The 288,358-nt window shown below is 43.4% G+C and overlaps 3 protein-coding genes across 3 annotated transcripts; 2 read left to right on the plus strand and 1 right to left on the minus strand.

The window, feature by feature from the left end:
• The first annotated feature begins 6,426 nt into the window (after positions 1–6,426).
• On the plus strand, positions 6,427–129,196 carry LOC121455175 (discoidin domain-containing receptor 2). The gene is made up of 19 exons (XM_041662772.1): positions 6,427–6,456; positions 6,671–6,740; positions 24,150–24,300; positions 79,301–79,409; positions 94,804–94,906; positions 96,323–96,554; positions 96,836–96,983; positions 97,373–97,478; positions 99,588–99,771; positions 104,871–105,114; positions 107,514–107,576; positions 108,399–108,529; positions 112,171–112,381; positions 113,782–114,005; positions 115,240–115,367; positions 117,380–117,568; positions 117,882–118,116; positions 119,261–119,410; positions 123,143–129,196. The coding sequence occupies exons 4-19, from the start codon at positions 79,328–79,330 to the stop codon at positions 123,275–123,277; spliced, it is 2,565 nt and encodes an 854-aa protein (XP_041518706.1). The 5' UTR covers positions 6,427–6,456; positions 6,671–6,740; positions 24,150–24,300; positions 79,301–79,327; the 3' UTR covers positions 123,278–129,196.
• Positions 129,197–132,923: 3,727 nt separating this feature from the next.
• Positions 132,924–150,819, plus strand: LOC121455259 (3-keto-steroid reductase/17-beta-hydroxysteroid dehydrogenase 7). The gene is made up of 9 exons (XM_041662894.1): positions 132,924–133,043; positions 134,715–134,918; positions 136,339–136,431; positions 137,626–137,740; positions 139,873–140,067; positions 142,623–142,727; positions 142,939–142,995; positions 146,587–146,685; positions 150,273–150,819. The coding sequence occupies exons 1-9, from the start codon at positions 133,009–133,011 to the stop codon at positions 150,372–150,374; spliced, it is 1,005 nt and encodes a 334-aa protein (XP_041518828.1). The 5' UTR covers positions 132,924–133,008; the 3' UTR covers positions 150,375–150,819.
• Positions 150,820–167,413: 16,594 nt separating this feature from the next.
• On the minus strand, positions 167,414–172,141 carry LOC121455352 (coiled-coil domain-containing protein 190-like). The gene is made up of 5 exons (XM_041663014.1): positions 171,883–172,141; positions 171,667–171,713; positions 171,240–171,473; positions 168,816–168,936; positions 167,414–168,442 (listed from the first exon to the last, which is right to left on the minus strand). The coding sequence occupies exons 3-5, from the start codon at positions 171,433–171,435 to the stop codon at positions 167,884–167,886; spliced, it is 876 nt and encodes a 291-aa protein (XP_041518948.1). The 5' UTR covers positions 171,436–171,473; positions 171,667–171,713; positions 171,883–172,141; the 3' UTR covers positions 167,414–167,883.
• Between the last annotated feature and the right edge of the window lie 116,217 nt (positions 172,142–288,358).

Below are 288,358 nucleotides of genomic sequence, written 5' to 3' on the forward strand. Positions count from 1 at the left end.
TGAGATGCTGTAGAGGACAACATATATGATTTTAATACTTTAGAAGCTCCTCCACTCAGGTAATAATCACAGATATTATCCCTTCACGTATCCCAGTGCCCTTCGGACATATTTGAGGAGAATCATGCAAATATTTAAAAGTAAGTGTTAAAAAAGGGGAAACAATTTGATCACACAAACTTGGGTCCCAAGCAGACCAGTGCAAACTGTTTCTCCTCCCCCACATGCTGGAAAAACCCCAGCCTGGAAGGGAGGCAGCCGGTGTTCTTCATGCTTCACAGAGAGGGCTAGGGATGTGTATACAATGATTGCTCCAAACTGTGACAGAGCAGGGAAGACGCTGCTGTTCCTCAACTCTGTTTTGTTGTGACAGGTGAATGAATGCAGGAGGTGCTGGGAGGTGATTGCTTGCGGATTGCAGGATAAGCTACAAATGACAGTAGGGAAAGAATCAAGATGCATATAAAACAGAACGTGAGTGTTGATAAACAACCAACCTGTTGAAAGATGTTGTTCCCTGGAGCGTTTTAAAGTAGGCTGCTTTCCTGTCTAAGGATAGCACAATGCTCCAGCCTTGTGGCTGGAAAGAGGGTGTATCTTTAGGATAATGCTGTGGAACAAGCTGTCTTAATAATTTGTGTAGCCATAATATTTTTTTTTCAGGAACATAAGCCAAATTATGGCTTCAAGTTCCCTGGTCTTGCTTCTTCACCCCTCTTCTCAGGAGGTCTACTCAGAGAGGAAAGAAAGAGCAGAAGGCAGGGAAACGGGCTGCTATGTCCACTAGAATCAGGTGACCATCTGCTCTAGAGGCTCTGGGAAGGCTTGCTATTGATACCAACTGCACAGAGGGAGTATGCAACATCAAAAGAACTGGACAAAAGCTCAGATGCCACTTCTGATGGCCAGCCAAAATCTTCAAGCAAGCTCCTGATTTGCAGGCCCCCTTTTCCTCATGTGTAACACAAGGATATTAATATCTGCATTGGGTACATATTGGGGCTGTCTGAGGATCAGATGAAGTCATGTCTGCAAAGATACTCTTTAAACCGTGATAAATTATATGTGGCGTTGTTCAGAACAAAGACAAAAGGACTCTTGTTTTCACCATTAACTCCAACTTCTTCTGGACTCTGCTCTACAAACAGTCAGCAGATAGCCCCATCTGAAATTCTCCTTGATTCTCATTTTGTTCTCTGGTGGAAGAGCTTGGGGGAAAGAGACTGTCAGTGATGGATTTCATGAGTGGAAAAGGCTGGGAAAGGAAATGAGTTCTTGTATGCATGACATGACTTCAATCTCTGAAAAGTCAAACATGATTTCCCAAGGGTTCTTCAATCATTTCTATTCGCCATGCAAACACACTTTATTGTTAGCAAAGCACATGCGTGCACACATGCCTTCTAGGTCCACAAGGCATAGACTTGGGCAAGTTGGAATCTCTGTACATCAGTTCCTTCTGTGGATACAGAAGATGTCAGTGTCCCCTCCCTACGAACCCTTGTGTGTATCAAAAGTAGTGATAGATGTAAAGTTCTTAAAAGGGTGCCTGGCACATTGTCAGCACTTAATACATGCTATTTTATGTGTAATATAATAATGATTAAATATAATACTTAATCATTATCTCATCAGATCTTCACAACCCTGCAAGTTGTCTGCTCATATTGCTCTTTATTTTATGACCAGTTAAGGGTTTGCTCAAGGTGATTCTTCCCTGCGGATATTTGATTTTCAATCATTCCCCACGAAGGAAAAGAACACCTATTAGTACACAGGATGAAGGTTTGTACTAGAAAGGGAACAATCTCAGAGCTAGACTGATCTTTGAAAGACTTTAACATAGAAAGACCGTATTCATGCTTCGGTGTACATGGGTCTACAGATGGTTCATAAGCCTGTGAAGATTTGCTAATCACAAGCAAACTCCCAGGAGGAAACCGAAAACAGTCTATGCGGCTGTTTAGATATTTAGAGCATTCTGCCTTTTAAGAAAAGCGGTATTTTCTTTGGTCCCTCTTGACTGTATGCACTGTTTTCTGTTTTCATGATGGCGTGGTATAATGCTTTTTACAATCTAGGCATAATCAGTCTTTAGTAAATGATTGTCATAGAAACGATTTGGCTGCCTGCTTACTCTGTCTAGTGTTTCTGATAACTGACTTACCTGTGGTGTGAACGCTTGGAGCCCTAGTCCTAGGGCATCACGCATCACCTCCAGCAGCCCTTTAGTTGTAGAAGATGAACACATGAAACATGCCTGACTAAAGCAAATTCTGCACCCCTAGGTTCTGGAATTGGGTTCCGAATACTCCAGTCATCTTGCCATGTTTACTTGGAGTGAAGAGGGATAAAACAAAGAACTAAGGTACTATTTTAGGGTTACCACCTTTAGATACGTATGAAAAGAAACACACACACACACACAAACTTGTTTGCTGCCTGGTGGGAGAGGGGAAGAAATAAATGCACACAGAAAGTGGAAGGCGAAACAAGAAGGCAGAGAGAAATCATGGACTAGGTCATTGGCAGAGGATTTCTGTGGAAATGCACATATCCTTTTAAGGATACATTAAATTTATTCTACTTAATTCATTCTCTCAACAGATCCTCACACCCCTGCAAGCTGCTTCCTGAAGGCACTCAGAGGCATCCAGCTCCTACATACCTCCAGGTGAGATAGCGGTAGTTATTCCCGTCTCAGCACTTGTGTTTACTCGGATCTCGGGTGCAGACTAAGACAAGTTCTTCAAAAGTCATTTGTCATTTTCATGTTTCCTTAAGTGGGACTGCTCTGTGTGTGTGGGGGGGGAGGTGTTGGGAATTGAACCCAGGGTCTTACACATACTTCGGCAAGTGGTCTCTACTATTACGCCTCCACCTGGACCATTGCGTTGTCACCAAACCACACAGGAAGATTCTTTTTTTAGTAAGAACCTACTAATGGAATTGTGTGTTGCTTCTCAGTTAATTCATTTTCAGTGTAAAAAAGAAATCCTAACTAAGAGGTATTACCTTCTATGGCATAAAAATAATTCGGATCACTATGACTCATGTTTCCCAAGCCAAACAAACCAGGGGGTAGAATCTGCACACAAAAGAGTGATAAATCAGTCTGTCTCCACATCTGTTCCCTCAGCATTAGGGGATCCAGCTTACTCAAAATTGCCAAAGGGTTCTAATGTCCTCGGGAATTTTGTGCTCCATGAGCTGGCCCTCTAAGCTTTTAAGTAACATTTGCTACCTCTTTTCTTTCCAGTTCAGCAATGACTCTCCAAATGACAAAGAGGCCCAGCCCTCCTGGCTCCACCAGAGAGGGCCTGGGAAACTGAGGCTCAAGTATGATTCTTCTGGGACTGGAGAGCTGGTTCGGTGGCTTAGAGCACTGGCTGCTCTTCCAGAGGACTCGGGTTCAGTTCCCAGCACCCACATGGTGGTCACCAGTTCCAGGGGATCAAGCGTCATCTTCTGATGCCGCAAGGTCCTAGGCACACATCTGGTTCTCAGGCACACATGCAGGCAAAACACTCATGAAAACATCTCAAAGCCAATTCCTCCTAATGTTGTAAGTGGCACTTAAGTATTTTAGTGAAATACTACTTTTAGCTTTTCCTTGCTTGTTTTGATAGTATCTATTTCTTAGAGTTCATAATTAGACCTGCGATGTGGCTCAAATTAACCAGGACAACAGGGAGTTTGGGGTGATGTAATGGTTTGAATGTCAAATGCAGCGTTTTTTCTCTAAGCTACTCCTTACCTTGGGTAAAATTGAACTGGACTTGCATTTCCTCATTATGTGTGTGTGTCTGTCTGTGTGTGTGTGTTCATGCATGTGCATGGGTGTGTGTGAATGCCTGTGTTCGTGTGTGTGTGTGTTCATGCTTGTGCATGGGTGTGCGTGAATGCCTGTGTGCGTGTGTGTGTGTGCGTTCATGCATGTGCATGGGTGTATGGCCTGTGTGTGTGTGTCTGTCTGTGTGTGTGTGTTCATGCTTGTGCATGGGTGTGTGTGAGTGCCTGTGTGTGTGTGTGTGTTCATGCTTGTGCATGGGTGTGTGTGAATGCCTGTATGTGCGTGTGTGTATAGGCTAGCAGGTATGGAAGCCAGAGGTTGATGTCTAGTTTCTTTCTCCATGACTTTTCACTTTGTTCCCCCCTGAGATATAGTCTCTCACTAAAACCAGGGCTTGCTGATTTGGCTAGACTGGCTTGCCACTAAGCCCCAGGGATCCTTCTATGTCCACTGGCCTTACTGCAATTATTTTAGGCAGTTGCAGGTTTTTATTATTGCTATTAGTAGTAGTTTTAATGTGAACATAGGGATGTAAACTCATTCTTCATGCTTGTGTGGAAAACACTTTGCCTATTGGCCTATTTCTCCAGATCCTGGTCTTGCACCTTCCAAAGCCTTCACTTTCCCCCAGAAGTCTCCTTGCTCTGTGCACAAACTCCTGATGGGGTTGCTCATCCATCCTCAAGCACAGCCAGGAGATTTGGGTTTTGAACTCAACAATGCTGGCTTAAGAATAATAGACACACATAAGCGAACAGTCAGTCTGGCCTGCGGAGCAGCGTTAGAGAGATGTTGATGTTTGAGGACACACATCCACAGATACCTGTCTTTTATTAGGCTCAGTCTTTGCAAAGCTATTCCATGGCTTCTCAGCTTTAACTTGTGACCCCACCAAACCTAGTTTGTAGACATGTGTCTTCAGCCAGATGTCCACGGATGTCTCTGGCAAACACCCTGTGAAGTGTCTGACCCATGGTTTTTGTAAGTGTTTATCAAACTGAGCTAAATGTCTGGGCCTCAGTTCCCCTCACACCTGATGTCATATGCTCTACACTGTTTGAACTGATGCATCTCTGTTCTGCCCTTATCTTTGTAAGATAAACCAGATTCTCATTTTCTTCTCCCCAGTCGCATTTTCTGTCTATCATTGTCTGTGTGGTTGGCCTTGGCACAGCCTTCTCATTCTTTGTGTCCTCTCCCACTGTGGAACATGGCTTTCACAGCTGCTTGTTGACTCTCGGGGCCCGTGCTGAGCTTATGACCCTTGAGTGACTCACCCCTGACAGTATAAATCTTCATTTCATACAGCCTAACTGGGGCTTTCTGTGTGTCACCAGCCAAGCCCTGCACTTACTGAGGTCTCCCATACCTTTTCCCCAGGACCCCCACCTCCCCGGCTGTCTACTCAAATGAGGGCAGGGAAGAGTTGGCAACCCACTCAGAAGAAACCCATGGGAAGAGGTATCACCGCGAAGAGGCTAGCTCTCAAAGGGAGGCTAAGTCTTCTGAACTTACCTGTGACCGTCTGCCTCCCTCCACAGTTCTGCTCACCCAGAAAATCAAGACCCTTAGGTCCTATGCTTTATCAAGAGGGATCCAGGCTCTGAATGGTTAAGGCCAGTACCTGGGTGGATGGACAAGCCTATTAGTTATGTTAGGAGAGCCCAGCAAGTGTCCCTCCCCTGTCACCTACATGGCATTTTCACATGAGGTCTCTTTCACTCTGGCCACAGAAAGGATACTGGCGGGGCGGGGAGGGGCTGGGTGAGAAGTGGGAAAAAAATTACGAACTATTTGGAAAGTTTGTAAATCTTTGTGTTTTCATTTAGCAGCAGGAATCTCAGCAGTAGCCAGTTGAGGGATGAATTTTTTAAAAAGGAGAAATCCTGGATGCTAGAACCATCCGGGTTCTTCTTTTTTCTTCTCTTTTCTTTCTTTCTTTCTTTCTTTTTTTTTTTTTTTTTTTTTTTGTAGAGTAGGAAGTGGGGCGGGGGAGGGATTAAATCAAACCTTCTTCGAGGACTCAGCTCTGAGTTCTCATGGCCAAAACACGAAGGATCAGCTCCATGCCTGTGACTCAACTGTCCAGGAAACGTGAAAAGGAAGAGAGTCCAAGCCTGAAGTTGCTCTTATAGCTTCAGCTCCAGTAAGAAAAATGAGACGGTGGTGGGGTGACGATCCTATGATGGGACCAAGTCTTGGAGGGGAAAGGCACGGGGAGGCACGAGGAGGGAGAGAGGGCAGGAGGGAGCCGCGTCTTTAAGTCTGTCCTATGGTTATACATATTTTTCTTCTATGAATGGGTTTTGCTGAAAATTATAGCTTTGCTCGTGGTCCCTTGGGTCAAAAGAAATAGTCTCTAAACAGAACACAGCTCTGATTGGTGACTTGCCTTCTCCCTCCCCAGCCCCCTTCCTAATTGAAAGCAAATGTGCAATATATTGGATGCTGGGATCCTTGGCGCAGGCCCAGGAATCCTCAGAATGTGAGGTTTCTCTCAAAGGCATCTTGCATCAGCCTGTGGATGTATGCCTACCACGGGGGCTCCTTCACCGGCAAAGTGGAAAAAGAAGTGGTTCACAACAAATTCTTCTTTTGGGGTGGGGGAACACATTGGATTACAGCCGTTTTCTTCTGTTCAAAACTGGCGTCCCAGGATGGAAGTAAGTGATGTGGCTCTATTTTTTTTTCTTTTTTGTTTCTCTCTTCATTTTCTTTTTCAAAAACGAAAGCTCTGAGTGTACTTCTCTTGGTGTGTCAGGAAAAGTTTTAAAAGCGTCAGCGGACAGTTTGAATCAAGGAGGAAGGGCGGGAGCCGGGCTCTACAGACTCAGGACCAAGGCAGAGCTCACGTTTTGGGGTCTGGATTTGTTTCAGGGAGGGAAGAAGAGGCGCCAATAACCAAAGAAGGCCGAAGCGAAGTGCAGGACTCCATAGCAGCTGCAAGGTACAATAAACAGCTTTAGCAGAGTTGGAAATGTTGGCAGGCAAGACAGGCCGATCGCAGAGTTGGGCTGCTGGAGCGAGGAGGGCCAGGAGCTGTGTTTTCAGGCATTGAGTGGTGGTGTTTGAAGGGCCTGAGTTTTGGTGAGAACACGACCTAGCACCTTTTGTGATTTAATTGTGGGAAGGTCAACTGTGAGGTCTGTGGATGTGGGGTGGCTTGACCTTTGGGCTTGGGTGGCTGGGCGGGAAGGCCAGCTGCCTGGAGGGTTTGCCGTGGGTGACATGGAGCAATCGCTTCCCAGACTCGCAGTCTCTCCGTGCTAGGGGCTTTTCCTTTTGTTATCAGAGTAATTGGGGCTGTTTCCAGTTGGGACCCAGAGTCCTGGCCGGGGTTCAAGAGGCCCATCCAAGTGAGAGAGTTCTCTCAGAGTGGCAGACTTACTCAGTTCAGCCATTTGAGGAGAGTTGGGAGTGCTTAAGCCAGTGGCGGCTTTAGCACCATTTTAACCATTCAGCTATCCGCATCCTTCCTAGCGGCAACTGGAGTCCGGAAAAGGGTCTTTGCAATCGCCATCACTTCTAACCCTCTCATTGAATTAATTTCAAAAATTGGTAGCAGGGGACTGACTTGTTCAGGGTCTCTCAGCACATTAGAAGTGACATGGAAAAATGCACTCAGCTGATGGCGTGAGTTCCCGGCGCACTCCGTGTCGCTTCCTCAGGCTTATTTTTAAGATTTGGACGAAACAATAGAGGAAGGTCATCCTGAGGATGTTATCAGCAATAGAGAAGATGGGAGTAATGGTTCATCAGCTAGTGGCCCTTGGTGTGTGTGTGTGTGTGTGTGTGTGTGTGTGTGTGTGTAAAAGGAAACAAAAAAAAATCTAACATTTGAATCCTTACCATCCTCCACATTCAGAGATTTGCCTGTTATTTGACTGAGCCCCCACCACTGTGTAAGGCATTATTCCTATCTTATGGGAAGGGATGGAGAAGTGAGATGAATTCTTCCAGAAAACACAACTAATGCTCTCGAACGTTGCTAACATCCGGCCCTCCATGCTGTGCTCCGAATCACTGGGGAGCAATTCTCCCATCACCCCCTCCACATGTGGGATGTGGACTTGCTTACTTTTGGAGTCAAATTACCACGTTTCAGTGGGTGACCAGGAGGTGCCGATGTCAGGCTAAGGGAAAAGTTTGGAACCTGGGCTTGGAGAAATACTCACCTGGGTGTCAGATGTGGGTTAATTTCTAGGTATTGGGTGTCTGTTTAGCTTCGTTATGCAGAGAGCCCAGGGCGTTTTAAGTTGATAGATCCAGGTTAGGTTCTGTCTTTACTTTCAAGTGCTTCCGGCTCTTCAGCTTCAGTGTTCTCTGCATGGAAATAAGAATGCTCTTGAATTTTCTTGTTCTAAGAGACATGTGCCTGGAAGTATTCTAAGGGCTCTGAAGGGCTTCATTATGTTGCCTCTTACACTTGTAGGAGATGTTCCTGACTGTACTGGGAAGCAGCTTTTGTCAAGCTGAGTCTGGCTATTGGTTCAGACTTGTGGGAGGGTGTTTGGATCGGACTATGTGTGTGACACTCTGAAGGGAGGGACTTTGTCTTCATTCCCATCTGTGTGTGTGTGTGTGTGTGTGTGTGTGTGTGTGTGTGTGTGTGAGAGAGAGAGAGAGAGAGAGAGAGAGAGAGACAGAGAGACAGAGAGAGACAGAGAGAGAGAGAGCGCACATGCACCAGTGTGCATATGTGTATAGAGACCAGAGGTCAGTCTTAGGTATCATTCCCCTTGTTTTTTGAGACAGGATCTTTCATTGGCCCAGTGCTCACTGAGTAAGATAGGCTGGTTGGCCCCTGGGTTCCAGAGATCCTCCTATCTCTGGCCCTGTATTGCGGGATTACAAGTATGTGCCTTCAGCTGGCGTTTTTATGTAGGTTTCAAGAGACTGAACTCAGGTTCTCATGCATGTGTGGTAAATATTTCACGAGCTAGCTATGTCCCCAGCCCTTCATGCCCATCTTTCAATGGAAACAATTCTGTCTCATGGAGAAATAGATTTACCCTCTGAAAATTTCCTTTCTGGTCTGGTTTTTCCATGGTTTCTCATCCAAAGTGGAGCAGGATGAAGGCCAATAGGTTACTTTAAGCATCTCTGGGATCTGCGCTGTCTTTGAATGAGAAAGGTGTACTCAGGAGGAGCATCCCAGCTAGCTGAGGACAGATCTGGGCCCAGGATCATCTCCCTGGCAGGTACATCTCCCTCCATCTTCTAGGTCACATTGCCTGTTCTGGTCTCGTTGTCAGAAAGGTGGCAGTGTTCCTGAGGTGGGGGTGGAAAGCTAACATGTGGAACCCCTACTTCTGTTTCTGATTAAGGTTATGTTGCTTTTATAAACCACAGAACTAAGAGATGTTGAGAAGGTCTTTCCAGAATCTTTGGATCAACAGTCTTCCTGTCCAAGAGCAAAGCAGAGGCATCATCCAGAGAAGTCTCACCCTTCTCTCTCCTCCCTCGCCTTTCTGCAATACTTTCTTCCCCTCTCACACGGCACTTCTGGAAATGGAAGCCATGTGGGAAATTTAGTCCCGCCCTTTCCACGTTAGAGCATTTCGAGCAGATGCATTAATAAAGACAGAGTGCCCCCCACCTATCAACGGCGCGCCACATCAGTTTAGCTTTAACTCGGGCATCTATCTCAGCTTCCTCGGGAAGATGCACCTTCAGGTGTTTTCCATCACCTCAAACACACAGGCCAAAGCAAGCCCCGCCTAAACATGGACGGCCACACACGCTAGTGTGCGCTAGCTCACACCATTGTGGACTTGCCTGCCATACAGACACAGTACACTCTTTATGTGCCCGGTCTGCTGAAAGCTGTGCAGCGTGTGAACCGGTTGACTCTTTGCCAACAGGGATTACCAGGCCATGAATGTGCCCAATATTCCCAGGCAGACCAGAGTTTCTCTGGACTCAGCAACTGGGCTCAAAACCCCAGTGTGTGTCCTTATGCTGATAAGATGATCTTTTGGGAGACTTGTTCAGCAGTAATTTGGGACCATGCATAGACCTTAAGGACTTCTAGAACAATTAAATCAAAATACCCAAAGGTGGACTATGGGAGCTGGTATCTTGAGGTGTTATCCAGGCCTTTCTAACTTGACCAGAGATAAGTATTTGTGCTGACATGAGTCTAAGGTATTTCAATTCAATTCTGTTCGACTTTTTTCAAAATGACACAACTTAGCAAATATGTCTAGATAACTGTCCAGTGATATTTGCTGGAACTCCAATGACCCAGTGATGGAACTGAGGGACTTTAAGTTATTTTTTTATTCACGGTATTTGCATATATTTGAATATATTATAACCAAGGCTGCATGTTCCATAAATAATTTGCTTATAAACGATTCGCTTATTTTGAGGTCCATTCTAAATTTTGTTTTCTGTTCCTAACGTTTCCTGTGGAACCATTGAGTATTTCCAAGTTTCTGTAGTTCCTCCAGCCCTGTAAGATCCTGTCGTTTGACAAATTGTGTACTCGCTAGCTAGACTTTCACTTTGGCATGTAAACACAGGGGAGGTCAACTTTGTCAGTACTGGCCTGGCCTGGAAGATGAATGCACAAACAAAGATGCTGAAAAGTTGGCTTGAGACTGATGCTGCAGTGCTGAGCTTCCATAACTTTTCTAGAAACTAAGCCTTGTTGGCAATAGAGTCTTGTTGCTGTGCTTCATGCCCACCTCAAATCTTTGATGAGTCCCTTGAACTTGCTCAGAGATTGGTTAATGCTGTCTGGTGCACTACAGTGTGAGAAATGGGGGAAGGGCAGGTGGTGGGAAGAACCTGGCAGGCAAGTGCGTATTATGAGGTTTTGATCCCAGCGCTATTATTTTTCAGGAGGAGACTTATATTCATGGAGATACACACAATCTCATTTGTGTTGTTTATGAACTTTTGTTTTCTTTATTTTTTTTTGGGGGGGGGTGAGCAGTTCAGAGAAGGTAATGCTTTGGAAACTGGAAAGTATTGTTCATAGAAAGATGGTTTGTGGGGATGCTCATTGGTATCTTTCATAGGAATCTGCCCAGTAAAGTTTGCTAAAGATTGTGTTTAGGGTTTTTTTTATAAAGATGAGAAAAAAAACTCTAAAGTTGTGGGGGTGTGTAAATACATATATGTCTGTATGTGAACACTGAGGTCAGAAGGGGGCAGTGCATCCTCTGCAGCTGAAGTTACAGGTGGTTGTGTGCTGCCTGATGTATGTGCTGGGAACTGAACTCAGATCCTCTGCAAGAATAGCAAGTGTTCTTAATCATTTAGCCCTCTCTCCAACTTCTGTGTTTAAGGTCTTAATGGCATAGGAAGCCAGAATAAATTGAGATGGGAGATGAATTAGAGTAATCTAGTGATTTTTAATTTTTCTTTTTAAATTTAGTAGATTAGGAATTTATAAGACATTGAACAGAGAAAATGTCTGAATTCTCTTGTCTAAGACAAAAGGTTTCTCATTAACCTTTTCTTCTCAAATGGTGTTATTTTTAAAACTCAAAGGTTAGTTTCATTAAAATTTTAATTGGTACATAAAAAGTATATTTCTATCTATAATGAGTTATATAGCATTCTTACATTGTCTACTATAATTTTGTTTTTTCTCTATTGATTTAACAATTCCTCAGCAATTATTTATTTGGTATATACCTTCTAAGTTCTAAGTTTTAGGGATTATAATCATTTATGATGATTTCTTTCTTTGTTTGTGTATGTCCAAGTTCGTATGTTTGTAAATCACTCTCTCTCCTCAAGTAGGCTAGGCTGGCCAGCTAGCAAGTCCTAGAGACCTGCCTGTCTCTATCTCCCCATCACTAGAGTTTCAAGCATGTGCCACCATGCCAGGTTCTTTTTATTATTATTATTATTATTTATTTGCTTTTGAGACAGGGTTTCTTTGTAACTTTGGAGCCTGTCCTGAAACTAGCTTTTGTAGACCAGACTGGGATCAAACTCTCAGAGTTCCGTCTGCCTCTGCCTCCTGAGTGCTGGGATTAAAGGTGTGCGTGACCACTGCCGGTGCCAGGTTCTGGGACATCCAACTTAGGACCTTATGCTTGTGCAGCCAGCTCTGTACCAATGGGACCATCATCACCGCCTTTTCCTCATGTCTTTAGACAGTTATTGCTTCAGGTTCTGGGGAATATCACATGCATTTGGACAAAACTTGATTGATTTGGAAAATTGCCATTCAGGATTAGATTAGATTTTGTGCTTTAAAGTTTGCCGAAATATGATTAAATAATTCAGAAATAGAAATTCAGAAATGGTTCCTGCAAGTGATAGAGCCAAGTGTCTTACAAAAAGACTGGAAATGTTGTGTTTTGCAACTTTATCCCTACAGAAAAACTGAGAGCGCAGTCCTGAGTTCTCACCTTCCCCCACCCCTCACACCGCTGCTCTGCTGACAGCATTTTTGCATTGGTATCTTTTATTTTTAATCAACTAGTTATTATGTGCTTATTAAACACTCCATGTTCTCTGTTAGTTATGATGGAGGTATAAATGAAATAAATCACATTTTTTTTTCTTTTCAAACCATGTATAATGTCATATGCCCATAGTTTAAAGTCTCATTGATTTAAACAGCTGCTGTACACTCAGTACAACACCCAACAGAGCTAGGACTGAATAATTGCAGACATCCGCTAATACCTGATGAATATATCAACAATTGAAAATGAAGGATCTGGAACCAAACAGAGTCTTTGTCTTCAGGACATTAGGTGACAGAGACACACACAGCAGCGACAGAGGAAAATGTCAAAAGCAGTATAAAATAGTTCCTAACCTGGTATAGAGGAGACAGTACCAGCATAAGCGAGCAACCGCTACCACTAGGTCCCACTGTGGGCTGGGGCTGTGTTCCTTAGCATCACTGTTGTGTGCCACTGTCTCCGTCCTCATCATGATCATGGTTATCTTTCCATGTCTAATCAAAGAGTGAAACCAAGCTCGAACACCACGTGGCAAGGTGTGTGTGTGTGTATTTGTGTGTGTGTGTGTGTGTGTGTGTGTGTGATTTGGTAGATTTAAAGCACCATCACACTGATACATGCCACTCCCATTGCTCACTGGAAGTAAACTGAAGTCATATTTGAGTTTGTAAAAGGAGCTCACACCTTGGCCGTCCTCATGGGAGCTGCCCCTAAATGCCTTGCCATCCTTAACTTCAGGGAGACTTGTAAGACTTAGAGGTCAACACTACACGACCTTTACAGGGGAACCAACCAATTTAAAGAAGAGAGGGTGGAAGTAAAATCCTCCAAATAAGTGTTAGCTATTACTGGGTGACTAGGTACAGATCTTCTTGTTAGCTTATTGTTGGGTTAGGACTTTCACTCTGAAGCCCAGGTTGCCTTGGAACTTAACTAAGTAGCTCAGACTGCTCTTGAACCCAGGGAGACACTTGTGTCTCATCTTCCTCGGTGCTAGACTTACCAGTGTGCATTACCCACCTGGCTCAGATACTTCTCTGATTTCCAGAGGTGTGGAGTTTGTAGCTTTAAAGTTAAGATGGTGACGATGATGTAAAAATGACATGAAAGGAAATTAAAAATAAATCCAAATTGCTGCTTACTAGTCTTGGTTGGGTAATGATGTACCTTTTTTACAGAAACAAATTGCCTTTCCAAGTTGAAAAAAATCCAAATCCCAACCCAAGCTCTGGCAAGCTCGCCTGTGGGTATTGATAAACTGATGGTCAAGTTTATGTGTAGTTCTGAGGGTGGCGTACATACCTGAATCCTGGCACCAGAGAGGCTGAGGCAAGTAGATCCTGCTCAAGGTCAGTTTGAGCTACATGGTGATACCCTGCTTAATTTTAAAAAGTTTATATGGAAAGTCCAAATGTCCAGAATAGCTAACTCAGTGGTGATGGAGAAAAACAGTTGAAAGGCTGGCAACACTTGACTTTGGGGTTCTCTAGAAATCTTCGGTAATCCAGGCAGTGCAGTCCTCACAAAGACAAACAAATGGTCGTGTGGAACAGAATGGAGAGCCCTACATAGACCCTCGTGAATGCCTTCAAAGAGGACAAAGGAAGAGAGTTGAAAGGGAGGGGAGAGGCAGAGAGGGGAACAGAGAAAAATGTAGAGCTCAATAAAATCAATCAAAAAGAAGATGACAAAGGAATAAGAGCAACACAGCAAAGACAAGGAAGTCTTTCTCATAGTGAACATAATGAATCAAGACAATAGCTGACGTCCTTCACAAAAGTTAACGCCAAATGTACCCCAAGACCCAACTGTACATGAAGGAGATAGTTGAGAAGCTAGACATTATTAAAATCAGCAACTTCCTTCCTGTTAAAGACAATGTCAAGATAAATGAGGATATCAGACACACAATAGGGGCAAATATTTGCAGAAGACATTATCTGAGAGACACAAAGAACACAACAATAAAGAAACCATAAAGAATCCTGGTTAAAGAAGGATGAAATATTTGAAGTACAATATTCAAGAGAGGCAGAGGGCAGGCGAGCATGGGAGATGTGCAGCTGCACAGACCACTGAGGAGCTGCAAATTAGGCTAATGCAATACACATATGCAGTTTCTTGTAAAACTAAACGGACTTTGACTATAGGTTGTAGTGTTTATATGCTCTAGTATTTGCTTAAGTGAGTGGAAAGGTTGTAGCCACACAAAGCCTGTGCAAGAATCTTCATAACAGCCTTTGTTATGATTGTCCTAATCTGTAAATAACCCAGATATTTTCCAGTAGAGGGATTGATCATAGAGCACTGCCCAGTGCTAAAAGCAGCAGTGCTGTATTAATTATAGTTTTAATAACGGCTTCACAAATAATGTTTTATTAAATAATTCATAAAAGCCAGGCATGGTGGAGTGTGCTTGCCATCCCAGCACTGGAGAGACAGAGACAAGAAGACCCCTGAGGCTCACTGGACTGCTGTCCTGGCTAAATTGATGAGTCCCACGTATGAACAGAGAGACCCTGTCTCAAAAAACAAGGCAGGCCATCCAAGGAAGGATATTTAAGGCTGATCTCTGGCTTTCACATGCAAGCACACATATGTGCATAGACACTGACTGACACACATGAATATGCCTACAGTCATAAATAATTTATTATTTATAAATAAAATAATTATTCAGCAATATTAAGCAATAAATGATCTATGAAACCAGAAAAAAACATAGAGAAAGGAGGGAGGGATGAATAGGTGGGATTTGGGGGTGTTGAAGCTATTCTGGGTGATACATGGATACATGTCATTATCCATTTGTCAAAACCCATAGATCACCAGTGCCACAAGTGAACTCTAGGGCAAACTATGACGCTGGGCATCAATGGCATGCCACTGTAGGCTTATTGACTATAGTGCTCGGACAGCGGTTAGAAACATCTTTAACATCAGAGGAGGTTAAACTCACCTGAGAGCAGGTAGCATATGAGAAAAATTTCCTATGTTTGCTCCGTTTCTCTGTAACCTAGAACTGCTCTAAGAAGCATGTAATTAAGAAAAAATTTCTCCCCCAAGTCCGAAAGTTCTAACACTGTGATTCTATCTTGTTTACCTCTTTCTTAGACGAAGGAAAGAATTGTAACATAATGGGTTACTTTTGTTTCAAAATGGTTATATGTTTCTGGAAGGAAGCACTGTTGTTCTGATTGTGTTTTAAACTTGAATGTTATGAAACTTTAAGAATGTTGCTAAAGGTTCGTAGCAGACATTTGAGCACTCTGGGGATATTCCATGAGATCTTCTTGTCACATGACAGCTATTACTTAGTATTTAAGTAGTTTTAGCTATGACAACAGACAGACAACCTCACTTCAAATCATCCTACAGTTGAAAGTGCTATGGTTCAGGGGTTAGTAGGGGTTAGTAGGGCACAATTCTGCTTTTAACTTTGCAAACTTTTAGCAGTGAGCCCTTGTGCAACCATTTTTTGGCTTCTTTGTGCTCAAAATGTTCTTATATGGACTGGCGAGATGGCTCAACAGGTAAAGGAGCTTGTCGCCAAGCCAAATCACCAGAGTTTGGTTCCCTATGGAGCCTCCATAGTGAAAGGAAAGAACTGACGCTTGCCAGTTCCCCTGACCACCACACACGAGCTATGGTCCACGCATGTGCACACACTTAGACACACCCATACACACGATAAATAAATAAATGTAAAAAATGCAATGCTCGTGTCTATGAAGAGCGTTATACAAGTTCTACAGCTTCCAGTTTGGTTCTGCTAATCATTGTCTGGGACCAGCACGCACGCCCGGAGTCACATTACAGTAAAGCCTGGAGTCACAGGGCCTTTACTGTACGACTCTCATGGTCAGCCCAGTCCTATACTCTCTGAATAGCGTCCTTTCTCCCTCCACTTCAGCTAAACAGTACTCTGAAGATGCAAGCTCCAGTTTCAGATTGACCATGTAAGTCAGATCTCATTTCTTGGAATTCCAAGGATATATATATATATATATATATATATATATATATATATATATATATTATATAATATTATTTCTGTCAGGATCATCCAGTTGAGCAAGGACAATATGTGTCTTTGGGGTTCTCTGTAAATTACTTTCTAGCGTAACCCATAAGTGAGTTTTTACTGGCTTCTTCAAACAGATTAAGGGCTTGTTATATGCCTATGACAGTTCTGATTTGTTATTGGGAAAATTCTTAGAGGGGAGCATTGAAAGCCACACTTGCTGTTTTTGAGAACATAAAAACAAACAAATCTCGATTTCTGTTCATTGGTTATGCTGCCGGATCAGGGTATCCAAGAGTCAGGTCACGTGGAAATGAGCTAAGCATTGAGTGTGCTGTTGGGAGCTCTGGGTTCAAATTCTGTTTTGTAAAAATTAGAAAAATTGAAAAAAGATACCAGTGTCTTCATGAATATAAAACATAAAGAAAGAGAGACACAGCCATTTCACCGATGGACAGAGAGGTAGACTGAGTTTTCAGAAAACATTTCTTCAGGGCTGTCCAACTTGCCATAATTACACGAATACTATGTGAATCTATTTTATAAGAAAAAAATCAGCTTCTCGGGTGATGTCATTAATATGTTATTAGTATATGTTTAACTCTGGGGCTGGATAGATGGCTCAATTCAGTTCAGAGGGCACGAGCTCAGCTCTTAGCACCCATACGGCAGCCCACACACATATGTAACTCCAGCTCCAGGGCTTTCAATGCTTTAGTCTGGCCTCTGTGAACACCAGGGACCACACGGTGTGCAAACACAACACAGGGAAACACTCATACAGATACAATAAAAATTTTTTAAAATATTTTTGAAATGTATAAATATGAAACTAGGTCCTACAGACAATTCTTGTGCTTAGAGCTCACAGGCAACCACATTGCTAAAGTAAATTTACTAGTGAAATCAAACAAAATGATTGGTAGTTTCAGTTAATAGCATGGTTCCAATGGGAGAGACGATGAGGTTCTGTCTGAGTTCATCGCTAGAGAGGAAGTTAGTGGATGGAGTTGAACAGTGTGTCCTTTTCCTTATAACTTGGGCTTATGATTTAAATATATTAATAAGTAGGCAGAGAAGGCTTGCTGGTATAGGTACATTGAACAAGTTGTCTTAGCCTCAAGGGTTTATAAATTCAGAAAACGTGGATCTCATCCAAAATGCAGTAGAAGTTCATCATTAAATATGATTTTTGAAGGGTACCTTTTGACCATTAACTTAACTGCTGTATTAATTACTCACCTTGTTTCTGTGACCAATGTCCCAGGAAAAGCATCTTAAAGAAGGAAGGGCAGATTTGGGCTCACAGTTTGTGGGATACAGTCCATCATGGCAGGAGGCAGGGTAGGCATGGTGGGGAGTGTGGCTCCAGCTCTGGGGCCGGTCACACTGGGCACAGTCAGGATGCAGAGAGAGAAGGATGCTGTCACTCTGCTTGCTCTGAACCTTTTCCCTTCTTATCCAGTCTGGGCCCCCAGTCTGCGGGATGGTGATGCCCATGCTCAGGATGGGATTTGCTCCTCAGTTAACCCTTCCTGGAAATTCTTGGAGTGGTGTGACTCGTAGGAGATTCCAAATTCAGACAAGCTGACAATTAAGATAAAGCATCGGAGCTGCTCGCTCTCTTGAAGACAAGGTTAACACTGTGGTGATATTGAAACTGGTACCAAGTGGGCATTTAACCCAATGACTAATAGAACCGGGGATGAAATCATCCCGCTTTGTGTGTTTATGCCTCAGCTCTCTGCTTATAAGCCAGCACTTGCTGGTATGTAAGATGTCAGATTCCAAATCATGCATCTGCTTGCAGGGCTGCTGTGGCTGAATAGATTAAACTGCCTCGTGCCAAGCGGTGACTCAATTTTCCCACCGATTCTTCTCTTTCCAGATTGGTTCTTGTTTTGACCTGGCTTTTGTTGGGTGTTCGTACAATTATAAACACAGATTAAAAGGTGGGCGCCAAGATTAAATGGAAGATGGCTATCTCTTGCATTTAATGTCAAATTAGAGAACCGAAAGACGTAACAGTTTTAAAGATTCCAGGAACCTTGTGGACTTCAAGAATACACTGACAAAAACCACATTATAATACTAAAGCTGGACTCTGCTGTGGCTAGCCTTTATCAACCCCGATTCAAACCAGTCAGTCATCTGGGAAACGGGAACCTCAACTGAAAAAGTCTTTGCATCGCAGTGTCTTGTAGGAATGTCTGTGCAGTATCTTCTTGATTAGTTGCTGATGTGGGAGGGTCCAGCACACTGTGGGTGCTGCCACTGTAGGGCTCCTATGCTGTATAAGAAAGCAGGATGAGCAAGCCGTGGGTAGAGAACGAGCTGGAAAGCAGCATCCTTCCGTGGCCTCGGCATCAGTTCCTACCTCTAGGCTACTGCCTTGAGTTTGGCGTCCCAGTCATGGACCGTCAGCTAAGAAGTTAAGCCACCCCTTTTTGCTCACCAAGTTGCTTTTGACCAATGCTTTGTCACAGCCACAGAAGAGCAAACTAGGGCAGGCATGATACTCTGCAGAACCCTGTTTGATCTGCTTTCAGATTTCATGAATAATTATGAAGAGCCAAGTGCTGGTGTGCACTGAGGTTAAGTTAAGCATTTCACATAGAGTCTCAGTGAAAACTTATGGTATGGTGAGGTGGGGACTTTTCCTGCTTTGCCCTGGGACATAGGACCCTAAGAAAATGCCGGGTCCATGGCACAGAAGTGACTGGTCTAGAATTTGAACCCGTACTTTTATCATTGCATTCTGCAAGTTTTGTCAACTGCTCATTCTCTGTATATCCCCATTATATGCCGTGAGTCCTATTTATTGTTGTTGGTTTTCTGAGACGGGATTTCTCTGTGTAGCCTTGGCTGTCCTGGAACTCACTCCATAGACCAGGCTGGCCTTGAATTCACAGAGCCTCTTCTTCCTGAGTGCTGGGTTTAAAGGCTTCTGCCACCACTGCCTGGCCACTGTGAGTCTTTTATTGCAAGTATACATGATGACTTTGTGTGTGTGTGCATGCCTGTTCATGTGTGTGCATGTATGTGGATGGCAGAGGTTAGCATTAGGTGTCCCTCTCCAAGAGCAATTAGAGGTGATTCTGAAGCATATTGAAGTTTGAAAACCAGATAAAAGACTGGCCCAGTTTTAAAAAAAGCAAAGCATATTTGGGGTTAATTCAAACGCAGTTGTGCTAGGGAATGGAGAGGTGGCTTGTCCAATAATGTGTTTGCCACATAAGCAGGACCTGAGTTCAAAATCCAGGAGCCACATAAAAAGGTCAAGTTTACTGGTGTGCACTTGTCCTCCCAGTGCTGGGATGGAGGAGACTGGTGCAGTCCTGGTACTCACTGGCTAGCCCACTTCACCCATCCTAGACTCCTGGCCCTGGAGCACAGCGAGAAGCTGGTAGGGAAGAGGCTGGCAGCTCAGCTCTATCTTTTTGAAAATTGCTGGCATTCCCTGGATCCGCTAAGATGACATAGAATAGGTTTTCTCATTATTTTCAAAATTTAAGGTCAGTTTAACTAGAAAGTTCTGTTACAAATGCCTCTGTATCCTCAAAAGCAGTTAGTTTTCCCACTTCTTGCCTTGAAGTTTTATAGGCTTAAACTTGTCTGCTTAACTTATAATCATGAGATGAATATGGCCCTGGTTTCTCCGTAGCTTTTGGTTCCTGTCCTGGAACTAGCTCTTATAGACCAGGCTGGCCTCCAACTCACAGAGATCCGCCTGCTTCTGCCTCCCGAGTGCTGGGATTAAAGGTGTGTGCCACCACCGTCCAGCCATGAATATGGATTCTTTTATTCAACAAGAGAAATTTCTGAGTACTTGCTAAGCACACTTAGCGATGCCTGATGTTTTCCCTTCCCAAGCTTCCTATGAGTGAGGAGAAGCAAGAATCCAGTCAAAGAGCAAGATGTACAGACGTAGGGTTCCGTAGCCATGAGAATAGGAGCGGGTGAGGTGCTTGCTCTGCTTCAGGACTGGTGGTGGAGCAGGAAGGTAAGAACCAGAAGGAATCTGGGAGACAGAGGCACAGAGCTGAACACTCTCGCTGCATGAGGGTGGCAGGGGTGGATGAGCCCAGGGTGATGGGGAACTTGCTGGGGGAGCATGGATTGCACTGTGCTACACAGTTAGGACTTAGGACATCAGCAAGAGACATCAGTTGCTGCAGAGACTTGAGACTTCTCCAAAAGTAAACGCGATGTTGCATTACTTAGGAAGGTTAACAGGATATCATCTTGTAAGGAGAATTGAAGGGGAGGAGGAGTCAGGTGGGGACAGTCATTAGCAAGCTTCTTTCAGAGGTCCAGGCGTGACTGTAAGTCCAGAGGTTTTAGATCAGGATGGTGAAAAGCAAGAGCAGATGTGGAAGGACCTGGCATGACAGAGTCTCTACTAACAGAGAACAGAAGTAGAAGGAAACTCACAATAGCTGGTGTTGAGGATGTGGGAACCTGTGGCTGGGGTTGAGTGTCTTTAGCCAGATGACAGTGGGTGTGGCCATCTCACTCTTTGCTGCTGGCAGTGCACACGGCTCTGAGACAGATGGTGACCACTGCTTCTCTTTACTTCGCTTGTGTCTCCTGGCTTCCCTGCTAGGTCCCTACCAAGAAGACCACTTCATGGAGATGTTTTGTTTGGGAATTCTTGATAATGAGACTTTGATTAAGTTTTTCAAAGTGCAGCCTTTGGAAATTTGACTCAAGTTAGTAGATAAAGCAGCGGGGAAAATGAGAGTCCCATGGTCAAGTGAATTTGGAAACTACTGTAGAGAATCATATAGGTTTCTTTCTTTTCATATGATAGCAAAAGCGTTGCCATGGGGCCAGGGAGATGACTCAGTTGGTATTGTGCTGATGTGCAAGCATGCGGATCTGGGCTTGGATCCCTAACAGCCACATGAAGAGCATCATGGTGGCAGATGCCTATACTATCAGCACTGGGGAGGCAGAGACAGAATCCTTGGAGCTTGTTGGTCAGCTAGTCTCCCACATCAGTGAGTTCCAAACTCAATGACTATCTCAAAAACAGACAACCAATACTGACCTCTGACTTCTACATGCACCTACACGCACATGAATGCATCCACACACAGAGAAACACTTACAATATACCTAGACCCTCCCCCACAGAGTGTTATTTATCATAGAGACGGTAGATGGTAGCACAAGCTAGTGAGCCACGAGCTCTTTTGGGAAGGAACACTTCAAGGGAAGAGGAAAACAGAACATACTTTCGGAGATATTAGGCACTGGAGAGTACATCTTAGAAATAGGCCTCTGTGGTGGTTTGAAAGAAAATGCCACCTCCCCACACCAATGATTGGCACTATTAGGAGGTGTAGCCTTGTTGGAGTAGGTCTGGCCTTGTAGGAAGATGTGTGTCACTGTGGGGGCAAGCTTTGTAGTCTCCTTTGATCAAGCTACCCCCAGTGAGACAGACCACTTCCTATTGCCTGTGAATCAAGACGTATGACTCTCAATTCCGTCTCCAGTACCACCTTGTCGCACCATGACGATAATGGACTGACCCTCTAAAACTGTAAGCCACCAAATTGGTTTTCTTTAGGAAAGTTGCTGTGGTCATGGTGTCTCTTCACAGAAACAGAAACCCTAACTAAGACAGCCTCTTACACCAGGCATTTGTAGTGTAAAGGAAAGAAACAAGAGGCTGGGATTTGGATCTGGAATCTACAGGCAGTCTGCGGCAAGTCAGTGGGCTCCTCTCAACCTCTCAAATCCTGGTGTCCGTAGGTTTTTTTCTCTTATATTAGATGAATCATTAAGGTCCTTTCAAGTCCAGAAATCTGAGGTGATGGGTATGTGCAGCAGAGGGAAGAGAACTGAGACTTTTCTTCTCCGTAATAACTGGAGGTGGAAACAGGAAGGGGAGGAACAATGATAATAAGATGTGGGTGGAGCCCTTGAGCTGATTGTCTGCTCAGGGCCGGCATTGCTGACTTCCCAGTTGCTCACTCTCTCAGATCTTCTGAGCTGTTGGATAATAAATTAGCCTTCTGGGTTTGAGGTTCATCTGCAAAAATAAGGAAGTTGAGCCGGGCGGTGGTGGCGCACGCCTTTAATCCCAGCACTCGGGAGGCAGAGGCAGGCGGATCTCTGTGAGTTCGAGACCAGCCTGGTCTACAAGAGCTAGTTCCAGGAGAGGCTCCAAAACCACAGAGAAACCCTGTCTCGAAAAACCAAAAAAAAAAAAAAAAAAAAAAAATAAGGAAGTTGGATTGGGTCACAGGACACACGGGTATTATTCTTTCCCTACTGACCCAGGTCAAGTGGACCCCAAGACTGTTTTACCTTCTGAGACGGTCTCACCCACTTCCATGTCTGTTCCTGACTTAGGTGGTTGATTAATCCATTTATGGACAGCATCACACTCACTTGAATGTCAGGCTCAGTTTTCTGCCTCTCTACAGGCAAGATCTATTTTTTTTTGTCTCCATGAGAAACAAAATTCTTTATTTTCAGTCTCTCTTTATGAACAGAATACTTCCTTTAGTTTTCCCAGCTTCAGAAAAGGAAAGAAGGGAAGAAAGAAAGAAAGAAAGAAAGGAAGGAAGGTTTCTGATCTCAGGCTTCTTAGATTTCATCCTCCCATTAGTTTTATAGTGGTTTAATTTTCAATTATTTTATTATTATTACTATTACTAATATTATTATTATTATTATTGTGTGTGTGTATAAGTGTTGCTCATGTGCCATGTTGTTTCATCAAACTGCATGTGTGAGGTCACAGGATGTCTGTACTAGCTGGTTTTGTGTGTTAACTTGATACAAGCTTGATTTACCAGAGAGGAAGGAACCTCAGTTGAGGAAACGCCTCCATGAGATCAGCTGTAAGGTGTTCTTTCTCAGTAAAGGACCAGTGGGAGAGGGCTCAGCTGTTGGTGGGTGGTGCCATACCTGGATGAATGGTCCTGAGTTCTGTAAGAAACCAGGCTGGGCAAGTCATGGAAAACAAGCCAGGAAGCAGCACCCTCTATGGCCTCCAGGTTCCAGTCCTGCTTGAGTTCCTGTTCTGACTTCCTCCAATGATGGACTATAATCTAGAAGCTTGATCCAAATGAACCCTTTCTGCCCAACTTGCTTTTTGTTCATATTTCACTGCAGCAATAGAGCTAAGACAGCATCACACTGATGATGTGTGCCGAGTTGAACATCTGGGGCATTCAGTGTACACCCAGTTAACTGGAGGAGTTGGTGCTTCCTTAGCTTCTATATCAGGGAGGTTGTGAGCCAACAACTATTCAGAACAGATAACCAGTTACATCTAAGGCAGAGGATGGTAGTCTGAGGTACACGTGAGATTTATCACATGGGATGCCGTATGGGATCACTTCGAGTCCTTGAGTCTCATTTGGAGATCCATGTGATAGTTATTTTCATGACAGTGCCAAGATGTCTTTTGCTTTCTCCTCCCTCATTCTCCTGTGAGTACATGGAGGAGCTTTCCAGAGGTTAACTGACACGTGATACTGCACCAAATTGAATCCAGAAGCAGATATGATAATCCAGCTGTTTTTGGAGAGGTCAGATGTTTGGGATCTCAAAGCATGTAAAATGATGTCGTTTTTCTCACAGACTTTCCTGGGAAAATTTGTTTCTCACAGCAATTCATATTTATGTTAGCATAATTGTCATCAAGGAATATATAATAAAGTTAGAATGTTCTGTTTTAATTTAAAAATCAGTCAATATCAGGAGATAGAAATGAAACTCCCTTGAGGTTCCCTTGGACATGCCCAGTTCCATCAGAGAGCCTCAGCTGCTTGGAAGCTTTGCTGTGTACTGTGGACGGGGATGCTAAGGAGGAGCAAAATGAAACAAAATATTGTAATAAAATATTGCTTTTCCTCTCCTTCTTTTCATCAAGGGAAATCTACAAGTGGCCTGACATCCGATGCTCTAGAAAGTTCCGGGCTTGTTGCTTGGATTCTCTTAAGAAGCTGAAATAACTGAAGAGGAGCGGGGGCCTTCTGTTTCGGAGGGTTCTGTCCAACAGAGGATGTTCTACACCCATTGACGTGAGTAGTCTGTCATTGTAGTTTTGTTGCCACATGATAATGGAAGTAGCCACAATCTGGGTGTGGCTCACATGGACTAGCCCGTCCTAGTACTCAAGGGAGTGTTAGATTCCTGGGTGTGTTTTCTAATATTACAATCGCATCACTTCTTATGAGTTGTTTTCTTTCAACAGTAATTTCAAGTGACTTATAGAAAAACAATACTCAGAACCGCCCCAACCGGGATCTAGAGCAGTAATCTGTAAAATAGTTTTAGAGGAATACATAACTGCAAATGTCTACCTCAGAGCCAGGGAAAATTTGTATACTGAGCCAAGACTCGAGGCAGAAAGAGAAGCATGCTTACACTGTAGAGATTTTAGCAGGAGTTTCCTCATGTGTCAAGGAAGTCTGTCAGAGGTAACGTCTGGTCTCTGTGAATCTTCTCACCTCACCCTTTGGGCAGGTCAGATCTTACCGCAGAACCTAGCACTCTGGCAGCTTCATGGATCTGAGACCTTTCTGTTATAGAGCTCACTGATAACAGAAGCTTGTCTCCTTCATGGCATGAAGGTCCATATGTTTAGGACCTTGCTCAGGGGCTGTTTAATGGAGGCTGCTCTTTGAAGACTTGTTACCTTGACAATCCTGGTCTTGAGCCCTCCCTACCCTGGAGCTCACTGATCTCAGATGCCCCAGCTGCTTCATACCTGTATCTTTGCCTGGCACTTGAAGGCTTTTCAGTGAGGATTCCTGGCTTGCCTTAGACTTGCCTGTGTCCAGTACTGTTTCTGGAATGTTTTGAGTATGTGAATGACTGAGCGCATTGTGTAGGACTGGGAAGCAAATGGTTCCTGGAGACAGGGAAAATTCAGTGTTTTTTTCCCTCTTAGGAGATTTCCATTTTGTCACAGGAATTCTTGACTATTTACAATTTTCTGTTTCTGACCAAGCGAACTCCTCCCTCCCTGTGGTGATAAGCCATAGTTTAAAGAACTCTTTCCCCAGACTGTCTTATCAGCCTCCCTCCTGCTCTCCTTTCTTTTCTTCCTTCCTTTGAGAAACTCTGAACCAAAGCCTTCACAGTTCATATTTCAGAGTGAATAATTCATAGCTATGCTTAGTCACTAATCAGAAGTTATTGCAGGTTTTCCCTGTTCCCTTAGATTTTCAAGCATTATTTATCTACGAATCATCCTTTTCTACTTTTGAGAGGCTATCATTGTGGTCTTATTTCCTCTACTATCCATCTGAAATAACTATTTCCAGAATCCATTATTTCAATATGGAAGTCATGGACTAAATATAGCCCTGCCACTTAAAGCTTGGTTTGTCGTCCCCCCAACCCTTACTCTTTCACGGTGATGCACTGGGAGTTATCGGAAGTATGCTGGTTCCTTCAGGTACCAGCCCTTTCTTTGTCACCAGTTCAAGTTCTTTTGAGCTACCAGAAACAACAGAAGAGCTAGTGGGTAGGGGGTGGATAGTGGAGGGAGACAGTGGGCAAATTAGAATCAGGAGAAAGGGCAGAGAAAATGGGAGACGTGGGGGGAAAGTGAGCAGACAGAGAAAGAGAGAGAAGAGAGAGGCGAGGTGAGAGGAAGACACGGTGGCCAATTATACCTACATTCTATATACATTTCAAACACCCAGGGTCTGGAGCAATTGACATTGTCTCCCTGAGAGTGCTAATGTCCACTAGGGACCCACTGACAGCTCTTCTTCCTGCCTGTTTCTGTATGGATGCCGACTATTTGGTCATTTTACTAATAATGGAGCAGGAAACTGACCCTTGTTAAGCTCCAAGCAGACTGACACAGTTGCATCATCTCTGGTTGAGAGTTCTGCCAACAAGAATTTCTCCTTGAATTTTCAACTGCAGCTTGATTTTTCCTGCATGACTTAGAAGCTCTTTCCCATCACAGAGACCTAGGTACGGTCTGTTTCCATTTCATTCATCTGTGACGGGAGACAGGGGTCCCATGTATCTTGTAGGACATGAAGACATGTCCTGGGGTGTTGGAAGTGGGAATGGCTGAAGGTTGAATAGAAACAAACCTGGGAGCCATCTGCAGGCTACTGTGTAAATTGTGGCTGAGATAAAACACTGTGGTTATGCGGATGAAGATCCATGTCAGGATGATCTCAGAAAAGGTGGGGTTGGGAGAAGTAGCTAACTAGAGGATCCACAGCTGTCATAAGCATACCACCAGAGAGTGAGGGGACCCCTAGAAATGGAGGAAAGCTAATTCGTCAGAGGCAAATGGAGGTAAAACACTCCCAGGTTTAGGCATTTCTGATACACAGCTCCAGCAATGCTCCGAAAAGTGTCAGCTTAGGACGGATGTCAGCAACTGGTGGGCTGGAGGTCAGTAAGCAATTTGTTGTGAAGATTCACGAACTTTGGATGATATTTTTACTCAGTAAAATGGGAATGTTTATTGGGCATCTGCGATGTTCTAGGAATAGTGGAAGTAGTTGGAAGAGGAAGACAATGAACTATGTACCTAAGAGACATCCCCAGATAAGTTATTCAATGGCAGAAAGGGAGAGAGAGACAGAGACAGAGACAGACTATATCTACTCAAGAGGATGGCGAAGGTAGAAAGAAGGCCACAGTGGTACCTCTTTCTGAAATATACTAGAAGAAATGCCCTGCACTTGAAAGGCACAGAGCTTGAACCAAACCTTGGAGCTAGGGAGGGATTCAACATGTAGAAGGGAGAGCACGGTCAGTTGTTATTGTTGGAGCTGACTTAGGCCGCAAGGACCCAGAGAGACCTGGCTGGACACGTGAGCTGGAGAAGAGAGGAAATAGCGGACTACTTGGAGCAGAGGGTGGGTGGAGGAGTGGTGGATAAGGTTGCAAAGAAGAGCAGCTGCCAGGAGGAGCAGAACCCTGACTGGCTGGGATAGGACATCTGGATGCCATCTTGGGGACCCAGCATTTGTACTGTCCCTGCTCTGGGTGTGTGCGGGGGGGGGGCAGTGACTTTACTTCTAGAGATGTTTATTCCTGGTGTCTGTCTTGTTGAGTGAGGGTAGTCCTGAGTGACGTTTGAGATATCATAAAAATAAACTTGGGGGGAAATACTATCCTTTGGGCCCGACACTGTAAATGCAAGCATACTTCGAGCTAGTGTTTTCTAAGATTTCAAATCTGCTAGCTTTGATTTGATATTTATTTTGAATCAGCTATAAACTCTATTGCTCTCTGAGTGGAATGTGGACTGCTAGCAAGAAATCTTATTTTCATAGTTTCAGCTCTCAAAGTCTTACACCTTTTCATATCATATTGAATGTTTTAGCCCCAGCTATGGATTGTGGGGAATAACATTAAGCATTCCACACTGGCAATGGCCACTGAATTACTACTACTCAAGCCTGAAGCTAGTCTGAATCCCTGCTTTCCAGTGCACAGGGCACAGAGTTTCAGAAGAAACTCTGAGAAGTATGCTTGAACTCGGTGGATAAAAACATCTGCCACACATGTTTGATAACCTCGGTTTGATCCTCAGAAGCCCCAGTGGAAGGAGAGAACTGACTTCCAAAAGCTGCCCCTTAATTTCCACATATGTGCAGAGACACATGTATGCTAAGTCATGCGTGTGTGTGTGCACACCCCACCCCACCACACACGAATACAAAGGAAGAAACAGTCCTTGTACGGGCTGGTTGTCGCCTGTTTTCCATCGCAAAGGCAGTGCTAGTCCCAGCTCACTTCTGGTCCGGCCTTTGGGCAGCCAGATTCAGATGTTTCCTTCTTTAAATTTCCCAGGAAGAATTGCGCCACCTGTGTCTTCTCTGGGGTTTTTGGATTGTGAGACGATGGTACCCACACTTCCTGGAATAGCTGCTTGTGTGCGCCAAGTGTATGAGACTTACACAATGATAGAAGGCAGGGTTTAGGGCCAGGAACAGCAGAAGCTTGAACCAGGCATCTGTTCCACAGACACAACGAAGTCCGGAGGTTGTGGGAGGCGGGGGCGGAAGGGCTCCACAGAGTCACTTGAGGATGTGGGCACTCTGCTCCGATCTGCAAGTCTTGAGTATTCGTCCTAACCCGGCTTTTCTTCTAGAACAGAATTTCAAAGGAGGTAGGCATAGGAGGAGGCAGGATTACCTGGAGCCCAAGAGGTTCAGCGTGTTGGATTCTGTGGCAATCTGCTATAACCCTGGGGCTTTAAATTCCTTTTTTCTCTGTCTACATAGCATACCATACAAATTATGTTATAAGAAGGTGAACTAGGCATGAGTGGAGAGCCCTCTTTCTTCCTCAGGTGTAGAATCCAACTCATATCTGAGAGACTGTAGGCATGAACTAAAACTTCTTGCATGGAAAACCACCTGACCTCTTCCAGAAAGCCCTCAGGGACTTCCTTAAGGAACTTGACATTCCTTATATCTGGAAGACCTCATCCTACAGATCCTATAGTGTTTCATGTTGTGGCTTACTCATCTAAAAGCATATGATTTTTGTTTTTCATGAAACCACTGCAAAATATTAGACCTTTGTTCCCATGTAGGTGACAAGGAATTGGTGTCCCTGAGAGGCACTGTGAGATGTTATCAGTTTTGCTGTAGGGAGACTTGATTTCAAGACAATGTGTAAGAAAGACCAAAGGGAAGGTAGCTAGGAGCTTCAGGTGCCTGAATGGTGCCCAGTGAGAGAGCGAGGGGGCTTGCAGCCAAACAATGCCAATCAGAAGAGAGAGAAAGGGGCCTTGGCTGCTCTGGAGGGTGGTGACTCCAGATGTATCAGCTCTGGGATGGACAGAGGCCAGCCTCCTGTGGCTCCAGAACGAGACAGTGATTGCACCCAAGGGTAGATAGTGCGGAAACCAGAAGCTATGAGGATCAGGAAAGCACCATTACTCTTTTTTTTGTTGCAAAACTGTAGTTTTCAAAGCCTTAGGCAAGGATGCGGAAGCCTCAGGATGAACACTTGGGCACTGTGCTGGTAAATTTGCAGTGGAATTCCCCTCCATAAATCCTAGAGGCTGGCATGGCCTCTGAGAATAGAAAGGTGATGTAATAATACTGATGGGAAGACAGAAGAACACGGGGATGCAAAGAACAGCCAAGGAGTGAGAGAGAAAGCTAACTCAGCCTCCCCTCCCCCACAAGGAGCTAGTTTTATGGAGATTTCTTTCTTTACATAGGGACTATTTATTAATTAATAAAAGACTGTTAAAATAGAAGCTACTTTCATTCAATAAATGCTCTAATTCTTTCCAGTCCTGGAATTTTATATTTTAATGTATTAAATGATAAAAAGTGTAAATCAACCAGAAAACATATACGAACGACCTTAAAAAGTGTCCATACTGTGTGATTAAAAAATTTTAGTTTTATGAATGCATTAAGAAAGCACTCTTGTAGAAGAAAGCTTTATACATAAAGACACTTATTACAACATTTATAAATTGTAATATAAATTATAAATTTATAAAATGTATAAAAAGGAATAATATAAATTACCAATTTTGAGTTGTGTAAGTTGTGTGTGTGTGTGAGAGAGAGAGAGAGAGACCTTTCAATGATAGTCCCTCTGAGTGTGAGATAATACAAGATTCTTGTCGTTTTATATGACATAAAATAGAAACAATAAAGTTATATAAAAAGTACAAAATCAAGGCATAGATTTCTCCAAATGCTAGTGTTCTTCTTTGCTTTCCTACTGCCATAATGAAACATCATGACCAAAAGCAACTTGGGGAGGAAAGGATTTATTAAGCCTACAGGTTAGAGTCCATCACTGCGGGAGCCAGGGCAGGCGCTCAAGGAAGGAACCTGGAGGCAGCCACTAAAGCAGAAGCCATGGAGGAACACTGCTTCCTGTTTTCTTCCAAGGCTCATGTTCGGATACCATTTTTAGACCTCATAGAACCACCTTCTCTGGTCCTCAGGGGCACTGATCACAATATGCTGGGCTTCTTCAACATCGATTAGCATTCAAGAAAATGCCCACAGACATGCCATAGGTCAATGGGATGGAGGCAGTTTCTCCCCCGAGGTTCCTTCTTGGGTGTGTCAAGTTGAGAATCAAGATTAGCCATCATGGTTAAGTGTGACGAAGACTAGGGATGCATCTTTGGTTCTTTATGTAGTTAAACTATCATAAATGTGCATAAATTAGTTTTATATGAGAAAAGGAAGTAAAAGGACCGCATAACCTTATGTAACGTTTGAAGACAGGAAGATGTGATTCAAGTGTCCTTTCTCTTCCTAGAGAGAATACACAAAATCCTAGGGAATTTTTCTCCTTTTCTTTGTATTCTGAGAACTTTTTCTTTTTAGAGATCTTCTGAAAGATCTTCCTTGCTCAAAGTTAAATTCTTTCCACAAATCAATCCAATCCTAGCCAAACAGAGACGACAACAATAACAACAAAAACAGCACAAAATGCAGGGTTTCTATTTGGGCTCTGCTTAAGCCTATGGAGCGTTCTGTGCCTTCCGAGGAAAACCAGGCTCACATTCCTTGGCCTGATGTCCACAGTCTTCAGAACTGAATCCCAGCTGGTCCTTCCAGTGTCAACCCCCTCAGTTCCCTCCATGCATTTTCTTCAAAGCTCTTTCAGATTCGCTCTTTCGACTGTGCCCTGCTTCCCATATTGGAACTTACCTTTGTTCTTGGGGGCCACACATCCCCAGGACACGTGTTAAGCACAGCAAAGTGGTCCATTACTAATTTCAGCATGACCAGATTGGCTCAGCCGTGTGGTCCTGGCAGGCCAGTTCCTTCTCAGATCATGCACAGTGTACCTGTGAGTCAGGGAGTCTGAGGAGAGTCTCCAAGATTCCCGACAGTTCTGGAGCTTTGTGACCCCTATTTCTCCCTATGCCCCTTCCCCATCTGTGCCTCCTCACAGGCTATGGCTGTGCCTGAAGCGGCCTTTCTCTTCCACCTCTCAAATGCCACACTTCCTGCGTCGTGTTCCATTTCCTTCTTGTTCTAGTCCCAGTGGTTTCAATTAACAGTGGCCATGCATGACATCTTGGCCACTCACATACACTGTTTTTTTTTTTAATCAAAATCACAGCACATGCCAAGAGTATAACAGACAATATAATTTGAATAAGAATTCAACATCATGGGGTGGGTGGACCTAATTGAATGGTCTCTAGGACAGTGAGGCAACATCCCTAAATCTTCGAATTGCTTAAGTATAGAGATCTTTTCTTGTTTGCCTTTCTGGAACCAAGTACAATCGATGCAAAACACATGGCAGGCATTCCTTAAGTATTTGTAAGATGGATGAACGGACAGCAGACAAAGGATGAGCGACTTTGATGGCAACAGGGGTAGTGTGGAATACGGAAAGGTTTCCGCACCACAGTGGAGTGGGTGATGGGTCATTGCTCTGATTAGCTAGTATAAATCTTAACCACTGCAAGGTTAGTTCTTCCAGTTGTTTAAAAGTGTATGCATTTGTGCGTGCACAGAGGAGGAGACTTAGCGGGTGGTGTGTACTTGGGAAGCCCAGACACTCCTACTCTGGAGGCCCAGGAGGAGGAGGATCTCAAGTTTAAGGCCCGAGTGGGCTGCAGAGTGAGTACAAGACCAGGCTGGGACAGGCTTGTGAACTCCTTCCTCATAATAAAAAGTAAAAGGAAGACCAGGGAGCTAGGTCGATGGTAGAGTATTTGTCTAGCTTGCATGGCACCCTGGGTTAATCCCCAATGCGGTTAAAAGCAGTCTTGCCTTTAGGAGACTGGTGTATCAGCTGGCACGTGGTTGCAGCTGGAGAACTGGTACTTCGGTAGCATTTTACTTCCTTTAGTTTTTTTCCAGGGGGTGGCAATGTTTAAAGACACCCAAATCCCTGTTACACTAACCTTAGCCCACCTCTTAAAAAACACAATGCGAAGTAACATTCCTTTTTCCTAGCCCTCTTCTCTACCACTGCAGAGGTGGCTGCTTGCCTTAACCTTACAGTTCCCAGCATATCCCCGAAGGTACATAGATTATAGCTTTGTGTACTTATGCTATTTTAAAAACAAAAACTTCTCTGTCTCTGTTTCCCTCTCCAAATCAACAATTGTTTGAATGAAGACAAAACTGCTTACTGTTAGAGTGTACCATGATCTATCCCCTGTCGCTATCTAGGAGTGTTTGGTGGTTACAAGCGTAGTCCTGTGATCCTCCGTACACTTATGCGTTTGCAAACCTTGGGGTAGAGCTTGCTTTGTTAACAAAGTGACTGAGCACTGACTAGTCTCTTGACTCAAACACTATAAGAAAGAAGGACAGAGATCGTTACTCCATTTACAGGGGAAGAAAATCAAGTAAAAGTGACAGGATGGGGGTAGAGGGTGGAGTGGCCTCCTGGAGACACACACAGGTACATGGCCAGACTGTGTCAGACCCCAGGTTTCCTGAAGATTTGAACAGTGTCTCAGAGCTCCTTTGGCATTCCTTCAATAAAACCATGAAGGGTTTTATTGAATAAATCCAAAATGATGAAGAGAGGGCCAATGAGCAGGCTCTTGCATTGTTATGGTTTTTAAAAAATAATACACACAAAACCCCCAAATCTCAAGTCCAAATACATTTGAAAGGTATAGTTGGAGCAGTGGTGAGAGATGGACCAGCGTGGGATGACTGGGCTTTCAATTATGGCTGTCTCTTTTGCAGTTCTCCAATTGGTAGCCCAAAGGTGAGCATGGCTTAGATTGCCTAGGTGTAGCAGGAGAATGTCAAAGGATGCCCATGCCAAAAATGGCACAACTCCCATCTGCAAGGGAAGTGTCTAGGGTGGGCCTGTAGGCATCCGGCTAGGGTCAGCTTTAACTGGTACTTTCCTCAATTCTCTACCAGAAATTCCAGTTTCATTATTAGAATTCACAGATGCGATCAGTAGTCGCTCACCTGAGACCGAGCATGATCATTCAGAGGTCAAGGGCACGGGAGGGAGGCTGGTTATTGTGGACAATATTGTGGATCTTAGGGAGACAGGGATGGGATTGGGGACAAGTGGTGGGTGACTCATGTGCCTTGGGTATAGGCCTAAAAATGCCAAAGTCAAAATTCAGAAATCCAGAAAAACACTACCTTAATTCAATATTTAGTGAATCAATTGGTGACTAATAATCCAAGGCCAAAAGCCCGTTACAAAGTTTTACGGACAAGCCACCCAAAATGAAGGTTCAGTAGCAGGAAGATCCAAGCTTAGTCTTTGATTTTTAAAATGCCGAGTAAGGCCCCATGAATGTCAGACACATGAAACCTTAGCCTGTGACTGATGCAGAAATAATTCTGAAGGAAATAAAAAAAAAAGAAAGAAAGAAGAAGCCAATGGATTAGATTGTTTCTATTAGCTGTCTAGGGATTCTCTAACAAGTTACTGGAAAACTGAGCATTAAGGAAGCAGAAACTCACAGCCTCACAGTTCTGGAGAAAACACAAAACCAAGATATGAGCAGAGCCAAGGTTGCCCTGGAGGGGGCAGAGAGGTACCCAGGGTGCCCTGGAGTGTCCAGTGAGGTACCCAGGGTGCCCTGGAGGGTCCAGTGAGGTACCCAGGGTGCCCTGGAGGGTCCAGGGAGTTAGCCCATCTTCACTTTCAGGCTTCTCAGGGCTCCTGCACCCATCCAGTCTTCCCTGTGTGTTCACCCAGCCTCCTCCCTGTGTTTGCCTGTTTTCTTTTGTAAACATCCATTGGATAGTGTCTCCTTCAGAAGGCGAATCTTCAGAACGCCTGTGAAGACCCCATTTCCAAACAAGGTCCTATTTGAAGGCAGAGTCAAGACTGGAAGAAATCTTTCTTGAGGTGGAGGACACACTTCAACCATGTCACTGTTAGAAGAGGGGCTTTCACTTCATGTAGAAACACGTGCTTTCAGGAGTGGTACTGGATTGGGGAACAGACCTTTCATAATTTAAATCTCTGGGGAAATGCAGGGCAGGTCCATTGGGTGCTCACATCACAGTCTTGATAATGGATGCGGATAGGCACAGGATTTTATGAGCAGTACTGAATGTAAGTACTCAGCCGATAACCGTCAGGGCGTGTTTGTACTATATTAGGATTTACCCTGTTAAAACTCTGTTCTCATACAAGCAACTTACTAAATCGTTTCTAGTATTACCAAGTGTAATAAATTTCAGATTTTTTTCATGAAAATTAACCATTTGGGGGGGGATGTCCTTTGGAAAGTCTGGTACCCTGCCTTTTAATTCACTACATGTGGCCATTGCACCGGGAGGCTGGCTAAAGTGTCTAGAAACAGTTTGCTTTCTTAAAATGTTTCAAGTCCTTCCTGTAGCCTCGTTTTTATAAATTATTTGCTCTGTAAAAATTTTTATAGTGGAAAGGCAAAATTGAATTCACTCTGGTTTAATTCCTTTTTTTAATTCCAGTTTTTTCCTTGCTACAAATGAAACATAAGCAGAATCTAAGTAACATATAATTTAGAAAAATGTTTAGGGAACTAAAATGTTGAGGATTTGGATGAGATGGCTGCAGAATATTTTGGATTTTCCTTCTCTGGTAAGATTTTAAATTTACATCTAGGCCTAATACTTATTTACTAGTGTTCAGTGTGGACTTGTCTGGAGACAGGGGAGTAAGTGGACTATAAAGTAAAGGTCTTCAGATTTGAGATTCACACAAGAGGTCAAGGTGGTAGAGTTGAAGAAGGGCATATCAATATTTAAGACCTTTGAAAGAAAAGGCTATATATTATTTTTTAACCTTAAACAAAATTTAGTATTTCCTTCAATTATCAGAAATCAAAGATAGTTCATACCACATTAAAGTGTTGCCACTCTCTTAGGTACTGGTGCTTAAAATTTGTGCTCTGAGATCCTTGACTGGGTCTTGTTAGATAGGCTACCCACATCAGAAATATACCAGGCACATTTCTGATATTTTTGATAACTGCATTTCAATTTAAGTGATTATCTTTGTAATCTCATGCTCTTTGTGTGTTAACCATATCGTTCCTAGCAAAGATTGTGGAGTTTATTAGACTGCAGAAGTGACTATGGTAGCCATTAACTCCCAGCAGGTCCTCAGAAAGGGACGGGGTCTCATGAGCACCTCACTTATCCACGATGGTGTGTTGAAAGTATCCACACAGCTGCTGTGTGCTCACGATTGTAGCTTCCATGTCCTATCTAGGGGCTGTTTCACGGTACTGCTCCCATCCTCTGACACTTACAGTCCATCTGCGCCTTCTTCCACAATGTTTCCTGGGCCTTGGAGGGGTGATGTAGGTACTCCCCTTAGCGCAATACAGAGAATGTTTCCAAAAAAATATATTATCTTCAGTCTTATCACAAGGTTCCTCTCCAGAGCACCACACTATCATGTATGAATACGTCATCACCCCACTGTCAGTCAAAGGCAGGTCATACAAAGTCCAGACTTATGGTCTTGAATATATATGTATATATATATAAATTTCCCCTGAACTTTCTCAGTTCTTCATTATATTTCTAGAAAATTCCATCTCAATAGTCTTCCATGTGTGCTAAGATATGTCTGAATCCCATTGTGAAGTCAGTTTAGGCTCCATCCCATATGTCTGCAGCGTGGAATCCTGCTGGGGGCTCTGGTTCCAAACAGATAATCATGAAAGCCTGTTATTTGCCATATTTTGTAACTGTTGTTGTTCTTCCTAATTTCCCCACATTTAAAAATTTTAAGATTTCGGTTGGTACCCTGTCAGGTCCCATACTGGGGTAGCATCTCTCAGGATCCAGTCTTGATGGGTTCGTACTTTCCAGGATAGGGGCATGTGGATTAGAAATGTTGGGCAGAGAAAACCACAGATACAAAAGAAATAGACAGGGACACAGAATAGAGTTGGGAGGACAACTCAGTGAACGTTGAATTCGCCTGTGTTTATTTTCTATATGCTTTATATACCCCAATCCAAAAGGAGATGAAGACAAGACTTCTTTACCACGACACAAACAAGGAGCAAGCAAAGTAATTACCTCTACAACACCTGAAGCATCAAGTAACTATATCCTGAGTTAAGTATTCTGTTGTGTAGGCAGGACTTGCAGTGACCACACCTTAGGCCAAGCATCCTGTAGGCAGCTACACCCTAGGTCAAATCTCCTGCCATAACCTTGAAGAAGCAAGAATAGACCTGAACTCTCTGACCTTTGGTCAAGGTGGAACGGATCCATGCCCATGGACTCCAACAGTACCCTCTGCATTAATTTTCTTATTTCTATAACTCTACCTTACAAGTAATCACTTAAAGGAGGGTTTGTTTCATCTTACAGTTTGAGGGAACAGAGTCTGTCATGTCAACAGGCAGCTCTGCACACATTGCTTTCATATTCAAGAAGCAGTGAGTGGACACGAAATGGAACTGAGTTATCAAAGTCCCTCAAAGTGACTCCCTCTAACAAGACTCCACCTCCTAAAAGTTCCGTAACTTTCCACCACAGCTGGGAACCAAGTGTTCAAACACATGAGTCTGTAGGGGACTTGCGCATCCAAACCATAGCTCTTTCAAGTTTGTAACCTCTAAAACAGATTCTCTCTGTGAGCTCCAAGTATCTTTTTTGATATTTATTTCCTCCACTCCATCTGTGTAGATGAATGGGAAGAACTTAGGCACTTGTGCATGGTTGGAGTCAGAGTTTGAAAGATCTGAACTCGACTTAGTGGCGTGCCAGGAAAGAGCTGTATCCTTCCACGGTTTCCAACCCCTTCCCTGGAAGTCCTTCTGCCTGAGGACCACTCTTTGCCACCCTCTCTTCATTCCCTGTTCAGAAGATTGCTGTTCTCATAGTGTACACTCTCTGTCCCTCTCTCTCGTCTCCTCCCTCCCTCTCTCTCCCTCCCCCTCCTTCCTTCCCTTTCTGTCTCCCATCTTGTCAAAAACTGGAAAGATTTTACTTGTGCTATCTATTTTATTCCCTCATCACCATTAGCATTATCACCAGTGAAATAACTGGGAGAGGGTGATTCAGGTATGACATATACATCTAGGAAGGCTTGTGGCAAGCTCTGCTCCTAATGATAGCGCTATGTTCCTAATGATGGGTTTCAGGCTATGTGGGAGGCCTCCAAGGTGAGGTGGGCATTCTGGCTCTCACTAGCCACAGGCACAGATCATGGCTCCTAGCCACATCTCTGCCATCTTGAGTAGCACCTTAGGCCTAGTGAATTTCCCAACAATTATTATTGTTTTATATTTCTAATTTTGCTTTTGGTCAACGCATTATTGGATATGATAAGGGGAAAGGATAAAGGTAGGCCGAGAGTTACACTATTAGGTTGAGAAATAAGACGTGGTATTCTCTCGCATAGTAAGGGTGATATAATGAACAATGGCGTGTATTTGAAGAACTCAACGCAAAGACTGACTGTGTAACTACATGGAGATGATAGAAATTTAAGGTGATGAATACATTTATTTGATCATAATCCAGTGCATGCTTATTTTCAAATATCTAATTATTGGTTCATGTGATTACGAGGGATGGTCAGTAAGTTCGTGTCCACAGGGCAAACTCTCTGGAAGGAAGGTTGGAACTCTTAGCCTGGGCTGAGATTTCGATACACACAGGCAGGGTTTCTTCCTCAGAGGGGATCAGATGTGCTTTAAAGTTACAGCTTTGTTATAATGGGACAAGACACAGCCATATCATCTTTGAAAATGTCCAACTCTTTATGTTTCAGTTACATCCTCAAAGTTCCTTCACAGCAACACTATATCAACCAAGTAATGGGTCACAGTTTTCCTGGTAGGGTGTCACTTTGGCAAACAATGACGCTTGTTGATTAAGAAATTATCTGTCATCTGGTTTCATCTTGACCACTGTATTAGTCAGGGTTCTCTAGAACAGTATAACTTATAGAATGACTCTGTCTCTCTTTATATATATATATACACACACACACATATATGTACATATACATATATATAATCTATATATTCATCTATCTGTATCTCTATATGTTAAAGAGATTTATTAGAATGATTTACAGGCTGTGGTCCAGCTAATCAACAATAACTTAAGGATCCGGAAGTTGCTCAGTCCGTGAGGCTGGATGTCTCAGCTGGTCTTCAGTAGACACTGGAGTGCAGAAGCAGGTTCTAATGCCAGTGAAGGAATGGACTTGCTAGCAAGGTGAGAGCCAGCAGGCAGATGGCAAAAGCTTCCTTCTTCCATGTCCTTATATAGGCTTCCAGCAGAAGGCATGGCCTGAATTAAAGGTGCGTGTGACCGACTCAAGATCCAGATTAGAAGTGAGTCTTCCTACTATAAATTAAGCAAAAAACAAAACCAAAACAAAACAACAACAAAACCCTCACTGGTAAGTCCTCCATTTTTGGAGTTTAGTTAATTCCAGATGTAGTCAATTAGGCAACCAAGAATAGCCATCACAACCACCAACAACTTGGCTAACACAAATTCGAAGACTTCAAAGATGTTGGCAGAATTCATCTTTGCTGATGCCTTGGGCTCCAGTTGCTTTAGACAAGAGCAAGATTTTGCCTGCGCTGTTATTTGCTGATACTGGCTCACATGATTAGGAAGGGTAAGTGGCTTCTCCCTGATTTGCCAGAAGCAAGTGGTTTTGTTAGTGGAGGAGTCTGAACACTAATTCCAGGGATTTGACTCTGGTACAAGATCTGTGGAGCCAGAGGGTGCGATGTTGCTTTTTCCTCTGGCCCCAGTAAACATCTTATGCTTGGGATGGTGGTTGACTTGCTGGATTGAATCTTTGATTTGCATGCCAGGAGGTTCACAGTAAATGAGAAGTGTGGGCTCTTAGGGAAGAGTGGCTGTGGCTTGGCCTCTCTGCACCGTCCACATACACACACACGCACACACACAGGCGTGCACACACACGTGTGTGCATCATGTAGTGGTGACTTCTCCAGCCCTGAGAACTGCCTTGAGAAATGGGCAGAGGTGTGGGCAGAGAGAGGCAGTGTGTATAAAGAAATGGAAAGGGGCCAGGAATATGACCTCTAGTTCCCACCTTTTCATCAGCCAAGTTTTCCCACTTCTGCCCTTATTTATGCCACAAGCAGGACATATTTATCTAGGGGCAGGTCAGACACAGGGCTATTAGAATTCAGTCGTGAACTAGACACATGGGAATCTTACCTTTTTATAGCTTAACTATTGAGCAGTTTGAAGAAATAGCAACCGATCAAGTCATTAGCATCTGCCAAGTGTGTGGCTGTTATAGAGGAAGTGGGGGAGTGGCCTGGGGGTGGGAGGTCCAGAGCCCCTGCAAGCAGTGACTAATAACCAGTACCCGGGAATCAGTATCTTTTAAGCGGCCTTCTCCCTTGTCACCTTCCTTCTCAGGCTGTCCTAGATTTCAGGCCCTTCTTTTCAAAGGAGGGATGAGATGAGTCAACACACGTGCCGTTAAAAGTGTCTGCCATCACAGCACTCTGTGGAGCAGATCCTCTCTGCTCTTCGTTCCTCCACAGTTTCTCTTCGTCTCTTTGTCTTAATTAGGATTTCTATTGTGAGAAAATGGCATGATGAACTTGAGGAGAAAAAGATTTACTTCATTTTGTACTTTCACATGGCTGTCCACCATCAAAGGAAGTCGGGGCAAGAACTGAAGGCAGGGACCTGGCTTTGGGAACTGAAGGCCAGGGAGGGATGCTGCTTACTGCCTTGTTTTCTGTGACTTGCTCAGCCTGCTTTCTTTTACCATTCAGGACTAGGGGCTAGAGATAGTACCGTCCACCATGGGCTGGGTCCTCCCACATCAATCTTTCGTCAAGAAAACGCCTTGTGGATTTGCCTACAGACAATCTGATGGAGGCATTGTCTCCACTGAGGTTCCTCTTTCCAGATGACTCTGACTTGCGTCATCATGACACGAACAAAACAACAAAAAACAAACAAAAAACTAGCCAGGACACTCTTAGTACTTGCCGTTTGCTTTTGTGACTCATTATTCACTGTATTTCTGAATTGTTGCTTGGAGCGTTGCTCATAAACTAGTGGCTGGAGCCACAGGAACTATCTGCCTCATGTCATACTCGTTGTTGTTGTTGATGTTTTGAGACAGGGTTTCTCTGTGTAGCTTTGGAGCCTGTCCTGGAACTTGTTCTATAGACCAGGCTGGCCTTGAACTCACAGAGATCCACCTCCCTCTGCCTTCTGAGTGCTGGGATTAAAGGCATACGCCACCACTGCCCGGCTACATCATACTTCTTATATTAATTACTTTGCTTCCTCCAATGACCAAATACCTGTCTGGAAGCACCTTAAGTGAGGTGAGGTTTGTTTTGATTTGGGCCTTGAGGGAATCCCGCTTATCATGGTAAGGAAGGCAGGTCGGCAGGTGGCTCTGTGGTGGCAGTTGCTTGATTCCACATCAGTGGAACTGGTGGCAGGATTGGGGCTGGAAGTAGGACCAGGCTATAAACCTCAAAGCTCAGTCTCTCAGTGACCCACTTTCTCCAGCAAATTCCTCCTTTCCAAGTTTCTAAGCCCTCCCCCAAACAATGTCACTAGTTGGTGACTAAGTGTTCAAACATCTAAGCCCAAGGGGAGGCATTTCGTATCTAAATCATAATATTTATCTTTCTTCACATTCCTCTGGGTGTACACACACACACACACACACACACACACACACACACGCTATGCATACTCGCCATTTATATATTAGACAAATATACATACATGAATTCAAATGCTCTGCAGTTTATTAACCAGCTCATTATTTTGATGATGTTTCTAAATGAAAGATTTGGTCAAATACCCATTCATTCTGTCATTATAATGAGACATTTTTACTTTATGTGTGTGTGTGTGTGTGTGTGTGTGTGTGTGTGTGTGTGACTACACAGCATGCATGCCATGACATATAAGTGCAGGTCAAAGGACAACCTCTGGTGTCAACCTCTGCTCTGTTTCGTTGAGACAGGGTTTATTTAGTTGTTTCTCCCTGCATGTGCAGGACTAGCTGGCCCACGAGCTGAAGTGCATCTTGTGGCAACCTGGATAAAAGGATACAATGCGAGGCTAGAAGGTGTGTGCTATATTGGTGGTTTTTCTTCGGGTTCTGGAGGATTCAAACACAGCTTCTCACTCTCGCTCAGCAAATACTTTACCCTCTGAGCCATCTCCCCAGCCCAGCGCCCCCTCCACCAGGGTACTGCTTGTTCTTACAATGGTGCACTGGGCCCCCTGGTTTATGTGAAAGTTCGCAGTGGGCCTGATCTCAGGGCCTCTTTGTCCCATGAGACAAGCACACTGAGAGACGTGTAAACCCTGGAGATGAGCTCATTGGAGCGATTTCTGCAATGAAAATAGCAATGAGAGGCTGTGCCAGGGACTTCAGGCTCACAGAGTATAATTAGGATTTTTCTCAAATCATTGCCCACTATAATTTCATTGTTACGTACATTCTTTAATTATGGGCTCTAATAGTCCAGTTTAGTTCTATAATTAGGTATAAAGACATTAATTTCAGAGACATAACAGTCAACTCAAATGTGCTTTTTAAAATTCTTTCCCATAGCCTATCATACAAGGAAAATTAATACACCCTAAAAACTTGTGCACGGAAAAAACTCCCCCCTGGGGGGCAGCTGTCAGGAGCCTGGGGGTGCCCTCACAGGACAGTCTTACCTGGCCTCCATCCCCCTGTAGATTCTCTGTCTCACATCTAATAGGCCAAGTTGGGGCTATAGAAGGCAGAGAAGAACCCCTCAGTTCATGTTGAATCTGTGTCTCTTAACTGGAAAACTTAGTGACATCAACGCTTGGTGAGTCGTGGGAAAGGAAAGAGCAGTTAGGGCAGCTGTGGCCATATGCAAATAAAAATGTGTGTGTGTGTGTGTGTGTGTGTGTGTGTGTGTGCACGCGTGTGTATGTATGTGTGTGCGTGTGTGTATGTATGTGTGTGCATATCTAACTTGGGGGCATGGGGACATGCATATGCACAGCAGGCCTGAATGAATGTCAGCGGATATCTCAGGTGTCTGTCCTCAGGTGCTTCCATTTTGGTTCGTCATTGTCATAGAGTTTCAATACATAGGCTAGGCTAACTACCCCCCTGCCCCTCACCCCTGGAGCTTTCGGGGATCTGCTTGTCTCCGCTGCCCTTCCTGGTGTTTCTGGGATTACATATCTGCCACCATGCTTGACTTACATGGGTTTGGGGATCCAAACTCAAGTCCTTAGTCTTGTGAGAGAAGTGTTTTACCTGAGTCGTGTCCCTGCTCCAGTCCCTGGTGAGCTCACCAGTCACAATGAGCAAAACCCTGCCACCTGGAGACGGCCTGTGGCTTTAAGGAGCCACGTTGCCCTGGTCTGTTGACTCATCGCTGGACACTTGGGTCGTTTCCATTTGCTTTGGGAAGCGTGGGCCAGACCCAAAGGCTTACACACTAGGCACTTAGCTGATGTTCATTCAATAAACAGAAATGGCTGGAAGAAGATTGAAATGACCCATGTTCTTTTTGTTTGCTATGTGTACCAGGCTTTCTTTGGGGCCACCAAAAGAGATGGAGACTTCTTATTAGTTATGAATACTTGGTCTTACCTTAACTCTTATTTTAATCTTTTTCTCTTTATCTACATTTTGTCCCTGGGCTTTTTACCTTTCTTTTCTCCCTTCTTTCCTTCCTTCCTTCCTTCCGTCCTTCCTTTCTCTTTCTCTCTTTCCTTTCTTTCTTTCTTTCTTTCTTCCTTTCTTTCTTTCTCCTTTCTTTCTTTCTTTCTTTCTCTCTTTCTCTCTTCTATCTTACTTTCCTAATATCTCCAGGGTCAACTGGCAGGTGACCGGCTTGCTCTGGCACCAGGAGTCTCTCTCTTTCTTCTTCATTCTCTCCCCCCCCCCACCCAACTCCGTTAGATTCCTCCTCTTACTTATTCTCCCTGCCTGCCAGCCCCACCTATCTCTCTACTGCCTAGCTACTGGCCATTCTGTTTTTTTATTAGAGCATCAGGTGCCTTAAGCAGACAAGGTGAAACAGCAACACATCTTTACATAATTATACAAATGCAGCACAAACAAATGTAACACATCATTTTATTGTTAATAAAGGCAGCAGAAACAAATGTAACAACACACCTTCACATAGTTAAAGTGATAGTCCCCAGAATAAGCAAATGTAACACATCTTTGCATAGTTAAAATGATATTCCACAACAAATGTGTTTACCAGGTTAAGTGACAAGTAGATAGTCGTATTCTTTATCTAGGAGAAGGTCTTGGTCAGTTTGGAGTTTAGAAACGATACCTTTGTTTACAAGACAGAGGACAGGCTGATGGGAATGGGACTAAAGCCTTGAGCACAGATGGGCAGGAGAGTGGCTGAGGTATGCAGGGGGATGAAAGCATAGACAGGAAGGATTCAGACTCTGTTACAGAGTCCAGGGACAAGTACAAGGGCAGAAGAGGGTTTATAGAAAGGCCAAAGCAGAGGTGAAATCCCAAAATAAGGATTGGCTGCAATGTAAGACTGAGAATGATTGAATCACTGTGTGTGCACGCGCACGTGTATGTGTGTGCGTGTGTGCAGTTGGAATAAATCTGTACACAAAATGTGTGTGTCTCACAGGTAAGTAAGCTGAACATGTTTCCCAACCTTTCTGTGTGTGTGGTGTATGTTTGTGCATGTGGGTGTGTGTGTTTGCGGGGTGTTTGTGTGTGTGGGTGGGTGTGCCTGAATGAGTCATAAACGAGCATTCAGGAATTATCTAACACTTATCAGTTCCACCTAACATCTCATAAAATACTATTTCGGCTTGATTTATTTATTTATTTATTTATTTATTTATTTATTTGATTGATCACATGCTCCAAGTCACAGGCAGAACCTGGCAGTGCGCTTCCATGCTGACTCACGCTAAGCTGTGAAGTACGCCAGCCTCAGGCTCACACCGCACTTTTCTCCATGAACTATCGTTATTAATTTATACGATGCTTCCCCCTAGCCAGACAAGGTCAGCAAAGTATGGTATTTATGGGTGTGCTCCCAGAGACTAATTTATTCAGTTTCTTAGTATGTTCTCAGTTAGTGTGTATTGAATAAACTAAAAAGATGTTCAATTTATTTTGGACTTTATTTTGCAGCTCACTTAAGCTAGAATGTAAATCTCATTATTACCTCCCACACCTTTTGACAACAACAGCAGCTACTACTTACACCGATCTATTGTGTGCTGGGTGTTGTCCTATGCATACCATACATACAGCTTTTAGGAAATGCTAGGAGGGAAATATTGTCACCTGACATCTACAGGAGATAGAAGGTAGGCTCACTAAAGTTAAGCCACTTTCAAGTCACACAGCTAAAGCTGCATGGCAAAGTTTGTGCCACCATTTCTGTTCACATGCTTCTGTTCCCCACAATGCATCACTCTTAGCTCTCCATTTCCTGCTTAAGTGGAAAAGCCGTAGCCTTTCTCTTTGGAAATCAAAGGGCATCATCTGGTTACAAGGCAACCGCTTCTGTGTGCAAGAGTTTTCGGTCAATACCAGGAACAAACCAGAAACGTTATTCCAGAGGCACAGCTACTTTGGGTTTGATCCAGTCCTGGATAATGCCAGTTGGATCAGGGACACATGGGGAATAATCTCTCACTTGAGAACCAAGCCCATGATGGGTTGAGATAGAGACCCCCTTCCCTCAAACTATGGCCTTTCTCTTTTGTTCCCCAACAGGCAAAATGCTTTCTATGGCAGGGTAACAGGGTGGACAATTTCAAATATGTCTAGACTTTGTTCTTTTCCACTCTGTTAGCTACAATGGCAGATTTCAAGAGAAGAGCATGGACCCTCCATCCCCAGATTGCCTTGCCCGAAGCTGACATACAGTGAATAACTCCCTTGCCTAAGGATCTTAATGGACTGGCCACGGCTTAGCTAAGCCTCATGAATAAATCTCAGTCGATCTTTGCAGACTCTTTGTATCTTCCCCCACTGGGATTCTCATGTTCATGAGCAACCCAGGGGAAAGAGGAAACACAGAGGGTCCTGTCCTCCGTATAGTCTTTCTTCCCGTCTGACTCGTCACTGCTCTCCAGCTTGGATGAGTCATCCACACTGTGTTTTATTTAACATCCTGGAACTGAACAGCACCTTCCAAGGAGCCTTCACCCCAGTAACGAGCAGCAACGAGAATATGGGGCTTGTCACTCTGAGCCCTCTCAGGGAAGCTTTGCTTACCCAAGTGTGGTGGCTGCAGAGACTCATGGCTGTAAAAGCTGCTGCAAAGAAGGGGCAGTCAAGACTTCAGCCATAAACAAGACATTTATAGGATCCCTTTCAAGGCTCAGGGAACATTGCAGAGGAGCAGTGGGTGGAAGGAATATAAGAATTAGAAGATATGGAGAAGAACCATGAAATGCCAGCTTCCAGGCCACGCACAACCCCTGCACTCATAAACTCTAACCAATTGCAGGTAACTACATGGGGTCTGCGTAAGAATGGTCCCATGATCAGTTGGGCATGGGTGATGGTGGGGACCAGTAAGCCCTACCTGTCACCAAGGAACTACTTCCTAACAATTCGATTTCAGGAAAGGGGAAGTCACTGCCTTCCACTGTATCCCCACTTGTGACATTAGTGGGCTCCAAAGGACAATTCCAGCCCAAAGGAAGCATAGATGATCTGGTTCAAGCGAATGGGTCACAAAACAAAAGGAAAAGTCATGAATCTGGCAAAAGGATGAGCAGGGAGGAGGTGGGGATGGGTGGGAGATAAAAGAGGCTAAGGGGGAGTTAGTAACACGAATGCATTATATGCAAGTATGAAAGTTGTCAAAGAACTAACACACTAAGAGAGATACTGGGGGACAAATTTCAGTTCTCTAGCATTTATCTTGCTTATTAAGATACCTCCTTATGTTCAACACGAATTTCACTCCTTCATCTTTTAGTTTTCATATGTATTTGAAATATAACTATTAATAGCATCTTCCAGTTTATATGTGTATGTGTGTGTGTGTTTTATTGATGTTTTTGCCTATATATATATGTGTGGACAGGGGTGTTGGATCCCGGATTTATAGACAGTTGTAAGCTGCCATGTGCCCTGGAAGAGCCTTCAGTACTCTTAACTGTTGAGCCATCTCTCCAACTCCCCAAACTATATGTATTTTCATACTTAATATGTTGGTACTTGTGGTTATTTGGATAAGAATGGCCCCCTAGAGGCATATATTTGAATACTTTGTCCCCAGTTAATGGAAATGTTTGGGAAGGATTTGGCAATGTGGCCTTATTGGAGGAAGTATGCCACTGGGAGCAGCAGGTTTTGAAGTTTCAAAAGACTTTTACAATTCCCAGTGTGCACCTCTGCTTCCTACTTCTCGATCAAGATATGAACTCTCGGCTATTCCTTTGCTCCGCCATCATGGGCTGTAACCCTCCTAAATTAAATGAAATGCATCCTGTTATAAATTGCCTTGGTTATGGGGTTCTATCACAGCAATAGAAAAATAACCAAGACAGGGCTTGAACAAAGACTTAAAAAATTGTACAAAGGGGATCATAAAACCATGAAGAATTTGGGCAGCATGTAAGAAAGAGGGAGAGTAAATTGGGTGAAACCCTAAATGAGTAAATGTCACTTTAGAGAGAGACACAGCCACGTGGACAGGTCTTTCCATATGTCATGGCTCTGGAGCCTAACTACCTGACAATCATGTGATTTGAATCAGGTAAAAAAAAACTTCTCTGAACCATAGTTTATATATGTGTAAATCAGAGACCCTAAGACCCCCGTCATAGGGCTACTGTGCTAACCAAGACAATGCATGTAGAATGCTAAGAACAATGAGTGACACAAAGTACAGTGCAAAGGAGCTATTGTTAGCACCACACTCCTGCAGGGCATCCTCTCTCCTATGCCAGCATCTTGCTAGTAAATTCTCCCAGTTTATTGCCAGAAAAACCAAGCCTTTCTGAACTTAGAGCTGGGAGGAACCATAGAGGCAATTTCATTAGTTCCTCTCTTCCTAGATGAAGAAACATAGGCCAAGGGTCACAGAATAAGCCACTGAAGAAATCAAAAATAGTCTCTGTCAGTTGCCTGGAGCATCTTTTGACTCACAAAACCACAGGTCTATGGCATGGAGGAGGGATTGACCAGTCCTCTACTAGAGGTCAACTCAGACCTCCCCTTAAAGACATCCTACATACGAGGCAGTTCTGGCTAGAACACTTCAGATAACAGTGTAAGTCCTACTCAAAGACTAGCGAGGTGAGGAAACTGTCCCCTCCTCTCTAGGCTGGGTGCAGAGCCGGGATATCTTGAGGGACAGATGACAACCATGCATATTCTCAGGAGCACGCATGAGCAGTGTTTAAAGACAGGAACACGGACATGTTTTTGTCAGGCTGGCTTTTACAGGGTTGAGAAATGTCAGAGTGACACGCGTCAGCTCGTCGCTGACAGCTTCATTCAGCTTCAGTGGCTTTAGATGCATTTGCATGGAATGCCAGACAGAATAATGAACGTCTTTACAAAAATGGAAGCAAACACAGAGATAAAGAAATACAAACCTAGAGAAGGTATTTTGGTGGCAGAGGAGGTCTTTGCTCTCAGCCCTGACATCTAATATGTTCTAGTCCTCTTCTATAAACACAGCATGTTCACAAAACTGAGATTATGAAGGCAAGCTATTTCTAAGAAAACTCAAGTTGCCTCAGGGACTTGCTGATTAGCCATCCCCCGAAGTTATTCAGGCTTATCTGTGTGGAGGAGTCTACATCTGTTTTTGTTATCAAGGATGGGATAGTAGAGTTGAGGTGAACAGAACACTGTCTGGGACCAAGAGGAGGTCCAGATTGAAACCAGAATTAACATCTGGGCTCTGCTTCCCCTTTCGCTGGATGACCTTGTGAAGCGTCTTAACCACCCTGGATCTGATATCCATAGCAGCTTGTTGAATGTGCACTGTGCTCCGCAGAAGGCTCACAAGGGTCAGATGCTGTCTTATGAATGTTGCCTGCGATATGCCCAATAGATTTCTACACTGCCAGCAGACCGAGCGCTGACTTTCCCCGTGCGGGCCCCTGGGTCTTGCCCTTGCTCTGTGACGATAGCATATCATTTTGACCTTCTCTCTTTTATGAGTTTGGTAGGTCAGGTCTATGCAAAGACTGTACACAAAGATAGAGTTACGGTAGGATAGCATTTTCATCTGTTCGGGTCGTTGTAACACATGGCATGGACTTGGAGCCCATCAACAACAGAAACATCTCTCACAGTTCTAGTGGCAAAAGTCCTAGATCAAAGTGCCGGGGGGTGGGAGGGGGTTGATTGATATCTAGTGAGTTCCTGTCTCCTGGCCAGCAGACAGAGCTTTCTTACTATGCTGTTTCACCGGGGAAGGGAAGACTAAGCTTTTGGGTTCCCTGTTTTAATCTTATTCATGAGGGCTTTACCCTTGCTGTAAATCCCTCTTGCAAAGGCTGTAGCTCCAACGCCTTTAATCGCAGATATGCTTCCAGAGTTTGAATCTGGGGAGAGATAAGCGGTCAGGCTGCAGGGGAGTGTGCAGGGGCAGCCAGGTCTGCTTTCAGTTAAGGACAGCCTTGAGTTGAGTGCAGGCTCCGCTCCACCGCTCTGAGTCATTTTATAAGCTCATTCATTGCAAGGGAGGAAGGTTAATTTTGGGTCTTCTTGAAACATTCAAGCAATGCCTGCCAAATCCAGGATAACTTCGTGCTCTAACCTCCTGAGGTGCCTGGTTGGGTCTGTGTGTCTGCTTTGGATCAGCCCCAAGGCCTTGCCCTGATTCCTGTGTGGGCTCCTCCCTCCTCTTTCCTGGAGAAATCCACCAAGAGGCTGCAAGGCGAGGGGCCAGTGTTTATCTTGGTGGGCCTCCCTTGAGCTGGACACTGTGGCTGTGTTTGCCCAGGATGAAGGCTGGCCCCTCCTTCTTTAATTGGCCAGAGACTTTACCTCAATCACTTGGCCTGCTTGTGATTTTTTAGGCCCAGATGTCCAGGCCCTCTGGGACAGGGAGAAGGGCACAGATAACACTGTTGCTCAAACCTAGCAGTAACAGCAGATAGTCATCCTGAAGTCCGTGGCTGCAGGCACTGTCAGGCTTGGAGTATGGACCTTCACTTTTCTCTGAAGTGGGGATGGGGCGGACTAAGCAGGTGGACCTACTAGGATACATGCAGCGTGTGCCAAACTCAGCCTTGCTTGCTGGCTGTCCTGGGCTGGCCAAGTGACTAGATGCAAACAGGAATTGTGGAGCTAGTCTAGGCTGAGTCCACTGCTTCCTGGATGCTGACTTTGAAGATGTTTTTATTTCTCTGAGCCTCAAATTGCCTTTTGAAATGATTGTATTTAATGATATTGTTCGAAGGATTAAATGGACTAATGTGTAGGGGTGACAGCCACGAAATTTGCTGACACCTGCTTTTAACCTCAAGGATGACAAAGGTTAGTAGAATGTTTTAAAAATGTGATCCAGCCATGTTTTGTATATGAGAAAACTCCTTGAGCTATAAGGATACGAGTGTGTTGGACAAAAAGGAATGTTTTGATCATGTAGATATTGATTGAAAGAAAGCCAGAGTAGCTGTATTAATCACTGTCAGAGATCATCAAGAAATACTAGCTAATTGGATGTGACCAATGTGTAAAGAGAATGGGCACATTCAGGGAATTTGTTCCAAGTCTACAATATTGACTAAATATAAGAATTATATGACCATACTAAACAATTTGCCCAAATTCAGCAACCATTCATAAGAAAAAAACCCCTTAGTAAGTAAGTCAGGAATGGAGGAGACCAACTTGATCTGATAAAGAACTTATATAAAAAGTCCAGTTCAGCTTGTATATAGTGATGGAGTGCTTTCTCCCTAAAACTAGAGTGTAGACAAAGACACTTGCCTGTGTTACTATTTACTTATTTATTTATCTATCTATCTATTTATTTATTTATTATGTATACAATATTCTGTCTCTGTGTATGCCTGCAGGCCAGAAGAGGGCACCAGACCTCATTACAGATGGTTGTGAGCTACCATGTGGTTGCTGGGAATTGAACTCAGGACATTTGGAAGAGCAAGCAATGCTCTTAACCTCTGAGCCATCTCTCCAGCCCCCTGTGTTACTTTTTAACATAAAAAGTCCTAGGCTTTATGAGAAAGAGTAAAGACTGGAAAGAAGGGAAGAAAACTGATTTTGAAGATAACAGAACTGCCTACATACTCCACCCAAATCTATCAAGTATTCTGCCCCTTGAGCGGATTAATGCATTAGAAAGCTCATGGGTTCAGAAGTCAACTGTATGTCTGCAGACCAGTAACAGACACATGGGCTCCAAAATTAAATTACAATAGTTTCTGTAACCACTCAGAAATAACTAAATGTAATGTAAAAAATATGCCTAGGCTTTATAAGCTGAAAGTTACAAAACTTCATAAAAGAAAATTTTAAAGTCCGAATCGTTGGAGAGAAATACTCTGTCCGTGGCAGTGCTCAACATAGTGATGACAGAGCTCAGTAAGAACGCTGTTCCCTTCAGATCTGTTCATAAGTTTACCAGAATCCCTGCCCAAACCTCGGTGATTGTCCATGGACATAGCGCTGTCTGCCTAGAACTTAGATGTGTAGGATGAGTATCTAAACAATTCAGAAAAGAAAGATGAATGCGGAACAAATCAGTACATCTGAAGACTTATCACTTCATTCAGTCAGTAAGATTGTTGTGTCAAAAACCAGACCCAAGGCTGGAAGGAGCACATTATATAATTCAGAAATCATCTCACACAATATAACTTGGTGCAGCCTCATTAAAAAAAAAAATAGGACCAGGAAGCCCAAGTTTAGGGTCTAGGGATACCATTCATCTACTGTGTGTCTTTGATCAGGTGACTTTCCCACTTCTAGGTCTCTGGGTCTCTGGTGACTCTAAGTCACTTGACCTTTTCTGGGGCGGTTCTTCTTCTATCTCACGGAAGAATCCCTGGGCTTTTCCTTTCTTAAGAGCAAGGCATTCTGCTCCCCAAAATGATTAGTATGCAGAGTGAATACCATGAAAATCGGGCTGTGTAAATCCAGTCAGACTGTGGTGTGATGTTTTCACTTCTTCTTTCTTCCTAATGGTGCTAACTCTTCCATTGGCCAGCTTGACGAGCATGAGCCGTGGGGCTTCATTTTAGAGAGCTGCCTTGAGATTTCCTGAAGACCTGGAGCTCATGGCTTGGTCAGTAACTTCTGAGAATATCTGGAAACAAGATATTTTATAGCAATTTAAGGGAGGTTCAAAGATGATTGCCTTTTCCCGGTAGAACGCGTCTGCTTATGTGGGCAGAAAGATCTCGAAGCGATCCAAAATAGCTAGCCAAACACCCAAGAATGATTGCATGTAAATTCATAGGATGTGAGTTCTTAAGATCTTCAAAAACCACAAAGGAACCTGGAACACACACACACACACACACACACACACACACACACACACCTCACAAGGCTAATAGCTCCCCCAGCCCCAGAGCTATCTTCTTTGACTACTATAATAAAGACTTATGGTTAAATCAAGCAAGGAAAGCTGAAGCCTATAGTTACAGCGATAGCTAAATCTGAACCAGGTGGTACTCACGAAGCAGTTCGGCAGAGTGTTGAGAAGTGCGAATTTCCTCTGAAGTTTAAATCTAATTTTACCTTTGATTTATTCCTTGACTTGCTATCTAACTGTTTTGTTCTTTGGCTTTTCTCTTCAATATCTTTATGCTAACTATAGTATCTACCCCATAGGAGCTCTGTGAGGATTTAAATAAGTCACATGTACTCAGCTTTTATGCATGAAGCAGGAGATATGAGTGCATTTATCCTATTTTTATAATATATGGACAGAGTGAGGCAACTGGGCTTTTGCCTTCAAATACTGTCTCCATATACCATATCAAGGTGCTGTTGTGATCACATTCATCCTCTTTCTTTAGTCACTGACAGACAAGTACGTTCCAAGGAGGAGTAAACAAAAGAATTTATAATCCATTAGGTTCATGAGCAGTTCAGGCCTTGAATCTCATCTCAGGGCTCCTATCAACAAGGTATACAGTTACAGATAAGTGAATTGGTAACCCTGAGCTGCATTCCCATCTATATATTGAGGAAGTTGAAGCAATTGATAGTTGATGGCTTCGGGTGGGGGTGGGGGAAGAGAGAGAGAGAGAGAGAGAGAGAGAGAGAGAGAGAGAGAGAGAGTTTTCTTTCAGGGTATAGCCCCTGGTAGGTTGACCTATGTTCCAGTGGATAGCCCTGCACCCAAGAGTATGTGGATTTTGGACTTGGTGGGTTGTTAAAAAAAATAAAAAGAGGTCAAGAAGGACAGGAAGTCAGAAGGGATAGGGGTATAAGAGTTAGATTTGTGGGAGCTAGGGGAAGAAAAATGTGGAAATATGATCACAATACATTATATGAAAATTTGAAATAATTAATAAAGATATTTTATTAAAATGAACCATATGAGAAACACCAGCATACACAAATGGCTCCAACCTTTTCTTCTAGCCAGTGTGACACTTCTTTTTTCTCCATTTGTGCGGATGTCTTTCCCACCCAATGCTAGTGGTGTGCCAATCATAGCTAGACTATTTTTTGGGTACCTCCTAACTGCTTGCACATGTTAACTCAACATTATGGTCACCATGTGTTGTAAATACTATTGTTATATTTTATTGATATGGCAACAGAGACACAATTAGGCTAAATATCTGCCTCAAAGTAAACAAGAGGATCAGGCAAGATTGGAAGGCAACTTCAGCCTCCAAGATCTTAAACCACAAGCAGCAGAGGTTCCACAAAATCTCCAAGTTTATTGATTTTAGGTTCTGTTAACTGGAGAACATTTACACACTATCTCTATTTAAAAAATCCGTGTGGGTTTTCAATCTGCCTGTAAGGAAGACGGCTATGACTCACAGAGGAGGGGCACAGGGTGCGTCAGTAGACATGAGTCCCAAAGCTGTCCTGGGCTGAACTGGGTTGTGCTTATGCCAGAACTCTGGTTGGAGAAGACACAGGAAAGTGCCAAGGGTGGAGGGGTAACATGAGAGCGATCTGCTCCCAGCGGGTCCCTCGGCACCTGCTCACGCATCTTCCTTGGGCTGGTTTTGGATGATGTAGTCTTATGCCAACGGTTGCAATGTTGTCAGTTGTTTCCACTGATTTCAAAGACCCAGGCCCTTAGATTTCCCTTCAATGTTCTCCAGATAGTAGCCTCCACTTTTGATGTGTGGCCCAACTTCCATAATTCAAGCCAATTGTCACGGGACTTTATTCCAGTAACCAGTGTTGGCTTTGTTGGTTATTTGTGCCTCTCTTCAGCTCCGGGTCAGGGCTGCATGTGGACTGGGACCATGGATCTGGCTCCAGTTGTGATACAGGCTGTGAGGATGACCAATCCCAAGACAACACCGCTCTCCATCATGAAGCTGGATTTACATAAACTCAAATGACCTCGCATAACTGTCTATCGAGCCTGGTGATGGCCAATGCTTGCTCTTCTAACAAACTGCCAATGTTTAGTCCTTGCCACGACCCTATGGGGTAACTGTAAGTCACAAGTCTCATTTACAGACAAAGTGGCACAAGTAGAGAGGGGAAGTCATTTGTTTTGGGTCAGATAAGAAACAAAGAGAAGAGTTAGGGCTTACACAAAGGGAGTTAAGGCTTAGACTCCATGCTCTTGACTGCCAGGCTGGCTCACCTGTTCCTTGGCAAGCAGCGGAGACTTTATAGTACAGACAATGCTCTTGTCTAAAGCATGTCTTGCCATTTTTTAGTTTATTTACGTTTTTGGTAGACGGTTTTATTTGAAGTTGATGAGCTGATAGAAAAGAAATACAGTACTGTTCCTAAGTAACGCTCCGAGCTTTGTTCTCAGGTTGATTTTTCGAAGGGTTTAGCAACGACATAGGACACAGGATGCAGTCCCATCTTGTCATATGTTGTGTCTGCCGCAAAGGAGCCAGGCTATCAGGGCTCCCATCTTAAAGAAGAAGAAAGTGAAGTTCAAGGATGTTATGAAAGCCACTTAGAGCCACACAGCTGGCAAGCAGAGAGCTGTTTCTGCAGAGCCCAGGCAGTCTGGCTCCAGACCCCATCTTCCCAATAACCCACTCTGCTCTCCAAGAGGAAGAGCTCTGTGCTTGGATTAGGACAGGCAGGCCAACTCTTCCCAAGTCTGCCTCAGACCTCTTCATTCATTTATTCAGTGGCTCCTTCAAGTAGACCTACTGTGTGCTGGACCTTGTTAGTGCTGGCTACGAGCTACTGATTCATAGATACTCAGCCTGTGTTCTTCCAGATCTCATGGCTGGAATTTCAGTTCCCTTTTCTGTAACAGATGAGCGTCAAAATAGATGAGCCGTTCTCATTCTTTTGGAGCCCCGTGCCTGTCTTGTTTATAAACATACTTATAAACATTGCTTGTGCCTTCCTTAATTTTGTTTTTTAATTTCCAAGCAAGCAGCTATGATGACTAAAAATAAATGAAAGCAATTATAGTGTTGAGTAATCTTTGTTTGAATCACACAGGCCTCAGTTCTCTTCCTTAGGAGATTTTCCTCCTCTGCTCCCTGTCACAGCCTGCATTCTTTTGGTTAAGAAGTATTGGGTGGTATTCTCCCTCTAAAACAAAAGGCTTGACAGTTATTTAACTACTTTGAGATGCTGGGAGTTGTGTCTGTTTAATTTATATTCATTCTCTCACCCAGTTCCGGCTTTGGAAATTGTGCAGCAAATAAAACTTCGCTCATTTCTTTTCCTGAAAACCTTATCCCCCTCATGGGGCATAGGTGATGTGAATCATGTGTTTTCGAGCCTTCTGACATTTCCCCATCCTGTTTGGGGAGGGAACAGCAAGGGGCAGGCCCAGGAATCCAACACAGCAGCCTCACAGGCTCCTTGTTCAGGGCTTTGTGAGTTCCATGTGCTTTTGGCTCTAGGAAATGCCTGGCTGTTTTTACTCTAGGTTTTTGTGGGAAAGGCTGCTTTGTAGACCTCTTTAGGGACATCAGATGGCTTATAAATATCTCTGGAGGTCTGGGCACTGGAAGGATTGGCTTCTGTCACACACTGATTTTCACTTAGTTGTGCATAACTCCAGGATATTCTTGAAAGTCTTCATGGATTCACTTGCAAAGTCTCAGGGACCAATCACTGTGTACAATAATCGAGCAGGACATACTGATTGTCCTGCAGGAGGGGAGGATGGGGCCTCACAATTGTTGCTAGGAGAATTTACTTACGTGGGTGTTTTAGCTTTTTTAAAGATTTATTTTTATTATTTTTAATTATGTGCATGTGTGTGTATGTGCATGGGAGGGAAGGTGCTTGTGGAGTTTAGAGAAGGTGTTGGATCCCCTGGGGCTGAGTTACCGGCGGGTTGTTTGTGAGTGCCCAAGAGAGATATTAGGAGCTAAAGTTGGGTCCTCTGGAAAAGTAGCGCATGCTCTTACCTGCCGAACAGGCTCTCTAGCTCCTTCATGGGCTTTTAGAAACAGTGCTCTGAGTTATGAAAACTGCAGTTTTCTCAGCAAACACTGCCACAGGCTCTATGTTCTGTGATAGGCACCAAGAGATGGGTAGGAGCAATATCTGGGGATGTGCTGGCAAATGCTCAAGGATGGGCCCCATGGAAGAGGTACTCTGTGCCTATGTGCAGTTTTTGACAAATCCACTACCCAATTGGCTGATTTGGACTACCATCATGGTGTCAGTTGGCTGCCAGAATTTTTGAATATATGAGGAGCATCCTTTTAGAAGCCTGTAAAGGCTGGTCCTTCTGCTAATGTCTGCTTTCAGAGATAGATGACCAGACAGGTTCTCCAAGGGGCAGTGCCTCAGCTCTGAGATGAGCACATTCAGGTGGTTCAGATGAAGGCAGCTGGGACTATGGTAAGGAAAACTTCTCAGGAGTTGGAGACAGTGACCCTTCAACAGCACATGTCCTTGTGGAATGATTGAGCATCCTTTGGGTGTATACCCAAAAGTGGTATTGCTGAGCCTTAAGGAAGGTTGTTTCCTAATTTTCTGAAAAATCACCACACTGATTTCCAAAGGGGCTGTACCAATTTGTACTCCCACCAGCAATGCAAAGAATAAAGTGTTGTTCCCTTTACTCCACATCCTCTCCAGCACAAGTTGTCATCAGTGTTTTTGTCCTCGGCAAAAATTTGATTTGCATTTCTCTGATGCAAAGCCAAGAATTTAGGTTCATCAAGTTACTGTTAAAATGGTAAAGGAAAACAGCTTTCAGGGGACACATTGATGCACTTCTGTGCAATAAGGGCTTGAGTTCAGAACATACAGAGAATTCTCCCAGCCTAGTAGGCTAAAGTGCTGGAGGATATAGTATAGTGGAAAATAACAGTCACCATCAGTAAGACTGAATATTGGTACAATCCCTCCATAAACCCTTTGGTAGTAGTCATTAAATTAAAATTGTATGTGTATATACTAATTGCGTCCTTAGATATATAGCTAAAAATATCACATGTGTGTTACCTAAAGGTTTATACTAGAATGTTCATTCAAGCAACATCATTAATAATGACTCCAAATTGGGAACAGCTGTTTGTTGATCTATAGTTAAGAATAAGTTACGAACTACTAGCAAGGTGGAATGCCATAAGGCTGTGAAGAATCATAGAGAATCATTCTATATAATGATATGAATATATTTAATAGATATAACTGTGAGTAGAGGTGAGACTCAAAAGACTATAAGTAAAAATTCCTGTATTTAAAGTTAAAAATAATACAAGGGCCAGAAGTCAGTTTATTGGCTTCTTCTTCTGGGACAGAGCAAAGAGTTTGGTGATTGTGGAAGACAGGACGCCTTTCTGAGGATGGCGTATTTTCTTACCACTTATTAATTATTGAATTAACTTATTTATTTATTTGTGTATGTGTGTGTGTGTGCGTGTGTGCATGAGAGAGAGAGAGAGAGAGAGAGAGAGAGAGAGAGAGAGAGAGAGACTGGTGCACATGTAGAAGTCATAAGACAACTTTTAGGAGTCATTCTCTCGATTTCTACTGTGGGGCCTTGGGGATCAAACTCTGACAGTCAGGCTTGGTGGGGTGACCTTTACTAGCTAAGCTGTCTCATCAGGGCTGAAATCGGAAAGGTTTGGACACCGACCTACTAATCTAAAAGTGTCAGATCTAGGAGCATGTTGCATTTTGAGTATTGGCTTAGATATAGGGCTCAGTCAGGGGAGCCCATGCACGTGTTCCACAGCCCAAACCACTCTTGCTGTGTAGCACTTTAGAAAAGGTGCGCTCATCCCGCACCCACTGAACCATGTGTGTATGAGTCATGTGGGTTTCTATGCATTGTCTAAGTCAAAAGAACTTATGGACGAAAGTGCCAGAACCTCCCATGCGTGTTTTCCTGAACTGCCTTTGTGTTTTCTCTTCTCCTGGTATCTATATGTATTTTCATTAAAGGTGTTTTGAGAGTGACAATATGCCAGGGGTTACTTTAAGATCCTGAAGATGAAGCAGTGAAAATCTAGGAGTTATTGCTCTCAAGGAATGTGCGTTCTCACTGACTAACAAATACACAACACACCATGTCCTTTCTGGGAAAATGCTCAGGTAATATGAGAACAAGAAAAATGGAGGGAAACGGAAGGTTAGAACATCAACTATGCTTTATTTTGTATAAAAAGATTGAAGAAGACTTCTGATGAGGTGGTTGAGTAAGAACCTGAATGATGAGAAACAGACAGCCTAGAAGGCAGGTAGGGGAGAACATTCCAGGCAGAGAGAACTATAGGTGAGAAGACCTAGTGATAGGACCTCCAGCCTCCAAAGAAGGAAAGCAGCCTTCTTGGCATGTCTGCCTCTCTTATCTCCTACACCTTCTTATTCAAACCAAAGCAGGTCCCGATTTGTTTTCCATTACTGTCCCCCACCCCCACCCATTCCCCCCTACCCCCCCACTCTCCACCGCTGTCACATGTCTGGGCAATGGCTTCTTGACGCTGCCTCTCCTCCTCTGATTTTGAGTCATCTGACTGCTGCTTCTCTGCCAGGACTCCAGTGGCTTCCTGTTGTGCTCTGATGTAGTCCCTAAGACCTCCTCTCCTGTCTGGAGTTACTTCTTCCTGCTTGGGCTCCACACTCCAAGGCCAAGGAACACAAAAACGATTCTCTTCCACTCATTTTGCCCGAGCTTCTAATCCTCTGAGTCCAGGGGCACCAGGCTGCTGCTGTTTCCTCACCTTCTTATTGTGACTTTAGTTTTATCCCTTAGGGCTTGCTTTGGGAGTTGTTTTCGCCTGGGAAGTAATCTCACCCTTCTGAACTTGTCAGATGGTCAATGGGCTGGCAGTGTTGCCCCGTCACACCGTTCTTAATTGGCTTCTATTGTTCCAAACCTCCCACTCTGCTCTATGGGGCTGGACAGGCAGTCACTGTGTTAGTTTGCATCCTGGGCACTCAGCGCCGTACTGGCCCTGAGAAATTGCTCAATGACTATTAAATGAATGCATACTGACCCAGATCTTTAGGAGTCATAAGAGCCTGCAAATCTCTTCGTTAGTAGCTGATGGGAATATTTTACAGTCCAAACAGAATGTATTAATTCACAAAAGCCAGACTATTTTTATGCCTTTCTTTTATCCCTGCTGGTTGTATGTTCCCTAAACATAAATTACAAGCACATAAATTACATCTCCCTTCACTGAGTCATGCGGGAAGTCTCAGTTTACGGAGTAGGATTTGTTTCTGTGAAAAAATAATTCAGACCTAGAGATCCACGTGTCTTGCTCACCACCTCCAGCACCACGTCATTCTGGGACTTGTTTCTAGAACCGAGACTTAATTTCTAGCACAATTTTCAGGGGGTCGATTAGTTTTGTCAACTTTTCGGCAAGCAAAGTGGATGATACTCCTTCCAATGTATCACTGTGCCTTCATATAGAAACGGATGCCTTTCACATCTGAGGGAATGGCCGAGGCGAGAGAGCAGGGCAAAGAAGGTCTTTGCACTGAGTGAGAAATGAAGCTTACAATCACTGTGAAGAAGGAGAAGGGAGGAGACTTGGGGTGAGGGTGGGGGACTGCGGTGTCGTTGCGGTGTCGTGGCGCTGCCGGTGTCCAGGCCTCTGCGCAGTCCTGCCGGCAGGTTTGATGGGAGAGCTGTAAGGACGAAGGAGTCAGGAACTTGGCTCACAGCAACCGTTTATTGAGCAGCTGCCATACTCCAGATGTCAAACTGCTTGAAGTAGACCGTATTATTTAATTCTAACAATTGTCATTTGGAATCCATGTTATCATCCCATCTTATGGATCAATTAATGCCGAGAGAGGCTATGATCTGACCTGGGTCACGCAGCAGGTCAGTGGTAGCACTGAGCTAATGAAGCCAGTGTTTCTGGCTTGAAATGTACCAGGGTGCTTGTCATTAGGTTCTTCATCTCTCAGATTGAAAACATCTGAGCTTTCTCATTGTGAAGCTATGTGCATCTTCCTTCTAGTTATTGCTGTAGATCATATTATGTCATGCATTCATTGTCCTCTGGTGCTGTCTAAAGGGCGGGGGAGAAGGACAAGGTGAATTCCATGAGTCTATCAGAGCAACTGATCCACAGAGGACACCGAAACAACATCCTTTACTGCAGGCAACTGAAGCATTTGGAAATGTGGGCCGGGCGGAACTACAGTCTGGAGAACCTGTGCTCCTGTGGAGGAACTGAGCGGGAACGTCCGGAACTCTTCCCTGCAGTCTCCACCCTCTTAGGCCTCTGGGCTCAGCGCTCAAGGCTGAGGGTGTATTCGCTTGGCTGTGACTTCCCCTTCAGCTTCTCTTTCGGGTTTCTTATTTCATGAGCCGAGCCTGCCACGGAGCCCTGGGATCCTGCCTGCTTCCGGCTGAGCCTCTGGCTTTCATTGCTGCCTTTCTAGCTAGAACTGGGCAAGGGTTGGAAAAATGACACTGACTGGACGCACATTTGGTGGAGGTGATGACCGGATATGCAACTCACCAATCCCCAGACTCAAATGAAACGAAGACACACCCTCCTGGTGGGGGCGCCAAGACGTAGCCTTCTTATGGGAGGCTCCGCCTCCTCCTCTCCACCCACACCTCTGCTGGTTTCCCAGCTCTTTCTGCTGAAGCCCAAGGGAGCTATGGACTTCCAAGCCTTCTTCCCCACCCCTGTTTCCTACTCAGCCACCTCTTTCTCCTCTGATGAAAAGGCCTTTTCCTCATCTTGCCCCTAGGTGAGCTATGCTAGTCTTCTGTTTGGGGCTGCAGATTCGCTTCTCAATTACCGAACCCCATCACTGCCCAACTCTGGCCCTGCATCTCCATTACCTAGTTATGCCCTATCCCTCTCTTTGTGCCTCCCCACCGTCTCCGCAGGTCTTCCATTTTCATTAAAGATCTTACAAGGGAGCTCAACAAAGAAGAAAGAACACATTTGTGACAACTCTTTCTCCATTAATGTATTGGAGTTCATAGGTTTCATGGATGAGGATTACCAGTTAGAAATATGTGTTTCTTAGAAGGGATGGAATTCCAGACCATTTGAAAAAGAGCCAAGGCCTGCCCCCAGCAGCTTAGAGAACAACTCAAATCTTGGGCTAAACCAACTCCCAGAGAAATCATAAAATCCAGGTCCAAACAATCCCTCCACAGGAAAAGCAGAAACTACGGAGTCTCCCGAGGTCACCTGCTAGTAACTGAAGTGTCCCACACTTCTAACCAACATAGGACTACATCCGTTGGGGGAAATAAGTCCGGGTAGAGATTCGGTCTGACAACCCTGAATGCTAACATGGAACTGCTTCTTATTAGAGCCGAAGAGGGCAGGCTTTTTGTGTCTGCTTTTGGTGTGTTTGTTTCTGCTGCCAAGGTGTGTTGTAATGTCAGGACTGTTTCTCATGCATGAGCCTCTGCCATGCATGAAGGAGAATCAGATGCATTTCTGTGAGATGAGATTGGTTCCAGTCACTTAAACAGCTCTGCTCGTAACAATAGTAGGCGAGCTTTAATGCCAAGCCCTGTTCTAAGGATTAACTCATTTAGTTCTGAGGCAGGTCCTACCAGACGGTACTGCTGTTAGCATTCCGCTTAGAAGACTTGGCCTGAGCAGCCACCAGCTTGCTTACACAGACAGTGAAGGCCGGTTGACATTGAAGATGATGCAGCTTGTTCTAGAGTCCGTATTTCAACCACTGAGTTAATATGCGTGATAGGGTTATAGGATCAGATGGGATGGGTTTATACATTCTACCCCCGAGAGCCTGTCCTCATTGAGAAGAGAGACAACCACTACCAACTAAAGACATTCTCTTTGAGACTGAAGAGAGAATCTGCTGGTTTGTTAGTCACTGAGGCTTGTAGTTTGTCTGTTTGTCCATCTGTCTGAGACTTGTCCTTCTTCGGGCACACGGCTGATGAAACTGGATTCTGGCATCAGCTAAGGAGAAAACTGAGAGGGGTGGGTAGTCAGAAGGCAGAAGAAGGGTTGAGTAGCAAGGTTGGTGGGATAAGGTGTTCCAGAAGAGGAGCCAAGGGATTCGAGTCTCCAGAGCTGTCTAGGTAGATGCTCTGCCAGCTCCTCAGTGGTTGGTCCTCTCCTGTCGTCGCGTGCATGCTTGAGGCTGGCCAGGCATCAGAGACGGCATTATTGATGCTCTCTTACTTCTGCTTTATTCCTGGATATTCCTCCCACTTCCCAGTATCACTCAGAAAAGAGCAGGGTTTGCTCTGTCCCAAAGACCTGACCCCAGTAGTTACCCTAGCTGATGATTCTGGAGACCACAGAGTTCGTGCTGTTGGGGAATTCATGCTGTGTGAGGGAGACTGTGGGTCTGTGATCTGGTTTCTGTGAACTGTCCATCTGGCTGTTGTATACCGTCATGCTGTTCTCTGTATTTCATTTAGATGTGTTTTCAGCTTCTCTTAAGTTTTATTCGACTTTCTTTCTGTAAAAATGATGAATTAGTCCCACAAATGCCATCAGTTTCTTGAAGGTTAAAAGCGAGCTTTGAGCCAGGCCAGGTGGAGGGAGTGATTCCAGCGTGAACCTTCACTTCAGCAGAAGCTCGCATGCTCTCTCTGCAAACAGGCGAGAGCTCTCCACCACCACAGGCTGGGCAGAGGTGGCTGCCATCACAGTAGCTGTGACCATGACTTTGCCCTGAGCCCATCCGTTATCAATTTTCCAGTATTGTAAGTCCTAACCCTGTGATCTTCAGTCCTTTTTTTTTTGCATTATATACTGGTTTTTACTTATAACATAATCATTCGCCACTCTTCTCATGCCTGGATCAGGTCATTGTGAGCACCGGACCTGGCTCAGGTCATGGTGAGCACTGAGCCCACCAGGCCTCTGTGCACTCCAAGACTCTGACCTAGCACTTTCTCACGCATCACATCCCCATGCAGGGGCAGGGGTTTGGGTCAAGAACGTTGTGCAGTTTATCAGAAGATCCATGCCTGGAGGAATTTTCTTCTAGCAAGGCAGAGCCTCGGACTCTAGGAAGGTGCTGGGCTTTCAGAGTTTTAACCACGTGATTCAGCTAGCCTCCATAGTTTACAGATGACCTTCTACACAAGAAGAAGTATTTGCCCAGAAGCATAAGCATGTGATAATTCTCTTAGCAAATATGTTAAAATGCATATTCTAACCAAAATTCTAGAAGAAATGGAACTTGAGGCCTGTACTATAGGGATTTGAGGCCGTGGCAAGGCAGAAGAAGCAATAGTATTGAGAAGACCCTGTGACGTGTGAGCTGAGGTCATGAAGCACTCCTAGGGCACTGTGGAGAAGAAGGCAGACACAGCTCATGCCTTCAAATTGCCTAGAGGCGGTGTTAAGGACAGAGAAGGAAACTTTATCCTGTGCAGTTAAACCAGTGTGTTCTCTTCTGTAGCTGATCGCTCAGTACGGAACAGTGAGAAGAAACCAGAGAAACACCGTACAGTGTGGATTTGGTTTCAATAGCATTCTGCACCCTGATGAATCATTTAGGATTCAGGGAGATGAGGCACAAGGAAAAGGACCTGAAAGACAGAGGCGGTTCACCCGTGTGTTTGCAGATGCACAGCGCTTGGGAGGAACCCAGAGTCATAGGTCAGAAGAGGTCTCACTATTTTAGGACTGTTAAATGGTATCATGGATGACCCCTTTTCCTTGTCCTCACATGGCAGAGCAGCTGAGGGGAACTCTATAGGGTCTTGTTTTTGTTTGCTTTTAAGTTTTTCAGATAAGGTCTCATGGTGTAGTCCAGGTTGGCCTCCGCCTCACAGCAATCATGCTGTCTTAGCCTCCCAAGTGCAGGGCTTATAGGTGTGGATTCCCATCCTTACCTTTGGAGTCTTTTGAAAGAAGATCAAGGGAGTGCTTTTGTGAAGGTACCGGAAGACCTGTCATGATGGCATAACTTATCACAGCTTCAACACTATCACACATAGGGGTTAGGATTTCACGGTGAATCTCAGAGCCGCCCCTGCCATCTGCACTGTCTGTGAGACCTATGACCAGCCGTGGGCCAGTTAACAGGATTTTACTACATGCTCTCTACGGTGAATCAAATGGCACGGTTTTAGCTTCTGCTTCTAGGTCTGCGGCAGTCCCCTGAAGACATGCCCTTTGGCACAGCTCAGAGAGAGAAAGTCTCAACTTCCTTTCTGCAGGCTTGCCTCTCTTTTCTATTTGATCAGGCTTGCTCTACTTTGAAGATGCCTCCAGGACCCAGAGGGAGCCATGGGTTAGCCTTGTTTCCATGGAGACCTTTGGCTGCACTTTTACTGTCTCTCCCAGAGGTGAGAGGTCGTGGTTCCAGCAGCCTCAGGCTTGGCACCAGCTCCTCCCTGGTGAGTTCAGATCTCCAAGCTGACTCCAGCCAGGGTTTCTTCTCTGTCCCAGAGTGACCTTGCAGGCTGCCCAGCAGACTGACTCTTCGCAGCCTTTACCACTGGTGATTTTCATTCCAGACAGGAGCCGATGGGCTTCTGAAAAGGGCCGTGTGGGTGGGTGTCTCTCGCCATCTCCACTCTGGCCTGGGTCTGGCAGAGATTTCCTTTGTGGGCTGGGTAAGGAGTACTGATGAAACTAAGGCATCCCGGTGCTTTGTGATGTGTTGAGCAACCAAAGCTCTTATTACCTCTAGATGGCTTGCGCCCGGGCTAGATAGGAACCACATCCCTCCTGAGCTGGGGCCAGTTCTGCTAAGCTACGGTGAGCCCGCCGCTGGCAACATGCAGAGCATCAACAACCTTGGTCAGAGAAGTTGCTTTTGGCAGTGGACAGTGGGTAATGCAGATACACATAACTGGTCAAAGGGATGAGAGCGAGTGACCGTAGGATGCCCGTCCCTACACGGCACAGCTATATCTAGACCCTGCTCATCCCAGGCTCAGGGAACATCCTAGAAGAGTCTGAGAGGATATAAGAGCTAAGGGATGGAGGGAGCGTTGTGAGATGCTGTCTTCTAGATAGGACGTGGCTAATACACTCAGGAACTCACGGCAGCTGAGGTCACCTACACACAACTTGCACTAGGGCGAGCCAGTCGGCATTCCGGGATGGATGGAGAAGGGATCCATAGAGCTCCACTCCTGCTAGGCTGCAGGTGATGGCTGGAGAGGGGTGTCATTTTTCTTTGGGGGTAAAGACACCGATAGGTTGCACACACTCCAGTGGGTGGCCATGCAACCACAGGCATGCAGACAGCACTGATTTGAATCAATGGCTATAAAAAAAGGAGGGGAGGTTCAGGGTAGAAGGGGGACATGTGAGGACAGGAGGACTGGGAGTGAGGAGTTGGGGTGGATATAATAAAGATATATTTATACATGTTTAGAAATGTTAGAAATAAGTTCGAGTATTACTTAAAAGTTTAGAGCATTGGGGCTGAGGGGCAGCTGTGAGTCCCTCCAATGAAGAGAGAACCGAGCCCTTTAAGGGAATGCCCCCCCCCCCCCCCCCCGTCCAGACACTTGGGGAATTTGTGGTAGAGCTGGTGGTAGAACTCAGGCCCACAGGTAAGTTTGCTGGTAGCCCCTGTTTCTGTCCTCATGGGTCCAGAATCCTTCAGGGGCCCTGAGCCAAATGAGGAAAGTATACACAAAGCCTAGCACATGACCTGGCATCTAGTAAGTGCTCCATAAATGTTTATCATTGGGCTAAAAATACTGTAGAGGGACAAGATATCCGTGCCCTTGAGACACTTCAAGCTTTGTTGAGGACTCACAGTCATACGCAAACACAACTGGGGAGTCCTAGGGTACAGGGTGCCATGGGGTTATCTGCTGAGTCAATGGACCCAGCGAGGGAGGAAATCTATGATTGCCTCCAAGGAATGCTGCAATGGGGGAAGAGACAAATAGAAGAAGCATGTGCTCCCCATCAGGACAGGCGATATTTCAGGTTCTAAAGGAAGCCCACACCATCCTATCACCTGCCCAGAGCAATCACTAATTAGCCTCACATTCGGTGTTCTGCACGGGGAGTCTAAGGAAGATGATGGTGTCATCCTTCCTTTAAAAGAACTTCAATGTGACCCCAGTACCAATGTTTTAAAAGAAAAAGGCACACGGCATATAGTGGTTTGAATAGGAATGCCCCCCCCCCCCCGGGCTCCTATATGTGAATGCTTACTCGTCAGGGAGTGGAACTGTTCGAAAGGATTAGAAGAATTAGGAAGTGTGGCCTTGTTGCAGGAAGTGTGTCACTTGGGGTGGGCTTTGAGGTTTCAAAAGCTCCTGCCGGACCCCGTCTTGCTCTCTTTGCGTGCAGACAGGATGTAGCTCTCAGTTACTGCATCAGGGCCTTGCATGCTGCCTTGCGTCTGCCGTGATGATAACGGACAAAATCTCTGAAACTGCAAGGAAGCCCCCACTTAAATGCTTTTTTTAAGACTAGGCTTGGTCATGGTGTCTCTTCATCAATGGAACAAGGACTAAGACATGTCTGTGATCCCATCACTAGGGATGCAGAAATAGGATGTCTGATGCTTCCTGGCTAGACAGGCTAGTGGAATCAGCAACCTTCAGATTCAGTGACTCCATATCTCAAAATGTGAGGAGAGTGTTTGAGATGCCTAATGTTAATTTCTTTCCTTCACAAACATGAACATGTGCACTTGTACATGCGTGCACACACACCCACTCACAACACACTCTCACACACAATCACACACACTTACACTAATACACATACACACACATTCACACACATACACACATTCACATACACACTCACACACACTGACTCACACACACACTTACACACACTCCACACACATACACTCACACACATACACACACCCTCACACAAAGAGAGAGAGATTCAAATAATTCACATTCATGCGCGCTGTCCTAAAGTCCCCCCCTTTTGTTATGTTCTGCTTTGTTTTTGTTTTGTTTTTGAGATAGGATTTCCCTGTGTAGCTTTGGTTGTCCTAGAACTCATTCTAGACCAGAGATCCACCTGTTTCTGCCTCCTGATTCCTGGGATTAAAGGCATGCACCACCACTGCCTGGCTTTCTAAAGCCCTTCTTGTGTGTTAGTGTTGTTCTTACAACATTCCTGAGGTACAAGTACCATTATTACCCTCCTTTTCACAGATTAGGACAAAGGTGCCAAGGGTCAGGTGAGACCCTTTAGGTAGTGAGAGGTAGAGATAACTTCCTACAGAAGCCTGGAGAATTTGACTTCAGACACAGTGATGGAGAAGCCGCAGCTTGGAGCCGAAAGGGCAACATTGAGTGTGCCACCCAGAGGCCAAAGAAAGTAATGAAAACTGGATCAGATGCTGCTTGGGGACTCACCACTAAGACTTCAAGAGAAGGGCAGTTTGTCACCAAACTCGAGTCCTTAGGTATCACTCTTTCCCACTTGACTCGTTCACCCTATGACATAAGTCGTAATTCTAAGTTTCAAGACCACCAACAAATTGGTGAGGTTAAAATCTAGGCAATATTAAGAAATGGACACCTCACTTTGTGCCAGGCAAACTTGACTGGAGCGACTTGTTGCAGTTACTCTTTGCTTGACACTACATCACCTCAAAACTTAGCAAGACAAAGCAGAGATAATCACTTCTCACGTGGCTGTGCTTAGGTGACTGGGCTTAGCTAAGCTGCTCTTGCTCAGGGCCTGCCTTAAAGTTGCGCGGGAAGTTGCTGTGGTGGGGTTTGCCTAGCAGGGTTCCTCTCTCCCAAGTGTGAGTGTGGACACTGTTGTCCCCTGGCGGGCTTTGTCACAGCATGGTGGCTGGGCTCCCAGGGTGGTAGACCTGGGGAAGAGATCAGACGCCTTTAGGATATAGTTTCACAAGTGCCATTTTTCTACCCCTTCATTTCGTTAGCTGTGACTCAGGTAAGCTTCTATTCAAGGGAGGACAATTAGGCAGGAGCACTCAATGACAATGTAAAAACGGCCACCACAGAGACTTTCCTAGTGACTATTCTGGTTTTAAAATAAACAGACAGAAACTAAAGAGATTGTGTGTGGCTCTGCATTTTAGGAAGGAAGAAGAGGCAGCTGGGCTAGGAGAGGCAGACTAACAGAGAATGACAGCAGGACCAGATGATGAGATGTTTGACCCGGGCTCTGGTACTCTGCAAAAAGGTCACATAACTGGAGCGCATTGGGAAAGACAAGGTCTCGGTCTTAATGCTTTCACTGTTGTGGTTTTGTGGTTTTGAGGACTAACAAGTTCCTCTGGCACTTTACAAGCCGTCTACCACCATCCTTCATGCGGATCCTAGCCCTCTGCTCGTGAGCGTGTGCTTTGGAGGACTGAGGAACTGGGATAAGGGTGGGATGGGGGAAAGAAACAAGAGAGACTGGGTAGGAAGGAGACTCACGTGTTGGATCATGTTTGGAAGTGAGGTGTGTGTGTGTGTGTGTGTGTGTGTGTGTATGTGTGTGTGTGTGTGTGTGTGTGTAGATCCAGGACCTGTTGGAGCTTAGCAAGGTCATGGCTACGGTCTTGGCAAGCCAAAGGACTATTGCATTACGTGCAGTGCTGACCACTGTTTTGTGTTTAGAAAGATCTCTACCTTCATTTTGTATTTGTGCTATCTGCCTCTTCTTCCTGGAAATCTTGTCACGACATTTAGGTTTAACATCCCAGTAGTGTAATACCCAAATGAAACTCGGTGGATGACATTACACAAGGGTCCTCTACCCAGGAAGAGGGGCATCTTCTGCAGCTCTGGGTTTGCTCTTTTCTGTTCCTGGTCCTAGAAGGTGAATGAGGTCATGAAAGCTATCTGGGTCACTACTTTACAGATTCTAGTTGTCTCTATGCTACAGATGAAAACACAGAGTTAAAGGGGAAAAACTCCTCTGACAAAGGCAGAAGCAGCATTCACTGTTCCATGCTAGCAGCGTGGGTCACCCCAGGTCACCCAAGCCACATCTTGAGTCCTTAGGCATGTGTTGGGCCAGTCTGGGATTTGGGCATCATATGAAGAAGAACAAGGCTGGTAGACCCAGGGAGACGCTGGGAGTGATAAAGATTTTGACACAGCCTCAGGAATCAAGATAAATATGAAGATGTTTGGCAACTTTTGTTGTTTTTGTGTATATGTGTCTGGGGACTTCTTACCCAAACCAAAGTCATTTCTGCATATTTGTCTGCTGAATATGAAATAACCCAAAGATGATGCTTCATATTTGTTAAATTTGAAATGGAAGTTACTCAGCAGAGAGGAAAAACAAGTCTTGAATGCCCTCCCATGTCCTCTGAGTTGAATATTTGAGTGTGAGATTTCTCCTCACCAAAGCCTGACTTCCCACACACGTGCACCCAGGTGTCATGCAGTTGTATCTGAACATACATGCCGTGCCCTATTATCTCATTTTCATCCACACCTCAGACTTTCCAGGGATGTGTGGGCCGAGCTGATTTCCTAGGAGGCAGCACTTCCTCTGTGGTACCCGACCCAGGCTTCATCAAGGGTCTTAAACAAAATCTATAGACACTGATTCTTCACCAAAGCCAGCGTCATTTCAGGTTGTCTGGGACGATGGACAGTCTGGGAAGAAGGGCCACCTGTTAAACCAAGCATACTCTGTTTGGAACATAAGCCACATACCTGAACAGTTGGTTATATGCTGGATTTTAGCGCGTTGAATCATATTTTGAATGCACTGAATGGATTTGCTGTTTAAGGATACCTGGACATGAGTACTTTAGCAGCGTTGGCTGCTCATTCAATGATTTACAACTTTGATAAGTAGATGGAATACTTTAAAAGTACCAAATGTTATTTTAAATGTACTGTGTGGGATCTGTTCTTCAAAACCATCCAGCAAAGTCCTTTTGAAAGAATATTCTGTGATGGGGATAAGCATTTAATGATTTACATATTAAATAAATGCTTCTTAAGATGTATCTTAAGATAGGCTGGATATATCTCCAGTTCTGATTCAGAGAAAAAGATGGGTTTTGCTTATATTCACACATGAAGATACAAAGAACTCTACCATCTGTGAGTTTTGCTCTCTTCGAGGGTCTTGGGAAGGGTAGAGCCATTTAAATACATTTTTCTTTTCTTTTTAAAATTTATTTATGTATGAGTGTTCTATCTGTATTTACAACTTTATGTCAGAAGAGGGCATCAGATCCCTCTACAGATGGCTGTGAGTCACCATGTGGTTGCTGGGAATTGAACTCAGGACCTTTGGAAGATCAGCCAGTGCTCTGAACTGCTGAGCCATCTCTCCAGCCTGAGCAGAGCTGTTTAAACCTCCATTTTTTTATGCCAAAAGACCCCCAAGGGTTGCCTGATCTGCCTCCTTTTCTCATTATGATCAGCTGGAAATAAGGGGTGATTTTTAATAATTAATGTTATTTATTGTAGTTATGTTTATAAAGGAATTTCTGCTTATATTTATATGTATATCTCTCATCTAAAGCTGTTTATTTACCTCCATATCTGCCTTCTCCATGTCAATTTATCTTAATTTATTATCCATCTTCTCTTTTATCATCCACTTATCTACCAGCTATCATTTTTCTTCTATCTACCTTTCATTTATAATCTATCACCCATTTATCAACTTATTTCTTCATCACTTACTATCATTTTCTATCATCTATCAGTAAACATTTATCATTTATTATCAATCATCTATCTACCTATCTATCTATAATCAATCGACTCATCCACTTGTTATCAATTATCTACCTATTATTTTTCTAAGTATCTATATATCTATCATCTGTCAATCAACATTTATCATGTATCTATTGCTTCATCTGTCATCTATTATCTTTATCTCCTATCAACCATCATTTATCATCTATCAATCATGTATGTATCTATCTTCATCATCACCTATCATATATGTATCTATCATCTAGTCATCTACCACTCATCTATTTCATCTATTATTTGTTGCACGTATTTAGTTCTGTAGTGAAAAACAGACTTTGCAGTGGGGCTTGTGGTTTGGACTGCCAAAGAATGTGGTTTCCACCATCGCAGGTAGTCCAACCTTGCTGCCATCACAGAGCATATGAATAAGATGAGATGGTGACCTTAGTTTCCTGATCACTCAGAAGCTTAATAACAGTTTCAGCACTGTCTTTAAAGGTTCTTTGCTCCCTCTCCTACCTGATCTCTACGGTGATGCTTCTTCCCAGGGAGATGCTCTGATTTACTTAGACAGTTTTAAGAGACAGGTGTGGTCTGTAGAGTGGATAATTTTTGAGTGTGGGAGCCTTGGGACTGTCTAAGAGTGAACCATCTCGTGAAAGCCTTCTGTAGAACAGATTTGCCCTTTTCTATGAAGGGGCTAGCCTTGACTATGGTTGAAAGAGGCTATTGTAAGTTCTTCTGAGTTTAGAGATAATTCATAAGAAGTTGGACTTACCATACTCTTGACTCCCCTCCCCCCAAAGAGTTGCTCATTTCTGGGTGTGGATGCCACACTCCCGGCTCACCTCCCATTTTTCTTCCTGATTTCCTCGTATGTCCAAATCCTGGTGTGGACCACCCAGAGGTAGAGAGCCAATAATCTTCCAGAAGATTCTGCAGAGTTGGCTGGGCGGTGGTGGTGGAAGCCTTTAATCTCAGCACTTGGGAGGCAGAGGCAGGCGGATCTCTGTGAGTTCAAGGCCAGCCTGGTCTACAAGAGCTAGTTCCAGGACAGGCTCCAAAGCAACACAGAGAAACCCTGTCTCAGAAAAACCAAAAGAAAAAACAAACAAACAAAAAAACCCTGCAGAGTTTATGGGTAGTCCTGAACTGTGGCTTCCTTATGTTCAATTAGGGGTAGTCATTGAATACGAGGAAGGGAAGAGGAGTCTGAATGTGAACAGAGGGAAAATGAGATTCATTACTACACATTCTCTTTGAGCCACAGGTTCTTGACATTCCTTGGAAAGTGTTGGGTTCTGGGCAGAGAAATGCTGACCTTGGCATTAGGGTAACTGGAATCAATGTTAATTGTCTTTCCTTCTAACTTAATGGCCCAGGGCAGTTGAAATCAACTTCCTTTTTAAGTGGGAAGGCAGGATCCCTGATCTTAGATGACATAAAGTCTAACTTGGTAGACAAGACAAATGGGTGAAACGTAAATGAGACTTGGAGTGGTCGTTGGGAAACAGCGGCAAGAGCAAGGGAAAGTATCCAGGCTGTGGGCAGAGCAACTGTGTTTTCTTGCTTTGTAGCAGGAAGATGGGAATTCCCCTTCATGTGACTGTGAGGATTGTCATGTGGTTCATTTGGAAGGGACTCCGCATTCTAATCTAGAAAGACACAAGGTGAGCCTCAGCCATTTTCTCCTCCCACAAGCCAGATGCACAGAGCAGTACCATCTCTGAGTAGTCCAAGCCATGCTACCCCAACACCCCCATTCTAGAACATACAGGACTGCCTGGAGAGCGTCTTGATATTCTGATACCCTGATGCCAGGAACAATGTTTTCATATTTTTGTTAGAAAAGTTATTATGAGTGACATTTACCAAGAACACAGTCTCCTTTTATAAATGAAACAATGGGCTGGGAAGATGGCTCAGAGGATAAGGTGTTTATCATAGGAGTGTAAGGATTGATGTCGGATCTCCAGAACCCACCTAAAAGCCAGGTGGATGGGGCAGCCTGCCTGAAATCTCAGTGCACACAGGGAATTCCCGGAGAAAGCTGGCTAGTCAGACTAGCTGTATCAGGGAGCTTCTGCTCAGTGAGAGAGTTTGTTGCGGTAAATAAAGCAAAGAATGATCCAGGAAGACAGTTGATATCTACCTCTGTTCTCTGCACACTCTTGTATGTACATTCACATGTACATTTTCTTATACATACAAACATATATATGTGCGTATACGCACATATACCACATAGAACTTTGTCTATCTTGGAGGAAACCTCAGTTCGAAGGAAGGAATTATTTTGGAGATCAAGAGGAGGATAGGGACAGCGAGGGCTGCATTCCAGGCACTAGGAAAGGTTTGGTCAGCAAGAGGCATAACGACAACAACGAAATGACAAGTATACGAGACACTTGTCCTGAGCTGCCTTTTTTACAACTCCGAAACCTGGACAATGAAACGCTCCTCAGAATGGCATGTTCAAGATGGCACATCTCAGGAGGACTCCAGGCATCACGTGAAGAGATAGGCTGCACAATGATGACATTAAAAAACATCTCCATCTGTAGAAGGAAGGAAACTACCGTATGTGGCAATGGCCATTGAGATACTTCGGCCATGTTATGAGAATGAATGTCGGCAGATAACCAAAGATAGCACTGTTTGGAGGAGGGCATGGGATAAGGCAAAGAGGAAGACCCCCCCAAAATGCTGGATAGACAATGTAAAGAAATACTGTGGAACCTTGAACATGACATTAACACAGCATCTAGGACTGCCCAGAATAGGAACAACTTGAGAACCATCACAAACAGGCTGTCCATGCATGCTTAAGCATTGCCGGGGCATAAATGATGATGATGATGATTATGACATACACCACATACACATAGACATGAAACAATGGAATTGTTCTGAAGAAGTCAGTTCCCTATGGCAGTCATTCGCAAGTCCTCTTGCTGAAATCTGCACCCCATCTCCCTCTCCAGCTCTGAGGGAATCACTGTTACCAGCTCCGTGATTCGCCTTTCAGACTTTCCACAAATACATACATGTGTGTGTCCATAAAAATATAAAGTGTGCTGCACAGAGATTTTGCTGCCTTCTTGGTCACCTAGAAACATGTCATGCATGCTAAGCCATGTGACCACACATATAGCTGTGATTCATTCTTTTTATTTGAAAGATTTAATTATTTTGTATGTATGAGTTTTTTACCTGCATGTATGTATATGTACCCCAATATGTGTGGTGTACACGGAAGCAGGAAGAGGCCATTGGATCCCCCTTGGACTGGAGCTACAGTGGGTTGTGAGTTGCTCGGCGGCTGCCAGGAGATAAACCTGAGCCCTCTGGAAGAGCAGTCAGCGCTGTCACCTGCCGAGTCGTTTCTCCAACCTCTGGAATTCGTTCTTCACCACCCTAAAGTATTGATAGGAGTAGTATAGTTTATAGCATCCCTCTGTTGATAGATGCTTTCCCAAGTTTCTGTCGCCTAGAAGACCCTGCAAAGCACGCATTTGTACAAATACACTGTATTTACACGCAGCCCTTTCTCCAGGATGTGTGATGCATTTTTAGCTAACTTAGCTCCTAATTCCTGAACCATGGCTCAGGGTGGAGCACTGCGTTTCGCCACCTCATCATCAGGTCTCCATCCCCACACTGGACAAGCTTGTGGGACTGGTTCAGCTACTGCTTTCTGATGCAGTCTTCCGCTCCCTTTGTTCTTTATTTATTGGCCCATATTTCTAGTGGCTTTTTGCAACAGAAGTTGTTTGCTTTCACAGTTTCAAATATTCACCTTTGTTCGCTGCTTATCTGCTAAGTTTATAATTTCTGTTTTTTTTTTTTTTGTCCCTAGGATGTTTTGAATTTTTATGGAAATTTTTTTTTTTTTTTTTTTTTGGTTTTTCGAGACAGGGTTTCTCTGTGGTTTTGGAGCCTGTCCTGGAACTAGCTCTTGTAGACCAGGCTGGTCTCGAACTCACAGAGATCCGCCTGCCTCTGCCTCCCGAGTGCTGGGATTAAAGGCGTGCGCCACCACTGCCCGGCTGGAAAATGTTTTTATTGTCTGTGTATTTTGCTTTCCATGCTGTTTCATGGAAAAGTCTTTAGTTTATGGCAAATTTGTCTACTTTCTTGAGATTCTTTTTTTCTCCTTTGTTTTTTTTTTTTTTTTTTCCAAGACAGGGTTTCTCTGTGTAGCCCTGGTTGTCCTGGATCTTGTTCTGTAGACCAGACTGGCCTCAAACGTACGGTTCTATCTGCTTCTGCCTCCCAAGTTCTGGGATTATTGTTCTGTCTTTAGACTTTGGGCTCTTGATTTTTGTGTGCGGTGTGGATATGCTTTGGTTTTTGCTATTGTAAAGGCTGTCAAGTCACTGGAAACCTACTGATTTTTTTTAATGTCCCCTTTTCTCAGATGCTTATTTGCCAAATGCTTTTTTATTTGTGTTTGGATCCTGGCTGCCAGTCTCTTCACGCTCTGTGTGTCTGTCTCTGAGCCACTTGCACGCTTAGAAGAGTTTACTGCACACCTCCCTGGAACAGCTCACCCTGGCCGTATTACTCAACTTGTTTTCTTCACTATACAGCAATCCTCTTCACACCTCAGAGTGTCCTGTTTATTACAGGATTGAAAGGGCAAGAAATGATTTAGAGCATTTGGCCTGTCGGTTGCCACCCATACATCTCTTCATGCATTCATTGCTTGTTTATTTGCATACTCTATGCCCTGTGATGACGGTGATCTTGTCTGACTCATTTATTTTATTTACGTATTAACAAATGAATGCGTGAAGGCCAGAGGTCAATGCTGGATACCTTCCTTGATCACACTTCACCATGTTGTTTTGAGTCAGGGTCTCTCACAGAGCCTGGAGTTGATTTGGCTTCTGATCCTCTTGTCTTTGCCTCCCCAGTGCTGGGATTTACAGCTGTGCCAGTGTCTTTCAGTGACGTGGATTCTGGAAGGTCAAACTCAGGTCCTCATGCTTCTGTAGAGTACATTACGGCCTGAGCCATCTCCCCTGCCCTTCTCTGACATTTAAGACATCTACATCCCATATGAGGGGACATTTGCAAGAAAATCGATGAATAAAGGAGTGGAAGGCAAGACTGACCAATGGCGTTTGCATTTTCAATTTTATTTTATATTTTCAGACTTGAATCAATTGTCAAAGAAGTTAACGTTGTTTGTCACAGAAGCTCAAAGAGGACTCTCCCAACTGCTCATATTCCCACATACGCTTTGAGGTCCTTGTACCCCCCACATGTCTACATACATTCCTTAAGACAATTCATTCAGAAGGTTTTGTCTGCTCATAGGAATCCTTGAAGAAAGTTTCTTTTAGGGCAAAAAAAAAAAAATCAGATTAGCCAGATGTAATTGCTGAGTATTTGGTTCAACAATGGTGTATATCAGGCCTCTTTGTTGAGTGTTTTTAACACAGAGACATTGAGAGTAAGAATGGAACGTCCAGAAAGGACACTGGATAGTCACAGCAACCTTACACAGCTGAGCTCGTGATCATTGCTGTATAGAAAAGCTATGTTTTCAGTGCATTGATCAATCGAATCAGAACACTTTGATGCAGAAGTGACCATTGGATAGAGACTTGGGCAGGCAAAGAGGAAAGGGCTTGGCAGAGGCTCTTAGGCAAAAGAAAATAGAAGAACTGCATGACTCACTACGTCACACTGCAGTTTCCTTTTCTCTTTTTTCTCTTACATTTTATTGGGAGGGGTGCTGCAAGGGCAGAGGGCAGAAACAAAGGGACCAGGGATGGGAAATGAGTGGGATTGAGATGCCTGATGTGAAAGACACAAAGGATACATAAAAAGAAAGTTAAAAAATAACATAAGTATAAAACTAAAAAAAAATAGCAGAAATAAATGAGAAGCCCCATTGTGACTGAGCTGGGAAGGAGGTGGAGGCTTAGACAAAAGGATAGAATAAAAAGAAAGACAAAAGGAACGATGGCAATAGCAGTGACACCGGGTGGACTCTGGAGTCATGGAACCCTAGGCCCACATGCTTGTTTTGCTTTTCTGTGCTGTTACCTGGAGTTTAACCACTTTCTCCTCAGCTACATCATCAGTAAAACCACACCCCATTGAGTGGATATTAGTGAAATGGTCCTTGGGGCATTAGACCCATCTGCTACAGGGATGGACGTTTAGGTCTGTTATGACCCCTCTGTGTTCGTTAGTTAGCTACTGTTCATGTCAATTTTTAAGAAAAGGGGGGAAAACCCACCACTGGCTTTAGTGATTCACAGCCTGAAACCAAGCAACAGTACCAAAAGGGAGATTGGTATTTTTTTGGTTACCTAGTAAGTCTGGTTTAGTTCAGTTAAAAACTACTTCTGGTGGGGGTGGGGGTGTTTGTGGAGACAGAGGCAGGCAGATCTCTGAGTTCAAAGTCAGCCTGGTCTACAGGATGAGTTCCAGGACAGCCAGGGCTACTCAGAGAAACCCTGTTGCAAAAATAAATAATAAATAAATAAAGAAAGAAAACAGACCAAAACCTCTCTGAATGCATAGTTTGTAGAAGAAGCTAATGGTTAACAGATAATTTCCTAATAACGCAGGGGTATCCTGGGTGTGTGGATTGGGGAAGTGAAGGAGACGTGAGGTGTAGGAGATAGTCTCCATACGGTGAGGTGGAGGAGATAGTCTCTGTAGCACTGGGAAGGGCTGTGGAGTGAAGATATGTGGTCAGAAACCCTTGAGTAAGATGCTACAACGAGGAAGAAAGTATGCTACGGAATCTTCTGCCAAAGCCTGACTTTGATCCTTGGAAACCACGTGGAATGGATTCGCACACGCTCTCATACTGCCACATGCACACATGTGAACACACACATATATTTAACTAATAATTAGTAGGTAAATGTAGGCATTTTAAAAGGATGTCTTAAGGGGCTGATGTGATGGCTCAGGGAGAAAAAGCACTTGCTGCCAAGCCTGATGACATGAGTTCGAATCCCAGAACAGGTGGGATAGAAGACGGGAACTGACTTCTACAGGCTCTCCTCTCATGGTGCATGCACGTGTGCATGTACACACATACACAAGCACACACGCACACACACAACAAAAATGTAAATAAAAAGTTTTTCAAGTGGCTCAACATATTACTGTGTAGAAATCATCACGGATAGTTTCTTTTACTTAGGAAGCACCACCTGCTCAGCTGCGTCAGCCCCTCCCTTATTGCTCGTTCAAACCTTGCCTGTCTTTCAGGAACCTACTGATGTCTTCTGGAATTCTTCCCCCCTCAGTCCAACTTACAGGGATTCTTCTCCTTGTCATTTATCAGTGTTATCTGGGTGATAGAGCAGCTGTGTATTTATGGGATCATTGTGAAGACTTTACATAGGATCTCTGTGTGCCTGACATGAATTAGTATTTTACGTTAGTACTGTCTGTTTGTCAAATGAGCGAAACAACGTTGATGCATTGCTAAAGTCCACAGTTTCCTTTGACTTCCTGTGCCCCCCACTCCGTGTCCTTTTTCAAATCCAGGATGTGTACAGGGTACCACTCACTACATTGTCATTAATATCCGTACCGCCTTCCCTCCCGTTAGTGGTGACTGCTTCTCGGGCTTTCTTGTTTTGGATGACTGACAGCACAGAGGATAAGTTGGGAATCTTGGAGAAAGTCCTCCTCTTAGTATTTGCCTTTTTTGCCCTTTGGAATAGACAAAGGTCATAGTTTGTGGGTTGGGACCACTGACCTCAAGTGCCTTGCCTTGACATCCCACCAAGGACACACACTGTCACAATGACTTTTCAGTGCTGATGCTATGTAACAATAATTACCTGACATTCGGTAGTTTGGCAGATCACCCCACCCCCCACAAAAAGATGCTCTCCGGCCCCTCCCCCGGCTCCTGCTGCATCCTTTGGAAGCAAGTTGCTATGTGCAACTTATGTGTAAGGACCAGATTAGCTACATAATTATTTGGAATTCTTTTTCATGGAAAATGGGCTGCTCTCCCCTGCTTGTTTATTCAGTGTTCTATTTACATCAGCATGGACTTGTGGATATTTACTTTATACACTGAGTTATAATCTAATACTTCTTTATTTATTTTATTGTTCAAATTGTTCCAGTGTTGGTTACTGACGCCTATATACTTTTGACATACTTCATTTTGTGTGTGTGTGTGTGTGTGTGTGTGTGTGTGTGTGTGTGTACAACATAAATCCCAGGCTTATCTTACGGATTTTCTGACCAGGTCTCAGAATCAACCATTTTTTCTAAGGAACTCTGATTCCTTGTATTGGAGGTGGGATTAGAAACCAAGATCCGGACACTTTGTCTGCATTGTCAATGGATGGTCACTGCCAGGATGCTCTGACCTTGGGCCCTCTTAGCTGTCGGAGTGAGGGAGTCAATGGATGTCCATTATGTTCACTCGTATACATACATATAAAAATTCCCACATGTGTGCCTTTATTGAATTAAATCTGGGTATGTACTGATATGTCCATGTCTCAAGCATTGTCACATAGATCTCTTCGAGGAAACCTAAAAAAAAAAAGTAAACTACAAAGTTCTGCATATCACTTCAAATCTAGTGGAACAAGATAAATGTTGAACTTATACAGCTTTAAAAACAGGTTAAAGTTATTGATCTTTTTGTTTTAATGTTGGAACTAATGCTGATAATATGAAAATATTAGATGACATCATAAATATAAATTTTATTTTGTTGTTATTGTTTGGTATTTGCCTCAGTAATATATTGCTACCTGTGTATAGTTTTGTTGATTTTAATTCCAGGAGTGAGTGCATAGTCTAATAGAATTGGAAAATTCTTGCATTAGATAATCCCTGGGTCTATTGAAGTATTAAATATAGAAATAAACATTGCAAGAATTCCAAATTATCTAGGAAGATCGTGTTCACGTGTGTTGGTGAAATCTGCATTACTCATTTCTTTTCTTCTCTTTCTGTTTCCTTGCATTATTGGTGGGCTGCAGACTTCAGATCCAACTCCATCTTCCGAAATGATCCCGATGCCCAGAATGCCCCTGGTGCTGCTCCTGCTCTTGCCCATCCTGGGTTCTGCAAAAGCTCAGGTTAATCCAGGTAACACAGCCACTACTCAGTTGGAAGCTGAATCCCAGGTGCCTGCCCATGCCTGTCAGTGGTCATCTCAGAAAGAGATCTGCCAAGGGAACCCACAGTGTCAGTTTTCACCTGCGTGGTGAAACGTGGCCAAGTCGGAAACAGAAAGTCGTGTCCGTTCCCTGTCCATATAGAAGGTGCTGGGTATTCTACAAGAGGTGTTATGTAGATCAGAACAGTTTTAATGCCTTTTTGTTTAAATGGGAGAAGAAATGGCTATTTTCTGCTGTGCCTTTTGGGAGAAATGGGAGAGAACTTTTAGATGCGCAAGGAGCTTCTTTGGATGAGCTTATCCATTGGATGCAAGGCCTGGGTTTTACTTGACCATCTGCTATACTTTTGGAACACTAAGTCTGTGGGATGCCAGGTTCCCAGGATCCCACGTAGTCTCCCTTTCTCACAGGATGTGAGATGAATCTTTTAAGTCAGTGTGTGTGTGTGTGTGGTGTTCTAGTTGGTTTATCTTTTAGCTTTAACCTAAAGTATATAATTGTGCCATTTGTGTGTTGCACAATAATGTTGCTCAACATCTTCAATAGCTCAGTGACTAAAATGAGTGTTTATTTTGCGCACAAGCTTATAGCTTGATGGTTTCTGCTGTGCTTGGTCAGACTGTACTTTGAGCTGTCTTAGTACGTTTACCTATCTGGGAGGCAGTTGGCTATTGATGCGTCTAGGAATGCCTTGGCCCTGAGGAAGGGCAGTTTGGCTGTGGCTCTGTAGATTCCTCTAGCAGACTAGCCTGGTTATGTTTTCATGGAAGTTGCACAAGAGCATGATTGGAAGCAAGCATGTGCAAATAATCTTTCAGCCCTCTGTTCAGGTTGTTTGTTAAGAACATATTGGTGGGATGAGGGCTGTAGCTTGGTAGCGCTTGTCCGCTAAGCCCCTGTTTCAACTCTCAGTATTTTAGGGGTGATCCTCATTGGTCAAAACAAGCCATATAGCTATGCCCAGAGTCTGTAAGAACAAAAAATGTACACAGTAAAGAGAAAGGTAAAGATTTTAAGTCCATATTTTAATTCTTTGACAAATATAAACAAATAAAACTACATATACCTTATGTGTTCAATTTGATAGTTTTTTTTTTTACAAACCTAACATATTCATTCAGACGTGTCTAACCTGAAGCAGAGGGTAGTTTGAATGTGGGCTAACACAAAAATGTACATATATAAAACATGAGATTTTTTTTTATGTGATCTTTTTGATTGTGTTACTCTTGAATGTGAACTTTGGAGAACATTGTATGACAATATCAAGAGGTTGGCAGTGAGCTACACTTTAATATATAAGAAACAGAGGCATCATGGAGTTCTTTCTTCTACCCCACCCCAGTGACATCCATTATGTTGCTTTCTAGCAAGAAAGACTCGTTGCCTGTTTGTACTTTATATCAACAGAGGCATACGATATATGGATGCTACACCCAGCTTCTTTAAACGAACATTTTCTTTATTGCGTTTGTTCCATGGCCACATGCCGTGGTTGATGGCCCGTCCTTGCTGTTGTATATTATTACTTTGTTTGTGCTCTTCATTTACACCGCCTACTATCGATGGGGACTTGGATAGTTTAAAGTTTGGGCTTGTTGTGTAAAAAAATCTTGCATATTCTTGCATAGAGTTTGTGGTAAGGATATATACTCAATTTTCTTGAGTTTATGTTCAGAAGTGGAATTCCTGGGCCACTTGTAACATGTTATTTAATGTTCTTCATAATGCCATAGAGTCTTCCAAAGGGATTTTTACCCACTTAGCATCCCACAATAGTATGTAGAGCTCCATTTTTCAGCTAGCTATAATTACATTCTCAAGAGTGCATTCATTTTGTCTTTTTACCAGTATAATGGTACACTTGAGAGAGTACCTCCCCCACCAATACCCTGTTCACAGACTATTCTTTATTCCCTTAATAGGAAACATGGTCAAAACTCCTTTAAAAAAAAAATCTAAGAATTGTTGGTTGAGAGAATTCAATGTTTTTTTCCATTATTGTGGGGGTCCCTCAGATCTCAATGTGGACACCTTTTTTTGTTTTTATGCCTTGTATCCCTCCTACCCTGTAAAGTTAGGTCATCTCCCAAGACGGTTTTTCAGCTCTGAGCTCCAAGGGAGAGGGTGAAGAGTGCACATGAGGCTGAGGTGCTTGGTGTCATCACGGAGGCTGGTATCCTGGAGGGGCACTTAAGCAATCGAACCAGGAAAACAAGCTTCCAGTGTTAGAAAACGAGCTGTAGTCCTTGAACAGGAGGCAGGCTGCGCGAAGGCAATCTTACTCCCTGCTCTCTTGTTAGGTATTTCTGTTGGCCCTTGCCACCAGCACAAAAAACAGGTATCTCAATTTCAAAAGGTTTTCCTAGGAGCGTGGTACATACCAAAGGAACAGCCCTTCTCTCTGCCTCCACTTCTGTTTCATCAAGTTAAACTGGAAGCAGAGATGTGAAAGCGGACAAGAAATTTCCATTTCTCCTCAGTGGTAAATGCTATATGGCCAACTATTAACAGAACTAGGTTTAAGGACATGTTAGAAGGTGTCTGGAATCCTATCCTGTCAGTCACAAGCCAAAAATTCATTTAATGATTGTTAAAAAAAATGAACCTGAACTCGACAACCCAAATAACAATTTGAAAAGTTAAACATTCTAACATAATACTAGCCAAAGATACACTAATTTGATACATATACACAGAGGACTGATGGGAAAACGGTAAGGCTCCTTCCATAATTAAATCATTATGTTTCTACAAGGGCAGAAATGTTTGCAATGCGGTAAAGACACTGAAGCCCATAATATACGATAGTCTGGAATCTGAGCTCTGTGATTTAGGCAGAGTTTGTGGGCACTGGGGTCCTGACATTGTGCTTAGTGCTAAGTGCATGTATTGTGGGCTAAGGAGCAAGGTTCCAGAGATGATGCACGGTGTAACAGGGGTGAGCCCTGCCAGAAACACACAGGTGCTATGCATTTGATTTTGCAATAATTGATCTTTGTCATTGCACTTTCAAAACCCCTTTATTGCTGCCAATACTTTGACAATTCCCATGTTCAGTTACACCTCCTCCTCCAATCTGAGATTGTGACCCACTGTCTAAGGCACTGGGCTCTAAAGCAGCTGAGCTTTGGCAAAGGACTTGGCAAGCTGAGCGACGCCACTGACGTTTCCAGAGATGGCAATATTCAAAGCGGCCAGAGGGGCTGCAGGGTAGGACTGTGGAAGTCTCCGTGAGAAATACTGAGATGTAGTATGTTCCTGCCCTGCAGGATGGGCGGGGTGTGCTAGCAACCATTCAGTTCCAGCTGTGCACGAGGATCCCAATTGTAACAATTGCCAAGCTGAGGGAGGAAGTACTGGAAGGAGCGAGGGCAGCATCTTACAGCAGAATCAGAATTCAGAAGCTGGCTCGTGGCAATCCACACCTAGTAAACAACTATACTAACAAATTTGCAAAACTCATTTTTACAAGTCAGCAATTTGAGTGGGATTGTAAAATTCTGGTGAATGATTTAAAGTTCATTTAGAAAAATACTTAGCTTTATCATTCAGTCATTCATTATTTACTTATTTGTTTATAGCTGTAAGTTAATTAAATTTGAGGATCAACTTGAAGACAAAGACTAGCATAAGACTAAAAGGAAGACACAGAGCTCAGACATGGGACTTTGGTCTCTTCATTGTGCTAAATGAAAAAGTTCTGAGGTAGAAGTTCTTCAGGGCCATTTTACCTTGGCAAAGAAACTGAGGCATTGGGGATGTTTGGGGTCCCTTCAGTACCAAGTTGTCACCTGATTCCAAATTCCTTCACTTCCACCAAGGCTGATGCATGTTGTTTCTTCTATATGTTTCCAAAATGAAAAATTATTTTCCATTCCCTGTGCCCCCACTATTCATGTCTTGAGAGAAATGCTGAGAATTTAACTAAAGGTCTCTCTCTCTCTCTCTCTCTCTCTCTCTCTCTCTCTTCCTCTCTCCCTGATGATTGGAATAGAGTCCTTGGAGGAAGGGATATAAAAAGCAAGAAGGAGATGCCCAGGATAAATTTCTCTCAAGTGAACAATGCTAGAGGGGCTTTTTCCCCCCCTTGCAAGCTTGTTTGTCAAGTCTAGCCTTGGGTGGCCTCTTATATCCTTCCTTCCAATATAAGAATCTTCTTGTGGGGATAGCAGAAACTCAACTGCCCCTAGCACTCTCTTGAGTATACTAAGAAGGGGAAAAGAGACTGTAAACTGCAGAGCTCAACAAAAGCACCAACTGTTATTCAAAGCCCATGGTGTAAACTCCTAGTACCATTTGAAGTGGTGTTAACAATGCAGTCTTCATAGTAGATGACGAGGATGCAGTATTACTCCAGGTTTTGTTTGTTTTCCCCGAGACAGGGTTTCCATGGAGCTTTGGAGCCTGTCCTGGAACTAGCTCTTGTAGACCAGGCTGGCCTCGAACTCACAGAGATCCACCTGTCTCTGCTTCCTGAGTGCTGGGATTAAAGGCATGCACTACCACTGCCTGGCCATTACTCCAGTTTTACAGAGTAGGGATGAAGGACCACAAATATTAGTTGATAACTGAAGTTATAGGCAAAGCAGCATAGCCTGAATGGAATTCCATCTAGTGCTAGCAAGATGATAGACCTTGACCTCGAAGCTCCACTGCTTCCTGCAAACAGTGAGACCACAGAGTATCAATGCAGAGGAGCCTATACACAGAGGAGCCAGCTGTGAGTGCATGGATACTAGGGCCTGGGAAGTTGAATCTCAGGCTTGATTTGCGGAGGCAAAAGTGCATTTTGAAAAAAAGAAAAAAAGGTTCTCTGTTACTGGATGTTTAAAGGACTCTGTGGCCAGTTCTGGGAAAGCTCAAGAAAAATTGGTTTCATCTAGCCTTTTGAAAATGAGGAAACCGAGAGTTGAGGCTGTGCCGTTTCTGTGACTGTGATGAAATGCTCTGAGTGAAAGGAACACAGGAGAGGAAGTTTGGTTTGTAGTTGTAGGTTATAGTCCATCAGTGAAGGAAAATGATGGCAAGGACTCAGGAAGCTAGTCCCATAACACCCACAGTCAAGAGAAAATAAATGCATCTTGATGCTTGCTTTTGCTCAGCTAGCTTCTCTCATTATTACACAGTTCAGAACCTACGGCCTAGGGAATGGTGCCACCCACATTGGGCTGGGCCAATTAACACATAAGACAATCCCCTGCAGACATGCCTACAGGCTGACCTGATCTAGGCAAGTCCTCCATGAGATTGTCTTCCCAGGTGATTCTGGATTATGACAAGTAGACCTTTAGAATTCATTGGTACACAGGTTCACAGAGCCAAAATGACGCGAGGAAACACATGTTTGGGAAGTGAATCGCCACATCTCACTCTGGATCTAGGCAAGCAGTCCTCAACCTGTGGTTTGCACTCTCTTTGGGGGGTTGAATGACCCTTTCACAGGGGTCGCCTAAGACCCATCTGCATATTAGATATTTATATCACAATCCATAACAGAGGCAAAATTACCGATATGAAAGTAAGAAGGAAACTAATTTTATGGTTAGGGGTCACTACAACATGAGGAACCATGTAAAGGGGTTGCAGCATCAGGGAGGTTGAGGACCACTGATCCAGGCTATGACTTAACTGTATGAGTGAGCGTGGCAGGTTTCCAACTTTTGTTTGAACATCCTCAGTCTTTCTGCCTGTCATTGGTCACTACCTAAGGACTATTATGAAGAACAGGATAATGCACAGAAGGGACCTGGCCTAACGTAAGACATGAGATGTGCTTAAGAGATACCAGGCCTTATTTTCCTTAATTTTAGCCATTTATATTATGGCGATCACAGACTTCATTGATAATTTGATTATCTTACACTGCCTTCTATATTTGAAATTACATAGAATATGCTTCTCTTTTGCAATTCTTGGGTCTTACATCTTAGGATGAAGGTGCTCCAAGTACATTTGCTGTGAAAATACAGCCTTCTACCCAAAGCATCTGGTGGATTTTTATCTATACTCTGAAGTTTTGCCTGTACTTTGTTACTTTGCACTCCTGTGTCTCAGGTCTCAAGCTTCAAGAGGCAGAGAGCTGCTGGAGTGCAGGAGAGGAGAGAACTTCTCTTCCTGCGGTCGGTTGAGTCAGAGCCCTAGGAGACTTGGGCGAAGCCTCAGAGCCAGGGTTATGATCATGTGACTACAGTCAGAATACCACACAGAGTTCCTCTCCTGGGCCTCTGGGCTTCTGTCAGGTGTGCTTAGGGCTTCTGTGCTGAGAGGCAAAGAGACTACAGGAGGACCCTTGATCCTGGTAGGAATACACAAGGTGCCAGTGTTTTCGGTTACTATAGAGACCTAGCACTGAAGTGTCTAGGGTTAAGTATCAGTACTACTTTACAACAGTCTTGCTTAGCAAGGCCTTTTCTTTTTTTTTTTTTTTTTGGAAATATTAGGAAAGAAAAATGACAACCAGTGTGTTTGTACTTCTTTCTTAAAGAATTAGGTAGCAAGGCCTTTTCTAAGAGCTGACAAAACCCCAAGGCCTTGAAGTTGGTATCATTAAGATATCCAATGGGGGGGCGGTGTTTGGGTACATGACTTTGAGATTAAATTTAAAGCCTTGTGCAAGCTAGCAAATGTTCAACCACTGACTTAAATCTTCAGTCTTTTTTACTCTAGTTAATTTTTTTTTTTTGATGAAGAGCCTTATTAAATTTCTCAGACTGGCCCTAAGCTCACTACATAGCCCAGGTTAGCTTTAAATTTGGGATCTGCCTGCCTCAACTGGGATTATACATACATACCACAATGCCGAGCTAATTTATTTGTATATTTATAATTATGATCACATTTTGCCCAAGTAAGCAAAACCTCCAGTGTCTTGTTGGTTGGAATGTTAAGGTATGTCAGTGAGCTAAAGCTAAAGAAATCTACCAGGCCAGGTGACAAGAGGAGGACAATGAACTGGAATACAAGAAAAGGCACATGTGAAAACAAAGTAGAAAGATAGGAGTGATCGTCAATGCGAAGTCACATAAGCAAGTGACACATAATTTTGGAGTCTTTGGTGTACGTCAAATATTTCATGACCACCTAGGACTAAGGTCCTTGCTGTACACCCTCCCCAAGAGGCAGGTTCCTTGTGCTATTATATTTCAGTGTCTCTGAGACCAGGACATTGCAAAGTTTACATCAGTAAGAACCTCCCTCAAGCCTTTTTCCAGATTGTTCTCCTACTTGGAGGTCTTCCTGACCTTTGAGGTTATGCTTTGAACAGTATGGCAACTGTTGGCTATCTGTAGTCAATGGTGGCAGAGGGGTGAATAGATGGTGACCATGGAGATCAAAGGTCAAGATTCTACTTCTGGTTCTGTCCTTGTTCAGTGTTATGGCCTTCACTACTAAAGTAAATCTTTGTGCCGCAGCTGGTGATTTGTTGGTATAATGAAATACCAGGATAGAACAAGGCTGTGAAGAAAACATGTTTGTTTATTCACAGGTTGGGAGGTTCAAGGGCGTGGTGGATGACAATGGCAGAAGTGTGAGCAAGGGGAGAGCTGAATGGGGCCAGTTTGGGGCTTTGATAACAACCTACAACAGAGTCCTAGAGAATTACCTTTCCTTCCCAGGGTTGGGGCCTCAGACTTCTCCAAATCCTCACCTTTTAAAGGTTCCATTCATTTCCAGATTTCCACACTGGGGACCAAGTTCCCTTCACATTAGGTGGATCTCTGGGGAGCAAACAGAACCCCAACAGCACCAGCTTTGCTCAGTTACAAGGTGGGGGATGTAACTTTACTGTCTGCATTTCACGAGGTTGCCTCCCCCGTGTGGGGGGGCACATGGGAGACAATAGTGACGTAGTAAGTGAGGAACATAGTGAGTAAAGGGCTTTGTAAAGTTGTTATCTGCAAATACTGAATTGCCATTTGTGTCTTTAGGAAGAGTAGGGAACTGAAAAAACAGTCCAAACACCAAACACATAAAGTGAGTACCTTGTAGATAACAGGGTAGGAAAAGGAGTTACTCATGAACAATACTTTTCCTGTAGTCTTCAAGAAAGACTTGAGTTCTTAGTGGAGAATGAGGCTGCTGCCCGCCCCTAGGCTGTGGTCATTCTGACCCCAAAGGGACAAAGTGTGTTTGCTCTAGCATAGGGAGATCACAGATGAGCTTTTGCCTTTAGCAAGTCTCTGAAGGGCATGGATGCAACAAAATAAGCCATTCAGAGCTTTTGGTGGCTTGGACACATATGTAGTTAAAGTAAAACAAAAGTTACAGTCGTTAAATATTTGAGGTTTGCGTGTGTTTTTATGGGCTTATGTGGGTGGTGATACACTGTTAAATGGCATGCAACTTTTGCTTCTGATTGGAAGATGTCTCTGGCTTTGGCCTTTATCTGTTTTTCTGTGGTGATGACCTCCCACCCACCCATGACCATGAAGGGTTCCTGTCGCCATGCTTGGCTTCTGAAGGCAATCAGTCAACACTTGAGTAATGAGGACAGGGAGGGTAGAAACGAAAGACAAGGGACTTCGAGGCTTCTCTGTGCTTCACGGCAGGAAAAGAATGTAAATTGTGTCATGCGAAGCTTGATTTCTGAAAGATGTTAGGGAAGCCGAGGTAGAGGCCATGGGGAAGTGATTCCTTTAACAGTGGGATGCTGAGAGAGAGGAAATCAGAGAGGGAGGGTGAACTGAATTCCCCCTTTCCAGATGTAGTAAGGCCCAGTCTCCCTCAGGTCTGAACGGGGACACACCCTTCCCAGTTGAAGAGGCAGAGCAACCTTGCCCTTACAGGAGCTAGAGAGCTCTGCTTATTATTAAATGCCTGTGTTCTCCTTCCTATGGTCTACAGGGAGAATATTTGGAGGGTTATAAATAAAGGAGGTTGTGGTCGCATTGGGTGTACACCTCCTACACTGGGCATTTGTAAGGATGAATTCAGACTACTCCTTCTTGAATCTGACCTGACTAGCTCTTAGAGCATGCTGTAAGGGGCTGTGAACCTAAGTCTAGATTGGCCATTGGTGAAGCAATTGGATCTGCCTGTATCTGGCAGAACAAACACATCTTTAGGCTACATCGTTGGTAGGCTGAATTCTTGGTCCTTGAGAGCGTCTCCAGAAACCCCGTGAGTTCTCCCCTTGCAAGTCTTGAATTCTTTGGCTTTTACATTCTTGCCCTACTATGCCCAGCCCCAAGCATGTGGCTGAGTGGAAGAGCTCTGTGCACAGTCCATCCCAGATTTTCATCAGCACTGATTTTTTTTTTTCTCATAGCAACCCTTTGCAGATGCCACGGCGAGCATTAGCGTCTTGTCCCTATCCCAGGCTGCTGGAGGCTGAAAATGACTACGAGGATTCTTTCTCCTCTCTGAGATTGCTCCCATCTCTAAGGTCTTAGTTACGCTGCTCTCCCTGCCTCATCAATCAGGTGATTTTGAGCAGAGCATTTATGAAGTTTATCCAGCTTTTCCACGTACTCTTGGCGAAAACATTGATTATCACAAGCTACCCTAGCCCATCTGGGGACAGGCATGGGAAGTTAACTTTTCCTCTGTTATCACTACGATTCCTCTTAAATGGTTGTGCTTCACCTAAAATGTATGTTATCAACATTACTATTTTGTTAGCATCTCCTCCTCCTCCTCCTCCTCCTCCTCCTCCTCCTCCTCCTCCTTCTTCTTCTTCTTCTTCTTCATTATGTGTTTGTGTGCATGCGCCGTGGCACACATACAGAGGTCAGAGAACTTTGTGGAGCTCACTTTCTCCGTTCACTTTCAGGTGGGTTCTGGGAATTGAACTCAGGTAACCAGGTTTGCACAGCAAGCGCCTGTACCTGCTGAGCCATCACACTGGACTGTTTCACTCTCAGAGTTCAAAGCAATGAAAACCAAAGTGAAAAAAGTTCTCACCAGCAAAGGATATAAAACAAAGTGTGGCTGAGGCCACACTTGGTGTGAGAGTGTTCCCCTTACATGCACACAAGGCCTGGCCTTGACACCTAACATACTAAGGAAAATGTACCTCCGAACCCTGAAGCTCATATATTCAGATTTTCTTTCTCAAAGTCTTTAACACTTGTTTCTGGAAACTATTTTGAATATCCCAGAGCAAAGGAATATTCTTAAGGGGGTGTCAACTGGGAAAAAGTGATCTTCATGCAAGAGTCCCATGTGCCAAAAATAAATAAAACCCAAAAAACAGCCCCACAACCTGAAGTAGGCAACCATAACGGGATTGCCAGGACCCTGGCAGGGTCTCAGTGTGAATAAGCTTTGTGAAGTCTGTGGGAAGCAGGGTTCAGGTGACATTTTTTGACTGGGTTTGTCCTTTTTAGAACAGCAAAAAGTAGATGGAGGAGGTCTGAGAAGGACCACAGCTAAGAACCCTGGGTTTCTGTTACCATTGCTCTGGTCGTCTGCAAGTCTCTGAGCAACTCCGGTCACCATTTGAAGACTCACAAGTTCTTATATCCAATATAGAGGTCTAGGGTTCAATAAGTTAAGATTTCTTCCTGACGCTAACGTTTTTCAGTTACTCATGTTTCTTTAGACCACAGACTGGTTTGCCCCACCTCCGACCCTGATAATCTCTCTTTGTCAAGTATGTGTGCTTGGAGAGAGCCAGGGGTCATACCTCTGTGTTCAAACCTTTCGTGTGCTGTTTTCCTGGAAGCTGCATATAGGATACTCATTGACGGGGAGCCCATGGGCTGAAGCTGGCCATGGGGCGGTAAACATCTTGGAACAAGCAATGCTTTCAGGCTCACAGCCTTGGCAGGAGAGTCTGAAAAGTAATTCTTGGGAAGCTGGGGCTTGGTGGCAGCTGCTTCTCCTTAGCCTGCCTGCCAATCCTTACAGGAGCTTGGGATGGACAGAGTTCTCAGCGGGACCTACTGCAGCTGATGCTGGTAGTTTTCCACTCAGGGAAACCGGAAGAGTCCGTCGGCGTCTCTGTCAGGAGATTGGTGGGTAGCAGAAGCACCCGGAAACCACCAAGACAACTCAGCAAGCAAACTCTTTGCTGTAGCAGTGACTCTTGCTTCCGGTGACAGGCCGCCCTCCTTAGTTACGTGTTTCTTTACATCTCAAGATATGGAGTGAACAGGGAGTGGGATCTGGTGAGAGAGGCATGGGAGTAAGGAAGGGGTCTGATGTCGAGAGCTGGAGCCAGTGTTGCAGTCTGAGTCTTCCCTAGTAGCTGGGATCCCTTCCACCAGTTACTCAAAATAGGCACGTTCAATAGGAAAACCACAGTGGGGCTGCGGAGAAGTGCCACGTTGGGTTCCCTGGGCCAAGACTTCTTCTGGTTCCAAAGACCCAGTGGGATGAGAAAGGCCATCCAAGATCAGCTTGTCCTTTTCCTCTGCCCTTCCTGTGGGGCCCCTGGTAACACTGAGTCACAGAGAAATCCTGCTTGCATGTTACATTGCTACTTTACTAGCGTTTGTCTCTGAATTCCCTGTTGTCAACCTTATGTTCTTTGGTCCTGATTTCTAGATCCCTAGCCTAACTCTCATTGCCTGAGGTTGAACCTTAGTTCCTCCTTATTAGTGGTTTTGATTTCCTTGGTCTCAGTTTTCTGTAGCCAATCATAGTGTGAAAATGCAAGATGGACAGTCTGAACTTATTCACAAATTTTAAATGTAGTGATTGGGACTCACATGATGAAATCCCAACTCCTCTCCCTCCTTCACACCCAGCGTCTGTCGTCTGTCGCTTCCATCACTCCATCTCCTTATATAAAGCACTGCCTCATCTTGAGAGTAGTGAGTGCAGTTCGGGAAGGTGGGAGAGAGCGTGGAGAGATGGCTCAGAGGTTCAGAAACCTTGCTGTGCCTCAGGAAGATCTCTGTTCAGATCCCAGAACTCATAAAGCAAGCAGGGCATCCCACAGCTGTCTGTAGCTATAGCTCAGAGGGATTAACTACCCCTTTCAGACCCCAGTGCATATGAGTCCATGTACCTGCGTACACGTGTGTGCACACAGACATGTATGCGTTATCAAAATTAACATTTTAAAAATGATGTGAGACAGCTTCATTCATATAATTTTACCATGGAATATCATAATTGTTCTATTTTAATATTAATTACTATTTATCTCTTGCTATGCTTAATTTCTAAGTTAAACTTTTACATATATATAATATAAAAGTTTAAATATAAAATAAACATAAATATAAATAAATATATTTAAATAAATAAATAAATTTAAATAAAGTTTAAATATAAAATAAATATAAATAAATATAAAACTTTTATATATATATATATATATATATATATATAAATCAGTGCTCTGGCACTGATCTGAAGGTTCACATCTCAGCACAGAAGAGGATTCCTGCCATCCCTCAGGTCTATTTGTAGTCCCTGGACCCTCAAGAAAACTCCAGAAAATCTTCCTAGTAGATCTTGGTGACTCATTATCCAGTAGCACTGACTAAGACCTGCGCTGTGGCTTTTCTTCCTCTCCTTCCGGTAGCTCACCCCCTCTGATGAACTTTGACCCTGCCTGCCCAGAGGCTGCTGCATCACAAAACCTTGTTGAACTCCACAGATGGTGACTCACTTGGGAGATTCTGAGCCCAAAATTACTCCTCCACTGTACTCCAAGATCTAATTGCAGTTCACTCTCCATTTTTCCATCCAGGCCTTCGTCCTTCCATCCATCTACCTGTCTCTCCACCTTTTCATGCCTACCTGTTTGCCCAGTATCTGTTGAACACCTGAGCAGTGCTGTGCATTGGCAGGTGTTGAAAGGGTCAAGGAACATACCATGATCACTAAATCTCAACAAGGAGACCCAGAGGTGTAAGGGCCATAGAAAAATCCATGATGAAAGTTATTTCTTAAAAGAATCTCTGTCGGGTTTATCCCGACACCAAATTTTAGTATTTTTTATAGCTTTGTCAGAGTCAGAGACGGTAATAGCCATTGTCAAGTAGGCAAGCAACTTGTATCCATTTGATTTCTGAACACTTTCATCTTCCCTTTGTCCCCTGGACCAGAAGGGAGGTCTATGAGAGAAACGCTTTTCTGTATCTTATTCACTACTGAGCAGCTATCTAGATACAAGGACACTCGTTAACACATGAACAGATAGATTGCCATAAAGTAAGCGATGGTCAGACTTACAGGGAAGCTGTTCTATTTGCTGTCAGTGTGCACATTGTGACTCAAGGTTTCCCTTGGCTGAATCCCCAGGATTTTGTCTGTAAGCCTCTGGGAAGGACTCAGCGGTCCTCTGACGACTCACAGCCGAGAATCCTATGTGGTCTTTCTCGACGCTCCCCCATCTGCCTCTCAGACATACTTCAGATCTCTGTTACTTCATTTTCTTTATCCGTTCAATAGGGGAAAATTCCTGCATGGAGTCAATTAGGAGATGACATAAAAAGGATTTCCAGGAAATACAGTCCTACTGAGACATGCTGTAGAGGCAGTGGCAGCATAAAATGTCTTGGTTATTGTCCCAAGGACCAGCATTCCCCATGGTGGGAAGTTATTTATTTCATGACTCACCTTGTTGGCTCTTCTTTCCCAATGTCTGGCTTACCTCACAAGTCCCAGAGCGCAGATTCTCATGGTGTGTACAGCCCAGCATCTGGAGATGTATGATGGATGGGACTGAGCGCTTACTGACTGGGGATGCTCTATTCTGTGGCTGCCAGCAGGGCCCCTAGCATTGTTCTCTGTCCAGGAGGGATGGGATCTGGGAGCAGAGCTCTGAGCCCAATCCCACAGAAGACTAACTCTGGATCTCTATCAACATGTAGTTCTTGGATTGAGCTTCAGATATGCTAGAGTTAAGATCTAAGATCTTCAAATGTAGGCCACATCTTGCAACAGGCAGAGGGCCAAATGGAACAGATAAAGCAAAGGTGGAACTAGCTCTTGCTCTCAGTTTGACTTTGCCTTTCTTGGGCAGCTGTCCTTTTTTGTTGTCAGTTGTTGAGAGCAGACATCAGGTTATTCAGGCTTTGGACGCAAAGGGGCTTCCAGGCCTTCAGCCTCTGATGGGAGCCGCACCTCTAGGCTCTTCTTCCAAGGCTTTAATGTCCTGAGACTTACACTGAGCAGCCGCTAGTTCCCTTTCCTCTGCTGTCTGAAGATGGTCATTGAGGAACCACTCTGCCTTTGATCCTGTAAGCCAGTCTAACAAACCCCCGTGTGTGGTTTTTTATGTATAGTGTAAGGGTCAATTTCACTCTTGGGCATGTGGATGTGCAAATTTCCCAACACATTGGTTTGCTATTCTCCCCCTCCCCCATACAACTTTTTGGTACCTGTGTTGAAGACCAGTTGACCTTATATGTGTGAGATTACTTATATATATTCACCAGGCTATTTTAATTATTATAGCTTTGGGATATGTTTTGAAATCTCTATTTCTAACATGTCCAGGTCTGTTCTTTTGTAAGAATGCTCTAGTTTTTACAAGGCCATTTGTGGTTTCATATGAATCTTATGATTAAAAAAAATCTTTCGGGAAAAATACTGTTGAAAATCAGTTCTTTCTCTTCCCTCCTCATGATGGTTCCTTTCTCCTGCTTTATATGCCTCGTCGTTTTCTATTGTGTTCCACTGTGTAGAACACAGTGATTTCAAAGTATTCAAATATTACTTGCTCCATCTTTCTAAGTCAGGAAGTTCCCACGGTGCGTTCTCACCCCCTGCTGTAAGTGGGTGCTGCCAGGGCAGTAGCCAGCTCATCTGTTGGGCCCTTCCTTGCTTACCAACACTCAGAAATGGTGGTCCTTTCATCTGGTCCTCATTGTGTGAAAGCTGTGTTATTTTCCACAGGGAATTACATATGTTTCATTTTATTCTCTTTGTTGAAAGTGAAGCCCACCCCTAAAACTATTGTTTTAAGTCAGGGCCCAGACTACTCAGTACAAACATAGGGGCAGTTCATGGGTTTGTTTCATAATCTCATACAGTCGGCGCCCCAGAAAGCCAGAGTGCTGTGGATCTTAGGGGTATCTGATGGCTACAAGGAATCTAGTACTTGTAGGAAATTGATTCAATATGCAAATCTGCTATTAAGGAACTAAAGATGGGCTACTGGAGTTATTACTCAATAAAATAAGAACATTCATATTAAATTATATCATATTAGTTGCCAGAGTCTGAGCCAAAATATAAGCCTGGCTGTTGGTTAGATTTTGGAGGTATAAAAAGTATTTGAATCAGAGTCAGGAAGAAGTTCTGTAGCACAGAGTGTCCGAAGTGGGGTCATAGAGAGATGGAGAAAGATTTCAGTGTTTCTACTTCCTACCCTGTTACTAGTTTCAGCCTTCCTGGGGGCTCTGGCATAAAAATGGAAGCATATTCTTTGTGTTCTCTTTGTTTCTTTTGTCCAGCTTCATGTCGCTATCCTCTGGGCATGTCAGGAGGCCACATTCCAGACGAGGACATCACAGCTTCAAGTCAGTGGTCAGAATCCACGGCTGCCAGATACGGGAGGTGAGGATGGCTCCATCAGAGCCTGAATGCTGGGGGAAATGGACACACAGCCATGGCTTGAGGGATGGTGCTAGTGAGCACTCGTGAGATCAGAAGAGAGACGTGAGGGGCTTGTGCTGCTCGGAGTGTTTCAGAGGGAGGCCAGGCCTTGGCTTAGTTGCTGGCCTGGAAGCCTCTTCCTAACCACAGCAGCCTCAGAGCCCCGCCACCCACTGTGAATGGGGTCATTGATAGGCAGTGGATTTGCTTTTCCTGACCTCACTGCGGGCTGCTGCAGGAGAAAGGCCAAGGCTGAAGGTCCCGGGAGATGTAGATTATGTAGGACACTGGCCATGAGGGAGCGGGCTTCTCAAGAGGCACCTGGAATGTGACTGTGCAAGACTTTCACAGTTAAACCAGACACTGAGGTTTCCAGTAAGTTCTTTGCTCCCTCAAGGAAACCTCACACAGAAAGGCCATCCTCATCCATAAACAGAGCATATTCTGTGTGGTGTATGTATTTCCCAAGGTTCCCTAAATGAACAGACTCCCAACTCAGAAACAATTCTGCTGGCCAATGCCTACTCTTCCTGATAATTATTTTGGTGTCAATTTTGTACTGATTTTCTTAAAATGGATTCACCCACAAGGAAATCAATCTTCGTAGGCCTTTCCCGTCATATTTATCTTAGTATCTGAGTGACTGGGGTGATGGCTGGAGGAGTTAGGAAGAAGCAAGAATGAGTAGGTAGCATCTGTGAGGAAAGGAAGCCCCCCCCCCCCCCCCCCAGGAAGAGGAAAAATGCTAAGAGGTTCCCAAATAAACCTTACAGTGATTTCACAACCATGTTCAGTGCTAGCCCAGCCTGGTAATAAATGAAACCAGGTTATTTGCCACTCCATTTGCATGCTTTCTGCCCTCACGCTCACCTTCACCACGGTTCCCATGGCTTTTGCTGGGTGGTCAGGCCCATTCTGCTGCCCAGCATTCCACTGCGTTGCATAGCCCACACCGGAGACCCTTCCGTTCCTCCCTCCTCACTCCCTTAACTTGATACTCAGACCACGAACGGCCAGCTTTGTGAGGTTGAGGCGGATAATTGGAAGGGGGATGGTGAAAGAATTCCATAAAGGAACAGGGGTGGCAAGAGTTTCATTTCCCAAGAGTTCTCTAAACTCTAAAGGTTACATGTGTTTTGGAAGCCCCCAGCTCCCTCGTGGTGACAATCCCTGGGTTGAGTGGTGCTTTAGAGACAGGAAACTGACCACAAATGGGAATGGTTAGGATAGAGAGACACATGGGGAGGTCCTCAAAGTCCCGCTGGACTAGATTGCCACTTCCCGTTCGCTCCTCGGGCACAGGACAGCCGCTCGCTATGAGCTGGTGACTGACGCTTATTCCACAGCTGTTCTGTTTGCCTACCCTTCCTGCTCAAGGCTTGACTCTGAAGAAGGAGACGGAGCCTGGTGCCCCGAGATCCCCGTGCAACCTGATGACCTGAAAGAATTTCTGCAGATTGACTTACGTACCCTGCACTTTATCACTCTTGTGGGGACCCAGGGGCGCCACGCAGGGGGTCATGGCATCGAGTTTGCGCCCATGTACAAGATCAACTACAGTCGAGATGGCACTCGCTGGATCTCCTGGCGCAACCGGCATGGGGAGCAGGTAAGAAGAAAATGCCCACCTTCTGAGGGAACATATGTTTAGTTATAATAGAACCACTCAAATGGACTATGTGCTCAGTTATGTGTATGTTGAAACCTGACATGCCACTGTAAATGTGACCAAAGTGCAGGAGATGGCACAGAGGGTCTATTCGCTCCGCTGGGAGAGCTGAGTAATTATACTTTCCGTGAGTAAAAAGCGAAGGCTCCGTCAAATGCATGATGGGTAAAGAAAGACGAGCGTGGATTTAAGCCACCTCTGCTATTTCCTCTCTCTCCCAGGTGCTAGACGGGAACAGTAACCCTTACGATGTTTTCCTGAAGGACTTGGAGCCGCCCATTGTCGCCAGATTTGTCCGCCTTATCCCAGTCACCGACCACTCCATGAATGTGTGCATGAGGGTTGAGCTTTATGGTTGTGTCTGGCTAGGTAAGAATCTACCGAAGGGTTCGTATGCCCCATATGAAAACTCCTAAGGCCTGGGAACTGAAGACCAGCCATCAACTCAGAAAGAGATGGAGTCATTCACCCTTGGAATGAAATGATTCCCCCTTGGTTAAGAGAGAAAAATAAGGCATGCACATCCAGCCAGGGTTTGGTGCCCTGGTGCCTGGAATGACGCATTTGGAATTACTCAGGTAACTGCCACTGAGGTGGGCTTCTAACAGTGCTCAACTATGAACCCAAACTGAGCCCCAGTGGACATGATGCATAAGATTGTGCACCCCTGGAAGCTCAAGTAGCTTCTTAGGGCACCTGGTCAAGTGGCAGGCACATCTCCTTACCAGAGACACTGACAACTGCATTTCCTTTGACAGATGGCTTGGTGTCTTACAATGCTCCAGTTGGGCAGCAGTTTGTACTCCCTGGAGGCTCCATCATTTATCTGAATGACTCTGTCTATGATGGAGCTGTTGGCTACAGGTAAAGTCCAGAAGACTGAAACAATCACACGAATGGGGAAAATGGCCATAACAAAAAATTATTGTGATATAGTCAGTAATCAACGAATCAGTGAACCCACCAGTATTATGTCCATGAGGGATGCACTGTGAGACAGCTGAGATGGGGCAAGCTGCAAGGTACTTGCATCTCCAATTTGTAGCTTGCTTTTGCAAAGCATAATAATAATAATAATAATAATAATAATAATAATAATAATACAGTAGACAGGAAGAAATTGCACAAGCAAGAGCTAAACTTTGTGATATGGCTATAAATGTGGGAGTGATATTTTTTGACCCAGAAATAAGGATGTATGTTCCAAATAAAAGCTGATTTAGTTAGAGATAAAGTAATAAGTCAAAGAGTTAAGAAACAATGGACTCCATAGATACAATACTTTAGAAACTGTGAGAAGAAAAACTATTCTATTAGGGTTTATAATACATAAGCAAGGCTTTCAGGATGAGCTGGTAATGGAGGCAGGGAAAGGTAGGTAGAAGGGTGCAGAGGAAACAGTAGAGGATGATATTGGTCTGATTATGGCAAGAGATGGAGCTGGGAGCAGCAGAGAAGCCTGAAGTGGATGGATGGAGAGCTGGGGCAGAAAAATATCACTAGACACATGGGGGTTTAGAGCTGGGTAAGACACGTACCTATCCATTCTAATCCCTCATTATAATCTTCTGGCCCATTCCTAACACTGTTCTTTCTTAGTTCAGTCTTTATCAGCAAGGACTGAGCCTGGAAGAGAGGTCAGACTATTGTGAAGTTCAGAGCAGACAATAGAAGTTTCTAGGGCATGAGAAAGAAATGTTAGTGCATCTCAGGAAGCATATTGTAAAATTACAGCCATTCTACTAGCTTAGGTGTGGAGAATGAACTATCACCCTCAGCTGATAGTCCCTGGGGAAGTCCTGATTAATGCAGTCATCTGTTCCTACTTATATCCATCTACTTAGTCATTCACTTCTGCTCCACTCTCTTGCAACATCTTGACATCATCAGCCACACCCTAACTAGCATAGAGTCAAGGCACACGGGAAATGAGATATCAGTTGAATCCAATCCAACCAAACTTTGCTAGTCAGTTCTTATGATGTATGAAGAAGTTGCTTAGGTGTTGTAGGTATTCAAAGAAAATGAAAATGGGTCTTGCTTTTGGGGCATTCACAGTTTGGGACAGCAGCTACATGAGAAGATTGATTACTCTATGTATTAGTTACTTTTTTCACTGCTGTGTCCAAATACCGGGCGATAAACACCTTGGGGAAGAAGGCTTTATTTTAGTTCACAGTTCATCTGCAGGAGAAGGTGCAGCGTGGCAATGTTCTTGGTGGTGGTGGGAACTTGAATGCCCGGACCAGGACTAGTAAGAAGGAGATCAAGAAGAGGGAGGATGGATAGGAAGAGGGTTTTTTTCTTCTTAGCGTCATCAATACAATGATTCATTGAAGAGTCCTAAGGTTGGGGAAGGACATGATTGGAGTTGTGCTTTAGGTAGATCCACCAGGCAGGTGGCAAAGATTAGATTTGAGTCTAATGAGAAATTAGTGAGGTAGATTTTTAAATCCCAGATCCCACCAGGTAAAATGAATAGCCAAGGCCATAATGACAATCTTAGAAACAAGAAAAGGAAGAAATAGTCATTTGGGGGATTATAAGTATCCAATCAAATTAATACTGTCCTAATGATCTATTCCCTTGAATCAGTGGAGAGGTCAAATTTCACATAAGCAAATGTTATACAATAGTCAATGTTTGCTACATGGACAGCAAACCTTTTAAGAGCCGGCTCATTAGTTTATATAAAAAACTTCTGTTATGCAATGTGTTCTTGCCTACGCTTATCAGCTGAAGATGATGTCTTGATATAATGATTTACTATTATCAAAGTATCATGGACTACACGATATAGAAAAAGAAGTCACAAGTATAAAATGATTGCTTTCTCCAAATCCTTGCATCTCTAACATTATCTATCGTCTCTTGTAAAATCCAGTGGTGAAGTAGTGGGATGGAGAGTTCTTCTGTGGGTGTGTGAGTAACTCTGGGCTCCCCTCTTCTCTCCTCTTCCGTTGTCCTGAGCAGCATGACTGAAGGACTAGGCCAGTTGACCGATGGGGTATCCGGCCTGGATGACTTTACCCAGACCCACGAATACCACGTGTGGCCTGGCTATGACTACGTAGGTTGGCGGAATGAGAGTGCTACCAATGGCTACATCGAGATCATGTTTGAGTTTGACCGAATCAGAAACTTTACTACTATGAAGGTCAGTGAAGTTAGGTGCCACAGATTTTCCTAAGGAAATTCAAAATTTTAGTGGGTGTGTGGGATGGTGGGGAGGAAGGGATTTTTGATGAGCCTTGAACTGATATCAACAGAACTAGATTTTAGAATATATTCCGCTATTACAAGTATACATAAATTCAAAATCACATTATTTTTCATAAGAAAATTCTTTGGAAATATCACAGCATGCATTCCAAATCTGCTCATCTACTAGTCCCCCCATGTCTGCCTCCACACCTATAGCATCCCCAAGAGAAACCCCCAAATTAATTAAAAACTAGATAAGACAAGCAAAATCCCTCCACATTCCTCTGTCCTTCCTGCCTCTTCAACACCTCTTCACCCATCCCAGTGGCATTGGAGCTGTGACGAATCACACAGCATACCATTTTGTCCAATCAGCCCCACCCAGGATGTTCATAGCAACGAATCATTAGTCTGGTTCAAGGTCTCTGACATACCATCACCACTGGACCCTCACCAAAACTCCTCTCGGACATCCTGCTGTTACCCTGGTCATGGAAATCCTGCAGCTATTGTTCCGCAGAACCAGTCCCTTCACAGGCTCCATTAGGTCAGAGACAGGGTAAATGTTAGGATGCGCCAACCCAAGGCCCAGGATGTGGTCCTGGCTCGTAGCTGAGCTGGTCAGTCTGGGCTGCTGGGACAGCTGCCTCAGGTGAGGGGCAAAACCAGCTCTCCCATGCCCATGGTGAGGGGTGAGGCCATCTCTCCTGAGTGTGGGAATGCAGGGGCAGCTCTCTCATGAAGGGTGGGACCAGCTCTTCTGCTCCAGTGTCCAGTAAGCGACAGGGCCAGCTCAGGATGGCCCTTGGATTTCAACATGAATGGTTCCTATGGTCCCCTGTGGTAACACACACCATGGAGGTCAACACAGACCCCAGTTGCGGTAGGACCACAGACCCAGACGTGGCCCTTGGCAGCAGACCAAGGCCGATGTCACCCTGGCCTGCATTGGCAAGCAGGCCACCCACAGTAGCCTGCTTCTCAACACGTTCCCTTTTCGGCTCTGCCTCTTTCCACAGCACATGGACCACTCTGCTTTCCTTTTATTTCTCCACCTAATGTTTGCTCATCATAAGGACACCTACCTGCCCTATCCCCTGTGGCACTGGGGGTGGGGCAGGGGTGGGGTGGGGTGGGGAAGGTGGTGGGGGTGCAGGCTGTGGATGTTTTCAGCCAGCTGGGGACTGTGAGGACCAGGGATGGCCTGTGGTGTATTTCACCCGCCTGGGCTGAGTAACTGAGTCACATTATTTTTAAGGTCGTTTCTTCATTTGTTAATTCTGGGATAGGCTAGGTTAGGCCCATTATTATTGATTTACTACCTCTCTCCCTTCCTCCCTTCCTAGTGCCAGAGCCAAATATTGTTATTCAATTAGGCATAGAAACAGTTATTTCATCAGTGCATTACAACAGAACAGTTCAGTGGAAATTGGTGACTGACTATTGCTGAGTGGTTGGGTGGAAGCCAAAGGCTTGGCAAAGGCTGCCCTAGAGGCCGCCATGTAATGGACCATGGCAAATATGAATATATGAAGAGATCCGCAGAAGGAAACGTAAGGCCTAGATTTTATTTTCTCTGAAGTAAGACCCCACCACGAAGCCAAAGCTTGTTGCTGCCGTTGATAATGTCTTTGTTATAATATCAAATGTTTCCTGGTATGTGGTTTAAATCCTTATCCTCCCCTTTCCTCATTCCATCCCAGGTCTGCTTTAGAGAGAAGGGTACAGCAAAAAACAAACAAACAAACAAAAAAAACCATGCAAAAAAGTAACCAGATTCGCTGTAAATCCGAGGGGTGTTGATGAAAGCCCTAGTGTTTAGTGTAAGGTGAGGCTGCAGGGTCTTATATGGTTTATGCATAACTCTTTATCATCTATGAAAGCACAAAAGGGAACCTCACTAAAAGCCTCAGGAAAGGGTGGGTGAATCAAATTTGGCCTACCACATGAATATTCATGTATCTGATCTTTCTCCATGTTGATATTCATGTGCAAAGTATTAATAATTAGCAAATTTGGTAACTCTTTCTCAGTATCCAGTCTTCAGTCTGTATATGCTTCTTGAGTTAAGTGGAAAATATATTAATTATATTACATATTATGTAATTAAATTTCATCTGTTCATCTGTGTTTGTTATTGGTTTCACAGCTGTAGTAATAAGGGCGGCGGGGCTGTGTCCCCAGCACCCCGGCTGCCTGGCTAGCTTATGCCCGAAATAACAACACACAAACTGTATTCATTTAATCACGGCATGGCCCATTTCTATCTAGCCTCTTCTAGGCTAATTCTCACATATTAATTTAGCCCATTTCTAATCATCTGTTTAGCGCCCCTAGGTGCGCTTACTGGGAAGATTCTAGCCTATGTCCATCCTGGGTTGGAGCTTCATTGCGTGCGTCTGCCTGGGAGCTGGGAGCATGGTGTCTCTCTGAGGTGTCTGCTCCTGAGAGGAGAGCTGTGGAGTCTGAGCTCACTTCCTCTTCCTCCCAGCGTTCTGTTCTGTTTACTCCTCCCACCTATCTTCTAACCAATGAGGGCCAAGCAGTTTCTTTTTATTTAACCAATGACCTTCCTCCATCACACAGCTGTATTTGGGGAATAATATGCCAGATTCTAAGTAAAGAATATTCCCTATTTTGGGCCACATTGGTCCCAAGGTCAGTAGGAAAGGCATATTAATTTGCAAAAGAATGTATGCAGGGTCATATGGGACCAAGAAGAAGGAAATATGTATCATCAGTTATCATTAAACATTTCACCCAATACAAAGTTGTCATTCCTTACATAAACTGAGTTTTAAAAATACATGCCTTCTATAGTACTTCCAGATATTAATGGATAATATCTCTTAAGTGGGTTAACATTTATTCATTAAATGACCATTTAAGATCAAGATAGAAGGAACAACATACGCCCACTCTGTTGACTAGTTTTTGGAGGATCTTTAGCCATCATAAAACATAAATGTTTGCAATTACATGTAACACATTGCTCTTCAGAGATTTTTGTAGAGAGAGGCAAAAGAAAGGAATATGGATAGCAACAACAAAAATATGCTTTAAGAGAAATATTTTTTTTGTATTTGTCCTTAATGTACCTGTGAACATACACATAAACTCACAGGGAGAATTTGATTTAAAAAATAATTAAATGAATTTTAAATTATCCATGAGGTTATAATATTTCATCAGGAAAATGTGATCTTTCTGAATCTCCAGGATTCTTTTCAGCCAGTTTATCACAGATCAAAATGATTCCAGAGCTTAAATTAAGAAACCAGAAATTCCTAAGGAGTAGCTTCAGGGCCATCTTCTTAGGCAACCAGATCCCACACATGTTTTAATTTTTTTTGGCAAAAAAGGTAAAAGATGACTTCCAGGGCACTAATATCTTATAGATCAGGTTTCTTTCTGAGGCAAATTACTCTTCATTTCTTGCTTTGAAGAATGGTTAAAGTATACTATTAAAGCTTATTCATGCATTCAAAATATATTGTTTAAATAAATAAATATGTAAGCCCACATGGAATGAAATCCTACGCTATTTATTTGCATTCCAGAGGAATTCTTGAAACATCTGTAGGAAAGATTATTGCCTTCCCTTCAGGGTACTTACCCAGTACTTTGCAGATTTCAGAACATCTGAAAAACCTATTGAAGCTGGAGAAGGCATTTCCTTGATTTCTTTTTTGCCCTTAGCCTTACTCCATTGACTTGGGGGCCAATAGACTAGGATGTTTATTTCACTCAAGGAAGATATTAACCCATGTGTTCAACAATCAAGAAGCCAAGTAGAAAAGAAGGCTTCTCTATTTCTCTGCGGTATGGTACACAAAAGGACATTGGGATAGATGTCCAGGGCTCCATATCCAGCTGTATTGTGGGTTGACCATAGGTCAGGAAAGCACGTGAGTATGTGTATCTCGTCAGCACACATACTTGGGCAGAAGGTTTTTGTACCTTCTAGTAGCTCTCCTGATCTACCCTTAGAATATCTCTGGTCCAGTCATTTGTCCTTATGTCATTTCCTTCATTTAAAAGTGAATTCATCCTGGTAGTCCTCCACTGACTATCATCACTCAGGGCCTAAGCAGCCATTAAAACAGAAACAGGAAAGAAGGTCCATGAACGGCAGTCAGGCCTTTCCAACCCGAGAAGCTCTCGAGGGACAGTGGCCAGCAAAGATCTGTATTCCATGTGAGACCAAGTCAGAGGAGATGGAACTGAGCTGCTGTGGGAACCCAAGTCATTTGCAAACATACACATTACACCTTTTGTGGGTTGTTGGACTGCTGTGGAATATTTGCTCTTGATGACGTCACAGGCCTAACAAACATCCCACTGAAAGGGTCATAGGTCAGGAGAGTGATGGCAGCTACCTTCTAATTGACTTTTTGTCTCATCTCAGAAATTATCAGTGAGAAAGACTTGATTCTCCCATCTGAATGGTTTTACTTAAACTGAATTTGCTTACGTCTGTGCCTCTGACTGAAAGTGCCAATCCATGTATGTGAAGTTAGAGTTCCGTAAAGAAAGATTTTACTTGTTTGCATATGACTTTCTCTCAAGTTTCCCACATACCCTCCCTGAAAAGAAAAGGTCTGGCTTTGGAAGGTAGCGAGAAGGAAGAAGGGTGCCAAGTTGGGTCACCATCTCAGATCAGAATAGCTCAAATGTGGGCAGAGAGCAAGCATGATTGAGAAGGTGGCAGAGTCAGGAGAATTCCTGTGGAGGACAGGCTTGGGACGATGCTGGTCTAGTCCTCCCCTAGCAGCTGGGGACACTGCAGCCTGGCACAGAGTTGCAAACTGGAAATGGGTACAGCATGTGTTAGGGGCCCAGTATGGTTCTGCTGCGTGACTCTGCTGACGTCATCCTAGGTTTCATAAGGACGGAACTGACCTGCGTATCATTGCCACTGTCCAGAAGACTGAATTATGGGTAGTATTCAGAGAAACAGGCAGGTCTAGGTGTTTCCTGGGCAAGTTAGGCTGTTTTCCTGTGCAACCCAGCGGGGCTAGCCTGTGTCTCACATGCCCCTCTCTCGGCCAGGTCCATTGCAACAACATGTTTGCTAAAGGTGTGAAGATCTTTAAGGAGGTACAGTGTTACTTCCGCTCGGAAGCCAGTGAGTGGGAGCCCACGGCCGTCTCCTTTCCCCTCGTCCTGGATGATGTGAACCCCAGTGCTCGGTTTGTCACGGTGCCTCTCCACCACCGAATGGCTAGTGCCATCAAATGCCAGTACCACTTTGCCGACACATGGATGATGTTCAGCGAGATCACTTTCCAGTCAGGTAGGAAACCTTGGTCCCCACATGGAGGAGAGTGGGTTGATGCAGGACGTGGGAAGGGCATCCAAGCTGCTTCCTGGAAGTTCTCTGGAGGGGTGGGGCTACCAGGTGCCTCACAGTTTTTTTGGAAAAAAAGAGAAGCCTTTCTAGTTTTATGTAGTTATAGGGAACGAGAGTGGGGCAGTACAAAGAGATTTATGTCAAAGAATTTAAAAAATGATAATAAATTGTGCCAAAAATGTTACAAATTACTAATGTGGCTTTGGAGCCTGTCCTGGAACTCGCTCTTGTAGACCAGCCTGGCCTCGAACTCACAGAGATTCCCCTGCCTCTGCCTCTCAAGTGCTGGGATTAAAGGCGTGCGCCCCAACTGCCCGGCTCAAATTAAGACTCGTAATGGAAAACATTTAAGCACTATCAAAGTATTCACATGAAAATCTCTAACTATTATGTACAAAAGTAAAGAGAACAATGGATCTCCTTCCATCTCTCACCTTTATTACTAATCTTTCATCACCTTTATTCATTTTTGCTGTAGTACTTGTAAGAAAATCTAAAGCATATTTTGGTTTATTACTAGCATTTTGAAATGCATCTAAGAAAATATTTCTTTGAGTATAATGTCATTATATCCACTCATAACATTTATCAGTAAATTCTAAAAATGACTATCTCATCCTCAAGCAAAAGAAGAGCTCACAGAAACCCTGCACTATACTAAACCTTGAGAAGTTAAAGGGAGTTTATGCCTTGTCCATGACATTCAATTTTAGTTTGGAAAATAGAAATCTATAAGATGACTTTTCAGAAATAATCCAAAATGAAGTATAAGCAATTAGGAAGAGAAGGGCATAAAACCATGGACTTGTCGTGAATAGTGGCAAAGACGCGAGAGTTACATCAGGCCTGGAAGAAAAGCAGAGGCATAAAATCAGACGACAGAGAAGAAGAGAGTAACTTAGCCTTGCTTCAGAAGGTAATATCCTTTCTGGCTTGATTTTTTTTCTAAAGAAGAAATTTTCAAGATGGTTCATTTGTTAGACTACACTAATAGGAAAAATGTGTGTGTGTGTGTGTGTGTGTGTGTATTTAGAAAACAGCCTTGGTTCTTATATTATATCAGTGCCAATGGTGTAATTGAAAGGCAAACATACTAATTATTTTATTTAATTTATTCATAGCATAACTTTGTATGCTCAAAAGAAGTGGTTCTTATCTTGTAATAATAATTGAGGGGGCAAATGTCCTTGGAAATGCTCTGGGTAAACACACAGATATCTGTCTATCCTTGGGTAATTTTTTTTTGGCAGAGTAATTGGTGCATTTGTCTTATTACTTGGACAAGCAAAGCTTAGATTATACTTTTGATTCCTGGGACTCTGTTGAGCTTCAAATCCTATGTCTTGATAACGTTAGTTTTTCTAGATCCCTGAGGACCTAATTTAACAAGTATGGTTGACACCAGAGCTGTTTAATAATGGCAAGAAGAAAAATTAGGATTTGTTGAAGGAATGCCTTGTAGAAGAGAAATTCATATTTTAATTCTTGACAAATCAGAGCTAAAATTTAGTTGCCACTATCAGTATGGAGAGCCCACTTTGGGGTCTGTTCTTGAAAGCTACAGCATCACATTAAAGGATACTGCCAAGCAGATTTTCTGTCTCTAGGGATGAATGAAGCCTTAAGTTGAGAATCAGGACAGTGAAGCACAGTGAAAATCCCTTTAGAAAATCATTTCAATTCTTTGAAGAAAGGAATGCTTTTGTACTAAGTCTGCTCCTTGCCACTGTATCCACTCAATTTTCCTACGTATTGTTGAATTTAGGTCCTCTTCTCCATGCACCTCCATTTTATGATGATCTATAACCACAGCCCTCTGAAATGCCATGTGTTAACGTTTTATACTGTGAGGGTACCTAATATTTGCAACAATTTTGGTTTTTACACCAGAGAAGTTGCCTTTACTTGTAATATTTTATTAACTCTATTTATGGCTTCATTTTTATTTTGTTTCTAATTGACATTTTTTTGAGTTTGTGGGTTACAGTATGATGAGCTAATACATGTATTGCCTGGATACATATCTCCAGGATCTCTTCATTTAAAAAAATTGCTATTTCCGGGCAGTGGTGGCACACACCTTTAATCCCAGCACTTGGGATGCAGAGGCAGGTGGATCTCTGTGAGTTCAAGGCCAGTCTGGTCTACAAGAGCTAGTTCCAGGACAGTCTCCAAAACTACAGAAAAACCCTGTCTCAAACTGACCCCCCTCCCTGCCAAATCACTATTAGTAACCAACTAAATTGATTTTTCAATATGCAAGGTCTCAGGCTGCCTTCAGATGAGCCATTGCCTTCCTGGCTCTTTGCTCCAAGCTCTAATTCACTCTTGTTCTATAACAGATACCGCAATGTACAACAATTCTGGAGCCTTGCCCACCTCTCCTATGGCACCTACAACCTATGGTACGTATGATTATTAATTGTTAAATATTACATTGAAGGCACTTCCTGCAAGATAAAGAAGGATAGAAACTGCAAAGACCTCACTGTGAGTGGCTTGATTCCATCCATGTGCTAAAGGAAGAATAGTCCACCCCCAAAGTGAAGGGTCCAGAGTTACTCTCATTTCTGACCATTGGTGAGTTTCTGCAGCTGAGAGGGGCAGACTCTTGAGTGTTCCAGCTGCTCCATGGAGGTTTAAGGTGCTTGGAGAAGAAACAAGTAAGGGACTATTTCTATTTGAGACCCATAGCAGTGATCTCAGGGCATGGAAGGGGCCATGAAACAAAATGCTTTTCTGTCTCCCTGGAAATGAGTATCCAAAGTGCACTCTTTGCTTGAGGATGTCACCGGCTATAATAGTCTGAAGTCTATTAGGAAACATGGGGATAGATCTCTCTTGCAGGAAATCTCAGCTCCCTTGGCCCATCTCAAAGAATGAAGGAGTGGGACTCATTTCTTACCTATTTGTCATGCATGTTAAGAGCCTTATACATATAGACTGTCACAATATAGAGGGGAAATGTGGGCATGCGTAGAAAAACTCTTCACTATCTAGTCTGAGACATGGAGAGAGGGAGGGTGGTGGGGACTCACGGGGGTGCAGTGTAGAAAATAGGAGCAAAGTAATAAAGCAAGATAAGTAAAAGCTGAAATATGAGGATGGCACCTTCTGGAGTTCTCCTGAAGGAACAGGGTCTGTCTCCATGCTCTCTTCCAGTTATGGCTGCTTTGTATTTGCCCTGCGAAATGATTCTTTCCTCTGCTTTCTCTTCTTGGCCACAGATCCCATGCTTAAAGTGGATGACAGCAACACTCGGATCCTGATTGGCTGCTTGGTTGCCATCATCTTCATCCTGCTGGCTATTATTGTCATCATCCTGTGGAGGCAGTTCTGGCAGAAGATGCTAGAAAAGGTGAGGCTGTGCAGTATGGAAAGGGAGCTATGACTGCCAAGGCACCAAAAGTGCCAGATTCCAACAAAGTTTTAAGAGGCTAGTGAGTTGCCTGATGCTACCAAGAAGCAGAGGCATGGAGAAGGCTGTTGAAGTGAGCCAGAAAATAGTTATCTGAGTTTCTCATTTTCAGAATGAAGAATTTAGAGTCTCCCTAGAAATCTCAGGAAATGCTTCCTAATGCATTGAGTCTGAACTTGGGCATTTCCCGTGAAGAATCTGGTTTCCCGGGCTGAGGTAGATTGCAGGCACCTGTGTGCGTATTTTCAATTTGACAATGATTCTGATGGACGGCCGAGGTTGGGGATCACTCTTGGTCCTGCTAAACTTTCTGATAATGGTCCTAAAGTCCTTTCTCTTCTTTGTGTGTTTGTCTTTGTGTATGTGTGTGTGTCCCATTATTTACTTTTCCTGTTGCTGTGACCAAATAGATGACAAAAAGCAACTTAAGGATTGCTTAATTTTATATCATGATTTATGGGGGAAGACAGTCTTTCATGTAGGGAAGGAATGGTGGAAGGCAGGCAGTGGCCGCTTACATCATGCCCACAGTCAGGAAGCAGAGAGAGATGGATGCTGGTGCTCAGCTTGCCATCTCCTTTTTATTCAGTCTGGGATCCCAGTCCATAGGATGGCACTGCCCACATTTGGGGTTGGTCTTCCCTGCTCAGCTACCTCTTGCTCCAAATACCTGCTCACGTATGCATGATTATGCTTCCATGGTGACTCAAAGCCCATTAAATTGACAATGAAGCTTATGTATCTCTCTCTCTCTCTCTCTCTCTCTCTCTCTCTCTCTCTCTCTCTCTCTGTGTGTGTAAAAACATTTAGGTTCATTAACTACCAAGTAATTTATCACTATCTTTTTGGTTTGGTTTGGTTTGGTTTGGTTTTTCAAGACAGGGTTTCTCTGTAGTTTTGGATCCTATCTTAATCCTATATCTTTATAAACTTGATGGTTATGCTTATATGTTCCAGAATTACTCAAATTACTTGCTCAAATGACATGGATAACTTTTGTCATAAATATCTACATCTAATATTTTAATATACAAAGGTTTATTTTCTGATGTTTGTTTTTTATTTTGTTTTTGAAACAGTCTCCCTGTGTAGCCCTGGTTAGCCTGGTATTGTTGATTGGGTTGGTCTTGACCATGTTGTGATCCTCTTGACCACCCCCCCCCATCAGGTGTCATAATAGACTTGCACTGCCCCATCTAGCTCACGCATGGTACGTCATATGCCACTCTGGGTGATGCTCAGATGAACTAGATTGAGCTTGTTGTGATGAGTTATGCATACTCAAGGGATGATCTGTACTCTATCTTTGGATTTGTTTTGTTTTTTTCAATTGTTCAAAATTAATACGCTTCACCAAAGATGAGGATCTATAATTTTTCTTGACTTCTTTATCAGGAAAAACCCCTCAATGGACACTGTTGATAGGTGATGGTCTACTTGTGGATCTATAGAAATGTTTCTGGCTTTGGCTTTTCTGGTCGATGAGCTCCTATCAATGGATATGGGTCATAGGAGCTCTAGGCTGCGAGTCTCCATGGAAGCTAGAAGGAAGTCATTTACTTCAGAGACCAAGGCTTGTGCCAGAAGAGGGGCAGGACACCATGAGAATGGTCTTGAATCTCTAGAACGCTCTCTATGTAGAATAGGAAAGAAAGGGCTCACTTAAGATGTGATAGGAGCAACCTAGCTAGTCACCTGTGATCCTTTCTGACCTGCTCCACATCCAGGCCCCAAAGTTAGTTGAGGCTTAGTTTAAGGTTGTGGGACAGTAATATTTCATAGGAGAGAAAGTCTCTTTGCATCTCACCATCAGACAAAAACAAAACAAAACACAAAAACAAACAAAGCAAAACAAAGCCTTCAGTTCCTTAGCAGCATCTACAGAGTTGAACGGCAGACCCCACTCAATGGGGTACATATGTTTCAGGGTGCCTATGGGAGGATACTAAGCAGTTCCATCTTTCAGAATGCTGAAGTGCACTTGTATCTGAATGGGTAACTCCAGCTCGAAGGTAGCAGAAGGCCGTTGGTGGCGGGATAATCCGGCTGGCTACTTCCATTAGGCTGCTTGAAGCTAACATGTGTTCTTTTAAAAACATATTTTTATCAATTCTTTTAGAATTTTATGCAATGTGTTTTGATCATATTTATCCCCACTCCTTCCAACTTCTTATTCTCCCCCTCCTTCTTCTTTATAACCTACTATGTCCATTTTGTGGTAGGCAAGTAGTCATGGGCGTGGGGCCATCCACTGGAGAGTGGCCAACCTAGCAGAAGTCACAACCTTCAGGAATACTGACTCTCCCTTCCTGGGAAGCCATCAGCTGACAATAGCCCCTCAGTTAGGGGTGGGACTAGCGTTTGTGTTTACAGAACAGCCTAGTTGGGCTACATTTTACTTGAAGGAGGGAAGAGAATCTGCATTCTCTGCTCTGGATCTTTTTCTATCTTCATTTGGCCTACAATTTACCATATTTCTCTGGGCCTTTCTTCTGAAAGCTGCAGGACTGTCTTCATCACCTGGGAGACGAATGCTAGTCTGGAAACTCCCCCAACAGCGTGAGGGCAGCTTCCTTTGCCTTTGGATCTTTAAGTCCTTTAAGGAACTTTTTCTACAACTACTCTTTCATTCTTTATATAGCCCTGTACAATGACTCACAGTGCCCTGGAATGACATTCTGGATTTCCTGCTAGGATAGCATCGTGTGTGTGTGTATGTGTGTGTAAAGACTTTATGTACACGTGTGCTCCAACAGCACTACTAAACACATTTATAGTCCATAAAATTTCTTGTCGATACTTTTGATGGTGTTCCCAAGCAATGCTTCTTGGAGAAAGTCACCACACATTTATGGAGGACCTACTAGGTTCTGGGTTCCGTGTTTGCTCTGAGTGTGTTCCCGCAACAAGGTACTGTCCAGTCTAGTAGACAGACAGACATCTAATGTGCTCTATGGAGTACTCAAAGTGTGTTTATTAAAATGGATCATTTTGCAGATTCAGATACGACACCCATTAGATGCTGACAGTCTTCTGTTACTGGGAGCAGGCGGTTACATTAGACAGTACGCTACAACAGCTGCTCCTTTGGTGCTTTGTCTGCTTTTAGTAGAGGTAGCTGACCATTCTGCTTGGGGCTAGTAAAGGTTAGCTTATTATTCTAGCATATAACATTAGGGTGATCAAATAGATCATTAGTCTAGCATATTTTAGAACTCCTGAGTTAATGGACATTCCGGTTTATGTTGACCCAGATCAAAGGGTTAAAGGATAAGTTGACAAAAGACATTCTTCAACAGATCTCACACACCTCTAAAAACAGAGACAGTATTTGGCTGCTGATCTGCTGTTACAGAGCTGTGTGAATGATGCAGATCTGATAGCGGTGTCAGCACGAGAGTTAGAGGTGGAATTCTGCCTCGAGGAAATACGGGCTTTGCTAAGTTTCTGTAACACAGACATTTATGAAACCAGACGATCTCCTTGTCAGCTGCCTTCCTGGGGGTTTGGAGGGATGAGCTGAGAGGAGGGCTGGATGAGAGAGAGGGAGAGTCACATTCTTCCCCCTCCATGTCCTTCAGGCCTCACGGAGGATGCTGGATGATGAGATGACAGTCAGCCTTTCCCTGCCCAGCGAGTCCAGCATGTTCAATAACAACCGCTCCTCGTCCCCAAGTGAGCAGGAGTCCAACTCTACTTATGATCGAATCTTTCCCCTGCGCCCTGACTACCAGGAGCCGTCCAGACTCATCCGAAAGCTCCCAGAATTTGCTCCCGGGGAGGAGGAACCGGGTGAGGATGGAATTATGGGCAGGAGGCGGAGGGAGAAACTTTGATTCATGTGATGTAGGTATAACACTCATGCTGCAGGTTAACCAAATCCATTAAGTCTGTGCCAGCTTCTGGAGAAACCTACAGCCTGTCTCTAGATTTGGTAGCTGCTGCTTCTAGCCTTTTCTGAAACCCTTCCTTTTATATTTAATGTCAGATGTACAGAGGGACCCACAAAAATTGGCAAAGTATCACTAAGATGTTCCCAGAAGCAGCTGGGCTGTCTCACCCAGGTCACCTTCATATTCTGTGTGTAACGGGAAAGAAGGCCCAGCTGGGCACTCACTTGACACCAGACTCCACTGGGGTAAATTCTGGACTGGAAATTATATTGGAGGAAAAAAGAAAAATGAAGCTAAGGATATTCTATAGCTGTTGGTAGCTATTTTAATAATTGAGTAATTTTGACTTCTTTTTGGTAAATATTTTTTACACTGGTGTAAGATTTTATTTATTTCTTTTTATCTTTTCTCAATAAAAGTGCTGATTAAGGTATATAGTACCAGTTGCTTTAATCTCAGTCCCCTTTAAAAAGTGCCATGGAGTGACGTCAGGAGGGATGCTTGATCATTTCTGGCATCCTCGCAGCTTTCCAAGGTCATCAGCGTACCAGTGACCAGCTTAGCAGCAGAGGACTTCCGTGCAGGGGAGGAAGGCCTAGCCAGCTGATAGAACTAAATAAAGAGTAGAGGCTCATCGAGGGATAAACTTGCGGAAAGAAGAAAGGAAATTAACATCCAATTTATCACTGATGGGGTAAAACATCATAGAAAGAAAACACTGAGTTCATCTAATTTCCTAGAAACAGCAAGAGTAAAGACTATGTATGAACTTATTTCCTTAACAGAACTGGAGTAGTTAACCTATTTCCTGAAGGCCAAAACATCTCCAATATCAATCAGATTTTAACATTCTAAAGTTATGGTATATCTTAAACAAAATCATATAAATTCAATCTGCAGTTGTTTTCTCCCCTAAACTGTGTTATTAAATTAATGTCAGCATTTTGAAATTAAGAAAGTTTGCTATTAAACCTCCAGGCTTTAAGATTGCTATCCTGATCCAGAATAAACCTTCCTAAGACTTAGCCACACAATTCCATAGGATTAGTCAGGGGCCTTGTTCATGATGGTGGTTTGTGAAGAGACTGAGCAGCAAAATGGTAGCCTACATTTTGAAGTTTAAAAAGAAGGGGGCTAGAGGAAGCACAACCATCCCCAGATAAGTATGTGTGAAGTGGGTTAGGCTGCCGTGGGGCCGGATTCTGGCTAACCTCTCAGATATCCCTTCTTAAAGATCTCCCCTTAGCCGCCCCCCGCCCCCCGCCCCTAGAGCCAGACTCAGTGCCCATGTCTTCTCAGCCTGCAGTGGTGTTGTGAAGCCAGCCCAGCCCAACGGACCTGAAGGGGTACCTCATTATGCAGAAGCCGACATAGTGAATCTTCAAGGGGTGACAGGTGGCAACACCTACTCAGTGCCCGCTGTCACCATGGACCTGCTGTCGGGGAAGGACGTGGCTGTGGAAGAGTTCCCCAGGAAACTATTGGCCTTCAAGGAGAAACTGGGAGAAGGCCAGTTTGGGGAGGTGAGTTGACCTTCAGAAGGAGACACCCAGCTCTTGATAATGTGATCAGAAGGATAAAAAAGATCAGTAGCACACGGGTCTACTTAGAACTGAAGGTCTCCTCTACTTGCCTGCATTGCCGTCAGGATGGACAGTTAATGTCGACCTCATCTTTGTGTAAGAGTTGTGGATTTCCTGGGATGTTTGATTGATATATAGAAGGTTTTAAGGCAAATAAGTCACCAGAATTCAGATACCCTAAAACATACTCAATGCTTTCAAAAACTGTTTCCAGTAGGTTGCCAAGGGTGGGGCTCGTGGACATCGTCATCGTTTATGGTTATCTAGGAACACCCTGCTTCATGCTGTCATTATTTTTCTTTTAATGAGAATTATATGTCAAAATGGTAAAAGACAAAACCAAACCAAACCCAAGCCAACCCCGCCCTGCCTTTGGTTTCAGAATTAACCACTAGGGAACGAATCATCACAAGATAAGGAGGAGCCCTCTTCTGAGTTGCCCTCAGAATAAGGCACGGAATAGTACACTTTTCACTCTGGTGTGAGTCCCAGAAACCTTCAGGGAACTCAGAGCGATGTTTTCAGCTGTCATGGGTTCCCTTTAATCCTGTCATTTAAGCCCCAAATATAATACTTAGTTTTAAGTGAATATGTTTTTGACTTCCAATAAGGATCAAATATTCTCCCTCTGGGTAGGTTTGGTGTTGGAGTGGGCAGAGGAGCCTATGACATCTGTCTGTGGTGTCATATGGACTCATTCTGTCCCCTGGGTTGAAATCCTATGCCCACTATATTATTACTAACACATAGGCATAATTTATGACATTCTCCTCATCCCAAGGGATTATCTTATAATAACTGCCTTATTTTTTAAGACCACAGATTAACTTTCTCAAATCAAAGTGTAACAGTTATGCCAAATGATATTTTCTAGACCAGTTACGCTATGATAAAATACTATGTTGTAGATTCATCCCATCCTTTATCAATATTTCATTTAATGTATATTGCTCTTAGAAGGCATCAACATATTATATTAGTTGGGTACTTCAGTATTGTTTATTAATGTTGTCAATTACTTAAATCAAAGATATGCCACCCATAGCCTCTTATTGGTCTTCAGTTATTTTGCCTGAGTTATAAGCATTAGTTTATCTCTAGGATATGCCCAGCAAGAGTACTGAGCCATCTTCAGGAGAAATGATGATGCTGAGACTAGATGACTTTTGTCTAGGTTCATCTCTGTGAAGTGGAGGGAATGGAAAAATTCAAAGACAAAGATTTTGCTCAAGATGTCAGTGCCAACCAGCCTGTCCTGGTGGCCGTGAAGATGCTCCGAGCAGATGCAAACAAGAATGCCAGGTCTGTGGTCTGAATTTTTAATTTTCCTTTACCTATTTCATAGTGTGAGGATTAGGATTATTCCTGGAAATTCTTGAGCCTTTATTTTCTTTCTTCTTCTGAGATGGGAAGGTCAATGAGCTGTCCCTCCAAGCCCACTCTTACATTTTATGCTTCCAATGTGGTTGGACATGCCCATTTTTTCCATCTCTTTCAAACACAAGTGTATCTATTTATATTATAGTCACTATATCTTTCCTTCCCTTGCCCCAGTGTGCACAACAGCTCACATGTGTTCTTCGCTCATGATACCCAGACATACTCTAGAATGGCACTCTCCTCTAGCTGACTTCACAATGACAGACATATTTCTGCCTACATCTCTGCCCTCCTGTTTTTGCCACACCTCTGTTTTCCTTCTCATCCTGTTTTTTCCTCTTTTATGCTCCTTTTCTTCTATGTTCAGCAGCTTCTCTCAATAAGAAGCTACTTCTACTTGGAAATGCATCCATGGACCTCAGAGCCAAAGGACCCCCACCCTTTAGCAGGCTTCCTAACTGGCTGATAGTCTCTTGGATCCTTTATGACATACATTGCTGTTTCCATCACCCTGCTTTATCCCCTGACAACCTTTCCATACAGTAATGGTGAGTGAATGCTCACCCGGAGGGGCACGCTGCTAGCAAACAATTGTGTCCCTGAACATCTGGATACCACATGTATCTTCCCATGTGTGTTGTCTTGATTTGTCCCACTGATATTCATCCCAAGAGGAAGTTTATTATTTCTACTCCCTAAGTTATTGCAAATTCCAAAAACAATGATAGGTTTCATGTTTTTAAAAAAAGTCTTACAACAGACAGGCTATGAACTGGAGAGAAAGGTGAGGAAATGGAGCTGTGTGGGCTTTCCCACTTTAACCAAGAGCTTTGACTTAAGAACATACACATGAATGAGAAGCAGCACCCCCCCGGGGCCCACAGAGAGATGGGATATTCCTCATATTAATCTTTGCATGTGGCAGGAGAAAGTGGCAAGGAGAAAAAGACACTGTATGTACTAGGACAATACAGTTCTGGGCTGATGAAATTTACCAGGTCCACTTGTGTTCACTCTTGTGTGATAGCGATAAATGACCTAGACTCTGGGTCCTCATGAGTCACCAAAACCCATGGTCTGGGATTCATAGGAAAGTAAGAGAGGAGATGCTGAATCAGGACTACATGGGTCCCAAGAATGTGTATGGACAGAGCCTGACTTGAAAGAGATGCATTGTCTTTCTTGCAGAAATTCTATAAAACTCACCAGAGACTTCTAACTGATTTGCCCCTGGAGTTTTGGGAATGTGGACTATGGGCTCCATGTTGACAATTTGCAACTCAAGTGTGGCTGCCACCCTGAACTCAAACCATTGCAAGTTTTGGCCAGATGCATACTTGTGAAATGACTTTAGTTTACCATGATGACTCATGATGACTTTCAAACAACTCTGCTTGAACAGGCTACCAAATCAGTGTATATACTGTGGCTGGCTGCTGGTGCAGGTGGTCTCGGGAAAAGCCAGTAGGAGAAAAAGAGAAATGATAAGATAATCAAGAGGGTGGTTATTCATTATCTCCACTTCATTAATAGTACGATTCAGTAGCTCTTGAAAGAGGCAAATATCTTAATGTCCTCAAGTTGGTTGTTAGTGAAAAGCTCCACTTGCAAGGTAGCTTTAAGCAACACATATTTGAGTCAGTAACATCAGCACCTTTCCATGTAGGGGCATTTTACCACCATATAAGGGATATAAAAGTAAGACATAGATCTTGTTCTTAAGAACATCATTATTGATTAAATAAAGGTCCGTTTTGTTCAAGGAGGAGCTGAATGTGATTGTTCTGGGTGCGGTTTTTCTGTCATCTCAAAGATCTTCCAGAGGGGAGCAAGGCATGTTGTGATGGGTGGGAATAGACAATGTCAGGCATCCTTCCTTGTTCCGTTCTGATTCTGACAACCTCTGATTTTCTCTACAATCACACCCTCCAAAGGAATGATTTTCTTAAGGAGATAAAGATCATGTCTCGGCTCAAGGACCCAAATATCATCCGTCTCTTAGCTGTGTGCATCACCGATGACCCACTCTGCATGATCACGGAGTACATGGAAAATGGAGATCTCAATCAGTTTCTTTCCCGCCACGAGCCTCTGGGTTCTTGTTCTAGCAATGCCACAGTCAGGTAAAAAAAAAAACTCACATCTGTTGTCTTTTCTCTGTGGGGGTCATAAGGTCATAAGGACCTGAAAATGGGGAGAGGTGATGTTTAAGGTTCCTGTTGTCGTGGGAAGTCTATTATTGCAGTGAATGATGGGGGAGCTACCCTTTGTGGGGAGCAGGGGAAATCAAGCAGATTCTTTAAGAGCGGAGGCAGGATATAGATGGTTCAAGCCTGGTTTGTTGTTTAGAATGTGCCCCTTTCACAGCTGCTTTCTGTTTGTTGTTTAGAATATGCCCCTTCACAGCTGCTTTCTCTTTCTTATGCGTGCCTCCAGTTATGCCAACCTGAAGTTTATGGCTACCCAGATCGCCTCTGGAATGAAGTATCTCTCATCCCTTAACTTTGTCCACCGAGATCTGGCCACCCGAAACTGCTTGGTGGGCAAGAACTACACCATCAAGATAGCTGATTTTGGAATGAGCAGGAACCTGTACAGTGGTGACTACTACCGGATCCAGGGCCGGGCCGTGCTCCCCATCCGCTGGATGTCATGGGAGAGCATCTTATTGGTGAGTCTCTACACCCGTGAGCCCTGTCTAGCAGCTGACCCTCTGTTCGGGTGGGAGGCTGGGACAAATGGGAGGCAGCAGGAGGCAAGCCCACAGACCTTGATATTTTCCCTGATTTGAGAGGATCGTCTCTGAACATTTATTATTATTATTATTAAAGACTTGCTTATTTCTGGTAAAAAGGTAATACACCATTATTGAAACTTTAGGGAAAAAGTTTAAAAGTATAAGGAATTTAGTACCCTTCCTCCTCTACCCTTCCAACTATTGAATGGTCTTGATTCTAGACCTTTTTTTAAAACCTCAGCCCTCAGGGGGGAGAGGCAGGCAGATCTCTATGAGTTCCGGGCCAGCTTGGTATACAGAGTAAGTTCTAGGACAACTAAAAATACCCAGATAGGTAGATAGATAGATAGATAGATAGATAGCATTTTTTTTAACCTAAAGGTGCTTTGTGATCTTAAAAAAATGACATATTGGACTACATTCAGGGGACCATGTTTCCTTACTCCAGTTTTTGCATTATTAAGGCACTTATTAACCAGGATGATTTAGCAAACTTCTCTTATTTTTCTGAGCTAAAAATCAATATCCTCTACAAGTTCATGTCACTATCTTTATTAAATAAAAAATGTGTATTTAATGAAAATGTCATTTTTTTCAAGACTGTGGCTATCACTGAATATGGAAGCAAGAGTCCTCAATCCACCAGGCCTAATTCCATGCACTTGAAACATCTTCCTTTATCCCTACCATCAAAACAGCTGACTTCTCATGCTAACTTTGGCGATTCTCCAGTGTCCCATATTCTACAGGTGGCCCTTCTAGTGTTCAGAGGATGGGTAGCTTACAAGTGTGGGTTCTAGCACTCATAGAGTCCACTGGCTCATGGTCAGTATCCTTTCAGTTCTTGGATGTCATCTCCAAGAGAAACAGAACTAAGCCCAGGTCATGGAGATGGGAGAGTGGGCTGCTTTCTAGTAAGGTCATATTGCTGCTTCCAGATCCTCCAGGCAAAACTTGCCAGTTGTCACATTCCTTGTCCTTTGTAGGAGAATACTGATTCCAGATGATGAGCAGATAATGTGCTGTTTTCCTCTTTGTACCTGGCTTACTCTGATTTTGTCTTCTTCTCCTTCAATAGGGCAAGTTCACCACAGCAAGTGATGTGTGGGCCTTCGGGGTGACTCTGTGGGAGACTTTCACCTTTTGCCAGGAGCAGCCCTATTCCCAGCTGTCGGATGAGCAGGTCATTGAGAATACTGGAGAGTTCTTCCGAGACCAAGGGAGGCAGGTATGAACTACTGGGGATGTGAACTGGGGTGCTCTCAAAGGGGAAAGGAAGGTCCCGACTTAGTAGGAAGACCCCAGTTCAAGGACAGAAACAGAATTCTGTTTCTTATGCTCAATCTATTTCTGGATCTAGATTATTTGACTAGTCCACTGGGCGACAAAAAAAGAGTGAAGAGAGTTAATGGTATTTGTTTTAAAAGTCTTAGAATAAGATATGGTGTTGGTTTGGGCTGGTGAGCAATGTTTCTGCTCTTGCACATCTACAAATAGACCGGGTACCCTGGCCCTTCTCTGGGGAGGCTGGGCCTGCTTATGGAGCCTTTTGGGACTTATGGACTACTGAGCCCCTAAGCTAACAAGTCCGGATTCTCTGAGATATCAAGTTTTCTTTGGTTGGCCAACTATTTAATGCTCTTGAGAGACATAGGACTTAAAGCTTGCTAATAACTAGAGCATTGCAGTCCCTCAGGTGATCTGTTCATAGCAAACCTTACGTCATGGTATCATCAATAGGAAGATGGTAATAGCTGGAGACAGGTTTTGCAGAAGATACAAGTGGGTCCTTTCTGGCTTACCTGGACTTACACAAGAAAATGACAAGAGAGGGGCAAGAATAACACATGGTACATGCTGAAAATGAGAACTGGCAGGGAACTTAATTTTAATCTCAATATTCTTTAGATAGTGTGGTAATAGGTATTCTATTGCCTGTCCTAGTCAGGAGGTGGCTTAGCGTTTCTGTTGCTGTGCTGAAACACCATGACCAAAGGCAAGTTGGGGAGGAAAGGGTTTATTTGGCTTCCACATCCACACCGTAGTCCATCATTGAGGAAGTCAGGGCAGGAACCAGGGGCAGTAGCTGACTCAGAGGCCAAGGAGGAGGACTTACTCCTCATGGCTTGCTCGCCCTGTTTTCTTAAAGAATCTAGGACCACCTCCCCAGGGATGGCCTCACCCACAATAGGCTGGACCCTTCCTGATCAATCACTAATTAAGAAAATGGCCTACTGGCTTGCTTTCAGCCAGATCTTATGGAGACATTTTCTTAATTGAGCTTCTCTCAGGTTACTTAATTGAGGTTTTCTCAGATGACTTATATTATGTCAAGCTGACATAAAACAATCCAGCACAGGAGATAACCGCTCTCTTACTGTGATAAAGCAAACATTTGTCCTTGTCTTTATGAAATATGCAGTGGGCCAAGAAAAAAAGTTCCTCTCCCTGGTTTAATCTATTCAAACCATCCTTTAGGGGACACATGGCCATTTAGGAGTTGTACATTCAGTTAGAAAATGGATCCTACTCATCAAAATAATGGTCTTAATTTGAGTGTATCCTAGAATTATATGCGAAGGTAGAGTTATTAAAAGCCTCTTAGTTTTCTTCAAATTATTATTTATCAAGAGAAACCCCGAAGAGTCAGTTTTTATACCAAGGCAAAATTAGATCACCATCCATGCCACAAGAAGAAGGCCTCTAAGTCCTTTCTTGCTCGTTTTACATGAATGTTTGTGATACTAAAAATGATCTCTAAATACCCAAAAGTTATTTCAATTCTATGTTATTCAATTTCACAAGAACGTGTCTTTTCAAACCATCTGATAGCAATAGAAATTCTCATTTCTAATAATCTTCAGAACTTTACTTTTTTTCATTTAGTTTTGGACAGTCTGTGTAAAAAGACCCCCTATTTTTACCTATACAAGATACCAGCAGTGTACCAAATATACATTTTGACCATCTACCAATGGTCAAGCACTGAAGTCGGATATTTGACTGACTCCAGACCAAAGCCAAATATTACCATCATATACTAAGTCATTTCTCAGATACAACTGGAAATTTTGATAAAAATTATTAAACTTGGCATATCAATGTAAATAACTGATTAAACACAATTTATTAAATTTGACAAAATTTAATTGCTATTGTGTTTATAACTGAAATGTCAGTATTCTTGTTTATCAGCAGCTATATGGCTTCTGTGGTCACTGAACTACACACGTGCTGAAATCATTTTCAAGTAGTTCAGCAAGCCTACTGGATACAAGGAAGAGAAAGAACAGCTGGGCTAATGTAAATTCTAGAAGAAATTTTATATTTCGGGTTCATAGCTTAAGAAAATTTTAAACAATTTATCTCCAATTTAAAATGCGTAGACATCTATAGCAAAAATTTCAACCACTATAATGTATTTGACATTTTTGCTTTCAATTTATAGTCACAAGATATGGAGAAATTCCAGACAGCATTTTTTTTTCTTGAATTCGCACAGTATAAATAACTATATAAATGAAATAGTTTTAATTTTCTCTTTGGTGTTACAAGAGGTAACAAAATCATATATATGATATGAAGTATTAGGAAATGTAACTTAAATTGTCAAGTTTATAACATTTGAAAGGGTCCTTACCAATTCCTATTATTTACTATTGCAATTTCATTGATGTACATTGGCTTAGAGTGGATTCCGTTGCTATTGCTGTTGTTATTTTTGAGACTGTGCCTTGCTACATTCTGAAGGTAACCTTGAAGTCGGATTCTTCTGCCTGAGCCTCCCGAGTACTGGGATTACAAACCAGCCTCTGCCACATCTGGCATCCTTCTATAATAATTTTTATAAAGTTCTACAGTGGGCACCTCACAAAGAGATCCGCAGCTTTAAGTTTTATCAGTAATATGTGTGAATGCCTCTTATGCTGTACCCTTGTTGGTAATGGTGTCTCTCAAATGCTTGGTCTTTTACAACCATAGTTGTATAACACGCAGAGCTGTTATGTCTGATTTGATATTCTATCTACTTTGCTATTTTAACAGAAGTAAAAGATTTTGCCTATTAGCCTTTTTGCCTGTGAACTAGGCGTTGATGGGCATATGTGATTATTAGACTCTGTAAAGCCCAGCTCCTACGATACATGATACAGGCTGGTGTTGCCTGGGGTAAGGCGGGGCAATGGGAAGTAGTTAATGATTAACTAGGCACAGATATTGTGTTCAGCAGAAGCAATGATACTTTGATGATTCAGGGAACATGGAGCGTTTGAGTGTGGCTAAGTAATCTATCAGTATAACAGGGTATTAAAACTATAGGTAAAGGGATGATAACAGTATATAGAAGACAGAAGACTGGGAATTAAGCAGAGTGGCGTCCTTGTGGAGATGCTAACTGGCAACTTCAGAGCAACATCCTAGCCTGGAGGTAGGGCACAGTGACCACCCTGTCAGTGCAATCTAATCTCGTCTAAATGAGACTAATACAGAGGAGGGGAAACACAGAGGACAATAGCAGGCATTACAAGAATGCGACCTGCATGCCAATTTCTGCATTGGCTGAAATTTTATTCTAAGCAAAGTTGCAATAAAACGTCAAATGCTTTATGGAGCTGAAGTTTCAAATGTAATTGATATCTGTTGTATTGGCTCAACCAAGATCCATGCTCACAAATTGGGGATCTGAGCTTGCTTTGCATTGGTCTTATCTTCAGCGTGAAGATAGGGCTCACAGCATGGTCCACCATAAAATACTGCTTAAGGGAACTAGGGAAGAGCATGGAAATGGGAAAGGGGCTAATGAGCTAGAACTCCATGATTGAGAAGAATAGATAGAGTCCTCTATCTGTTTTGGTTGTTGAGTTCAATAAGGTAGTGAGGGCATAAATGGAGCTATGGTACAATTTATTCACCTCCTTTCTCTTAATCTGTATTTTCTCTTTTAAATTTTTTGTTTCCAAAGACCTATCTCCCTCAACCAGCCATTTGCCCCGACTCTGTATATAAGCTGATGCTCAGCTGTTGGAGAAGAGAGACCAAGCATCGGCCATCATTCCAAGAAATACACCTTCTGCTTCTTCAACAAGGGGACGAGTGATGTCATCAATGCCTGCCAATGTTCCTGTGGCCCAGGTCCTTCCCACAAGACCTACCACTCACCCACGTTTAAGCCACTTCATCTGGACATTTAATGGACCAAAGAGACAGAAAAGCGTTCACTTTACCCTCTTACTGTCTCTTGCCTCCTCCACTACACTTCCCTATTCCCTACCACTGACTCATATATACTTTTTTACATGAAATAACTAAAAAAGAAAAAAAATAGAGCAGATAAAATTTAGTAAAATAAATATTACTTGATATATCTAAGTGTTAGATAATAAAGGCTAGAAACTCAGATAATTTATAAAGGTTATGCTTATGTTTATAAGTGTGCAGATCCTGCAATATTTTCCATGTCACTTTCTATAGAATACCTTTAGAAAGAAAAACTTGAAGAATACGAATGTCTTGGGAAGCATGAGCTTAGGCATAAGGAAAGGACTTGGTAGCCGTGAAGAATTGCAGGACTTGGTACTCCGCAACTAATGGATGTCTTCTTGACTTGGCCTCTGGACTTGACACACTCTCAGATCTCTCTGTCTCTCTGTCTCTCTCTCTGTCTCTCTCTGTCTCTCTCTCTCTTGTCAAAGTGAGTGACATGTACTTAAAGGTTCAAAAGCTCTGCCTTGTTTTTTGGAATGAATGTTTTCTTCACTCATGGACAGAGATCAGGGCATGCCTATGAAACAGGTCATATGGGCAGGAAAAATGTCTGTTGTGAGACTTGAAGGACAATACTTATATAGAGAAAAGAAAGATTGCCCGGGATTCTCAGTAGACAGAGTCATAGGAAAGGAGGTCCGTGGAGGATGAATAGTAGCTATCTCTGTTGTTCCCTTGTTCACTTGCTCACTGATTAAAAAGTCAGTAAAAGCCTGATGTTTTGATATTTTAAAGGCTGCTCCTTTAGTCCATCTTTCCCAGTTCTGTTTCTTTCAATATGTGATTCCCCTGTGTGACCTAGAGGCTAGGATTTGAACTTCTCAGGCATAAATATCCAATGCTGTGTACAACGTATAGTAGATCCATTTTGAGTGTTCCAAAAAGGCTGGCCTGGACCTTGAAAAGGAAGGTATAGGAAAACTGATTTTCACTCTTTATTTGGGGAAGTATGGAGAGAATCAGAACTTACAGGCAAGAATGGGCTTCCCCAGAGATGGCGAATCTCTCATCTCTGAGAACTTTCAGATATTAGCTGAAGAACTATGCAAAAAAGAGGTTCCTGGCCACTGGATACTTGTGTCTGTATGGGAGAGACAAAGGATAGCCATTCAGTGTTATTGAATGTGCTTTTGCCGTGGAGATGGCGGCCAGCAGCAGAGAAGAGGGTCTAGTTTCAGGATTCGTGGAAACTGATACACCATCAAACAGGAGCTGTCTAAGAGCAGATCCTAAGTTTTCATATTCTAACGACTCTCAGATTCATTGGGAAACTAGAATATAGAAACCTTAAGTCCTGTACAGGAAAACCAAGAAAAGATTACCGAATAAGCTTCCCAAGCTGAGGTAAAATAGCTGTTTCCGTTGTCTACCCAGGCAGCTTGCTCTATGGTCTCTCAAAAGCCTGGCTGTTTCTTGGTTCAGATAACTCCAGGGCACAGCAGAGATGTAGTTCTAATTCTTAAAATTAATTTCTCAGATCCTATTTAGTCATAGTGAATTCCCCTTTCCTGTGGCTTTTGTATCATTTTCTGCTTTAGTCTTTCCCAAGACTAACTTTGGGGTCATTGATTGGAGGAGAGGTAGGTGAGTGTTGGGTTTGGAACTCTGGCCCTCTTTCTGCCTCGAGCCAAGTATGCCATCTTCCCAAGTCTCATTGTCTCTCTGAATCTGTTTCCTTATCTGTCTAAGGAGTAAATTGAATTAGGCAGTCTGGAAATGGAAATCTCTTGGAGTTCTGCTCTGCTTTGTGCTTGCTAGAGAACCAGGTTTGTGACTGATGTAGGCTCAGATGCTCTCTTGCTCAGAAAAGTGTGGCCAGTAAAAGAGACCCCGAGAGGCAGCATTTTAGAAACGCTGATGCCGGCATCATCTCTGCTCTAGAGTGCCCGGAATTCCCACCCATTATCTCATTTGGTATCTCCAGGGCCAGCCACATCTCGTTCACAACTCTTGGCTCTGTACTTTTTAAGATTCTGTCCCTAATTCGGTTTATTCCTTTACCTGCTATTTAAAAGTCGTGATTAAAATGAAATTCCCTGACTTTGCATCATGGAACTCATCTGTTCCAGGTGACTCTCCGAAACATATCATCATGTACAAGCAGAACTTTTCTTTTCTTTCTTTCTTCCTTCCTTCCTTCCTTCCTTCCTTCCTTCCCTCCTTCCCTCCTTCCCTCCTTTCTTTCTTTTTTTTTGTATGAAGAAGGCTCTACCTTCTGGCACTGAGACCTTTGATTTATCGACACAGTTTAGTTTCTATTTATACTTGTAGAGTTGAGCTGTACCAACCCGAGTGACCCAACATGGTAGATGGGAAGGGCTTACCATATAGACTTAACAGGTAGCTCAAATCTGAATTAGAGAAATGAAGGTAGGCTTTAGGAAAGAGAACAGAAACAGACGAGAAACCGTGGGTTATTGTTGTTTTCTGAAGTTATTCATGATCATGATATATATATGAACCATTTATGTCAAGATGACCTTTAGACTATCATATCTCGATTTCTACCTTTATGACAAATGTATTGATAGGCAGTTCCATATATTTTTTAGTGCTGGGAATCAAACCTAGAAACTCACACATACTAGGCAGAGGTTCTATCATTATCTATAGCCTCAGTATCTATGTTCAAATCTTTCCCTGTTGGCCAGACAGATATCTCACTAATTCATGTATGTGATCTAAAGTCGAAAGGAGTGCCCTTAGGGGATGATGCATTGTTAAGGCTATGGAAAAATCACCTGTGAGTGTTCAGGACTGGATGACAAAAGAGGGCTGTGTGCAAGTGTGCAAGAAGTGGTTTTAAAAAGTGGTTACACAAATGTGTGTGTGACTGAATGGAAAGGATGAGGCGAAGATGAGAAAGAAGGTACCATAAAGACAGGTAAGGAGAGATTATAGGAAGACACAGGAGGAGGCAAGCCAGGAAAGGTAGAAACAGGGATGGTGGGGCCATGAAATCAATTTTTGATACCTGAAAGTAAACCCTTGAAAGGAGATCTGAGTGAGATTAGAAAAAGTGACTTGAAAAGAATGAAGGATGAGTAGAAGAAGAAAAACTGGGTGAGAGAGACTGTATTTATTAAAGTGAAGTCAGGGCTATAGAAGGGATTTTGGCAGAGTTAAGGACGGGGATGGTCTTCGTGGATAAAGGCATGTGTAGCCACCAGGGAATGCCCTTTTTATCTCAGGGGAAGTGGGTACAGGAAGCAGTTTGTGCTCCTATTTTTTTCTAGACCACATCTAGTGCTGGTAGCAAGTCAAAGCTGTCTGTGCACTGGGCTTGGTGTTCCACGTGCTATTTCGGCTTGAAGATTTAGGAGTTTGGGAGCTTATGGTTGTGACTTTCAATAATGCTCATCTTTGCTGGAGCCAGAGTGGCCCCAGCAAACATAAAAACAAGAGGGGTAAGTTAGACAAGACTAAATCTTGTCTGATTTTTAAACAGAGGCATGTGTCATGTTGGAAACATGTTTTTCTAGCCCCACCCAGGCATCCACAAGAAAACCAGGATGTGAGGCTAGGCCATGTGTTTTAAGTAAAGAAGAGAAAGAGGGGAGTGTCAGGATGAAGGGAACAGGGGAAGATGCTCTGAGCACATACACTAAAAGACAGAAGAATATTTTTATCCCAAAATACAAAATGAAGAGAATTGCAGTACATTAGTTATGATGACTTTGATCCTAAGTTGAATTCATGGGTCTGGTGTTTTCTGTCATAGTCCTCTTTTCTTTGTTTTGAAGCCCATGTCCTTGGGCGCTGCATTGGGTAAGCCCCTAACGCCTTGACAAGATGCAGATTCTGGTCTACTCTGGGAAATCCTTTTGAACTGAAGTTTCATATTCTAGAAACAGATGAATGTCATTGGCACTCGATGAATTATTTGGGATCCTGAATTAAGAAGGAAGGAAACTGGGTAGTTAATAAGGACTTGATTCCGAGCAGATTTGGACTCTGTTCTCTAATGAGCTGAGTAGGCTGGCAGAAAAAGACCGAGGAGCCACCAGTTAGCTGTCCCATACGTCTCAGATACTTGTTATATTCAGATGATCTGAAACTTGAAAGAAGTTACAAAAGAATCAGTTCAGCACGGGCTTACCCTGGATCTGGTTTCCTTCTGCTGATAATATTTTAGTCTATTTTCATCCATCAAAAGCATTGTCTGCTTGGAGCCATTTTCAAAACTGAACTTGGATTTCACCAGTTTTCCTGCCTTGTACTCATTTGCTCATTGGACATCACCGCTGTTGGTTCATAACCTGGCCTTGGGGGCACACGGCAGGAAGGAGCCTAGATATTATTTGACAAACGTTGAGAGAAACCAGCAGTTGGCAAGCCCATTCACCAGTGAACAACATCTCACCTATTTGCTGAATTCACTTTCAATTAACGTTCATCATTGCTGGGCCCAGAAAGGCCATAGCCTTCCACACCAATCATATGAAATGATTAGTTCTTCGGTTGGCACCCCCAAACAATCCAAGAACAACTTAAGAAGATTAATAATATAAAAGGCTTTCAGGCAGAAGGAAATTCTAAACAGAAGAATGGAGCTTTTGTTGGTGACAAGGAGGCTTTAGGGTAAAGCAGTACTTTGGTCAAGAATTAAGTGATACTTATTGGAAGCAGGGATAGTTTTTGGGTAGACTATAATACAAATATAAACCCCTAATGGGAGATAAAACACCCTTTTCAGAGTAGCGGGGAAGTCTCATTTGCTTAAATGTTCATCCTTAAATGTCCTAACAGCTGCTGAATTAAATTCAAGCTTCCTACGGAAAAGTTGAAACTCTAGTTTAAAGGGTCATGACTTTGGGTTTTCTGCTGGCCATTTTTAAGCTGCCCTGCTTAAGGGCTACATGATAATAACTGTCTGTGGCTTATGAAGTTCCTAGCACACAAGTGAATATTTTGTGAATTTTATGTTTTCAGTGAATAAAGTATGGAAAAATTGTTATGTATCACAAGTGTGAATTTTGGGAGAAGTGCTCTGTTAAAACATAAAAAGAAAAGGGAAGAAAGTGTCCTGCAGCATGTACCCCCTTGTGTCTTGTGGTGGTGACGCTGATTCAGACAGCACGCGTGGTGCTTCTCCCAGGGCTCTAGTTCAAAGGCGGAGAGTAGACCCTGGCTCCAAATCTAGCTCTTTTGAACCGAGCTATTGATTTAGTTTCTCCTACAGACACCTTGCCAGTCGCTTTACAGGTCTTCTGGGAGAACAGATACGAGTTCCAAGGCTGATCTGCAATCCCAACTGCGTGTCAAGGAAACATCTGTCAAGGGAAAGCACAGGCAGTCAATATCGGGGCAAACGTCTTTTCTTTAAAAGGGGTTTGGATGACGGGGAAAGCTGGGAGCTTTTCTGCAAACACACTGAGGGGCTGCAATCTGCACCAGTCATCTGAACCATTCTTTGCTATTCAAGGATGCAGCTCTTCTTGCCCGATGTCTGGTAACTGCTCCTGAGGACTGACTTTGCGCAGCAGTATGGTGGACTCTTCCATGATGAGGCAACATCTGGGCTTTATTCACGGGCTGGGGTGGATAATGTGCTTTGTTAAGGGCTAAGCAGCAAATGGATTTAATTTCTGCCTAAAACTATCATAGTCATTCTAAAACAGAATACACAAAACTCCTCTGTATTAGAAAAAGGAGCAGAACGTGATGCCAATAGTGTATTTTCTTTATTTATTCTCTGTAAGTCTGTTGGATGATACATTGTAAATAACAGATTAAAGAGTCATGCTACTGATGGGGCCTCCTTTCTGTCTAAGCAGCATCGGTTCTGGGGGTCTCTGTTATCTTTCCTCCCTATACAGTTTGTGTAGTACTGATGAGACACAGGGGAAGAGCTATAGGTACATGCGGTCTGGACATCTTTATTAGGGTTACTCAGCCACACACGTGTGTGTGTGTGTGTGTGTGTGTGTGTGTGTGTGTGTGTGTGTGTGTGTAGGCTTCTTTATGATATTAGTTGACAGCTAACTAACACAGCTATGTCTCTGACATATCCAAATACAGTAGAAACTATGATTTTATACCTTCACACTATTGTGCCTGCCTGGAAGATAGCCTTGCTATCTGGAGGGCCTTTATAGTCATTTTTTTAAGAGTTTGTTTTAGACAGAAATCTCTACTAACTCCAAAGATGGCATGGCCTGTCTCAGGTGGCTGATAACACAAGCATAAGCCAACCACACTGCAGACAACTGGAACCCAGATTCAAGCTTCACAATAGAGACTAAGGTGGCACGACCCCAAACACTTTTGACATCAACCTGCAGAACAGATTTCTGGGTACCCTGAGCATGCTTCTTCCAGAGCTTGTCACAGTAGGTAAGAGGATGGGTGTAAATGCTCCAAGAATAAACAGAATGGTCACGATTGCTCTTTCCGCCTCTGCAATGCATGGGACTTCGGGACCCAAGACCAGGAATTCAGGTAACTGAGTGGTGGAACTGGGATGGAAGGAAAGGAAACAAGGGGATTGGAGGTGTTCAGAGATATAATTCTGCTGTCAATACCTACTGCCAAGGCCTAAAGGCAGCTATGAATGATGATTTGCATCCATATTTACACAAACACACAGGCCAATTATTCATGTATCTAACATACAGGTTGCTAATGAGGATGGAAATTATGTCCATTCAGTTTTCCATTAGCAACTCGCAGGGGCTTGGCTAAGTCGCAGAGAACAAGAAAACTAATTTCCATGTATTGTTTTATATTTATTCCCCATTTGAAAAAGAAGTGGCCACATATCTGCAAACTGTTCTCTTCTGTAGTTCTTGGAGCCTACCCAGGGTAACATGGCACTGTTTGCCATCGGTGAACTGGGAAAAATCCTGAGTTAGTTTTGGGTCAGACTGAACGCATTATTTCCAGGAAGAGAGGTGAAAAATATAAACAAGACAAGCTACACAGCGCCAGCCTGCAGTTGCTCTTTAGTTCTGTTTGCAAATCAGAGGCAGGCAATTCTGGGAAAGTTTACAAGGACCAAGAATGGAGCTTTGTTATAGGAGCAAAAGATCCTTTCCTCATCCTTATCTACTGTATGATAAAAAAAAAAAAAACAATAAACAAACCAGAGATCAGCTCCAGAGCTTAGGGTAGAGACATATCTATTATATGGAGCATAAATAATGATAAAATTGGTACACCTACCATTCAACTCATCTATCAAGGCTTGTCACTGATAGGTAGACCCACTGTGTGCCACACTGCTCTGGTACCCAACAGAAGAAGCCCCTGAATAATACAAACCCAAGATGACTAGTTTAGGGAGATAAAAACAAATAAATAAACAACCCACTCAGTTATAGAGTGAAATATATTCCACTTGTTTTTGGTTCTATCCTCCCTATGACAAATTATTTTTAAAATGAAGCAGTTTAGTGCCACAGTCAAGTCCATGGCTTGAAGGTCACAGGGCCTTGAATGCAGCGACTCCAGGACTTGGGAGGCAGAGGCAGGCGGATCTGTGAGTTCGAGGCCAGCCTGGTCTACAAGAGCTAGTTCCAGGACAGGCTCCAAAGCTACAGAGAAACCCTGTCTCAAAAAATAAAAAACAAAAACAAACTTCAGTAAAATGAAAGGCGGCATTCAGATTTTCTCACTGGCCTAGGATGTAGGGGAGAGAGGACAGACTTTCTCTGAAGTCTTCCAGGCATCGTGTAACGCAAAGCTGGCCCTACAGCAAGTCTCATCTGAGACTTTGGTGAGGCTGAGTCCCTAGCTGACACATCCAACCCGACATTGTGATAAATGATGCGTCCATGGACAAAGTTCATGCTCAGAACTGTACAACAGAGCTATTGTATGCAGACACACTGGCGAAAGAGTTTCATTTTTCATCTGAAGAGGGAAATTCTTTGCTACCTTTCAGAAATTATGTTTACATAAAATAAATTTTATACTTGTCTGGTGATAGCAATTTGAAAAAAAATCTCAAAATAAACCTCATAATATTTTATTTAAGTTTACAGTTTTATGTTGGCCACTTTCAGAGCTACCCTAGGGTGCGGTTTGGATACACTGCTTGGCCTTGGCATTGTGCTTTCTGACTTCTTTAAAGTAATGGGTTCTCTCTCTCTCTCTCTCTCTCTCTCTCTCTCTCTCTTTCTCTTTCTTGGTTTTCTCAAGACAGGGCTTCTCTGTAGCTTTGGAGCCTGTGCTAGAACTCACTTGGTAGACCATGCTGTCCTTGAACTCACAGAGATCCACCTGTCTCTTGCCTCCTGAGTGCTGGGATTAAAGGCCTGCACCACCACTGCCTGGCTAAGAAATGGGTTTTCTTTTGGAGAGCCACATAGTTCTCTCTGCTCTCTTCCATGTCACCTCTGAACTCCAGGGTTTAAAAAGAACATTTGGATCCTGGCAGTGGTGGCACACACCTTTAATCCCAGCTAGTTTCAGGACAGCAAAAGCTACACAAAGAAACCCTGCCTCCAAAAACAAAACAAAGCAAAACAACAAAAAAGAAAGACTCCTTTGGGTATAGAATCTCAAGATCACAAAGAATTTTACTCCAAAGCTTTTAGTAAATACTGTTAAGATACCATCTTTGAGGAAATGATCAAAAATCCATTTTAATTTTAGCTGTTAGTTGGTATCATGAATCAAAACATCAAGATCAAACCCCAGAAAATATCATCTCAATCATTTAGGATCACAGCTATTCAGTCTACAGCTCTGAAAGAGGTATGGAGTTTGTCTAGTCGCAGTAAGTATAAGTACTAGTACCTTTACTCAATGTTACTGGGGACTTTCAACCATCCATAAATAGCGAAAACTGGAATAAGGATTATAACAGCAGTGCAAGGTACTTTTATAGGAATTAGACTTAATAAAAAGTGGGGGTTGTAACTTATAAGCATTTGGCCTTCCCTCCCTCATTACTTAGCTTCCTCCCCTTCCGCACTCTCTGCAAAATACTCATCTGGGCGACAAAAAAAGGCCCTTTACAGAGGCCTGACAGGCACTGCAGGAGATGACAGCACACATTCCTTTAAGAGTTCTGAAATTCTCATTTCCATTCCACATTCAGAGCTTGGAAATTGCTAATTCACCCGTGTCTCGACATAAATAAAACACAATAAAATCCACGTTCCTTTTCTCAAAGATTATGCTTTAGAAAAGGCTCGGAAGACGGTTCTACACATTCTAAGATGCAACCTTGGACTTAGGTTCCTGCACCCCACCCTCTGCCAGCGTCCACGTGATGCTTCCACCTTTGCCCGCCCGCTTTCGCTACGCAGAGCAAAGACCCCGCCCCGAGGTGACACCTCCTGCAAAAAGTCCTGGGGGCGGGGGCTGCCTTGATTGGCCAGGACCCCTGTGTCACGTGGCTCCGCCCCTCGGCCTATCTCACCCCACCAGGCCCCGGCGTGGAGAGAGGATGCCGGGTTGCAATTGGCTGGCCTAGGCGGAGACGGATGACGCAAGAGGGAGGTGGGGCCTGGCAGAGCCTTGATTGGCCGTGGTGCGCAAGGGCGCGGATCGTGGTCCAGGCCGTGAGCTGCTGTGGTCGCCGGTGCAGATCAACTCTGCTGCGCGCCGTGCAAGATGCCGAAGGTGGTTTTGATCACCGGGGCGAGCAGGTGAGGCTTCCTACGGAACCCCGGAGGCTAAGTTCCGGGGTGCGGGGAAGCGCAGGTCTGTGACTCTGGACTCACTTCGTTGGGGATTCCACAGAGACCCTGCCCTGCCCTTCTCTGGGCCTCCCAAGAGGTGTGGTCAGGCCTGCCCTTGTGGGTGCTTGGTAACTGGCGCTTTGAATTAAGCATGAAGTGGAGAGGAAAACCAGAGCTCCAGTTACTGATCAGCCTGACAGTGATCCTGAGCCCTGGAGTGCTCTCAAGGGACCTGACGGTTTCATTCAGACTCTGCCATCCCCTCCATCAGTGACCCAGACTCCACTAGTTACTGTAGGTATCCTCAGTTTACTTTAACCCTAAACACGCCGTGTGCCTTACACTCCGGGAGTTTAAATGTCAGCCTCCACGAACTTTACGACAATGGGAGATTTCATTCCTGCCGCACGCCTCGCATACTCTCCTCAGAAACATATCGAACGATCAGTCGCTTCCTGTTAAAGCTTGTCCTAAGGCAGTCACCAGTTCGTACCTATTCCAGGCTTGCTCATTTGACCCTTGCCCTACTTTGTTACCTACTAGACTTCTTATTTGTCCACGAAGAATGTGTGGAGGATGAAACCGACCAACCTTTCTCCAAGCTGGTTACATTGATATTTTCGAGGAATTCATACAGATCTAACTATGTCCGTGCTAACTAAGCCACTGTAGGAGGGGTTTCTCTTGGGCTTTTGTTAGCGTGTCCTCTCCTTTAGGTAAACTGGTTTTAGTGGAAGGTGCATACAAAAGTCAGGCCTGATCTTGTGTTTCTTTGTTATTCATTGTGGTATGTGCAATTGTATATTTATACTAAAGGTCTGCCCTTTTGAAGGAAGGATCAGTAGGCCTATATATGTTTGCTACTCCTGGCAGGGCCACCCGATTATGTGAACTCCAGACTCATTTTGATGTTCGATTTGCTGGCAGTCTGCCTGAGAATTTATTAGTACCCAGGATGTCATTGCTGCCAGAAACTGGCCCCATCTGCTGGGCACTTTTCATATCGCTCTTTCTGACCTAGTGTGTCTAAGGTTTCAGTGAGCTATGCTCTTTCATCCCTGCTTCTCTGTCTTCCTCTCCGATTTGTATTCGTACTTTTTGTCACTTGCTCCTAGGGCCTTTTCTTTCTCTTGATTGTCCTGCTGTGATTTAGTAGTTGACAGGGAGTCAACCTCCTGCCATGCTACTGTGCTTTCTCCTGGGGGACAGGAGAGCAGCACAGAAACGACCCTGTTCACTCTTCGGGATTGACGGTCTCCCTAATAGCAACAACACCAAAAGGAGGTAGAACGCCCTTGAGGGACCTAGAAAGCACAAGAAAATGGGGACATAATAAACAGCCTATAAGGTCCTCTTCACAGCATTTGCTGGGATATATTAAATCCCAACACAACAGGTACCGCAAACCCTACTTCCTGTGTCATTGAACTATTTTAGAGGGGAACAACTAGATGTGAGCCTAATCAAGTGACTTATGAGGGGGTTTCTTCCTTCACGTGATGTTTGGGTATTTTCTGTCTGCCCACGCTTCTTGTTGAAGCTCATGTTGACACAGTCAGGTGTCTGAACCAGAGAGAAATGTTTTAATGTCCGACCATTTCAATGAGCTCATGCCCTGTGCCTGGATTGTCTCCTCAGTGGCATTGGGCTGGCCCTTTGCAGTCGGCTGCTGGCAGAAGACGAGGAGCTTCACCTGTGTTTGGCGTGTAGGAACCTGAGCAAAGCCGGAGCCGTTCGTGATGCCCTGCTGGCCTCTCACCCCTCCGCCCAAGTCAGCATTGTGCAGATGGATGTCAGCAGCCTGCGGTCGGTGGTCCAGGGTGCAAAGGAAATCAAGCAAAAGTACGTCTCCTTTTGATAGATGCGGTAGTGTCGCATAGCAGTTAGTCAAATGAGAAAGGACAGGGAAGTAAGGGGCGGTAAATACAGCAGTTAGTCAAATGAGAAAGGACAGGGAAGTAAGGGGAGGTAAATGAGAAGTAAATGTAAGGCTGGAAAACGTGTTGTGCTGAGGGAATCTGTGCAGAATGACCTCAGAGCCCTGAGAGCTTGGAAGTACCCTTTCCAGTGGGCAAATGCATCTTTATATCTGACACCAGGTCTCTCCACCCACACACAGTCCTCTGTTCGGCTGGAACCCATAAGAAATACTGATGCTGTTTTTATCTAGATAGAGACACTATGGCAATCCTTTCATCTTTGAATACACTAATTACATTGTTTGGTTGAAGCCAGAGCTTCATTCCCACATTTTTACTAAGCCTTGCTTTTCCATGCCTAGGAAAAGAAGTTCCTATTACTAAAGTTTGATAATAGAGTAATTAACCTGGGGTCCCACTGGCTTCACCTCCATGATGAGTGGCGGCTATAGTGGCAACAGTGTCATCACTTAAAATAGTCGTTTCAATAGTTTGGACCATATGGTTATTACATAGCATGATCAAGAAATGCAGGTGCACAATCCATATTGTCAGCCAAGCATATATTTCAGACGTCCAGTTTTATTAGCTGTGGATCTGTCCTTGATTACGTGGAGGACACAGTGTGCTGCCTAGGGTTCTGGGAGATACTCTGAGCATGTGTCTTGCTTGGGTATCATGGGAGCACCTACTGCCTGCTTTGATCCTCTTTCCAAAGGGATGCATTTATATTAAAGCTTATGAAGTTCCAGAACTGGAAAAGCTCACTCAGGTTTGTGTTTCTCAGCTTCACCATACCTAATTCCCACAGGGCATTTACAATGTCAGGGTAGGAGAGTGGCTATTAATCAGTTTATGATACATAGACCCTGGCCATGAGCACTGATTGGTTTCCACTTGGGTCTTCTGTTTTGGTAGATACCAGGCCATCCAGATTCTGGCGCTGATCGGTCCAGTCAGGCCTGCTATACGTGATGTAAATTTAACTTGTCAGCTATGGAAGATGTGAACTGAGAAGAAGGGCAGTAGCTTTGTAAAAGGAGGACGAGGAGGAGGATGGTTTGATAGAGGATGTTCAGTGCCTGATTGGTGGGCCGCAGTTGGATTTTTCTATAGAAATTTAACTTGAAAGCCCAATTGAAACCACCCAGAGCAAAGATACTCACTATGGCTAGAGAAACTGTTGAGAAAGAACTATTTAACCCTGGTGTTTCTTAGCCTGCATGGACATCTTAGTTGGTTCAGAAAGGGTTTTTCTGTGCTTGGATCTTCTGTATTCTAGGGGAGGAGTGCACTCTTGTCTTGTCTTTTCTAATAATGTCATTTTGGTGTTTTGTTTGTAGGTTTCAAAGATTAGACTACTTATATCTGAATGCTGGGATCATGCCTAATCCCCAACTAAATTTCAAAGCGTTTTTCTTGGGCATCTTTTCAAGGTAATTTTTATGTTCTACATCAGTGGTTCTCAGCCTGTGGGTTATAACCCATTCAGGGGTGGAGGAAGCTCAAACAACCCTTTCAGAGGGGTTACATATCAGATAGCCTGCATATCAGATATTTACATTACGATTCATAACTAGCAAAATTACATGTATGAAGTATCAATGAAAATAATTTTATGGTGTGTGTGGGGGGTGGGGGTCACCACAATATGAGGAACTGTATTAAAGGGTCGCAGCATTAGGAAAGGTTGAGAACCACAGTTCTAGGTGAACCGATTGCAAGAAAGGTATTCATTCTGCTGCCATGGTTTTGCCTTTGTTGAGTGAGGGGACGCTGAGGAGGATGAAGATACCTGGACAGGAGGAGTTGATCCATAGTAGGCACGTCAAGTACTCGTCTTTGTGGAGAACTCCGCACGTTGTCATGATTTTTATAATGTTCTAAGACTCTGGAACATTCCATATTGTCAGATGGATCATGCCATCAGCGTTTGATTTGGCTGAATGTGCTGCTGGCGGAACGGTCCTAGATATGTGGCATTCTTAGACAGCCTCCTGCATCAGAAGATACCTAGCTACGTGCCAGCTACTCTGGCCAGTAGGCTGAGAGGATGCGAATAACGCATGTCTGCCTGAGAGACTCTCAATCCTCACGAGTCTAGTGCCTTTCAAAGCTATCTAGCCATGAACCAGAGTCAGAAATAAGTCCGGTTTGCAACCCAGTGCGTTTATTCATAGAGGTTTATTCATTGATGTGGGCTTCATGTTTACTTTCTCTTCACTTTTCTTCCATGAAGACGAAACATGCACAGATCCCACTACTAAGCTGTTTGATGCTTCTAGAATTCCTAGTGAAAAAGACAACCTGCTTAACTTTTTCAGTAATCAAACACACTTGACATGGCTGGAGACCTTTTCTCATTGGCGTAGCTGTGATTGCCCAAGAATAATTTACATGTAATCTGATTGGGTAGTGGGAGCAGACAGGCATGATAAGTACATCCATGAATTGGTGCAGTGGGGGAAAAAGCATTTAGTAACTCATTTAATACTCACACATGGCCAAGAAGTTGGTATTTTGTCATTATAATTTCAAAGAAGGTCTGTGTGTCTGTGTGTGTGTAACATCTTTAATGTTTTCAGTTAAAGGAGCATTAAATGTCACCCCGCTGTCTTCTGCTGTTTCAGAAATGTGGTTCATATGTTCTCCACAGCGGAAGGACTGTTGACCCAGAATGACAAGGTCACTGCTGATGGCTTCCAGGAGGTGTTTGAAACAAATCTCTTTGGCCACTTTATCCTGGTAAAAAAAAAAAAAAAGGCTTGGGTCCTACTAATTCCATCACATTCACATTGTGATCGCGACAATGTGAATAGACATGTGACTGTTTTGTGAAGGCTCCTTAAAGTCTGGTTACCATGAAATCTTTGAGTAATGAAGTCTGTCTGCTGGCCTCTGGAAATGTTGCTTACCTAGAGAACAGAGGAAGCAGATTACCAGACCCCAGTCACCTATTGGAAATGACATGTATAACAGCAGAAAAAGCACATTAGTTCTGCCCTAAGTAGTTCTAAAAACTGGGCTTGGCATCAGATAGGCTAGGATAGACAGAATGCTGTCCTTAGACACAGATAGCCCAGAATAGCCAGCATGTTGTCATTAGACACAGGTAGCCTGGGATAGCCAGCATGCTGTCGTTAGACACAGATAGCCTGGGATAGCCAGCATGCTGTCATTAGACACAGATAGATAGCCTGGGATAGCCAGCATGTTGTCATTAGACACAGCCCGGGATAGCCAGCATGCTGTTGTTAGACACAGGTAGCCCGGGATAGCCAGCATGCTGTCATTAGACACTGATGCAGAGTTGGCTTTTCATTATCATGGTTTCTTCTTAAGAGCCCATACTTGAAAGTCCAATTCTAGGCACATATAGCAGATTCAGCATGAGATGTGTGACTTATCTAAGTGTGTTCTATGAGGTTGCCTCTGGCTCACTCTTATGGGACAGCTTGTACAGTAATTGAGAAGTGATGACTCACACCTGTATCCCAATGCTCAGGCTGAGATAGGAGGATTGCTGCAAGCTTGAGGCCATCTGGGGCTACAGTGTGAGCCCCTTTCTCAAAGCAAGCAAACAAGCAAACAAACAATATTGAAATAAAAAGAGGTAATGACAGAGAATTAATTCATTAATAATATTGATAGTCTCAAGTTTTGATGTATATATGGTTTATAGAGTTAAATTGTTAGGAAAACAAATGAGAGCTGTGGTCATGGGGCAGTTGTCACAGACGTCCTAGTATGTCTTTCTGCAGGCAGACATGTTATCCTGGGGAGGGGTGCGTGTGTCAGAACACACTTACCAGATTCTAAAGCTGTGATTGCAGTGCCTTCTACTTCAGTTAGGTTTAGGAATCTGACCACAGTTCATGAAACACAAACCTGAATTTAGGGGTCGTGTAAATGAACAAACAGATCCATTGCTGGTTTGATTAGCATGTAAGAATGCTGAGCTGGCACCCATCGTGGTGGTAAAGAGTGGGGATTCTTTCTGTGAGCTCCAGGTTCAGCGAGGTCTTGCTGCTGAGGAGTGGGACTTGGTTTTATCTATGGAGTTCTTCCTGATTGTGTTCGGCTCATTTGTCCACTGTGCATGGGGCACATCTGGAAGCTTTGTTGGTAGATTTTTCTCTAATGAACTAATGTTTTCCAGTAGTTGTGGATTTACAAAACTTTTGCAAAGATAGTACAGCGAGTTCTTGTGCATCCTGTATTCAGTTTCTCTTATTAACATTTTGTGTCAGTATGGTACATTTGTCAGAATAAATGGTACAGTACTGGTATGTTATTAAGTAAGTCTGTACTAACTTAAGTTGCCAGTTTTCTAAAGTCTCACTATCAGCTCTGGGATTCGATCCAGGGCACCACATACATCCATTTTATAGTCAAGGTCCCTTAGGATCTTTGTTGTGGGAGTTTTACAGTCTTGCCTTGTTTTTGAGGACCTCACAGTTCATGGGCTTTCTACCCAGGTGTTTCACAGACTGTCTCTCAGATTTCCTGATGTTTAGCTCATGGTTAGTCTGCAGAATGTTTTTGGAAAGACTGTAAATATAAATTCCTTTCTCATCACCTCATATCAAGAGTACATATTCCAAGGTTAGGCATGTTTGGCACGTGTTTATAATCCCAGCACTTGGGAGACGGAGGCAGGAAGATGGAGAGTTCAGAGCCAGCCTGTGGACGCAGTGCATGGAGCATAGTGTAGAGCATAGTGACAGCCTGGCTCAGAATGACGATGACAGAGTTTATGGCCTTTCCTTGTTGGCCTGATCACCTGGCTTGGGGTGTCTTATCGGGTGTTTTAAATTGTTAGCATGTGCCCCTCAGTGGATTGTGAAGCTTTTTTATTCTGTGTCTTCTTCACTCAGATCCGGGAACTGGAACCCCTTCTCTGCCACAGTGACAGCCCCTCCCAGCTCATCTGGACCTCTTCTCGTAATGCCAAGAAATCTAACTTCAGCCTTGAGGATATCCAGCACAGCAAAGGCCCGGAACCCTACAGCTCCTCCAAATACGCTACTGACCTTCTGAATGTGGCTTTGAACAGGAATTTCAACCAGAAGGCAAGGCTGGTCCCAGAGACCCAGAAGTTAACCATCAGAGCCGCTATTTCTAGAGCGTGGCTGGCTTCCCCTAACTCTTATAGTGAAAGCTACAGGGGAGGGATAAACAGCTCCTGTCCTCTTAGGGAGGTGCAGATTGTTTACCAGGCTGTATTCTTCAGGAACGCTGGCCTCTGCTAACAGGCGGCCCTTGACCACTTCCAGTGCTGTACTCTCCTCCTGTGATGTCATTGAATGTCACCCCTCTGCAGTTGAGTGGCTTTCAGTCTTCCAGTTTTCAGAAGAGAACTCTTAAGTTTGTGAGGAGTCATGTGCTCAAAGGTCACATGACTTGTGAATGGCAGCGCTTACAGTAGAGCTCAAGGCTACCTTTTTCCCTGCTAAGCCTCACGCCTTTTAGCCTCTGTCACGCCAGTGACTGAAAGGCAGCCAGATGTCATAAACCTTCTGGAAGGTCATGATAAGATTCTGCTCTGTTTCTGTAAGGTTACAGAGTATAGAAAGGGGGAAATAACCTTATCGGTCCTGCTGCTTCTACTGACCACAGCCACCTGGAAATCCCTGCTGCCGTGGATCAACCGATTGCCCAGGTCCAGAATCTTAACAGGAATTCTTGTCTTTCCCATGGGCATTTTCTGGTTTTCATTGCAGCTCGGAGTTCGTGTGTTGGTCCAACTATGCATTTCCTTCTAGCATTTTTGAGACCTTTAAAACCTGTCCAAATCCTGTTGGTTCTCCCTTTTCAGAAGGCGGGGTCAAGCTGACTCTGTTCTATTTTTCATAAAAAGCTCTGGGATTTTATTTACATTCTAGTTGGCAAGTAAGGTGTGGAATTTTATCTTTTTGAAGAAAGAGGGAGAGTGATTAAGTTGATGAAGCTGTCTTAAAGTCTGTCAGATTTGTTTTCAGCCCATGATTTTTCTTTTTTCAGCATTCCCAAGCAAGAATTAGAAAGAATTACATTGGTGGATTCCATTTGAAGCCTTTCTAATGATATTTTCCATACTTTTGACTTACCTTTTCAACAAATTAATCATTATTTTAGTTTTTTTGGTGTTGGGGATCAAACCTGGGGCTTTGTACTTGGTGCCATTTCACTTGAGCTCAGCTCTCTGGTGACAGGTTTCTGTTTTATCTTTCTGTCTCTCTTTCTTCAGCATCTTGTATATTCCAGGCTGGCCTCAAACACCATCACACCTGATTTTCTACATGCCAGGCAAGCAGTCTGTCAACTGAGCTACAACCCTAGAGCAACCCAGCTTCCCTTTTGAGACAAGGTGTCACTATGTAACTTTGACTGGCCTTGGACTGTTATGTAGTTTATTTGAGCCTCAAATTCAAAATTCTGCCTCTTTCCAAGGGCTAGAATTACAGGAATGAGCTACTTTTTATGGTCATTTTCTACTTTTTATTTAAAAGGAAAGAGAGAGAACAAGATTAAAAGTTGCAAGAATGAGTTAAATTAGTCACTCTAACAATAATATAAAATGTAATAAAATTAATTACAGAGCTGTAGGGCTTACTATGGTTGGCACAGGGTAATTCTTATTACCTTAATCCCTGTATTAACTGAGGCTTTCTTTATAGAGACATATATATTGTCATATATATGTTTGTGTGTGTATAAATGTAAACATATACACACAAGTATACGATAGATCCTTACATAGTGATCAGTCCTTCACTCAGGACCTGGCTAGAGATCTTGAGTTGAAGATCTTTGTTCCTCCTTATGCCAAGAGTGTCCAACTCAGCTATGTTCCTATAGGTCAGTGGTTCTAAACTGTCCTAATGCTGTGACCCTTTTATTTATATATTTATTTATTTATTTGTTTATTGTTTTTTTCGAGACAGGGTTTCTCTGTAGCTTTGGAGTCTGTCCTGGAACTAGCTCTTGTAGACCAGGCTGGCCTCAAACTTACAAAGATCCACTTGCCTCTGCCTCCCAAGTGTGCTGTGACCCTTTTAATATAGTTATCATGTTGTGATGACCCCCAACCATAAAATTATTTTTGTTGCTACTTCATAACTGTAGTTTTGTTACTGTTATTTCTTGTATTATAAATGTTTTTGAGGTAGAAGTTTGCCATAAGGATTGTAACCCACAGATTGAGAACCTCTGCTTTAGGGAAACAGCATAATTTTAAATTTAGCAACTGTATTTAATTAATCAGAAGCAAGTTGAAGGCAAGAATTAAACTCAGTAAGCCCATTATATACTTATTGGGGGGTGACGAATCGATCTTTAATTAAACCAATAATAGAAAATCTTTGTAGTCAGGCCCCACTTTCCTTTCCCATCATTAAGATTGGCTCTTCTTTAAACTATAAGTGTCTTGAGAACAGACTTCATCTTGCTAATAACCTTTGCTTCCTGGTCCTAGGAAGTGATTTTAGACTTAAATGGCCCTACTAAGTTACAGGGACACATGAGAGTGCAAACCTTCCATTCCCTGTTTTCCCGGCTTGTATGTGTGTCTTTTATTAACGGGCATCCGTGAACTGAGTCAGTATGCATTGAATGACAATCTCAGACGACTCTCCTGTGTTCCCAGGGTCTGTACTCCAGTGTGATGTGCCCAGGCGTAGTACTGACCAATCTGACATATGGAATTCTGCCGCCCTTTGTGTGGACATTGCTCTTGCCGCTGTTATGGCTGGTAAGTGGTAAACATTGATCTTTTTCTTTTAATTCTGGGTTCTGAAATATTAAGAATTCAACTCGGAGTGACAGACTTCTGTTCGGCTTGACGTTTTTGATATACAGTAATCATAAATGCAAATTTTCTTTCTTGAATCTAAATGAGAAAAGCTTACTCTTTGTTACTGCTCTAAATAGCCTCGTAACAACCATTGTTTTCTTTTCGTCAGATTCGCTTTTTTGCAAACGCTTTCACTCTGACACCGTACAATGGAGCAGAAGCGCTGGTATGTTACTAGAGTTTCATAGTCTACAACATGGCTTAGTGACAGAAGGGTGCACGTTCCTGATGGCAGTGAGCAGTGTCTGGGTAAAAGGCTGTGAGGCGGTGATTCTCAGCTTCTGAGTTGCGATCCCTTTGGGATCTAATGACTGTTTCCCAGGGGTCACACATCAAATATTTACATTAGAATTCATAACAGTCGCAAAATTAGAGTTATGAAGTAGCAACGAAATAATTTTATGGTTGGGGGTCACCACAATATGAGGACCTGTATTATTAAAGGATTGCAGCTTTAGGAATGTTGAGAACCACTGCTCGAAGGGAACAAGCTCTGTGGACAAGCAAGTTCCATTTGGGACTAAGGTAAGTATTGTGTTACACACAAGATATCAGAAGTTTGACAGTTAACGTCTGCTATGATGTTAGATACCTGACTATAGACAACACATTTCTATAGAAGTAAGCTGCACCAAGAGCCTCAGGACAGGTGGCAGGACACTGTCGAGTCAGTTAAAGCAAGGAGGTGACTCGTGAATGAGTTCCCATCGGGGAGGTGTGCCTTGTGGGATAAACATCGAGGCAACAAACCCTCTTGTCACCTAACGAGTTTCCTTCCTGGAGCCGGCAGGTGGCTCTGTGGTTAAGAACACATGTTCTTTAGATACCCGCTTCGATTCTCAACACCCATGTGGCATAACTGTCTTTAACTCCAGTTTCAGGAGCTCCAACATTTTTTTCTGACCTCCATAGGCATCTGGTATGCGCGTGGTCCAGACGTGTATGCAAGTAAAACACCCATCCACATAAAATACACCTAAAGAAAAAAACGTAAAGATGTTTCTTCCTATCTTGGTACGAGAGGATCAAGGTATAAGAGGATCTTATTAGGAAAATAGGATTTCCTTGAATGGTGCCTAACGGTGGGCTGTGTGTGTTTCCTCGTCCAGGACAGGCATTGCTGTTGAGCTATAGTTGTATTTTCTTGTATATTACACTCAGAACCCCAGAGCTCCACAGACAACCTCTACTTGTGGTTCAGAATTCTCACCCAAGAAGAGACTTGCCATCTGTTCTTCATGCCTTCTGATTGGATTCCTGTTGTCTTAGTTCTCACTGGTGGCACTCAATCTACTGAGTCCTGACTTTCATCCTAGAAACTTGAGGGCTAGTACTGTGGGTCCAGGCTTGACTGCTTCTTAAATCTTGACCAAATTGAGTTTGGGGGAAACATAAAGGGGATGAATCAAATAGGTTTTTGTGTAGGCACAAAGTAACTGTGAACAAGTGCTTTTAGACGGTATTGATATAGATCCCAAGATATAAGAAGCATTAGTGCGCAGTCCTTGAGGGATTTCTCATTCTGTACATCTGTGTCTGGGGTCACATATGTTCTGAGCTTCAGTGGTGTGGGATATATTTAGAAGAGAAAAATCCTCTGATACTACGTAGCTTAGAGTTAAGTTTGTGAAAGTAATGAATCCATATAATAGGCAAGGAAGCAAGGCTTCTTGTCATTGGGTGGGGAACATGGGACCCACTGGGAGTGAGGTCGTCAGAACTGACTTTGATTAGAGTGGAGCTAGATCTGGGCTCTGAGGGACCAGGCGATTTGGATAGGATGAGCACCAGGATCCTAGTGTTGCAGTTGAAAAACTTCATTGTGAAGGACTGGAGAAACAGCTCAGTGGTGAGTACTGCTGGCCTTGTTGAGGACCCAGCACTCATATGGCAGCTTACAACTGTAGCTCCACTTCCAAGAGTTCTGATACCTCTGTAGGCATATACATATATGCAGGAAAAATACCCATAGAATAAAAATAAATGTTAAAATCCATGGTGATCTTGCTATAATTTTCTGAAATGTACGTGAGTAGAAGGGCATCATCCCAAACATCATCCGCCGATGATGGGATGGTAGGGCATCACGTGGGCAGTTAGGGTCTCCCTCAATGGCTGTGTAAGTTTTGCCTCCTCAGGAGGGGAGTTTGAGCTTGAGCAAAGGCATAGGCCAAATATGAGGATGTCAGAATTATGGTTACCCTTCAGATCCAAGTTCTCTGGTTCCTGGCTTGGAACCCTCGAGCATGTTTTTCATCCATTTATTTTATATAAAATAAGAACCAGAGCAGTGAATGGAAGCAGGGGCATTGCAGAGACTCATTAGATCTTTATCAATACAAATACAATCTGATGGCTCAGTGGCATGGAATAGGAAGTTTAGAAATTGGCCCTTAAACGTACAGAGATTTAGTCTGTGTTAATAATCAGAGTTGGAGGGAAAAGATGCCCTTTTTAGCAAGGATGTAGCCAAAAGGGAGATTATGATCATCATTCCCTGCCTTCCACCAAAATAATGTTCTAGATAGGTGAAGGGGTTTATATGTCAAAATTAAAGCCTAAAATTCTTGGAAGAAAATATGGGGAATTTATGGGACATTTCAGAATGCAAAGACTTATCTAAGTGTGGACACTCTAAAAGAGTGGAAATTAAAATAAACTTTGTGTGGTCCCAAAGTCCACTATAAATAAAGCACAAGGCAGAATACAAGCATCTGTCTTAGATCAAGGTAAATATTTTCTTAGTAAATCGAGACTCCCAGCAAAGGGAAGACAGCACTTGTCGGAGTCACAGGCAAAAAAGTCAGACATAAGATTCTGAACATTCTCAGTCATGTGAAAAGATTCTTCATCACAGTGATGCTGAGAGAAGTGCAAATTCAATCTATAATTCAGAGCTCAGCTCAGATGAGCAAAGCTTAGGACATCTGATCCAGGGCTGTGGTGGCTGGTGATAAGGAAGTAGGAGCTGTGGAGAACTCACGGGCAAGGTGAGCCAAGTATTAAAGGCGCATACCCTTCACCAAGAACTTCCATCTTTGGCATTTCTTCTGTAGATGTACTCATCATCCATCGTGGTTTAGTTTGTGATCATAGAGACTGCAGTCTGCTGCATATATCCTTTAACTAAAAGCTGAACATACTAGTTACAGCTCATGCCCAGGATGGGATGCTGTTCTTTCAGAAGCCAACAAAACAGCTCAGTATACACAGATTGGAAAATTTGCAGGTTTGTTGTTCAAGAGAAAACCTCTGTGTGTTATGCTTCCATTTAAGAGAGAAGGATGTGTTTCTCAATGCAGGTATTTCTTGACATTGCTCCCAAGAGTGGGTTACTCCCAGAGATGTAAGCTAAGTGGCTGCAAAATAGGAAAGGAAAGAAGACTTCCTTTTTGTGCTGTGTACATCTTGTGGACATGTGCCTCTTCTCATTGATAATATCCCAGCGACCTGTGCTTTACTGTGGTGTGGGCAGACAACGACACTGAATTAACCAGTGTCTGAGACATGGATTTATATGGGGATTAAGGGAGAAGGTGGGTGAAGTTTTGTTTTTGTTTTGTTTTTTTGCTTAGGTTAGCTCTTAAAGTCTACTGTGAAGCAGGCTGCCTTATATTCTCCCTTCAGAACATGACAGCACTTTCCAAAGATCCTTAGATTAGCTGCTGCTTTTTGAGAGGACTCTTGCGATTTCTTGATGGCAAATCTCACTTGCTTGGGGCAGGAGCGATGTCACTGACATGCTTTATCCTTCCAGGTGTGGCTTTTCCACCAAAAACCTGAGTCTCTCAACCCTCTGACCAAATACGTGAGCTCCACCACAGGCTTCGGGACTAATTACGTCAAGGACCAAAAGGTAATTCGGTTTGTGTTGTCATGTGGAATATGCTGCCAGTCAGATACTCCGGACTCATGATGCTGACAGATCAGCCACACAGCTCTGTGCCTGAGCCCTCACTCTGGCGTCCTCAGGGTCTGTTTCATTGTTTTCTTCTCCCTCCCGTCTCAGAGCATCTTCTTCCCACTAAGCTGCTCTTACCTGTGTTTCTGTTGATGTCTGCTCATCTTTCAGGTCCTACCTTCTTCTCAGTCTTCTGTGTCTCTCTAGACTGGGCCCTGTGCCCTGTTACGGGATTTCTCAGACCTGTTCTGGGTAGCACTCACTCTCAGCTGCCTCTCTCAGCATGTAAGCTTCGTGAGAGGGATTGTACCTGCTTCCCTTGTATGCTGCCTCACATGGAGACTCTTAATAAATACATCCTGAGTTGTATGGAACAGAGAACATCTTTCTTTGTCACAGTAATATCTCTTGGAATGCGCATTCTGTTTGAGATTATTAGCAGCATTGTTAGACAGATGCTTTGAAGAGACGGGTAAAATAGAGAAAATCACTTTCATCTTTTGAATTTTTTTGGGTTTTTCGAGACAGGGTTTCTCTGTAGCTTTGGTGCTGGTCCCGGAACTAGCTCTTGTAGACCAGGCTGGCCTCGAACTCCCAGAGATCCGCCTGTCTCTACCTCCCGAGTGCTGGGATTAAAGGCGTGCGCCACCATCACCCGGCTTAGTCTTTTGAAATCTTATCTTAAAAGTAATCATATAAAATTACATTGTGGGGGAAGTGAGAATATTTACTTGGGACTACAAGAACATGCTGTAACTTTGTCACGAGCAAGGTTTATTGTAGCCGCCTGCTTTTCCCATCCCCGAACTGAGGATGCACTGGTGTAAAATACAACTAGATTGAGCCAAGTAGGTGACCTCTGTCCGTTTGGCAGCAGCGTGAGTCTAGTGACAGCCAGCCTCAAATGCTGCTTCCCCTGTCACCTGCCGGTAAAAAGCAGCCTTTCGTAGAAAGCGTGTATTGGATACCAGTGACTTGGGAGCATTTTCGAGAAGTGGTTTCTCAGGCAGGTAGAGTTGACCCTTCGCACTGTCTTCCCTTGTGGGTTCCCCACAGCGTATTAGCCCAGGCATGGCTTTGAGATGTTGAAACAGTTAAGCGGTGCAGAGGCGACGTGGTTGATGACGGCGTTTCCAAGTTCTTCTTTACTGCATTTACACTCTGTCACCTGGAGCCCAGCGGATGAGACTTGAGTGATTGGTTCAGGTGCAGCCTGAACCTCCTTTTAGTCCTGGCAAGGAGGGGGCAATACCCCTTTCCTTCCCTTCGCTTCTCTCCCCTCCCTCCCTCCCCTCTATGATTGTTTGGTTTTAGGACTGAGTCTCACCACGTTACTCTGGCTGGCCTGGAACTCTGTCTTAGATAGGGCTTCTGTTCTGTCATAAACGCTGCAACAAAAGCCACTTGAGGAGGAAAGGGCTTATTAAGCACCTTATACTTCCACATCACAGTCCTTCATGAGAGAAGTCAGGGCAGGAGCCTGGAGTCACACACAGAGGCAGAGGCCATGCAGAACTGCTTACTGGCTTGCTCCCAGTGGCTTGCTCACTGTGCTTTCTGAAGATAGCACCCAGGACCATCATCCCTGAGATGGCGCTGCTCTCAGGGTTCTCCCAAATCCCTCACCAACCAAGAAAATGTCCCACAGGCCAATCTTGTGGGATCATTTTCCTCCATTGAGGGTCCGTCTTTCAAAATGACCATAGTTTGTGTCACAATGGCATAAAATTAGCCACACAAACTGGCTGCTTAACTAGGTTGACCTGCAGAAGCAGATCGCAGGTCTGCCTGCCTCTGCTGTCTGCCTTCTGGACGGAAGATAAGTACCACCATGCTCCCTGCTCTGAGTTGGGTTTTTATTTGTTTAACTCAAATTTGAGTTAACTACTGATTCTTAACATCCAAAATGATATATTTTGTGAAATTCTGTTGCAATTTAATATGCTCACTTTAGGACTTTCAGAGTTTATTTAAATTACTTAAATTTGCTATTTTATAACCTTACAGGTAGTGATTTACTTATGGGGGAGAAAATGTTTAATTTTACAAACCCAGGCATTTCATATAATTTTCTATGAAATTCATTGGAGAAAATATTTTAGCTTTTGATTCACTGGGAGAAATCTGCTCTCCCCTCTTCTAACTGATAGGGGGAACTAGGGACAGATCTTGGAGGAGGGCAGGTCATTGTCATCAGTGGTGTGTCCATGAGCCTCCGTGCTGTGGTGACCTCCTCACCCAGGCATTTGTGGACCACCCTTAAACCCAGTTTGTCACAACGAAAAGACAAAACTACATGAAAGCAGGAAGAGGGAGGGGTGGGGTGGGGGCATAAGAGAGGGTGGGGATGAGTGTAATAAAGACGCAGAATTGTTGAGGAAGGAATTTAATTTAAAAAAAAAAAAGGGCTGGAGAGATGGCTCAGAGGTTAAGAGCACTGGCTGCTCTTCCAGAGGTCCTGAGTTCAATTCCCAGCAACCACATAGTGGCTCACAACCATCTATGAGATCTGGTGCCCTCTTCTGGCGGGAAGGCATACATGCAGACAGAACATTGTATACATAATAAAAAAAAAAAAGGTGAGATTGCACAGGCGAGTTCTGTAACATCTCCAGTTTCAAAATGAAGAACTAACAGGATTAAATGTGGATAAATGTTACATCCAAATTGTTAACAAGTTTCCTTAATCCTTAGTCTTTCAGTTTTAAGACGATCCTCTTTCACTGACTTGGAAAAAAAGATAGCCTGATTGTAGCAGCTGAAAGTGGTTCTTTTTGTCCTGATAAGATAAGATTTTCTGCAGGAAGAACAAGAATGCAAAGAATAGTGACTTGAGATAGAATCTCCTATTTCTTACACACGGGAGCACTTTGGAGGGGGTGAGCATCTATAGGAATCCAGACCTGTAGCACGATTAATAAAAACCCAGAGACAGATATTGGGGTTCAACCTGAAGGTCAGGAAAACAAAATAGCCAGCCACTAGCTCTTATCTCTACCTCAGTACGAAATGGCGATCCTGCCTCCAGGAATCTCAGAATGAGATTGTGTGAGGGCAGTCTCCTCCCATATTACAGTCTTCTCTAGGGCTGGGATTAAGGGCGTGCACCACTACCTCTCTGTTTCTATGGCAAACTAGTCTGGCAACTGGAATTAAAGGTGTGTGTTACCACTGCCTGCTCTGTGAGTCTGACCAGTGGGGCTGTTTTACTCTGATCTTCAGGCAGTCTTTATTTGTTAAAATACAAGTGAAACATCACTACAGACTCTAGAGTTCCTCTCTCCCGTTTCCTTCAGCCCTTGCTTGGGTGCTAGGAGACCGTGGGAAAACACTTGCACTCCATATCTTTGCGGGCAGTGGGAGGTTTGGTGAGTGCTGAATTTACATGAGCATTTATGGCCTCAGTATTTCCCAACGGTCCCTGAATGGTCCCTCTGCCCCTTCCTAGCTTCCAGTTAAACTCAGGGATGCCCTCCCTTTGCTTCTATGTGGTTTGTTTTATTTTTCTCTTGTAGTCATTTCTATTTGTGCTTGTTTTCCAGATGGACATAGATGAAGACACCGCCGAAAAATTTTATCAAACCTTATTGGAACTGGAAAAACGCGTTAGGATCACTATGGAAAAATCGGATCACCCCAGCTGATAGCGACATTCTCCTGAGCGTCTAGTACCTTCTGTACCTTCCGGGGCACGTGGCTTTCCATTGTGCTGGATGATAAACATTTGTCGTAAACCATAAGCCATGATGATCTCCTCTCCTACCTTTCAGAGTGATCTCCATGACTCTGTGTGCGCACATGTGTGCAGGCATGCACACACACGTGAGGAAAGATGGGCAAAGTAGAGGACCCAAATAAATGCCCTCTAGAACAGTGTCCTTTCAGAATTGCTAGAGGCTTCCTGCACAGCATCTGCATACAGCATTCTGTCACCTGGAGCCAGCTGATGAGACTTGAGGGACTGGGTTCAGGTGCAGCCTCAACCTTCATTTAGTCCTGGCAAGGAGGGGGCAATGCCACTTTCCTTTCCTTTGCTTTGCTTTGCTTTGCTTCCCTTCCCTTCCCTTCCCTTTCCCTTTCTCTATAATTGTTCCCCCCCCCCCCTTTATTTTCTTCTCCACGTGCTGCTTCAGATAATCTTACATGATCGTCCACCGAGCGGCCCCCACGTGACTGCCCACAGTCAGTCTCAGGAGCAAAGCGTGACCGCTTTGGGCCACACGCATTATTTCTTTTCTTTCGAAGCATTTTGTTTTTTTATCAGGGAGTGGAGGCCACGGTGAGCCTGGTCTTCAGTAACGTGGGCAGATGTGTTTGTTATGAAGAGCTTATCTTCATGGTTGTATTTCACCGGAATTAAATTTATAGCAAAAATTATTTATTCACGTTTCAATGAAATGTCAAAACAGAAAAGTCTGAGACACTGCTTTGAGGACTAGTGCCGGCCTCTGGTGCACAGTGGAAGGAGAAAGAAATAGTTCATTTGTGTGTGTCAGATGATGAGTTTTCCAAATCCTTTTCTCTGTAAAACTGAAAGAGCCACACCTGAGCATCCTTTGGTATGAGCCAGAATACTAAAGATGACTAGATATTTTTAACATAAATAAAGCCATTCCATTACTTGGGATATAAGAAAGTCAGTAAAATTTTGAATAAAAGTCAAAAATGATATATTAATATAATTTCCCTACAGCTTGTGCTATGAAAATTTGATTTTGTTGACCAAGATTTTCTGTAAAGATACAGGTGAGAATGAGTGCACGCCCCTGCCCCTCCCCCACCGTCGGGAAAGGAGGGTGGAGCTTAGCATGGGGGCTGTTCTTTCTTCGCTTTCATCCACTCAGAACTCACATTTGGAAAAGGCTCCTACACGGTGAACTCACATTTCTCACGTGTGAACTGAAACCTCTTTGCTCTGTTGCTCACGGGTTTGCAGTGAAGAGGAGATTGACGATCTGTGTAGACCGTCAGCAGAATGAGGATGTTCCTTAGAGATCAGAAACCCAGAGCGTGGGGGTTCAGACCCCACCCCCACCCCCACCCCCGTGAAGGGCGCTGACTGACCACGGTCCTTCTGACAGTCGGTTCTGTTCCCCAAGCATTTCCAGGAGACAGCATGGGGTACTGCAGGATGGAATGGGGAGAGTTCTAGGCCCTGGGGCTGGGTAGTCATAATCTAAACTGGCCTCGAGAGAGTGGAGTAGTTTGGGCTTGGGTTATTGGTGAGTTTGGAAAAATGTGGCCTTTTCCAGTGTTGTCACCTTACGAACAGCAAGTTATTCATTTCTTTTCACCAGTTGGATTAGTAATTCCTCTGGTTTATTCTTGATACTGATAATCTCTTCATTGTCTGTGGTGCAGGAGGTTTTCCATTTTGCTGTGTTTTCAGAGCACCATGTTTCTGCCTCACTGAATTTTTTCTCTCCAGTTTCTTACATATTTTCCTTAGAGATTTTAGCTCTGCTTGTTTTAATTATCTTCTTTTTTTTTAAAAAAAAAAACAGGTTACTTATTTAAAAGCTTTTCTTCACGGCTGGTGTAAGTGTTTAATTATAAGCATTTATTACAGAAATATCCCTCTCAGCCCGGTATAACTGGATTTCATGTTTGCTGACATGCTACCTATTATTTTCTTCCTGTTAGCCCTAGATTATTTTATTACTTTCTGTTGAGGTTTCCTTTAGTGAATTATTGGAAGTTATTTAATGTTGATACTTTTAGAGCTTTAAAAGGTTGGTACTTGGCTGGGGAGATGGCTCAGTGGTTGAGAGTCCTGAGGACTCAGGTTTGATTCCCTGCTTAACCTGGTGGCTCTCAAAGATATGTTACTCCAGTTCCAGGGGATCCAATGCCCTCCTCTGGCCTCTTGTACACCAGATATGCATAAGATGCATAGGCATATATGCAGACAAAACACCTGTACATGTGGAGGTAAATAATTATTGTAAGAGCTGCTACTGGCTTCTAGGTATAGTCTGTTGGGCTTTTCTAGTTTCAGCTTGGTATAGTCAGAGTGCATTGAGTCCTAGTTCTGTTTATGGCCCAGGATCTGATCTGCCTGGAGCAGTCTGTGAATTTTCCTTCACACCATGCCTGCTGGTATTTCCTCCTTAGAACACTGGGGATTGCTCTCCTTGTACCTTCTACAGAGTTCATGGCTGCTTTCCCGGCAGGTGTCCTGTGGGAAGGCCACACCACTCTGTTGAAAGCAGTGTTTCTCATCTAACCTATCAGTCTTTGTTTCTGTTACAATTTCCTGTGTTCAGTCAGTTTTTCTTGTTCTGTGTCCATTTCTGGTTTTAGTTATTGCAAAATTTTGATGAATTTTATTGTTAATTTGTATTATTTGTTTTGCATGCTGGGGCACATTGAATTCAGGGCTGTGGAGTCCATCTTCTCCTCGTGGGTGATCCCTGGGCAGGCACGCTGTAGATGATAGTTGTCAACTGAAGCTTTTAGTTGGTGCTGTTTTGTTTTCTTCATGCCTCAGTGAGGTCTTTGATAGTTGATCAAATCTAACATTTCATCATGGACCTCAGGTTTTACCATCCTTATCAACCTTCTGAAAAGCAAAATGAAACATTTACCTGAGGGCTGGAGAGATGGCTCAGCACTTAAGAGCTCTGACTGCTTTCCCAGGAAACCCAGATTCATTCCCAGCACACATGGTAGCTCACGATCATCTTAAGTTCCAGGGGACCCTGTGTTCTCTCTGGCTTCTGTGGGCACCAGACACAAGTGGTGCACAGATATACATGCAGGCAAAATACTCATACACATAAAAAATCTTAAAAACAGAATCCCACACTAAAAGAACATTAATTTGTGGGGGGAGGAAGAGTATAAAGTTCTGATAAAACTAAAATCTGTGCATATCACCAAATGCACTCCTTACCCTAAAAGCCTCCTGATAGGCATCTAGGAGCAGGCTGCTGCTCAGGTTCCTTTTCCTGCTCCTCTCCAAGCTAACCTGGAGTGCACCCTCCCATCCAACTTATAGGAGCCCAGCCACATATGAAGCCTTTACTCTGAGAGACATATACCAGTGTTGAATTACTTTTATTTTCCTTGTATTGATGGAGCATGCTTTAGAAGTCACCTATTTTTGTGTCAAGCTGTGTGTTCATGTATCTTACCATTTCCTGTTTGATTTTCAACCTTTGAATATAAGGGATATTATCTATATTATAAATAATGAAGCTCTTGTCTAAACATCATTTATTTATCTAAAATTTGTACTTGTTTCTCTTGCTTATTGCCCTTTGACATACCAAAGGACCAGCTCCAAGACCTTTTGTTGTTCTGACTCATATTTATAGTTCAATCAATGGCTGGCATTTATGAGGCTCTTGATAAATATATGAACAATTGATCGAACAAGTGTTTATATGAATAAAAGAATCATACTATTTTGGTTGGCTCAGTTGATTTTTTTTTATTCTGCCAAAATTTTAAAAAGCTACAATTTATCTTAATTTGGAATAATACTCATAATACCAAGCTAGAGTTTACTGAGGCTCTCTTATGTTTTTCTAATTTTAAAACATTATGTTACACTAATGAATATGCTTCCTTCTCATGCCATTGTTGTCTGTCCTTGCAAGTTAACGCCTGAAGGACAATTTGCCAGTGTTTATCAGAAGTTAAAGGGCATGAGCCTTCAGCAATGCAGCCTTTCTAAGTGTATCCTAAAGATATAACTCAAACGCATAGAGTGTCAGGGTTACTGTCACCTTTTGGAAACCCTTGGTGCTAATATGCTTCAAAAATTAAAATTGCTTGTACGTTGGAAGGATAAGTTGGTGCACACACTCTGTATTATTAACTGCCCTGGAGGGAGTTGGGATAACAAGCTGTAATCAAAGGCAGTTGTGTGTCAGCGAAAAGGATGCGTGAATTCACATTAAAGCACTATAAAACTATAAATAGCCTCACAGCAGCTCAGCTGGAGTTTAGCTGCCAAAGGAGTGTGCCAAACATTTGAAAGATATTCAGCATTCTGAGCTGTTCCAACTTTGGAATTGCAGATAAGGGATTTTAGGCCAGCATAACAATGTTCACTGCAGCTTCTTTGTCCAGTCACAGCAGGAGAATACAGAGAACCTAAGCGTGTTTCTCCAGCCTTTAGGATGCTGGACAAAGAATGATGTCATTTCCATAAAATGCAGTAAAAGTAATAGTATCATAAAACAAGCGTTTAAGAAAGGAATGAGGTAGTTTCATCTAGATTGTGGATTGGTTGAATAAAACCAGATTCTGTAGAAGACAGAATGTGTCCCTGCGCTCACAGATAAGAACAAGGGATCCTGGAATGTAGTGCACACTGGGCTGTTCCCTCGAAGGGAGGGACATATAACTTGTTAAAACCCCAGAAGGCGAGGCGTGGACCTGATGCCTAGCCTGGTAACTGTGGTGGAGACCGACACTGAGTCTCCCCGAGACCCTTATCAGAAGCCTGTTTCCTCAGTTGATCTATAGAACCTGTCTTTATGGAAGGTGTCACATGGGCTTTATAAAGATTTTTGATGTAGTCACATTTAATCTTTATCTAACCTACTTTGTTCCTCAAGATTTATGTATGCTTTAGCATTCACACAGGGTTGAATCAATTATGACCAGGGAAGTTTTCACCAAATTGTGTTGTGCTTAAATATGCCTAAAATAAACCACTCAGGGTCAGAAGAAACAACAGATAAGGGGAGGCTGTTTTCATAGCTACCTGCTCAGTGCAAAGGCAAAACAAAAGAGCTGATAGCAGAAAGTGGGTTGCCGGTGACAGCTTCCAGATTTCTACATCCTCAGTGAAGAGGAAGACCAAGTAGAGATTATTCAGCCCTCCAAAACAGACAGACGGACAGACCACTCTGAAACAATCCACTCGTGATAGCAGCCTTTAAGAGGTGGTGGGATTTGTGGAATAGCCCAGGGTGATAGGTGTCAAGTTCTGGGGTATGTCTTAGCCACCAGAGGTCACCCTTACCATGCAGCCTCTGGATCAGGTGATTAGGACCCAGGCTACAGGTCAATAGGGCCTGAGAGAGGTACTTAGTACAGAAAGGATGACTGAGCGGTGGTGAAGGGATCGGGGTCAGTTGCTGGAGGATTCTTACTTGGGAAACTCCAGTCTGTGTTCCCTGTTGGGTAGTCGGTTTTTGCGTGCACCATGCTGATGCTGCTCACTGGGGTGGCTAGGGGAAGAGTGGAGGATGCACTCAGGGGTACTCCTTCTTCCCCACTGTGCCCACCCCGAGGACAACTCGGAAATCTGGCTGTCTCACCAGACTCAAGTCCTAATAATGATTCAGGAGTGATGACCACGTGGGTACTGGGTACTGTTGTGGCTAGCGCTTGCAGGCACTGTCTAGCGTAAGCGTCCACGTTCCTACTTTCAGCGTCTGACCTGAGCCTCCTTTTTTGCCTGCCTCCGGGTTCTGTAGCCATTTAACACAGCTGGTGCTCCTGCTGTCCTGCAGATGTAACTGACTCTCTGGTAGTGGGGAGTAATTTCAACAGGTCCCCTTTGCTCTTCTTTGAATATAGTCGTCCTGGTTTATTCTATTCAAATTAATGTGGAGCTGGCCAAAGTCAGAACATCTTACTCTCTGAGGGAATCTTAGAGTTTTATTTGAGTCATAATTGTCAAGGGAGAATGGGACATTTTATTTATGTGTTAATTTTTACATTACTCTGACCAAATACCTGAACGAAGCATCTTGGGTGAGAAAGGTTTGTTGGGCTAATGCTTTGAGGGGGACTGTCCATCACGGCGGGGAGAGCACTGGGTAGAGATCATGGGCAGATTAGGAAGCAGAGAGATGAATACAGGTAATCAGAAGGCTTTTTACTTCTTCCTTGTTTATTCAGACTGGGACCCCAGCCCATGAGATGGTGCCTTCTGTGGTGGTTTGAAAGAAAATGGGCCCCAAAGGGAGAGGCACTATAACGAGGTGTGGCTTTGTTGGAGTAGGTATGACCTCAGAGGATGTGTATCACTGTGGAGGTGATCTTTGAGGTCCCATGTATGTTCAAGCCCAGTGTCCCACTTCGCTTCCTATTGTCTGTGCAAGATGTAGAATTTTCCAGCACCGTGTCTGCCTACATACCACCATGTTCCCAGCCATGATGATCATGGACTAAACCTCTGAACTCTAAGCTGCCACCTCAATTAAAATTTTCCTTTATAAGAGTTGGCATGGTCATGGTATCTTTTCACAGCAATAGAAATTCTAACAAGACACCATCCATATTTAAAATGGAGCTTCCCCTTCAACTAAATCTCTCTGGAAAAGTCCTATAGACACACCCAGGTATGCCTCATTGATGCCTAGGGCCTTCTTCAGCCACTTAAGTTAGCAGTGGAAATTCACTTTTGAGGTAAGACTGAGGTCCGGGTAGGATGTGCTTTGGGAAGAGTTTGTTGATAAAGGCTCGATAGAGAGCAGAACTAGAAAATTCCGGTAGAGGGCTTACATTATCGCTACTTGTCAGAGCCCATAGGAGCGGAATATGGGACCTAAACAACCCAGAGGCCCCTTCCAGATCTCAGGTCTCAGGACTGCCTGTCTTGCTCCTGAACTAAACTCATGGTGTGATTTTAGTGCACAGCCCAGGAAGACGTGGTCTTCCACTCAGTAACTTTTCACCTAATCCTGCCATACATGATCGTGAGTCTTCGGTCATAATTTCCTCACCTACATTGGTTCTGGAAACAAGACTGAAATGCAGGCTTTCTCAGCAATCCTGAGCATTCCCCGAGGTAAGGCTAGATTCCCCCCTTGAGAGGGGAGTCCTGGATTGATGTTTATTAAATGCTGACCACAGTATCCGGCACATGGTAGCCATAGTTATGTTCTTAGCATTTATTAAAATAAATTAAAAATTAATAAATAATAAATTTCTCCTCTCTAGAGGTCAAGAAATTCTTGTTAACCACATAAAAAACTTAAAAGAAATACTACCTTACAGGATGCACTGCTGAGCAAGTGCACACAGGCAACGGAATCTTTAATTGGGGACACTGGCTAAACATAGGCTACTATTTATATCACCTTTTCCTACTCTTGGCTACAACTAAGATTAAGGTAAAATTAAGAGTAATACTGAAATAAATTAGTGCAAAATAAGATACAATCACATGTAGTTTATATAAGGAATAATTATAGATGGCATATATTATGTTTATACCTATTAATTTTAAGTTAACAAGTTAAAATTAAGATGTAAGATAAGTGCTTTTTAAATTATCAATAATTACAATAAGTCATCAAAAATTAAGTCATTCATTATATGAGCATGAGCGATGGCTCAGCCAGTAAAGGCTCTTGCTATGCAAGCTTGAGGTGGAAGGAGAGGACAGACTCTGTCTTAGTTAGGATTTCTATTACTACAACGAAACACTGTGACCATAAGGCAAGTTGGGGAGGAAAAGGTTTATTCTGCTTACGCTTCCATATTACTGTTCATTATTGAAGGAACTCAGAACAGGAACTCAGACAGGGCAGGATCCTGGAGGCAGGAGCAGATGCAGAGGCCATGGAGAACTACTTAATGAGCTGCTTCTCATGGCTTGCTCTGTCTGCTTTCTTATAGAACCCAGGACCACCAGCCCAGGGATGGCATGACCTACCATGGACTGGTCCTTCTCCCACTGATCACTAATTGAGAAAATGCCTTACAGCTGGATCCCATGGAGGCCTTTGCTCAACTGAGGCTCCTTCTTCTCTGATGACTCTAGCTTGTGTCAAGTTGACACACAAAGCCAGGCAGTGTAGACTCCACAAAGTCGTCTTGGGGCCTCTATATATGTAGCATGCTAAAAATGCATGACACATAAGCATCCCTACACACACACACACACACACACACACACACACACTAATGATAGCAACAAATAATTGAAAATTAAAGCATTATAAAACACTGAAGCAATTCTTCGGTGGTTAACAAGTCACTTAAGATCCAGCAGTGCCTTTATTTTAAGTATCCTTGAGACAGGAACTCATGTGTACCAGCATGGTGGCCTCAACCTTACTATGTAATTGGGAATAGCCTTGAACTTCTGATCTTCCTGGATCTACCTCTCGAGTGCTAGGATTATAGATACATGCCACCAAGTCCTGTCTATGCAATGATGAGCTGGGACCAAGGCTTTGTGCATGCCTGGAAAGCACCCTATAAACTGAGCCACATCCCCAGCTAGATGTACCTTTATGGGGGAGCAAATAGCTAAGTCACCGGTGTAAGTTTGTGCAGGTGAAAATTTCCTCCTAGAGCAGAACTTTCTGGGAAAAAAATAGGATCCAGGAAAAGTCTTTCACGCTGAGCACTCAGACCCAATCTTTTCTAGTGTCTTAAGCACCCAAAGCAGTTACCTGAGGCCAATGCAATGGGTATTTTGCCTCGGGGGCCATTCTCCCTTCCTTGGTCATAGCAAAGCTTACCCATTCCAGAGTATACAACATGTGGGAATCTATCTGGCAATTTTATTCAACTCATTCAATGCTTTTTCAGACAGTGTACCCCAGCAAATGCCACGGGACGCAATGTAAGCACCATAGTGCTCACCACACACAGGCCAGGCCCACTTCCCTCAAGTTGACCTTTGGGCCTTGAGGGACACAGAACTCTGAAGCCCTAGAAACCATGAATGGGAGCAGCCTATCTTTCAGAAAGCCAAATCAGTCTTCCTGGAAGATGTTAGTAGGCAGTGATGGAAGGAAGGAGAAAAGGAGGACGGAAAGAAGGGAGGGAGGAAGGAAAGAATGCTAAGAAAGTAGAGAAATTCCAGCTGTGGGAATGTGTTTATTCCTGGTGTGCTTTCTGCAGGGCCTGCTGCATCACCGTCGTGTTCTCATGTGTGAGTCTGAGACTAGGAATGTAGACTACAGTATGTCTCTAATGGGTCTGAGCACAGATTCTCTAATTGGTGAGATTGTACCTGTGAGGACAGGTGTGTGTGTGTGTGTGTGTGTGTGTGTGTGTGTGTGTGCGTGCATGAGGCTTGCACTCAAGGCCTTGCATGTTGATGGATGACTTCTCAAACAGTAGGGTAAGGGGTGTCTTTATCCCGTGGGACTATTACCACACTGTAGACGTTCTCTTGGCTGTATATTAGAATGGCCAAATAAAAGGTAGCCCTTCTGATTACATTAAAGCTGATAAGAACAGGAAATGGGATAGACAGACGGTTTCTTGGAAGAAAGAACGACATGGTGAGATGGAAAATGCAGGCACGGTGTGGCTCTTGGCAGTGTGAGCAGGATTTTCTCTCCTTGCTGTTACCCCCAGTCTCTCTGTGCTCACAGTACCTGTTGGACTCCTCGCTGCTAATCTTATCCTTTCCTTCTCAATGCCATGCTAGAAAGACTGAGGAAATGAAACTAGTCACTCCCCACTTCCAATTCTCTTCCTACATTAAGATGGCTTCCTCATACCTATGGCTACCGAGCAGGTCCAGGGAGTTGTACGTCTTATAGTGTTCAGAGATTTTGCTGTCTAGAACATCCCAGAGTGAGGTGATGTTCATGTTCTCCCAGTCCCAGAAAATAGACCCGTGTGCCATCTTAGAACCTCTTGATGCCATCCTTTCAGACCTAACAGTCATCTATCTGGCTATTAAGATTATTATTTTATTTTAATTATATTTAATAATCACAGCTAAGATTATGATTATTTTGCTCTTTAACACTGTTGTAACTGCCCCACTTCATCTGTACCCCCTCTCTTAACTTATCTCATTTTGACTGTGCCTCCAGCTTTGCCCTAATTCTAGTCCCAGCATTGGCCTCCCAGGTTCCTCGGCATCACATATAGCCAGGGTTGTCTATTTTCTGCCCTCTGAGCCAGCCTATTTTTGGTAGTATCCCCTCTCATTCTCAGAAGCCTTCCAGTTCAGATGAGAGACCACACGGCAGCCTTAATAGGAAGGCTGTTGTTCTTCTGTTATCTGACCTCTTCCAGGTTCTCAGCTTGTTCACGGTTGGTTTCTTTCTGTTTCCTCTTCTGCCTGGAGCAAGTTGACCTCAACCAGGTCAGAAAGTCATATCCAGGTATGGCTGTGTCTAAAAGAAGGAAACCGCTACTCTCTTGGCTTCTTTTTCTTCAGAACAGAGATATTTTTCCCCGAAGCAGTCAGTGGATGTCTCCTGTCTAATTGGCGAGTACTAAGCCACACACCCCTTTCAGAATGAATTACAGACTGACTGGGGTAGGCTTTGGTTGATCGCTTGTGGTAGAAAGGATGTCAGGGAATAATTTAAAAACAGTGACTTCCTGACTCAGTGCCTGAGTTGAATTTGTTCTGAGATCTGTTTATGTCACCAGCTGTCAGGATCCTCAGACTCAGCACTGCTTCCTTTTTTAGCTCTTGTGTGGAAAGAAGTGAGGTGTTGCTGGTGTTGTGACGGGGCCTTGGAACTGATGGGAAATAGATTGAGTTCTTAGTCCTGCTTGCTGCCTATTCAGAATCGACCCAGGATCCTGACATTCAAATCTCTCCCATAGATTTCTCACTTGTGATGATGACCCCGACACTGGCAGCAGTTGAACCAGCAGAGCGTTTTGTTTCTTTATCTCACCGTTTCTGCCTCACTTATGCTAAGATTTTAAACTGGGTTATTGCTACGTTTGCATGAGTATGCATGTGTGTGTGTGCGTGTGTGTGTCTGTGTGTTCATTCATGGGAAAACTCAAAGGAATAGCAAAGGGAAACAGCCCGTAAGAAAAACTACCTTCTGGAATATATGGGATCTCTGTTGTCTATTTGATCTTTATGATATAAAAAGCGTGTTCTAATCCAGCTTTTATTCTATGATACTGTTTCTAAAGTGTTCTTAGTGACTTGCCATAGTTCCTGGAGATGATTTATGGACAGAGTTTCCATGGTCATATCCTTGGGGCTAATTCAGCTTCATTTAATTTCCCCTCTGGGTGTGCACCCTGATATTAGCATATTAAAGACTTAAGAGAAGTCCCAGCTGGAGATATTGATTCCAATGGTCTGACTCAGGTTTCCCCAGGCTTATTTCAACTCTATGTCTTTCCTTAATAGCACTTAGCAAGATTTCTTGGAAAACCGGTGGAGAAATTTTGTTAGCTTAAGTCTTGACTCTCAAGGTAATTCTTTCTGAATGGGTCATCTTTACCACCAGGGGGCAGCATTGGAACATACATAGAGAACAAATTTCCATTCTAAACCAAAATTCACTCAAAAAATTCACCCAAAGTAAGCACTTTCATATTTAGCTTCTTTTGGGGGAAGTCATTTCACATATCCGAACTGAGGTTGAACTGGCTAACTTCTATATCCTGTGCCAACTCCAAGGCCCTATGGCAAAAACCCAGGAGGGGAGGAAGATAACCTGTCCCCAGCATAACTTTGTTATGCTTATCTGTGTGATATTTAGGATAAAATAGCCAAGCAGGGATGAGCTGTGAGCTTGTGAACCCCGGGATCTGATTGCTGATCTGGGGCACACCCTCCTGGGTGTGAACTTTTTTTGGCCCAAGGAGAATTGGTTTCTGGGTAAAAGGAAAGTAGGTGTTTTCTGGTCCTTATGAAGAAGAGACATTCACCTTGATGCTGTGAGTATAATTATGGACGGTCTTGATTTTGTGGTTGCGGCACCTGCTGAATTTTCAGTACAGTGGGTTTTTTTTTTTCACTGTTTAACAGGACACCATAGGTAGTGCTTCTGCAGAGACAAGCTACTGGGGACAGCCAGTTCACACCTGCGGTTCTCTGTTTTCCGGGGATGGTGTCAACAGTGATGTGACCTGTCCTGTGTCCTCGGAGCTCCCTGGAGAAGCAGCCAGGCTCTGCTCTTGCCAGTTCTCTTCCTATATATCTTCTCCAGACACTGTTCTTTCTCATCCAAGTCTTATCTGCCTCATTTTTCTTTCCATTTAGGACCCAACTTACACTGAATTTATTATTTCAGACGGGTCTGAATGAAAACGCTGGCAAATTTGTACCAAAATTTTCTGGAACTTAAAATAAAGTCTGGCTGCCAAATGTAATTGTGACTAGAGAATAACCCCAGCATTCAGGAGGCTGCACAGTAAGACTCCGAGTTTGAGACTATCTTGGGTTGTATAGCAAGAGCAGCCAAATCCAAACTGTGTTAGGACCACCATTCACCCACAGGTACTGAAACAATCACCTCCCGCTGGCCTGTGGCAAGCCACCACTTTGCTGGTGTGAACACCTCTAGTGAGCCATTGTGTAACTGTGGGGTGCTTCTCTTTGCTTATATTCCCAAAGAAAGGGGTGTGTGTGTGTGCACGCACGCGCGCACACACACATACGTATGCATGACATGGTCATATTCCCTAAGGAAATGGAGCATAAGAAAAATACCATGGATATGTAAAATTTCATTTATTTGTTTACTTTTAAATTTTTGCTTTATGTGTGTGGGTGCTTTGCCTGCATGTACGTCTGTGGCCCATGTGTGTGCAGTGCCCCACAGGCCAGAAGGGGGAGTTGGATCCCCTGGAACTGGAAGTACAGTCAGTTGTTAGCTGCCATGTGGCTGCTAGGAACAGAGACCTGGTGCTCTAGTAGCCAGTCTCTTAACTGCTGGGCCGGCTCTCTAGCCCTTACATATATTCTCTAAATCCCTTCCTGTCTCTAATTCCGAATCTCCTCCCTTTCTCCTATGAACCTGATCAACACCCTCAGCTTTCATGGTCTGTCAGTGTCTGGCTCCCTTCTCCGCCTCCACAACTTCAGGAGGCCACTGGGCTGGTTGGACACAGGCCTTCTGAGCCTGCTGGGTAGATGAATGTGGCAGGGTTGGGCAAAGGCCAGGGCTCCGGGTTGCATCCTGCTTCTGAGGCTTGCCACTAAGAGCTTCTGAGCACATACTGTGACCTTTCTGAGTAGTCAGAGTAAGGGTGAAAGCTTTCTTTTCATCAGGGAGAGGAGACAGAGACCTTGTCATCTCTCCCTCATACATGGGTTCTTAACCGCTGATCCATCACCAGTCCCCTGTACAACTAAATTTAAAAATAACAGGACCATTGCCAGACACAATGGGCATTCTCATCATAGCTTCCTGTTTTCTGGAGTCCAAGGGGAAGCTAAGAAGGAAATAGCTGAAGATTAGCAGGAATGCACTTGCTTGCTGCCTGTCCCCCTCCCACCAGCCGTGAGGTGTGTCAGTTTGGCTAGCTTAGCATCATTTGCCTCCTCCCACGTCAACATAGGCAAAGAGTCCCCAGCACAAACATACATTCAGTTTCCCATTGCTGATTGTACAGTGAACTATTCCCTATGCATAGCTTCTGCACATTTCTCTTCATCTCAGATTAAATTGTGAAAAGAGAATTTCTCCCTTCTATGACCACGGCAATGACAGTGTTCATGTCATGATAGGTCAAGTAGATATGTGTTATTTAGAGTCTTATTAGATTTCCCTGTAGTTCAATTCCATGGAACAAATTTTACAGAATTGAACTCAAGCCATTCTAAAATAACATGACTAGTTATATTGAAGTTAATTTATACTCGATTGACTGATGGCTGTTATCAGAACACTTGGCAGCATCCTGATCATAGTGGGGGTGGAAATGTGGGAAGCATAGGGTGTGTTTCATATTATGTCCAGTTCTCAAGTGATCCCTACTCTAACCCACAAGTGAGAGCAGAACTGTGTGATAAATTAATGTTGTTGTTGTTTTTAAATTTTGGGTAAGGAAATTTCTTGGGGCAGGGTCTCACATAGGCAGATTGGCCTCAACCTTGAAGTATTAATAACTCTTGTAGTCTTGATAGTAAATGGGACTCAGCATCTGCCTCTCCACCTCAAAACTGAACAGTCTCAGCTCAGCAAGGTGGAAACAGAATGGTTGCTTTGCTCCCAGGGAAGCTGTCATCAGTTTCATTTACTCTTGTTGGTTACAAGTTGTTATGGATAATGATGAGGAAAAAGCTAAGTGATGAGAATTCTTGTTTTGAAAAGAAAAAAAGGGGAAGTGCTGTGGGATAATGCTCTTGTACCCTGTAAAGATTTGTCACTCGTATTGGTTTAATAAAAAGCTGACCGGCCAGTAGCCAGGCAGGAAGTATGGGTAGTGTGACCAGACTAGGCGAATTCTAGGAAGAGTAAGGTCTTGGTCTGAAGTCACCATCCAGACACAGAGGAAGCGAGATGAAAATGCTCCACTGAGAAAAGGTACCTAGATAAAATTATGGGTTAGTTTAAGCTGTAAGACATAGTTAATAATAAACCCGAGCTAATAGGCCAAACAGTTTATAATTAATAAAAGCCTCTGTGTGTTTCTTTGGGACGGAACATTTGTGGTACTGGGTGGGACAGAAACTTCTGTCTACAACTATTGGCCTGATATGTCCTTGCATTTTTGCTTTGAAGACTTTATTTTTGCATCTGTTCATTCACTAGGTGTCACTTGTGTGCAGACATGTTTATTCAGGCTGGAGGGAGTGGAAGCCAGAAGCAGATGCCCAGAGCCTTCCTCGATTGCTTCTCCACTTTACTTTTCAAGACATGGTCCCCCACCGAGCCTTGCCATTTCTGGCAGACCTGATGACCAATGAGACCTTGGGATCTAGCTGTCTCTGCCCCACCCCCACCCCGTGCTGGGATCACAGATGTGTTTGGTCACACCCGGCTTTTGTGTGGATAGTGGGAATCTGAACTCAGGTATTCAAGCTCGCACAGCAAACTCCTTACCCACTGAGCCATGGTCTCTTAGGTGCCGCTTTTTATTATTCTTGGTCAGCTTTAAGGCTTCCTTGCAGAACTGATAGAGCACCTGTGTTATAGCTTAGAGTGGGTTGAGGAAAGAGGTCCAGTCATCACCTCTCTGAGTGTCCGGATGCCTCTGCTTGGGCAATGTGGTGATAGATGCCTCCACCAGAAGGCATTTGGGTAATACGGTAATAGATGTCTCCACATGGAAGACATTCAAATAATATGGTAATAGATGCCTCCACACAGAAGGCATTCAGATAAGACGGTAATAGATGCCCTCCACATCTATTAGATCTCTCTATCTAGAAGGCATTCTGGGAAAGCTTTTCTCATCAGGGAGCAGGAAGAGATCATCTCTCTCTCCAATACTTGGGCACTCTGTAAAGGGGGTTCTCTGTACTGGGAGCCCCCACCTTTATGACCAGTGTAAATAATTTGTGAATCACCCAGTTTTGTCCCTGACTTGCCTTCCGTGTTAGAGAACACCCTGAAAGAAGGTTTCTTGTGTTTCTTCAACCATAAACTATTGCCTTGTCATTGAAGACCAAAGGCTGGGCTAAAACGACTGAATTGTGCAAGATTGAGGGATGCTTTTGTCTTCAACTAAGTGGCAGCAAGGTAGATGGGGTGTGACAGAGGTGTGACAGTGTGCAGACCAAGAATGCATTCTGATTTGCTCTGATCATCTGTAAAACAGGAACTAAAAGACAACTCTTTCCAGAATTCTGAGGAGCAATTGGAACTGATATGCTGTGTGGAAAGTTTGGGAAGGCAGAAGGTGCTGGAAACTGGGAGCTATTATGAGTTATAAATTTAAACACCAGGCATCTCAAATGGGAATTAAATTGTGTTATTAAAGCAACTGCAATTAATTCATACTTTGTCATTAAATTCAAATTAATTTAAACCCTAGGAGCTTTAGCACTAGAAGATTGGGTCCTTTATCGTTTTTGATATAAATTGTTTTGTTTCTTCAAGATAGCCTTAAGCTAGAATACAACAAATATATTCTCCTAATGTAAACAGGTTCTGGGGATACGAGTTTGCAATCCAGCTCACTAGGAGGTTGAGGCAGGAGGATCACTGAACGTGGGAGTTCAGAGCCAACCCAAGACAGCATAGCTTAGCCCTGTCTCAAAAAAAAAAATTAATTCAAAGTAAATAAATAAGTCCAAAATAACTATATAGGTCTTGAATTTATTCTTTTGGTTTCCAAATTTTCTATAAGGTTGAAAAATTGAATTTAACAGTTGCTATCTGACTTTGGATTTCTAACTACAAGCTAGTTTTTCTAACGAAGTTAATATAAACAGTATATGATAAAAGGGGCAGTTTTATTTGGTGTGTATTCAGTGAGCAGAAGATTAAAGTATTAACAGTGAGCTGTTGTTCCCTGATGACATATGACATCATTTGTTTGAAGTGTGAAATCTGGACCATCTGGGTGGGAAACAAAGTTTACTCAATCAATTTACAGTGGGATGCACGCTATGCAGACCTATTTACTTAAAACAGCGATCTTTGTTTTACTAAGAGAGCTTTTCTAGACAGAGTCTCGATATGTAGCTCACTTTGGCTCTGTAAATCCTCTTGCCTCAGCTTCCCAAATACTGGAATACCGGGGTTATAAACATGTGACACCACCCTAGCTTAAAACAGCAATTTTTAAATGAAAATTATTCTTTCACTGTGAGACGGTTGGTTATTGACTGGATGTGGTATAGCTTTTATAGTGTGCTGGACGTTTTAAGATATTTTGATTTGGGAGGAGAGGAAAGGACACAGATTAGTTTCTTTCATTAGGATCCAAAAATGTTTGGTATTAAGGTTAAAACGGGGGCGGGGAGAAATCCAGCTGGAACTACTTGAAAAGGAAGAAAGGAAGTAAGGAAATGAAGGAGAGGAAGGGAGAGAAGGTTGGAAAGAAGGAAGGAAAGAGAAAAAAGGGAAGAAGAGAGAGAGGAGCTTCAAAAAAAGAGTACGGAACTGTGGCAAGAACAGGTTTTATTTGGAGACCACAGCACTACATAATTTCAGTGGGGTTCCCATGCAAACCCTAAAAGAAAGGAAAACACGGTGACTAGCTGTGCCGATTGGCCAACAGGTGGCGCTATAAGCAGCACCTCTATGAGACGGATCTTTGGATAAACAAGACTTTGTTTCCATCAAAGCAAGTTCAGGCTCTCAATTTAAAGTATTTTCAAATATTCCCCCCCTTTCATAGTAGCCTTTATTATGAGCAAGTTTATTCTGAAAAAGATCATATAAAAGGACAGGAGGCCCTAAGGATGCAGAAGAAAGTTGTCTTGGATTTCTGCTTATTTCTTTCTGTGCCTTGCTTATCGCAGCTATTTGAGGGTCACATTCCTTAGCGATTATGGTATCTTATTGTCAAACTACATTTCACAGCCAGGTAGGAAGAAACTTGGTACCATTTTCACAGTTTTTCCCCTGCTCTGGGTAGTGAGGCGTCTCCATGTCCAAATATCTCCCCAATGCTAAGCATCCTCTCGGACTCGGGGGGCACCCTGTGGCGGAGATAGTGGGCCTCTTTGGCCTTTGCCAACAGCTCGAGGAAGGTTGACTCTGCGCACTTGCCGTTGAAGCTTCCTGCACATTCCACAGAGCATGGGGCATTTTGCTCCCCAGCATCCTCGTGGGGCTTTGGATCGGCATTTTTTGATCTAGTCTCATCTGCAGGTGCCAACCCCTTCGCACCATCTGGGCTGGACACAGGGCTGTCTTCTGTATTGTTGATGGAAACCTCTTGACCATGACACGGGACAGGGACATTTCTGTTTGAGTCCGTGCCCTTAAGTGGTTTCGCAGACTCTCCCTCCTGGGCTCCTGAATACTCTTCCTTGTAGCAGCTGGTGCTGTCACGCTGGGATTGCAGGTGATCCTGGCTTCTCGGGGCAGCTTTGAGGGCAGTGTCAGGTAAAGAGGGCCCATGAATCTTAGTTTTAGCTTCTTGGGTCATATTGGTTGGCGGTATCCTGGGGAGGCGGGAGAAGGGATGAAAAGAAAGAAAGAAATGTCATTGGAAAATGAAGGGTCTCCTATTTAGGCCTTTCCATTTACTAGACTGTGTGTGTGTGTGTGTGTGTGTGTGTGTGTGTGTGTGTACGTGTGTATATGCGTGTACGTGCGTGTGTGCATGTGTGTATGTGTATGCACGCATGTGTGTGCGTGTGTGTACGTGTGTATGTGTGGCAGTTTTGTTGAGGAGCTAATGTGGGTGTGAAGTGGCGGAGGGTGAGGGGCAGAGGTATATCTCTCTCGGAAGGAGATGGCAGCATCTCCTTACATGGAGGGGAATGTTTTAAAGAGCTTGGTTGGCACATGGGAGTCATTTACTAATCTTCTTACCTGATTTTAGACTGCGTGGCTACGTGCCTCTGTCCTGTTTGTGGTGAGAACGTGAGAGAATCTCTTGGTCTCTTCTGAATTCCATTCTTGGCATAAGAGGAGAACCTTTTCTTGATGATATCTGCTGTGGCATAATTAACAAAAGATGGGCTGGAGGGATGGCTCATCTGTTAGGAGTGCTCCGTGCTCAACCACGAGGACCAAGAGTTTGGAGCCCAACACCCACATCCACGATCCACAAACACCTTTAACTCCACGGGATCTAACACCCTCTTCTGGTCTCGGCCAGCACTTGCATGCACATGTGCTCATGCATGCACTGAGACATACACACAGACATATGTCTACACAAATAAAATAAAGTTTAAAATGGGTTCATGTGGCTTGAATTGTAGAAAATTTTATTTATTAGGGTCCTTGTCCTTAGTTCTTGAGATTGTGACACTATTTGGAGTTGGGTTCTTTATAGATATGATCAAATTAAAATGAGGTCATTATGGTGGGCCCTGACCATTGTGATGGCATGCTTATGATAGCAGCAGTCGGAGCAGACAAGCAGAGAGGGCAGGGTTGGGGGTAGACCTGTCCCTTACGCACCAAAGAGAGAGCCTGCTCCTGCCTCCTACCGGAGGAAACCCTGCTCACACTCCCGCTTTGACTTCAAGGCTTCAGAGGTTGAGACAATGAAGTTCTCTGGTTTGAGCTGTGCGGGATTTGGGACTTTGCTGTGCAGCCCTAGAAATTGAGTCTAATAGGTGAGGGGAGTGAAAGCTGGGCTCTCACTCTTGGAGAGCTAGCATGTGAGCATCCTGGGTCCCCATCGCACGTTGCCCTTCTCTGACACAATGGACAAAAACAGCAAAGCTTCCTGTAGTTCCTGCTGTTTGCCTAGAATGTGTCAGAGAGGATTTAGACACCAGGATCAGATGTTGCAACCGCCCCAGTCCTGATGGGTTTTGTTTGAATGTTTTACTTGGCAAGGGCAAGTATTTAAAAACAGAAAACACCTGGGTGTGGACATTTTGTCTGTTTACTACAGTTGTATGCCTTCTACCCACGGCAAGTGTTTGTAACTGCCAGAGGCCAGGATTAAGTGGACTTTCCATTTTCCCAGTTGATGTTCCGGGCTCTCGTAGTCATAGCTTGAAGAGAACACACTGACCCTATTTTTTAAGGCATTTAAATCGTGCATTGGTTTGTGTTTGGATGGGAATCGTGTAAAGTCACAGTTGGTAAGGCCAGGGGTGTTGTTTAGTAGTAGATGGCTTGCTACACCTGCACAAGGCCCTGGGTTCAATCCCTAGCAGTAGGCCATCTGCTCCCCTCCCCACTAAATCCAAACCAGAAATCCCAACCAAGGATAACAAACAAACACAAACATAACCACCAGCAAACAGACCCAGGCCACTTCCCTCTGAGAAGCATCCTACTGAAGTTAGAATGTATGAGGCAGTGGGAATGAGGGCACCGGACCAGGCAAGAGGCATGACTATCACATGAAACACAATATTGAGTTAGTTCTGGCACCTGCCTTAAGTCAGGGGGAATGTCCTGAGAAATTGAATTCACCAACTCCATGTAATTTTGAAGGAATGTTGAGACCTAATTATTTGACGAAGAAAACGAGGCGCGCTGGTTTCTACAAGGTACACAACTGAACCCGTTTCCAGCAAGACAGCAGGAGCACTTTCACTCTGAGATGACTTTGCATTGCTGATCTGAGTAATTAAAAGTTGTCAAACCCTAAGCAAATGCTTTGTGCTTAGGTTTGTGCCAAATTCGCACTGAGAGCTCAGATAATTTCACAGGATGGGCATCACCACTCCTATTCCTCATCAGAGGTCAGAATCCCAGAGAAAGGGTTTCTGGTTTCCTTTTTAAATTTCGCTTATAACATGGGCAAGGGAAGTGGCTCCTTCCTTCCTTCGCTGGTCAATAAATGGCCACTAGATCCCAAGGAGAAAGGCGGTGATGATGAAGGAGTAAAATCAGCTCTGAGAGAGGGAAGAGAGCACTGTGTGAAGAGTCAAAGAAGGGGAGAGGGAAGAGGAAGGGAGAAAGGAAGGAGAAAGAGAGAGAGAGAGAGAGAGAGAGAGAGAGAGAGCGCAAATTAGAAACAGGACAATGATGGAAGCCTGGGGGAAGATTGGGAACCAAGCAGCAGAAGAAGCTATGGAGTTTGGGGACAGGGTGAAGGACCAGGATAGTTAGGCCTGCTTAAATACATGGGAGGTAGAGACACTTGTTCTACTGGTCATGCAGGACCCTGAAGGACCCTGGTGTGAGGCAAACACTCTTCTTCCCTTCTCTCAGTGAGATGGAGGCTGCTATCACCCCCCTCCACCCCCTCTGGGGTAGACTGCTCCTTACTTCTGGAAGTCAGGGCAGATTAGAAGCAGATTGCCCCTTGGGACAGGGCCTCACCTTGCTGCAACCGCTGCAGTTCTTTCTGAAGCTGTCTCTGCTCCCTGGCCAGCGTCTTCACGTGGTAGAGGCAGATGACCTCTAGCCTTTGCAGGCTCAGGCTGAGTCTGGCTTCAGCTCGCCTGGCATTCTTCCTCTCCGAGTCGAACTGCTTGTACAGTGGTCCCCTCGCCATGTTTCTGTCCATCCTCTTCATGGTTGCAGACAGTGAAGCGCGTGTCTTTCACAACCAACCTAAAAGAGCCAAGATGCTGGTCTCTGGTGACTGGTCGCCAATTAGTTTGAAACCGAATTTTATTGAACTCCAAACTGCCTCATCAGATGAAGTTGCGATCTCAAAACCCACCCTTCCACCTCCTTAAATCCAGGAACACTCCCATAAAGGGGACACACCTTTTTTCTCCTTTGGGTCTCTCCCAATACTCACCTCAGGGCTTCAGCACAGAATGTGTGCAGGGTAGCAGGCGGTTGCTCCTGCCAAGGCCATAGTGGTAATAATTCATTAAAGTAAGATTAGCATTAAGGAAGGGGACACAGTCATACACAGGGCAGTTCAACTTCAGAGACTATTGTAAATCAGCTTGATTTAGACTCTCAAGTACAGACTAAAGCGTCACCAGAGAACCAGGTAGGCATCACTTACCTGCAAACCCAGTTATCACTGTGAAAATCTTCGTTTCTTGGGCTGCAGTAGGCTAGGTCTGTTTTACTGTGCTTGTTTTCTTCATTAAGAAGAGCTGGTGCAAGAGGAGGAGGCAGCTTGGAAGAGGGCCACTGGCACAGTGTTAACTACACTTGAGGGCTCTCTGCTTTTTCCTGTCTCCCCGGGTTAGGAATGCCGCCTCCTCAAGCCCTGGGTACCAGTCAGTCCCTCTTGAAGAGGCCACATCTCTAACGTGCTTTGAGAATGAAGGAAGCTTGCCAACTTCCAGCCCTCCCCAGAGAGGCCTGCAGCGCTCCTCGCCGTGACCATGGGAGCCAAGAATGAAAGAAAGCAAAGAGTCCCTCACTGTTTGTCACCGTTCTCTTCTTTTCCACCTCTCTCCTCCTCTCTTCTACACCCCCACCCCGGCATTCTTCCCATCTCCCACCCTCTTTCCTGTTTCTTGGAAACCAAAAGAAAGCACCCTGTCTTCCCTCTCACGCCTGTGCCCACTTTGCACTGAAGGGCATTTGATTTGCTTATCCTACATTATTGCACCCAATGTTGAGTGTTTCCAGACTTCTAACCTTCTTAAGTGCATTTTGAAGTTTATTTAGATTTGCAAAGTATTGGACATAGCATTAGATGAAGCGATTTTTTTTTTTTTTTTTTAGAAATGAACTTTTGTCTTCATGTTTGGATCACTGCAGCAGAGAGTAGAGTTGAACTATTGGTTATAGAAAAAGCTACTGGGCGGGGCTACTGTTGTTTTTTTGGGGATCCTTCTGGAAATATGAGGCAGTAATATTCCACAGTCTAAAGACGACCAGCAACACTGGGGCCCAGTAATCCTCTCAGGGTTTCTGAAAGGTGGCTAAGCAGCCCCTATGACCACAGTCACCACCCTGCAAACAAACTATTTAAAGAGATTACTGAGGAGACGAGAGAGGGAGGACCGGTTCTCAGGCTCTGAGTGAGGAATAATGCCTTCTCAGAGCTTTCCTATGGCATACCTTCTTCATCTCCAGGATTTAAACAAATAGGGTGCAGGACAGAAAGTGGGGTGCCCCGTAAGGGTAGACTGACACTCTACTGCCCCATCAGGAAAGCTGATAAATCATGCCGTACTTTTGTGCCCCCTCCCAGCTGAAGACATTGTGGCATCTCACACAAATTGTGTGTCATCTTGAGAAACTGCTGATGGAGAGAAGTTTGCGGAACTAACCCTATGAAGGGCCCTTAGTGTGGTGTGCTTCGTGATCCTCTGGTCCCCACGAGAACGCGTTGGAGGCACAGAGGCCAAATGCGGGAGCAGAAACCGTGCTGTACCCATGGTCTGTGGGAGGAGAAATGCTTCAACAGAGAGGAGCTGGAAGCATGAGCCCGGCCTGAGGGATCTGGGTGAAGATGAGCTTCCTCCAGAAAGCCGCACTTCTTAAAACAGAGGCAACCCGGGCACACAACAGTGGCAGAGAAAGAGTAAAGCCCCAAGCAACAGCAGCAGCAAGAAACAAGCCCTGCTGGCTGGGTTAGAAAGACAAGGGAAGGAATGGAAGCTTAACAAAGAGTGCCTTGGGGCTGGGAGATGGCTCAGTGTTTGCCACACAAGCCTCAGGTCCTCAGTCTGGACCGGCAATACCCATGCAAAAAGGCCAGGCATGGTGATGCAGTCCTGTAACCAAACCACCGGAAGAGGAGGGGCCAGAGAGACCTCTGGAGCTCACTAACCATCTAGCCTTGCTGAATTAATGAATTATAGGTTCTGTGAGAGATTCTGTCTCAAAAAAAAAAAAAAGGCAAAAAGTTGCTGAGGAAGGCACTTAATGCCTTTCTGGCCTCGGTGTACATACACACGAACATGTATACACACACACACACACACACACACACACACACACACACAGTGTTCCCCACTCTACTCCAACAATGGGAGGAGGAGAATGACAAGACATCACCCTTCTTCCTCTTCCTCCACATCCTTGGAGCGCAGGGAGGAAAGGTCTCACCTGCATGTAAGACTGAAGCTTTAAAGTGAGCGGAAACTTCTTATACACAGAGTGGCCAGAAGCATGGAGACTTTGTCCAGTCTAATCAGGGAGAAGAAATAAAAGAGTCAAGGAAGATGGTGGTGGTTGTAGGAGTCAGCCATGAAAAGCTAGATATGAACCGATCACACAAAGGAAGTTCTTAACTTCCAACCATTATCACCTGCCAGAGTAGGACTCAGCCATCGATAAGTTTAATGGAGGCCTGAGTCGCAGTGGTTTATCCTGAAGCCATACCTGGTTGCAGGAAAAACCATAAACTAAGATTACCTGAGCACCACCCAAGAACAGACAACGTTCCAACCACTGTAGATAAGATCACCTGCCAGCATACCTGCACCAGGACACCCTAGAAAATGTCAGCCAATCAGGGGCCCTGAACCTCAGAAACCCCTCACCCCCACCTTTACTACTATAAAATCCCAACTCTAACTGAGCTCGGGGGCTCTTCTTTTATTCTAATACGTTGGACGTGTGGAGAGACCGAGTTTGCAAACTTGCATAAAATAAAGGCTCTTTGCTTTTACATACGGGACTCGGTCTCCTTGTTGGCTTTTGGGGGACTTCGCAGATTTGGGCATAACAGCGGCAGGTGTGAAATTATCATTCCAGGATCATGCCTTGGCTACCACCCACAGAGAAAGACTCAGTGATTACAGGGCATGGAAAACCTTACCATGTGGAGAATTTTAGGCTGTCTGCTCTTCTCATGATAATTTACAGAGTCAATCACCATCAAAATCTTCACAGACTTTTATTTTTTCCTGGTCAATATTGAAAAACTAACTGTAAATTTGAAATGTCCATGCAAAAGGTTGATGATGGTCAGATAACTTTTAAATGGGAGCACAAAGAAGACCAACATTGTGTGACTTCCAGACACCTACTCTAAAGCTACAGCAAGATTGTACTGTGCCAGAATAAAAGTCAACATGCAAGACCACAGACAGAAAAGAGATTTCAGAAAAGACTTGCACATCTAGTTCGTTTGCTTTTGACAGAAACATCAGCAACGAGGGGAAGGCTGTGTTCCCCGCAGGGTGTGCTGGAGGAATCGGTACCCATGTTGAAGAATTCACCTCAATCCTTGTGCTTTACCAAATGAGGACAGCGAAGAAGAGGGACTTTATGTCTTCATTTAAGGGCTAAAATTACAAAATTTCTACAAGGGAGAAAGTAAAATGTTTTTGTAAACATAGGTTTAGGCAAATAATCGAAAGTAGACAAAAACAGATAAAAGTAAAAGTTAATAAACTGTATCAAATGGTAGCAAATCTCCTTTTTTTCAAAGTGCACTGCCAGAGAAGAGGGATGGTGTGCCAGCTCTGGAGGATGCTCCAGCAGCCTCCTTACTTTACAAGGAGCCTGTGTGTGCAACGGCCCAAACAGTGTTGGCATGACGACGTCAACAGCCCCATTCCAAAATGGACAAAGGACAGAACAAACAATCTAAAGGAGTATGCAAGAGGAGATGAGAAAATGGGTATGTATGCTCAGTGTGGTGAGCTTTTGGGAATCCCAGATCAAACCCACAGAGAGATGCCCCATCTCAACTGCCAGCCTAACACAGACAGCAAGGATGGCTTCGCAGACAAAGATGCTGGGGGGATATTGTAAACTGAAGCTGTCATGGATTGACTATTTAAATGTAATTTATATAACCATTTGGGGAACCAGTGTGGCAGTTTCTTGTCAAATTTAACACATAGACAAGATTTAGGAACTCTGTTTCTAGAGATTTAACCAAGAGAAAGGCTAAGTGCACCAAAAGACCTGTATAAGCCTGCTCACGGCAGCTTTTTCCATGGCAGGCCCTACCTGGGAACAAGCTGAATGGCCAGTGAGTCAGCGAATTCAGAAACAAACTGTGATTCATTCACACAACGAGATACTGCTTAGTAATAAAGAAAACGCGATGCATGAACCCCATGAATGGATCCCTCAGACACCAAGTTGATGAAAGGAGCTAGATACAAACGGGAAACTGGCTCCAATCATTCGAAATATTATAGCAGGCACAAATAATCCATAGCAACAGAGATCAGCTTAGTGGCTTCCTGGATGGGGAGGTGAAATATTCAAAATACTGTCACAGGCACAGTTAACTTGCAGCAACAGAGATTAGTTCAGTGGCTTCCTGGATAGAGAGGTGCAGACGGAGACTGACTGCCGAAAGGGAAGAGGGAGATTCTGGGCGAAAAGAGGCAGTGATTATGTGTTGCATACATTTGTCAAAGCCAACAACCTATATGCCTAAACTCTGGCATATTACTGTATATGAATGAGCTGGGCAGTGGTGGCACATGCATTTAATCCCAGCACTAGGAAGATCTCACAGAGGCAGGCAGATCTCTGTGAGTTTGAGGCCAGCCTTGTCTATAAGAGTTAGTTCCAGGACAGGCTCCAAAGCTACAAAGAAATCTTGTCTCATATATATATATATATATATATATATATATATATATATATATATGACACATATATGTGTGTGTATGTATATGTGTGTATATATATATATTTGTTTGTAAATTACATCTTAGTAAATTTGATTATTTAAAAAAAAACAAACCCACAATTTCAACCAAGATTCAGGCAGCTTCAGCTTGCACAGGAAGAATTGTTGCTTCTGGTAAGTACAGGGCCAAGCAAATGTATGAAAAAACTGTTTTCAGACATCGGGAAAGAGGTGATGCCAGTGTGGTTCCTGTGAGATAAGAAATAACACAGGGAAAACAGAAGCAAAACAGAGCCCAGCCGGCTCTGAGCTGGAGAGAATGGACTCTAAGCGGACTGTGGTGGTGGCTAGGATTGACAAAGTATCAGCACAGAACTAAATGCACGTACACAGTTGCGTGGGACAATCGTCTTTTATCCTGTCACTTGTATTATTTTTAATAGAAAGCTAATTGGCCAGTAGAGAGGCAGGCAGTAGAGGTGGAATGTTGAGAACAGGAGAATTCTGGGAAGAGGAAAAGCTCAGACTGCAGTCTTCACCCAGACATAGAGAACGCAGATGAGAATGCCTTGCTGATGAAAGGTACCAAGCCACGTGGCTAACACAGACAAGAATTATGGGTTAAAATGTAAGAATTAATTAATAAGAAAGCCTGAATTAATAGGCCAACCAGTTTATGATTAATGTAGACTTCTGTGTATTTCTTTGGGACTGAACAACTGTGGGACCGGGTGGAAGAGAAACTTCTGTCAACAAATGGTGTCCAACGTGTGGACACCACAGGCTGGCAACTTTCAGACCATTTAGGCAACAGTTTACTGTCCATAAAATAAAAGGAGAGGATCAAGCATCCCACATGTTTTCCCTCATGAAGTGTATTTCCAAGTTAAAGTGTTGGTGAGGATATTTTTTTTTTTGAATTTGTAGCTCACAGATACAGAAGAAATCATGTGAGTTGGAAGCTTCTGGAGGTAATGGATCCAGGCAACAGCTCCTGCCCAACCTTAGTTGAAAGATTCAGGGAAGGATTCATAGTGAGGAATCAGCTGATAACCCTGAGCCCTCTGACAAACTGTAGTATCCCTAAGGGAAGGGTTGAGATATGTACTTGAATTTATTCTAATCTTGGGGTCTAACTGCCATCCACAGACTTATAAAGAAATTAATAAACAATATCAGAAATCCTATTAAAATACATAGATTATCCAAGAAAACCACCTGATTTTGCTGAAAAAAAAATCAATAACTAGATACTAAACACTTAAAAAAAACAGTATAGAAGAATCTGCTTATATTAACAACCAAAGCAGTATGTGACTTGCTTGGATCTGGATTCCCATAAACCAACTGTGAAAAACCCCTTTGGGACAAGTGTGAGATGTGAGCAGAAAATGGATATAAAAACATGAAAGTGCTCTTGTTAACTGTACCTGATGTAATGATGGTATGTGGTTTCCTCTGTTCAAGGTGCTTTGGCTCAGTGTTATAAATTGAACAGTTTATGAACAAAAGATGTTATCTACCCCTACTCTCTGTGTGTGTGTGTGTGTGTGTGTGTGTGTGTGTGTGTGTGTGTATGTGAGTGCATGTGTATGTGTGTGTGTGTGTTATGGATACCTGGACACCTAAGAATGAAGGTGTTGGCAGATTTAGGTCCTGGTTCTTAGATGGCCACATGATGTCCCCATACAGTGAGAAGAACAAGGCAGTTAGTTCATTGGGGCCTTTCTCCTAAGGTCACCCACCCCATGCATTATGCCACCTGTGTTATGATGTAATCAGCTTTGAAGGCTTCACCTTCTAACATTAATACAAATGTTATATTAATACAAATACTAATGGTGACAAAGGAGTTCAATGCCTGTGAGGGTATTAAGATCTCGCAGCATGGTGGTTATGCCAATATGGTCCTTCACAGTTGGATATACATGTTAAACGACAGAACATTTTGTATGTACTCTAAAATATCCCATTAAAAAGTTCTAAAACAAGTATACAAGTGACTGTGTACAGAAATGGATGGCACTAAATTTGTAAACACTGATATTTTTTGAAGCTGGAATATGGGCACAAATAAATGCATACACTGGGTAATTCTTTCTAATTTTGAGTATGGTTTAAATTTCCTATATTTGAAAGTGTTAGACATACCAGAGAGAGGCAAATATTAACACTCTAAGGAGTTATAGCCTGTTAGCTGACCTTTCAATAGCAATAATGTATGTTGGGAAACACAGTATTTTCAATGTTCTGAAAACAAAGCAAACTATAACTCCAAGTATCAACCTAAAATTCTATGCATGGGGTAGCAAGAATAGTTTCAGGCAAAAAAAAAAAAAGGAAAAGAAAAAAGGCTAAACACACACACACACACACACACACACACACACACCTTTAAAGACAAGCTCTCAGAAGCTGCCTAAGATACTTCTATCCAGTTTAGAGTCCCATGGTCACATCTAGCTGCAAGGGAGTCTGGTTAATGTATGTTTTTATTTTATGAATAGACAACCATGTATCTATTTAAATATTTGGAGTTTCACTACTTTAGAGAAGGAGGGAGTTCGTATTAGGAAACAACCAAAATTTTCTGCCACACAGACTAATATTTATATATAAAATTAGATTCATTGCTCATCACTTTAATGTGTAATAGACTATAGCTAACTAAGTGCTGTTTATCACAAACACTCTTATAAATGCAAAGTCTAAAATTAAGTGGCAGTATTAGCACATAACGTGATTATCCAAATGTTCAGGCTATACTACTTCTAAAGATTAGATTCGAAATGAAGCAAATGTGCTCTCATATAAATATTCTTGTAAATAAAATAAAAAATAATATCCCCATCTGACTGTAAATACCAGCTTGGAAAAAAAAAAAAGACAGACAGAGAATGACACATTTTAGGATATAACCTCTGTCTCATTCCCCCTTGAAACGTTTGCATCTTCCTAAAGCCACGTGAACCCCAAAACTCTTGATTTTGGCACATGCTAACTCATTTCCTTTTCTTGGCCATCCTACCTACGTTAGCTTTCTGTGCCTGGTAGAGGAAGGGACTGTTTCTAGGGAGCAGACAGGTGGCCTTGTTTTCCAGAGGAGATTAGCCATAGTTTCTTTGTGCCGCATTTACACATTTGAGGCACAGAACACATTTGGTATTAGTAGCACACTAAGTCTTTCAACAACAACCATGATACACTATAATTTAAAAAAAAAAGATCAAGTACCTTCAACTATTCATCCACTCAATCCACTGTTGGGCCAACTCTCTTGAGGAAGAGATTTATTTATTTTTCTTCATGGAGCAGAGCACCTCGTTCATGATAAGTGTTCGATAAATATTTGCTGAGTGAAGTATTAATTAGAAAAAAAAAAGCAACTTAAATAGACTCCCCTGGAAACGTATGCAACAGCATTTGACTTTCCTATTAAATGCAAAAAAAAAAAACAAAAAACAAAAAACAAACAAACAAACAAACAAAAAAACCGTGCCCACTAGTTCTTAAATGAAACTGGAAAGGTAAGCATGCTTTGAAAATAACGCCAAATATCCAACGAGTGCTTCAAACTCGGGAAGCCATAGTTGTTCTGATTCTCAGTCTCTCTGTGAATCAGATCACATTGTCGGCGGGCGGGTTGGTTCATTTCCCAGCATCTCTCCTCCACTCCCTCCCCTCCCCCCTCCAATGTGCCAGTTCTGGCTTCACAGCCCATTTCGCTCTTGGTGGCCTTAACGCACAGGGACCTTGCTGGGTTTGGGAAATCAGGTGCTTTGTCCTGAGAGGGTACAGCCTGGACAGCCAGGGTTAGGGTTACCGTGTTTCTTTTTTGGGAATGGCTCTGCCAGGAAAGCCGCCCGGCAGGCCTCCTGTGTTCTGGTAACAAATTTCAACCTGTAGTCATATAGCGATCAGATAACAGCAGGGGCCACCCTTATCGGAGACAAAGTACACCCATTTATTAAACTAACAAACTCCTAATCTCTTCATGGATTTAATGAATAACTTTCAGTAAGGCAGCATCTCTATAGAGACACAGTCCTGTAATACTCACCAAGCATACAAAGCTAAGCATCCACCTCTTTCGCCTGCTCTGCGTGCCGAGCAGAAACGACATGAATTTTCTGTGGCTACTATAACAAGTTACCTTAACTGGCTGGTTTGAAACAGTAGCAACGGTTTTTATTTTGCTTCGTTTATTTTTCTCTTAGTGGTGGAGGTGGAGGTTGAAACCCAGGTGTTGTGGGGGCCACGCGCCCCCTGCAGGCTTTCAAGAGACTTACTCCGGTCTCTTCCAGGTCTGGAGGCCCGCTCAGGTGAGCACAATTCTAAGCCCTACTTCGAATTTTTCATAGCCTTCTCATTTTGCCTTGTAAAAAAATCCCCAGCTCTGCTGGATTAGCCACTGCCTTATGTATGCAGTCGTCTCGACTAGATCACTAGCACTAAGGGAGAAAGGGCTTGCTCTGTCTCACAGTTCGCAGGGCAGTCCTTCCCAATAAGGAAGTCAAAGCAACGGGAGCAGAGAGCTGCTAGTCAGTCACAGGGCGTCCACCTCAGGAGAGTAACCAATGCGCGCATGCGAGGGCTCAGCTTGGGTTTGTCCACTTTACAGTCACGAGGGCAGAACCGTCACTGGTGAGACTGGAGCTCTGCTGTGGCAGATCCAGAGAGCGCTCTCAGCCCTCCTGTCAGGGGAGATAAGGAGACGGCTCTCGTGGAGCGGGAAATGGGCCTTTTTCAGACAACAAATCTGCCTAAACTTTAATCTTGGGTTTCTCTGTCCCCAGCACTATGAGAAATAAGATTTTTGCTGTTTGCAGGCTACTGGGTCTGTGGACACAGTATAAAGATACTAAGACAAGAAGCAGAAATCTCCTAGATTACAGAAGACACTGTTGTTTGGAAAATCTGAGTGTTTTGCCAAGACTGATCAATTCTTTTCATAACTGTCCATTCTTTAAAAATTTAAAAATATTATTTTTTTGTTTTAAATCTCCTGTATGCACATGTATCTGTACGTGAGTATATGCACATGTGTGCAGGTGCCTGTTGTAGCCAGAGGATGTTTGATTCCCTGGAGCTGGCGGTCCAGGTGGTTGGGAGCTGCCTGATGTTGATGTTGGGAACTGAACTCGGGTCCTCCAAAAGAGCAGTGACTGCTCTTAATCATTGAACCATCATCTTTTCAGGCCCTGACTGTTCGTGCTTAAGTCCCAGAGCCAAGGAAAGATTCCATTCCTTCTCTTAGCCACTTAGGAATGGTCGCTGCCTCGATCAAGACGTTTCCTCCACATGCTGCTATCATTCTTCCTAGGTTGGTTCTACATAGAGGCCTTGGGCACTGTGGTAGCGAGACAGTGCTGAGAAAGATGCAAAGGGTTCTTACTGCAAGGAAGTGGAGCACTCCGGAGGCAGAGGCAGAGGCAGGGGGATCTCTGTGAGTTTAAGGACAGCCTGGTCAATCCAGCTAGTTCTAGGGCAGGACAACCAAGGCTGCCCAGAGAAACCCTGTCTTGAGAAACCATACTAAACCAAACAAAAAACTAACACCTCAAGCCCCCCACCCCACAAACAAGCAAGCATAAAAGGGGGGTCGGAAAGTGGAATCATGAAGTATTCTGTTTTCTTTTTAAAAGTGATTTCTTTCAAAGATTCTGGAAGAAGGAATGTGGTCAAAACAGGTCACATGCTAACAAGATGATTAACCAGCGAGAAATGTCTTGACCCTAACTGCTGTGTATTCTGGTAGCAGCAGTGGCATCTCAGTTAATGGTGGCGCCATTTGTAATTCAAGTCCAGAAATAAAATGTACTTTATCACAATGAGGTCCGGGGTATTGGTTAACACATAGGATTAAACATTTTAAGGAAGAATTACGTTAGTCTCTATGGGCACTGGGAGATGAATTAATAAGGCCGAGTGCTCTGGAATATAAATGTCTGCTGTCTCCTTTCTCCATCCTAGTGTACCCCAGCATGTTTCCCATTACGATCATCCTTTGCTCCTTTCCTTCATCCCTAGGTCCAAAGGCGCAGCAGAGATTTCGATAATGTGCGGCAAACATTTGCTTGAAGCCGAGCTGTTCTTTGAAGGGTGGAGTCCAAGAGAGGCTGGCGGAACTGTGAAGAGACGTTTCGGTAGAGAATGAAGGGTTTCTCTTTTTAAAAGCCAGACCCTGTAGGATGCTTGTATTAAGCGTTAGTTTGCTGTAAGAATGTTGTTGAGACCCAGCTCCGGGATTTTCTTGTGCTTCTCGATAGTGCGTTGAAATCATTCAATTCAGAACTATTGAACTTTGAGCTTGTGTTGGAATTCAGGTGCATGGGCTACAGAAGTAACCAAATGTCTTATAGCACACCATGGCTAAAATTTTGGTTGGAGTCCTGCTTCGTGACAGTCTGTTGTAGTTACTGATTCTGACACCGGAGGGCGCTCCAAAACCACTTACTCTGCTCAGTGAGCGGAAACTGGGAGTTTCTGAAACTACTGAACCAGAGCCTAGGACAAGGGGTTAGAACAGAAAAGAGACCTAACAAGTGACTATAAGTTATTTCTTCTGAAAGCGTAAAATACTGTTTCACAAAATTAGGTTTTCATGCTTTTAGGTCATTTGTGTGGAAGCTTAATTTTTCCATGTTAGAAGTCACAAAGATTTCAAACTCCGGTCCTTTTCACTACTATTGACTGGGGTTTGAGACAAGGACTTGCAGCCTGGGCTGTCCTGGGACTTGCAATATTTCTGCTTCAGCCTCTCACCTGCTGGAATTATATGCATGTGCCATCACCCTTGGTAAAATACAGGCTGCTGTGCTGAGAGTCGATCTCCATTTTTGTGGGAGAAAAAAGAAAGACTACTTCTTGGTGATGATGAAAACCAATTCTGTTTCTGCCTAAAAGTTCATGTCAGTTCTTCCTTCTGAATCCCAGAAGGCATTTTGAGTAAAGCTCATTAAATAAAAATGAGATGAGACCTCTAAAAAATACCCCGAATGTCCAAAATACCCCCCACAAACAAACAAACAATCTTGGTTTTAGCATTTACCTCAGCCAGAGGCCTGAGTGCTCACCACGGCTGAGGACTTTATATTCCTTGCCACTTCCCTAATGTCAGCCTCATCCCTTCTTCCTAAAGCTTGCTTTCCTCTCTGGCTCTGGGCTCCCCCTCAGTGGAGGGAGATGCCTGCCAATAAGAACTGAGATGTCCTTCTCTTCCCGGCGTCTATGAGGATGGCATCCCCACTTTGCCATGTAGCCATCCTTTCTGTTTATGTATCCTCCCAGGACAGCCTCCGTGGGGATGGTCCCCCACCTCCCTCCAGGTAATTGTCGCCTGTTCCTTCAGCTATAGGATGAGACTTTGTCAGTTTCTACTGCTGGAAATAAGGGTGTTCACCCAGCAACCTCGCATCCCTCTTCACTGAATTGTGTTAATCCTGCTTCTCATTTTGAGGAGCACCCCAGTTTTTACACTTCTGAGGGGCATAGTCCCCCCCTCTTTTTGGACATAAGTCTACCTTCCCAAAGGCTGAGGTGACCCAGTAGTCCCTGTCTTTAATGCTACTGGCCTCCATGCTGACAACTGTCTCTTCCCCTTCTCAAACTCTACACGGGACCACAATGTCACCACTTTTATTTCTCCACTTTGTTCACTTTCTTTCCTTAGGCCCTCAGCATCTCGTTTAGCTTAGCAACTGTCCTTCATGGGTCTCAGAGGTAGTCTTAAGAGCCAAAGTTACTAGCAATATGCCTAATGTGCAGCTACCACCAACTTTGACCAGCTGAGGTGTCCCAATCAATCCGTTTCACAACATTTTCAAATATCTGCTTGATAACACCTGCTTTGTACAGGAGGTAGCAAGAATCAACAGTCTTCAATCTTGGTCCCCCCACCAGCTCAAAGATTAGGGCAGAGGCTGATGCCTATAATAACTGATTCACAGCATACTCCTTTTAATTAGGAGTCATGCATGGGCAGAGGAAGATTCTGGATGGTTGTTAAGGAGCAGCCTCATTCTGGCTTCCCTATGGTACAGCAAGGTGGGGGATTTCTTCGGTATTCCCATTCATGTGTGACTTTCAACCTGTTTTATTTCGACCATCTACGGTGGGTGGAGGGAAACAGGCATGTATGCCCACCCACAGTCCAGTCCTCCCCCTACCTCGACATCTAAGGCCTGGGCTGCCTACGGATGTGACTACTGTCAGTCTAAATGGCTTTTCACTTGACAGTCCTCGATGTTCTCAAGCCTCTCGCCTACTCCTATTTTAAATAAAGCTTCTTTGTCTGCAGTGCTCCTGAAAAGATAACTCCCAAATTGTGTACGTGCAGGCACACACTGCTTACAGGTAGGCATGTTAAGATTAAAGAGTAGGGTGAGAGATGAAAAGAGCCTGCTTGGCTTCTGCCAGAAGCCATGTGCTGCCTGGGCCACCTACTCCCAGCCTCCTCCTCTCGGAAGCCCATGGGAGAGGAGTCTTCTGTCCCTAACCCAGATGCTCCCCAAGTGCGTAATTTTAAAGCGTGAGACAGCTGCCTTGAGAGAGGCTGGTGTTTATAATCAGACTTTGGTTGCCTGTTACGGCGCTAATGGGCTCTCTGAGTCCAGATGGCTACCCCCTTGGCCAGCTTACATCTGGCTGAGAATGCAGAGAAGCACGTAGTTGGCTGGAGGGATGGAGATGTCCCTCTGGGGGACGTGATGATGGGAGGGACTTAGGGGGCTGTTTACATTGCACTCCTCAAGCATCTGGGATTCTTCTCTCCTGGTGCTCAGTCTCACTGTCCGTCCCCCACCTCCCCAGATCCCAAATGCACAGACACCAAAGCTCACACCAGACAAATGGTTCCCTTTGGTTCCTTTCCTACGACGGCAGAACACAGGCTTTCCCTAGGGAAAACTTGCTCTGTCTCCAATTTGAGCATCCATGTGAGACTGTCTCCTGTGTCTGTTGACCGGTTTACTTGTAGGCTTGTCCTTGGTAGTTCAGAAGATCAGGGTTACTTCCCATTGATGTGACGACCTTGAAAATATTTATGAAACCATTAGGTCACGTACAGCCAGAAATGGGCAGGCATCCTGTATGTTCTCACATGTGGAAATCAAATCTCTGTCTGTCTGTCTGTCCCCCCTTTCTATATATATTTATTTTTCAATAAAATATCTACTATGGGAGACCTCTGATTTTGAGATTAAAGAGTTAGTTTCAGGACCATCTAATACTTCTTCTCTGATTGCCTCATCTTCTAGGCGACAGAATATAAAATGACTCACCAACAGCTACACAGTTAAAGTAAGATAAAGACAAAAGTCCAGGTTTGCAACTCATTCCTGTGTGTGTGTGTGTGTGTGTGTGTGTGTGTGTGTGTGTTTTAGTTTACCCTCAGTTACCATGCTAGGTTAGTTTTCTGAGAAAGCAAAGGCAGGTGTGGCAGACACACAGGGGCCAGTGGTAGAGAATTGTATGCTGTTAGAACCAGGGATGGTTTGGACCTGAATGAATTTGACAGACCGGCAATGACAATTCACAACACTGCCCAGAGCTGCTAGGTCTGCTTGGATCCTTCAGCTTAGTTCTCTGTGGTCCCCCTCATCCTGGCTTAGAACAGACTCAGTGTGAGAGACCCTTCACTTAAGACATGGATCAATGGCTCTGATGCTTAGAGCCAGCTCAGTGCTAAGTCCCCATGGTAAGTCCCCATGCTTCTTCCTGTCCCTCACAATATTCTCTTCCTTAGCGTCTGCCTAGACGGTGAGTTCTTATTCCTGATAGTTGCAGCATTGTTTCCTGGGGCTTTTGAAGCTGTTTACCCTTCTGCTTTTCTCTTCTCCGACTAAGGCCATTCCTCTGCTTGCTCCCATGACACTTGGCTGCACAGATCCATGCACCTGCTACAGTCCTTTATCCCCGCTCTCCCATTGCCAGGACTGGCACCTCTCAGAATTTTCCATTCTGTTATTGCACAGGGGAAAGTAGTATAACTTTTCTTGAGCTCAGAGAATCTAAACCTTTGGAGGATTGTCCCTGATTAAATCAAGGCATAGTGTATGGTTGGGGCTGGTAGCAGGCAAGTTAGGAGGCTTTTGAGACAGAGCCTCCAGAAAGTTGAAGTTAAATTGCTGAGAAAGTTTTGGATTTTGTGTTTGGATAAAAACACAAGACAGAATGAGATAGGAGAAGAACTTAAGGTTAGTGGGAAAGTTATTTAATCATATCAAATACTTTTATGTTTCATTCCAGGTATTACTTTAAAACAAATGGTTAAAAATTAGTATTACTAACTGCTGTTTATTTACTTATCAATAAGGATATTTTCCAAAAATTATTTAATATCAATATATCTCCATAGGTTTCTGTGTACTTGTGCGTACAGGTGCCTGCAGTGGCCAGAGAGTGTTGGGTCCTCTGGAGGAGGAGATACAGTTGTTTGTGAGCCATTTGATGTGGGCTCTGGGAACTGATCCTGGGTCCTCTGGGAGAGCAGAAAGCACCCTTAACCACCTCTCCAGTTCTCAAGGAAGATATTATTTAAAAATAAGTAGCAGATACATGGCAAAATATCTTCTGGTTCTGAGCCTACATCTCCCACAGACTCAGGAAGAACCACTGTTTAGCCCAGGCCACAGCACCAAGATGTTGTCATAGCAGCCTTCCTATAAAGTCTTAACAGTCTTCCTATAACACCTTTGGAAGGTGAGTGGCTAAACACTGAAGAGGCTGCAAACACCAGCAACAGGGAGTAATCAGAGACTAAAGAGGGAATCAGTTACTGACCCAGCTTGGTGGTTAACATTTTGGAGGAAAGCCTGCATGGCGGTGCCTATTCGTCATCCCCACATCTGGAGGTCCAGGTAGACGGAAGAGGACTGCAAGGTCATCCCGGGTTACATAGTGAGTTGGAGGCCAGCCTGGGCTAGGTGAGAGCCTTTCTCATAAAATAAAACAAAAATTGGATGAGCCAGTGGGGAGACCCATCTGACCAAGGCACCTGCCCCTGAGATGAAGACCTGAGTTTGCTCCTTGGAGCTCACATGGTGGAAGGAGAGAGACAACCTCCTCAAGCTGCCCCCAACATTCCCTACAAAAAAATAAATTAAAAAAATACTTTTAATTGCCCGGGCTATCTTCCACAATTTTTGATTCCTACATCTTGCCTGCACTAATTGAATAAGAACACTGTGAAGTGGGCTCAGAAATGCATATGCTAACCAGCATCTGTATGACATGTCTGCCGTATGGGGCCATGTATTATGTGAGCCAGGACTATGGGACTTCTCTCGCCACCAAAATGCCCCCATGATGGGAAAATTTTCAGAGATCAGAATACTGTAAATGCTCTCTGGCCTAAATTTGCATCTTCTCTGACTTTCTCAATATTGGATCTCTTTGGCATAAAAATGTTGGGTAATGCATCTTACCCGTGTTGTCTCTGTGGGGGAGTAATAAACATGCACACTCCTTAAAAGAGCAGCGCCCTTCAGAGTTGAAGATTGAGTTTCCTGTCCTGTAGGGAGCTTTACCAGGGAGGCAAGCAGTGGCGACCCAAGCTGGTGTTTGTGACTTCCAGTTTATTGCTCCTTAGATGGTAAGAGTGCATTTGTGCCGAGGGGGAACAAAAAACAGGTTTGCAATTTTCTAAGGCTAATGTCTGTGTCATTAAAAATCCTGATGAGTCTTTCTCGGGAGGGCTCAGGACCAGGCTGTCCCTTGGAAGGAGATGTTTGCTTTACTCAAGAGTCTTTTGATGGCTCAAGGGGGATCCCCAACAGTTATCACTTGGTTCCTGGGGCACATTGGTGAAGCGCCCCACTTTATCTGGACCTTGTTCCTTCGTGTTTCTATTTTGGTATCACTCCTAAACAGACTGGATCAGATTAATGCTGTCTATTCTATAATTGCAGTGGAGTGATAAGGATAATCCATTCTCGGATTAGTGGAGGTTGGTCTGTGCATTTTCTCTGATGAGCCAGAAGCGATTCAAGTCAAGAGATTTTCTGGAAGCAAATGGCAGTGTGGCCAGGACAACTGTTCTGAACAGTGCAGGAGTCTCTGATGATCGGAGTTTGGTCTCCGATGATGCTTGTCGAGGTCAGGGCTGCCTGTCAGTGTCAGTGTTGTGTTGTGTTTAACATTCTCATAGGTGCAGGGAGAAAGAGTAGAAGAAGCGGCAAAGGGGAGTGGCGGAGTCCTCTGCTTGGTGCTGGTTAGTTTTGACAGGCTAGTCTGCATATCCTTGTCCTCATCCAGCTAAGAAGGGTGGGTCTGCAGGGCTAACAGATACCAGGGGCACAGGATGCTCCAGATGAGCAACCAAAGGGACCCATCAGTCTGGGTTTTTCCTGAGGCGCCTACGGGTTTCATGATGGAATTCACGCACAAAGTCCAGTTCTGCTGGAGGGATGGCTGACCTGACCCCTGCTATCTCAGGGGCTAATATGTTGTCATTTCAAGAGAGGACTGTTGACCTCCTCTGTGTCTGGCACCATGATCAGCAATGCAACACAAAAGGAAACCCATGGGTGCCTTGCCTTGGGAGAAGTCTCTTTCTCATCCCGTTCATCCCTCCCTGTACATAAAGCAAATTTCAGAAAAAGTTCTTTTAAACTGGTGGTAGATGCTGTGATTGTTATGGAAAATTTGGGGGCAGGGGCAGCTTTTCTGGTTTGCTGTATGATACTGGGGAAATCTATAACCTTTCTTGGGGTTCTTAGCCTCAGTAATAAATGATTTCAAGAATGGACTCAAATGGAAGCTCAAAGACAGTTTTATTGACGTTTAAAAGAAACATTCCAAGGCAAGCAAGCCGTGTGGGAGAGGAGACCAAAGGACGAGGAGGAGCGAAGTGGAGTTCAGCTAGCATAGAGGTAGGTTAGCCACATGCTAGGGTGGCAGCTTTGGGGAAATTGAGACAAGGAGGAGCGAAGTGGAGTTCAGCTAGCATAGAGGTAGGTTAGCCACATGCTAGGGTGGGCAGCTTTGGGGAAATTGAGACAAAGAACAAAGACAAAGTGCAAAACAAAACCAACAAATAAACCCCACAAAACCAAATTATAAACCAGCCAAACAACAGCAACAAAAAGGATGTTTAAGCTCCCAGCACAGAAAAGAAGTAAAAAAAAAGAAGACTTCATTATAATATTTAGCTCCGGGAAGGAGCGGTAGAGCATGAGATGGGATGGCTCAGTTGAATTATGATACTTTTAGGAAAGTGCACGATTTCTTAGAAAGCCCTTCATCTGTCCCGTCCTGTCGGGATGGTGGATGGTCCACTGACATCTTTCTGTGGAGACGTTTAATGTGCTAAGACCAATGAGATCCTAAGCACGTTTAAAGAGCCCTGGAAATTCAATGAGATAATATCCCGAGTCTTATTTGTTTTCCAGAATCTGACAATGGTGCTGATGCTGCCCACTAGACATTAAGGAAATTATCTGACGGTTGGCCTTAATTATGTTTATTTTCTGCTTAGAAAATGATTCTAGTGCACAAATTTTTTCCAAGGCTCCGTGGAGCTGATTGAATTAATAAGATCTTAGCATGATTTTCTTGGCACTCCCTTCATTAAAACTGCCCCAAGCAGTGAGTTTGCTAATGGTTGCCAGATGTAGGAGAAAGGAGATGGCCTGTGGCTCTCGGCTCTCTCTGCTGCTGTTGTTAATAATACAGTGGGACCCTGAAGTGATGGGTTCCTGTGGCCCCTTTTCAGAATTTCAATACTCTATAGCCACATGGAGTGCCTGTGATTTCAGATTTACGTGTTCCTATTATGGGGTGGTTGCAGACAGATCCAAAGACGCAGGCTTATTGAGATTATCATAGCTAATCATACTTCAGGGTAGAAATGAAGCTATAGTGAAGGCAATTGCCAAGGGTAACTGTCTTAAAGACATCTCAGAGCTCGGAGCCCAACATGTTAGCCCAGTGTAAAGTAAAAATATGGACCCTAACCAAAGGTCAAGAAGACCAATGTCTCCTCCCATGCCCCTGTGCTTCATATGATGGTGGGCAAGGACACCAAAGGATCACAGCCTCTGTGCAGGGACATGGTCAGAGCCACTCACTTTTCCCAGAAGCCCCCTCCCGCAGTTATCTACCAAGTGTCTTTGATGCTGCCAGCCTGGCTGCTGTTCTGTTGCAGCTCAGACACCCACCAACACCACTCTCTTCTTGTCCACGTTAGGACCGAATGGACAAATGGGATGGGACAATGGCCTAGTCATTCTAGGTAGCCAGAGCTGGTGGTCAGGGGATGCAACTGCTAAGGACAAAGCTATGAATCTGTGCATCTGGAAAGTGGCAAAGGACAGGGGACAATGTCCTGTGTGAGGCAGGGTTCCAAATACCCTTCACATGGCCACTTCCCTTCCAAACTCATAAAAGACAAATTACTGAGATTCTGCAGACTCCTGGAGATGCCCAGGATGACATCAGCATATTGATCTCTCGTTGGCATTGTGAGAGTATACATGGATGATCTAATCGTAAGTGCCACCAAGCACACAGTTCTGAGGACCTCTCAGGGAAAGGGGGCTGGAGACAGATTTGTTAATCTTGGCAGATGAACAGTAACAGTTAACATGAATACTTACCTTTCATTAGACCCTGTCCAAGGCATTTTATATATGTTAACCTGTAAGACATTACTCTTCTCATTTCCTAAGTGGGAAAACTGATCTATAGAGAGGCAACTTTCCCAAAGACCACATGGCTCATAAACAACAGGTCAAGGTGTGGCTTGTGCATTCTGACCCCACATCTGCATTGGTAACCAGTCTAATATGCTATGTAACAACCGAGCTTGTGTTTTCGTCTCACATCAGGGGTGGGGTTATATATTGTGATGTTTGGGTTTCAGATTGCTACAGCCATGAAGACAAAGTTAGATCTACTTATACCTTATAGTTCCAAGGTACCTTCATTAGTGGTTCCTATTCTATTCTTCCAATCTCCCTCACCTGGGGAATGGTGAAGTAGGATAACCACAAAGCCTTGCCTCTACCACTTACTATTCTAGGACACAAAGAAGCTTATTTAGTAGCAGACTCTGTTTCCTTAATCTCCCCCCCCCCCCAGTGTGTGTGTGTGTGTGTTTCTCAGGGGACACTGTGGAGTTATTTTTCCACTGAAGTTTCTGGATTGAATTGGAAAGCCTGAGGAGTTGGGTGGGGTATGATGGCAGGCTTTCCTCACGTGGTGGGCATAAGCACTGTATGACTGAAGATAGTTGTATAATTGAATATATTCTTAAGTACGGGCTTAGTGACCATATTCAGTGTAGTTCTCTTTTCTCTGGGTCCAAAACTCAGACTTCTTTTTTTCTTCATGCTTAATTGCAAAGTTTTAATTGGATAAATTCCATGAATGGCCAATTAAGTTTCAATTTCGAGATCATATTTGAAGCCTCACCACAGCTTGGAATCTCTGCAAAGTGACCCATGTCTGGGCTTCCATCTGCTTAATGTTGCTTTGCCCATTAAGAGAAAAGTTAATGCTTGCCTAATTGTTTATGTTGGGAGAGAAGCCAAGTCCTGCCCTTCCCTCAGCAGCTGCACTTCCACAGCTGTAACAGGAGCTGCTGGGCAGGGGAAGGAGAAAAGGCCTAGGCAGCAGGGAGACCCAGGGACTGCCAGGAGCAAGGGAGATAGATAAGTGTCGTCTTGGAGGGATTGGGGTGCCAGTGGTTTGAGACATAGCAGGACCTTCAATTATGACCATGTGTCATGGAGATAATGATTGTACAAGCTGCTTACTGGAGAATGCTTGCTTGTTTCTTCAAGGGTGGCTTGTCTACTGTCAGCACACGCTGTAGGTCAGCCAAGAGGCCCGTGGATTGTTGTTGCCATTCAGTTTCCTGCCTTTTTCTTTCAAAAAACTGCCACTGGAACAGTGAAATCAGTGTTCTCCACTGATGTGAGATTCCCCTCTGTATGCTGTGAATACCATTGGTTAATAAAGAAACTGGCTTGGTCTGTAGCTAGGTAGAACTTAGTTATGCGGGGAAAACTAAACTGAACGCTGGGAGAAAGGAGGTGGAGTCAGGGAGAAACCATGGAGCCACTGCCAGAGACATTGTAACCTTGTCAGTAGGCCACGAGCCTGGTGATAAAATATAAAATAATGGGTTAATTTTAGTTGTAAGAGCTAACTAGCAATACATTTAAGTAATTGGCCAAGCAGTGATTTAGTTAATACAGTTTCTGTATGGCTATTTTGGGAGTCAGGGTGGCTAGGAGCACACTAGCAGCTTCCTCCAACAAGCCACAATCACTATGTGATATGACAGACTCTTAGAAAGACATTAGCTGGATCATCTTGTCTAATGGTCAGAATGAAATGGAGGAGTAAGATGCTGCTACTAATTTTGTTTTACAGGAGAAACTAACACATAGAGTGCTTGCTTTTTTTTGAGTTAGTTCTTTCAGCACTTTTCAGAATCCAGGGACCGTGATGAGTCCACATGGTGCCTAGGCAATTAAAAGGGCAGCTGAACCCTTTTATCAAAAGGAGCATCTTAGTCAGTGTTCTATTGCTGTGAAGAGACACCATGACCACAAAAACTCTTACAAAAGGAAGTATTTGATTGGGGCTGACTTACAGTTTCAGAGGATTATCCTCATGGTGGGGAGCATAGCAGCATGCAGGCAGCCAGGGTAGCTGAGAGTTTAATATCCAGATCTGTAGGCAGCAGGAAGAGAGAAACTCTGGGCCTGGCTTGAGGTTTGGAAACCCTGAAGCTCACCCTTAGGGACACACTTCTTCCAACAAGGCCACACCTCTTAATCCCTCTCAAGTAGCATCACTCCCTAATGACCAAGCATTCAAATATATGAGCCTGTGGGGGCCATTCCTATTCAGACCAACACAAGGAGCGATGCTTGTCTTTGCTTTGGAAAATGACAAAAGCAAATGGGGTTTATTTTGAGCAGATGAACCACCAGCTTTTTAGCCAAAGGTAGAAACACTTCACTCTTAGATAGTAAGAGAAAAGGGAAATTAAAAAAAATAATGGGGAAATGGTAGGTATTAGAGTCTTCTATTAGATGCAAAGTTCCGATGGAAGGTAAAGGAAATGTCTATCAATGTCAAATAACCATGGGGCATGTATTGAGCAAGAAAAAAGCCTTGATGGAGAGTCTTCCTTTCCTTGTCCCCACCACCACTCCCTTCTGCCATCTGTATGCACCTTTGTACACAGGACCCTTTTAAGTCCTACCAGGTCTGTGAGGTGCAAGGGGTGAGGCACTGCCATGCCTGCTGTTCCAGTGCTCTCCTCGTGTCAGCGTAAAGCACATGCCTATCTCATTTGATTGTCCATTGATGAGAGGTGACAACTTGTGAGGTGAGAAACGGAGAAAGGTATGAGACCCCAGGAGGTCCCCATGTTGTGGTGGAAGTGATATATACAGGTTGGTAGGAGGTGGGGAAATCAGCAATGATTTAACCTCAGCCTGCAAAGACTCAGTCCAAATACCAGAAAAAGGGAAGTTTGCTTCTGAAGCTTGTCTTGAAAGTATTCTTCTTCTAGGGGCCTGAAGAGATGGCTATGTGGTTAAGAGTACTGGCTGCTCTTCTAGAGGACCTAGGTTCGATTCCCAGCAATCATAAGGAGGTTCACAATCATCTGTAACTAGAGGTCCAGGGGATCTGGTACCCATTTCTGGCTTCTGTTGCCCACACACGTGATGTACAAACACACAGACAAAACACCCATACATACCCAGTAAAAACTAAGTTACGAAAGAAAATAAACCTCTTTGTTCATTAGTTATAGCAGAATCACCTTTAATCCACATGCTCAGATCCCAAATATTAGAATCCTTGAAAGATGCTTAAAAACTGTTGGGTAAGGACCCTAAATTTACAGCTGAGGATATGAACGGCCCACAGGGTGAGCCATCTGCCTCAGTGTTGAGGTTGAGAGTGGCAGAGTCAGACTTAAATCTCAAGCCTCGAGGTCAGAAAGGTCAGGGGTTTCCCCACTGTTCCTGCTTTCTTGTATGACCTTACAGAAAAGAAAACCTTAGTGTCCCCTTTCTCTCACACCGGGGGCTGATTTAAGTGCACTGCTCTTGTCACCTTAAGGGCAAAGTCCAGCTTCTTACCCTGTTTCTGTGTCCCCTCCTCTATACCTGCTGCTGTGCTCTCTGGGCGGAGCTGAGGATAAATAGTCGAAATATCTGGTGACTCTGTGTTTAACATTCACTATGAATTCTGGGGGCTGGATGAGTCACTTGGTAAAGAGCTTGCTGTGCAAGCATGAGGACTTAAATTTGATCCCTAGCACCCCAGGAGCACACCTCCATTCCAGCACTGCAGGAGCACACCTCCATCCCAGCCCCCCAGGAGCACACCTCCATTCCAGCACCCCAGGAGCACAACTGTATTCCAGCACCCCAGGAGCACACCTGTATCACAGCCCCCCAGGAGCACACCTGCATCCCAGCACCCCAGGAGCACACCTGTATCACAGCCCCCCAGGAGCACACCTGCATCCCAGCCCCCCAGGAGCACACCTGCATCCCAGCCCCCCAGGAGCACACCTGCATCCCAGCCCCCCAGGAGCACACCTGCATCCCAGCCCCCCAGGAGCACACCTGCATCCCAGCCCCCCAGGAGCACACCTGCATCCCAGCCCCCCAGGAGCACACCTGCATCCCAGCACCCCAGGAGCACACCTGTATCCCAGCCCCCCAGGAGCACACCTGCATCCCAGCACCCCAGGAGCACACCTGCATCCCAGCACCCCAGGAGCACACCTGCATCCCAGCACCCCAGGAGCACACCTGCATCCCAGCACCCCAGGAGCACACCTGTATCCCAGCACCCCAGGAGCACACCTGCATCCTAGCACCTCAGGAGCACACTTGTATCCCAGCACCCTAAAATCACACCTGTATCCCCAGCACCCCAGGAGCACACCTGTATCCCAGCACCCCAGGAGCACACTTACAACCTCAGCATCAGGGAAGCAGAAGTTAGAGATGGGAGGGTCACCAGGGCTCTCTGGTTGGCTATTCTTGCCCTGTTAGTGAGCTCCAGGTTCAGTGAGAGTCCCAGTCTCAAAAGCCAAAGTAGAAAGTGATAGAGAAAGACACCCAAAATTACACACGAATGTGGACATCTACACATGCACACAGACACATACACAGACTCAGAAACACAGACACGGACAGACAGACAGACAGACAGACAGATACACACCACACACACAGAGGAGACAGAGGTATTCAGACAGTCAGATAGACACACACACAGACTACAAAGAGAGAAAGCAACTGTAAACACTTGTTGCTAGATATATGAGATTTCCATGATGAGAAGCGCAGTGGGTGGGTGGATTGAGGGCTGAAAGAATGAGGATAACAGGCAGGCAGGGATCCCTGTTCTAAGAGTTTTCCTGTATTTTTTGGATAAGATTTACATAAATTTAACTGGATAGTTAATCACTGATGGAGTATATGTAACAAGTATTAATTTACATTTACAAAGTTTCACAATAAGGTTTTATTATCCTCTATTTATAGATCATGCTCATTTCCTGGGATATAAATAGGTAACTGTGGGGCTAAATTAAACGTTGAGCCGCAAACCTTCTGTTATGACTCTGCAAGCAGAAGGCTATCCCTGTAATCAAGTTTACAAACACCCTCATACGTGCTTGGGCCAGAGAGGTGCTCTGGACTACACATGATTCATTCTGCTTCTTCCACATCGAAGGTGGGGTGGCCAAGGACACAGAAATTAAACCATTTGCTCAAATGAGACTGGAACTTTAGGGGCCAACCAGATATTGGCATTTCCTTCCTGTCACTTATTGTCTAGGTTTATAATTGTGCCAGTTTTCTTAACTTTTCTCTCAGCTTCAGGCTTTCACCTGTAAAATAATGAACACACAAAGCCCACGTGTGATGTTCTCCTGATCCAGTCTTCTTCCTCTTGGTTTATAAATGAAAGCCATGAGACTGTTGATCTTAGCAACTTCTTTAATCAACCAGTGGGAAGAATGTACTCATCAGAAAATCCTGGAGACAGTTACAGTGTAATAGCCCTCATGTGTTCCCTCCCGATGCTGCTTCCTCTCATGAACGTCCACCAATGTAATTAAATGCGGAGATAACTGGCTTCTTGATAAATGGCCACTCCCCCAGTGATCTCTGTCTCAGTTTGCTTTCTATTGCTGTGATACACACTACAACCAAAAGCACCATGGGAAGAAAAGAGATTATTTCACTTTAGAGCTTAGAATCTCTCATGAAGAGACAGACAGGAACCCAAAGCAGGAATCCGGAGGAAGGAACAGATGCAGAGAACCTGGAGAAATGTTGCGTATTGCTTGTTCTCCATAGCTTGCTCAATTTGCCTTCTTATACATCCCAGGAACATCTGCCCAGGGATGATGTCATCCACAGTGCTGTCTCCTACTACATCACTCATCAATTAAGAGAGGCCCCACAGATTTGCTCACAGGTCATTCTGATGGAGACAATTCTTATGTGGAGATATCTCTTCCCAGATACGTCTAGGTTTGTGTGAAGCTGAGAAAAACATCTATCACAGTCTCTCATCTCAAGATTTAGAGCCTGTCCTACACTCTAGTCATTGCACGTCTTCAGACCCATTGTGAGGAAGAGTCAAGAATGAGACCCAGGCTCTATCTTCTTCCTGTTTTCCTCTCCTCTGCATTATCCCCTGCTAACTCTGCGTATTTAAACTTAGGTACCCTGCTCAAGAGGCAGATAGGACCAGGACACACCTATCCTCATTGGGTCACAGTAACCCAAAGGATGGAGCATACTGCATGGGTATGGGGATTTCTTTCTTTGCATTCTCTGTTCACAGATAGGCACAGGAAACTGGTTGTGCATTTCTATCAGATGTAGTTATGGGGTGAGCAGGCTTGCTTTTCGTCCCACCCGGCTTCCATACTGCTAGCTTTACACCCAAAATAATTATACAGAAACTGTATTCTTTTAAACACTGCCTGAAAAAAAATAAACACTGCCTGGCCCGTTAGTTCTAGTCTCTTATCTGCTAATTCTCACATCTTGATTAACCCATTTCTATTAATGTGTGTAGCACCACGAGGTGGTGGCTTACCAGGAAGATTCTAGCCTACATCCATCTTGGGTCGGAGCTTCATCGCATCTGACCAGCTATGCTTTCTTTCTCCCAGCATTCTGTTCTGTCTACTCCACCTATCTAAATCTTGCCCTATCAAAAGGCCAAGGCAGTTTCTTTATTAACCAATGAAAGTAACACATACATCAATCAGAACTAAAAGTTTTGAAGGCTTGAGGACTTTAAAGTTTTTTTGTTTAATCCGTGGACACTCCTGGAGAGACATATTTACAGGCAATCATGTGGTATTTAAAAGGCTCCCAACAATAAATCATTTGTTATCACTCAAACTTGCAGAGATTAAACGAACAAAACAAGTTTGAGGTGAGTCCTCTTAAATACAGTGGGAATTATTGTTACGTATTGGAAGTGGAAGATATTGAAGATATTCTCAACATGTGCAAATCTTTGATTTCTCATAGTTTTGGTTGTGAGCCTGGCCTTTAATAGCTGAGTCATCTCTCCAGACCAAGGTTTCTTAATTTCTTTTATTGATTCACTCCCAAATTTTTGGCATGGTTATCATTATACTAATGCATGTAAAATATTATATAACCTTTTAAGACTATGCTTTCAAAGATTCCTTAGTGACAGAGGTCTACAACCTGCTGAACTGATAATAAACTAATAGTTACAAATCAATTGTATATAAGTGTATGACCCCAGTTTTAGACAAAGTTATAAAGATATGTCAAAAATAAACCATCATATCCACAGTCATATTATCTCTTATTGGTGTTACTTTTTATTTTTATTTTTTATCTTATGCCTTCCTGTATTTTGCCTTCCTGTATTTAGCAAATTTTCCACCCTAAAGGCTATATTTGTAATTTAATAGAAATTATTACACAAAATTAGAGAGAATATCTGGTCCTTTTCTTTCCGGTTTAATGGGATGCAGAATATTTCAGAAAATATTTTAGGAAAAGAGTGTCTTGTTCTTCCTGTGAAAGTAAAATTGGAATTACAGATGGCTTACAGCTTTAAACATAAAAGTGACTCACAAAAGTTCCCAAAGAAAGCATTGGTTGGTACACTGATTGGTCTTTACATAAAAGAGAAAAATCCAAAGCTACATAAAAAAAGTGGGATAATTTGCTCAAAGAAAAAAGTTTAGTAAAATAAAAAGTATCAATGTCCAAAATAAAGCCAGTGACTATAGGAAGATGGCTTAGTGATTAGGAACACTGGCTACTCTTTCAGAGGACCTGGATTTGGTTCTCAGCAACCCACACCGTGGTTTACCAAGGACCGTCTGTAACTCCAGTTCCAGGGGATCCAGTACCCTCTTCTGGCCTCTGCAGGTACCAGGCATGCACATGTCACACAAACATTTATGCAGGAAAATCATTCATACACACAGAATAATAAAATGGCATAAGCTGATTAACACTTTTTAAACTTTATGTGGGATGGATGTGTATGCAGAGCCTATGGGGAGAAGCCAGAGGAAAACCTGGGGTAACTGGTTCTCTCCTTCACCTCTGTGGATCTTGAGGATCTAACTCAGGTTGTCAGGCTTGATGAAAACTGCCTTTTATCCCCTGAATTGTGTGCAGAGTCTGGGCGAAGAAAGATGTATAGGGACAGGAGCTGATTTTATTATGCCTTACCTCCCTAGAACTGGGGCACCTGAAGATGTTGCTATGAAAGGAATCCTAGTCTAAGCCTATGAGGCCATAGTTCCCATATATATTACTAGAATGGACATATCTGTAGCAAAATTCCCACATTTGCTCTTTAAGCTGTGGAACGAGAGCCAACACATAAGAGGGCTGACGGTCCTATGACAGTTTTTGAAATTTCCTGTATCCCACCCATGACACCACTACTCTGAATTCTAAAAGGGATGGCTGCCACTGTGAGGACATCAGGGATATGTGGGTGGTGACCTTCATCATTTTAACATTTGTCAGTCTGGTACTTCAGAGTTCAGATGGATTGCAATGGATACCAGGGGACTATTACAGCTGTACCGCATCTGCCACACTGGAACAGACTGCCATAATTTTGTACTCATAATACACAACTACAGAGATGACAACAATGCCTTGGCATAAAAATAGAATTTTCCATTTATATGGAAGAGACAACTGTATACACTTAGGACCTTGTGTTGGGCGTGTTAGCTGTGTAACCTTCAATTACAACGCAGTCTAAAGGGATGAGGACCACCTGGGCACTGGACAGCGCATCACACTGAGTCTATCCATGGCAGTTTGTCCCTATCAGATAAGGAAGAAGTAGAAAGTATGACAAGGGCATGAATACATCCTAGAATATGGGACATAAACTCTGCAAAGATTCAAGTCTGCGCTATTAGAGGAGGTCCTAGGAGTCTAATAGTGATATAATCATAATGGTGAGATAGTCATTCCTAAGCAAAGACAAACATTTGTGACTTCCTTCTTCCCCCATGAAGCCAGAAGCGTTCTGAAATCCAATAGGCTTCTCCATATCTTTAAGGTGGAATAGTCCACACTGGAGAATATGCTCTGACCTATTTATCGAGCAATGTGGAAGGCTGCCAGCTCTCAGTGGATCCCCAAGCAGAAGTTTCAGCAGCAAACCCAAGTCGCATCAGGAAGCGGTCCTTCCATTTGGATCATATCATGTGACAGACTCTGTAGTACTGCAGGTGTCCACAGTAGGCAGCTGTGATGTGTGCATGGTTTCTATCAAGCTCTGATAAGAAAATCACAACATAGATGCCTAGGGTTCTGGCATATACTCAAGTCATTTACAGCACGGAACTAGACATTGTTTTTGAAAATAGTTCCTGGCAGTCTACTGGGCCCTGGCACAGATGAGACACCTGACTGTAAGATATTAAGTTACCAGGCAGCCAGAATTTTCCACAATGAGCTGCGCTTTTGACAATCCTCTCAAAGCATAATGCTGGAGGAACCTTAGAGCAAGCAGTGCCTTTTAATATGTAAGTGGTACATTGGTAATTGGGCATAAATAGGCATGGGCACAAGGAGGCAGAGAAAATGGACTTCTGTGTCCCCACTGCTCTTGCAATGCACCCGTTCTGTTCATCCTTATGGCCACTTCGGTAGGAGCAAGACAAGGATGACTTTGACTCCTGGGTAGTGTAGTAAGTCTACCAAGGAGCACAGGTCTTGGATTATCTTTGTCGGTTTTATATTCAATGACACGTGTCCTTACAAGATACAAAAGAGAAGACAGAGACACAAAGAAGAAGGCCATGTGAAGAGAGAGGTAGAAAGTGGGGAGTTGCATGCACATGCCAAGCAATGCCCAGGACCACTGACAACCACTACAAAGTAGGAGAGAGGAAGGCAATGACTGCCCCTCAAGGCCTCCAGAAGAGTGAATCCTGCTGATTTGTTCATTCGGAATGTTGGGATATTTAAAAATAAATGTTTAATATTTAAAAGTACTTGTTCTGTGTTAATTGGTTATGGGAACTGAAGAAACCTATGAATCATCCTAGTGTTGTGGTGCAAGCAGAAAATGGTCCATGTTTTTATGTCACCAGAGTGGCCCTGAGAGACAGCAGGAGGGGGAGGGGCAGATTTTTATATGGTATAATGGATTATTTCCTTTATGTGGAGGAGATATGCCCCATATTAAGAATATGAATGGAATTTGAGGTAATGGAGGGTGGTGGAGCCAGCTAATCAGATTTGTTCAAATGAATTTCTATTCCCTGAAATCTTGATTGGAGGGATGAGAGAAAGATATATATATATATATATATATATATATGTAGGGGGGGATGAGGTCCTTTGTAGCAGTGTGGAGATGTATAAATGAGTAGGCATGTATCAGTTTTCATTGTAACAAATTATAAACAAATTGTCACCAAATAAGTGGCTTAAACATTGCAGACTGTCATCTGAAAGCCAGCAATGCAAAACTGGTCCTATAATAGTACAATTTCTTATGAGAAACTAGTTTCCTTTCTGTAGGCCTCAGAACTGCAAAAGAACCAGGTTGCTCCCCCTTTCCAGCTTCTAGGGGTGGACTCCATTCATTGACTCCTAGCTCCTTTTCTTTATCTTTAAGACAAAAAATGCTGGTGAGTCTTCCTCACACTGCATTACTCTAAAGTGATGTTTAAAGACCCCGGTGGTTATGAGGAACTTAGTGGGTTCACTGTATAGAAGATCTGGTCTAGGAGAAGGGGTATACGGATGGGGTTAAAATTGTGTTCAATGTTACACAAATGGGAGGTGGATTTGGAGGGTTCCAACCATCTAGACCTCAACTCTACTCAGATTTCTTGTTAAATCTGTGAGCTTTACAATCTAATGGTAAAATGTAGTAACAACACGATGCTCTCAGAATCTAAAGAAAGATGAACTAAAACACAAGAAAGTGTTTTATTACTGGAGATGTACTCAGTCGTTATGAATGGTTAATATTTTTTGAGGGCAGAGTGTATGCTGGGCAGTGTATTTAGAACAGTGTCAGCTGAATTCCGCCTATAAGGTAAGATGATTATTACACCCTCTTTACAGTAGAAAAGACCGAGGTGCTGACGGTTGTGTGATATTCTCTCAGCTTCATAGCTTCCAGGTGATTGATGAAGCCAACGATTTACTGACTTGGTTTGTAAGCAGAGTCCACTTTATCTCGTGTTCAGTTTAAGACACTTTTTGTTATTCATTAGCTTAAGTGATGGGCTTATGTTCATTTTCTATGGATAGTATAACAAAGTATCATAAATTTGGTGGCTTCACAAATGAATATATTCTCACATTCTTTTCAGAGTTCAGAAGTCAGGGTTGGCAGGGTCTGTGTATTCTGAGGATTTTCAGGAAGAATGTGCTCATTGGGCACCTCTCCTAGTGCCTGGTGGTTCACTGTCAATCTTTAGAGCCCTCGGTTTGTGGAATTGCCATCTCTATTGCTTCCTTCATCATCACATCATGTTCTCTCTCTCTGTGTGTGTGTTTTGTGTCCAGATTTCCTTTTTTAAAAAATAATGATGCCCGTCACTCTACTGCAGTTTGACTTCGTCTAATCACACCAGCATAGAGCTTATTTCCAAATAAACTCACTTTCTAAGGTCCCAGGGGTTAGGATTTAAAGGTATGAATTTTGGGAAGGCTTATTGTAACTCACAACAGGGGACATCAGAATAAAACTGCCAAGAAAATCTTACTCTTCTTTTGATAACTTACAAATGGGGAAATTCTTAGCAGATGGTGCTGATGAGAGTACCTCCTCATCCAACCCCAAAGCAAGTCCGTGACTGCTTAGACGGTCACCTTCTGATGTTTACCAGTGCCAACAGTTCATGTTAGTGAATTTGGTGTCTGGAGCAACAGCTGATGGAATGTAGGGGGCTTGTGTTCACACTGTGTACTCTGGGGCATAAATTTGATTGACGTGGTTTCAGTCATTTCTCTTTATCGCCGTTTGTTCTGGTTTGTCCCATCACTGAAATAAATACACTTCCTTCTTTACGTAATGTCTCATTATGTAAAGACAAAGAATGAGTTTTGAGTGTCTCGTTCTTTCTGTTTTATGGACAAAGACCAGGACTGAATGTCTGGAGCCTGTGGTCCCAGGTGAGGCGTGTTAACTTGGTAGTCAGGTTCATTGTCTGGAACCTTGTAGAAGATGAGTGTGTCTGTCATCTTTCTGACACATTCTTTTCTCCTGGTGCTCCGAGTCATGGATCTCTGCTTCCAGATTTCTAGCCCTTACCCCGAGTCCAACCAGTTCAACAATTTTTATAAATGATAACTTCTAATTTCTGGGACATCCCATGTAGAAAAGGTTAAACAAACCTCAGTTTATGACAATTTACCATTTTTATTTTGTGTAAGGGTTCTGTGATGGCTAATATTGACTGTTAACTTTGGCCAGATCTAGGCTCGTCTAGGTGATGATGAATTTCTGGGCATAACTGTGAAGGAGTTTCTGGACTGGTTTGATTGAATCTGGAATGAGTTTGGCGCCATTTCACAGGCTATGTCCAGGACTGAGTAAAAGGAGAAAGTGAAGAGAGTACCCGCACTCACTTCCTCTCCTTCGACAGCAGTGTTACCAGCTGCCTCATGCTTCTGCTGCCATGCCTTCCTGGTCACATGGACTATAGCCTTGAACTCATTCTCCTGTGCATTCTGGGGATGGAACTCAGGCCACGAGGCCTGCACAAGTGACTTTACACAATGAGCATCTTGCCAGCCACACATGATGAGCCTTTAAGCCATGAGTGTATGTGGAATTCCAGGTTACAGCCCATCACAGAAGGAAAGTCAGAGAGCCTGAGGTAGCTGGTCACCCCAGAGTCAAGAGCAGAGAGAATGTACCACACTGCCTGCCCAGTTTCCTATTCCACAAATGATGAGCCAGCTGTATGTACATGCCTAACACTAAACCCCAATAAACAATAGCTCTTGTTCAATGTTTTATTTTGGAATACATTATTTATTTATTGGAACAATAGATTTGATAAACAAGATTCCTGAACAATATTAGTCATCAAACAAATGTCAGTAGAACACTTTCAATATGCTCACCATGGTTTCAAGCACTGAGGGATACTTGAGTGATCAAAATACACCAAATGAGACGAGCCCAATAATTAGCACCCATAACAATATCCTCAGGCAAGTTTCCTGAGAGTTTTTAAAATGGCTTCGAATCAGGTGAACATCTGGATGAGAGGGAAACCAAGATTCTGGATTGTTGTATCCTGGACTTCTAAAGGGGGAATGCAGTGCTGTGTGAGGCTGTAGCTTGAAATTACACATATTGATTCTCCCAGAACGTCATTATTATATGAAGTCATTTAAAGAGTAGGGGGCTAGGGAGTTGGTCCAGTTGGTAAAGCAGCTGCCATGCAAGTTTGAGATTCTAAGTTGGAACCCCAGCACCTACAAAAAAACCTAGACATGGTGGCACTCATCTATAATCTATAATATATAATAGATATATATATCTATGGTGGCACTGGGGAGACAAGTGGATTCCTGGAGTTCGTTGTCCAGCCAGTCTGGCCAAACCAATGAGTTTCAAGTTCAGTGAGAGTCTCTGTCTCAAAAAAATAAGGTGAAAGACACCTTCCTGTGATATAGTGGGGAGAGGGCTGGGGGAGAGAAAAGCGGAAAGGAAAAGGGGGAGAAAGAAGCAATTTTATCATAAAGATCAACCCAGCAATATTTTGAAGATATGTAACATTTTACAATAAAATAGAACACAAAAGAAATTTCTCAGCTGTGATGAGTAAACTGGGCCAAATGCCGAGGCTATTTTGAGACATGCTGTGTTTTATAAGGATACCTTAATGGGAAACCCTAGAGGGGAGTATGTGAAAGTATTGAATTTTCCAACATATAGAAATTGTTTTACACTCTGACGTCACACAAGCTGTTTCTTGCTTCTTCGGAGCGCTGAGCTGCACAGATGCCAGATTTGGGGAAGGCTATTGTGTACCTGTCTTATGGAGTAGGTCCAAGATAAGAGACTGCACACTTTCAAATCTCTGCCTGAACACACACACACACACACACACACACACACACACACACACACAGAGTCTTGCTAGGCCCTTGAACTCACTCTTCTCTGTCTCCCGAGTGCTGGGATTATAGGCGTGTATCACAATGCATGCTTTATCTGAATTTATAAATCAAGGCTGGGGACTTTTATTCAGCCCTACGTCAGCTATATTTATTGCTTCTCTTTAACATAAAAAGACTTAAAATCCTCCACAGCAATGAGGAACTATGTTCAGTCAAGGCAAGGTAGAGAGAGAGAGAGAGAGAGAGAGAGAGAGAGAGAGAGAGAGAGAACTTAAAGACTGTGAAGGTTCTTTTTTAATTGGCCAATTCCGAAAATTGTAGTCCTTTGCTCTCAGAAAGCCAGAGTCTCATCAGCCTGGTGGAGAAACATGCTCCTGTTCTTGAATTGAGGCTGAAATGTTGGCCAGAAATGGTGACTTCAAAACAACAAACTATTTTTTTAGTGTTTGTTCAATTAGAGGTTGAGTCAGCCTCGGAGCTAGCTAGAATGTCTGCCAACCTGTCCAGATGAGCAACAGCAGTGACTCACCTTTGGAAAATGCATTCTAAATGGCAAAAGTCTTACTCCATGTTATTGCATTTTGTCCCCACAAAATCCTACGTGGCAGGGCTCGATTGATACACATCTTCCTGTTTCTATTGCTTTGCTTCCCAACAGTAACATAAACTGCATTTTTTAGATAGCTTTTCAGAGCAATGGTACTGCTACAGTACATCAGAGTTCCGGCCATGTCCCTCAATGCCAAGGCATACGCATGAGAAAATGATGTACGCAGTCATTGAAGACTATTGCCTTGTAATTTCTTCTGTAATATACTGGTTAGTTAGGAGTATGTTGTTTCGTTTTTTACATCTCATGAATCCCCCAAATTTACTTCTGAAGACTATGCCTTACTTGATTTAAATTTCTTTATATCTTTTGATACTTTCGCTTTACTGGCTAACTCAGGACCTACCTGGATTTTGTTCTGTATACCTTGAGAAGGCTGCATGCTCTGCTCTTACTGGGAGGAGTTATTGGCTTCATGGGTATGCACTGGTCTTGTTGGTTTACATAGCTGTTCAAGTCTTCTATTTCTTTGTTGGTCTTCTCTCTGGTTGTTGAACCCGTTATTGAAAGTAGGATGGTTAAATCCCTACTACGTTCAGTTGTCTGTTTTCTTCTTCGATGCTGACGATCTTTACTCTGCCTTTTGGCAGTTGTTAGGAATGGATGGGCACATATTATATCTTCTTGACAAAAGGTGTCCTTGCAGCATAAAACGAATGTTGTGTAGGTTTGTATTGACTTCCAGGAGCTGAGTCCTCAAATCCTTAGAATGTCCTGAATGATGTGAGTGACAGGAATGTCACTTGTTCTACTGAGGGGAGTCTGCTCTCAGACTGTCAGATAGCTTCAGACTGGGGGCTGGTATGAGAAAAGTCAAGTCTTGATTAGGAACTTAGAGATTTCAGCCATTCACCTCAAACCCAGGCAGAAGCGAGGGGCTGTTGATCACCAATGGCCAGTGACTTAATCAAACATACCCGTGGAATGAAACTTTCTTAAAAACTCTAAATGGTGGGACGCACCAAGGGCTAGGGCAGTGCTGTATTCAGAGGGCATGGAAATTCTTCTGTGTCATTCCCATCCTATCTTGTTTGCCTTCAAATCAGCTGGTCTAGAACTACATCTCTTGTGGTCAACTATCATATTGAGTTCTGGGACTTTTTCTGAAAATTGTTGAAATTGAAGGGTGGGTATAATGGGGAAACATAAATTTGTAGGCTGTTTATGTAGTGATATTTCATTTGTATTTTAATAAATAAAGTTTGCCTGAAAGTCAGTGAAAAGCAGTCACACTAGTCAGTCATACAGGCCAGGCAATGGTTACGCATACCTTTAATCCTAGCAGCCACACTAGCTGGCCATAAAGGCTGGGCAGTGGTGGTTCACATCTTTAATCCCAGCCCTAGAGAGGGATATAAGATGGGAGGAGACAGCTCTCAGACTCAGTCTCATTCTGAGGATTCCTGGAGGCAGGATCGTCATTTCAGACTGAGGTAGAGGTAAGAGCCAGTGGCTGGCTGTTTTGCTTTTCTGACCTTCAGGTTGAACCCAAATTTCTGTCTCTGAGCTTTTATTAATAGTGCTACAAGGAAATCTGGATTACTGTTATACTTGCAGTGGCGTCTGACATGAAGGTGAGTCTGATCTCTTAATTCATTGAGCCTGAAACTAAAACAAAATTATAAAATTTCAAAGTAAATTGATGGAACTGGAAAATTATATAAAAGATGGTTACCAGGCATAGAAAATAAATGGTACACACTTTCCTTCATATGTGGATCCTGGCTAAGAATCTCTAATTTTGAGTGTTCAATATGGAAGTCATGAAATCTGAAGGCCATCGAGAGAGGCTACCTTAAGAAAGGGAGGACTCTAGGACATCAGTAATATGAAAGTAGACATGGGAAATACTAGGGGTATGAAGGTTTAAGCAAGGAAGGGTTGGGATGATGGGGACACAGGGGTGGGAGAAAGAATTGTCCAAATAGAAAGATGTTTGAAAAAGCTATATAGAGATATATTATCCTAATCCCAGTTAAAATATGATGATGATGACGATGATGATGATGACAATGACAAAAAGAACTTGAAAGGGTGATGCAAGAGTAGAAAATGGTCCCTACAATCTATGGGTTATTAAACCAAAGCTTCAGTGCCAGGTATGGGATGCCTCCTTATGAGTTGTTAGTTGGGAAGGCTACAGAGGGCCCTATCCCCAAATAAAACAAGCTTGTACTGTTCCTCTTGGTTGCTCACCAGAAACAGTTGATGAGATTCTATGGCTGAAGATACCACACACTTTGGCTTAAGGTATAAAAATGATGAGTCAGTTGAAGTTCAAATGGCCAAAAGACACTTAAGGTCATGCTCAACTTCCTTAGCAATCAGGGAAATGCAAATCAAAACAACTTTGAGATATCATCTTACACCTGTCAGAATGGCTAAAGTCAAAAACACCAAGGATAACCTTTGCTGGAGAGACTGTGGAGGAACGGGTACCCTCATCCATTGCTGGTGGGAATGCAATCTTGTGCAACCACTGTGGAAGTCAGTGTTTTGGTTTCTCAGGAAATTCGGGATCAACTTACCCCTGGACCCAGCAATACCACTCTTGGGAATATACCCAAGAGATGCTCTATCATATGACAAAAGCATTTGTTCAACTATGTTCATAGCAGTATTATTTGTAATAGCCAGAACCTGGAAACAACCTAGATGCCCTTCAATGGAAGAATGGATGAAGAAAGTATGGAATATATACACGCTAGAGTACTACGCTGCGGTAAAAAACAATGACTTCTCGAATTTTGCATGCAAATGGATGGAAATAGAAAACACTATCCTGAGTGAGGTGTCCCAGACCCAAAAAGATGAACATGGGATGTACTCGCTCATAATTGGTTTCTCGCCATAAATAAGGGCCACGGAGTCTACAATAGGTGAACCTAAAGAAGCTAAGTAAGAAGGTGAACCCAAGGAAAAACATATAGTTATCCTCTTGGCTAAGGGAAGTAGACCAAATTGCCGGGGAGAAAATTAGGATCTTGGGGGTGGGGTGGGATGGGGGTAAGGGGAGATGGTGAGAGAAAAGGTAGAAGGGAAGGAGGGGGGACTTGGGGAATCAGGAGAATTGGGATAAAGGAAAGGTGGATAGGGGAGCACGGAACCACAATTCTTAGTTAAGGGAGCCACTTTAGGGTGGGCAAGAGATTTGACCCTAGAGGGGCTCCCAAGTGCCCAAGATGAGGTTCCCAGTTAGTTCCTTGGGCAGCTGAGGATTGGGAACCTGAAATGACCCTATCCTAGAGCAATACTGACGAATATCTTGCATATCATCATAGAACCTTCATCTGGTGATGGATAGAGATAGAGACAGAGACCCACACATGAGCACTGGACTGAACTCCCAAGGTCCCAATGAGGAGCAGAAGGAGGGAGAACATGAGCAAAGAAGTCGGGACCACGAGGCGTGCACCCACCCACTGAGACAGTGGAGCTGATCTACTGGGAGCTCACCAAGGCCAGCTGGACTGTGACCGAAAAAGCATGGGATAAAACTGGACTCTCTGAACATGGCGAACAATGAGGGCTGATGAGAAGCCAAGGACAATGGCACGGGGTTTTGATCCTACTTAATGTGCTGGCTTTGTGGAAGCCTAGCCAGTTTGGATGTTCACCTTCCTAGATATGGACGGAGGGGGGAGGACCTAGGACTTACCACAGGGCAGGGAACCCGGACTGCTCTGTGGACTGGAGAGGGAGGGGGAGAGGAGTGGGGGGAGGGGGAGAAGAGTGGGAGGAGGGGGAGAAGGGTGGGAGGAGGGGGAGGGAAATGGGAGACTGGGAGGAGGTGGAAACTTGTTTTTTGTTTATGTTTTTTTTTCTTCTTTTCTTAATAAAAAAAAAGAGGAACTGTACTACCATTAAAAAAAAAAGTTAAAAAAAAATGATGAGTCAGAACTAAATTAGATGTTTCCTCTCTGCTGGATAGCTTTCATTGTACCAGGAAGTATTGTTCAAGCTGATAGGGAAGAAAACACATCAACAGTCTTACCCATCTGTGAACCCTGCATACTATAATACTAACCTGCTAGGCAAGATGCACACATTTGTGCAATAATGGTGTAACTGTTATAGGAGTAACCAACTGCTCTCTGAATTTGAGGCCTGCTCTACAGGAGACAATTCAAGCCTGTCCCATAAATCAAAAACCCAAGTCTACTGGGTCAGTGGGGTACCTATTCCTGTTGTTGTTTAGCTAAATTGACAGTGTTAAACTACCTTCTAAATATCTATCCTTACATTCATAGACAGATAACTGCTCTCAGCTATACTCAGAGAAGCCCCTCTTTCCAGTGAATGGCAGTGAAATGCAGAGACTCATGACAACTCAACGTCCTGAGAATACAGCACTTGGGAGGCAGAGGCAGGCGGATCTCTGTGAGTTCGAGGCCAGCCTGATCTACAAGAGTTAGTTCCAGGACAGGCTCCAAAGCTACAGAGAAACCCTATCTCGAAAAACAAAAACAAACAAAAACAAACAAACAAACAAAAAAAGGTCCTGAGAATAACTCGCAATTAAACACTCAGTCCTGACCAAGACAACGCCCTCCAAGGCCTGAAGCACGCTACAGAAGTAGAGTGGGGACATCTATAAACTAGGAGGTAGGTAGTGGGGTGACCAAACTTTACCTTATGATCAAGACACAGCCACAAAAATCACAAAATAACATCCATTGCTGCATGTGCTGGGTCTGCACAAGAATCAGCTCTCAACAGCTAAGCATGGATGGAGGATGCGCTGAGGAGCCTCCCCCTCCTCCTGATTGACTGGTGGCAACTGATGGATTCTGGGAGAGGAGAGGTCATTCCTCCCAGTTGTGTACTCACTGGTGAGCCTATCAAGCTCCAGTGGATACGCCTAAAGCCATGGTCACAAAGACAGCCCAGATTAAACTCTGTGCTTCACAAAACAAGAAAAAGACACAGACAACAGTTTTACATGGTTTCAGTTTATCCAACTAGTGCAGCATACAAGTGACTTTTAATTTTTTTTATTTTTTTAAAAAATATTTATTTATTTACTTATTTATTATGTATACAATATTCTGTCTGTGTGTATGCCTGCAGGCCAGAGGAGGGCAATAGACCCCATTACAGATGGATGTGAGCCACCATGTGGTTGCTGGGAATTGAACTCAGGACCTTTGGAAGAGCAGGCAATGCTCTTAACTTCTGAGCCATCTCTCCAGCCCCACAAGTGACTTTTTATATTCCTAGAAAGATGTCAGATTTTCAAAGCCTCCACTGAGATCTTATTTCCTAACTTTCCATTTTGAGTTTCTTGGTTAGTCTGCTGACTGGTATAATTGTTAGTCAGTGTCTAAGATTGCTGTGAGGTAAATAATTGCCTATAATTACGTTTAATCAAAGAGCCTAGCAAAAATGCTTCCTGCCCCCACCTGAAGGGATCCATCTGAGTCATGTTAAATACAGACATCCTTTCATGAAGAACCTTCTAGAGAAACACAAGACAGCACAAATAATGATAATCCTATGTACATGGGACTTCAAAAAAGCCGAAGCTCTATTCACCTCCCTCCTGTGACTGCTGGGTTGTTAGTTTCCAAAACTACTATGGAACTGAAGAGAGGGAGAAGAGACTGCAGGGAGTTAAAACCCCAAGAAGCTTATTGTTCTGCTGGATCTTTGGTTGCCGCTTCTGATTAGGTGTTTCCTGGATTGTGCAAGCCTATGGTTCATTTCCAGAGCTATGACAAAGATGGTTTGTAAGTTTGGCTGTTTTTCTCATTTCTGTCATGGAGGAAAGAGGTCATGGATGTTCTTTACCATTTTCTCTGGTCCCACTCCCCTGCTCTTGGCTTTTAAATTATGCCTCTATAAATAGGACCACTTATTTCTCTGGCTTTTCTTTCCTACCTGTAAATATAAGGCAGATATAATATAGCCTTGGGGACAATCAAAACCCTCTTACATTAAGAAACAGAACTGTAGGCTCCAAAGTTGCAGAGAAACCTTGTCTCGAAAATCAAAAACAAAAACGAAAGAAAGAAAGGAAAAGAAAGAAAGCTGCTCTTCGGGTATTGCAGAGCAACAAGGTAGAAGGAACTCCTCCTCAACCGACTATCTAGACATCTATATGAGGATTAGGGCGTGCATGTCATCTCAGCTACTCTTAGTTTAGGTTTCCTGTTACACTGCTGAATCAAGTTGAAGTTGATGTGTTACTGTGACATTTTTATAGGAAAAAAAAAACTTAAACTGAGAAGTTAGCGGCCTCCTCAAGGAAGAATGACTACTATAATACAGTTACATCTACATCCAGGATTCCTGTGCTATATTCCATCCTCTTGCCCTGCATCTCTGTTTCTCCATCAGACACCATTATGAGCAGACTCCATAGGGAAGATGTAGACATAGGGTGGCTTATGAATAAGAATCTGGGATGAAGCAGATGAACTTTGCAAATCTAGAAATAGCTCACCCAGATGGAAGGGAAGATGGATGAGAAGAATAATATGGAAGAGACTCAGAGCAGAAGCATCCTTCCCTTCCCCCAAACGATTGAGATGTATTCAATGGAAACCTTGGGTAACAGACATGCTATTGTTCAATTATCCATGCCAGAAATAGTATTAGAAAGACGGAATCATAAAGAAACCTTTACAGATCAATAGTAAGAAGATTGAAACCATAACGAAAACAACTTCCATTAAAGCAAAGTCCAAAACTAGATGACTTCACTGCCATATTTTATAAAATTTTAAAGAATCAGCATCGATTTTTCTTGAGTTATTCTGACAAAAATGAAGAGGAAGAAATTCTTGCAATACATCTGTAGAGTTGATATTACCCAGAAACTAAAATCACACAAGAATGCAAGAAAAGAATTCAATATGTCAACATCATGGATGGGAATAGATATAAAAATTCTCAGGAAAATGCCAACAAATTGAATTCAATAATTTAGTGAAAAGATTGTCCACTGGGATCAAGTGGGATTTATCTCTCGGACACAGGGGTGGTTTAACTGAAGTTCTGCATATGCAGGACATTAAGTCTGACACAACACAGCAACAGAATGATACAAAATTCTATGAACATCCAAATGCATGCAGGAGTAGAATTTAAAATCCCCATAGATAACACCACGCCGAATGGAAGGAGGCTGGGAAATGTCCTTCTATTAGGAACAAGGGAAGGGTGCCTTTTTTTTTTTTTATGACTTCTCTTCAGTATTGTTCTACAAGTCCTAGCCAGGCCATTCAGAAATAAAAAGCACCCAAACTAGAAAAGAGGAGGTAACAACTTATATATCAGCAATCTCAAAGACTCAACAGAAACATCACAGAATTAACAAAGCCATTAAAGTTTCAGTATATAAAATCAATATAAAAATCAGTAGTGCTGCTGGCAGTGATTTATCCGAAAGAGGAACCAAGAAAGCAATCTCATTTACAACAGTCACAAAAATACTTAGGGATAAATCTAACCAGTGAGGTAAAAGTTCTTATGAAAATGTAAGACATGAGTGAAAGAAAAAACTGAAGAAGAAACAAATAAAAAGACATCCTCTGTTTACGAAGTGGAAGATCCAATATTCATAGAAGGTTCCTGCTACCCAAAACAATCTACAAATTTAATGAAATCTGGGGATGTAGCTGAGTGGTGGGATAGTGGCTTAGCAGATTCACTCCAATCCACAGCAAAATGCCAATAACATTTTCACAGGACTATAAAAAAAATCATAAAATTTGCATGTAGTAACAAAAACACTCAAACAGCCAAAACCCATCTAGAGCAAAACCAGAAAAGACGTAGCGATCAACTTAGCATGGTGCTGTCAGATAGGCAAATATGCTTTCATAAATCACAGCAGAGGGTCCACAGATGAGCCGTGCAACTACAGCCAACTCATTCTAACACAAGCATAAGGACCTACGACAAAGAAAGGACCGTCTTCACAAGAAAGGGCCCCGTGAATACTGGCTGTCCACACACGTAAAGAATTAAATTAAAGATACATCTTTTGACAGTTACAAACATCAGCTCCAAACAGTTTAAACATTTGCATCTATTATTTGAAACTGCAAAACTATTAGAGGAAAATACATAAAGGAAATAGCTCAGGGCATTAGAATGGGTGAGAATTTTTTTTTGGGGGGGGCAAGATACAAAAGGCTGGGAAACAAAATGAAACACAATCAAGGATTGTGTCCAAGTAAAACTCAAATGTTTGTACACTGTGAAGGAAAAAGCCGACTGACTGAACAGACAACCTACATGGTGGGAGAAAGTATTGGCAAAATGCGCATCTGCTGACGGCGTAATCCCCAGGAAATGGAAAGAGCTTTAAAAAACTTCCATAGCATCAAAGGAAAAACAGACGACTAGCTTGATTTTTAAGCCTGGGCACCTGACTTAAAAGAGACATTTCTCAAACAAGACAAAGAAAAGACGGTGTATGCACCTCACCACCAGAAGAGAAATCTGCATTTCATGTTCATTGACAAACAATTCCCATGAATTAAAAAAAAAAATAATGGCAATGGGTTTTTGATCCTACTGCACGTACTGGCTTTGGGGGAGCCTAAGCAGTTTGGATGCTCACCTTACTAGACCTGGATGGAGGTGGGTCCTTGGACTTCCCACAGGTCAGGGAACTCTGATTGCTCTTTGGGCTGACAAGGGAGGGGGACTTGATTGGGGGAGGGGGAGGGAAATGGGAGGTCGTGGCAGGGAAGAGACAGAAATCTTAAATAAATAAATAAATAAATAAATGAATAAATAAATAAATAGAAAAAAACCAATATGACTATCAGCAAAGACATTATGGTACACACACACACAACACTATTCGGTCAGAAAACAATAAAATGCTGCCATTGGTGTAAACATGCATGGAAGCTGAGATCCTTAGGTCAGTGAATGAAACTGGGTACAGGAGGATAAGCATCACTTAATTGTAATAATATTTGGATTAGAAAAAATGTTGATCTCAGAGGAGCTGAGAGGCTGTGTTGGGGAGATAAAAGATTAAAGGGAAGGGGGAGAGACTGATCAGTGGGAACCAAGTTACAGTTACAAGGGAGTAAGTGGACCCTGTGTATTGTTGCACAGTACACAGAAGTACACTGTGTATTTCAAAAAGCTGTAAGAAAAGATAACAAATCGATAAATGTCAGAGGAAGTAGAATTAATCCATTTAATGCACATATCTTGGGGCTGGAGTGGTGGTTCAATACTTAAGAGCAAGTACTACTTTTTCAGAGGACCTGAGTTTAGTTTCCAGTACCCAATGCAGGCAGCTCACAGTTGCCTATAACTCCAGTTCCAGGGTATATTGTGTTCTCTTCTGGTCTTGGTGGGTATCTACATTCATATACTCATACGCACACACAGATGCACATCATCATCCCTCATTGTTCACCATGTTCAGAGAGTCCAGTTTTATCCCATGCTTTTTCAGTCACAGTCCAGCTGGCCTTGGTGAGCTCCCAATAGATCAGCTCCACTGTCTCAGTGGGTGGGTGCACCCCTCGTGGTCCCGACTTCTTTGCTCATGTTCTCCCTCCTTCTGCTCCTCATTGGGACCTTGGGAGCTCAGTTCAGTGCTCCAGTGTGGGTCTCTGTCTCTATCTCCATCCATCACCAGATGAAGGTTCTATGGTGATATGCAAGATATTCATCAGTATGGCTATAGGATAGGGTCATAGCAGCATTATTTGTAATAGCCAGAACCTGGAAACAACCTAGATGTCCCTCAGTGGAAGAATGGATGAAGAAAGTGTGGAATATATACACATTAGAGTACTACTCTGTGGTAAAAAACAATGACTTCTCGAATTTTGCATGCAAATGGATGGAAATAGAAAACACTATCCTGAGTGAGGTAAGCCAGACCCAAAAAGATGAATATGGGATGTACTCACTCATAATTGGTTTCTAGCCATAAATAAAAGTCACTGAGTCTATAATTTGTGATCCTAAAGAAGCTAAATAAGAAGGTGAACCCAAAGAAAAACATATAGTTATCCTCCTTGCTATAGGAAGTAGACAAGATTGGGATCTGGGGGTGGGGCGGGATGGGAGTAAGGGGAGATAGGGAGAGAAAAGTGAGAAGAGGAGGATGGGGGGAACTTGGGGAAATGGGATGATTGGGATAAAGGAAGGTTGGATAGGGGAGCAGGGAAGCACATATCTTAGTTTAGGGAGCCACCTGAGGATTGGCAAGAGACTTGAACCTAGAGTGGCTCCCAGGTGCCCAGGGCGATGTCTCCAGTTAGTTCCTTGGGCAGCTGAACACCTGATTTTTAATAAAGAACCTAGAAACGCAAACTGGATAAAAGACAGCATCTTCAGTAAATGGTTCTGGCTACACAGGACAGCTGTATGTAGAATATTGTAATAAATCTATACTCATCACCCTGCACAAAACTGAAGTTCACATGGATCAAAAGACCTATCATAAAACCAGATACACTGAACTTGATAGGAGAGATAGTGGGGGATAGCTCTGAACTCACTGGGACATGAAAAGACTTTCTGAACAGAACACCACTCATGGAGGTACTAAGATTAACAATCAATAAACAGGACCTTATGAAGCTGAAAAGCTGCTGCATGGTAAAGAAGACCTGTCATTGAACAAAGCAGCTGCCTACAGAATGGGAAAAGATTTTTTTTTTTTACCAACGATACATTGAATAGAGGGCTGATAACCAAACTACATAAAGAGCTCCAAAACTAGATATGAAAAAAAAAAAACAGTCTAAAAAATAGGTTCCAGACCTAAACAGAGAATTCTCAAAAAAAGGAATCTCAAATGGCTGAACAATACTTAAAGAAATGTTTAGCGTCTTTAGCCATCAGGGAAATGCAAATCAAAACTACTTTGAGATTTCATTTTATACCCTTCAAAACGACAAATGACAGCTCATGCTGGGAAGGATGCTGCTGGTGGGAGCGCAAATTCATACAACCACGGTGGAAATCAGTCTGGTGGTTCCTCAGGAAGATGTAAATTGATCTTAAGATCCAGTTACACCACTCTTGGCCATATACCCAGAGGATACTTCCTCCTACCACAGAGACACTTGCTTAGCCATGTTCATTGGTTCTTCATTCATAATAGCCAGAAATTGGGAACAACCTAAATGTCTCTCAACAGATGAATGAATAAAGAAAACGTGGTATGTTAACACAACGTACTATTAGTCAGCTGTTAAAAATTGAAATTGGCAGGTAGATGGATGGAACTAGAAAAAATCATCCTGAGTGAGGTAGCCCAGACCCAGAAAGACAAATATGATATGTATTTGCTTATATGAACTCACAGAGACTGAGGTAGCATGCGTAGGGCTGGGTCTGCATCACATAGGGTCAATATCTTATCAGTTTCCTGTGCCTTTTCTTGGTCTCTTTTTCTTCTGTTTTGTCCTATTCTAATGTACTAGTTTCTTATATTATCATATTACATTTTATTACTATCCCTTAGAAACATATTTCTTTTCTAACAAGAGACAGAAAAAGGGTTGAATTCAGATGGGAGGGATGCGAGGAGCTAGTAGGAGTAGGTGGAGGGGAAACTGCAATCCGGATATGTGAGGGAAAAAAAAAAACATTTTCAGTAAAAGTTAAATTAAAAGAAAACAAAAAGCAACCCAAACTAAATTTTAAGCATGAATACCTTGAGACATCGCATGATAATCTATAATATGTTTATTTTATGTATCAATTAAAATGTATTTAATTAGAAGAAAGTCTAGTAGTGGGAGAGTGTGGAGGTGGAGGGGAGACTCCAGAGTGTGGCGCAGCTGTCACTGGTGAGGTGGCCAAAAGGGAATGAAAGACAAGTGTAAGGAGAATAAATGCAGCAGGAGTAGAAATGGCCACATATGACAGGAGCCGAGCAGAATAAGCAGGAAGGAAGGGGGCGACTTTAGACTTTATTTCCCTTGGCTGATATCAGTTTTAGCCACTGTGACTCGGGACCCACAGCTTCTATCTCTTCAGTTGTCAACAATGTCCCTATGGATTACGAGTTTGTCTCACAACTCGTGGGCTTTTATAGGAGAACGTCTGACGACAAGATGAAATTTTCCCAAGGTCTGTTCTTTTAAGACACTAGGACTTGTAAGTAGTTTAACTAAGGAGAGGGCACACACTGCCTTGGCTTTTGAGGCCTCTGTTGATGGGGGCATATGAGACACTGTAAGGAAAGAAAATGCATACCTTCCTTTTTTCTCTGCTGTAAAGCAAAGCATAGTTCTAGCGGCGAGCTCACCTCTGTGTGCCGCTGTATGTGGGACAGAAAGCATTATTTGCCGAACATTCTCTAGAGACCACCACGTGAGAAGCAGACGTTATCTCCCTCAGATCACAAATGAGCAATGACCAGAGACAACTCTTGGCTTGAAGTCTAGAAAGATCCAGAAGAACTCTTTCTCTGTTTCCTTTCCAAGTTCTGGATATTTGGAAAAAAATAAGATAAAAGGACAAGTCAGGCGAAGTTCAAGTAGTGTGGACATCGTTGACACGTCCTGATACAGGATGATATGTTTTGTGTCTGTGAACAAACAAACGTCTTGATAGCACGTTCTTTATTGTAGGCAACTCGGCTCACTCAGTCATCTCTCTCACCCTGGGAGGGAGAATGTACACATGGGGTAACAGAGCAGAATCATGACCCCTTCTACTCAGCAAGGGAGGCAGAAGCCATATGGGCATGCAAATCCACGGTCAAAAGTGAGCAAGCAAGTGGGAGAGAGGCATCCCCCCCCACCCCATGGATGCAGGGAAACATAAGGAATATGAAAGATAAATCCTTCCCACCACCCACTCTCTAACAGACGACATTTACCCAAGCTACCACGCTAATTAAAGCAGAGCTGGGATTAGAATAGAGGACTGTGGTATGATTCCCATCCTATAGCCCTGTTCTTGCCAATAAACAGCTAGTTTTGAAAGCATCGCATTGTCTTCATTACAGATGACAGGCAGCCAGGAGGCCAGAACAGATGTGGCTCTGAAATCCTCACAACAACACTGTGCAGTTGACATCATTATCAATCATCTGTAGATAAAGACACGCGAGTCTGGAGGGGTAAAATAGCTGGCGGTGATCACGGAAGCCGGGTGTGGGGAATTTAGGATATGAGCTCAGATTTCTTTTACATTCAAAAGTCATGCCTCTTTCTACAGCATCACGAATCCTCATGCTGGAAGGCAGGTGGGTGACATCAGCTGTGCAGCCGTGCTTGGGAGGAGGTGTCCCTGTTAAAAGTAAGTCACAGAAATGATTGCGATGACTATTTTGATAGACAGAAGGCCAGAGTAAGAGAATTCCTGAAAAATGCAATAAGATAAGACATGCAGAGTTAGAAATCAGTACATCACAACTGGTGTTATTAGTTAAGTGAATTCTTCTGAAGCTGAGGTTTCCCTGCCATGTGCTAGAAGAATAGCAGCTTAGTCAATTTTCTGGATTAAGAATGAACCCTGACTTGGGTCAGTAGGAATATGGGTCAGGATGGGAGATGTCCCTGATTTTAATGACAGCCCCCCACCCCAGGGTAAAGCAGGGGAGAGAGGGGATGGGTACTGAGTCAAGGGGATGGTAATGGGAAGACTTGACTCCAGAGGAAAGGCCACATGGTGCAAGAGGAACAGGAAGGTTCCTTGCTGTTGCTCAGGATCTCCAGTGAGAGAGTGCGGGGTGACCTTGTGTGAATGGGGGATCACCAAGGTGTGGTGGGAATGAAAGCTGTTTCTTCAGTCTTACTGGGGAGCACACTTCAGCCAGTATTTCTTCCCCTGTGTGTTACCAGTGGGTCCAGCCTCACCCTGGATTTCAGATTTATTCACTCAAAAAGAAAAGAAAATCACATATAGAGACTACATACTACCTACCATTCGAATGAATCAAAGGGCTGCCACAAACAGAGAATTTCAGAGAATTCTTAGTGGAAAAATCTTGGAAACAAAGAGAGAATTAGTCGTCTTTCAAGGTTTTTCTGTTCATAGAACCCCATGTTTCATTTTCATTTTTCTGACTTACTTCCTGTAAAGACCCAGAGTCAGTCATTCACGGTCTCTTCCTGGGGGCTTTTGTGAGCAGTGAACAACAGTCCGCTACTGCTACTATTACTCAGCATTATTACTACACTATTTTAAAGTAACAAGGAAAGTAGAATTCTGAAATATTTTCTTCCTCTCCGAGCACCTCCAATTATCTCATAATTCTTCCTTATTCTAAACACTAACAAATGGCACACGGGAAAAAGGGAAAGACCTAGCATTTCAGAAGCCTGGCTTTGAGAAGTAACAGAATATGCAACATGAGTCAGACATGTTTCTCATGCCTGACATGATTTAAGACGTATCCCAACAGGGAGAAGACAGAGGAGGCAAAGCCTCAGAGGAAGCTAAGGATGAGTAGGTGGAACATCCATTTGCAGAGAGGACGCAGGCCCCTACATGTTGGGGGAGACGGGGAAATGGGTGTTCATGAGGGGGTCAACTGTGTGGCATGTCTACTGTCATGGGCCTGAGAAGCTCTGAGGATCTCCACTGCTCATCATAATATGGGGGTGAAAAATGAAGTCAGTATGAAGTGGCAGGGGGGGCATTGGTCCAGGTCTGTGGATTGTCCTGCTTATGTGTGTTCCACAGATTGAGTAACAGGGACCAGAAGACGACTCTGGAGCATTCAGAGAAGACACCAGCCGTAAGAAATCCTGAATCAACAGAGCTAGGGGAGTTGGCAGGGACTTAATGAACCCAATAGTTAGTCACAAAAGCAGCAGGTGTGAGCCTTCCCAGAGCTCAGGCTGGGCACTTCTCTCCCCTTTGCGTCCCCTGGTCTGTCCCAGGCCCATAGCTAAGCTCTAGGCAATCTTTCCCCAGAAACTGGACAGGAAGTTGTTGAATGTAGGTCACCAAACTGGTAAAGTTCCTCCCTCTCAGCAGACTAGGGATATATATATATATATATATATATATATATATATATATATTAAATTTTAAATTAAATTACAGAAAAGTTCATCGTATTTCAGCACTTCACCTTTCAGCTTAGGATTTCCTCAAAGACCCTGGGAGATTTCTTCTCTTTCTTTTTACAGATGAGAAACTGAGGCCATGAAATAAATGAAATGGCGTTCTCAAAGGCACACAACTGGAAATGGAGGTGGGAGACCCATCATCGAAGTGACTGCAAAGACTCTTGTTATTTCTATGGACCGTGGCATTTTTTAAAAAAAGACATGCTCACACAAGAAACATGGCCTAGACAGATAATGAGAGCAACCAAGTACAGGCGCCAAACAAAAATAGTTATGGGGCCACTTGACAAATTCTCTTTGAAATAACTATGATTCACTCAGAGGAAGGAAGGAATATGTTTAAAAAAAGACTCAAATGCGTCTTGTATAAGAGGCAGTTACATTTTGGTCCCTGTGGGTCAAATCTCCTTCACGGCTCTTTGGTTTATGTATGACTATGTCTAAAGAAAAGGTGTTTAGCCTTAAAATTGATGGATAAGCCCTGGACTTGCTCTATCAGCTCGGTAAACAGAATCTCAGAGTTGACTCCCCGTAGCAGAATTCTCGGTATCTGTGATGAACAGGACACGATCTAGGTGGGTCAGACACAAGGGTCTCTCGTCTAGGCGCAGCCGAGGACAGTGACAAAATGACTGTCAAAGCCAATAGTTATTTTGAGTTTGCGTAATCGAGGCGGTTGGATGGCTGTTGGATGGGCGTGGAAGTGGCTGTTATTTTTAGTTCATACAGAATGCTGAGGGGATAAAGTCTATTTTCATTTTGAAAATATTGGTAAAGGGTCTGAGGTTGCAGCAGGTAAGCGAGCCAATGTGCTTCAACAGTGAATGAGCGCAAAAAAGAGAGGAAGCCCTTATAATTCAGATACGGCTGCCATTAGGCATCTTTTCTAGGTTGGCAGTTGTTAATACACAAAACAGTGAAAGCCTAAGACAACACGATGGAACTTTTCTGTTGTTTGTGGCCCAAAGAGACAGACATTTTGCCTGAGACATTCACTAATTTCTAAGATTAACATTAGGGGTTTAAGCAGGGTTCTATTTGGTTCTTATTCTTGCTTTTTTTTTTTTTTGTCTCCTTCCTTGACTTAAAATTCTTACTCTTTCAGTTCCAGAACACACAAGCTTCCATCATGCCTGTGAGCAGTGCGTTCCACAATGTTGACTTTCTGGGTCTCTGAGGGAGATTTCTGCACCTTAAATTTCTGTGAAAAGTCTCTCACTCACAATGTGACGTTGCTTGGGAGCCTATGCGCCATTCTAACTGGAGGTTCACCAGGTGGACCGCAAGCCATCTCCCGTGAGCGCCAGCTCAGTTCTATCCTCCTGTTTTGCTTCATTTTCTTTAACATTTATGGTCATTAAATCTGAAATTCCAGGGGCCACAGTACCGTGCCAGAAGCCCAAACCCCACCCTCTAGAAATAAATCTGAATATTTCTTGTTCTTTTTAAAGAACTGCCTTGCCTGATAATTTCCTTTTGGTATGTGTGTGTGTTTTCCTTTCTTCATATGCCTTTAAACCACTGGTTCTCAACCTTCCTAATGTTGTGACTCTTTAACACAGTTCCTCTTATTGTGATGCCCCAAGCCATAAAATTATTTTTATTTCTACTTCATATTTGCTACTGTTATGAATTGTAATGTAACTATTTTGGAGACAGAGGTTTGCCATGGGGGTCATGACCCACAGGTTGAGAACCATGTCTTAAGAGATTCTAAAACTGTTATGTTATTCTGTAAAGAACAATAGCAATATAACATTTCAGAGTTAAGAAAGCTCTTTTAAATACTATACATGAAAACTTTTAATAATAAAGATGAGACTCAGTGGCACTCAATAGCAAAGCCAGATTTCTCTATAGTCGGCACGATTAAAATTGTTGTTCAGAGATAACTACCCAGAGTTGAGCCCACAGTTATCAGAAACACGTATCTTAATGTTTTCTGAGTACTAAACAGAGAAACCACCATCAACAAACCTACAGACAGAGACTCCAACATTGCAGCAGGCAGTGTTTGAGACTGCACTGCATGTGGGGAGGGAACTCCATACTCCTTGGTTTGGTGGTCCTGAGCATTAGGGCTAAACAGAGTAGCAGTTACCATGAGATCATGTAATTTATATGGACTTGACCTACATTCCAGCAATTGAATATAAAAAAACTTGTTTTAAAAGGACATTTTAATGTGAAATACGTTACTGAAAGAAACATTCACTTAAATATAGCCTGGGGTGCTGATGAGGAGTAAGGAATGTCAAATCCAGGGTGAGGACAGGCTTACTTGTTTTCTTAGTCGGTGCTCTCATTGTTCACTTGATTCTGAGCATCTTGCGGGCATCCTGGGTTTGGGCATGTACGTGGTCTTCATGTCCACAAGCATCCAGATATGCATCCAGCCTGTGCACAAGCATCCAGATGTGCATCCAGCTCACATTTACTTGTTGCTTTGGTTACTTTTGTGTAGCTGTGAGAACAGGAAAGGTTTGTCTCTCAGTTCAGAGGTGTCAATCAGTCCATCATGAAGGAGTCGGCCCGGTAGAGAAGGATAGCTCACAGTATGGTTGACAGCAAGCAGAAAAGAGGGAAGACAAGCAAAGGACCAGGGAGGAATGCAGTCCTCACAGACAGGTTCCTAGAGACCTGTTTCCTCCACTTAGATCCAGCCTTTTACTACCACTCAATAATGGCGTCTACTGTAAACCCCCAAATGGCAAGTCTATTGATTAGATCAGAGTCCTTATGATGCGATGGTCTCTGGGAGCCCACTGCAGGTACCCCAGAAGGGTGTCCTGCTAGTCCTCTAGGTGCTTCTGATTTCAAAGAAGTAGATGACTAAGATTAAACATCCCTTGTGCAGATGTAGATTCAAATGCCTTCCAGAAGATCAAGGACCATACAAGACCTAACATTTCTTGAGTGGCAACATTGTAACAAAATTTGATCAGCATTTTTTATGTACTGTCCAATTAATTTTCCTTCATATCCTGTAATAAAGACCACTAACTTCCTCTCTAGCTTATCTGCTAAGGAAAGCAGTTTGCCAAGTTCATATCTTGTTTTAAAAGGTCGAGGCTGCACAAGATTGCATTCCCACCAGCAATGGATGAGGGTACCCGTTCCTCCACAGCCTCTCCAGCAAAGGTTATCCTTGGTATTTTTGACTTTAGCCATTCTGACAGGTGTAAGATGATATCTCAAAGTTGTTTTGATTTGCATTTCCCTGATTGCTAAGGAAGCACGACCTTAAGTGTCTTTTGGCCATTTGAACTTCTTCTGTTGAGAATTCTCTGTTCAGTTCAGTGCCCCATTTTTTAATTGGGTTAGTTAGCATTTTAAAGTCTAGTTTCTTGAGTTCTCTATATATTTTGGAGATCAGACCTTTGTCTGTTGCAGGGTTGGTGAAGATCTTCTCCCAGTCAGTAGGTTGCCTTTGTGTCTTAGTGACAATGTCCTTTGCTTTACAGAAGCTTCTCAGTTTAAGTAGGTCCCATTTATTCAATGTTGCCCTTAATGTCTGTGCTTCTGGGGTTATACATAGGAAGCGATCTCCTGTGCCCATCTGTTGTAGGGTATTTCCCACTTTCTCTTCTATCAGGTTCAGTGTGTTCGGGCTGATATTGAGGTCTTTAATCCATTTGGACTTGAGTTTTGTGCACGGTGATAGATATGGGTCTATTTTCATTCTTCTACAGGTTGACATCCAGTTGTGCCAGCACCATTTGTTGAAGATAAACCTAAAGAAGCTAAGTAAGAAGGTGAACCCAAGGAAAAACATATAGTTATCCTCTTGGCTAAGGGAAGTAGACCAAATTGCCGGGGAGAAAATTGGCATCTTGGGGGTGGGGTGGGATGGGGGTAAGGGGAGATGGGGAGAGAAAAGGTAGAAGGGAAGGAGGGGGGACTTGGGGAAACAGGAGAATTGGGATAAAGGAAAGGTGGATAGGGGAGCACGGAACCACAATTCTTAGTTAAGGGAGCCACTTTAGGGTGGGCAAGAGACTTGACCCTAGAGGGGCTCCCAAGTGCCCAAGATGAGGTTCCTAGTTAGTTCCTTGGGCAGCTGAGGATTGGGAACCTGAAATGACCCTATCCTAGAGCAATACTGACGAATATCTTGCATATCATCATAGAACCTTCATCTGGTGATGGATAGAGATAGAGACAGAGACCCACACAGGAGCACTGGACTGAGCTCCCAAGGTCCCAATGAGGAGCAGAAGGAAGGAGAACATGAGCAAAGAAGTCGGGACCACGAGGCGTGCACCCACCCACTGAGACAGTGGAGCTGATCTACTGGGAGCTCACCAAGGCCAGTTGGACTGTGACCGAAAAAGCATGGGATAAAACCGGACTCTCTGAACATGGCGAACAATGAGGGCTGATGAGACGCCAAGGACAACGGCACGGGGGTTTGATCCTACTTAATGTGCTGGCTTTGTGGGAGCCTAGCCAGTTTGGATGTTCACCTTCCTAGATATGGACGGAGTGGGGAGGACCTAGGACTTATCACAGGGCAGGGAACCCGGACTGCTCTGTGGACTGGAGAGGGAGGGGGCAGAGGAATGGGGGGAGGGGGAGAAGGGTGGGAGGAGGGGGAGGGAAATGGGAGGCTGGGATGAGGTGGAAACTTGTTTTTTGTTTATGTTTTTTTTAAAAAAAAAGTCGAGGCTGAATGGAGGCATGGATGGGACTCTCGAGCACTTTGCCTCAGACGTTGGACTAGGGTGTCTCTGATGTGATTGCAGTTGAACTCCTTCAGTTCCTTTATTTCGTGAAAGGCCACACCTAAAGCTACACCTCTAAGCTGTCACTCTGTGTCACTTGGAGCAGGCGGCTCTTAACTGATGCCTGATATCTAGATTTGAGTTTCCAAGATGAATAGTTTGAATGGTATTTTGGATTTGGTAGGTGTCTGTGATTTGTGTGTGTGGCACACAGTCTGCTCTTTCAAAATAATAACTGCAAGAGCCTTCTGCTATTTGTGGGGAACCTGCATCACATAGCTCTTCTGTTATTTGTGGGGGACCCACATCACATAGCTCTTCTGTTATTTGTGGGAGACCCACATCACATAGCTCTTCTGTTATTTGTGGGGGACCCACATTACACAGCCCTTCTGTTATTTGTGGGGGACCCACATTACATAGTCCTTATACTGACTCATTAAAAACTCACCTCTACTCAATATATCTGGCCTCCAGATTTACATTAAGCTATTCCCAGTGAACTGTGCTTCAGTTAAGTGCGCTAGTCTCAGAACTCCTCGCTGCTGGCCCCTGCTCTATGATGTGCTTGCTTACCCAGAGGTACCATTTACAATAGCTGTCACTCAAACAGGAAATTCATATGAATGATATGCTCTAGATTTTTGCAGCACAGTAGGCCTGCATCATATTCCCCTCCTTATCTAATCTTGCACAGTTGCATAACAAACCTAGTTTGCCAATTAAGCCTGAGCTCCATGTACTTTCTGGTGTCAAATCCCCAATCTCTCAATTTTCTTATGTGGATGAATCAGTTGTTTTCTGAAAACAGGGCTGGTAGTTTATAAACCAGTGTTTTCGGCTTGTGTAGACTGAAGGTAGCTCTCTAATGAATTACCCCCTGCTTAACTGAGCCCATAGATTGTCTTTGGAAAGCAGCATTGCCAATGTAAATGACCATAAAAGAGTGTTTGCATGACTCACTTGCTTATTGGAAATTCGGCACCCAAAACCCTTCATCAGTTGCCCAATTTAATCAGCCTGTGTCTGCATGCTCTGTGCAGATTTTCAAAATCAAGCCCTATATAAGGATTGGTAATTTGTCTACCCAATATAACACAAGTCAGTCAATTCCTTTGGCCTTCCTTTGAAGTCATTCCCTCTCATCTCTGATTTGCATGTCTCATTTGCTATTTATAAGTCTATGGCTCTTACACCGCTTTCATCTATTTTACCCACTGAGGACAGAAATAGGGTAATGCCGTATCTTTGGCTGTCTAGCAAAATCTGTTGAACACTAAATATTTATTATTGGCTTTGTTTCTTTTGTTCTCCTCTGTCTCTAGAAACCCAGGAAAATCCATGACATGGGTAATTGCTGAGGGGATAAATTGGTGATTGTTCATATTAAAATTTTACTAAAGAAATTCAAGTAAATGAATAAGGAAGTAATGTGAAAGACCAGGGGAAGGGTTGATACTTCCATATTTGCCTGAATTAGAATCCTGAGCTACACTGAATTTGATGAATTATTTAGCAATCACAGCATTAATAATTCATATTCGGTCCAAGATGAGCACTCAGTGCCCTTTCTGCATATTTTGCATCATGGAAACCCATTTGGCTAAAGGCTCCTAAGTCACAGAGGAAGGGAATATGCGAACTTTGTGTAAGTGTCCCCACTCCACCCATCCACATGCAGGTGTTTTTAGGGAGCGCGGGCACAGAGCAGCAAAGCGAAGCCAGCTGTTAGGAGTGACATTTTCAAGATGCATGGTAGCTTCAAATTTATACGAGATCTTTTGCATCATCTGTGAGCCCCCTGCTTTAAAATCAGAAGACAAAGGTACTGGGCTGGGCATGGTGGCACATACCTGGATCCCAGAACGGGGGAAGGTAAGACTAGCATGTCTTGGCTTGAAGACCAATATGAGCTACATACTAAAACCCAAACAGAAACAACAAGGCAACAGGCTGAGCTTCATGTGGAATTTGTTATTACAGTACTTCCTTGCTCAATTTAAGCAGCTGTGGTTTGAGTGCAAACTGTCCCCTGTTAGTCTCATGTGTCTGGCCCCTGGGTCCCCATGGACTGGTGCTATTTTGAAAGACTGTGGGACATTTAGGAAGAAGTTGATCACTAAAGGTAAGCCTTAAAGTCCTATGGATCCACCCCACTTCCTGTTTGCTCTCTGATTCCAGGAAAATCAAGGATTTTTTTTTTTTTTTTGCTCCTGTTACTAAAAAGGAAATAAAAGAAGACTGGGTCCATACAATAACAAACAAACAACAGACGTGGGATGGCTAAGCTTTTGAATCTGACATCTCATGTCCAGTGTGAACTCTTAAACAGACCGATGATCCCAACAAAGCACCAGGGCAAAGCAATCAGTGCCAAGCCAGCAAGGGAGACCGGAAGTCACTGTGTAGCATCCTATAACTAACTAGGAAGCAAGGAGCTGTGGTTTGCCATGGGATTTCTTTGGGTAAATGAACACCCACGCCCAGGTGGTGTTGCTGGCTGTGGAGTCCACCTGGTCCTTTGCTCACCACAGCCTGTCATTGCTGTCCTTTGATGAGTATAATGGAAAGAGTGTGACCTTTGAGTCAGACACCCTGAAGTCTGTGAGCGTTCATCAGATGGGAACTGATAATAATAATTGGATTTCTTGGCTCACAGGTATAGTCAAAGTCTTTGTAATAAAACCCATGTGAAAGTCAAAGCATGGCAAACTCACGCTGAGAGCAATTTATCTTTACTCAAGGCCTGCTCTACAGACAGCTTTGAGAGTGGGAGGCCTTGGGAATATACGACTAGAGCTCGGTGTTAGATTAGCAGAAAGCACAGAGAAGATCACAAAGAATCACAGTGGTTTGATGTTAATTTCAGAGCATATTAAGGAAAGGAGTCTGTTTCGCTCTTACCCGAGGTACTGAGGACAAGAACGAGGGCCTTGCACAGGCCAGGCAGGTACTTTAGCACTGAAGTACCCCTGGCTTAGTTTTAAATTTATTTTTTTTCTTACTTTTTTTTTTTTTTTTGGTTTTTTGAGACAGGGTTTCTCTGTAGCTTTGGAACCTGTTCTGGAACTAGCTCTTGTAGACCAGGCTAGCCTCGAACTCACAGAGATTCACCTGCCTCTGCCTCCCGAGTGCTGGGATTAAAGGCGTGTGCCACCATCATCCAGCTCCATCACGACCCAGTTAATTTTTAGTTTTTAAATTTAAGTGTGTCTTGTTCATATTCTTCCCCTTCTCCAAATCCTCCAAGTCCTTTCCCCACAAACTTTAAGTTCTTTCTCAACAAACAAAAAATGCAATAAAACAACCCCCTAAACAAGAAAACAAAATAAAACCATATCTAAAATTAAAAGAAAAAAACCATGCCAAACACTAACCAAATTAAAAGCACACACACACACACACACACACACACACACACACACACACAAACACAAACTGTGGAGTTCAATTATAAGGCTTGTCCTGGAGTGTTTGACCCACTCACTGGAGAAAACTGATTTCCCCTCTCCCCAAGCCTGTTTTTATTTTATTTTATTTTTTTGAGACAAAATTTTTTCCTTCCACCTTTCCCTCAGCTGCCTAGTGCTGGGATCGTGTGTGCCTGTGTATCATGTGCCATCCTACCCCGTGGGCAAAGCTCTGTTCATTTGAGACCAAGGATTCACCTTGAACTCGTTAGCAAGGATGAGGTAGTTAAACTGGTGGGAAATGGCCGGACAGAGAAGGCTCATGGTCCTAGGATGGTAGATGTAAAGACTGAGGAGGACGATGGACAGCTTGCAGCCTTTAGAGGTCCTGATAGACACCTAGCACCTGAGGTTGCCTTCAAGTTAAAGTGCCATAAGTGATGGAAGACACGACACAGGCCCCAGAATCTAAGCGCCTACAGAAACGCACCCAGGCATCCGCGTGGCTTGAATCTGAGAGGACTGAGGAGACATGGCAAGAAGGTGGCGCTTTAGGTCATCCTGAAAGTAGGGCCATTCATATTCTGGGCTATAAACTTACTAGGAAAGAGCGAATAAACCATATGTGTTTTGGTGAAGTTTTGTTTTAATGTGTGTATGAGGTCAAAGTGTGCATTTGTTTCTGTGACTCGTTGTCAGAAGTGTTTGAGAGTCTTCAAGGATATGCATAATTTGGACATAGTGTTCAATTCCTCCTCCCCCTCATTTTTGCATTGGACTGTTTTGTGTTTTGATTTATTCTTACTCTTCTCCCCCCCCCATTTCCCCACTCCAGTTGAGGCGCACAAGTGGATTTAGGTGCTACTTCCTTCCATAATATTTTCTCGCCCCCTCGCCCCCTCTGTCTCCATTCTTTAACCACACCCCGTCCCCAGCATCCTCTGTTTATCCACATCACAGCACTCAATGTACCGCACAGAGTTTGCTTTTGCTTGTTTGTCACGACACTGGGCTTCCCTGAGCTCTGGTATATAATCTTTGTACTTATCTCTGTCCTTACCAGGGCCCTGTGCTTATTATGTGTACCAGTACTACCTTGAAATTATTATTGGTTTTATTTTTTTCAAAAAGCCTAAACTTGCACTTTGTACTGTACCTACAAATTCTACAGCTATTCTGCTTCAATTTTCATCTGTATAACTAGAGCCACACGTGGTCAACAAAGTCACTCGTAAATGAATGAACAAGTCATGAACGGATGAGGATACTAAGCCCCGCTATTTACTGCAAGCTGACCTTGGAGCTTGACTGAAATGGTGATGGACATCTAATTGTCTGCAAAGTGAAGAGCCAGAGGCCCTGGGGCAAAGAATGGCTTGGGTGATGGGAGCTGGGAAAGCAGCGTGCACAGAGAAAGGATAGGGCGTGGGTTAATACTGTGTAACCGAGAGCATCAAGGGAATTGCTGGCTGGAGGTTGACAGCTAAGGACGGAGAGAGGAAGAGCTGAGAAGCTGAGCTCTGTTCCACGCCTCATGGGAGGCCAAAGACCATCTGTGAGAAATGACTCTGGGCATGAAGGAAAAGCCTGTGAGAGGCCTGAAGTCTGCTCAGGTCTGGAAGTGTGTACAGAGGATCTGCCAGTTGAGAATGGGAATTCGGAGGAACCTGGGACGTCAGAGTTAGACGAAATTTCATGTGTTTGCCCACACCTGCGTCAAAACCAAGTGTCTCAAATGAAATTCATTTTGAGTACCAAATACTTTAAATATCTTTAATGTACCAAAAAACACAATTAACCCAAGAGATTTTCTTTCAAACAGCCATATCTGATCTACCCACTGGTGAAGGCAATACTGAGTGCGGCAGGTTTATTCATGACAGGGAAATCGCTGAAAACGGCTGAAATTAGAGATTTTATAAAATGTGAATATTCAGTTTCATGAAGGAGAGAAAAAGCAAAGATCTCCAGAATAGGTAAATGGAAAATGGACATACTTTCAGGTAGGAAGAGTGTGTGTCTCCAACAGAGACAGGATAGCACAATGGACACGGGATTCACCCTTAGTGCAAAGCAAACCACACAGACATACTAAAGGAACTCCTTGTAGAAATAAGTGAACGTGGGCTTTTCCAGTCTTACCCGTGCCAAACTCCCTTTACAAGCGACAAAACAGAGGCCCGGAGCACCTTGTACTCCTTTTAGATTTACGTAACCAGTTTATGGTTGGGTCTGAACCAGGGTTCGAACAGTGCGGTCTGCATTGAATTCTGGCTTGCTGCCATTGGCCAGTTTTTGTGATGCCAGGTACAGTTCTTGTCGTGCGTAATGCTGATCATGAACTCAAACACTGGATTGGAAACAATACAGTTCTCAACCTTCCCACCTATATGTGGTGTGCACGTTCCTCCCCTCATACTTCTTTTCTTTGCTTTCCTGAAAGCTAAAATAGAAGGAACTCAGTTTGGGTATCCAGACGGTGCCTAGCTGACAATTTATAACTCTCCTTATCTAAACATGCTGTATATCAAATATCTAAATAGAAACTGGAGTCATTTTTCTTTTCTTACTGCCACTGGATAAGTAAATAGAAGGAAAAAATAGTTAATGAAAAAAAATAGAAGGGAGGAAAGAAAACACCATTTGCTTAAAGTAAACTAACCTTTATTATGGCTCCGTGAGAGAAGGGCACAGCCTTCTTAGGCAGTTGCCCTGGTGATGAATCACACTCAGGAGATTAGCACTTAGTAGAGAGTGCACTTGGTGCAAGGTGCAGGGATCCTTTCTGTGGGAGGCAGATCGCATTTCTAGCCTTGGTCGGTTGCATGCAGTTCCTCTAGCAAACGTTGTGCAGAACATTCAAACTAACAATAATTTTTGAATATTTAAAAATTGCCAAGGCTTATATCACGATTAGGGGGTATCCGTAAAGAGGCACATTTCCTGTCTCTAGGCGTTCACACTGTAACTAGGGAAAGACAGGAAGCCTAAACAGCCTTTTACAGCATGGTGCATGTGCTGTGACGAACCTGGGCTCTAAGCAGTACTAGAATATAAAGGGAGCGTATATTCCCAACACCAGAGATCTAAGAAGGTGTCTTGGAGGAAGTGATGACTGTGACATGGGGATGTTGGACAGAGAAGAGTTAGGATTGAAGATGATCCAGGCAGAGGAGCAGCACTCACAAAAGTATGGAAGCATGGAGGCCCTACTCTTGCGGTGTAGCCGGGAAATCTCACAAGTTCCTTTGCATTTGCTCCTGTGATGCTGCAGTTTATTTGTGTGGCTGTGATAAAATGTTACCCTGTGTAAATTATAAAGAGATAAAGGTGACTTTAGCTAGCGGACTAAAGGTAGGCAAATCCAACAACTCAGGGCCAACATTCTGGGAAGGGACCATGTCACCCTGTATCATGTGATAGCAAAGAGGCAGAAAGAGGAAGTGAGAATGGAAGGAAGGACGCTGTGTATGAGAGACAAAGGGAGGATGTCCCACTTGTAATATTATACGATAATGACCACTTCTTGTAACTAATCCAGTCCTGTGAGCCTTAACTCGTTCCTACCAGGCATAATTGAGTTTTGAAGAAACTGATCCAGTCCCCAGAGAAGGTACAATCATTTCAAGATGTGGTGCCTCCATGACCAAGACAGTTCCCACTAAAATCCAGTTCTTAATGTTCCCACTACTCCTCAGCATTGCTACACTGATCACCAGTCTTACAACGCACGAACCTTTGGGAGGACGAACCACATCTAAACTGCAGCACGAGCTAAAGAAAGTGATCTTCCAGGCCTTTGCTGATACCCCACATTTAAAAATGTTTAGTATAGTTCACTACTGAGTTGAAAGTATGAATTTGTAGAAAAATACAAGGCCAAGAGTGAAGAGAGCTGGTTTTGAGCTTGACTCAGGCCCCAATGTTCTGTGTTGTTAAGCAAGTCACCAATCTCGAAAGTCTTCAGTTTTTTATTTGCTAAGTGGCGATAATTACACCTGCCTACATCACAGACTCTCTTTGTTATTCGTTGTCAATGAACTACTAAGTGCTATATACCTTAATAGATTTTACATATGCCCACACATGTACGTGCGCACGCATTATATGTAGCTCATTAGGCAGCAAGTAGACTGTAATAATTATTATGCCATGAACGTTTTTCTCATGAATTGAAAGTGGATGCCTTCCACACCCTGCAACTCAAGTGCCTAAACAAGGACATAAATATGGTATGTCATTTTCCTATTAATTCTTATGATGATATCTCATTTTCTATCAGTGTCCATACCTCTGAATGTGACAGGTGAGGCTCTTAAGCTGAGTCTCCTTTCTTCTTTAGCAGAACCAAGACACCTGCTTCCTCTTCCCTTCGTTCTTTCTCCTATACCTTACGCTTTCCAGTTCTACTTCTGCATAGGATGCATTTCATATTCTGCTTGCAGCAGGACCATTCTGAAGCACAGGCCTCTGCACCCTAATTAGACATTGCAACTGATTACCGAAAAGTCCCCATCTCGTGGATTTCCCTCAGTGTGTGACATCCTGCACAGTGCCCAGTGGTAGCTGGTAGAAACAAGCCCTAACACAAAGTCTCATATGCTCCTCTTTTCCTGTGTGCAGAAATGACCCTCTCAGCTTCACCCATGCTAAGAGTTTTAGCTGTGTTTATTATTGAGGCTGATACAGTATTTATAAAACATGGAGGTAATTTTTGCATCTGATCTTTTACATAGAAGATTGTACATAAGCAAGTATAGTAATGCTCTGTCACTGAGATATACCCCAGTTCTGAGAACGTTTTAAAAAATTGCTGAAATATTTGATGCCAAACATTTGGGTTTGAATGCAGTACTCACAGTTGTAGCCATTGATGATAAACGGTATTTTCCAGATACCTTCCTCTGCTGCCATCACAGTTTAAGCAAAATTTAAATTCGAGTGTCCAAGTTTCCCTTGAATTACCCTCATGTGCAAAGCAACTGTGCTGTTAGGAGCTGACAGGAATAAATAGAACTGTTTACGCCTTTCCCCATGCATCCTGTCTTCTTCCCACTGTCCAGCTTCCCTCCCACTCTTTCTCTCACCTCTCCTCGCTCTCATCTTTTCCTGTGGCAAATGGGACCGCATCGTGCTGCCATTAGTTTGCTGGGGCATTTGGATGGATGGACTGTTTTCAGAGGCCCACAGGACACATCCAAGCAAGAGCAAGCTTCCTTTCTCTCTCACAAGAGAGAAGGTTGGTTAACTCAGTGCCACATCTTTCAAAAATGCTCAAAGGCAAGCTTCTAGGTGCTCCCTGAAGTCTCTGATTCTAAACTTTCTTGATTGTCAAGATGCATGAGGGACTTGCTGTGAGTTCACAGTCCCCATCTCACCCCTGTAGCTGCCAAGGAGAGAGTGATTATGTAATAGAGCTGAAATATAGAAATAATTGCAAAAGCTAAGAAAATACCTGCTCTAGTTACTCGCATGTCTCAGAATATGAAAATCTTGCTGCGGATGATGGATGGAGAGTGCAGGATGGTGGGGAGAGAGTGGAGGGGTTGATTCGATAGTTTAATGTTTTGATAGAGTTCTGCGGTGTTTCAGAAGCAGGGAGGATTAATACCTCTGTGTATGATTGGCAGGTACTCATATGCATGCTCTCTGCCGGTGATCTGCACGTGAGGGTAGTGTAGTGTAGTGTAGTGTGTGTGTGTGTGTGTGTGTGTGTGTGTGTGTGTTAAAACACACAGTATAAACTTCCTCTTTTGGAGAGTTAAGCTCTTGTTATTTGCGGATGATATGATAGTATACATAAGCGACCCCAAAAACTCTACCAAAGAACTCCTACAGCTGATAAACACCTTTAGTAATGTGGCAGGATACAAGATCAACTCCAAAAAATCAGTTGCCTTCCTTTACACTAAGGACATGGAAGCAGAGAGGGAAATCAGAGAAGCATCACCTTTCACGATAGCCACAAATAGCATAAAATATCTTGGGGTAACTCTGACCAAGAAAGTGAAAGATCTATTTGACAAGAACTTTAAGTCTTTGAAGAAAGAAATTGAAGAGGACACCAGAAAATGGAAGGATCTCCCTTGCTCTTGGATTGGGAGGATCAACATAGTGAAAATGGCAATTCTACCAAAAGCAATCTATAGATTCAATGCAATCCCCATCAAAATCCCATCAAAATTCTTCACAGACCTGGAGAAGACAATAATCAACTTTATATGGGAAAAAAAACCCAGGATAGCTAAAACAATCCTATACAATAAAGGATTGTCTGGAGGCGTTACCATCCCTGACTTCAAACTCTATTACAGAGCTACAGTACTGAAAACAGCTTGGTATTGGCATAAAAACAGAGAAATGGATCAATGGAATAGAATAGAAGACCCGGACTTTAACCCACAAACCTATGAACACCTGATTTTTGATAAAGGAGCTAAAAATATACGATGGAAAAAAGAGAGCATCTTCAACAATCTGTAGAAGAATGAAAATAGATCCATATCTATCACCATGCACAAAACTCAAGTCCAAATGGATTAAAGACCTCAATATCAGTCTGAACACACTGAACCAGATAAAAGAGAAAGTGGGAAGTGTTGTTGGAGCTGCCGGCTACATTCCTGCCACCCAGCTCCCAGCCACTGGCTAGCTTTACCCGAAATAACAATGTACAAATTGTATTCTTTTAAACACTGCTTGGCCCATTATACCTAGCCTCTTCTCGGCTAACTCTCGCATCTGGACTAGCCCATTTCTAATAATATGTGTAGAACCCCAAGGTGCGCTTACCAGGAAGATTCTAGCCTACGTTCATCCTGGGTCAGAGCTTCATCGTGTCTGCCCTGGAGAGAGCTGCATGGCGTCTGAGCTCACTTCATCTTCCTCCCAGCATTCTGTTCTGTTTACTCAGCCTATCTAAATTTTAATCTATCATGGCCAAGGCAGTTTCTTTATTTAACCAATGACCTTCCTCCATCAGGGAAGTACTCTACAACACATGGGCACAGGAGACCACTTCCTACGTATAACCCCAGCAGCACAGACATTAAGGGCAACATTGAATAAATGGGAGCTCTTGAAACTGAGAAGCTTCTGTAAAGCAAAGGACACTGTCACTAAGACAAAAAGGCAACCCACTGACTGGGAGAAGATCTTCACCAACCCCGCAACTGACAAAAGTCTGATTTCCAAAATATATAAAGAACTCAAGAAACTATACTGTAAAAAACTAATCAACCCAATTATAAAATGGGGCACTGAGCTGAACGGAAAATTCTCAACAGAAGAAGTTCAAATGGCCAAAAGACACTTAAGGTCATGCTCAACCTCCTTACCAATCAAGGAAATGCAAATCAAGACAACTTTAAGATACCATCTTACACCTGCCAGAATGGCTAAAATCAAAAACACCAATGATAGCCTTTGCTGGAGAGGTTGTGGAGAAAGGGGTACACTCATCCATTGCTGGTGGGAATGCAAACTTTTCCAACCACTTTGGAAAGCAGTGTGGTGGTTTCTCAGGAAATTCGGGATCAACCTACCCCAAGATCCAGTAATACCACTCTTGGGAATATACCCAAGAGATGCCCTATCATACAACAAAAGTATATGCTCAACTATGTTCATAGCAGCATTGTTTGCAATAGCCAGAACCTGGAAATAACCTAGATGCCCTTCAATGGAAGAATGGATGAAGAAAGTATGGAATATATACATATTAGAGTACTACTCAGCAGTAAAAAGCAATGACTTCTTGAATTTTTCATGCAAATGGATGGAAATAGAAAATACTATCCTGAGTGAGGTAAGCCAGACCCAAAAAGAGGAACATGGGATGTACTCACTCATATTTGGTTTCTAGACATAAATAAAGAACATTGAGCCTATAATTCATGATCCTAGAGAAGCTAAATATGAAGGTGAACCCAAATTAAAACATATAGTCATCCTCCTGGAGATTAACTTTCATCGGGAGATGAAAGCAGAAAGAGACAGAGACCCAAATTGGAACACCAGACTAAAATCCCACGGTCCAAATCAGGAGCAGAAGGAGAGAGAGCACGAGCAAGGAACTCAGGATGGCGAGGGGTGCACCCACATACTGAAACATTGGGGATGATTTATTGGGAACTCAACAAGGCCAGCTGGACTGGGTCTGAAAAAGCATGGGATAAAACCGGAATTGCTGAACATAGCGGACAATGAGGACTGCTGAGAAGTCAAGAACAATGACACTGGGTTTTGATCCTACTGGACGTACTGGCTTTGTAGGAGCCTAGGCAATTTGGATGCTCACCTTACTAGACCTGGAAGGAGGTGGGAGGTCCTTGGACTACCCACAAGGCAGGGAACCCGGACTGCTCTTCGGGCTGATGAGGGAGGGGGACTTGATTGGGGGAGGAGGAGGGATATGGGAGGCAGTGGAGGGGAGGAGGCAGAAATCTTTAATAAATAAATAAAAGAAATACAAATATATCTCAGAAGTTCAGTGATTGTTAATTTAATAAGATCTGATGAAGTTAATCACATAGTTTTTCCCCCTTTCTTCATGTTGGGCTGGATGAATGGGTCAAAGAGGTACCTTAGAAATAAGGTTGAGAGCCTAGACTCTGGCTGAAGATCCCTGTCTGAAGGGTTCTCATATAGGGATCAGAATGGAAAAGGAAAAATTATAAATAAGAGCCAGGCTTTAGATGACAGAACATAGAAGGACTTTTACATAGAGCTGGTGGTGTATTGCATAGAGTCTTCTTGGTGACTTGCCAGTCAAATGCTCCTGATAATACATGCTTGCTTGTTCACCAGGTTCTCCTCAACAGTCTTACAAAAGATGAGTATAGTAGTTGTGCTGGTTTGTATAGTTGTGGCCCTAATATACTCATGTGTTTGAATGCCTGGCCCATAGGTAGTGCCACTATTAGGAGGCCTTGTTGGAGTAGATATGAACTTCTTGGAGGAAGTGTGTCACTGTGGGGCAGGCTTTGAGGTCTCTTAAGCTCAACCTATGCTCTGTGTGCCACACAGTCTTCTGCTTCTTGTGAATCAAGATGTAGAACTCTCAACTCCCTCTCCAGCACCATGTCTGCCTGCATGCCACCATGCTTCCTGCCATGATGATAATGGACTAAACGCCTGAAACTGTAAGCCAGCCCTAATAAAATATTTTTCTTTATAAGAGTTGCCATGGTTATGGTGTCTCTTCATAGCAATAGAAACCCTAAGACAGTGAATTCAGAAGATGATTCTACATTTGAATGCAGCAGTGTGCTTAATTTTAAATTATGTATTTTATTTTATTTATAGGCAAGCCTCTAGCACTCTGGGAGTAAACTATTTTATTAAAGCCTCTAGGTCAGGTTGGTTTCAAACTCCTTTGATCTTATATTCTCCTATTTCTACCTACCTCCAGTGTTCATGGAATTACTGGCTTGTGTTACCACACTCAGTTCGTGCCATGTTAGGGATGGAACCCAGGGCTTTGTACAAGCTAGGCAAGCATTCTATCAGCTACATTAACAGTTTCAGCACCCACGTTACCTTTGCTCAAAATGTAGCCCATTGCCTGCCCCTAGGACCTGAAAGCTGGTCACTTGCAATGAGTCAGGACTTTACCCATTGACCTTAGGAACCAAGGGTCCAGCGATCATCACCCAGGCTAAACTAGAGCAGCAGGAAATGGTAAGAAGAGTACTGCAGGGAATCTGGGTGTTACAGTAAACATGGACCAGTGAAGAAACTGATCTAATGATCCAGACGAGAAACAAGGATACTGCTGCTGCTGCTGCTGCTGCTGCTGCTGCTAATAATAATAATAATAATAATAATAATAATAATAATAAAGAAACAAGGATGCTGATAATAATAACAATAATAATAATAATCCATGTTGGTAATGTTGAAGTTGAAGAAATGCAGAAGAAACAAAACTTTATGATTGTTTTGATGCGAAGGGTAAGGGATGGAGGCAAATAACAAATTACAAAGTTTCCAGAATTTGGTTTGAACAAAGAGGATAATGAAGCAGTTGTGCAAAGGCGAGGGGTTTAATAAAATAGATTACTCCCAGAGTGCCAGGAGTTTAAGGAGGGATTTAATCTTTATTTTGAATTTAGTATACTTTGGGTATCTTTTGACCTACAAGGAAAATTAACTTCAAAAGATAAATCCACATAAAATTTTCACACATTCCCCCCCCACACACACACCAAATGGATGCCTTTTGATTCAAAATGTACTTTTAGATAATCAAACATGGAAATGTTTTGCAGTGCTCTGGGTGTATGGTCAATCACATTTCTTTGGTATTTCTTTCTAATGTTGCCTTGGCACCTAATGTGAAAAGCACTCCACCACGGAGCCACACCCTGGAAGCCCTGACCAATAAAAGATGAAGATTGTTTTTGGGAAACTACGCTGTGGATCTGAGAGAAGTCAGTGGCAAGCCTCTCTCTGAGAGTAGTTCTATACAGAATATATTCTCTGCTGAAGCTTCTTCTTTTTCCAAGATAGGGTTTCTCTGTGTTGCCCTGGCCATCTTGGAACTCACTCTGTAGACCAGGCTGGCCTCGAACTCAGAGATCCACCTGCCTCTGCCTCCGGAGTGCTGGGATTAAGACTTGCATCGCCACCACCACAAGGCTGCTGTGCTGAGATTTTATTCAGCTTCTCCAGCATGTTGGGGTAGGAAGTTTCCAAATAGCTTCTGGGTCTCTCCCCCTGGTAGGAAGCCATTCTGCCATTATTTAGAAACCTGGATAAGGGTGCTTTTATTGACATTCATGCAGCCTATGTGCTAAATTATCTCCTGTGCTCTAACTTGGAAACCTATTTACTCCTTATAAGCTTTTATATTTTTAGAGGAAAGGAAAAATTTCTAAATTAAAAAATGCGCACACAAAAACAGCTCGGATAACCTTGGAGAACATAGTCTTCCAATAAAACAGAGACTTCCTGTTCTTCCTTTCTGATACTGTTTTTCAATCCAATTTTCAGTCAAGAGCAAGTTTGGAGAAGGGGAGTACACTGGAAGGACTCAGCTGTGTATCCAGGCAGAATTTTAATTGGAATGTGAATCATATTAGATGGTAGAGTAGGAACTTAATACAACGTAGGTTCGCGGCCGTGGGGATTATACCTGGCCTGAAGAAGTAGGAGTGAGAGGCCCAGGGGCCCTGTCTCGATGATCTCCAAAAGGGCTGCTCACAGCGTATTCCTGGAGAATCACACCCCCCCGGAGCTATGCAGTTCCCAAATGCTGTTACACAAACAAGACACTCCAAGTGTCTTGGAAAGGAAATGGAATTTAGACTAGATTAGCATGGGCCTGGAGTCTTGTCTTGCTATTTTCTACTCATATGACTTCAGTCCTTTGAAGAAAATCACTGCATCTCTCTGAGTAAGTTTCCTTACTTATAAAAAAAGATGATAAGATCTATGTCTTCAATTAAATGTCGAGGAATAGTCATGAGCACAGACAGGTTAAATCATTACCTCTAGGATGAATGTGATTACAACAATCTGTTAGGCTAGCTTGTCTGTTAAGTTACTCATTCATTCAACAAATATTTCTTAGCATCCTCTAGGTACCAGGCAGGGGTTAGATGCTAGAGTTACAGTGGTAAGTAAGGCTGGTGTGCTGTGTCTCTCACACGTTTGGACGGGAGGCAGCCTCATAAGCAACTGCCATTTAATGGCGTGGCCTCTCTATTGGAGGGAAGGAGTATTAGCTTGCTTGCTGCTATGACTTAAGGGAGGAAGGTTTTGCTTCAGCTCATAGTCTGAGCAAATATATGGCAGGGAAGGTGTGGCAGTGGGGATGTGAAGGACAGGTCATGTTTTTTCTGTTTTGTGAGTCAACTTGACACAAGCTAGAGACATCAGAGAGGAAGGAGCCTCGGTTGAGGAAATGCCTCCATGAGATCCAGCTGTAAAGGCGTTTTCTCAATTGGTGATCAATGGGGGAGGGCTCAGCTCATGGTGGGTGGTGACATCCCTGGGCTGGTGATCCTGGGTTCTATGAGAAAGCAGGCTGAGCAAGCCAGGGGAGCAGGCCAGTAAGCAGTACCCCTCTATGACCTCTGCATCAGCTTCTGCCTCCAGGTTCCTGCCCTGTTTAAGCTCCTGTCAGTGATGAAGCCAATAATTTTTTCTTCCCCTACTTGCTTTTTGGTCATGGTGTTTCATCACAGCAATAGAAACTCTAAGTAAGACACTCAGACACTCAGGAAACAGAGAGCAGACAGAAAGTGGGTCCCAGCTATCAAACTTCAGGAACAACCCCCCAGTGACTCAATTCCTAAAGCAAAACTCAATCTTCTAAACTAAAGGTTCCACAGATTTCCCAGACAGTGTCACCAGCTGGGGACCAAGTGTTCAACCACCTGAGCCCATGGGGAGAGTTCACATTCAAACCACAACAGAACGGGTATTGAGGTGTTTGGCAGGAGAGCCTCATATTGGCTTGAAAGATGAGGTCTTGGAAAGATCAGCAAAAGATCAGCAGACATGTCCAGTCTCTACGTTCAGCTGTGTGTGGCTAAGAATTGCCAAGAAGGCACTGCAACATCAAACCACAAACTTATTTAAAAACATTATAAGGTGTGTGTGTGTAAGAGAGAGTGCACGCACACATGCATGTGTGCATATGGTATTCTTTTTGAACATGTCTGAATCATACATGTTCATATGATTGTGTGAGTGCATGTACGTATGTGTGAAGTTTAAAGGGTAATTTGGGTATCTCCCTATGTCATTTTTCACTTTACTTACCAAGGCAGGGGTTTCATGTTGAACTCAGATCTTACCTATTCAGCTAGCCTAGCTAGCAGCTAGCCCATGAAGATCTGCTCTCTCTACCTCCAGAGCTCTGGGATAATAGATGAACACCATGACTGCCTAGAGTTTTCACAATGGTGTTGGGAATGCAAACTCTGGTCCCCATGTTTACGTGGCAAGTACTCTGCCCTGGTAAGCCATTTCTTCATCCCCCTAACACTTCATTGATCTGTTCTTTCTTCTTCAATTAGACTAATGTTAGACAATAAAGTAAATCTATGGAATATTTTCAAGGTCTTAGAGAGTTCACTTTCTCAGCAAACTCTTTTTCCGAACCAAATGGTGGGAATTTCCAGAAGTTAGCTTGGTTACTTTTCTTTCTTCCAATGAAACAGTCTGACTTTCAGTCTTGATGCTCATCACCCTAATGGTGGCCCCCAAATCTATATTGTAGTGCTTCTCAGTTGAGGGATGGTTTTGTTCCATCCAACCCCAGGACGTCGGACAGTGTCTAGAGACAGTTGTTTGTTATGGCTGGAGTGCAGGGGGAGGACATTGTCACCCAGCCAGTGGAGGTCAGGAGTGCCACTAAACAGCCTCTGAGTGCAGGGCAGCCGTGCCACAGTGACCTTCTTTCTCAAATGTGCCTGTAACAGAGGCTGAGAAACCCGCTCCATTAGCTCATTCAAGCCCACTTCTTCCCTTTTATCTGGGTCTAAGATGTCTCTTTTAGGACCTTACACAGTCACATCCCTTCAGAATCAAGTCAACCCTACTTTTCAAGAGTCCATTAGTGATAGTAAGAGCACTTACACTTCAGCAGTGACCCAGTTCTCTACTGAGATGGTCTGTCCAGAGGAACCCAGACAAAACGGCTTTTACTTTTACTTACAGACTTAGCAAATCCATAGCCCATTATCCCAGGTTCCTGTAAATCCTTAGGGACAGCAGCTTTCATGTTTCTTTCCAGTCTCTGCTTCTTTTCAGTTCCGTTGTCAACTGCTTTGCTCGTCTACACTCAAAGCTTTGGATCTTAATAGGTTGCTGAGATGTACTTTGCTCAGGGCATTCTTGGGTTTATTGCCCTTTATGGATTCCTGAAGGTTCAAGGAGAATCACACTGTGCAGTGTAGAGTCGCTCGTCTTCCATCCTTTCTTCTCTCTCTTTCTTTTTGGGTTGTCCTCCAAGAGCTCCAGACTCTTCTTTCTATGGAAAAAAAGATCATCTTTCCTATTTGAAGTTCTGGCATCCAATGATTGTGAAGACTTGCTGGTATTTAAATTTATAGACCCTGCTTACTGTATTTACTTCTACAGCTTATCAAGATGCCTGAAATAGCCATGGTCTCCTCTTAAGACAACTTCTGTGTGTACAGTCTCTTTGTGTTAAAATGTGTACTAATGGCTCTCTGCTAATTAAAATTTGACTTGTAATTTTTCTGCATTGCAATGATGCAAAAAATTAGAATTCAGTAGAAACTGTATGTTGAATTTTGATCTTTCCCTGGGCTGTCAATGCCGTTGTCCCCATACTAAATTCTACATGATCACCAGGGTAAACAATCAATATTCTATACTATGACAGGTTACTGTGCTAGGATACTTGAGTGGTAGGGGTATCAGACACATTTTCTACTTTAGACATTTGCAATCAAGATGTAACCATACTGTTTCTATTTCCCTCCCCCTCCCTAAAAAGAACCCTTTTCCGTTTCCTTTGTATCCTGCCGTTCCCCTTCATGCTCCTTCCTCCTTCTTTTGTACTTACCCCTCTACCTTTCTAAGGAGCCCCCCCCCCCACCCAGTTTCCAATTTCCACTATCAGATCACTTGTATCCTGATAAGTACAACCCTAACCTAAGTTGAGGAGGATCAAATTTTTAAAGTAAGTTTTATTGTTTTCAAACTGTTTGCTGCTCACGACGTAGGAAGGTATATCAATTTGGATAGAGGTTTAGTTACACAAAGTTGAGGTAAAAATCACGAGTCAAATAAGTCAGTGTAACTCTCCCACTCAAGTGTCTGAGCTGGGGTAGCAGCCTCTAGGGAAGACTGAAGCCCAGGAGGCAGTATTCGTCTGTTCAGCCAGTGATGAGCTCTGCCAATCTTCATTCCACTGGAGGAGGCAGGTGAGAAAGAAAGGTATGATTGACAGAAAGCCAGCACTCGGAAGCTGACCCATTCATCTCTGAATAAGTTAGAGCTTCATTGTGCGGCTGTACCTAGGGACAATGGGAGCTAGATGGTCTATTTTCTGAGTGATTATGTGTGTAGCTAAAAATCAAGATTCTTCTCACTGGAAGATGATGAAAATGACGTAGTGGGACAAGTGGCAATATATGCTCCAGAGGGCAAGTGGTTTTAAAAAAAAAGTACTATCATGAGAAAAATGGGTCATGTCTTTACAACCCATTTCCTTCTCTACCTGACTTGGTTCCTTATGTTTCTCCTTCATGCGCCTGCCTTGTCTCTGGCTCAGGCTTTCTTTATGTCAGGACTATATTGTCACAGTAAAATACTATTAGTCTCCTGAATATAGTTTCCCTGTATCCCCCACTGGGCTACATTTTACTCCAGGCCAAACTCTTATCTTAGCAATAAACAAAGTTCCTCCAATTCCTGACCTCTGTTTCTTAGCCCCAGCTTCCTTGCCAGTAAATGTTCTTGAACACACTGTACTCAGGCATGTTTTCCCAGTCATCCCACACCACTCTAGAATGTCGTATTCACTGAATATAACAGACAGAAGCAGCTACACCATGCAATCACACACTCCATAATTCATAAATATGTGCTTGTGTATGCTGATCTATACATGGAGCATGTGTAAGTATGTCAGCGTACTGGAAAGACATTGAGAGTGAGTGGGTGGATACTGTAAAGTAGAAAGAACCAGAAGAGTCTAGTAAATATCACTTTAATATAAAGACACAGAGATGCTCTAGTGCCCCTGGGACGGAGGCATCAAAAATTGGTCCTCTAAGGGGTGCTAATTAGAGTGATCAGGAAAAGTCCTCTTTGATCCCAGTGAATACTTGCTCAGTACTAAGGTAAATCCTAATGAGATGAGAAGCCCAGGACAGACACGCTAAATTGGGTAATAGTAGCAACAAGGGTGCAATGCTAATAGGCTTGTTGATTTTCCTATCTAGAAATGCTTAAAAGCTATAATGTTCTAGAGTTCTAGAAGGGAATAGTTATTTCAGGCCAGGCTATGTTTCTGTAGCTGCTAAGGAGACTGCTTGAGATTGAACTGTTGCCACCCTCAGATTTAGAGGTGTTGTATTGATTGAGTGGCCCTGAGGAGATTTCTGGTCTTTTGAAGAGCTCAAGAGCTTCCATGAAGTGATGTTAGGGATAATGAACTCTAAAGATGGAAGGTACCACAGCCCATCTTATGTTGAAGGGCACAAAGCTAGAGTTGCAGATTAGAGATTCTAAGAGTTGCAGCTGGCAATTTAGTTCATTAAAAAAAAAAATACCTTGCGGATCCTTCAGTTTGATTGGTGTGGCAAAGGAAAGAATGAAAGCTATTTCCATAAAATCTCTCGTGCATGGGCATCCCAATGCCAATGATTGGCATCACCAGCAGAAGATTAATTGCAACAGCAAGCCAGGATCCTGTGGGTAACTTTAGGAGGAATGGAGGTGATTTCACAAATCCAATCACGGGTCATGATACAGTGTCATGCTGCTGGTGATGACATCAGAGCAGAGACACTTGACATCAGCATTGGCTACTGCAGAAGGTATCACTTCTGAACTTGGGCAGAACAAGAAGATCATGAAAACCAAATAGTGAAGATAAGTAATGAGCAGATTCAACTGGGCTGTAATTTAAGCAAGCATGGTGAATTTGGTCTGTAGAGTAATAGTTAGCTTAAGATACAGTTGAATAAATGGCACTGGACTTAAGAGTTTCAAGTCATCTTAATCTTTTCCTTTGATAGATTTTGAGACTTTGATAGACTTTGAGATCCATGGAAAACTGAGATCTGATCTCTTCAGAGGGAGAAAGAAACTGGACTCTGAATTTGGGTCTTCTAATTTTTAGCTTGGAATCTGGCACTAAATATCTCATAGGAATTTTTAAAAATATAAATCCCTTATTACCAAAATATCATTTCAGATATTTATTGACTAACTTACTTTGGACGAAGAGAAACTCAAAAAATGCTGATAAAAGAGAAGAATTCTCTTTGTATAACTGTACATCGTACCAGTTGTACTCAGGTCCCTCCCAGGCAAACCCCGTCTAGCCCAGGCTTTGGTTTATGCCTTTGGGTTTTGTTCTAGATCATCTCCATCCCGGAATCTTTTTAGCACATCTATGGTTACTAGCCCTCCGCACATGAGATGCATGCTTTGGTCTCTGGTGAACACGGCCAGGCTAAATTCAAAGCTTTTAAAATTATCCAGGCCCCAGCTGTGGAAGCTGAAAAGCCTGGGCATTGTATAAGGATAGCTTCAGAGGAGGGGCTCTGCATCCTTAGCAGGGTGTTGGCAGGGGGGATGTACTGTGGTAGAAGAGTCTTCTCTAGAGGGGAATGGTAACCTTCTCCTGTTTGTCTTTACACCGTAGGCCAGGCTGTTGGAAGCTTATTCTTTCTAGAACCCTCCACCCTTTTCTTAGTTCCACGCCAGTGGAATGCATCCCTTTCCAGTGATTAAAACTAACCTAAAATACAGATTATTGATGGGTGGCAAACTCAAAAGTTGTAATGAAAACGATAAAGCAAAAATCTGCTCTCCTGCAAAGGCCAAGTTGCATGGATATAATAAACCCTGGCAGGCAGTAGTATCTTGGTGCAAACTAAGGGCTTGTCATGGCTTTAAATTTCTAACATTCTGTGCTCCACTTACACAGGCTCTCAAATTTTCATGCCATCTGCGTGTTATTTGGATTTTTTTCAACAGATGTAGAAGGTGAGGTTAAGAGAAATTACAAAGAGTCACAAAAGGAAGTAAGTAGAGGAGCTAGAATTAAGACGCCAATGTCCATGGAGATTTTCCTCACCCTCAAACAGTACATTAGCCAAGACAGCTGGTAATAATGGGAGCGTGTGGAGGAGAAGCGTTTTGCATTTGAGCTCCAGTAATCACGAAGGTGAGCATAATGGACCTTTACCACACACCCGATTTTGTTCCTGCTGGCTACCTCACACATACCATTTCCTGTTGATTCGATTTCAATGCTCTCTTCATTAATAAATAAGCAAAGTTAAGGCGGAAATTAAAGACAGATAATTTCACAGCTGCTAGGAGCTCGAGTGTGGATTCCAAACACCTGTTCCTCAAGTGTGTGGCTTTCACAGAGGAGACACAAAGGAGACCAATTTCGGGAAAACAGGTCATCAACGTTAGTATTAGCTCCAGGATGGAGAAGTGAGTTACATGCACAAAGAAAGCAAACTGACTAGAGAGAAATTCTGGGGTTGAAACACAAAAGTAAGAGAAAGAGTGAAAGAGTTAGGGGAGGTGACTGGTAGGTGACAAAGCTGAGGGCAAGGGGTTAGGCTTTGACACTCCCGATCTTGTGTCTCTCCTACCTAGTGTTGGGCAGGGCGGTGGCATGACATGGTAGTGTGCTAAAAAGTGGTTTCCCCCTTTTGTCTAGAAATAAAAAAGGCTATCCTGGATTTTTTGTTTTTCCATATAAAGTTGATTATTGTCCTCTCAAGATCTGTGAAGAATTTTGATGGGACCTTGATGGGGATTGCATTGAATCTATAAATTGCCTTTGGTAGAATTGCCATTTTTACTATGTTGATCCTCCCAATCCAAGAGCAAGGAAGGTCCTTCCATTTTCTGGTATCCTCTTCAATTTCTTTCTTCAATGCCTTAAAGTTCTTGTCAAATAGATCTTTCACTTCCTTGGTTAGAGTTACCCCAAGATATTTTATGCTGTTTGTGGCTATCGTGAAAGGTGAAGCTTCTCTGATTGCCCTCTCTGCTTCCATGTCCTTTGTGTGTAAGAGGGTGACTGATTTTTTGGAGTGGATCTTTTATCCTGCCACATTACTAAAAGTGTTTATCAGCTGTAGAAGTTCTTTGGTAGAGTTTTGGAGTCTCTTATGTACACTCTCATATCATCTGCAAATAATGAAAGTTTAACTTCTTCCTTTCCAATTCGAATCCCCTTGATCCCATTATGTTGTCTTATTGCTAGAACTTCAAGCACTGTATTGAAGAGGTATGGAGAGAATGCACAGCCTTGTCGTGTTCCTGATTTTAGTGGGATGGCTTTGAGTTTCTCTCCATTTAATTTGATGTTAGCTGTAGGCTTGCTGTAAATAGCTTTTATTTTATTTAGGTATGACCCTTGTATCCCTAATCTCTCCAAGATTTTTATCATAAAGGGATGTTGAATTTTGTCAAATGCTTTTTCAGCATCTAATGAAATGATCATATGGTTTTTTCTTTCAGTTTACTTATATGATGGATTACATTGATAGATTTTCGTATGTTGAACCAGCCCTGCATCTCTGGGATGAAGCCTACTTGATCATAATGGATAATTTTTCTAATGTGTTCTTGGATTCGGTTTGCCAGTATTTTGTTGAGGATTTTTGCGTCGATGTTCATGAGTGAGATTGGCCTGTAATTCTCTTTCTTGGTTGAGTCTTTGTGTGGTTTTGGTATCAGAGTAACCTTAGCTTCATAAAAGGATTTTGGTAATGACTCTTCTGTTTCTATATTGTGAAATAAATTAAGGAGTATAGGTATTAGGTCTTCTTGGAAGTTCTGGTAGAATTTAAAAAAAAAAGAAGAAATAAAAAAGGATGACTAAGAGCTGGACAACTGTCAGGGATGTCTTTCCGAAGCTTTCCTGACGTGATGTTGACAACTGTGTTGTGTGGACCACAGTTGTGATCTCAGTTGTCCATGCTAGAGGCTGTTTTAATAATTTCAACTGTTTCATGATGTACTATGGCCATTTCCTTTACAGACAAGGATACCAAGTCTTTTGGAGAGTGTGCCTAACAATCTGAAAGAGGAATTTAGGGAGTAGGGACAGAATTTAACCAGGCCTATGTAACATCTCAGCTCCTGGGCTCTCTTATACATAGTTCTGTCTCTAGCGTCTCTCTCCATGACTTAGTAGCTATAGCACAGGCCTCCCAAAAGCCTTCACTAGAGCATGCATGTAGATCCGCTGGCCAGAAGGACCAGCAGTGACTCTTAATAGTTGTCTGTTCCAGGTGTCTGGCTGCCCTGTACACGTGAGCGCTAGATCGGATGTTAACTCCCCAGCCTGGGCTGCGAAGTCCTTGGCATGAGATGTCTCCAACTGATCTCGAGGTTTAAATAGGCTGCTCTGGGTACAATGGATGGAGAGTTTCTTTGATACAACAGTGACTTGGTAAAAGCTTTAGAAAAGGTGCTGATTGTGTACAACTGACCTGCAGAGATTTCCCTTTCATAAATGCTCCTTTTTTACTAAAAAAAATTGACTGTTGCTTAGAGCCAAATGTCACTGCATAATAGCAGAGACTTTAAAATAGATCAAAGAGCATGCCAAACTTATCCACTCTCTTATCTGCAGGGAATGTGAACAGAAACCCTGGGGAGAGGGTGGAAGTAGCTCATGGGCAAGACACTTCTTTGAAGTTTCTTTTTTAAAAAAACTATATTGTTTCCATTTCTACACAAGCATCCGTACTTTAAAATTAAGATGATTTTAAGGTTCAATATAAAAACCATGATAAATTTCATGTGCTCCCCTGAACACCACCTCTTATCCTAAATGCAACAGAATCTGTGTGAGACATCAGACATAACAATTTTGCAGCATGTCTCTGTATGGTCAAGGGAGCAGACTTTCCTGATCCTATGCTTTGCAATGCAATCAGAGCCAGAAGGTCATCGCCCACACAAATGTCATGCACAGGGACACCTGTATGATGCAGAGATTGGGTTTAGAGGTCAAACACACGGGGCTCTGAGAAGATCCCAAAGTTGGTTAGTATCCGTAGTGGTTAGTATCCGTAGTGGTTAGTATCCGTAGTAGTTAAGGGCAGGTGTTTGCCTTTGAAGAGCAAAGGTGCAAATCTTCGCTCTCATAAAAGCATAGTGCCTTGAGTTGATTATTTGAGAATGTAAGTTTGAGATTCAGAACATTTAAATACACAAACATGTGTTATAGTACTTAGAAAAATGCCTCCCGCATTAAAAACACTCAGTGAAGAATTACTTTATTTATAAAGTTTTAGAGATAACAAGATGTACTTTTAGTCCAAAATTCTAAGACATAGTGAAGAATGTGGCAGATGACTATTATTTCTTGTAATGATTATAGCTATGAATTATTTCCTCAGAAGGGTGATGTGTTGAGGGCTTAGTCCCCAGGTGATGGTATCATTCTCACAGGTTTTAGAAACTGTAGGAGGGAGAACCTAACTGAGGGAATTAGGTCAGTGGGGGTGGTGTTTGGGTCTTCCTCTGGCCCCTGCCTGACTCTCTGCCTTTGCTAGGCATGAGGCGAGTAGTCTTTGCCCTCAGTGCTCCCACAGCCTTGATGCTCTACCCAAGAACATGGGACCAAAAGAAGCGTTGACCGAACCATCTGGAACTGTGGGCCCAAATGAATATTTCCACCTTCATTCAGTTCACTAAGGCATTTCAGCCATAACTATGCCAAAGTAACTAATGCAATAAAGGAGAGTAGTATTGAAGAGTAGAAAATAAACTTGAGTATCATTTACTAGTTCTGAACCACCAAACCAAGCTATTTACTAGTTCTGAAAAAAAAATTCTGGTTTAAAAATTTTAGAGATTTACTGCTAGATGTTCTTGATCCTTCAGAGTATTAAAACAATATCCAGAAGACCATTTAAATACATACAGAAACACTTTAAAAAATAAGCAACGAAGTAAACTTATTCTTATTTCTCAGAAAATATCTACTGGTTATTGCTATACACAGGTGTGAACACTCAATGGTTAAAAAGGAGCATAAATTAGAGAAAAATATTACCATATGGACATCTAATAGGAAAAGAAAGCAGTAGATGCAAAATCTATAATGAACGTCAATCAGAAGTAGAATCGTATTGACTGAGGGATGTAAAATAGTGAAGTCCTTTAGAATAATTGCTGTGCCAGGCTTTATTAGCACATAGCAAAGGTAGATGGCCAGGCAGGGGCCAGGCAAGGGTCAGGCAGGGACCAGACATGGGCCAGGAGAAGACATAGATATGGGAATGAAAACTTCAGTTTTTCAATCACCATGAGTTCACTGAGCTGTTTTGTGTTATAGTCTGGGACAGACCATGTTAGCAGGTCTTCTGAAAGAACCCACAAAAGGCTATGGCAGTATTTCTCCTTCATCTTTTGAGTATATATGTGCCTATTCATGTGTGTGAGGTGCATGTATGTGGGGGACGCATAGTGAAGGTTTGCTTGTACATGCAGGTAGAAATAGCACACTCTGGCATTATTTTTCAGAAGACACCCACATTATACTTCGAGACAGGGTCTCACATCGACATGAAGCTTCCCCGTTAAGCAAGGCTGGCTTACCAGCAAACCTCAGGGCTTCTCAGAACTCAGTTTCCTCAGTGCCAGGATTCATTCTAAGCTTGATTTTAGTTCTTGACTTCTCTTACTGTTGCATCTAGGAATCGAACTTACAAGGCAAGCTCTTCACTGACTGAGATATTTCCCTACCTCCCTCTCCTTTCTCTTTGATGGGAATACAGCCATTGGATCTCTTTCTATTTCTTATATACCATATTCATTTGTTTCTTCCAGAAGGCCCTTTCCCCTTGCTATGAAGACAGGAAGTCATCACTTCAGAGGAGTCTTTTTTCTGAGAAATTCATCTTAGAGCTTTCTAGAAATAAACAAAAGAGGCGGTTTATAATAAAGAATATATTTATTTTTGACTTGAACAGCTATAGACACATACTTCTTGATTGGATTAGCACCACTTGGGGAAGAAAAGGACGACTAAGCACCTGCTAGACTCTTTCTCACTGTAGAGTGTGTGGTCAGAAGAGCTGCAAGGGTTGTGTGGTGAGCCAGTTTGTAGAGATATCATTACCAACTACAGGCAAGCACAGGTCCATAAGGCGATGAATCAGACCAGTTAGCACAGGGCCATTGGGGAGATGAATCAGACTCAGGGGCCTCTGCTAGGCTTCCTGCCAGAAATTTGCATCCAACAGCTTTCCCTGTAGCATGCAAATTTGATTTAGTAGGTAACAACTCAGAGCAAATAATTTCCATGATTCTTTCATCGCCACACACTAGGTGCCTATTCAGGGAATTGTCATAAACATTAATAGTCAAGAAATTTTCATGAATAGTCAACACATTCCCAAATGATCATCAGAGTATTCATGGAGTTCTCTGAAAAGCTGCACCTCTTCTTTTGGCATGCAGCTTCTTCGTGAGGGACACAAGATAGAGGAAAGGGTCCAAATGGATGGGGGTGGGTGCAGAAAGCTTTCTGTGCAACCCTGGGGTGGTGCGCTCATTCGTCAGGACCTGCAGGAATATAATCCAGGCCAGATGGCCAGCTGTCCTTCCTGGTGCATCTAATTAGATGTGGATTTATACTTACTTCGTTCCTGATACTTGATCTCCAACATTTATAGAGTTTATAGAGCAGACAACCTTGGAAACCCATCTGAGTCTCCTGTGTAGTCCTTGGAGTCAAGGTACAGGGGAAAACAAAGCATGATAAATTGTTTTGATGCTGAGATTAAATGTAGCCTAATATATCTGAAGACTAAAAATATTTCATCAAGGAGATGCATGCTGGCATTTGAATCTTTGCTGTAATTAGTATGGAAAGTGGATTATGGTATCAACAATTCCTAATTACACTTTAACTTTTAAATGTTAATGATAACACTTATACTACTAAGGGGAGAATTATATTATAATGGAACTACTTAAACTCCCAAAGGTCAATTACCTTACTCTTTGATATTTTAAATGTATACTTAGATGAAGAGATTTTTTTGGATAGACATCATTACAGTACACATACAATTTTATATTTGCTTTAATTAAAAAATAACTACATTTTTAGCATATTGAACATAATGTTTTGAAGGAAATGTACCATGCAATGGTTAAGTCTAGTTAGTTAACAAATGTATTACATTACATAACTATAATTTTGATACAGAACGGTGGCAAAATTCCCTCTCTCATTCACATTTTCAATAGTGTGGTGCATCACTAGCAACGATCGCCCATGTGCTGTACGGCACATCCCCTAACATTTCCCCCTCCTACATAATGTAACTATGCATCTTCTGTGATTTGAGGAAGAAACGTGCCCCATGGGTTCACGTATTCGAACACTTGGTCCCCAATTGGTAGTGACATCTAAGGTTATGGAACCCTTAGGAGGCGGAAACTTTTCAGATGGAAGAGGGTTTGAAGTTTCCTAGCCTTGTTTTCTCTCTCTCTCTCTCTCTCTCTCTCTCTCTCTCTCTCTCTCTGTCTCCCTCTCTCCTTCCTGTGTTTAGATAAAATGTGATCAGTATACTCCTTGACAGCCAGGCTGACGTCATGCCCCTACTGCCCTGTCTTCCCTACCATGATGGACTTAGACCATCTGGTACTGGCAAGCCCCGTTCTCTTCTGTTTTCCTTTTGGTCTGGATAGTGCATCACAGCAGCAGGAAAGTAACCAATCCAGAAACTGGGACCAGAAAGGAGGAGTTAAACCTGGGCCATACTTCTTGGAGGAATATGAAATGGTTTGGAACGTTGGGCTAGAGAAGACAGTGAGTGCACTGGGCAGAGCTTAATTGTTTGCTTTTGTGGGAGTCTTCAAGACAGAAGTTCGGACAATAATGCAGACAGTGAAGGCCGAACTCATGAGGATTCAGAGGGAATAAGGACTCTATTTACAATGGGCTTAAGGGGCCATTCATGTGAAACTTTTCCAAGGAGTCTGTATTCTATGTCCTGAGAATTTGCATGAGACTGAATTAAAAATTAATGAACTCATTTTTGAGGAGAGGGAATCTCAAGACTGCATAGAATTGAGTCAACGGCATGGTTATTGCTGACTACACTTATGCAGGTTTACACGAAAGGGGGCAACAAATGGAGCAGAAATAAACAATAATATGCACAATTTGTAGAGAAAATGAGCAATAAGAAGCTTAAAGCTACAGGCAAGTCATGAACTGAAATACAGTCTTGGACTGTTAAAGAGGTTAAAAAGAACTGGAACAACAGGAAAAGGGCACTTAGGTTAAAACCCCACCTGGCCAGGACTCCAACCTGGGAAAGGTGAGAGTTCAAGCAGGGCTTTCCCCTCCTAAAGCAACTGCCTAGGGGAGTTTCCCCACGAGTTTCAGCATACAGAAGCAGTTACAACTGTGTTCTCCAGGGCCAGGCTCCATCCCAAGCTGGTAAGAGAACTTGTCAGTGGCTTCCACATTTTCTTCATTTTGCAAGATTGAGGTAGTCGCGTATTCTGTAGCTCAGAGAGTGGCTGAGGTCAGACAATCTTGAGGTCAGATACCCTATGATGATCCTCTCAAGACAACTGTGTGAAGCTACAAAGATGCCACTTGGGTTTCAGTGGAGATCCCAAGATGTTGGAGATGCCAGAGAAGGAGACTGAGGACTTTATACAAGGTTGGAGCCAGTCAAGAGAGAGAGAGGTACTGAAGGTCAGAGCCATCTAAGCTCCTTGAAAGTGAAGCCCCAGATACTGGGCACAGAGCTACAGGATTATATATTTTCCCAGATTGGCTTTGGTCTTGCTTTGGCCCAATCATTCTCCCCTAGACCCCAATGTATACCCTTTGGAATGGAAGCATATACTCCATGCCGTTGTATGTTGGAAGTATGTAATTTGTTTTATTTCACAGGTGTCACAGCTATAAGGTTGTTTGAATCTCAGAAGAAACTGAAGACTTTGGACTTTTAAACAGTCTGGGGACTGTTGGAAACTATGGGGACTTTGGAAGTTGCACCAAATGCATTTTGTATCATGCAATGGTTGTAAGTCCTAGGGGTCCAGGAACAGAATGAGGTAGTTTGAATAAGAATACCCACCATGGGATCACGTATTTGAGCAATTGGTCCCCAACTGGTGGTGTTAATTTAGAAGACTGTGGAACCTTTGTGCGGTAGAACTTTGTGGGAGCAAGCACATTGCTGGGTTTGGGCTTTGAGGTTTCCAATCTCCCTCAATTGCTAATCTCCTTCACTTCCTGTACGTGAATGAAAAGTGACCACTCTGCTTCTTGCCTGCCAGGTCAGCCTCACCCTCTGCCATGATGAACCTATGTCCCTTCTAGAATTATAAGCCCAAAATAAGCTTCTTTCTTCTTCAGGTTGCTTCTTTCCAGGACATTCAGTCAGTAACAGACTAGTAATTAATCCATTATCCTTTGACCAAATCTCTCCAACTTCATGCCCTAAACGCCCTAACTCCTGATCACCACTATTCTACTTTCAGTTTTAGGAGACCATTTTTAAACATTACTTAAATTAGGAGAAATATCATACACTATTTATATTTCTGTGTCTGACTTATTTAATTTAATGTAGTAGCCTCCAAGAACCGATTCTATCATATATATATATATACATATATATATATATGTATATACTACATTTCCTTTATCTGTTTGTCTATTAATGAATACTTAGATTGCATATTTGGATTCTATAAGAACAGCTGTGACAAACACACAGTACAGCAGACATCTCTTCAATATACAAGTTTCAATTCCTTTGGATACGTGCCTAGTGGGATTTCTAGGTGGTGTGGAAGTCTGTCTGTTTACCCATCTGATAGGATGCATAGTTAACTAGTCCCTTATTTTATCCAATCCTTAGAGGGTAAGAGTACTGGCTTCTCTTTCAGAGGACCCAAGTTTAGTTCCCAGCACTAAGTTGTGAGTTGGACAACTCATAACCACCTGTTATGAGCTCATGGGATCCAACTTCCTCTTTTGACCGCCGCCGCACACGTAAAGCCAGGCAGTAAATCTGCACAGAGATATACAGAGAGAGTAGGTGGAGTCAAGGAGACACCATATAGCTGCCAAAGAAGGCAGATGCCATGTAGCTGCCCAAGAAACAAGAGGTAGCAAACCACGAGCCTCGTAAAATACAAAATAATAGAAATGGGTTCGTTCAAGATGTGAGATCTAGCTAGATCTAAGCCTGAGTCACTGGCCAAACCGTGCTGTAATTAACACAGTTTCTGTGTGATTATTGGGATCTGGGCAGCTGGGAAATGAACACAGTCTCTATTTACAGTTCTGTAGGTCAACTCGATCCCAATCAGCTCAGCTTTGAGTTATTCTGAGCACCACCCTAAGATCTGGGATATAACTAGCATTTACCCATTAAAATATATATGCTTAAGTCGCTGTATTTGAAAAGCTCATGGACAAGTGAGGAGAGGGAATGTACAGATGAATAATTGCATATCAGTGCACCAGTGTGTCAGAGCAGAAATGCCCCAGATGAAGTGATCAAGCGGGCATGTCTGGCAGTCAGGGTGTCAAACAGATGAAATGGACCACAGTGACTTGGAACTGAAGAACTGGATGGATGACATTGCAAACAAAAAGAAAATTAGAAAAAAAAAAGGAAAGATTTATTTAGCAAGGCCAATGAGTGTTTACATGATTATAGACGGACATGGCTATACAGATGGCCAGGCGGTTAAAAGCACTGACCAATTTTCCAGAGGCCATGATGGCTCACAGCTGTCTGTAACTCCAGTTTCAGGGACTCCCATGGTCTCTTCTGGCCCTCATAAGTATCAGACATTCAGATGGTTTACACATAAATGCAGCAAAATGTTCATATGCACAACATAAAATAATAATCTTTTCAAAAGAGTATGGACTACATGATTACAAACGTTCCAGCGGCAATCATGAGCAGTCACCAGATAGGTGACAATTGGGAGGTACTAATGTAACAGGGGAACGATACAAAGAGGTGACTGTAGGCAGCTGAGCAAGTGTGTGGGAGAAAAGGAAGACTAGAAGCAGGCGACGAAAAGTCTGATTTCTCAAGAGCAAAGAAGGCAACTTCCTCTTGCAGGGCTCTCAGGAGGTCACCACCCAAACATACCGACATCTCCCTGCCTCTCCTCCTTCCACTCTCAAAAACCCACTTTGATTTTTGCACCCACCCCCTGGACTTGCTGTGCCTCCATGTCCTGTGTGACTGGCCGTTTCCTCTGGAAGCTACCTGCATCTGTCTCGATGTGGCTATCCACCTGTATAGACTGCTTCCCTGGCCAACATGTGACATCTCTGCCTAACTCTCTGGGGTTATCTTATTATTCCTTCTACATTTAGCACATGACACTGTAGAAATGGCCTGATTTAGAACTCTATTTGCTATGTTTGAAGTTTGGGAGGCACAGTACAAAAGTCTGCATGGGAATGTGTACATTTGCATATGTTAATTTTATTTAAAATAGCATAGAAGAGACTATGACTACATTGGATTTCTAAGTCGTAATCTCCCTTCTTCCTTTTTTTTAATATCAAAATGATCATATTCTGTGTCTCATTTTCCTATTCTAAACATAGACCATTATATATGGAAAGACCCAATCCAGAAAAGAAAACCTTTTTTGGGGGGGGGAGGGGGGAAGGCATCATTTCCTTTTCAACTTTTGATTTTTAACCACATTGTTTCTGATTTTCCCGTCCGATGTTTTCAGGCAACACCAACAACATCTACAAATACGCCATCATATCGTCCTGCATCCTTCTTTTACATCTGCCCTATGAGAGCTCTTTATTAAAACTTCATCATTTGGGTAACAAGGTAACTAGAGTCTCTTTTTATTTCTACAAGTCTTTGTTCATGTGCACATGTACGCATTTGGGCGCGTATGCCAGAAGATGCCCATGGAGGCCAGATAAGTGAATTCTATTTCTTGGAGCCAGAATTACAGGTGACTGTAAGCCACCCATTGTGAGTGCTAGAAACTGAACTGGTGTCCTTAGGAAGAGCAGCAAGCTATCTTTACTGTGAGTCACCTTACTGTGAGACATCCCCTCAAATGTCTCATCTTCCATGAATTAGTACGTTGTTTTCACTTGGTAAAAGTCTTTTGCTGTCAGCATATGGATCAGTCAATGAGCACTTCCTGAGCAATGTTCGCACGTGTGGTATGCTCTTACATGGAAGTCTTACAAGTGTGGGGGAAAAGGTGTACAACAATTATCCCATTGGGGAATGGGCTAGGGATCATTTTCAAAATCCACATATCTAGGTTTTGGGAGTAGAGCCATAGTTCATTGTCCAAGTCTCCTTTTCCAAGCAACTTTGCCAGTGGGTATGTCGGTAGACTAACATGTGAAACACGGTGGCAGCATTGTGGACATCCTCCATCAGCATGGAGGAACAAGAATACTAATAACTGAAGGGAAGATTAATGAAACTAACGGTTATTGATTGATTGTTACACTCTAGGCTTTATGCAAATACTTTATGTAGATTATTTAGGTCATATTTCGTTTTAACTGTGATGAAATTATGACTATGAAAGTTTTAATTTTTCCACCCATGCAGATTAAGCAGAATTGAGAATAAATAGGTGAAATAAATGAGAATATTTATGGAGCAATATTGAAAAATAAAACCATAGCTGTCTCAGGCTAAATAAAGGCTTGGAGCTGTAAATTAGGAATCGTATAAGTGCTCTGATCCGAATGTCTGTGCTCACATCTCTCTCATCTCAATTAATATGTTGAACTCTACCCCTTAGGTGACGATACCAGGATGTGGGCACCACAGGAGTTAATTAGATCTTGAGTATTGAACCCTCATAATAGGGTAAGTAGCCTATAATAGATGCTACACTTCCTACTAGGAGAGAGTACATGAGAAGGCCAGTTTCTATAGAAAGGATTCTTATCAGAACTATGAATATGCTGACACTTTTATTTTAGGCTTTCCAGACTCCAGGACTATGAAATATAAAATTCCCTTTGCTTATAAAACTACTGGATGAGCTGGGCGGTGGTGGCACACACCTTTAATCTCAGCACTCCAGAGGCAGAGGCAGGCAGATCTCTGTGAGTTTGAAGCCATCCTGGTCTACAAGAGCTAGTTTCAGGATAGGCTGCAAAGCTACAGAAAAGCCCTGTCTTGAAAACAAACAAAACAAAACAAAAGATGTACTATATTTTGTTACAGGCACCTAAGTGGACTAAGACAATGAAATACAGTATGTATTGTGTGATGTTTGTCAGGATTAATTTACACCTGAAAGTTTTGCCTAGAACTTAGATTAAATAGGGTATTTATCTACACCCAAGTTTATCTAATCAATATCTATATCTACATTGAACTACATGAACTTTATCTCTAGCACATATATTGATATTATCTACATATGGCTTGTCTACATCTATCTATCTGTATATAAAGGGACTATTTCAGGGAACGAGCTTACATAATTGTTCTACTGCCAAGACTTAAATCTGTAAAGCAGTCCTGCTGGGTGGGTACCTTACAAAATACATTCCAGGCCACCTACATAAGTCTGTGTCTAGTAAACGTCAGCTTTTTTCTTCAGACCTCTCAACTGATAGAACAAGGCTTGCCCAGATACACTCAACTGCCAATGTGAATGACTACCCAGCAGCTTCACAGAAACAGGAACTCTCTGGGCAGTAAGTACAGCCAGTCAAGACGACATAGAAACCAGCCCTCCCAGGTGCTTTATAGCTGTTGAGTTGCCCTGACGCATCAGACTAGTGGAAGATAGAAGAACATAATTATAGGTCAATTTCAGAGTGTAAAGAGATATGGGAATATAGGGCAGGGATAAATAGAAAGTTCGGAAGGGGGAAATAGGACCAGACAAAGTGAGTATTTTATTGATTATTTTTGTTTATGAGTTTGTGTGTCTGTCTGCATGTAGGTATGTGCACTTGTGTACAAGTTCTTGTAGAGGTGGATCCCTTGGAACTGAAGTTACTATTGTTGTTGTTGTTGTCTTGAGACAGGGTTTCTCTGTAGCTTTGGAGCCTGTCCTGGAACTAGCTCTTGTAGACAAGGCTGGTCTTGAACTCACAGAGATCCGCCTGCCTCTGCCTCCTGAATACTAGGATTAAAGGTGTGTGCCACCATCACCCAGCTCCTTGGAAATGAAGTTACAGGCAGCTATGAGGCCCCTGTCATGGGTGTTGGGAACTGAAATCTGGTCCTTCAAAAGAAGGCTTAATGGTTTAGCCATTTCTCCATAACCAAGAAGGGTTTCATTGTGCTGGGATTTTTCTATTAATGGTTTCATTAGCTTCTCACAATACTAAGTTGGTGGAATTAAAAAAAACACCAATTAAATTTCCAGAACTCTAGACACTCAAGATTAGTTGAATAAGGTTTGGGCATGATTATGAGGCAAGATCCATATTTTTCTATTGTGATAGTTATCATTAATTTCCTCATCCCAGGTAAGCTAGTGCCCACAACTGGTTGGCACTCCATACTTGTGAACTGAATAGAAACAAATGTGGTCAATTTGGCCAAAACCAGCTAAAAGGGAATGTCTCGGGTCAGCTTTGCCTCACTGGAGTCTTTGGCCTCTCTCAGTTGGTCTCACGTACAAAATGACGCTGCCGCTGAAGTTCATCGCCCCCCTCAGCCACCATTTTTCTGTGAATCGGCTTTCCTGAGGTCACACAGTGAGCATGACATTGTGGTGAAATTTTTTTCCCTTCACTTTTATTATCCAAATGTCCTACTTACAGTGAGAGATGAAAAGGCAGCAGAATAAATACAGCCAAACAAAATGCCAAGGGAGCAAGAATGAGTAAATGCATGCTTTCCAGTTGTCATTACTGTTTCCTGGGTAAGGCAGAAGCAGGGGGAAATTATGATAGGAACGCAATGAGCCACAGTTTATTTTTCAAGGGATATTGATTTCAGATGTTCCTGTTCCCATGTCTTTGACAATTGGTGTTTCTAAGTGTCCCAATTGACCACCTTTGTCCCCTGCCCCCCACCCAAAGCTTGAATAAACTGGCCTCAATGAAAACCTCCATCAAACTCAACTCTGGTCTCGCCGTGACAAACGACATATTTAACTCCCATCTTAACCTTTTCAACTGATTGAAGAGGGTGCTCCAAAGCCCAGGAAGACAGAAGTAATTGTGTTAGATTTTTCAGCACAGATTGTTACCAACATGGGGGAACATTGCCAATTTATGGGATGTGGAGTGATCTCAGACAAAGCCCTGGAATTGCCTAATTGGCCACTCTTCTTTGAAATCTCCCAGTACTGAGAATCTCTTCCACTTTTTGCATCTTAAATATTACTTAAAGAGGTCATAGTTGTCAAAGGATGTCCTGAACTCACATTTCCTGAGAGGCTGGTCCCCTGACCCTCAAGTCACACTGAATGTTCTAGGTTCCAAGTACCTTTATTCTAGGAAGGTCTTCATGCTGTGTAATTTGGAGGCATTTACGCCTTACCGACACATAGTATTTGACTTCTGGTGCCATTTGCAGCTCGGTGCAAACTACCATGGTGAGCTTAAGCGTAGAATCTGCCTCCTGGTCATGTCAAATAGAAGGGGGAGAATGCTGCATCTTTGTGACTGGCAGTGGCTACATGCCATGTATTAATCTAAATCAGCAGTTTTCAATATGTTGGGTTGAGACCCCCTTGGGGGTCACAGATTAGATATCCTGCATGCCAGATAATTACATTACAATTCACAACAACAGCACAATTACAGTTATGAAGTAGCAAAGTAGTTTTACAGTCGGGGTCAGCACAACATGAGGAGCTGGACTAAGGGTCACAGCATTAGGAAGCTTGAGAACCACTGATCTGGATGCTTAACATAAAGTAGTGAATGAATGAATTGAATCTGTGCCTCTTGAAATTGATGTTCTAGGGAGTACAGATAGGCAACAGATACAAATGCAATAAATAGGATAAGTGTCTGTTAGAGGACACCAAAGACCATGGGATAAGTGCAGAAGTAAGCCAGGTTTAAAGAGATTAGGTTCTTGGGGTTAGGGAGATTGGAATAAGGGCAGGTGGGATGGCCAGGCTACTATATTTTAGGATGGGGAGATCTAAGCAAAAGCATCAGGAACATGGAGAAAGGAGAATGTTTCCCCAGGAGAGAAATAGTTAAAGCACAGAAATGTCTGTTCTTCAAAGGCACAGCAAGGTGTCTGTATCAGAGTACAAGGAGGAGAGAAAAGAAAATGGAAAAAATGCTGACAGACAGTCCAAAACAGCCATGTAGACCTGTATAGACCAACATAGTCTAAGGATTTGATGGTCTTCTGATTGAGATGGAGAGCTATTTGGGAATTTTAAGAAAAGAGGGGACAGGCTACAGTGTACACCATGTGATTATTGGCTCTGTTCTGTTGAGAATAAATTTAGGAGAAGTAGGAAGAGAAGCAGGGAGATCTGATGAGAGATGGTTACTTTTGTTAGTTCCAGAGATCTCCTGAAGCAAATGACCACCAACTTAGTGGTCAAAATCAACAGAGATGTATTACATCTAGCTCTGGAAATAATGAATCTAATTTATAAATTATTTATATAAATAATAAATCTAATAAATCAAGCTTCTGGTCACACCATGTGCTCCCAAAGCCTCTGTGGAAGGATCTTTCTTTGAATCTACCAGGTCTGGTGACTCCAGCTGTTCCTTAGCTTGTGCTAACATCTCTGGTACCTTGGCCTATTTTTATATAATTGCTTCCTCCTGGGTTTCCCACTATCATCATTCCTCTGTGTTCATCCTTCTTCTGTGTGTGTCTATCTCTGTGACCAAATGGGTCTTTCTCATGAGCGTGTCACTCAGATTGAGCTGAAGTCTTGCAGACACAACAATCACACTTGGATTTTATCTTCAACGGCCCTTATTCCTGAGTCACGTCCCATTCTTAGGGACAGGAGCGTAGGTTTTAGCATAATTTTATATTCAGTAGGAGGAAACAAAATTCAATGTATAACAGGTAGTAATCTAGGAGACAAATGAGGAAGACCAAGAAGAGGATGGTAACAGGGGCCTGCTGAGCAGTGATGAGATTCTGATTGTAGTGTGGTGGTAGAACTGCCAGAATGTGATGCTACATTAGATATGAAATATGTAAGAGAAACAAAAGATAGCTCCAGGAAACATTACTGAGCAGACGGAAGAACTGAGAGTTAAACAAATTTGGGAACAGAAGATTAGAAAATTTGTGGCTGATACTTGAGATAATCACTTAGATAAAGGTAAATGCTGAGTGGGAAATTGGATCACTGAGCCTACAACTCACACAGAGTCTGGACTGAAGGCGTGAAAGGTTTACATTTACAAATACTCAGCACACGAAGAAAAAGCCAAAAGACTGATGACGATCATCAAGGAAGTAGTATATCCAGCTCCTGGGGATTCCTAGAAAAGACTCCAAATCAATACATCCCAGAGACATTTCTACATCAGTGTTTATAGCAGCGATGTTTGTAGCAGCTAAATTAGGATAGCAGCATGGGCACCCATCAACACAATCCACGCCATCAAAATTTAAAGAGCATGCCAACAAAAAGTCAGTGTATTTAGAAAAGATGGTCACGGTCTGATCTGTGGGCCACTCCAATATGAAGATAAGGAAGAAAAGGAGAAACTACCAAAGGAGACTAAGTGGGAGGAGCTAGCAAAATACAAGAAAGACTATGAGAGTCATGTGAAGGAGGTATAGAGGAGGAGACATTGCCAACTGTATAAACGCTGTACATAGGTCAGAAATAAAGATGAGACCTAATTACTGGATTTAGAAACAGGAACGTGGGCTGGAGAGATGGCTCAGAGGTTGAGAGCATTGCCTGCTCTTCCAGAGGTCCTGAGTTCAATTCCCAGCAGCCACATGGTGGCTCACAACCATCTGTGATGGGGTCTGGTGCCTTCTTCTAGCCTGCAGGCATACACACAGACAGAATATTGTATACATAATAAATAAATAAATATTTTAAAAAAAGAAACAGGAACGTTTATGAATTTGACAGTGACTGCTATGGAGTGGAGATGGAATTCAGGAGCGAACAGGAAGAAAGGAATTTGGAGTGGTAAGTAAAGACAATGCTTGTAAGGAGAGGATAGCCTAATAGGACTTGGGTACTGTGCTCCTGGTAGAAGCCTGAGGACCTGGGTTCTATTCCCTAGCATCCACTTAAAGAACCAGATGTAGGAGTATGTGCCTGTATCCCAACACTGACTTTGGGGTATAGAGGTAGAGACAGGCCAATCCCTGGGTCTCAGTGACCAGCTAGCCTAACCTAGTTGGTTTGCTCCTGGTTCAATGAGAGACCTTGTCTCATAAACAAGGTGGAAAGGGATAGGGGAAAACATTCAGTGTTGACCTCTGGCCTTCATAGATGCACACATAGACCCATGCACTTGCATGTCCAAGTGCATGCACACACACAGAGTCAAAGATTAAATCTTTGTCTTTTTAAATGTTTATGTGCTGAAGGCAATGATCTAGAGATGGAGATGCCACATCCTTTTCTGATGGTTCTGCTTTCATGGTGTCCTATTCTGCCCTAAGGCAACTTTGTACGTAGGCTGGCTGCTCATGTGGGAATGTCCTATGCTCTGAGGTACCCCCTTCCTTTGCTTTGCTTCTTGTTTCAGTATCTCCAGATCTCTACCCTCTAAAACATCATCATTAGATCATTTCTCTGGCAACCTCCCTGGGCTTGGGAATAACTGACATTGGAGCATGGAAGCTAATGTATTCACCAACTCAAAATGTGAACCCACCAAGTTCATTTTGATAATAGAATGACAAGCCCAGCATCCACACAAGACAGACTCCATTATCTCACCTCTGTGGCATTGGTCCTGGCCAAGCTGTCTTATTTTCTCCACGTTTAGGTAGTTTCCAAACTACTTAAGTACCCCTGGTGTGGATGCTTCTTCCTGCCTCCTTTCTCATACTCCCATCAGAATCCGCTTTCTAAAACATCAAGCTGGCCCTACAAAACCTTCCCAAAGCTCACGTTACTCTCATGTATGTATGCTTACAATTGTCTCTGTCCACTTACTGGCTTCTTTAGTTTGAACTGCCCTCCATGCTATCCTATTCTGGAAGTCAGTTTATATTCATGATTCGATGTGAAGCTCTGAAAACCTCTTCTCCAAATCCTGTTTGATTCTTCTACCAGCCAACCCCAGGGAAGTTGACTGTTCTTGCTTCTGTGCTCGCAAATGATTTGTGGATAACACAATGACATTTTATTTTTTTATTTTTTTTTTACTTTTTTTTATTGAGAAAAGAAAAAAAACAAATTTCCTCCTCCTCCCAGCCTCCCATTTCCCTCCCCCTCCTCCCACCCTTCTCCCCCTCCCTCCACTCCTCTCCCCCTCCCTCTCCAGCCCAAAGAGCAGTCAGATTTCCCTGCCCTGTGGTAAGTCCTAGGTCCTCCCCCCTCCGTCCATTCCTAGGAAGGTGAACATCCAAACTGGCTAGGCTCCCACAAAGCCAGCACATTACGTAGGTTCAAAACCCCGTGCCATTGTCCTTGGGTTCTCATCAGCCCTCATTGTTCGCCATGCTCAGAGAGTCCAGTTTTATCCCATGCTTTTTCAGTCACAGTTCAGCTGGCCTTGGTGAGCTCCCAATAGATCAGCTCCACTGTCTCAGTGGGTGGGTGCTCCCCTCGTGGTCCCGACTTCTTTGCTCATGTTCTCCCTCCTTCTGCTCCTCATTGGGACCTTGGGAGCTCAGTCCAGTGCTCCAGTGTGGGTCACTGTCTCTGTCTCCATCCATCACCAGATGAAGGTTCTATGATGATATGCAAGATATTCGTCAGTATTGCTCTAGGATAGGGTCATTTCAGATTCCCCATCCTCAGCTGCCCTAGGAACTAACTGGGGACCTCGGCTTGGGCATCTGGGAGCCACTCTAGGTTCAAGTCTCTTGCCAACCCTAAGGTGGCTCCCTTAATAGCAGTATTATTTGTAATAGCCAGAACCTGGAAACAACCTAGATGCCCTTCAATGGAAGAATGGATGAAGAAAGTGTGGAATATCTACACATTAGAGTACTATGCTGCGGTAAAAAACAATGACTTCTCAAATTTTGCATGCAAATGGATGGAAATAGAAAACACTATCCTGAGTGAGGTAACCCAGACCCAAAAAGATGAACATGGGATGTACTCACTCATAATTGGTTTCTAGCCATAAACAAGGGTCACGGAGTCTACAATTGGTGATCCCAAAGAAGCTAAGTAAGAAGGTGAACCAAAGGAAAAGCATATAGTTGTCCTCTTGGCTATGGGAAGTAGACAAAATTGCCGGGGAGAAAATTGAGATCTTGGGGGTGGGGTGGGATGGGGGTAAGGGGAGATGGGAAGAGAGGGGGGAGAGGGGGAGAATGGGGGGAGCTTGGGGAAGGGGGAGGATTGGGAAGAAGGAAGGTTGGATGGGGGAGCACAGAAGCACAATGACATTTTAAAACGCCCGCGAGTGTGCTTTTTCTCTTTCTTTCTTTCTTGATCACATGATACAATCTGGGAAGGTGGAGATTGGGAGGGGTTCCCTTTTCATTTTCATACTTCCTAGTACATACTGTTCTGAGAACACCATGGGAGCCGAACCCCACACATTCGATGATTCATTGTCAAAGGCCGACTCTCCCCCAGGATGCCTACCTTGGTCAGCTCCTTGTGGGTACTGAAATGGAGCATCTCTTCCTTGTCTCTGTCTTCTTTCCCAGGACATTCTCTAGATGCAAGCAGTTCATTTATACTGGTTTTCTTCTGTGTGAATACAGATGCTGCCAGTCTTATTGTCTGGTCTGTGATTGTAGAAGGACACAGAACTCACTGCTGTCCTTGGGTCCATGGAGAAACCTTTTTACAAAGGTCATGAGGACCAGAAATAGAATTCTGGAGACAAAGGTGAAGGGGAAGAGGACATTTTGTTGTAAATAGCCTGCCCGCCCCTTCACAGGGAACCAACACCCACCCTTCATTATGCAATTAAGAATCAGGTTTTTTTCTGTTTCTGGCGTTGTCATCAAATGCAACACCTTGTTACGGACCAGCCAGAAAGACCTACAGAGCATTCTTAGGTAAAATGAAAACCATGACTCGAATTTATTTCACTACTTCCATTCTTCCGCCATTCCAGAGGAGGAGGGTGGCTGCTGTGGGTGACCTTTAAGCCAACCCTGCTAATTAACAGGAAGCTTTGGACCCAGAAACTAGCCTGGAAGCACTTTGGGCTCCTAGAATATTCCCTACCCTGGGAGAGTCTAAAATTAGACCTTATCATTGTGTGTTTGAATTACTATAGATCACCGATGCCCTCAGGCACTCATCGAGTGTCTGTGTAATTCCTGTGACTAGAGGAAGAGAAGGGAAATGGAAAGACACATTTGGTACATCAAAAATCATTTAGGGGGCTGTTCTGCCAAGCGGCGTTAGGGTGAGGTACAGTCGGGGCTTGTGAAGGTGCGTGCCTATCTTTAGAAATAGAAACATAAACATTTTAAAACTACATTTATTTATTTTATTTATTATTTAATTTGTATTGTAGATCAGTGTGCGTTTGTGTGTGTGTTTGTTCTTGCATATGTGTGGGCATACACGTGGAGATCAGAGGGCAACTATTGCATGTTGGTTCTCTTCCTCCACCATGTGGGTCCTAAGGGTTGGACTTGGGTTGGTCGGGGTGAGCAGCAAGCACTGTTCCCTGCTGAGCCATCTCACTGGCCTAAGAAACACCGGTCTGCCTCTTGGGTCTGGAGTCTGCAGGAGGTAGTCATGTGGTATGAGAGACTGTGGCAGTCTGGGCTTGATAAATAATCCTGTCCTCTCTCACTGAGTGAAGTGAGGGCAGGCTTCATTGTTAGAGATTGCTATGGAGTCCATTCCTCTTCCTTACGCCTGCCTGCTGTAAAGCTTTGTGATGAGGGTCAACCGTAGCCCTGGTCATGAGCCATGCAGCGCTGTTCTCCCACCAACTGTGATGAGTCGACAGTGGTGGGCGTTGTTCTGCTGGGGTAGCCTCTGTCAGTGTGAGGTGACAGGGATTTGAGCATTACTGTGCCCATTTAATAATGAAGCTTGAATCACAGATGAGAAAAGGCATCTGGAAAGTTCATACAAGTTTCTTCAGAGTGTTTCACGCTGTCTCTCAACTCACGCTTAGGGCACATGGAGGTAGGATGAGTCTGTCAGCACCATTTTCTATGGCATCTCTTCCCTATGCTGTGAAGTAGCAGCACAATTCTCTTTTTAAAAAGATACTTCTCCTTGAGGGTCTTCAGGCGTTGAGACACAGAGTGGAGGAACAAAAGCCTGTATGCCTGGGCCTGCTGCATAAACTGAGCCTATGAGTCAAAAATTCAAGGATTAAGTGGGAAGTCTTCTTCTATAAGAGGTGGATTTTTAGGCCAAGTTTGGAAAGATCATTGTATTTCAAGCTATGTGACTTTGGATAAGTTGCTAATCTCTTTAAGACTGAATTTCTTCATATGAAAAACGCAAAGAGAAATACATTCTGACAAGAGTTATTGTGAGGTTTAAATCAGATAATGTTGGAAAACAAGATACAATAAAGCCCCAATGTAGACAAATAAATATGTAAAATTATAAGATAATGATAAAAAACAAGTGAAGATTTCAGAACACACAAAATAAATGTTAACTAAGTAAACACAATGGAGGGAAGCTAATTAGTGTGAGAATTGAATAACTTAGTCTACTGAGATGGGTGGGAGTCTGTAGGCTGGGGTTGCCCTGGAGATTGGTCCACAGTCCACAAAGCCCGAACTACTGGCTGAAGTTCATGAAGCGGGGAGAATGAGGAAGGCTCACTTTGTTGGCAGAATAGCCAAGTTAGGCGCTAAGAGCAAGGACCAAGGTAGGAGGTCAGTTCTAAGACACAGTCAATGGAGCAGGCGTTCACAGATCCTACTGGCCAAGATTTGAGTCAGCTGCTCGTATTTGGTGGAGGATGGAGGAGTAGAAAAGGACTGCTGAATGCCATCCACCTTGCTCTGAATGAGTCTGGATCCAGGAGCACTATAGAACCTCCCCTCAGGTGGGAAGATGAGAGTATGCAGTTGAGAGACTGGCTAAGACCAGGGAGCGGGAAAGAGGGACTGTGCAGCACAGAAACCTGCGAGGGGTGTGGGGCCATAACTACTGATGATTAGAGAAACCGATCTCCCCCACTCCAGCTGTGGCGCTGCGGGTAAATCCATGGATTTTTATATACTAGACAAGTTTACTCTACCACTGAGCCACAACTCCAGCTGGCAGAACTTTCTTCCGCTGGCATTTCTCTTTGACAAGGTGTTTGAAAAGGAGTTGGGAAAAGAGAGGAAATATTTAGAAAGGCGTTAACGAAGGGAAATGGGTTGCACAAGAGTCCCCATGCAACAGAAGTTAGAAGATGCATAAAAAAAACCTTGGAGTGGCCGGGCCGTGGTGGCGCACGCCTTTAATCCCAGCACTCGGGAGGCAGAGGCAGGCGGATCTCTGTGAGTTCGAGACCAGTCTGGTCTACAAGAGCTAGTTCCAGGACAGGCTCCAAAACCACAGAGAAACCCTGTCTTGAACAAAAAAAAAAAAAAAAAAAAAACCTTGGAGTGTAAGCAGATCGAGTGGGAGAAGCCAAGAATGGCAGATTCCCTTGGGTCAAAAGCCACGGCAGAAGCTTCTGAGATCTGCCAGCACCTACTCATCACTCCCTTGTCACTCCTTAGCTTTCCTGGGATGTGGGACAGCTGGAAGTGATGCTGTAACACTTTCCCTCCACCAACAGCTACAAGAGTTTTGTCGAAACACAGCGTGATTCTTCATAAAAGTACTCGGGTACAATAGAAAAGACAGAAAATTATGAATCAAAGTATTTGAATTCTTATCTCTCCCAGGTCTTTGTGAATGTGAGGACCATGGTCATACCATACTATCTCTCTGGTTTTGTTAAGTCTATACTGCCATGTTAGAAAATGTCTTTCAAATTTAACATTTAATAATTATGAAATCCATAAAGTCACAGAAAGAAAAACATAATAAGCCAATGTTTTTAAATTCAAATGAATATACTTGCTTTCATTATTATTTTTTTAAATGAAAATGGAGGTTTGAGACCCATTTCAAATCGGGTTTATTCATTGAATAAATGGAATTCAGTCTTTGTCTTTTTTAGCCTTGGAGGTATTATGTCCCAGTGACTCACCAGAAGAGCAAATGTACCAGAAAGATAATGTATCTCAATTTTGTATTTGCATTCCTTTAGGAGTGTTTTATCCTACATTCTTTTGGAGATATATTTTGATTTAATCTAATTTCAGATTATCCTCTGATAATTGATATTGATATTGTGGTAGAGTTTTAAGGAGCTATAGATTTCAATCTTCAAGGCTATGGACTTCAATAATTTCCAAATAGATTTCACCTTTCTTTTAGCTGCTGTGACCCAAGTTATTGCCCTTGTTGTTACCATGGTAATGATAACTGACATCACTGAGTCTGGAAGCAAACAATTCCCCCACACACTCAGGAAGCCTTGGAGATTAAAATACTCAGAGAAAATGTAGACTCTGGAAGAGATATCTGTTTTTTCCTACACAAATTCTACTTTAAACTAAAATATACAAAATCTATTGGCATGGCATCTTTCCCTAAGCAATTTGAAGTATTTTATGAAAATTCAGTCTTGATTTTTGCCATTATTGGAGAAAAACTATCCAAATATGTTTTTTCACCCCACAGGGTAGAGCCTGCTACTGCTACTTTGATAAACTGTCATGCTGTCAAGTTGTGCTCTAAATATTTTGTGTGAATATATAAACCCTGGCTGCTCTCCATTATGGTCAGAGAAAGGGCAACAGTCAATGGAGAGATTAACTGGACAAAATGTTGAGAATAAGAGCCTAACGGCTCAGTCCGAAACAAAACAGCTGTATCAATACCCTCCCACACTCCAAAGGCTTTGTGGAAGAAGGGGTAGAGAGAATGCAAGAGCCAGAGGATGGGGAAGTGGCTGAGCTAGGAAATGCTGTCTTCTAAACACTGCGTGGCTATGGCACTAACAAACTCCCAGCATAGGTTTCTATGTTTACCTGCATGAGACCTGTGCAGGATCAAGCCACCGAAACTTAAAGTGTAGCTAGGGTAGAAGACCTCCAGGCTGCACCTATTACAGAGAGCTATTAGCGCTTGGTAGTTGCTTGGAGAGTGGGAATCTTTTTTCTTTTGAACATATAGGCAGCACTAAATGGATTTAGTGGATCACTTAAAAATAAAAGAGATGAAGTTTAGAAAGAGCTATGTTGTAGGGGATATGAGGGCAATAGGAGGGAAAGAAATGGGAAATACAAATTAACAAATTTTATCACATACGTTGATGAAACTCTAAAGAATTTAAGGACAGAGGTAATGGATATTTAAAACTATTTTGCAGCATTGTGCCAACCTTGCCCTAAATATTTACTAAACTCTGTGAGTCCAAATGACTGTGTGGAATGAAGACCCTGGTAGAGCATCTCCAAAACGGAGCAATGAAGGAAAGAGGAGCCAAGGAAGGGGAAATCGGCAGAGTCTAAAGAAAGCTTATTTCTTACCATTTTGTAAACATAATAACATAAAAGAATGAGGCAATAAACATCAACAGTCACCAAATTCATTAAGTGAAAGTTCTTGGCAAACTTGACAATGAATGGATTGAACTCTCAACAGACAAGCCCAGTGACTTTTATTAGTATTACTCTAAGGAGTTCTAGATTTTAGTTCCTTAGGAGAATATGGTTAGATGTATGCAGGACTACACAAGAAGTAAGGTGAACCATTCGAAAAGACCAGACTGGACCAGCTTCTGAATCAAGCTGTCATGCTCCTGTCACTAGATAGTCATATTGATCCATCTCAGGAAGATGCAGTTAGTAAAATTGGGAAATTGGAAAATTACATGACAAAGGATCCAGTTATTGGATGAATAAATATTAAGAAAGAAAGAGTCAAAAACAATCTTAAAGTCAAAAGAAATTTAAGACATAGTACATTTAAATGCAAGGGGTAGATATTTGTAGATCTCAATTGAGAAAAACACCAGTGAAAGAAAATTCTAATTGTCAAGAGTAGGAGAGGACTCAGGCTTCTGATGTTGTTAAGGAATTAATTACTCTTAGATGTGGCAGTGTGGTAGTGTGAGGAATATTCTTCGCTCTTAGAGACATATTGCATCAGCCAGGTTTTACTGTAGAGACAGAAGCAATACTATAGAATAAATAATGCAAGACTATGATTATAAGGAATAATGCAAGATGCTACAAGCCATCTTCCTAAGAGACTTTTTACCTTGCCGACTTTGACAGAGCAAGCTGTGTGTGGCCCACACTGCAATGGAGAGCTATGCAGATGAGGAAAAGAGAGAGTGAGAGTACAGGGGAATTTATTAAGAGTGCTGGCTTCAGTGACTATGGAAGCTGGGAAATCTCAGAGGGGACCAAATGCAAACTGGAGACCCAGGGAAGCAGCTGCATGGCTCAGTTCAAGTCTAAAGACCTCAGAACCACAGAAATGAATGGTGTAACTCGGTCTGAGAATGAGGGTCCAAGAGCTCTGGGGTACCACCAGCGCACGTCTTCAGTACAAAGGCTGAAGAACCTACAGTTCTGACATTCCCAGGGAGAAAAGGATGGGCATCCCAGCTCCAAAACATGAATTAATTTGCCATTCTTTGTCTTTTTGTCCCATCAGGGACTTGACTAATTGCATGTTGCCTGTGTACACTGAAGGTTGATCCCTCAAACTCAATTAACTGAATTGCTTATTAATCTTGTATGGAACACCCTCACAGGTTTACCCAGGTATAGTTTTACCTGCACCTAAGTCCCTTAATCTAGCTAAGCTGACACCTAAAATTAATCATCACAATACTATATTTGTCAGCAGATGCTGTGTAACAAATTAGAACACACCAGGATGCTGAGAGCAATACCTGATTATTATCTCAGTTTCTGTAAGTGGGGTCTGAACACAGCTTAGCTGGGTCTTCTGTGAGGAGCCGAGGGGACCAAGGTATCTGCAGGGCCAAGGGGCTCATTGGAGAGTTGAATGAGAAAGGGTCCCACATCTTGGCTCATGCAGTTGTTGACAGAATTCAATTCCCTACACAAGAATAGTTGAGAGTCAACACTTCTTGCTACTGCTGAGTTGGAGGTCACTTTCAGTGCTATTTCTGGTAATCCTTTCCACTGTGGAAGTTACAGCATACAGCTTGCTTCTTTAAAGCCTTCGGGGGTGTCTCTTAGGAAAATGGGCATTATAATTTTTATTGCTATGGTAATTATCATCACCATCACTGTTATCGTGTGATGTGTATAAGGGCACAGGAGCACTACAGTGGACAGAGACAGTCAGAGATCAGTTTAGTGGGGTCAGTTCCGCCTTCCACCATGATGTGGCTTCCAAAGACTGAAGTCAGGTCCTCAGGCTTACATAGAATGTGATTTACGCTGCTGAGCTGCCTCACCAACCCCTATTTAGTGTAATCTTAAAAATTTTTAAATCATGCTCCTTTTCACACATTTTCATTGCTCCATTTATTACAAGGAAGTTATACATTCTGTCCACTCTCAAGAGGAGAGAATCATGTAAGGTTATGGATATAGGGAATCTGAATCATAGGGCCATTTTAAGTTTTATACACCATACACAGTTGATTTTTGTGAATTGCATATTATTCCTTAGAATAATATTTTATCTAGCACTGTCCTTTTTCTCTCTGTGTGTGCATGTGGTATGTGTGCCTGCGTGTGTGTGTACTGTAGGCAGGCCATGTCCCAGCACATGTATGGAGGTCAGAGGCCAGCCTCAGGTGTCAGGGAAACAGAGCTCATCACAGGCGAATGCTGCAGGCTGGCTGACCCGGGAGTTTCTGAGGACGCTCCTGTCTCCACCCTTTATCATGCCACTGAAGCACCAGATTTACAGACACACACAGTGAGAACTGACTTTGCACAGACTCTGGGGATCCAGCCTCAAGTCTTCACACTGTGTAGCGAGTGGCTTTACTCACTGAGCAATCTCCACAGCCTGGGGGGGGGGGGGATTCTTTAGAAATATTTTTGAAAACTTCACATACATATACAATGTATCTTGGTCATATCTACCCTGATTTCCACCTTCCCTCCACTCCCCCAGGATTTCTCAGCACATCTTCCTTCCAACTTCATGTTTTTCTTTTATGTTTATTTATCTGACCCACTGAGTCCAATTAATGCTGTACTAAGGTTCATGAGCGCCGGCGTGAGGAACCTTATAGGGATTCAGCTCCTTGTAGACTTGGTAGCTCTTGCTACTACTTTTTCCTCTTTTTTCCTAGAGTCTAAAAATACATGGTTCATGTATTATTCTTAGGACCCATGGGGTATTAAATATTAAATCTATGGTACAAACTAGCACTGATTACAAATGCCTTCACTACCCTGGAAGCAACATTTGATGGCTTCCACTTGGCCTCTGAGCTTCTAAGATGCTACATACATGAGATGAAGGTTAAAATCTCCATCTCACAACTACTACCCCAATTCCTACTGTATGCTACCCTCTGAGCCTCCAGAGAATAGAAGATAGGATCTAGGTGGCTAAGTTAGTCCCTAACGGCTAAGATGAAAATGGCTCTAATTAACTGTATGGTCTGACCAGTAGAGGAGGAAACAGTATGGATATTCCTTAGAAGGTAGCAGAGAGAAAGGTCTGGGACCTTGCTCCACCACGGAAATCCCTTTTAGATTGGCAAGAACACGAACATGGTAATTAAAGGCAAGCCAGGCTGGAATGCTTTTGTCAATGCCCGTGACTGCCTCTTGCCTTGCAGCCCTTACTCATTAGCAGATGAAGCCGAGAATGCTCCGTCCTAGAGTCTTGCACTTCCTGGAACTGACTTTCTTCTGAAAATGGACTGGGAGCTCAGAAGCGATTCAATCCCAGTGGAAGAAGATGGAGCCTGCATGTGAGCAGAGTCACTGGTGTTTTCCCATGCTGCTTCAGCGCTCAACACGGTAGACAGAGAGATGATGGCAAACAAGGAAGCTGGGATTCTATTCTAGGAAGCAACGTTGGGGAAGGCAGCACAGTGGGTGAGGTTTTTGTTTGACAAGGAAGGTACAAGGACTGGAGTTCAGATCCCCAGCAATCACGCAGCTACTGAGTGGGTTTACAGCCTTCTATAATCACAGTGTGAAGGAATCAGAAACGCAGAATTTTTGGGGCAAGCTGGCTAACTTAGACAGCCCCTCTGGTAAGCTCTGAGATCAGTATACCCAGTAGAGAGCCATGAAGGAAGATACCAGATGTCAACCTCTGGTCTCCACGTGCATGCACACATATGTGCGCTCACATACTTGGGAAAACATATCTGTAGATAGAGAGAGAAAATGAATGTGGAAACATCATCAACAATACATGCGTGGAATCCAGAAGTGAATTAAATCCCATTGAATCTTTAGTTCATTGTATGTAGGAAAAATGAAATAACAGACATACTCCAATGATATGGGGAGATATTATTTAATGATTTAGTTCTTTTGCAAGCTAAATGTTTAACTTTAGTCTGGGAGAGAATTTCATGAAGATTTCACATTACCCACTCTTTCAATCTCCTTACAGTTTCACTACACACACACACACACACACACACACACGCACACACACACACACAGGCATGCACACACACAGGCATGCACACACACATAGGCATGCACACACACGCACAGGCATGCACACCCACACATACACACACACATACACACACACACATACACACACATACACACACATACACACACACATACACACACACATACACACACACAGGCATGCACACCTACACATACACACACTTTACTTGATGATCTCAGATGATTTATTTGACTTGAGAAATTATATATCACTAAGCAATATACTAACCCCCCACACTATTAGTTTATTTCCACACTGATGGAGAGCACATACAAGCATCTGTCTGAAGAAAAAGTCCGAGTGTGTTGAAATTTTAGTATGAACTTAATAAGTTGAGAACTCTGAACTTGAACCCAGGTCCAAACTCCCATACTTATGTTGGCAATTGCATTGTCTTCCCCTCCATTGTCTCAATGCTAAGAAGGGATAGAGACCTGACCAAAAAAAGGGGAAGAGATCCTAAAATCTGCAGCACTCCATGGAAAAAATGTGAACACACGTGAACCTACTGTGAGCACACAGCCAATGGGAAAAAATAATCTGAGCAACAACATGGGAGATTCTTTTGTGATAAGTGAACTGGAGAGGCCTCCATCTAGGGAAAAAATGATTCATTTGATTTGTAGTAAAATAGAACACAAGCATAATATATCTTTTGTGTATAAAGATTGACTTTAGACTTTAGACCACATCCTCACTCCTTTTGTAGAGATCTGTTCTTCCAGATCCAGCCTTGCTGTTGCCTTGAGCATAGGTGTTTTTCCTTCCTTGAAACTGGTTTGCAGCCTGGAGTAGGTGTGAGAATGTAGGCATAGAGGGGCATTCAATGTGTGTTTCTGGGCCTGAACTGGAATTCAGAAACTTATTCTTTTGTCAATCACCTGGAACGCAAGTAGATGAACCTAGTGAAAATTAAGATTATTTGTCAAGGGACTCTGGGGTTTTTAGAGACCAAGGTCTGGATTTTAACATGCATGATTTTTCCTCAGCCAGATGTTTATATGTGCTCTCTATCCATGTGGAAATGAATTAATAGTTCGGGGTTAGTGTATTGGTTAGTAATATATAATTTCTCATGTAAGAGAAATCACAAGAAGAAGAAGGTGAAGGAGAGACATCTTCAGGCCTCGAGGCTTCTGCTGTTGTACCACAGGTCTTTTTGTTTATTGATTCTCTTGCTGCCATTAGACCTCTTTGGTGGTAGCAATGTGGTTCTTTCACAGTCTTACTCCTAACTGACAGCCAGCAAATGTGGAAAGGGGAAGCTTGTAAGAACTGGGTCTCCCAGCAGCTTGATAAAGAAGCATGAGAACTAAAGGAGCTGGAACTCAGAGCAAACTCCAGTGGTTTTCATGCATCGGGATAGATATCTGTGATAAAGAATTGACTAGTAGTTACTGAAGTCCTATGGAGGTAGTGGTAGTTAACTAAAAATGATGCTTCTCATGTATGGAAATAATTTTTCACATATTGATTCGGCCAGCCAGAAAGAGAGAGGCATAGAGAGGTGGATTCAGCATGGAACTAGGAGTCAAAGCACCAAGGTCTCGCCTGGACTCGACTTTGAATCAGTTATTTTAGGTGTGAAATGATCACTAGGTATGTCCAACCTGAGGCCTGCATTCACCGCAGGGTTGCTATAAATACAGTCAAAAATATTTGTTGATGGCGATATCTTATCTCCATGTCAAAATGTTGGACAACCCCGAGCTGTCATTTCCTACTTTGTCATGGGAATAGGTCTCAGAGCTACACTAACACACTCACGTTCTTAAATTTTTATTAGAGTCTGCCGATAGATAGTGGGAGATGTTGTTTCTTTATTAAAGGCTAAGTGTGATCCTTCAGAAGTATATCCTTGCTCACTTATAGATCATGGATCATATTCCCATGTCCCACTCTCCACCTTGAATTTTAGTAGCAGCCTGTGAGGGAGCCTGATAGGTTGATTAGAAGTGGTCTTGTGGTTTCCTGTGGTGGTCTCCATTGACTGCACAAAATTGCTTTGATAGGGTGGTGGCTACACACACCTGTGCTCTAAAGATAGGATTTAGAGTGTGATAAGGAATTGTGCTGGTCAAGCAAAGTGGCGGTAGGAGATTCCTATTTGAGGTCCTTGACTTCGCTAGCTCTGGGAAGCTGGGTAGGTTTCCAGTAAAGGCATGATTCCCTCCTATCATGTGGGCCTTAAGTGCAATTAGATGCTGATGGTTGTCACCAACTTGTGAGTGCTACTTCTTGGACTGTTATTTGTATCTTGCCATGATTCACAGGTGTTGCAGATGGATAGGGCCATTTAATTGCTTCCCTCCCTTGGCAGCATCCACAGTATTTTCCGGAACCATGGAAACTAAACCACAGGAAAGAGGCTCTCAGGTCAGATTCAGCTAGAGTCATCTGAATAATATATCCTAAGGATGTGGTGTCTTCAACATACACATAAACACATATGTGTATTGTGGAGCATATGTATATTATGTACATATGTAATATACACACATATATGTAATATATGTATGTAATAAATACAATCAAGGAAAATGAGGCTGTCAGGTTGAGAGCAGGCGTTCAATGAAAGGCTGCTGAAAGGGGTTGGGGAGAGGAAGGGGAGGAGGAGAGAAAGGGGAGCAGGAGAAGTGAAGTAATTCTGTTTCAATTAAAAAGATTTAAAAAAAACTAATCCTAACCTCTGTTAAGAAACAGATCCTGTCTGATCTCACCACTTCTCAGTGCCCTTGTAGAAGGGTGGCAAGATCCTCACTGCAGGAATATCTAGAAACACTACTGTTCTTCTAACCCTGCAGGAACACTTAATAAATATCTAATTTACTTGGTGAAGACCAGTTGACTTGCAGATAAACCATTGACTAATTAGGCTCCTTCCTGTTGTATTAACAAGAGAATGATTCATCCAAGAAAAACTTTAATGTCTACCTGAGACCACCGTTTTCCAAACACAAGCTCGGGCCAGAGCTCTGGTGGGGCTAATAGGACAGACATGCTCTTGCATAAACAGGAGGTTGTATTAGAAAGGAACACATTAACCTTTCCCGATGCAAATGATAAATGCTTTTGAAAAAAATCTCATAGCAGGCTGGGCCTTTTAAGGGTCCAGAGACTATAATTGCCACCAAAGCACACCTTAAATACTGCAGATGACCTCAAGACTGAAATAGAAAATTCTGTGATGTCATGTCACTAAGCCCATTTTACTTTCTTTTTTTTTTCATTAATAAATTTTCAGTCTTCCAGCTTCAAAGAAACCTTTCATGAAACTTGTGAATTCAAAGATAATGATTACACATGCCGTAGTTCTGGATGAGTAGTAAAAGAACAACAAAATACGGCCATTGAAAACGTAGAGAGAATTCATTTCTGCAAAATTGATAGTGAAATGACGTCTAGGTAAGGAAGCAGGTTTGGAGGAAGTTTTGAAGAGAATTAGCTCTTGATATATTCTGTTCCATCATTATTAAGAAACAAAGAACCTGATCTGAGTATCACTCTCAAATTCTGATGCAGTCAGCTTTTTATTCTCTATGAGAGGCAAGTGCATGGCATATCTACTCATTTCCCCATTCTGGACGATCCATGTTGTTCACTTCTGCTTCTCCCTTGAGACAGTGTCTCCTGCAGCCCATGCTAGCCTCGAACTCACTAAGTGTCCAGGGGTGACTTTAAAGTTCTGATCCTTTTGTCTTCATCTCCCCAGTATCACGCTTACAGGCATGTGTCACCAGGGTTGGTTTGTGCAGAATCTAACACAGAGCTGAATACACTCTAGGTGAGCACTGTCCCCAGTGGGCTACATCTGCACTCAGCTTGTTCTTTCTGACCTTTCCTTAGGTAAGTCTTTGATCTAATGTCTTTCACGACAATGGGGATGAGGAGGCTGATGGGAAGTCTGACTGCTTTGACCCTTTCCTTCATTTAAGAGGGAAGGTGTCTGTGTGCAGTAGGGGTTTAGGATGGGTTCTGTTTTGAGGGTAAAACTAAGGGTTATAACAGAGCAACTGCAGTGTCTTGGTTATCACCAATTAGAAGAAAAGTGAGAACAGCGGGCTCAGAGAAGCTTCTATTAGCAAATATGTCTAAAGATGAGAGGAGGGACTCGCAGAACAGGGTCCCTAGAGCAGGCCATTCTCTGCATTAGAAACTGAAAGTTACAAGAGTGGGGGCTACAGTTTGTGGTTCAGACACAGCCACAACTAAATCCTGACACATGGTACAGCTTAGAATCTTTTGTTTTGCTTCCTGGGTTCCAGAGGTCAAATCCAGGGCCTTGAGCATGACTAGCAGGCTCTGGACCACTGCCCCGCACCTCTAGCCTTCGGGCTTGCATCCTTATTCTTATCCCTTTAGCCATTCCCCTTGCCTCACTTGTGTTTCCTTCTCCTCATTACAAAGCCCTGGAGAGCCCAAACCAGGAGAATTGGATTTGAGCCCTAGTTTTTACTCGAAACATCTCTAAATTATTGAGATAAATTATTTAAATTTCAGATTCCTTATTGTAAAATAATATTATGCTGGCATCCATTCCCCTGACCTAGCGGACTCCAATTAAATTAGATATCAAACTAGATCGATGATGACTGAAGGGAGACACAATATGCTATAAGAAGAAGTTTAATCATGGCTATGCCTTCGTTTTATTACATCAAAACCCAGGTAAGTACTTCAGAAGAAATCAGCCTATATGCCTTATGGAGTGCATTTATTATTTAAAAGACTGTGCTGAAAACTAGAGAGTCCTGCAGTATATAGAGACGAGGCTCTTGCCTGAGTCTTAAGTTTCCAAATCCAGCTAATGAGAAGCACTATGAGCCCCATATGTCTTCCGAAGCCCCACAGCCGCACATAGCAATTGAGCAGATGGTATAGAGAATCTGCTGTGATTCATTTTTGTGATGCAGGATTCTCTGGGCGACAGACCCCTCAGATAATGTAAGGAAATCTGGGGGTCTTTTCCCCAGGAACGTGTCCATCTGCATAAAAACCCAAACAGGTGCAAAAACACAATTTCTACATGTTGAGAGACTTTCTTGAAACCCACTTATAAAATCTCCCTAGCTTTGAATCAAGCAATAGGAAACAATTAGAACAATGAAGGCTGTTCCCAGAAGTCTTTTTGAGAATCCAGTGATTGACAGTCTCTGGCTCATTTTAACAATACATTATGTTCAAAGTGACACTGTTCCAGCTCAGGATTGTATTTATGCTTTAAGAAAGTGTGTGTGTGTGTGTGTGTGTGTGTGTGTGTGTGTGTGTGTGTAGGGAAAACCTTCATTTTATTATTATGAGAGCCTTAAGCTGTCATGTCAAAAGGCAATCTTGTTTTAGAATATCTGGAAGGGATGAAGAGGAGGGAGAGGAGGGGGGAAGAGGAGGAGGGAAGAGGAGAGGAAGAAGAAGAGAAGAGGAAGAGAGAGAGAGAGAGAGAGAGAGAGAGAGAGAGAGAGCGCTAAGATGAGCTTTACCTCAATCTATTCCTGGTAGGACATGTGACTGCACTATCTTGAATAGTCCCAATCAATCAAGGACTAGAGCCCCAGCAGTTTGTATGTAGAGCAGAGGGTACCCAGCTGGAGACCTGGTCTATTCAAAAAATTGTGAAACACAGTAAAAGTGCCCTTGTGGTAAACTGCTAAGTGTGGGGGTAATTTGTCACTGTAGGGATCAGAGTCACATGGTTAGTAAAAGCCTAGGAACTGATGACATGTTCTCAAGGACTAGGGTGATGTTTGGCTGGGTTGTCTAGTGATGACAGGGATGTGAGGGAAGAGGGACCGGAGAAAGGAGGAATGGCAAGGGCAAGCTCTTGCCAGACTTGGAGAGTTACTAGATATGTCTTCATAGGCATCTCTAGCATCTGGAAGTGGATGTAAGCGGATTACTTTGGGGTGAGGTGGAAGAGGCTAAGAAAAAGGCAAGAGCAGTCACAGCCCACATTCACTCACACCAAATGACTGGCGTGGGAAACCCCGATGACCAGCCTGCTACCGCCTATGCAGAGCTCAGCTCTGTGATTGCAGAGACAGTGTGAAGAATCTGCCCCCCCCCCCAAACTCTCTGTTTGTCCCCAGTTTTTACATTTCTGACTACCAGAAAAAGACTTTCTTCTAGCTTTTCAAAAATGAAAAAGCATGTCGTTGTGGAGTACTTAGCTATGACTTAGGGACCGGCAACTCACTAATATTTAAAGGAGAGGAGAGACGGGACCAAGATCATGTGATATTTTAGTTTTCAAAAGAACGCTCACCAGATACTTCATAGACTGATAGGGAACCCACCAAATGGGTATGAAGACTGGGTGTTCTGATTGGAACAAGGTCAGCAACTTGTGCAAATTTTGTTGGAGCATAGAACAGCAATAAAGGCTCGCGAAGGGAGCCCTGGTCAAGAGAGTAGAATCACCTGCGCTGGTTAGGCCAGCTCAACCACCTGGGCGAGGGACAGACCCTCGGAAGGCGTCCCACCCTAAGCCATGTTGAAGAGTTAAGTGGAATAGTTTCTCCTTTAATAAGCTACTCTCCTTTTCCTTCCCAGAATCCCTGCCGCCCCCCTCAGTGCAGTCCCTGTGAACCACCATCAGGTTCACCAAGTCGACCCCCTTTCCGAGGCCTGAATTAGACAGGCACAACCCTCTTCTTCACCCTCACCCCTCGCCCCGCCTCTCTGTCTGTCTCTCTCCTTTCTCTGTTTTCTGCAGTTTGGCCAAAACCTAAGCAGGCCTTGTGTGACGCTTTGACTTTCCCTCCTCTTTCGGCGCAGCCTCCATCCCCACCTTGAAGCTGCTTGTCTGCCATGCCCTCTCCGCGCCAGCTTCTCACCTCCATTCTCCTTCTTCAGGCAGTTGGTGAGATTTACAGGCTGCCTACTTTGGGGGCTTTTCCTTTGAAAGCTAATAATATTGTCATTTGCGCGTGTCCTTGGATTTATTTACTAATAAGACTAAGAACCACAAGGGAGGACCCCAGTTTCCCCTGCATCACCTGGCAACCATGAAGGGACCCCGAAATTCCAAGAACAACTTGAGGTCAGAAAAAGAAGTTTTGGGGAGTGCCATAAAACAAGAAAATCTCCCATGAAATGTCTAATCCCCTTCTAAATTCTTCCTTCTGAGAAGCTCTGTTGGATGATGGGAAAAATCTGACGCTGAGAAGCCCCATGGGTTGATGGGAAAAATCCAACTCTCAGACACGGTAGAACTTTGGGTTCTATTATGGAGCTTTATCAATATTTTAGGTAAGTTACTTCTCTCCTCTGAACTTGAGTCATCTTTTCTATCAAATTAAGATTTTCTCTTGTCCCTTCCTTCTCAAATTTAGTGCACAGACGGAGCATCTGAAAACCCTATTAAATGAAACGTAGGTTCTAATTCAGCAAGTCTGGTGCTGGGTGGGGCTGAGAGTCTATATATAACAAGTTCCCAGGCTGCATCGGTGCTGCAGATATACGGCTCTTACGTTTGAGTAGCAAAAAACCAGCTGATCCCCCAAGGACGTGTTTCAAGCCAATGATTCTGATTCTATTGAGCTTTTGAATCTTGAAATTATGAGATCACCAGCCCCACTCCAAACAACTCTTCCAAAGCGATGGGGAATTTCCAGTGATTGCCAAGCAACCGTCAAATTTCAGAATCTATCTTCTGAACATCTGTGAATTGGTGGTGGGCACTAAGATTTGTGTCTAGTGAGAGACAACATTTAGATCCGATTCTAGGCGACTAAACTAGACCTTGCAAAAAGAATCTTCCTTCAAAAACAACAATGCCAATTTTTTCCTTTGACAAACAAGCTCAGTTGAGCACCACCCAACAAGGCTGGTAATCCTCTTAGCAATTTGCGTGCCAATGACTTTTGACGCCCATTTGCTAACACTCGCCTAATGTAGACATATGGGGTCACACTGGAGAAGCAAGCTGCTGCCCTTTCAGATGACAGCAATTATGATTTCATTTCCAGGAACTCCTTTCTCAGTTCCCATAGCAACTCGGCTCAAATTAGCTTTACCGGACACTGAACAAGTTTGGTTTGGGGAGGGAAGGCTGAGGGTGATCACTGGTAGAAATAACTAGTTGTCTGCAGTCTGTCATTTCATCCCAACTTTGGATCTACTCACTGAACATGGAAGTCATTCGTATTTATCCCGGTAAAATTACACATCCCTATTCTATAGTCAGTTGAACAAGATTGTGTAGGGTTCTGATTTCAAGATGTTGTTCCAACTTGATTAGCAGCCTTGACAGAGTACATGTTATACAGGAAAGAAGTTTTTCATCACACCAAACAGACAGGGAGCGGCAACTGGTGTGTTGCTCTGCGCGCCTACGGCCATTCACGGTAAAGCAATACAAAGTGCAAAGGGCTAGAGACAGAATTACCATTTGGGTACAGTGTGGTTCCCAGGATTTCACGTACTGGAAACTTGCTCCCCAGGTGGTGGTAACCAAGCTGAGGTTGGATCTTTTAAATGGCAAAGCCTAGCTGAAGGTGGTTGGGCTATTAGACGCATAGTGCTCAGAAGGGATTAATGTTGATTTCGTGGAGTGAGTTGGTTTTGGTAAAGACTGAGTTGTTTAATGTAAAGAACTGGCCTGCCTCCCCTTTATTCTCTGGCTTACTGTCTGGCCATAAGATCCCTTTCTCTCCTAATCAAGTGATCCTCCTGCCTCATCTTCTACTGTGCTGGGATCACAGGTGTGCACCAGCAGGTGCAGCTTTGCTCATTTTTATAATCAAATAAATTCAGAAAGGGTCCATACCACCTCCTCTTCCTCTCTCTTATTTCCACCTTTGTCTTTGCTGTAACTTCCCTCTCCCCTCCTATTTTCAAATGCGAGCGTTTCCAGGCATTCCAGTAGATGTTATTAAGAGTATACGAATTTCCCACATACTCATGATGTCCACTTACATACACTAAAATTTCCAGTTATGTTTAGATGTTTGGGACACAGTCAGTCTATGTGGGTGAGGCTTGTTGAATGCTGTAGATACATATCACCGTTGGCCTTCTCCATCATTGATCAGGATAGATTATTTTCTGTTTTTCATTCCCAGCTTATTATGGTCTAAGAAACTTTTTAACTTTCTATTGCTACCACTTCCACGAAAAGAAAAAGAAAACTTGTAGAAACAGAGTTCTACACTCACGTAGAACTAGACGACTTCTTAACATGGATCAAAGTCAGATTAAAAACCAAAATAAAAAAAAATGAAAAAAAAGAAAAGAAAACAAAATGATTGATCCACAATAATTTCAGTCATAGCCTAAGAAGACTCAAATAAACTCAAATATCTGTAGTTCTTTCCACATATGTGTGTATGTATGTGTGCATGCATATGCTCACACACACACATACATACACAAAGTACACACACATCATTAGGTGTAGCCCAGTGGAAAAAAACCCATCCTTCCCTGCATTTCTGTTAGCAGGTACAGGAAGAGAGGGCCCCTGGAGACAGATATCATTTCTTCATTTGATCTTCATCTCAGCCTTTCAAGGCTATGCTCCTCTCTTTAGCCTCAAGGGAACTTAGGATACTCCAAAAAACTAGGTTACAAATTGCTTCCATCTCTTAGAAGTAAGGAGCGAAATGACATTGTCCTGTCTGCTCCTCTTATCCGGAGATAACAGTGGATGTGTCCTACATCAGAGGAGTAATTATGAATGTGTGAAAATCTCCCGTGATTCAATGCCGCTGCACATTAGTCAAAAACCCTTTAGAAGAGCTGAGGCTTGAGGTAAACCTAAAGCCAGAAGCCTCAAGAGATGGAAATTGGGCGGATAATGAAATTTAATCATCCTGTGAGTCAGAGACAAATGGGCTTGCGGCAGGAGGAGGGATCCGGATGCTCATGGCTTGCCTCAGGCAAAGAAAAGAGAATGTTCTTTAGTAGCTGTTAGCAGAGAAGGACTTCTCCAGCTCCTTTCCCTCCCCTGAATTTACACCAGCACCATCCCCGTGACAATGAGCTTCCACAGAGGTCCTGCTGGCATTGCAAACGGTGTCCCTGGTAACCATCGATATTTCTGATGTATCTCAGTTCCTTGCTCCACGTGCAGAAGCTTGATTTTTAAAGTCTCCCTGCTTGAAAGGATCTCATTGATTTATAAAGGTGGAGAAGGAAGAGAACGGTACAGTGTCTAGCCTGTCTTGTTTCCTTCTGCCATCCTTTCTACTCCTTTACAACAGATCTGTACCCACTGAGCTGATCACTGAGCACAGAGAGCTCAGGCGTGGTCCCCGGGCACAGCTCCTAGTTACAGCTATCTCTAACTACCTCTTGAATACCTGAAGGGGGCTTCAGATGTCCGTTAATCTGAGCTGCCATAATGAGTGGTAAGATCCTGGGCTATGCCATCTCCTATGTGCAAGCAGGGAGTAGAGCCTCTGCAGAGATGCTGCCACAGTGCCCAGCTTTGATGAACCCAATGGGCAAGTAGCATGACAATAAGGCACCTAGTATTTGGCAAAATTTTGGGAATACTCAAGAGTAAAAGGAAGGGACAGGAAGGCAAACGGCAGGTTGCTAAAGCCACTTAGAAACAGCAGCTTTTAAATAGCCTCAACCAGTGCCCAAGGAATATAAGTCAAGAGATTAGTTTTTTGCTTTTATAGGGAATATTTGGAGGCAATGAAGTCCTTGATACAATAGTGGTAAGATCCTGGGCTGTTTGCCAAAGCTCAGTATCCCCTAGATCTTCTAAGTGGTAAATGATACCATGCCCCCTTTCACCTTTTAGTATCTTCAGGGTCATCCACACCGGAGGTGGGGAGAACAAGAGAAAAGCAAAGGGCTTGGAAATAACCGTCCACAGAAAACAGAGTGCAGTCCTCACCCTTTTCTAGATAGCCACTCTGGTCTGAAATCTCCTAAGCCAATAGACATTAATGCCTAATGGAAGATTCTCACGGGAGGGGGTTTAGGAAGTTTCCTGGCTAAATGCAGCCATTATCTAGATACTTCCATGAAACCATCTATAATATTAAGAGGACCAAATGAGAGATGACCTTCTCTGTTCTAATACCCAAGTGAATCTACCTTTTCTTATAGTCACACAAAAGTTAACACATCAAAAGAAACTGGTACGTCCTTATTCTTTATTACCCCCCCCCTTGAAGGATGGTAAAGTTATAGAATTTTATGGTTGACATGAGTGTCAGAAAGGAAATGGGTAATGTATAAAACATCTCCCCCATTGTAGGAGAAAAGGAGGCAGCTGGTTGTGAATCTTTGATGACTGAGCTATCTCTCCAGCCTGTGGATATAGATAGGTACCTCTGGATCAAAGAGGCAAGATGAAGGCATTCTCGCCAGTCTTTCAGTTGGGTTAGAGAACACCAGATGAAGGCACAGGGGTGTTCTGAGCCCCAAGAGAGCTTAGAGTCCTTCTCTCTGTCTGCCAAAGTCTTTCCCGCAGCTGTTTCCTTACATAACGCTTCCTGCTCTCCAGTCTATAGTCTAATATCTGCTCTCAAGGTCTTTTTCCGGAGATGCAATTGTAAGCTAAAGTGTATGCAATAAAGGGTCACACCACGGTGGGAGCTTTAGACCATAACCTTGCTTTAGTCTTAAGAAGTCACTGAAGGAGCAGATCCAAGCTTGGGTGTGGGAGTTTGTCTAGTAGCACCTCCCTACTCCAGCCATTCCCTCCTACTTCCATCTCATCCTGGGCTAGCTCAACAGAGTGAGGTGGCTGCCCAATGTGGAGGTTCGATTTTCATCAAGGACCAGAGTAGAAAGTTAGAGTCTCAAGTGGAGGGGAATTTTTAAGATTCTTTCTCAATAAATGTGTTTACGTGTTTGGTATCATCCATACTAAAAGGAAACTTGGAGGCTCTACATTTCCCAAAGAGAGACGTGTGTTTGAAGAGCCCTAGGAAAGAGACAAATCGCCCTTTCCTGTCTCCCATCTTGCATGACTCTACAGGTTGTCTATCTTTATTTTATTTTAGTGTCACCTTTCCATGGGCTTCAGGAAGTCAAGACAAGGCGCTCTGTTGAAGCACTTAACAAGTCTCTTTCCAATAACCACATAATTGGGAATTCTTTTTTTTTTCCATTTTTTTTTATTGAGAAAAGGAGAAAAAAAAAACAAGTTTCCACCTCCTCCCAGCCTCCCATTTCCCTCCCCCTCCTTCCACCCTTCTCCCCCTCCTCCCACCCTTCTCCCCCTCCTCCCACCCTTCTCCCCCTCCCTCCACTCTTCTCCCCCTCCCTCTCCAGTCCAAAGAGCAGTCAGGGTTCCCTGCCCTGTGGTAAGTCCTAGGTCCTCCCCTCTCCGTCCATTCCTAGGAAGGTGAACATCCAAACTGGCTAGGCTCCCACAAAGCCAGCACATTACGTAGGTTCAAAACCCCGTGCCATTGTCCTTGGCTTCTCAGCAGCCCTCATTGTTCGCTATGCTCAGAGAGTCCGGTTTTATCCCATGCTTTTTCAGTCACAGTCCAGCTGGCCTTGGTGAGCTCCCAAGAGATCGGCTCCACTGTCTCAATGGGTGGGTGTACCCCTCGTGGTCCCGACTTCTTTGCTCATGTTCTCCCTCCTTCTGCTCCTCATCGGGACCTTGGGAGCTCAGTCCAGTGCTCCAGTGTGGGTCTCTGTCTCTATCTCCATCCATCACCAGATGAAGGTTCTAGATGATATGCAAGATATTCATCAGTATTGCTCTAGGATAGGGTCATTTCAGGTTCCCTATCCTCAACTGCCCAAGGAACTAACTGGGGACCTCAGCTTGGGCACCTGGGAGCCCCTCTAGGGTCAGGTCTCTTGCCAACCCTAAAGTGGCTCCCTTAACTAAGAATTGTGGTTCCGTGCTCCCCTGTCCAACCTTCCTTTATCCCAATCCTCCTGTTTTCCCAAGGCCCGACCTCCTTCCCTTCTAACTTTTCTCTCCCCATCTCCCCTTACCCCCATCCCACCCCACCCCCAAGATCCCAATTTTCTCCCCGGCAATTTGGTCTACTTCCCTTAGCCAAGAGGATAACTGTATGTTTTTCCTTGGGTTCCCCTTCTTACTTAGCTTCTTTAGATTCACCTATTGTAGACTCCGTGACCCTTATTTATGGCTAGAAACCAATTATGAGTGAGTACATCC

Source organism: Microtus oregoni, unplaced genomic scaffold (genome assembly GCF_018167655.1).
Source record: "Microtus oregoni isolate MIOR12 unplaced genomic scaffold, Mior012 000013F_ref0000133, whole genome shotgun sequence".
NCBI lineage: Eukaryota > Metazoa > Chordata > Mammalia > Rodentia > Cricetidae > Microtus > Microtus oregoni.

Coding starts and splice junctions, on each gene's coding strand:
- LOC121455175 (XM_041662772.1), top strand. CDS start 79,328: ATGATCCCGATGCCCAGAATGCCCCTGGTGCTGCTCCTGCTCTTGCCC. Junction 94,907..96,322: donor ACGGCTGCCAGATACGGGAG/GTGAGGATGGCT, acceptor TTCCTGCTCAAG/GCTTGACTCTGAAGAAGGAG. Junction 118,117..119,260: donor CATGGGAGAGCATCTTATTG/GTGAGTCTCTAC, acceptor CTCCTTCAATAG/GGCAAGTTCACCACAGCAAG.
- LOC121455259 (XM_041662894.1), top strand. CDS start 133,009: ATGCCGAAGGTGGTTTTGATCACCGGGGCGAGCAG. Junction 133,044..134,714: donor TTGATCACCGGGGCGAGCAG/GTGAGGCTTCCT, acceptor TTGTCTCCTCAG/TGGCATTGGGCTGGCCCTTT. Junction 142,996..146,586: donor ACAATGGAGCAGAAGCGCTG/GTATGTTACTAG, acceptor TTATCCTTCCAG/GTGTGGCTTTTCCACCAAAA.
- LOC121455352 (XM_041663014.1), bottom strand. CDS start 171,435: ATGAAGAGGATGGACAGAAACATGGCGAGGGGACCACTGTACAAGCAG. Junction 168,937..171,239: donor ACTGCAGCGGTTGCAGCAAG/GTGAGGCCCTGT, acceptor ATGCCACAGCAG/ATATCATCAAGAAAAGGTTC. Junction 168,443..168,815: donor GCCACGCAGTCTAAAATCAG/GTAAGAAGATTA, acceptor CCGCCTCCCCAG/GATACCGCCAACCAATATGA.